The following is a 243,018-nucleotide window of genomic DNA, read 5'->3' as shown; positions in this document are numbered from 1 at the left end:
ATTGCCCCTACCCTCCTTGCCTTTCGTAGACTTCTTAAGACCCACCTCTGCCATCAGGCATGGGGGAATTGAGACATCTTCCCCAGGCCTATATAATTTGTGTATGGTATGTTGTGTGTATGTTTTTTAATTATGGTTTTTTTTAGTTTTTTAAATATTAGATTTGTATTTTACATTGTGTTCCACTATTGCTATGAGCCGCCCCGAGTCTACGGAGAGGGGTGGCATGCAAATTTAATAAATAGATAGATAAATAGATAGATAGACAGACAGACAGACAGACAGACAGACAGACAGACAGACAAACAAATAAAGTTCAAAGCAAGATATTTTGCAAGTCCACCCCTCGGCCTCTCCTTTGTGGGGTGCCACAGGGGCCTGTCCCCTCCCCCCTACTATTTAACATCTTACATGAAGCTGCTGGGCGAGATCATCCGGCGGCATGGAGTGAGGTATCATCAGTACACTGATGATACCCAGTTATAAATCTCCATCCCATGCCAATTAAATGAAGTGGAGGATGTGATGTGCCGGTGTGGAAGCTGTAAGGGTCTGGATGGGGGCAAACAGGCTTAAGCTTAACCCAGACAAGACCGAGTGGCTGTGGGCTTTTCCTCCTAAGGACCATTTGATCTGTTCGTCCATTGTGCTGGGGGTGAAACATTGACCCCCTTAGATAGGGTCCACAACTTGAATGTCCTCTTGGACACACAGCTCAACCTTGACCATCATCTCTCGGCTGTGACCAGGGGTACGTTTGCCCAGGTTTGCCTGGTGTACCAGCCGCAACCCTATTTGGACCAGGAGGCTCTGCACACAGTCGCTCAGGCCCTCATCACCTCCCGTCTTGATTATTGCAATGCGCTCTACATGGGGCTACCCTTGAAAAGTATTCGGAGACTTCAAATTGTCCAGAATGCAGCTGAATGAGTTGTCATGGGTGCACCTTGGTATACCCATATAACACCTATACTCCACTGGCTACCTATCAGTCTCTGGGCACAATTCAAGGTGTTGGCTATTACCTATAAAGCCCTATATGGCTTAGGGCCAGATTACTTATGGGACCGTCTCCTGCCACATACCTCCCAGAGACCAATTAGAGCACAGAGTTGGCCTCCTCCAGGTCCTGTCAGCCAAGCAATGTAGACTGGTCGAACCTCGGGGGAGAGCCTTCTCTGTTGTCGCCCCAGCTCTTTGGAATCAACTCTCACCTGATGTCCACACTGCTCCCACCCTGCTTGTTTTTCGTAAGGCCATGAAGACGTGGCTGTGCCAGCAGGCTTGGGGACCCTAAATTAACATTTAGGGGACATGATAGCTGTATACAGGTATATGAGGGGTTGCCATTGAGAGGAGGGGGCCATTCTATTCTCCAGAGCACCAGAGGGTCGGATGAGGAACAACGGCTGGAAGTTGACCAAGGAGAGATTCAACCTAGAAGTAAGGAAGAACTTCCTGACGGTCAGAGCGATCAACCAGTGGAACAACCTGCCTGCGGAGGTGGTGAACTCCCCAACTCTGGACACTTTCAAGAGGAGATTGGACTGCCACCTGGCTGGGGTGCTTTAGGATTCCTGCTCAGGCAGGGGGTTGGACTTGATGACCTGCATGGTCCCTTTCAACTCTAACAATAAATAAATAAATAAGGAAGGAAGGAAGGAAGGAAGAGGGGCGGCATACAAATCTAAATAATAAAATAAATAAATAAATAAATAAATAAAGTAAGTAAGTAAGTAAACAAACAAACAAACAAACAAACAAACATCTACTGACCACCTGTATGAATATGACTTTGCATGAATGAGATGAACGTGTGTTGTTGAGCCGCTATTACAAGTTTTAACTAAGGTTTTAGATTTCTTGACTTCTTTATTATTGTTTTGTAACTCTATATGTAATTTTATATTGTTGTAAGCCACCCTGAGTCCTTCGGGATTGGGCGGCATAGAAGTCAAATTAAATAAATAATAAATATTTTCTCTCTTTTCTTCTTTATCGCTTTTTACATAAACACCCTGCTTAATTCCATTGAGTCAAGGTCACATCTGGTAAAACAGGAACTTCAGCCAACAGCCTCTCTCCAGTCAACTTCCACCAGCAGGTGTCAGCACCACACAGTCTCCCAATTCTTTTACTTTCCTTTAAATTCATTAAATTCAAATATAATCAAAGCTTTAGGTTTTAAATCATTTTTTTCTTCAAATTTCTAAGTCCACACATTCCACCCTGATGGGTTTTAATTAGCTTTTCAAGTTCATTTAGTATAAATTGAACACTTCCAATAATAAATCAGCCGCTGCCCCCTCTATCTCTTTATCTTTTCTCCCGATCTCCAAGAAGCAGTTCTTAAAAAGTTTTCCTTCTGGCATAAAAGCTCATCCACTCTCTCTTCTCAGCAACCTCCAGCACAAAACGTTCATTCCCTTTTTCCCTGAATGACTCCCATCGTTCAGTTCAATCATTCTGTTATGCGGTCACCACGGCTTATGCAACAAAAGCCGCTTTGCACCGCTGCCAGTGGAGGCTCCAGGTCAGCCCTCCGCGGGGTATGCCGACCCCAAAACGTATGGGTGACCAAGTCCCCTTCTTCACCTCCTCTTTAGGGAGGCTCTGGGCTGATTTTAAAGGAATCAGCACCCCTGAAAAGCGGGGATTCGGGATTCAGTCACAGGAGCACAAGGAACACCATCTCACCACAGCGGTTGAGCACGCCCGCCCTTGGAGGACTTCCTTTCAAGTGGCAATCTAATCAAATAATCCAACTGAAAGTTTTAGACCCGCCAAACTAAATATCTTATTTTAAATGCCCAATCAGCTACTGTTTAAACAATTGAAGCAATGCATAAGTAAACATTAATATGAAAAAACATTATTTCAGAGTTGCCCAAATCTCTAAAATAAAATTTCAAAAACAAAAGGCAATGCTCCAGACAGATCACAAGATGGCAGTGGTCTGCTACTGTTCCCCAAGTTACTTTAAAGAGTTTGGAGAAGGTTCAGATCAGATTTCTAAAGAAAAGTTGTATCTTTATCAACATACCCTGAAAAACAATAGAACAGTGAAAATAACTTGTATAGGAAAATAAAGGAAGTAACACTTAGCATACCATAGAAAATAGAAATAAAAAACTTAATACAAATGGCTGGATTATACCAGTACATTTTATCTGTTTCTACATTGCTGAAGTGAATAGCTCCTGGTTCAGTTTTCTGTGCTTCCAAATGTTTATCAGTGTCTGCAGAGAACAATCATTGCTTCCTCCTTTTCCATCTTTTCTCCACAGATTTTTCTATTTAAAAAACAACATGTTTTCTACCTTCATCATTGGAAGGGTCTGGGATAACCTGTATGTGACATAGTGTAGGTCTTTAGCACATGAGGATGTGAATTATGAATCTGAGTCTGCAGTTGTCCATGCAGGCTAAATTCACAAGAACATCCTTGGTCAAAGTGCCATCATCCTGAAATGTATTATAAAAACAAAGCTGAGAGGGGTTGGCTTGAGTTAATCCCCACCAGCTCCTTTGAATTACTCTGTGATTAGTGGTGCAATGGTTGTCCGCAGAAACTGCATTGCACTAACCAGAAGTTCCATCCAACTGATTTTTCTGGTCAGCTGGATGGCAGGAACATTAACTGTTAATGTATTCTCCATTCCACTGTATAGTCTTTTTTCCAAGTTTGCCTTGAGGGATTTCAGAGCCAAGTAAGTAAGTAAGTAAGTAAGTAAGTAAGTAAGTAAGTAAGTAAGTAAGTAAGTAAGTAAGTAAACAAACAAACAAATCAATCACTCAAACAAATCAATCAATCAATGCTAGATTTGATTTGCTGTTGTTAGGCCTTTACAACAATCTGGTAAGATATTCATGAACTGGGAGAACCAGTGGTAAGAAGGTTAGCCAATGAATAAGCATAGCAACTAAGTCAACCAATGGGAGCTAACCACCTCTGAGTCTGTGCAGAGAATTGAAACTGAAAGCTTAAGCTTAAGGCTGGGTGTGGCTCAGCCCACTATGTACTCTCTGTGCTTGTCTGCTCTGCTGAAATGAAACAAACTCTCCTGTTTGTGTTTACTTGTAACCAGTGATGGGCTCCTACAGGAACGGTCAGGAATGCAGTTCCGGTGGCAAAAATTGGAACTGCACCCCAGAGGACCCAATTTGCACTGAAAGATGTTGAAACAAAATGCATAAGCCACGTCCACAGTGTGGTAGTAAAAATTTTGGTAACCCATCACTGATTGTAACTACATTGAAGAAGAATTCTGCTAAATTGTAAAAAATACAATAAAATGTAAAAAATATGACTTTAGTAATAGAGTTGTTAAAGCGTAGAACTCTGTCGTATCATCCTCTAACCCCCAACATTTTACCCTTAGACTGTCCACTGTTGACCTCTCCAGATTCCTAAGAGGTCAGTAAGGGGCGTGCATAAGTGCACTAGAGTGCCTTCCGACCCCTGTCCTATTGTCTCTCCTATATCCCATATATCTTCTATTCTATCCCTATATCTTTCTTCTACTCTCTCATTGATTTATTTTATCCTAAATTCTCTCTTCTATTCTTTCTCTAATTCTTTTTCCTCAAAGGTGTCCTCTATTACCTTCATTGTGTATTGGAATAAATAAATAAATAAATAAATGAATGAATGAATGAATGAATGAATGAATGAATGAATGAATTCATACATACATACATACATACATACATACATACATACATACATACATACATATATACATACATAGAAACATAGAAGACTGACGGCAGAAAGAGACCTCATGATCCATCTAGTCTGCCCTTATACTATTTTTTGTATTTTATCTTAGGATGGATATATGTTTATCCCAGGCATGTTTAAATTCAGTTACTGTGGATTTACCAACCACGTCTACTGGAAGTTTGTTCCAAGGATCTACTACTCTTTCAGTAAAATAATATTTTCTCATGTTGCTTTTGATCTTTCCCCCAACTAACTTCAGATTGTGCCCCCTTGTTCTTGTGTTTACTTTCCTATTAAAAGCACTTCCCTCCTGGACCTTATTTAACCTTTTGACATATTTAAATGTTTCAATCATGTCCCCCCTTTTCCTTCTGTCCTCCAGACTATACAGATTGAGTTCATTAAGTCTTTCCTGATACGTTTTATGCTTAAGACCTTCCACCATTCTTGTAGCCCGTCTTTGGACCTGTTCAATTTTGTCAATATCTTTTTGTAGGTGAGGTCTCCAGAACTGAACACAGTACTATTCCAAATGTGGTCTCACCAGCGCTCTATATAGCGGGATCACAATCTCCCTCTTCCTACATACATACATACATACATACATACATACATACATACATGTATTGTAAATTCATCTGTTACTATATTTATAAAGAAGTTTATAAATCCAGCTGTATCAGTCATCTGTGTGTGCTTCTGGTTTTGATTTTTGCAACAAACTCTAATATAATCCAGGTCAGGAAACAGTCTGCATGTGTTTTCCTGGAATTACACCACACTGACCTAGGCAATAGTAATAGAACCGTGAAAGCTTGACGGCATTTACTCATATTCCAATGATTTAGGGAGGAATCAACCTGAAGCTCTTTCTCACACTTCCTGCTTCTTGGGCATAAATCACATTTCTGTGACTAGAGTCTCTGCTTAGCCTCTCTCAGATCATCTCTGTAGTCCTCCATACCTGTTTAGGGAGAGTCACTGATTTTAAAATATCTCTCTGTGACTCTGTTGTCATGACTTGATGGCTGCCATAAATCTCTGCAGCAATTGAAACAGCTAAAATGGCTTTGCCAACAAAATCTGATGGATCTGGCTTTCTAAAAGTGCTTGAGAATTTCCATCTTTGTCTGTTAGTAAAACTGTTGGCTACTTGCTGAACTGTAGAACTGTAGGAAAATGACTAGGTAAGTGACCCTTGTAACATGTTTCGTAGATGCCTTCAGCAGTACAGAGCAAAGAATCAGATAGGTCAGGGGTAGGCAAAGTTGGCTCTTCTATGACTTATGGACTTCAACTCCCAGAGTTCCTGAGCCAATCATGCTAGCTCAGGAATTCTGGGAGTTGAAGTCCATGTGTCATAGAAGAGCCAACTTTGCCTACCCCTGAGATAGGTGGAAACTGCAGCACAGGTGAAGGAACTCACCTGTTAGATTTTTTAAAAAATGGAGTGAGGCATGTGAAATCCTAACCCATGACAGTGGATGCAGGAGAATTATTTCTTTGTACCTATTGATACAAGCTCTAGAAGACTGACAAGCTACGAAAACAAGAAACATTAGGATTTTCAGAAGGATCTTTATTGGCAATGGTAACATAATAAAGCCTTGAAAGCCTGTCAGAGCAAGTGGCCTGCTTTAACACATGCATTAGGAATAAGTTATTCTGAGCCTCTTTCTCACGCTTCCCCACCCTGCTCCCTTGTGCTGAGATGCCTCTATTGCAATAGTCCCATTTCCTCCTCTCCTTTCTGAGAACCTGTTAGACGTTCCATTATAGTGGTGTTTGCCCAAAAGATGCCAGAGATGCTTTCTTATATTTTGCAGTTATCTCTTCCATCAACATGTTGCAGGAAAGACAACGGTGAGAAGCTCATGATGAGCAATTGTCATTGTCCTTTGGGGACAAAGTTGAGCAAGACGTAAGTCAGAATTGGGGTATCAGGACAGGAGAGGGCTGTACCCACTTGCTCAAGTCTTGTTCCACCCAGCTGATTAAATCAAAGCACTTTGTGTCTAGCTGATGGTTAAGGGAGATGTGCTTCCTGAGGTGTCACATCCATTCCTGACTGCTTAAAAGAAACTTTGTCTTTACCGAAAAGCCCTTTTTGTACTTGGAAAATCTCTATAATTGTAGTCACACTATCCTACTGGGCCCACCAGAAGTTGGGAAACAAGCCATTTCTAACCTCCAGAGGGCCTACAGGGGGTGGGGGAAGGCATTGAATTATGAGTGTGGGCACTCATGCACGTACTACAGCGTGCACACACGCTCTTTTGGCACCCAAGGAAAAAAAGTTTCACCATCACTGTCCTATACTCATTACTTCCAAAGTGATAATGCCATCAAAGTCCTTTCTGGAGGAACAAGTTGCTTAACAAGTGCAGCTGTTATGCATCACTGGCCCTGGTGTTTATGATGCTACTGGTAGCTGAGAGTTTATGACAAGCTCCCTAGCATGCAACTGATCTGCTTCAAGGAACATTTAAAACAGCCCTCTACATAGGAACATATTATCATAGTTGGTGGTTATGTCCGGAAGCAAAAAAAAAAATGGTCTAAGATTCAAAATTGGTTGAAAGAAATGTTAAAGTATGAACTGGAAACGAAACCTGAAATGTATCTTTTGGGAATAATTAGAGGACAGCATAGAAAGGAAGAATACTATTTGATAACACATATTTTAACTTCAGCAAGGTTGGTGTTTGCACAAACCGGGAAAAAGGAAAATATACCCGATGAAGAAATGGCTATTCGGAAAATGCTAGATTGTGCCAAATTAAGCAAATTAACATATGAATTACAGAATAAACAAAATAAAAACTATTATACAGTTTGGGGAAAACTATATAGTTGGATAGAAAAGAAAAAAAGAATCGAATTAACGTTTAAGAAAAAGAAAGAATCATTGAAAACAGAATTGTAACGTATTAAGTTGATTGACCTTGTGTTTGTTTTATGTTTGTAAGTATGTTTGTATGTTCATTTCTGTTTTGTTTTGTTTTTCTTTAAACAAAACAAAAACTTAAACAAAGTTTTTCTCTTCTAAAAAATATGTTTATTGGTTATATACATTAAAAACAGGGTACAGAAAAGTAAAGGGAATATATATAATGTACATTCTAGCAATTATAGTTTACTACTTATATAGCATGCATGATTAGGGAAGGAGAGGGAAAGAAAGGGAAAGGGATTTAGAAAGAAGGGAAAGAAATACAAGAGGAGGATGAATAGAAAAATAGAGCAAGATAAGAGGAGTAAGAAGAGTGTGGGGGCCAGCGTTAGGGCTGTAGCTTCTATGTTTTGCAGCCTGTGGTTTAAGCATATAGGTGGTATAGATTTTCCTGAAGTTTTATCCATATGTATTTGAGGTAGTTGCTAGTGCCATCATTTATCAGTGATTTATGAGTTTGTTCATTCAGTTTCTTTGTAGTTCAAAATTTGTGTCGATCGATGTTTATATTTTATCGTTTCAATTTGGTATTATGATTCATGTCGTTGTTTACTGGTTTTACACGTTGTTTTAGTTGGACATTTTTCTTGATGTATAATTTTTAAGTAATTTCTTTTTTTTAACCAATGGTACCATTTGTCCCATGCTTTGTAGAAATCTGTCTCATCCTTGTTTTGCAGTTCCATTGTTAGCTTGGACATTTCTGCACATTCCATTATTTTAATCAAAAGAGATAAAACGGTTGGGGTTTTTTCCTGTTTCCAGTATTGTGCATATAGAATCCTTGCAGCTGTAATAATGTGAATTATAATACAGTATATCTGTTTTCTTTATAAAAATTTTGTCTTATGATTCCTAATAAAAAATAGTTCGGGTTTTGCATGGATGGTCTGGGAGGTGATTTGTTCTAGTGTAATTTTGTTTTTCATTATTAAAATGATGATGATGATGATGATGATGATGATGATGATAATAATAATAATAATAACAACAACAACAACAGCCCTCTTCAGATTACACAAATATTTCAAGTTGTAGAGCCTCTGGAATTTATAAAGTGTTTAAATTCCAAACAGAGGACATTCGTTGTTCATTCTTCACAGTAAGGTTCCCAACCTGGCTTCTTGAATTTACTTGAATGAGATGTAACTGCAATTCTCCAGTTGTCTGTAGGAGAAGAACAAGCAAAAGCCTTACAGCCTCCTGAAATGAGAAGTATCATTAAAAGGGCTCAGTGAAGCAACATTGAATTTGAGGGCAGGGTCCGATCAAAAATAGCGTGGCACCCTGCCTACTGAGCCAGATTTTCTTGCCTAAAGAGGTTATCACAACCCCTGTGGTTAACCACAAAACCCAAAGAGCACAGCTTCAGTTGACATTTCTTTGGTGCATTATTTTTAAACCTTCCCTTTCTAATAGCAGCCTTGAAATATCCATCTGGACTTTTTTTAGTCGTGGTTTTGTTTATTTTTATGCAATGAGCTATTATACATGTTTCAACCTATAATCCCACCCAATCCATTGGTTCATTTAGGAAACAAGATACAAAACCGTCTAAAAAGGACTTATTCTTAGTTTTTTGTTAAAAATGAAATTGTCACTTTTAGTCAAGAGGCTTTAGTGGTTAAGCAAACTGTTATTATCACAGCAAAAAGAGTGGAATCCCTCCCCAGTAAACATAGCCTCTGGGTTAAGAAGAAAGAGCAAACCACAGATTCACTTTCAACCCTGATTTCTTTTTCACAGCGCCCTGTAAAAGGCTTCGGTGAAACAGAAAATAAATGTTGGCATCTCATTCCTGCCCATCACAAGCTGGAACCATTTTGAAAGAAAGAAAAATCAAACATTTAAATCTAGCTCAGCATACAGATGTGAGATGGATCAGGAAGCCTGGATGGACTAGAGGTGGAGATGAAGAAGTTGAGGGAGGCCTGCAGGTCAGATTCTTCCCTCCTCTAGCAGCCATTTGGGAACCATTCCACCTGTGGATGGATGGAGGCAGAGGTGGTCTGCTAAGGTGGAACGGTGACGCGTGCTTGCCCCCGTGGCTCTGAGTGCTAGTGGAACCCAGCACAATTATATGGACCATGAGGTCTCTTTCTGCCGTCAATCTTCTATGTTTCTATGTTTCTATTATGCTACTGCACCTGGGCAGGTAGTGAAATCGCACACGGACATGCCTATTAGACCAGACTACTACTACTACTACTACTACTACTACTACTACTACTACTACTACTTCTTCTTCTTCTTCTTCTTCTTCTTCTTCTTCTTCTTCTTCTTCTTCTTCTTCTTCTTTTTCACCATGTGTGCCCATGCACGTTTTCACTACCTGCCCAGGTACAGTAGCATAATTGTGCCGGACTTCGCTAGCACTCAGAACAACGGGGGCGAGCACACATCACCTTTCCATCTTATCAGCCCACCTCTGAATGGATGGATGGATGGGATGAAGGGAGGGAGGGAGGAATGAAGAAAGCAAGGAAGGAAGGAAGGAGGGAAGGAAGGAAGGAAGGAAAGAAGAAAGGAAGGAAGGAGAGAAGGAAGGAAGGAAGGAAGGAAGGAAGGAAGGAAGGAAGGAAAGAAGGAAGATAGGAAGGATTTAATGTTTTTGTGGCTAACTGTGCCATGGCAGCAAAAAAATAAGGTCTTTTAATAAAGAAAAGCTACCACAGGGCATCCTTGAATGTTTGACTAAAGGTTGGAAAGAGATCCAAAAAGAAGAAAATGATAATCTATTTGTGTCAATGTTATCTTCTGAGTCAAATTCAACTCTAGGGAGTTTTTAATCTTACCTTTATTGCTTTCCAGACATTCATCATTCAAGATGCATTGTGCAAAGAAAAATAAAGATAATGTGCAATATTTGCAGTAATTCATTTTGCCTGCCAAAGTATTAATAGAAATGAAAACCGAGTAAAGTCAAATGCCATTTTGACTGCTTGGATTTATACGCTGCCCTTTGCTACCAGTCAACTCATTTCAGTTCTACTCGTTTCTCTTTTCATGCATCAGACGAAGCTCAAAATGACAGCTTGGTCATACCAATCAGAATAGGGCATTTATTCACAATTTAGCATGCTTTGAAATGCTGTCTTTCTTTTTGACAGATGCCCTATATTTAAAATTAAAATTCTACGCGAGGCCAGGATCGGTATCTTCTCATACTTTTGAACCACACTGGATTCTCATTCTTTTTCTAGTTAGCAAAACCATGACTAACTTTGTGATTACACAATTTGTCTTTGTGATGAGGCCTGGTGCAGCTGCTTTGTTAATATCCTGTTAGTCAGAGAATTTGACTATGAATCCCTTTCCATTTTCCCCCCATGAGAACCATGAACCTATTTGTATTCAGTGTGCTCAGAGTTTGATATATTTCCTCCAGAATTTCATATGCACTCTTTCAATCTGATTCTATCCGTGACTAATTTTTGGTCTTCAAAACTATCAGAGATGTTGCCCAAAAATAAATACAGTGGTACCTCTACTTGCGAACTTAATTCATTCCGTGATCAGGTTCTTAAGTACAAAAGTTTGTAAGAAGCATTTTTTCCCCATAGGAATCAATGTAAAAGTAAATAATGCATGCGATTGGGGAAACCACTGGGAGGGTGGAGACCCTGTTTCCTTCCAGGAGATTCCTAGAGAGGTCTCATGAAGGTTTCTCCCAGCCTTTTCCAGCCATGTTTCCTCCCAGGAAATTCCTAGAGAGGCCCCACAGAGGCTTCTCCCCACCTTTTTCGGCCCTGTTTCCTCCCAGAAGATTCCTAGAGAGGCCCCACGGAGGCTTCTCCCTGCCTTTTCCATTACAGTTTTGGAAGCTCGGGTTTGTAAGTGGAAAATGGTTCTCGAGAAGAGGCAAAAAAATCTTGAACACCCGGTTCTTATCTAGAAAAGTTCGTAAGTAGAGGCGTTTGTAGGTAGAGGTACCACTGTAACTAAAAGCACACACAATCAGGATTTCCACCAAATGCTAGACTGGGGATGGGTTGGGTATTTATGATTTAGCCATTATAATTTAGCATGGTCATTACATTAAGCAATAGTATTTTTATATATATTTGAGCACAATAGTTATGCAAATACATAAATTGCACTTCATTAATTTAGGCTTAATGAGTTAAGCCTCACTGGCTTTTTTCCTCCTTTTGAACCTGGGAGAATTTGTCTTCTGCAGCATTCACTGTACGTTTTTTTCTATGGTTCATAACAGCAAAATGCCTGGAGCAAGATGTACATTACTGTAGAAGGAGGTCACTTTCCTAGCATATGTACATAGATTATATGTATTATAATTTAATTTAATTTATTATTATTATTATTATTATTATTTATTAGATTTGTATGCCACCCCTCTCCGAAGACTCAGAGCGGCTTACAACAATAAAAACAATACAATGGTACAATAATAAAAAAGAAGCTGAACAACAATAATAAATAAAACCCCATGACTCTAACAAAACCAATTATAACACACACACACACCAAAAAAACCCCCCAATGTAACAAACATCTATAGCAAACAAACATGACTCGGGTATGTCAGGTGTTAAAGTTCATGGCCCTATATACTTATAGATTATACGTGCACGTGTGTCTATGATTCTGTGAATAAGCTGAACAGAGTATAACCAGGTTTCTCAAGATTATCTAGAAATCTTCAAATATATTTCTAACAGTGGTAGAAACATAGAAGATTGATGGCAGAAAAAGACCTCATGGTCCATCTTGTCTGCCCTTCTACTGTTTCCTTTTTTATCTTTTATCTTTTATCTTAGGATGGATATATGTTTATCCCAGGCATGTTTAAATTCACTTACTGTGGCTTTACCAACCATGTCTGCTGGAAGTTTGTTCCAAGCATCTACTACTCTTTCAGTAAAATAATATTTTGTCACGTTACTTCTAATCTTTCCCACAACTAACCTCAGATTGTGTCCCCTTGTTCTTGTGTTCACTTTCCTATTAAAAACATCTCCCTCCTGAGCCTTATTTAACCCTTTAACATATTTAAATGTTTCGATCATGTCCCCCCTTTTCCTTCTGTCCTCCAGACTCTACAGGTTGAGTTCATTAAGTCTTTCCTGATAAGTTTTATGCTTAAGACCTTCCACCATTTTTGTAGCCGGTCTTTGGCCCCGTTCAATTTTATCAATATCTTTTTGTAGGTGAGGTCTCCAGAACTGAACACAGTATTCCAAATATGGTGAAATCCATTTTTTTAAATTACCGGTTCTGTGGACCTGGCTTAGTAGGTATGGCCTGGAAAGGATACTGCAAAATCCCCATTCTCTCCCCACTCCTGGGGGAAGGATATTGCAAAATCTCTATTCCCACCCTACTCTGGGGCTAGCCAGAGGTGGTATTTGTGGGCTCCCCGAACTACTCCAAATTTCTGCTACCAGTTCTCTGAACCAGTGTTTCCCAACCTTGGCCACTTGAAGATATCTAGACTTCAACTCCCAGAATTCCCCAGCCAGCATTTGCTGGCTGGGGAATTCTGGGAGTTGAAGTCCAAATATCTTCAAGTGGCCAAGGTTGGGAAACATTGCTCTGAACTATTCAAAATTTCCATTACCGGTTCTCCAGAACCTGTCAGAACCTGCTGGATTGCACCCCTCATTTCTAGCATTTGTCCTATAAAATGTGTAGAAACATACCCCCCCGCAAAATTACTTTCAACCAGGTCATAGAAGCAGAGTGTGCTAGATGCTTATTTATAACCTCTGGGATGTAGCCTGCAATTTCTTTACTCTTCCTCTGTCATTACACATCAACAGCTGAAAGATCATAGGGAAGCGCTGCCTGAAATGATGCAGGGAACATACTTGATTAGAGATCTGAATGTTCTGCCAGTTCTGTTTTGGGGAGTCATAAGGAACAGAGGTGATGAGACACAATTTACAAAAACTCCATTGTATAACAGTCTAGTTTCTTCAATTGGTCTCTTGAGCTACTGTTTCGATCAGATGATTTACTACCTGTTGATTAAGTTTTTAGTCTCATGATGATGAAGTGTTAGACATTATCTGCTCACACAATATCTTGAACCCCCAACTGGCTGACTACATATTTATTTATTTATTTATTTATTTATTTATTTATTTATTTATTTATTCATTCATTCATTCATTCATTCATTCATTCATTCATTCATTCATTCATTTTGTCCAATACACAATAATACACAATGAAGGTTATAGAGGATATAGGAGAGAAGAAATACGAGATATAGGAGAGACTATAGGACAGGGGATGGAAGGCACTCTAGTGCGCTTATGTATGCCCCTTACTGACCTTTTAGGAATCTGTAGAGGTCAACTGTGGATAATCTAAGGTTAAAATGTTGGGGGTTAGGGGATGATACTACAGAGTCCGGTAATGAGTTCCACGCTTCGACAACCCGATTACTGAAGTCATATTTTTTTACAGTCAAGTTTGGAGCAGTTAATATTAAGCTTGAATCTGTTGTGTGCTCTTGTGTTGTTGTGGTTGAAGCTGAAGTAGTCTTTGACAGGCAGGACATTGCAGCATATGATCTTGTGGGCAATACTTAGATCATGTTTAAGGCGTCGTAGTTCTAAGCTTTCAAGACCCAGGATTGTAAGTATGGTTTCGTAGGGTATTCTGTTTCGAGTGGAGGAATGAAGGGCTCTTCTTGTGAAGTATCTTTGAACATTTTCAAGAGTGTTAATATCTGAGATGCGATATGCATTCCAAACAGATGAGTTGTATTTGAGGATGGGTCTGGCTAAAGTTTTGTAAGCTCTGGTAAGTAGTGTGAGATTTCCAGAGCAGAAGCTACGTAGGGTTAGATTAACAACTCTTGAGGCCTTCTTAGCGATGTTGTTACAGTGGGCAACAACATCATTGTCAACATTTTCACCAACAAGGTCGCACAAATGCAACTTACTTATTTATTTATTTATTTATTTATTTATTTATTTATTTATTTATTTATTTATTTATTTATTTATTTATTTATTTATTTATTTATTTATTTATTTATTTATTTATTTATTTATTTATTTATTTATTTATTTATTTATTTATTATGAGTTGGATATATTTGCTGCCCCGCTCCTAAAACTCGGGGTAGTCATATGAAAGTTTGGCATATCGTACTGTGAACCAAGAAAATTCATGAATTGTTAAACATGGATAATTTTTCTAAAGACCCATCTAAGCTTTAACAAACTACCTTTCCACCTCACATTTGTACCAGTTTTGAAGCTTTACAAATCTTCTACCATAGCCAGTTCAGTGATTTTTTTTAATGAAATGGGCCACTGATTAATACCTGGATAGATTTTCTATCTTATCACCTTAAAGTGGTGCTCCATTCAGTTGAACCCTTCCTCGATGTCTTCCAAAACTGGGTGCTGTAGTTGTTGGCAAGCTTAATAAATTGTTTTCGTTTTGCGATTTTCTTCATTTTTTAAATCTTCTTATTCTCCTGCCTCTGGGTTCTGCTGTGTCCACTATCCAGATATTTTTGTCTTTCTTATTGACTATTATTGTTGTTGTTGTTATTTTATTTTATTTTATTTTATTTTATTTTATTTTATTTTATTTTATTTTATTTTATTTTATTTTATTTTATTTTATTTTATTTTATTTTATTTTATTTTATTTTATTTTATTTTATCTTATCTTATCTTATCTTATCTTATCTTATCTTATCTTATCTTATCTTATTTTATTTATTCAAATTTTTATGCCGCCCTTCTCCTTAGACTCAGGGCGACTTACACCATGTTACCAATAGCACTTTTTAAAAAAAGAGAACCGGCCTATTGCCCCCACAATCTGGGTTCACAATTTACCCACCTCGGAAGGATGGAAGGCTGAGTCAACCTTGAGCCAGTGAAGAAATTTGAACTGCTGACCTACAGATCTATAGTCAGCTTCAGTGGCCTGCAGTACAGCACTCTACCTGCTGCGCCACCCCGGCTCAATAATAATTTAAAAAATTATTAATTAAATTTATATGTCGTCCCTCTCCGAAGACTCGGGATGCCTTACAACTTATAAAAACAGTATACATCGAGGTATGATTAATAAAAATTAAAATTAAGAATTACATTTTTTTTTTAAACAAAAAAGCCTATTAGCATACACACATGTCCATTCAAACAAGCCTACTCTACATTCATTGACCAGGGGGTAGAATCTAATGACCCCAAGCTTGGCGGCATAAATGAGTCTTTAGACTCTTATGGAAGGTGGGGAGGGTGGGGGCAACATGAATCCCTGGGGAGAGCTGATTCCAGAGGGCCGGGGCCCCCACAGAGAAGGCTCTTCCCCTAGGCCTTGCCAAGTGACATTGTCTAGTTGACGGGACCTGGAGAAGGCTGACTCTGTGGGACCTAACTGGTCATTGGGATTCATGTGGCAGGAGGCGGTCCCATAAGTAATCTGGTCCTATGCCATGTAGGGCTTTATGTCTAGGATGCTATATGACTGGTGCCTGTCTGTTTGAATTCTAAAGTCCCAGAGCACTGCAAAAAAGGGGGCAGAGTTTGAGGGTATCTGAAAATTGCTTTTTCCAATATAATATGTAATTTGTAAGCTTTGCCATTGTCTTAGAACCATTCTCCATTAACCTACTTTTGCTGAGTTCCCTCTTTACTTAAGGAAGCTTGGTATCTTTGGAGAAAAAATAAAAATATCTCTTTCTTTTATTCCATCTTCTCAAGCAGTGATCCTGCTCTCAGGAAGGAACTCAAAGGAAGGAAAAAAGATGGGGTGGGAATTCTCTTGGCCATTCTGCTCAGTCCTTTCAAGATTTCTGTTTATTTATTCCTTTGATCTTAGGATGCTCGAAGTCCAGCAGAATTTGAAGTCAGCCACTTGCCGGAAGCAATCTTAGTTCCTCCTGAAAGTGATGCGGTCAAGGAAATTTTCAAAACATGGTTCAAACAAGGTATGGTAAAAAAAAAAAAATCTAGAAAGTATTGGCCTGCTTTGTGAAGGTTTTCAAATTAAATAGGCTATACCAGTGTTTAGAGATATGATTGAAACATGATGAAATACTATTGAGAGAAGAGCTGAGAGTTGAAATATTTGGAAAATTCTCTTTTTCATTGCAATAATATGGCCAGGAACAAGGCTATTGGCCATGAAGGCTTCTAACTAGATTACCTAATGTTCTGTCGGGTTCTCTGGTAGAATCCTCCCAAAAATTCACAAGTACAAATTTCAGACACACACACGTTTGAAAATTCAACACAATGTTCTTTATAATGAAAATTCACTTAAACCAAGCCCTCTTTTAAGAGCACTGGTCTCCAAACAAACTGGTAATTTGTACAAGTCCCTTATCAGTTCTGTGATACTTAGCTTGCAGCTGTGAGGCAATTCACAGTCCTTCTTCTTTCACAAAGTGAAACACACTTTGCTCTGGTTTAGTTTCAAAGCGGGGAAAAATCAGCACACAAAAAGTCAAAGTCAGTAAAACAGTCAGGAAACAAAATGATCAGATAATCCTCCACAATGGCCAAACCCACAGGCTGCTATTTATAGCAGCCTCACTAATTACCACAGCCCCACCCAACCACAGGTGGCCTCATTTTCTTTGATAATAATCTCTCAGTTGTTGTTGCCTATGCATCGCTCTCCGCATGCGTGGCTGTATCATTAACTCTTGTTCTGAATCCAAGGAGGAGCTAGATAATTGATCTCCTTCTGAGCTGTGTGCCACACTCTCCTCCTCCCTGTCACTCATGTGTTCTTGGTCAGAGGAGCCTTCATCAGCAGATTCCACCGGGGGGCAAAAGAGGCCTGCAGCATGTGGATGTCTCCCCCACATCCACAGTCCTTGGGGCAGGAGCAGGGCCAGAGCTAACCACAACACCTAATATCCTATTTTTGCCCTCTCTTTCGGGACCTTTTAATGCAGTAAAAATCATCCACTATATTTTTCTTTTTATTTCTTATGGTTCTGCCATATATAGATGTTTTCCTATTTTTCTCTCATTTCTTTCCTTTTGCAAACAATTTTGGATTGAAAGAATGTGACATCGCCAACTCTACTCAATTGGTGGGGGAAAAGAACCTGAATCAAGTTGGCCTCCTTTAGTTTTTCACAGCACACATTTTCTTCTGATTCCTTCCTGTTCTATTTTTGGAAATATTGGCCTATCCTTATTTCCCAGTTCCTGGACTCATTATGTATCAAGGCATTTGCTATAAAAACGTCAATCAGCATGTTCAGTTGGAGAGGAGTACTTAAGTAAGTGTGTAAAACAAGAAGACTTTGAATGGGCGAATACAAATGTGAGTGACTATAATTTAGGTTGCTCTCACATGATCAAAAGTAAACAACCTGATATTAAATTAGATTGTGACCACACTAAGAAATGGATAAAAGTATATATCTGCCTAAACAGAATAATTTTGTTTGGCTCGTTTTGTAAAACCGGCAGAAAAAGGCAGAAGTAATTTGGTTATAAATTGAACTCATAATTGATCAAGTGCATTCAGCCGGAATTCTTTTGTAATACCTTCTTAACTTTTCTTTAATAAAACTTGCTTATGAGAATTTCCTGGTTTCTGTGTTTTTGTTTAATAAGCTCTTGTCTAGCCTGCCTAAAGAAGTTAGAATGAATGAGGACCGAAGGATAGAAAAGTATGGAAAACCATTATTATTAACTAGTTTTAGCTATGTTTCCTTTTTTAAAATCTTGTTTTCCCCTTATGCTATCTATCTATCTATCTATCTATCTATCTATCTATCTATCTATCTATCTATCTATCTATCTATTTATAGGATTTGTATGCCGCCCCTCTCCGGAGACTCGGGGCGGCTAACAACAGTAATAAAACAGCATATAATAATAATCCAATACTAAAAACAGTTAAAAACCCATTATTATAAAAACCAAACATACATACAGACATACCATGCATACAATTGTAAAGGCCTAGGGGGAAAGAGTATCTCAGTTCCCCCATGCCTGGTGGCAGAGGTGGGTTTTAAGAAGCTTACGAAAGGCAAGGAGGGTGGGGGCAATTTTAATCTCTGGGGGGAGCTGGTTCCAGAGGGTCGGGGCCGCCACAGAGAAGGCTCTTCCCCTGATTCCCGCCAAGCGACATTGTTTAGTTGATGGGACCCGAAGAAGACCCACTCCATGGGACCTAACTGGTCGCTGGGATTCGTGCAGCAGAAGGCTTACTCTTTTCTGTAACCTACATAACTTCGTTTTATATGGAAAAAGAACAGTGTGATCAGCATATATAGCCATCACACTACATATACATGCGAGTAAGATTTTTATTTTTGTTCCATTTCAGAATATGAAGGGTATCATAGACACATTGTTTGCTACTGCACTGTGGGCTATCGATCGTCCGTGACAGCTCAGCTCCTGAGTGACTACTTGCGCTGTGAGACAAATCAAGATGTCACTACTTCTTCCATGATTTACAATCTTCAAGGAGGTCTAGTGAAATGGGCCTCTGAAAAGAGGTGGATGGTAGACCAATATAACAAACCATCATCCAAAATGCATCCCTATAATGAAGTCTGGGCAAAACTCCTAGAGCCAGAATTCAAAGTGGAGATTGAAGGAAACATTTAAAGATGATCTTGAAACAAAACATTCCAAACTAGGACATGAATTTCAAAGCAACCTATTTCTCTGAACATTCAACCTGAAAAAAATATATTTTAATGCCCCTTAATCATTCTAAAAGTGATCCGCAAGATAGCCATGGCTCCATAAATCTCAGAAACAAATAAATAATAAATAATCGGGAAGATTAAACCTCTGATCCAAGTGACCCAGATTGGATCATGCAATATTATCCTGGGACATGGACATATTGTTGTCATTCGTAATAATGTTTGAGACTATTTCAGCTATCGGTAATTTGCTTATGATGCTTGTTGTTTGCTGCAACTCTTCTTTGATGCTGCTTCTGAAATTCCTGAATTTTCCCCCCCTAAAAATATGATAGAAACCTCATATTGAGGCTACTGACACAAAATGTTTTTAATATGGCTAAAAATCATAGGCACTTTCGTTTTACCTAGTTTTTCAAAGCAGCTGGTTGGTGAGCAGAATGTCAACAATTTTCTTCTTTTTCTGTAGTACTTCTATAATAAGTAGGTTTTTCATTAAAAGAATGGTGAAAGTACTTGGAAGATTTTTCAAATAATTTGTTTGGCAATGGAGACCTCACCTACAAAAAGATATTGACAAAATTGAACGGGTCCAAAGACGGGCTGCAAGAATGGTTTAAGTTTAAGTTTAAGTTTAAACAGATTTGTATGCCGCCCCTCTCCGCGGACTCGGGGCGGCTCACAGCAATAGCAATACAATGTAAGACAAATCCAATATTTAAATTAATTTAAAAAACACCAAAAGTTAAAAACCAATCATACACACTAGCGTACCATGCATAAATTTTAAAGCCTAGGGGGAAGGAACATGTCAATTCCCCCATGCCTGATGACAGAGGTGGGTTTTAAGGAGCTTACGAAAGGCTAGGAGGATGGGGGCAACTCTGATATCTGGGGGGAGTTGGTTCCAAAGGGTCGGGGCCGCCACAGAGAAGGCTCTTCCCCTGGGTCCCGCAAACCGACATTGTTTAGTTGACGGGACCCGGAGAAGGCCAACTCTGTGGGACCTAACTGGTCGCTGGGATTCGTGCGGCAGAAGGCGGTCCCGGAGATATTCTGGTCCAGTGCCATGAAGGGCTTTATAGGTCATAACCAACACTTTGAATTGTGACCGGAAACTGATCGGCAACCAATGCAGACTGCGGAGTGTTGGTGTGACATGGGCAAATTTAGGAAAGCCCATGATAGCTCTCGGAGCTGCATTCTGCACGATCTGAAGTTTCCGAACACTTTTCAAAGGTAGCCCCATGTAGAGAGCATTACAGTAGTCGAGCCTCGAGGTGATGAGGGCATGAGTGACTGTGAGCAGTGACTCCCGGTCCAAATAGGGCCGCAACTGGTGCACCAGGCGAACCTGGGCAAACGCCCCCCTCGCCACAGCTGAAAGATGTTTCTCTAATGTGAGCTGTGGATCGAGGAGGACGCCCAAGTTGCGAACCCTCTCTGAGGGGGTTAGTGACTCCCCCCCCAGGGTGATGGACAGACAGATGGAATTGTCCTTGGGAGGCAAAACCCACAGCCACTCCGTCTTTTCCGGGTTGAGCTTGAGTCTGTTGACACCCATCCAGACCCCAACAGCCTCCAGGCACCGGCACATCACTTCCACTGCTTCGCTGACTGGAGAAGGGGTGGAGATGTAAAGCTGGGTATCATCTGCATACTGATGATACCTCACCCCATGCCCTTGGATGATCTCACCCAGCGGTTTCATGTAGATATTAAATAGTAGGGGGGAGAGGACCGACCCCTGAGGCACCCCACAAGGGAGTAACCTAGAGGTCGACCTCTGACCCCCCACTAACACCGACTGCGACCGACCAGAGAGGTAGGAAGAGAACCACTGAAGGACAGTGCCTCCCACTCCCAACCCCTCCAGCCGGTGCAGAAGGATACCATGGTCGATGGTATCGAAAGCCGCTGAGAGGTCAAGAAGCACCAGGACAGAGGATAAACCCCTGTCCCGGGCCCGCCAGAGATCATCCATCAGCGCGACCAAAGCAATTTCCATGCTGTAGCCGGGCCTGAATCCTGACTGCTGAGGACCTAGATAATCGGCTTCTTCCAAGGACCGCTGGAGCTGGAGCGCCACCACCTTCTCAACAACCTTCCCCATAAAGGGAAGGTTGGAGACTGGTCGATAGTTGTTGAGAATGGCTGGGTCCAGGGAAGGCTTCTTGAGGAGGGGGCGCACAAGTGCCTCCTTGTAGGGATCCGGGAAGGACCCCCTCCCCAAAGAAGCGTTGACAATCTCCTGGACCCAGCTCCGTGTCACCTCCCTGCTGGCCGAAACCAGCCAGGAGGGACACGGATCCAGTAAACAGGTGGCGGAACTCACAGCTCCAATGGCCTTGTCCACTTCATCGTGGTGGAAGGTCTTAAGCATAAAACGTATCAGGAAAGACTTAATGAACTCAATCTGTATAGTCTGGAGGACAGAAGGAAAAGGGGGGACAGGATCGAAACATTTAAATATGTTAAATGGTTAAATAAGGTTCAGGAGGGAAGTGTTTTTAATAGGAAAGTGAACACAAGAACCAGGGGACACAATCTGAAGTTAGTTGGGGGAAAGATCAAAAGCAACGTGAGAAAATATTATTTCACTGAAAGAGTAGTAGATCCTTGGAACAAACTTCCAGCAGATGTGGTTGGTAAATCCACAGTAACTGAATTTAAACATGCCTAGGATAAACATATATCCATTGTAAGATAAAATACAGGAAATAGTATAAGGGCAGACTAGATGGACCATGAGGTCTTTTTCTGCCGTCAGTGTTCTATGTTTCTATGTTTCTATCTCAAGGAGAATTTCATTTTACAGTCCAGCTGGGGGGGGGGGGGAACATAATAAAAAAATAGTACACTTTTGTGGTAACCATATATCAGTCTTAGCATTTTTCTTCAGTTTCTTCAGATTTAATCTTCTAGAGACAATATTTCTTTGAGGATACTAAAAATATTTAACTCCTATCGTCTATGGTTCTCTATTTTGCAAACCTAGATAATAGGTTAATCTAGTAACTAAGTTTTAAAAGTTGTGAATACAGCCTCAATCTCCAGTTGTGGGTTCTTGCATCATTTTGGCATAACTGACTAGATAAGGCTTGGACACTGCCACACAGTTGATTGTGTTTTGGTGTTTGTACAACATAATTGATCAGGACTGAGTTAAATCTGGGTCTTCTTTGTATTAAAATAAATTTTTTTCCTCTGCCCCAATCTGGGCCCTGCTGTAGTCATAACATGACCTTGACTCAGTAATGTGTATTCTTGCAAATCTGATTTTGGCTCTGCCTGTGTCTTGTCTCCTGCTTCTGCTTTCTCTTCAGACTCACCCTGTTGTTGTCTCTACTTTACAGTTCTAGGGGAAAAAAGCTTCTTAATAGATCTCAGTTTATTGTTTATTTTATTTTTATTTATTTATTTTGTCCAATACACAATGAGGGTTTTAGTGGGTATACAGTGGTCCCCCGAGTTTCGCGATCTCGATCATTGCGAAACGCTATATCGCGATTTTTCAACCCGGAAGTAAAAACACCATCTGCGCATGCGTGCCCTTTTTTCTATGGCCACGCATGCGTAGATGGCGCCGGGCAGATCAGCTGCTGGGCGGCTTCCCTGGGTCTTCCCCCTCTTGCTGGCGGGAGGGCGAGCGGCATCAGCGAGGAGTTTGCGTGGGCGGCGGGGAAACCCCAGCGCCGCTTCCCAGCTGAGTCCTGAAGCCAAACGCGGAAGTTCGCTTCAGGACTCAGCTGGGAAGCGGCGCGAGCGAACGGCGTGGGCGGGCGAAGGGCGGGCGCGCAGGCAGGCAGGCGGCAGACAAGCGGCGGGCGGACAAGCGGCGGGCGCGGCAGCAGCGAGGAGTTTGCGTGGGCGGCGGGGAAACCCCAATCTTCGGCTCCTCGCTGCTGCGGCGGAAGTAAAAACACCATCTGCGCATGCGCAGATGGTGTTTTTACTTCCGCACCGCTACTTCGTGAAAAACCGATCATCGCGAGGGGTCCTGGAACGGAACCCTCGCGATAATCGGGGGACCGCTGTATATCTATATACACATAGTAAAATACATGATGAAGGTTATAGAGGAGATACTCATAGTAAAATATATCTAAGAAATAATAGAAAAGAAGATATAGTAATAGAACATATCAATGAAAGAATAGAAGAAGAGATATAGGAATAGAAGAAAGGTATAGGAGATATAGGAGAGCAATAGGACAGGGGACGGAAGGCACTCTAGTGCACTTGTACTCACCCCTTAGTGACCTCTTAGGAATCTGGATAGGTCAACTGTGGATAATCCAAGTGTTGGGGGTTTGGGGATGACACTATGGAGTCCGGTAATGAGTTCCACGCTTCGACAACTCGGTTACTGAACTCTTATTTTTTACAGTCAAGTTTGGAGCGGTTAAATCTGTTGTGTGCTCTTGTGTTGTTGTGGTTGAAGCTGAAGTAGTCGGCGACAGGCAGGATGTTGCAGCATATGATCTTGTGGGCAATACTTAGATCTTGTTTAAGGCGTCTTAGTTCTAAACTTTCTAGGCCCAGGATTGAAAGTCTAGTCTCATAGGGTATTCTATTTCGAGTGGAGGAGTGAAGGGCTCTTCTGGTGAAGTATCTTTGGACATTTTCAAGGGTGTTAATGTCTGAGATGCGATATGGGTTCCAAACAGATGAGCTGTATTCGAGGATGGGTCTGGCAAAAGTTTTGTAAGCTCTGGTAAGTAGTGTGAGATTGCCAAAGCAGAAGCTACGTAGGATTAGGTTTACAACTGTTGAAGCCTTCTTGGCTATATTGTTGCAGTGGGCTTTGGTACTTAAATCTTTTGTTATTAGTATATTGTGCTTTTCATTTTGGTGTGAAGTTTCCCTCTTCAATCTTGGCAGCTTGAAGACGTGTGGATTTTAACTCTGAATTCCCCAGCCAGCCTGGCTTGCTTGGGAATTCTAGGAGTTAAAACTTCACATATTTTCAAGCTGCCAAGGTTGACAAGTCCTGCTCTTATTTTATTTGATTGAAGGAACATAACAAACCTCACGACATTGCTGGGTCTATATAGAACATTCTAATCTAGGTCAGTTAAACATTTAGTAATGCATTTCGCCAACAACCTAAGCTTCACTATTGTTAACTTTCACTAGACCTTTTACGATTTAGCATGTGGTGCAAATAGAGCTGATTTCTCTTTCAGCAAGATACCGTCCTGTGTTTTTGTATTGAACACTTTGGTGTGGTGCCTGTATTAATAATTATAGTGCTACCACTGCCTACAAACTTAATTCGTTCCGCGATCAGGTTCTTAAGTACAAAAGTTTGTAAGAGGAAGCAATTTTCCCATAGGAATCAATGTAAAAGCAAATAATGCGTGCGATTGGGGAAACCACAGGGAGGGTGGAGGCCTCATTTTCTCCCAGGAGATTCCTAGAGGCCCCATGGAGGCTCCTCCCTGCCTTTTCTGGCCCTGTTTCCTCCCAAGAGATTCCTAGAGAGGCCCCATGGAGGCTCCTCCCTGCCTTTTTTGGCCCTGTTTCCTCCCAAGAGATTCATAGAGAGGCCCCACAGAGGCTTCTCTCCGCCTTTTCCAGCCCTGTTTCCTCCCGGGAGATTCCTAGAGAGGCCCCATGGAGGCTTCTCCCTGCCTTTTCCAGTTACAGTTTCGGAGGCTCGGGTTTGTAAGTGGAAAAAGGTTCTTGAGAAGAGGCAAATCTTGAACACACGGTTCTTATCTAAAAAAGTTTGTAAGTAGAGGCATTCTTAGGTAGAGGCACCACTATACTGCTGTGTACCCAGCATTCCTGCAATTTTTGCATTATGTAAAAATATTGATGTCAAACATTGGCCAGATCTCTCATAAAATGAAGCTGTTTCAGATTCTTTTTTTCTGTGTTCCCAGACATGGGTGCAATTTGAGCACTGAACCCAAAAATAATAGGTGCCACAGAGGATTGTAGGCCAAATTGATGGAATGTGCAGATATTAAAGAAAGTTAGTTACCTGCAGCTTTCTTCTGCTCCAATCAGGGCAAAATTGCCTGTTGAACTATTTAAAAAAACCCTCATATATTGTACATGTAATTGCCACGTTTTACAAGACTCTCATAAATTAACACCCCTCCCTTTGTATCAGTCTCTGGGAACAATGTCTGGTTTTGGTCTTGGATTGGGTAATCTACCTCTTAGAGTCAACTAAAAGATCCAACAACAAACTGCCAATTTTCTGTTGCTTTATCAGATGGATTAGGTTGGTATACACACCAGAACAACTAGATACAAGTCCTGAATGCAAGCACTCTGTTAAACAAATAATTCCCTCAACACTTTCAAACTATTTACTACATCTGCACTACTATTAATCTCATCGTTTCCATCACCCATATCCTCCCACAAATGTATGACTGTAACTTTGTTGCTTGTATCCTTACAATTTATATTGACTGGTTCCTTATATGATTTCATTGCTTATTTGTATCCGGACTATCATTAAGTGTTGTACCTTATGATTCTTGACAGACATATCTTTTCTTTTAGAATAGAATAGAATAGAATTTTATTGGTCAAGTGTGATTGGACACACAAGGAATTTATCTTGGTGCATATGCTCTCAGCGTACATAAAAGAAAATATACATTTGTCAAGAATCATGTGGTACGACACTTAATGATGGTCCTAGAGGTCAAATAAGCAATGAAGAAGCAATATTAATAAAAATCTTAGGATATAAGCAACAATTTACAGTCATACAGTCAACATGGGAGGAAATGGGTGATAGGAATGATGAGAAAAACTAGTAGAATAGAAGTGCAGATTTAGTAGAAAGTCTAACAGTGTTGAGGGAATTATTTGTTTAGTAGAGTGATGGCGTTTGGAAAAAAACTGTTCTTGTGTCTAGTTGTCTTGGTGTGCAGTGCTCTGTAGCGACGTTTTGAGGGTAGGAGTTGAAAGAGTTTGTTTTCAGGATGTGAGGGGTCAGTAAATATTTTCCCCGCCCTCTTTTTGACTCGTGCAGTATACAGGTCCTCAATGGTAGGCAGGTTGGCAGCAATTGCTTTTTCTGCAGTTCTGATTCTCCTCTGAAGTCTGTGTCGGTCCTGTTGGGTTGCAGAACCAAACCAGACAGTTATGGAGGTGCAGATGACAGACTCAATGATTCCTCTGTAGAACTGTATCAGCAGCTCCTTGGGCAGTTTGAGCTTCCTGAGCTGGCGCAGAAAGAACATTCTTTGTTGTGCTTTTTTGATGATGTTTTTGATGTTAGGTGACCATTTTAGGTCTTGAGATATGATAGAACCTAGAAATTTGAAGGTCTCCACTGTTGATACTGTGTTGTCTAGTATTGTGAGAGGTGGAAGGGTTTCTCCTAAAGTCTATCACCATTTCTATGGTTTTGAGTGTGTTCAGTTCTAGATTGTGTACACTAAGAGCATGTGCACCAAGATTAATCCCTTATTTGTCCAATCATACTTGGCTATTCTATTCTGTTCTGTTCTATTCTATTGTGGCATTTCTCAAACTCAGCACCTTTAATATATGTAGACTGAGAAACAATGATTTAGAGCAGGGGTAAGCAAAGTTGGCTCTTCTATGACTTGTGGACTTCAACTCCCAGAATTCCTGAGCCAATCATGGATTCTGGGAGTTGAAGTTCACAGGTCATAGAAGAGCCAACTTTGCCTACCCCTGGTTTAGAGAACTCTCCTCAGAGATTGTCAGAACCGGTTGCTCTTGTATTAGCTCTTTGAAAGGATGAAATACTATAAGTAACCTCCAGAGGAGTCCATTATCATCACTGCAAGTTATTTGAAGACTTATGAAAAATGAAGAGTTAGCACTGGATTCTCCTGTTGCCTTTTTTTACCCATTGTATCTAAATTCTGAGGTGCAGTATAGTATCAAAGTAATGGTTTAAATGCTTTCTAGGTTTTTTACAAATTGTGTAAGAGTAGGGCCTATACCAGTGTTTCCCAACCTTGACAACTTGAAGATATCTGAACTTCAACTCCCAGAAGTCCCCAGCCAGTGAATGCTGGCTGGGGACTTCTGGGAGTTGAAGTCCAGATATCTTCCAAGTTGTCAAGGTTGGGAAACACTGGCCTATACGAAGCCTTTGGACACTGGTAACATAGAGAAAGAAAAGGAAAAGAGGGTGGGAGGAAATTGTGTAGCCGCATCTTCAGAAGTGTCCCCAATCTTGGATTTATTTCCTTTATCAGGTGATAGGAAAAGTTGTCTGAATATAGAGTAGTAGATGCTTGGAACAAACCTCCAGCAGATGTGGTTGGTAAATCCACAGTAACCGAATTTAAACATGCCTGGGATAAACATATATCCATCCTAAGATAAAATACAGGAAATAGTATAAGGGCAGACTAGATGGACCATGAGGTCTTTTTCTGCCGTCAATCTTCTATGTTTCTATAATGCTATTCTTTGAAACAACTCAGCAGTGGCAAAGACAGATGACAAGAACCAGCTTGGGTTGGTGAAACCATTAATGCTTTTATTTTTTAAACAATAATTAAGTTAGAACAACAAAATCTTGGCTACAAGCTCATGAAAGATAAAACATTTTTAAAAAGAGAACTTTAAAAAAGGAACAATTGAACAGTACCCATCAAAGTAGGTCTACACTGAGACCCTTCACCAGGAGGTGGGATCCTGCAAGGTCTTTTAGAGTACACAGCTTCTACTCCCTCAAGCACCAGGTAAGATGATGGTGCCAGTTCACAAAATGAATAGCTAGATATGTTATGGTTGAACCTATATGAAATGGGGGAAGGTAGGAGGTAGCTATCACCCTTTGGTCTCTTCTCGGGAGTTATATGACCAGAAATCTCCATGCCTTATTGGAAGGCAATGCAATCCCATTTGTTATGCAATCATTAGCAAAGTTGGGCAGGATAAGCTATTTCAATGATCATATGGCTGTTCATGCATTTACACTGCAAGTTAAGTCACAATAGCCAAATTCATCCAACGTGCTATGTTGAAACACAGCAAACCATATGATGGTTTGGCTCAGTGTATGAATCAGGTCCTGCCTATCCATTAGTCAAGAGTAAAACTATTCAACTTTGCCACAGAAACATTTGTCAGAATTGGAAGTTTAAGTATCGTTGGATCTTTAACTGAGGAATCACAATTTATTTTAAAATCATTCATACTGATTGAAGACAGCATGGAAAAACATCAAAGAAGTTCATCAATTTTTTTTTAAAAAATGATTATTTTGTGACATTCATTCCTGCAAGTTTCCAAAAGCCAGGCAAGCTACTATATGAAAAAAAAATTGTAAACATCTGCTTTATAGATTTGTGTTCCGAGTGCCCTTCCTTCTGTCTCTTGCAAAGGAACCTTTGAAATCATGACTTCTCATGCGCAGAAAGCCAGGCGAGAAGAACGAATGGGAAGAAATAGTATGTATATGAGGATACTCCAGATGTTGTCCATGAATATTTATGTAGCATTTTAAAGGCGATCTTCTCTTCCTCTTTTCTCAAAGAGAAGATTTTACCCAACAGCTCACCTGCTGCCTTCCAGCCACCGAGTTCCAAGGCACATATGTAAAATGTATGTTTTGTCAGATGCACAAAATGCAAATTGCATTGCATTGATTTCAAGGCAATTTAAATAACATTAAATATATTAAGCTACCTGTGTTTAGCTCTGGCTCTTTTGCATTTACTTTCTCCCTTTCAAGATCACCCCTGCCCATCCATATCCCCTTCTGTGCTTTTTCACTAGCCCCTGCGTAGCCCTGGGCCTGCAAACGGGTTGGGAAGACACAATTGCATTTCTGCCTGGCTGGGAACTACCAAAATCAGAACACAGCAGGCTGCTGTAAACCCATAGAGTCCAGATGAGCACGCCAGGGTGGAAAACAAAACATTCTTCTTGTCTTGGGACATTTGATGGGTCTTCCCAGACAAGATTTGCCTGAGTGAGTGAGTTTAGTCGGGCAGCAGGATTCACACGTAAAATGGTTAACTTGCAGACCCATCACAGACAGTGTAGGGAATTAATCAGGCCTGAGCTTGACATACTCCCAGTTTTCCTTAATGACCATAGATTGAGTTTGTTCTGAGGCCACTTTCCTCCTATATTTAGGCACAGCAGCTTTTGCCTCCACGTTTTCTCTAAAGAACCCGCATTCCACTCCTGGAAACACAGCTGGGCAACCTCTGGCTGCAGGAGATGCCACTGAGATGTTTGCTCGGAGGTTCTTCTGGAAGCAGCGCAAATGTGTAGGCGCGGCTGGAATGCTTTCCAAGTGGTCTGCCCCAACTCAGGGCCAAAAAATGGACCTCAGTGGGCTAACTAAGGTTTGAGAAAAGATCTGGGGCCGAGAGAAGAACAGGACGTCCATACAAAGTGCAGAAGGCTTTTGGGCTTTGCTTTCACTTCCCGATGGTGTCGTTTGCCCATGAAGGGAACGTGTCTAAACGGAACATGGCCCGCCCCCAGCTGTTGATGGCCAGACTTACGCAAATGACTCCGATGATGTTCATCACGATTCCAGTTTTAACCTGGGAGGGAGAGAAAAGCAAAGAAAACATTGAGCAGTCCAAAGGTTCTGTGGCTCATTCATAGAGCAGGCGAGAGGAGGAGTCTCATAAGGCCCATGTCAGTTGTGACATTTTGACAACAGGGAGGGAATCACACCATTCTTCCTGTTCCAGGAATATGTTGTACAAGTACCCTTTGCTCCCCCTTTTGCATATTCTGGGAAATTCCAAAGAACAAAATGAGTAGAAACAACTTCCCCCTCCGTTCAGAACTTAACACCGTCCCTGGGAGGGAATTCTAGCATTGGACCTTCTGAACTTCTCACTTACAAACTAGAGTCAGATTTAACTGAGACTCAATATTATGAAAGATTGCTCCAATCATCATAGATAGATAGATAGATAGATAGATAGATAGATAGATAGATAGATAGATATTTACATATTTTTGCTAATAAGTAAAAAGGAAAGGAGCCTATTATAGATCTATTTCAACCTTGTTAGGTTTCATCAGACAGGAGAAATGGTTTCAACAGGAAAACCAACCATATATATATATACTGCTCAAATAAATAAAGGGAACACTTAAACAACACAATATAACTCCAAGCAGTGTTCCCTCTAATTTTTTTGGGGGGTGGGCGGAAAAGTATAGTGTGAGCGGCAGTCCCTTTGGGACTGGGCGGCACAGAAATAATAAATAAATAAATAAACAAACAAAAAACAAAAACACAAACAAATAAACAAACAACAACAACAAACAAACAAATAAAAAACCCACCCTGTTTTGCCTCAGAGAATTTCAAAATAAAATACTGTACTGTGTGTCTATAACAGTGAGCTCATAATAGGGCAACTCTATCAATATCAAAATGCCACTTAAATAGCTGAGCTAGTTTCAAACTAGATTTTGATTTTCTTTCTCTCTTCCTTACTCCCATTCTTTTTCTTTCTCTTTTCCTTCCTCTCTTTTTTCTATCTGTTTCTCTCTCTTCCTCTCTTCCTCTCTCTCTCCTTCCCTCTCACTCTTTCCCTCTCGGCTTCTGGGCAGGTTTGGAAAACTCTGAGTTGATGATGATTTTTAAGTGAGCGATTGCTCACTGCTCAGCTTAGAGGGAACTATGACTCCAAGTCAATCAAACTTCTGTGAAACCAAACTGTCCACTTAGGAAGCAACACTGATTAACAATCAATTTCACACGCTGTTGTGCACATTCAACTTTGTACAGAACAAAGTATTCAATGAGAATATTTCATTCATTCAGATCTAGGATGTGTTCTTTGAGTGTTCCCTTTATTTTTTTTGAGCAGTGTATATACACACCTATTTTATTCTAAAGATAAAAAAATCCGATGCTGCTGAATTGGAGGAGTAGCTTGGAAAAGCTGCGGTGGGATAGGATGGGAGCTTTTGGTCCATTTTGTTACTGCTCATTCCTAATTTGCCTTTAAAGTGGGAGTTACAACATTAGATTTCTTGGGAAACTGGAAGGTTAGAATGCATATATCCCTGAACAACTACTGAGCTTTCTGGGCCTAACCGTAATTTATTTATATCCTACTTTACAAAAAGTAAAATGTGGTATTTCAACAAGTTCTAAATTAGTAGTAGGAGTGCCTCAAATTTTACACTTGGACACCAAATTGAAACTCTAGCTTTATTTTTCAAAATAAGAATAAATCCATTTCCCCCCCAGAACAGTACGTTTATTTAAGTGTACATTCCAGTAGAAGAAACATTTACCCAGCTTTACAAACACTGCCTCTTGTGTGAGCCTTTTTATACAACAGGTGTGTAGTGCTTTTTCTGACAGACACATAAGCACTTTGAGTGATGTGCCTAAAGACGTACTCCCAAAAGAAAGCAAGTTCAGAATGAAAAAAATGTGTTTTATTTGAGCCAATGTAAACCAAAATGCATTGGCCACCCAACCCTTAGCTTTACCCTGTTGGATACTGAAAATCAAACAAAAGTCAGATCTGGTTACTTTTTCCATGGAAGAACATCAGAAAAACCCAGGAATGAAAATTAGACTGAACAAAAAACTTTAAAAATGGATTTCATTTCTATATTCTATATTCCTGTCAATTGTTGTGAGCCGCCCCGAGTCTTCGGAGAGGGGCGGCATACAAATCTAAATAATAAAATAAATAAATAAATAAATAAATAATTGGATATATCCTTGAAGTTATTATAACATTACTAACTCAAAGGTAGCGTACACAGAATTACAGTGTAGACTTGATAACTTAAATCCTTTTCAATCAAATAAATAATTACAGCTTTTATATTTAGTTTGGCCCCAGTGAAGGGCTACCAGAATTTTTACTACCACACTGTGGGCGTGGCTTATGCAGGATGCCCTGCATTTTCTTTCAACTTTCAGTGCAAATTGGGTGCTCTGGGCAGTGTTCCCTCTAATTTTTTTTGGGGGGGGGGGGGCGGAAAAGTATAGTGTCTGAGCGGCAGTCCCTTTGGGACTGGGCGGCACAGAAATAATAAATAAATAAATAAATAAACAAACAAACAAACAAAAAACCCACCCTGTTTTGCCTCAGAGAATTTCAAAATAAAATACTGTACTGTGTGTCTATAACAGTGAGCTCATAATAGGGCAACTCTATCAATATCAAAATGCCACTTAAATAGTTGAGCTAGTTTCAAACTAGATTTTGATTTTCTTTCTCTCTTTCTTACTCCCATTCTTTTTCTTTCTCTTTTCCTTCCTCTCTTTTTTCTGTCTGTTTCTCTCTCTTCCTCTCTCTCTCCTTCCCTCTCACTCTTTCCCTCTCGGCTTCTGGGCAGGTTTGGAAAACTCTGAGTTGATGATGATTTTTAAGTGAGCGATTGCTCAGCTGCTCAGCTTAGAGGGAACTATGGCTCTGGGGTGGAGCTCCATTTTCGCTAACTCACTGCGTTCCTCCCCATCTGGGCAGCAGCCCAACACTGTTCGGCCCCTAGGATGTTGAAAATACCTCTACATTAAAAAAAACCTTTTTAAAAACCTGGATATGGAAACTTGGGTTGAAAGACCCAGGGGAAGAGCCTTCTCTGTGGCGGCCCCGGCCCTCTGGAACCAACTCCCCCCAGAGATTAGAATTGCCCCCCACCCTCCTTGCCTTTTGTAAGCTTCTTAAAACCCACCTCTGCTGCCAGGCATGGGGGAATTGAGATACTCTTTCCCCCTAGGCCTTTACAATTTTATGCATGGTATGTCTGTATGTATGTTTGGTTTTATAATAAGGGTTTTAACTGTTGTAATATTGGATTTCTATTTTTATTACTGTTGTTAGCCGCCCCGAGTCTACGGAGAGGGTTGTTAGCCGCCCCGAGTCTACGGAGAGGGGCGGCATACAAATCCAATCAATCAATCAATAAATAAATAAATAAAGCGAAACTGCCAGCTTACCATGTCAGATACGTGGATATGGCCATAGGAGAATACAATAGCGTTTGGAGGGGTTGCTACAGGAAGCATGAAGGCGAATGAAGCACTGAGAGTGCCTGGGATCATGATGTACAAAGGGTTGACTTCAATGGACTGTGACTAGATAGGAAGAGAGAAGGAACGGGAACAAAAGGGAGAGAAATATTTACAGTATTGAACTGACATGTGGAAAGATGTGCTGGTTTAAAGCAGCAAAGGAATGTTTTTAGAGACTCCCACTATCCATTCTAAAATCACTTCCAGAGCAGAAACACAACATTAGGGAAACAGTTGGTGGAGCCGACCAAGCATTTTGTACTCCTTTCAAAACTCAAGGTTGATGACATCATTGTGTCTTAAAGGACCAAATTAATGTATATGGGTCTCTTGACTGCCACACCAGAAAAAGAACAAAATAATTTCAGAAGCACAGGCTGTCCCATATTAGCAGAGCCTTGGCATAAAAAGTTGTTAGGCAGGACTGATACATTATTAAACTATTCTCTCTGACAGGTTGCGATTCAAAACAATGGCTCTCTCTCCAGGTTAGGAGGAAGTCCTGAAAGCAGCAATTTTTACATCAAAAAATATTCCTGCCTTCACATACTCCTCCTATACAATAATAGTTGCTGCACGTATGCACAGGAGACAAATTCCTTGTGTGCTCAATCACATCTGGGCAATAAAGAATTTTATCTTGTGATCAAATGGTACTGGGTTTCCCTAGGTATGCCCATGTCGCACCAACACTGCACTGGTTGCCGATCAGTTTTCGGTCACAATTCAAAGTGTTGGTTATGACCTATAAAGCTCTTCATGGCATCGGGCCAGGATATCTCCGAGACCGCCTTCTGCCACACGAATCCCAGCGACCGGTTAGGTCCCACAGAGTTGGCCTTCTCCGGGTCCCGTCGACTAAACAATGTCGTCTGGCGGGACCCAGGCGAAGAGTCTTCTCTGTGGTGGCCCCAACCCTCTGGAAACAGCTCCCCCCGGAGATTAGAATTGCCCCCACCCTCCTTGTCTTTCATAAACTTCTTAAAACCCACCTCTGCCGCCAGGCATGGGGGAATTGAGCTGTCTCCCCCAGGTCTATACAGTTTATGCATGTGTATGTTTTGTTTTTTAATAAGGGGTTTTTAATGACTTTTAATTATTAGTTTTGTTATACATTGTTTTTAGTATTGCTGTGCGCCGCCCCGAGTCTGCGGAGAGGGGCGGCATAGAAATCCAATAAATAATAATAATAATAATAATAATAATAATAATAATAATAATAATACTGAAAAAATGAAGCAAGCTATAGGGCAGGGTTGTCAAATTCACAGCCCACGGGACAGTTGTGTCACGTGCTAACCACACCCATGCCCGCTTTAGCGAAGGGAGGAAAGTTGTGATACGTCACATGACATTGCTGTGATGATGCAAGTTTGACAACCTTCCTCTAGGGCAGTGATGGTGAACATATCGCACGGGTGCCACAGGTGGCACGTGGAGCCATAACTGCTGGCATGCGAGCTGTTGCCCTAGCTCAGCTCCAACATGCATGTGTGTGCCAGCCAGCTGATTTTTGGCTCAAACAGAGGCTTTGGGAGGGCGTTATTGGCTTCCAGAGAGCCTCGGGGGGGGGGGGGGGATGAAGGAGTGTGATTGTACTCTCCCCTGGCTTCAGGGAAGCCTTTGGAGCCTTGGGAGGGTGAAACACGAGCCTACTGGGCCCACCAGAAGTCAAGGAACAGGCCATTTCCAGCTTCTGGAGGGCAGGGGAAGCTATTTTCGCCCTCCCCAGGCATTGAATTATGGGGGTGGGCTCTCGTGCATACGTGATAGTGCATACCTACACTCTTTCAGCACCCAAGGAAAAAAAGGTTCACCATCACTGCTCTAGGGCAATGGCTCTGAGAAATATTGGCTCCATATACAAAGGGAACATAAATATTTAGTCATCAATTCAAAAGCTCCCTCAATATTTGTGTCCTTCTTTATTTTCCCTTCCATTGAAATCTGCTTTACTCCCTTGTTCTTCCAAAGTCATCTTCAATGCTATTGTTTTCATGGTCATGCTGGCTCAATCCCCTATTCTAACATCCTGTTCCATTGTTTTGTTCACATAACATGCGTCACCTGGTTTCTGAATTTACCCATTGTCTGAAGTCGCATAAACACTGAACCCTAAACTAAATTTCACACAAGGTGGAACATCAGAAAAAAAAAATTAACCAAGGCTACTTTGCTGCAAGAATGCTGTAAGAAATGTTGGCTTATTTAGTTAGCAGATCTGGTATTATTTTTGTGTGTGCATGTGTGTAATATATTTTTGCTGATTATATATATATAATATAACTGAAACATCTCCCCCTTGCCCATGTTGTTTTGGTGTTTGATTGATTGTGTGCTTGTTTTTTATATCGACTACTGTAATGCTCTCTACATGGGGCTACCTTTGAAAAGTGTTCAGAAACTTCAGATCGTGCAGAATGCAGCTGCAAGAGCAGTCATGGGCTTACCTAGGTATGCCCATGTTTCACCATCACTCCGCAGTCTGCATTGGCTGCCGATCAGTTTCCGGTCACAATTCAAAGTGTTGGTTATGACCTTTAAAGCCCTTCATGGCATTGGACCAGAATATCTCCGAGACTGCCTCCTGCCGCACGAATCCCAGCGACCGATTAGGTCCCACAGAGTGGGCCTTCTCCGGGTCCCGTCAACTAAACAATGTCGGTTGGCGGGCCCCAGGGGAAGAGCCTTCTCTGTGGCGGCACCGGCCCTCTGGAACCAACTCCCCCCGGAGATTAGAACTGCCCCTACTCTTCCTGCCTTCCGTAAACTCCTTAAAACCCACCTTTGCCGTCAGGCATGGGGGAACTGAAACATCTTCCCCTGGGCATGTTTAATTTATATATGGTATGCTTGTGTGTATGTCTGTTAGTATATGGGGTCTTTTTAAAATCTTTAATATTTTAAATTGTTAGATTATTTATGATTTGTTTCTACGTGTTGTGAGCCGCCCCGAGTCTTCGGAGAGGGGCGGCATACAAATCTAAGTAATAAATAAATAATAAATAAATAAATAATAAATAAATAAATAAATAAATATATTGGGGTTGTTTTTATGAATTTCTTAACCTAAAATTGTAATTGGATTGGTGGGTATTGGATTTGTCACTATGTACTGTTTTTGCCATTGTTGTGAGCCGCCCCGAGTCTGCGGAGAGGGGCAGCATATAAATCCAATAAATCTAATCTAATCTAATCTATAATATGCACACAATATTTCAACCTAAGGAATAGGAAAAGGAAAAAGTGAAATCAAGAGTAAACAGCAGTAGAAGGTACATTTATTTCAGTTATGTATTTATAGCTATGTTCATACAATAATACTATATTATATATATACATTATATATATATATATATATATATATATATATATATATATATATATATATATATATATAAAAAATGTATTATTTTTTTTTCTATCGGATCACCCTGGTGTATTGCCCTGGTATATTGCCCTGCAAAAACATGTGATACCTATATTGTATTATCATATACATTTTATATATATACATACATTATACACTGCTCAAAAAAATAAAGGGAACACTCAAAGAACACATCCTAGATCTGAATGAATGAAATATTCTCATTGAATACTTATGTGTATTGAATACAACATGTGAAATTGGTTGTCAATCAGTGTTGCTTCCTAAATAGACAGTTTGATTTCACAGAAGTTTGTTTTACTTGGAGTTATATTCTGTTGCTTAAGTGTTCCCTTTATTTTTTTGAGCAGTACATATATATATATATATACATATATATATAAATGGCCCTGGATTGGGCCGAGAGGCAAAAAAGGAGCTGTGATGTTCCTTCAATACACCAGGGTGATTCGACACAAAAATATGTAACCCTTCCCTGGTGCAGAGCTGAAGGGATTGGATACTGTAGCCTAGAGGATAATTCTCTGCCTTACAAGGCAAATGTTGCAGGTTCAAGTCCCAGTGGGTATGGCTAGCTGATGAGGCCAAAATAAGGCCGAAATAGATCTATCCTAGTCTGCCTTAATTTTCAAATTCAGCAAAAAAAATATGTGACATACATACATACATACATACATACATACATACATACATACATACACACATATATTCTGTTGGATGAGGCCAGAACAAGGCCAAAATAGCGCTACCCTAGTCTCCCTTAATTTTAAAAATTCACCAAAAACATGTGAGATATACACTGTATATATATAATGTATTATTTTATGAACATAGCTATAAATACATAAATACATAACTGAAATAAATGTACCTTCTACCTTGATTTTACTTTCTTACCTTTTCTATTCCTTCTGTTGAAATATTGTGCATATGTTACTTTAGTAATGGATCATCATCTTTAGGACTATGCACATTGATTAAGTTATCAAAGCAACAAATCATCCGTTTGGTCCTGCTGCTTTCAATTAATCAAAGAATAATCACTCTTGGAGCTGCAAACTGAATCTGATCCCATAAAAAACACTGCAAGATCCCCAAGCACCGAATCCAGAAGAAGGCTGTGGATCATTCATGCCCCTTACTGGAGTGGTTGTGTGATGCATTATAAAGCAAAAATTCCAAAATGAATGTCATCCATGAAAAGGGCTTTACCAATGATGCAAAGACGGGCAGGAAAAGGGTGGCTGTGGCCACGTTGCTGGTACATTCGGTGAAAATGGCGATGACAATAGAGAGAACAACTGCAATAGCCCAGGGAGGAATTGTTTGCAGTGGTGTCATTTGATTCCCTAGCCATTTGGACAGCCCCGAAGCCTGGTAGATAAAGGGAGGAAAACTGAGTTAGAAAGAAAATCCCCTAAAATAAAAACATGACAAAAACTACATTCATGTAATCAAGAAGATCTTGTTTTTTAAAATAGAATAGCTGTATTTAGGAATATAGAAACATAGAAGATTGACGGCGGAAAAAGACCTCATGGTCTTTTATGTATTTTATCTTAGGATGGATATATGTTTATCCCAGGCATGTTTAAATTTAGTTACTGTGGATTTACCAACCACGTCTGCTGGAAGTTTCTTCCAAGAATCTACTACTCTTTCAGTGAAATAATATTTTCTCACGTTACTTCTAATCTTCCCCCCAACTAACCTCAGATTGTGTCCCCTTGTTCTTGTGTTCACTTTCCTATTAGAAACACTTCCCTCCTGAACCTTATTTCACCCGTTAACATATTTAAATGTTTCGATCATGTCCCCCCCTTTCCCTTCTGTCCTCCAGACTATACAGATTGAGTTCATTAAGTCTTTCCTGATACGTTTTATGCTTAAGACCTTCCGCCATTCTTGTAGCCCGTCTTTGGACCTGTTCAACTTTATCAATATCTTTTTGTAGGTGAGGTCTCCAGAACTGAACACAGTATTCCAAGTGTGGTCTCACCAGCGCTCTATACAGCGGGATCACAATCTCCCTCTTCCTGCTTGGTCTGATCTGCCCGAACAAATAAGCCATATTTGGCTTAATGCAGGAGTGAAATTCAGCGGAAATTTTGAGTAGTTCGGAGAGCCTGCAAATACCACATCCGTGGGGTGGGAATTGAGATTTTGCCATGCCCACCGAGCGACAACCACAGAACCGGTAGATAGGGATAGGGATGGGGATGGGGATGGGGATGGGCATAGGGATAGGAATAGAATAGAATAGAACATAATAGAGATGGAATGGAATGGAATAGAATGGAATGGAATAGAGGGGGATCTCTTTGCTGGAAAGTCCCCCTCCCTTTCATTTAATTGGGTCTGCTCTTGAAGATTTCATGAACAAGTCCTTTCAGTTTTCTTGGCAAGGTGTTTCAAAAGTGGCCTCCCACTGTCTGCTTCCTAGGGTTGAGAGAAGGTCACCAGGGTGGCTTTGTGCCTAAGGCTGGCCTAGAACCCTCAGTCTTCTTATTTTTAGCCTGAAACACTTACACCAAACCAACCCCCTGGTGGAGCTTAAACAGCAATTTAGTCAAGGAAGCTGTATTGACACCTCTGGCTAATTGGGAGACTGGATGTTGTCTAAGATCCCTTCCAACACTATGGTTGCATTCACACATAGATTACCCCTCACTGAATTAATTCACTTCTAAACCAGCAAAACTGACAGAATCCCTCTATAACAAAGCTGCTTTTTAAAGAAAAATAATGGGTTAATTTCTAAGCCACACACTTAAGGATATAACATTATGGAAACCTTGGTGCTCTCTTAGCTGTGTTCTTTGCTTGCAGATGTTTTGTTATCCAACTAGAAAACATCACGGAGAGGGGCGGCAGTATTGTATTGGCAGTTCTGTGTTAGCAAATACTTCAAAAGAAAAGGATTTAGGGGTAGTGATTTCTGACAGTCTCAAAATGGGTGAACAATGCAGTCAGGCGGTAGGGAAAGCAAGTAGGATGCTTGGCTGCATAGCTAGAGGTATAACAAGCAGGAAGAGGGAGATTGTGATCCCCTTATATAGAGCGCTGGTGAGACCACATTTGGAATACTGTGTTCAGTTCTGGAGACCTCACCTACAAAAAGATATTGACAAAATTGAACGGGTCCAAAGACGGGCTACAAAAATGGTGGAAGGTCTTAAGCATAAAACGTTTCAGGAAAGACTTAATGAACTCAATCTGTATAGTCTGGAGGACAGAAGGGAAAGCAGGGACATGATCAAAACATTTAAATATGTCAAAGGGTTAAATAAGGTTCAGGAGGGAAGTGTTTTTAATAGGAAAGTGAACACAAGGACAAGGGGACACAATCTGAAGTTAGTTGGGGGAAAGATCAAAAGTAACGGGAGAAAATATTATTTTACTGAAAGAGTAGTAGATGCTTGGAACAAACTTCCAGCAGACGTGGTTGGTAAATCCACAGTAACTGAATTTAAACATGCCTGGGATAAACATATATCCATCCTAAGATAAAATACAGAAAATAGTATAAGGGCAGACTAGATGGACCATGAGGTCTTTTTCTGCCGTCTGTCTTCTATGTTTCTATGTTTCTAGCTGGGTAATGAAATACCTGCAAGCAAACAACCAAGCTCAGAGAGCACCAAAGACCACACAGTTCAACTCAGATCTACAGATATTCTATTGCAGTGTTTCCCAATCTTGGGAACTTGAAGATATTTGGACTTCAACTCCCAGAATTCCCCAGCCAGCGAATGCTGGCTGGGGAATTCTGGGAGTTGAAGTCCAGATATCTTCAAGTTCCCAAGGTTGGGAAACACTGTTCTATTGGATGCATTGTTATTATTATTCCAGGCACCGTTCTTTCCCATCCCAGTGCTCTATTAGGCAAACACTGTAATATGTAAATGACTAGGACTGGAACTGACTATGCTATTTGTCTAATGTAAATAATATTTATAAAGTTATTGTATGTACTCTGGTTATTTGAGGTACTGCTCATGTCTATGTGGATATTAGATGGATATCTATAACCTCCATGTGCACCCTCTCTGCACACACTCAGTGACTCTGCTAACTCCTTAAATACTTAACAACCTGAAACACATCAGAATATGATCCGCAACATTTTTGGGGGTGACCGTCTACGCTGCAAGGCACACACCGAAAGAAGGGATGTAGGTGCCTAGCTGGGTGGCACAGGGGCCTCTTTGTTTGGCTCCTGTGTTTCTCTCTCCTGCCAAAGCTCTTTTAGGGAAGAACAAGGGCAGCCTGTTCCTTACAGTCACTCACTGCTCAGTTTGAATGGCTGGTATTTTTGCATTAAACCTACAATTTAAAATGTTGCCAGATGAACCGTGCTGAATAACCAACAAGCCTGCAGCCTAACGATTAGCTGCTGCTTCCCAAAAGCTAAATTTAGGTCAGGTTCTCCTAGCCCTGATGCCACCTGAATGCAAACGGCGGCTGCCTGCCATTCAGGCACAAGCACTCTGGTTGGGTGCCAGGCAGCGGGCTGGGAAGCTCTCCTTTCCAACCCCACAGAACCTTCTATGCACAGTCCTGGGTCGTTTTGCTATTCGGAGCCACAGTTGCAACAATTCTGCCATAGGAAACTTAGCGACTGGTTAGGTCCCACAGAGTTGGCCTTCTCCGGGTCCCGTCAACCAGACAATGTCACTTGGCGGGGCCTAGGGAAAGAGCCTTCTCTGTGGGGGGCCCAGCCCTATGGAATCAGCTCCCCCCAGAGATTAGCACTGCCCCCACCCTCCTTGCCTTTTGTAAGAGTCTTAAAACCCATTTATGTCGCCAGGCTTGGGGCAATTCGATCTCAGGCCCCCTGGCCAATGAATGTTATGCATGGCTGAGGTCTGAATGAGTATGACTGGTTTTTAAAACATTAGGGATTTTAGTTTGGTTTATTATTGGAATCCCAGCGACCGATTAGGTCCCACAGAGTGGGCCTTCTTCGGGTCCCGTCAACTAAACAATGTCGGTTGGTGGGCCCCGGAGGAAGAGCCTTCTCTGTGGCGGCCCCCGGCCCTCTGGAACTAACTCCCCCCGGAGATTAGAACTGCCCCTACTCTCCTTGCCTTTCGTAAGCTCCTTAAGACCCACCTTTGTTGTCAGGCATGGGGGAACTGAGACATCTCCCACGGGCATTTACAATTTATGAATGGTATGTCTGTATGTATGTTTGTTTAGAAAATGGGTTTTTAAAAATATTTTTAAATAGTAATTTAGATTTGTTGTAAATTGTTTTCACTTTGTTGTGAGGCGCCCCGAGTCTGCGGAGAGGGGCGGCATACAAATCTAAATAATAAATAAATAAATATTTAGTTAATTAATTGGATTTGTCATTGCATTTTATTGTACTTTATTTGTATTTGTCATTGCATTTTATTGTACTTCTTAAAACCCACCTCTGCTGCCAGGCATGGGGGTACTGAGACATCTCCCCCGGGGCCTATACAGTTTATGCATGGTATGTTTGTATGTATGTTTTCTTTTTAATAAGGGGTTTATAGTGACTTTTAATTATTGGATTTGTTATATATTGTGTTATTGTTGTTGTGAGCCGCCTCGAGTCTATGGAGAGGGGCGGCATACAAATATTATTATTATTATTATTATTATTATTATTATTATTATTATTAATAATAATAATAATCATCATCATCAGTATTCTCTCTAAATTTTTTTGGGGGTGGGCGGAAAAGTATAGTGTCTGAGCGACAGTCCCTTCGGGACTGGGCGACACGGAAATAATAATAAAATTTCCCTCTCGGCTTCTGGGCAGGTTTGGAAAACTCTGAGTTGATGATGATTTTTAAGTGAGCGATTGCTCACTGCTCAGCTTAGAGGGAACTATGATAATAATAATGTTGTAAATCCGCCCCGAATCTTCAGAGAGGAGCGGCATAGAAATCAAACAAACAAAAAAACCCAACAACAACCATGTTTTCTGGAAAAGCAAAGCAGAATATGCTAATCGATCGGTGCAGCATCCTGGCCCAAAGTACACACCACATCACTTGTTCTGTAATCAAAGGTCCTCCAGAAAATGAAGGACAAGTTTACCCAAGGGCTTCAAAAACGTATGTCATAAGATGTTGGCAAACTGTATTTAAAGCCTAAGACGCCCTAATATTACCTACAAACATGAATTGGGGCTTCATGAGTAGGAACAGAAAATATCATTTGTTTGTTTATGTCTTGAATTTTGACATAAACATGACTGATTTATGATATTTTAAGAACTACATAAGTAGCATCCCTCAAAATTCAACAGGGGCTCTGTGGAAAGTCTAATCTCAGGCCTGGGAATAGAACCATATCATAAGAGACTCTTATGCTTGAAGAGTGGAAGCCATATATGTATCTCCATTGATATCCAGCAATCATTAATATCTTTAGTTAGTTCAATTTGAGGCACATTGGTCCCTCTTCATTGAAAACTCTACATTAGACCAGAGGAAAATCCTTATAGAAAGAATCATAGAATCATAGAGTTGGAAGGGACCTCCAGGGTCATTGGGTCCAACCCCTGCTCAATGCAGGATTCATTAAACCATCCCAGAAAGATGACTGTCCAGTCTCTGTTTGAAGACCTCCAGTGGAGGTGAGCCTACCACCTCCTGTGGCAAACTGTTCCACTGGTTCATCATCCTTACCATTAGAAGTTTTTTCTGATATCTCATCTAAATCTAACCCCTTGCAGTTTCATTCCATTGTTTCTAGTCCTTCCATGTGCTAATGAGAACAATGCTGATCCCTCTGCTCTGGGCAGTTCATGGAAAGGTGTTTGTGCTGTTGTTATTAAGTAAAAATCTGCTCCTCACAGAAGTTGCTATGAATAGGACCAGTGGTAGGTTCTTGCTAATTTGTATGCTGCTCCAGAGAGGAGCAGCATACAAATCGAATTAATAATAATAATAATAATAATAATAATAATAATAATAATAATTCAGACTGGTTCTATGGAACTGTTAGTAACTTGGCAGCCCTGGGCCACTGGAATCGGCAGTGACCCAGGGCTGCCATGCTCCTACACCAGTTCTCTCTACAGTGCCATCTTGGTTTTGGCTTCTGCGCATGCTTAGAAGCTTTCTTTTAAGTACTGCGCATGCGCAGAGAGTCATTTCTGGGAAGTTGTGTGTGAGCGTGAGCGAAGTGAGCGCGCATGCACAAAATGTGCACTTTCATCGCGATGCAAACCAGTGGGGAAGGTAAGTAGGTAACCTCTGAATAGGACTGCGTTTGGATCCTGAGCAAGTTTTATGCAAATAGAATAATTTGGTGAGTCTAATTTAGAGGTCAGTTGAAAAATAATCAGGATTGTGTATAGACAGAACCAGTGTTTTAGTTTAAACATAGTTTGAACAAACTATAATGGCTGAATTTGTGCATCACACTAAGATATTAAGCGTGATTTATAAACCATAGTGGCTGGTCCATCCATTGCATAAGTTATATCTCCACAAAAATTCAAGTTCAAGTTCAAACTAATCGTGCTAACTATGTTACGTGAGCGCGGCTGCCAAATTTCTAATTAAACACACTTTAACCCAAGGGGAGTCAAACTCGCGGCCCATGGCTCGGATGCCTAACGCACTGGCCACACCGCTTTATCAAAGTGGGGAAAAGTCTTGATACGTCACGTTACGACAATGTGAAGCCGCAAATTTGACACCCCTGCTTTAACCAATTCAATTAAAATTTGGCAGCTGCACTCACACAATATGCCAAGCATGGTTAGTTTTAGCTTTGTGTGGTTTAGCTCAGTTTACAAACTCTTTTTTGGGTTACTTTATGGTTCAATGTTTGTAAAAACCTAGAAACTCTTTGTAGAAATATAGGGCTCTGTACAAATACAGAGAAGCATGTCAATTTAATCACGGTGTTATATGAGTGCAGCACAGTAGGAAAGGAAAAGAGCTCAGAAAACTGGGTTTATAAAAACAAAAACAACACTCAGCCTGGTAACAACAGCATGGGACTTCCATCATAGATTGGATCAGGTTTGCAAAATACAGTGGTACCTCTACTTAGGAACTTAATTCGTTCCGTTACCAGGTTCTTAAGTAGAAAAGTTTGTAAGAAGAAGCAATTTTCCCCATAGGAATCAATGTAAAAGCAAATAATGAGTGAGATTGGGGAAACCACAGGGTGGGTGGAGGCCTTGTTTACTCCCAGGAGATTCCTAGAGAGGCCGCACGGAGGCTTCTCCTGCCTTTTCTGGCCCTGTTTCCTCCCAGGAGACTCCTAGAGAGGCCCCCCCAGAGGCTTCTCCCCACCTTTTCCAGCCCCGTTTCCTCCCAGGAGATTCCTAGAGAGGCCCCCCCAGAGGCTTCTCCCCACCTTTTCCAGCCCCGTTTCCTCCCAGGAGATTCCTAGAGAGGCCCCACAGCGGCTTCTCCCTGCCTTTTCCATCCCTGTTTTCTCCCAGGAGATTCCTAGAGAGGCCCCCCAGAGGCTTCTCCCCACCTTTCCCAGCACCGTTTCCTCCCAGGAGATTCCCAGAGAGGCCCCACAGAGGCTTCTCCCCGCCTTTTCCGGCCCTGTTTCCTCCCAGGGGATTCCTAGAAAGGCCCCACAGAGGCTTCTCCCTGCCTTTTCCGGTTACAGTTTCAGAGGCTCGGGTTTGTAAGTGGAAAATGGTTCTTGAGAAGAGGCAAAAAAATCTTGAACACCCAGTTGTTATCCAGAAAAATTTGTAAGCAGAGGTGTTCTTAGGTAGAGGTACCACTGTATGTTAAACCACAAAAAACCAATTAAGCAAGCAACATGTAATAACGCAGCCAGCGATTCTGCCTTTTTACACTGATCCATGTGAGTAAGGGGCAACCATTGTGAATGGACTGGGTTTCCTACTGTAGGATGAATGCTAGCAGACACAACTCCTCTTGCAACTGACTCTAAGCATTTCGGGAAACGAAAGCGCCAAGGACTTACATCACTTCCACTGGCCAAAGCAAAGCCACCTCCAAGTAGCAGCACAATACTCCAAGGCAACTTCCTCTGAACAGTTTTCCAATCCAGCAATGGGGCTGGGAAAAACGGAGCCTTCATATCTGTAGAAAGAGCAGGATAAACTAGATATGTAAGAGGGGGTCTAGGGTCACAGGAGGAAATACTTCATTTTCTTTCCAAACAAAGTGGATGAAAGGCTTAATGGCATTGTTAGGAATGCATGTTTTGTCTACACTGTTGAAATATTTTGGAGAATGATATCCATTGTTTGTGTTTCTAGGACACCTCTGTTACAATCAGAGCATTCCTCAACAGCAACACTTACAGATGCCTGGTCAATAAGGAGTAGCTATTTTGTATTTCTCTCCCTTTGATCTAAAACTAATCCTACCTTACCCACCTCCACCCATTCAGATTGAGATTTTATTCCAGTCATAATACAGTGCTCCCTCGATTTTCGCGGGGGATGCCTTCCAAGACCGCCCGCGAAAGTCGAATTTCCGCGAAGTAAAGATGCGGAAGTAAATACACCATTTTTGCCTATGGACAGTATCACAAGCCATACCTTAAGACTTTAAACCCCTAAATTACCATTTCCCATTCCCTTAAAAACCATGTACTCACCATTATTACTGGTACTCACCATTGAATAAGACAGAGTTATCCTGATATTTATAAACATAATTATTTATTAACAATAATTAATTTTTTTTGTTATTTATTTGCAAAACGTATTAGTTTAGCGATGACGTACGATGTCATTGAACAGGAAAAACCGTAGTAGAAAAAAAAACCGCGAAGTATTTTTTAATTAATATTTTTTGAAAAACTGTGGTATAGGCTATTCGCGAAAATCGAGGGAACACTGTATACTGCATTTTTCGGAGTATAAGATACACCTTTTTTTCCCTTAAAACAGGCTGAAAATTTGGGAGCATCTTATACTCCGAATGTAGCTTTTTCCTAAGCTTTTTTTCCCCAGGTGCTAACGCGATCTTCCCGCCTTACAGTCTTTTTCATTGCTACTCCCTCCGAAGAGTGTTTTTTCCAGCCCTAAGTCTTTGCAGGCTTCTTTTCATTGTTACTCCCTCCCAATAAGGTGGTTTTTTTAAAGCCCTAACCAGGGGATAAAACAATGTGCTGAAGCTGACTAGATTAAGGACACTAGCTAGATGAATACCTGGTAGGCAGATTTTTTCCTTCCCAAAAACTAAGGTGCGTCTTATATTCCAGTGCGTCTTATGCTATGAAAAATACGGTACCTGTGACAGGTGGGAATATGCATATTTCAAAAATACTTTGGAAGAAATGCTTTGCACACAAGCAAGTACGAGCCGAGGTGGCACTGTGGGTAGAGTGCAGTACTGCAGGCCACTAAAGCTGACTGCTAGATCTGTAGATCAGCAGTTCAAATCTCATCACTGGCTCAAGGTTGACTCAGCCTTCCATCCTTCCGAGGTGGGTAAAATGAGGACCTGGATTGTGGGGGCAATAGCCTAGCTCTGTTAAAAAAGTGCTATTGCTAACATGTTGTAAACCGCCCTGAGTCTAAGGAGAAGGGCGGCATTAAAAAAAAAAAAAAGAATAACTAAATAAATACAACATCTTTCTTCTATGCATTAAAACATCATTTTTTCCCTTCAGCCTGCTTTATAAGTTCTGAAGCACTTCTGAGAAATTTTTGAAGTTTCCTTAACCTTGTTGAATCCCTGCATGACTCATTTATCTATCTATCTATCTATCTATCTATCTATCTATCTATCTATCTATCTATCTATCTATCTATCTATCTATCTATCTATCTAATTCGATTTTTATGCCGCCCTTCTCCTTAGACTCAGGGCGGCTTACAACATGTTAGCAATAGCACTTTTTTTAACAGATCCAGCCTATTGCCCCCACAATCTGGGTCCTCATTTTACCCATCTCGGAAGGATGGAAGGTTGAGTCAACCTTGAGCCGGTGATGAGATTTGAACCGCTGACCTTCAGATCTACAGTCAGCTTCAGTGGCCTGCAGTACAGCACTCTACCTGCTGCGCCACCCCGGTTCACTCATGTCCCCTGTGTGTACAGGGTCTTTAATATGGCAACATGAAGCATCACACAGCAGCCTAGGTCTCAAAAGACTTCTGATTCCCTCCCTTGACGGCTTCTTGCGAAGAAACTTCTCTTCCGTGGTTCAAAGGTGGGAGATAAGCTTCCTGAAAAGTTTCCAGGCCTCATGGTGGAAAGCAGTGGTTTTCATCACTTTTACCTTCCTCAGCCGCTTCCAGATCACAGCTGTTCTGCCTGCAGCAACCACATCTGGGCTTCGTGGAAGGAAGGATGAAGAGCAGCACGGCTACAAAAATGGCCACAGTGGCATCAGTTACATACCTGGAATGAATTGGAGAAAAAGATAAAGGAGACTGAGAACTGAGGCCCGTCTCTCTTTTTTTTCAGCCCCTGAAGCAACCAATCAACCAGTGGGAAAGGTTCGTCCTTCCTGAGCCCAGCCACTAAACATAGAAACTTAGAAGATTGACAGCAGAAAAAGACCTCATGGTCCATCTAGTCTGCCCTTATACTATTTCTTGTATTTTTATCTTAGGATGGATATATGTTTATCCCAGGCATGTTTCAATTCAGTTACTGTGGATTTACCGACCAGGTCTGCTGGAAGTTTGTTCCAAGCATCTACTACTCTTTCAGTAAAATAATATTTTCTCACGTTAACTTCTAATCTTTCCCAAAACTAACCTCAGATTGTGTCCCCTTGTTCTTGTGTTCACTTTCCTATTAAAAACACTTCCCTCCTGAACTTTATTTAACCCTTTAGCATATTTAAATGTTTCGATCATGTCCCCCCGTTCCCTTCTGTCCTCCAGACTGTACAGATTGAGTTCATGAAATCTTTCCTGATAGGTTTTATGCTTAAGACCTTCCACCATTTTTGTAGCCTGTCTTTGGACCTGTTCAACTTTATCAATACATGGGGCTACCTTTGAAAAGTGTTTGGAAACTTCAGATCGTGCAGAATGCAGCTGCGAGAGCTATCATGGGCTTTCCTAAATTTGCCCATGTTACTCCAACACTCCGCAGTCTGCATTGGTTGCCGATCGGTTTCCGGTCACAATTCAAAGTGTTGGTTATGACCTATAAAGCCCTTTATGGCATCGGACCAGAATATCTCCGGGACCGCCTTCTGCCGCACAAATCCCAGTGACCAGTTAGGTCCCACAGAGTTGGCCTTCTCTGGGTCCCGTCGACTAAACAATGTCGTCTGGCGGGACCCAGGGGAAGAGCCTTCTCTGTGGCAGCCCCGACCCTCTGGAACCAACTCCCCCCGGATATCAGAGTTGCCCCCACCCTCCTTGCTTTTCGTAAGCTCCTCAAAACCCACCTCTGTCGTCAGGCATGGGGGAATTGAAATTTTCCCTTCCCCCTACGCTTATAGAATTTATGCATGGTATGTTTGTGTGTATGATTGGTTCTTTAAATTGGGATTTTTTTCTATTACTTTTAGTATTAGATTTGTTTACATTGTCTTTTTATTGTTGTTAGCCGCCCCGAGTCTGCGGAGAGGGGCGGCATACAAATCTGATTAATAAATAAATAAAATAAAATATCTTTTTGTACGTGAGGTCTCCACAACTGGACACAGTATTCCAAATGTGGACATCTTGAAGTACACACCAGTGTGAGCTCTGTATGAGAACAATCAAGATCGCCATCGCTTGGTGTGCAATCTCTCCCGGCGTATGTGTACAATGGCAGCGGTTTAGCAAATCAATAAGATCTCCCTCGGCTTTGCCTCAATTAACCTAATGTCTGTGTTTCAACTTCTTCGAAATATAAACAACTTCCAGATCAATTGTATGATTGAATCGGGTCAACATTTGTCATCTCCTGACTTCTCTCCAAATAGGTTAGGATGATGTCCACTGGATTATCTCATAAACATCCTTCACAGAGAGGCAGGGTTTATCCAAGCTGTTTACCCATAGCTAAGCAGAGATTTGAACTCAGTACGAGGTGACAGAATGACGTACGCTAATCGCTGTATTATAAAGCCTAAATTGCAGCAAACCTGCTTACAAATTCTCTGCTTTCCCTCCCTTGGGAGTGGATGGTGCTAATTTACATTTATGTCTTCAACATACGGTGGTACCTCTACCTACAAACGCCTCTACTTATGAACTTTTCCAGATAAGAACCGGGTGTTCAAGATTTTTTTGCCTCTTCTCAAGAACCATTTTCCACTTACAAACCCGAGCCTCCGAAACTGTAACCGTAAAAGGCAGGGAGAAGCCTCTGTGGGGCCTCTCTAGGAATCTCCTGGGAGGAAGCAGGGCTGGAAAAGGCAAGGTGAAATCTTCATGGGGCCTCTCTTGGATTCTTCTGGGAGGAAACAGGGCCTCCACCCTCCCTGTGGTTTCCCCAATCGCATTCATTATTTGCTTTTACATTGATTCCTATGGGAAAAATTGCTTCTTCTTACAAGCTTTTCTACTTAAGAACCTGATCACAGACTGAATTAAGTTTCTAAGTAGAGGTACCACTGTATATGGCATCAGGCCAGATTATTTGCAGGGCCTCCTCCTGCTGCATGTATCCTAGTGACCGGTGAGGTCCCACAGAGCCAGCCTTCCCCAAGTCCCGTCAACTAGACCAGTGTTTCCCAACCTTGGCAACTTGAAGCTATCTGGACTTCAACTCCCAGAATTCCCCAGCCAGCATTTGCAGTTGCCAAGGTTGGGAAACACTGAACTAGACAATGTCACTTGGCAGGACTAGGGGAAGAGCCTTCTCTGTGGGGGGGCCGGCCCCCTAGAATCAGCTCCCCCCGGAGATCTGTACTGCCCCCACCCTCCTAGCTTTCGACCCTAGCCCCTGGCCAAACAAATGTAATATATATTTGCTGTGTAAATGGTAGTAACTGATTTTAACATTATTGGGGTTTTAGATTAATTGTTTTAAAATTAGTTGAATTATAATGTTGCATTGTTTTTACATGTTGTAAGCCGCCTCGCATCCTCGGAGAGGGGCGGCATAGAATATAGATAGATAGATAGATAGATAGATAGATGGATGGATGGATGGATGGATGGATGGATGGATGGATGGATGGATAGATAGATAGAGACAGACAGACAGATAGACAGGCAAACAAATAGAAACATAGAAACATAGAAGTCTGACGGCAGAAAAAGACCTCATGGTCCATCTAGTCTGCCCTTATACTATTTTCTGTATTTTATCTTAGGATGGATATATCTAGGTCCCCAGCAGTCGGGTTTCAGGCCCGGTTACAGCACGGAAACCGCTTTGGTCGCGTTGATGGATGATCTCTGGCGGGCCCGGGACAGGGGTTTATCCTCTGTCCTGGTGCTCCTCGATCTCTCAGCGGTTTTCGATACCATCGACCATGGTATCCTTCTGCACCGGTTGGAGGGGCTGGGGGTGGGAGGCACTGTTCTTCAGTGGTTCTCCTCCTACCTCTCTGGCCGGTCGCAGTCGGTGTTAGTGGGGGGTCAGAGGTCGGCTCCGAGGTCTCTCCCTTGTGGGGTGCCTCAGGGGTCGGTCCTCTCCCCCTTGCTATTTAACATCTACATGAAACCGCTGGGTGAGATCATCCAAGGACATGGGGTGAGGTATCATCAATATGCCGATGATACCCAGCTTTACATCTCCACCCCATGTCCAGTCAACGAAGCGGTGGAAGTGATGTGCCGGTGCCTGGAGGCTGTTGGGACCTGGATGGGTGTCAACAGACTCAAGCTCAACCCGGATAAGACGGAGTGGCTGTGGGTTTTGCCTTCCAAGGACAATTCCATCTGTCCGTCCATTACCCTGGGGGGGGGGATTACTGACCCCCTCAGAGAGGGTCCGCAACTTGGGCATCCTCCTCGATCCACAGCTCACATTAAAAAACCATCTCTCAGCTGTGGCGAGGGGGGCGTTTGCCCAGGTTCGCCTGGTGCACCAGTTGCGGCCCTATCTGGACCGGGACTCATTGCTCACAGTCACTCACGCCCTCATCACCTCGAGATTCGACTACTGTAATGCTCTCTACATGGGGCTACCTTTGAAAAGTGTTCGGAAACTTCAGATCGTGCAGAATGCAGCTGCGAGAGCAGTCATGGGCCTACCTAGGTATGCCCATGTTTCACCATCACTCCGCAGTCTGCATTGGTTGCCGATCAATTTCCGGTCACAATTCAAAGTGTTGGTTATGACCTTTAAAGCCCTTCATGGCATCGGACCAGAATATCTCCGAGACCGCCTCCTGCCGCACGAATCCCAGCGACCGATTAGGTCCCACAGAGTGGGCCTTCTCCGGGTCCCGTCAACTAAACAATGCCGGTTGGCGGGCCCCAGGGGAAGAGCCTTCTCTGTGGCGGCCCCGACTCTCTGGAACCAACTCCCCCCAGAGATTAGAACTGCCCCTACTCTCCCTGCCTTCCGTAAAGTTCTTAAAACCCACCTTTGTCGTCAGGCATGGGGGAACTGAAACACCTCCCCCGGCCACGTACAATTTATGTATGGTATGTTTGTGTGTGTGTTTGTTAATATAGTGGGGTTCTTTTTTAAACTATTTTAAATATTTAAATTCATTGAAGCTATTTGGATTTGTACAATTGTTTATATTTCTGTTGTGAACCGCCCCGAGTTCACGGAGAGGGGCGGCATACAAATCTAAATAATAAATAATAATAAATAAATATATGTTCATCCCAGGCATGTTTAAATTCAGTTACTGTGGATTTATCTACCACGTCTGCTGGAAGTTTGTTTCAAGGATTTACTACTCTTTCAGTAAAATGATATTTTCTCATGTTGCTTTTGATCTTTCCCCCAACTAACTTCAGATTGTGTCCCCTTGTTCTTGTGTTCACTTTCCTATTAAAAACACTTCCCTCCTGGACCTCATTTAACCCTTTAATATATTTAAATGTTTCAATCATGTCCCCCCTTTTCCTTCTGTCCTCCAGAGTATACAGATTGAGTTCATTAAGTCTTTCCTGATACGTTTTATGCTTAAGACCTTCCACCATTCTTGTAGCCCGTCTTTGGACCCGTTCAATTTTGTCAATATCTTTTTGTAGGTGAGGTCTCCAGAACTGAACACAGTATTCCAAATGTGGTCTCACCAGCATTCTATATAGCGGGATCATAATCTCCCTCTTCTTGCTTGTTATACCTGTAGCTATGCAGCCAAGCATCCTACTTGCTTTCCCTACCGCCTGACTGCACTGTTCACCCATTTTGAGACTGTCAGAAATCACTACCCCTAAATCCTTTTCTTTTGAAGTATTTGCTAACACAGAACTGCCAATACAATACTCAGATTGAGGATTCCTTTTCCCCAAGTGCATTATTTTACATTTGGAAACATTAAACTGCAGTTTCCATTGCTTTGACCATTTACCATATTACAGACGCCTCCAGGAATATCAACCCTATTGCACACTTTAGAGTCATCGGCAAATAGGCAAACCTTCCCTACCAAACCTTCCCCTATGTCACTCACAAACATATTAAAAAGAATAGGACCCAGAACAGACCCTTGTGGCACACCGCTTGTAACCTGACTCTGCTCAGAATACTCGCCATTAACAATAACTCTCTGATGTCTATGCTTTAGCCAGCTGCAAATCCATTGAACTATCCAGGGATTAAGTCCAATCTTCACTAATTTATCTATCAGCTCTTTATGTGGAACCGTATCAAAGGCTTTGCTGAAGTCCAGGTAGGCAATATCCACGGCACCACCTTCATCCAACACCTTTGTGACATAGTCATAGAAATCAATGAGATTAGTCTGACATGATTTGCCTTCAGTAAAGCCATGCTGATTTGGGTCCAATAAGTTATTGTTTTTTAGGTGCTGATTTATCCTCTTTTTGAGTAGAGTCTCCATCATTTTAACTACAACTGATGTCAAGCTAACTGGCCTGTAGTTACCAGCTTCTTCTCTACTGCCCTTCTTGTGGATAGGCACAACACTGGCCATTCTCCAATCCTCAGGAACTTCTCCTGTTAACAAGGATTGGTTAAACAAATCAGTCAGGGGGGTAGCAATGACAGATCTGAGTTCTTTAAGAACTCTGGGGTGGATGCCATCTGGACCCATTGCCTTATTTATCTTTAATCGTTCAAGTTCTTCTAAGACATCGGCTTCTAAGATCACTGGAGCTGAATCCGTACAGCTGGAAGCAATGCTATACTGTATCCCTCTATAGTATTATTTTGTACGGTGTCTTTTGAGAAAACTGAACAGAAGTAGCTATTGAAATGGTCAGCGATCTCCTTATTCCCATTAATGCATGTATTATTCCCGGTACTAAGCTTCGTGATACCGCAGTTTTTCTTCTTCTTATCACTAATATATCTGAAGAAGGTTTTATCCCCCTTCTTTACAGATTTGGCAATTTCTTCCTCTTTTGAGGCTTTAGCAGCATATATTATCTGTTTCGCCTCCTTCTGTCTCATTTTATACACCTCCCTATCAGCTATACTTCCAGAGTAGCAGTGCTCTGCCAATTCACTGTCAATCATAAGCTCTGTGCCATCTGAGAAGATACCCAAAGCTCTTTCAAGAAAGACTTCATCTTTGGAAGGCAGTTAGAATACCCACTCACTCTTTGTCTTTATTGAAGAGAAAAGTTGCCCAGCCTGGGACGAAGCCTGGATCTCGGGTGAACCAGAGGAGAATCAGCAGTGTGAAATTCATGAGGACACTGATTTCAGCAAAGGAGATGGGCCCCAACTTTCGGTACTCCTCCTTCAGTACATTGAAAGCAGCCTTCTCTTTCTCAGTCTGTTGGCTTCCACAACCCCAGGTTTTCCTAAAACTGAAGGCAGAATTGAATGGTGAATCTGGGCTGTCCAGGCTTTTTTTTTTTTTGCAAAGTGGGATATTTTATTTATTTATTTTGCCAAGTGCATATTGGTAGTATATAAAGATAAAACAATGTTTATATACATGATACTAGTAAGAGAGAAACATTAGGACAGGGCACATAATTTCTATGATCGTAATTTGAGAACTATCTATACTGCAATATAAAGGGAGCTGAGATGCAGACATCATTTTCTTTCAGTAAAATAATATATTGTCATGTTGCTTTTGATCTTTCTCCCAGCTAACCTCAGATTGTGTCCCCTTGTTCTTGTGTTCACTTTCCTATTAAAATACTTCCCTCCTGGACCTTATTTAACCCTTTAACATATTTAAATGTTTCCATCATGTCCCCCCTTTTCCTTCTGTCCTCCAGACTTTACAGATTGAGTTCATTAAGTCTTTCCTGATGCATTTTATGCTTGACCTTCTACCATTCTTGTAGCCCGTCTTTGGACCCGTTCAATTTTGTCAATATCTTTTTGTAGGTGAGGTCTCCAGAACTCCTCCTTCTATCTGTCTTTCTCTCTCCCTCTTGCTCCCTCCCTTTCTATTTCTCTCTCTCTCTCTCTCCCTTTCTTTCTTTCCTTCCTTTCTCTCTCTCCCTCTTTCTTTTCTCTCCCTCTTTCTCCCCCTCTCTATTTCTCTTTCTTTCTCTCTCTCTTCCTCCTTCCCCCCTCTTTCTGTCTCTCCCTTCCTTCCTCTTCCCCTGGAGAGAGAGGATGGGGCTTCCACTCCTCCTTTGGGCTCAGAGGCTGACCGGCGGATGGCTGAATCATGAAGAGATTCGTCTGGCCCTAAATTTCCCCCCAAAGCTGTACAGTATTGCTTAATTTGTCAACACATTGCACCAAAGGTGCTTTTCCTAAAACTTTTTGCTTTCATCAGTTTCAAAGGAAAAAAACGAGAATGCCCAGTTGTCTTTGGAAAAAAAATACCTTTGGGACAATCACGAGCTAGATGATTGAGAATCTCCATAGACATTTGTCAACATATTCATTCGCCCAAGAACTTACTTCCATCCTATGAAGGAAATCTGAAGCCAAAGCCAGGCCAGTGCCAGCATCAATAACATATTGGGAAAAGCAAATCCAAACCAGGAAGCGAAATTTATGACGTCATCATTTCTAGGAAACAATCTGTATGCAAAAGGAGAGGAAAAAAGAGAGAGATGTGATTGTGCCCTGATCTAGCGGCCTGTGACACACCAAAGGTAGATTGGGATGGGTGACAGTCAACTCTGGGAAACCCACGTGGTTTGGGGCGCTAGCCATGAAAAGGACTGTGTCCTCTTTCACACAAGGGGATACAATGGGCCTGTGGGGGAGGGCCTTCTCTGTGGCTGCCCCAGCTCAATGGAACCAACTATCACCCCTCCCGATGTCGGTATTGCTCCCACCCTACTGGCCTTCCGAAAGGCCGTGAAGACCTGGTTTTGCCGGCAGGCCTGGGGGCCGTGAATGCTAATATCTAGTCCCGGCTGAATTGTGATTGATTGATGTATATGTGAGTTTGATTGGACAGTTCACTAGGATTTTTACAATGAGTTTTATATTTTTAATATTTAATATGACTTTTGTAACATTGTACTGTATTAATTATTGTGCAAAGCCGCCCTGAGTCCTACAGGATTGGGTGGCATAGAAGTCAAATAAATTGAATTGAATAAATTAAATTAAATTAAATTAAATTAAATTAAATTAAATTAAATTAAATTAAATTAAATTAAATTAAATTAAATTAAATTAAATAATTAAATTAAATTAAATTAAATTAAATTAAATTAAATTAAATTAAATTAAATTAAATTAAATTAAATTAAATTAAATTAAATTAAATTAAATTAAATTAAATTAAATTAAATTAAATTAAATTAAATTAAATTAAATTAAATTAAATTAAATTAAATTAAATTAAATTAAAATAAATTAAATTTTAAATTAAAATAAATTAAATTAAATTAAATTAAATTTTAAATTAAAATAAATTAAGTTAATTACATTAAGGTGGATTCCTCTATATGACCTTGGAAAAATGCATTTCTCAGTGGCGGTTGACAACTACAAGGAGCAACATAAGCTCAGTTGGGAACCCAGGAGGAACGAATGAGTCCTCCAGTTAAGGAAAACCATTTCCCACTCTGGTTTTTAAAATGGTATGTCATTAGAGGGCACTTACTGATTCATCTGACCTTTCAGGACCAAGTTAGGGCCTGTCCCCGTCAGGGTGGCTGTCCCGCCAATGCTTGCTGCGTAACACACACATAGGGTCATTCCCTTGTTAATTCGCTTCTTTGTTTTCCTGTCTTGCTCTCGAGCTTCATCAGTAAGGTATCCATTGCCTGCAGATGGGGAAAAAACATGGCTTGCTGCAAATCACCCTGGCACTGAGAAGAAACGGCTGGGCACAAAATTAAGGGCAGAACACTTTGCAATTATGCTTCCAATGCCTGCTTTCAAAGTTCAAAAGCCAGAGAGATAGTTTCTTCATTATCTGTCCTAAACATCTGCCATCTGGAAATGTATTCTCTCTGAACGGCAGAGCTTTCATTAGGCATGACTGATACTTTCTAGTTTATGGAGTTTACAGGTGGGTGGGTGTTTAGCCATCTACATTAACAGGCATGATTATATCTTCCGCCAGCAAACAATTTGCTTTAGATTTCATCAGTGAGAACTGTTTCCCAGACAATTGTTCTTTCCAAGCTGGGAGCTGGTTGGCGGAATGGAAAGATTTAAAATGTAATACAGTGTTCCCTCGATTTTCACGGGGGATGCGTTCCGAGACCGCCCACGAAAGTTGAATTTCCGCGAAGTAGAGATGCGGAAGTAAATACACTATTTTTGGCTATGAACAGTATCACAAGCCTTCCCTTAACACTTTAAACCCCTAAACTGCAATTTCTCATTCCCTTAGCAACCATTTAGATTATTACTCACCATGTTTATTTATTAAAGTTTATTAAAAAAATATTTATTAAAGGCGGACGAAAGTTTGGCGATGACGTATGACGTCATCGGGCAGGAAAAACCATGGTATAGGGAAAAAACAGCAAAGTATTTTTTAATTAATATTTTTGAAAAACCGTGGTATAGCCGTTTCGCGAAGTTCGAACCCGCGAAAATCGAGGGACCACTGTATTCCAGTTTTTAATTGGATTCATTGATTTTTGTCACAAAACTTCCAAGGTACTTGGTATGTTAATCCGCATTTACACATTGCAAAAAGCCATACTGTGGTATCTTGCAGGCGCATAAACTCAGCTACTGTGGTTCAACAACTTTGATTTATTCATTCATTGAATTTCTGTATTGCATTGCCCAATCTTGTGATACAATGTGTGAATTAAATTGGGGCCTATTTAGGCAAGCCTAGTTAACAGAACCATGGCTCAGCATGGATAACTCGAAGGAAAGAAGGTGGTGGGATCTGCAATATTTGAGATCAATTTGTCTTCTCCTGGCTGAAATGGTGGAGGGTAGCTGGGACTAGGTGGCAGTCTCCTTATCTTTGATTAGCTTTATTATTGCACTAGTAAGCAGAAAACACCTTTTGTTTATCTCCGTTTATGTGATTGCTGTATAGTGATAAATTATGGGTCCAAAGGCAAAAAGATAGAGAAATTGATGCAACCACCACCTTCAATTTCAGAGGGAAAAGAAAACAGAATAGAGGGGTAGAGGAGTACAGAGATGAGCTTGCAGCAACTGTTAGTAAAGCATGGGCACAGCCCTATTTTTATATTTTATTTTACCTTTTTTTATTTTTTTTATTTGTCAAGTACGTATTTATAATATACATAGATATTACATTGTTTATATACATAAGGTCCCATAGAGTTGGCCTTCTCTGGGTCCCATCGACTAAACAATGCCGTCTGGTGGGACCATGGGGAAGAGCCTTCTCTGTGGCAGCCCCGGCCCTCTGGAAACAACTCCCCCTAGAGATTCGAATTGCCCCTAGCCCCCTACTCTTCCTGCCTTCCGCAAGATGTTGAAGACCTATCTATGTCGCCAGGCATGGGGGGAATAACTATCTCTTCCCCCCGCTACCACCTTTTTTCCTGACTGTAATACATGAGAATGGTGTGATTGTGCAGTAATGATTGTTTTTAATATCTATGGGTTTTAAATTTTGTTTTTAATTTATATTGGATTTGTACTCTGTATATTGTTATATTGTTGTTGTGAGCCACCCCGAGTCTTCGGAGAGGGGTGGCATACAAATCTAATAAATCTAAATCTAAGATGGGTATTGATAAGAGACAACAATTGGACTGGGACCGTAGGCAAATGTATATATATACATTGACAAATGTATCTTTTTCTTTTATGTACACTGAGAGCATATGCACCAAGACAAATTCTTTTGTATCCAATCACACTTGGCCAATAAAGAATTCTATTCTATTCTATCCTAGGCACACTTATGCATGCCCCTTACTGACCTCTTAGGAATAGGGTGAGGTCAACAGTGGATAGTCTAAGGCTAAAGTTTTGGGGGTTTGGTGACGAAACCAGAGAGTCAGATAGTGAGTTCCAGGCATTAGCCATTCTGTTGCTAAAGTCATTTTTTCTACAGTCAAGTTGGGGCGGTTCATTTTGAATTTGTATCTGTTGTGTGCTCCCTTTTCTTTCAATTCAGGTGGAATGAGCCCTCTGCTATCTTTGCTGGGATTATGATAAAGAACACGTTAATTCCTTGAGAAACACAGTCTTGAAAATACAAGGATGCTGAGTAGTAGCGGGTTTCAAATTTTGTTGCTACCGCTTCGCTTTTGGGAGTACAAGCGCAGAGACGTCTAGCCGGGCGGGCGGAGCCTCCTGACACTGCCGCTAAGGGTTCACCCGATCCGGGGCAAACCAGTAGCAACCCACCACTGGTGATGAGCCTTGTGTCGGGCTTTATAAATTATTATTATTATTATTATTATTATTATTATTATTATTATTATTATTAGTTAGATTTGTATGCCGCCCCTCTCCGAAGACTCAGGGCGGCTCACAACAATAATAAAAACAATATTCCAGCAAAAACAAATCTAATATTAAAAAGCACATAATGAAAACCAGCAATTGAAATTTGGCTTGCACACCTGCTGTAGTGAATGCAATGCCAGTGCAGTACCATCTATTAGTTGTTACTATATTTTTAATCAACTGCAACTTCTGAGTTGTTTTCAAATTCACCGCTATGTAAACATGTTGCAGTAGTCTAAACAGGCGATGAGGGATCAGAGTTACAACACTTCCATTCATTCATGAGATGGTCTAATAATTGTATTGCATTTATTAATGCCTAGGGCTGTACTAAACATCATCCCGAAATTTCATATCACTTTTAAACATCTTCTTTATTTAGCTCTGAATCTCATGGTTATGGATGGATATTTTCATTAAGTTTTCAATCTGTAATACTACTCCAATTAAATTTCATTATTGTACATTTAAAACCCTAGTAGCTTTCACAACTGGAGGTTAATTCGTTAGATATAGGTAGTCTTCAACTTACAACCATTCATTTAATAGCTGTTCAAAGTTACAACAGCACTGAAAAAAGTGATTTATGATCAGTCCTCTCAAGAGCCGAGGTGACGCAGCAGGTAGAGTGCAGTACTGCAGGCCACTAAAGCTGACTGTAGATCTGCAGGTCAACGGTTCAAATCTCATCACTGGCTCAAGGTTGACTCAGCCTTCCATCCTTTCGAGGTGGGTAAAATGAGGACCCGGATTGTGGGGGCAATATGCTGGCTCTATTAAAAAGTGCTATTGCTAACATGTTGTAAGCCGCCCTGAGTCTAAGGAGAAGGGCGACATTAAAAAATCAAATCAATAAATAAATAAATTACAACCACCCCACTGACATATGATCAAAATCTGGGTGCATGTGTTTATAATGGTTGCAGCATCCTGGAATCCATGTGGTCCCATTTGCATCCTTCCCAGCTGCCTCCCAAAAAGCAAAGTCAATAAGGAAGCTGGATTCGCTTACATGATTCATTCAACAATTGCGGTAATTTGTCCAGCAGCCATTGCAAAAAAAAGGTTGTAAAATCAGATACAACTTGCTTAGCAACAGAAATTATGGTCCCAACTGTCATAAGTTGAGGACCACTTGTATGTGACAATTTTTAAATCCTTCATAACAAGAATGTTCTTTGGCTGAGGGGACTTTGGATCCACCGTGTACCAATTCCACCGTTTAATCATTACACCATAGTCAAGATCATATTTATATGTTCTGCTACTATTATTGTACATGCCTCCTGAATTTTTTTTTAAATGAACATCTGGGTAATGGTTAAAAAAATGTTGGCTATATATAAGTGCAAGACAATCTGTAGCAAAAGTGCCCAGTTTTTACATTAACCAAATTGAAATTCAATTCTCTTTCTGGAGCCAAAATTGTATTGAATTGCATCAGTGGAATTGGGAGTGCTCTGATAAAATTATTGACTTTTTGACTGAAACAGCAACTTTAAAATACATAATTTGTACTGTGAAGAGCAAATGGCATAACGACTCTAACAAATCAGCAAGTTTTTCAATTATTACTATTTACACTTGACCTTATAATACTGAGTTAAAGGTTAACCAGGGCAGAAATTAATTACTTCGTGAATAATATTGTTCTTCCAGAGATCACACATAATCAGGCCGTTATTTAGCTACACATTTACTTCTTCAAGAAATAATAACTACCATTAAATAAAATGCTGGAGGTGATGCTTACTTTAATGAATTGTACTGAAATTTGCTCCCGCTGTATATTGTTGGTGGTTTAAAGCAGTGTTTTTCAACCAGTGTGCCGGGGCACACTAGTGTGCCGTGAGACATGGTCAGGTGTGCCGCGAAGCTCAGAGAGAGAAAGCAAAAGAGAGAAAGAGCGAGAGAGAGAAAGAGAACAAGAGAGAGAAAGCAAGAGAGAGAGAAAGTGAACAAGAGAAAGAAAGCAAGAGAGAGAAAGAAAGCAATAGAGAGAAAGAGAGGGAGGGAAGGAGAGAGAGAGAAAGACAGGGAGGTAGGGAGGGAGAAAGAAAGAGCAAAAGAGAGAGAGGAAGGAAGAGAAAGAAAGAGGGATGGAGAGAGAAAGAAGGAAGGGAGAGAAAGAGGGAGGGAGAGAGACATAGAGCGAAAGGGAGGAAGCGAGAGAGAATTTTTTTGTCCAAACTTTTTTTAGCCCCCATCCTCCCCCCGCTCAATGTGCCCCAGGGTTTCATAAATGTAAAAAATGTGCCGCGGCTCAAAAAAGGTTGAAAATCACTGGTTTAAAGCAGTCTTTTTAAAAAAAAAACCTAAAAACTTTTTTTCCAATTTATTTTAATGAGGAGCAATAATTTTGAAAGGTGGTAAAGAATCTACTGGTCTACACATCTACTGATTATACACATGATTATCTAATTCTTAGTTAAGTGCTGATGCTAAAATTTTGATTCTTGCATATAGATTACGGTTTACCTTTGTTTAGTTACTCATCTACAATCAGTTTTATGAAAGGGCAATGTATTGAGTATTAAGTGATTATTACTTATGCACTTTCACAAAAATTGGAATTGGCAGTAGAATTTCATTGGCAGTGGAAAAGGGTCTTTTGATATGGTGAAGCTGAAATTTACTGAAATAAGTTTTAGTCAAAATAATTAGATGAAAATATAATTGTGCAGTTCTTCAGCTAGACTGATACCAATGAAATTCATGAAAGTTTTCTTTATTTCCTCTTATACAGTATTTAGTTTAACATTGGGACTGTCTTATTAAGGGCATAAAAGCAACTAAATATATAGTTACGGTATTATATGTTGATAGGTTATTTCTATTGATCAATATTTTTTTTTTTTTTTTGCAAAATGGGTTGGTATAATAAAAAAAAGTTTAATTCTCAGCTACTCAATTAATTGAACCATTTCATATATACCTTACTGGTTCTAATGTGTCCAGAGATATTTCTTAAAAAGTGAGTTTTACTTGTATGAATTAATTTAAATAAGAGATTTAAAAAAATAAATAAATGTAAATATTTCAAATTATAAAAAAGATAAAAATTATTGTAATTATGCAAAATCCAAATGTGTTAGTGACATCAAAAGTTCTTAATTATGAATAATGAAGTGTTTTGGATTATTCCAAACCTATGGGATTTTCCTTAATGGATAATGAAAGAACCATAAGGAATGGTTGCAGGAACTGGGCATGTCTAGTTTAATGAAAAGAAGGACCAGGGGAGACATGATAGCAGTGTTCCAATATCTCAGGGGTTGCCACAAAGAAGAGGGAGTCAACCAATTTTCCAAGGGGAGTACAACCTGAGGGTAGGACAAGAAGCAATGGGTGGAAACTAAACAAGGAGAGAAGCAACTTAGAACTAAGGAGAAATTTCCTGACAGTTAGAACAATTATCAGTGGAATGGTTTACTTCCAGCAATTGCTCCAACACTGGAAGTGTTTAAGATAACCATTTGTTTGAAGTAATGTAGGGTTTCCTGCCCAAGCAGGGGGTTGGACTAGAAGACCTCCAAGGTCCCTTCCAACTCTGTTGTTATTGTTGTTGTTGTTGCTGTTGTTGTTACTACTGCTATATTTAGGGCACTATTAATTATTTGCAAGAACTCTGAAATAAAAGAGTTAGAATGTGCCATATTGAATAATCAAAGACTATGAGTCTGTAAGGCTTTTAGGTAGGTTTCATATAATCTTATGATGAGGTTCATTCAATAAAAAATATTTTCATGTTTATTGGAGAAAATTTAAAAATTGAAGAATGTTTAAAAAGAGTAAGTTAAAAATATAACATCGTGGAGTGGACTAATATGCTATACATGATATCAGCTTGTCCAACAACTACCCTATTTATCCACAAGTTTGAATATGGTTGTGGGAACAATAATATGTTTTAAAGATATGGATGTGATTTTCTAGTATGAGTTGAAGTAGTGCAGGGGTGTGAAACTGAAGGCCCGGGGAACAGATCCGGCCCCCAGAGTACCGTACTTAGATCTGGCCCACAGGGTTGCCCTGGAAACAGTGAAGGACCAGTCTGCAGTGCTTCTGACAGTGGGCAGCCCTGCCGAGCTCCATTTTCACTGGCAGAGGGTTGCAGAAGGCCATGGCCGCCAAAAATGGAGCTCGGGAGCCTGTTTCTGCTAACAGAGTGTTTGGACCACCACAGGCACCCCCAACACGAGTATTGTCGACCTGGCCATGCCCACCCCAGCACCCTGTGGTCAAACACTACCGTGATGCGGCCCTCAACGAGTTTGACCCCCCTGAAATAGTGTAATGTATCAATATATGAAGAATTATAGGACGTGGGGAAAATATGCGAAAAATATTCATCCTTTGATTTAACTGTTTGCATGTTTTAATTATTAGATTTGTACCTATATTGTTTTTATTGTTGTTGTGAGCCGCCCTGAGTCTCTGGAGAGGGGCGGCATACAAGTCTAATAAATTATTATTGTTATTAATAATTATTTCTATTTGTGAATGTTTTAATAAAAGTTTTGATTAATATTATTATATGTGACCAAGACATACTGCTATATTTAAAAATTATCTCCTATATAATATTATTCTTTCTTTGTTCTTGTTCTTTTTTCTCTCATTTCAGATTACACATTTTTCTTTCCTTATCGTATTTCTGTATTTCCCACTTATTTCCACACGCGATGCAGTTACGTAACCAACTAAAGATAACAAGGGGCTCCAAAGAGTAGGAAGTACAAAAAGTACACACCACCAAATACTCTGTTGTCCTTAGTAGCTTCTGGGCCCTACTGATGTCAGCCAACTGATAATTCTGTTTATCTTTAAAAGAACGTGAGATTCTCATTTACTCTTACCCATCTCCTAACTATGTCATTGCACTTTCCTCTATTTAATTCGTGTAGGATTTTTTGCAGCCTAAATAAGAAGCTGCCAAGGATGTAGATCCCAAATGAATTTCAGAAATGCTGTTTTCTTCTACCTGCTGGGGAGGGAATCCACTCACCTTGCACTGAGGAGACCCCAGTGCTCACCTTCCCTTCCATTTCAATAGCGTTGTTGACGTGTCCGGCAGTTGAGTCTATGACTGTCAGGTCATGCTCCGGACTGTTCATCTGCTCTAAAACAGCCTGGATGATGGGAACCATCATAGCAGTGGTGGCTGTGTTGCTGATCCACATGGATAGGAAAGCGGTAACCCCCATAAATCCCAACATCAGGCTGAAAAGAGTGAGGAGACAGTATCTCATAAACCATAGTGGCACAGTGCTTAGAGTGCAGTACTACAGGCTATTTCTTTTTTTTTTGGGGGGGGGGGGGGTATTTTTTTTCTCCATACAGACTTTTTCAATACATTTGGAAATATTTTCATATTATAATAAAAACAGTATTGAGTTAGTACATTATTTATAATTAATCTTCCTCCAAAAAATTATTGGTTCCAAATTAATTACTTCCGGGGTCAATTCAACTCCTCCAGCCTTGACCTCTAATTTTGTCATCTAGATATCTAATTTTCTTTTAGTTGAATTCAAACTTTTAAACCTTATTAGGTTAATATCCTTCTCTTTTAGTACTTCAAATATGCCATAGTGCCTGCTCCTCCTTCTTGGGTATTCTCTCAAAACCCTTACAAAAAAGAAAACTTTATCAACTACCAACAATAAAAAAGAAAGAAAATTATAATTCAAAAAAGAAAGAGAAAGAAAAGAGAAAAGAAAAAAAAGAGAAGAAAGAAGGAGCGAGATAAACAGAAAGAAAAACCAAACTCTATTATTACAGGAATATTAAAACAATATAAAAATTAACCAAACCATTATTTTAAATCTTCAGTTAATAATCATCTTAATATTATAATCATATTTCATGCAGGCTATTTCTGTTGAATGCCAGCTGCCTGCAATTTGGGCAGTTCAAATCTTACCAGTCTCAAGGCTGACTCCTTCCAAGGTCGGCAAAATGAGAACTCAAATTTTGGGGGCAATATGTTTAAGTTTTATTAGATTTGTATGCCGCCCCTCTCCGAAGACTCTGTTTCTATGCTGTTTCTGTAAACTGCTTAGTTTAGGCAGTACAGCTGAAGCAGTATGTAAGTGCTATTGCTATAAGTTAGAAGCACCACATCTGTATTTAAGCCTCCATTCTACCATCTGGTGGTGATCTGGGTTTTTGCTAACCCAGATCTGGAACCTCTTTTAACTCAATGATCTCTGAATGAAGATTAATTTCTTGGGATCAAACCAAAAACCTATGGATTTTCCTCTTGCTCTGATAGAGCAGTGTTTCCCAATGTTGGCAACTTGAAGATATCTGGACTTCAGCTCCCAGAATTCCCCAGCCTGCATTCGCTGGGAGGGGAATTCTGGGAGTTGAAGTCCAAATATCTTCAAGTTGCCAACGTTGGGGAACACTGTGATAGAGTACAACACAGTATCTGCATATTCAGGAGGGGAGGAGAACCTCCAGTCAGGCATTTTTGCATAATAGCTTTAATTTCCCCCACCCGTTTAATCCAGCCTGGCCTAACTTTGGAGAAAGGGAGAGAAGAGTTGCTACTTACAGTGCAGGCTTCACTCCGACAACTAGCAACACCCGGAGTGCAATCCGCTTGTGCAGGTTCCAATTCTCTACAGCCACAGCCACAATCAGGCCTCCAATAAAGAGCATATTTGTGTCCTTTAGGTACTGCATGCATACCTGGCAGGGACAGAGGATGGCAAATGTAGCATTCTCCCTATCAAGGAGCCTTTGGACTTAGCGGTAAGGGTACAGTTTGCCTCTTAGAGTTAGAAAGAAGGAAGTTTGCTTGCTTGCCTGCTAGCTGCATTATTTATTTATTGCACGAGTCAAAAAGAGGGCTGTGAAAATATTGACTGACCCCTCACATCCTGGACACAAACTGTTTCAACTCCTACCCTCAAAACGTCGCTACAGAACACTGCACACCAAGACAACTAGACACAAGAACAGTTTTTCCCCAAACGCCATCACTCTGCTAAACAAATAATTCCCTCAACACTGTCAGACTTTTTACTAAATCTGCACTTCTATTTCTACTAGTTTTTGTCATCATCCCTATCATCCTTTTCCTCCCACTTAGGACTGTATGACTGTAACTTGTTGCTTGTATCCCAAGATTTTTTTAATATTGATTGTTTCCTCATTGCTTATTTGATCCCTATGACAATCATTAAGTGTTGTACCTCATGATTCTTGACAAATGTATCTTTTTCTTTTATGTACGCTGAGAGCATATGCACCAAGACAAATTCCTTGTGTGTCCAATCACACTTGGCCAATAACAAATTCTATTCTATTCTATTCTATTCTATTCTATTCTATTCTATTCTATTCTGACACATTTGTATCCCACCCTTCTCCTCGCGGACTCAGGGCGCTTAACAACAATAAAATGAATACAAAGTTAAAACCCCACAATAAAAAACATTCATCCATCAATCTTATTCATCAATAGGCTGGAGCAAGTGTTGGCATTCAATGACCCTCCCAGGCCTGCCGGCAAAGCCATGGTTTTAGGGCCTTTCGGAAGGCCAGGAGAATGGGGGTGGTGGGAATCTCCAGGGGAAGCTGGTTCCAGAGTGCCGGAGTCACCCCAGAGAAAGCCCTGCCCTGTGGTCCTGCCTGCTGGCATTGTTTGGCTGCCAGGACCCGGAGGAGGCCAACTCTGTGAGATGGTCCCATAAGTAATCTGGTCCTAAGCCATGTAGGGCTATTCTTTAATACAGAACAAGGAACCAAAGCTGGTTTTTTCCCCAAAAGGTCACTTTTGGAACATCGAGAATTCCAGTTACCCATAAATGCTTTAATCATTTTAATCATTATCTAGCACTGAACCTTTATAGCAGTTAAAGAAAATTGAGCTACTTGCCTAATTTGTTATCATACTGAACTTTGTGGGTTCAGTACAAAACCTTAAAATGTTACTGTGCTCTTTTAACAAATAATGCTGTCTATCATTGATTCTTTTTGTGGCTATTCAAATAATGTGACTTAATCAATTGAAAAAGAGTCCAAGCACCTATTTGAAAACGTATCTTGGTTGGTCACATGAGACATGACCTTTAAGCCACCACCCTCCGGTCACATGATTGTCAAGCCATTTTCACCTGGACACCTGGCCCGCAAGCCGCACCCACAAATTAAGCCACGCCCATAGTGTGGCAGTAAAAATTTGGGCAGCCATCACTGATTAACTGATTTGAGAATAACTTATTACTTGAATGTAACAAACAACTGAACATAGCAGTTAAAACAGAGGAGGCCTTATGAAAGAGATCACTTTAATACGGAATGCATGCCAGACAGGCAGGTACAGGCTTAAAGAAATCCAACAATACATACAGGGTTATATAGCAAGCCCTGGCTGAGGCAGGAACCAATCATATACACAGTAACTTTCCCGCTTACAAAGTAACTATGGAACGCGCCCTATCAGAACCTTGGATAGGGACGCCAATCGCACGGCTCTAACCGGCCGGCTGTTTCTAAGCAAACACAGCACTCCTAACCCCTTGATTGACACATACATAGTCTTTTAAATATGCCGGTTTGTAGCGCGTTCTCTCTGAGCGCCGGGGCATGCCCGCCTGCTCTGAAAACCTTTCCAAATTTGCTTCTTGCAATCCCTCCTCTGAAACCCTTATTTCCTCACCCCTTAAAGGTTCCGACGATGCGTTTTCCCCAGACAGTCTGACGGCCAGCTGCAGCGGATTCAGAAGCGATCCCGGCTGCTCCTCTTCTCCTTCCTTTTGACCATCACATGCCCTATTAACCCGAATCTGGTCTAAATGCCTCTTCCAAACCCTTCCATCTTCCAGCTCAATTTCGAAAGATCGAGGTCCCAGCTCCCTCCTTACGGTTCCCCTTTCCCAATTCAGTCCTCCAGAGTAAGCCCTGACAAACACCGTGTTACCAATTTTAACCTGTCGATTTGGGGTTACAGGCCACTGTACCGTTTGAGAGTACCATGGGTGCAGTCTGTCCAGAATGATGCGGAGCTTGCGACCCATCAACAGTTCGGCTGGGGTTTTACCTGTAGCCACGCAAGGGGTGGAATGTTGCGCTAGCAACAAATCTGCTATCTTTTCTTGCCATGAACCTTGTGGCATCCTCTTAAGGGCGTCCTTCACAGACCTAACTGCCCGTTCCGCCTGGCCATTACTGGCCGGATGCCAAGGCGAGCTTAATGCATGTCTGATGCCAGCAGATGCCAGGAATGTCTCAAAGTGCACCGCCGTGAACTGGGGACCGTTGTCCGAAACGAGAAGGTCGGGGAACCCATGAGTGGCAAATAGAGTCATCAGGGCGTCTATGACAGCTTGAGCGCAGGTAGATCTGAGCAGGACAACCTCCACCCACTTTGAATGGGCATCCACGACTATCAAAAAGGTCTGTCCCATAAAGGGACCGGCGAGATCAATATGTATGCGAGCCCAGGGACCAGCAGGCGGCTCCCATGCCAGCGGCTCGGCTCGAGGAGGGAAAGGGCGGCTTTCCTGGCAAACTGTACAACTAGCGACCCTTAACTCCACCTCCTTATCCAATCCAGGCCACCACACATAGTCCCGAGCTAAACTTTTCATGCGCACGATGCCTGGGTGATTTCTGTGCAACATTGCAAGCACCTGGCCTCGCAAGGTTTCCGGGATTACCACCCTGCTTCCACGCAGCACCACCCCTTTTTCCACAGAGAGCTCAGACTGACATCTAAAAAATGGGACAAACACATCGGCTGGGGCTGTGGCTGGCCATCCCCTTAATACCCATTGCCTTATTTGGGATAGAACGGCATCCCGGCCGGTCACTCCGGCCACTTCGGTTGCAGAGATGGGAATTCTGCTCTCAGACAGAGCAAACACGGAGCACGTTGGAGCAGGGTCGACGAGAACATCAGGCAGCGGACATCTGCTCAGGGCATCAGCGTGTGCTATGTGGCGACCTGGCTTGTAGGTCAGCGTGTAACTATAGTTCGCTAGGAAGACGATCCAGCGTGACATCCTTGGTGATAGGACCACTGGGCTCTGACGGCTTCCTGATAACAGTCCTAGCAGTGGTTGGTGGTCTGTGACCAACTCGAACTGTCTCCCATATAAATAATCGTGGAACCGCTTGACCCCTGCAATAAGTGCCAGCGCCTCTTTGTCTATATGACCATAGTTTCTTTCAGCTGGCGCCAATGTGCGAGAGAAAAATGCCAGGGGGGCTTCGGCTCCATTGGGCAACCTGTGACTAAGGACAGCACCCACCCCATGCTGTGAAGCATCACAGGTCAATGTTAAAGGTAAACCTGGGGAGTACTGGGCCAGCACGTTATTGGACAGCAGTAAGTCCTTGACCCCATTAAATGCCGATTCCTCCCTTCCACCCCAGTGCCATTTCGCATGTTTGTCCAAGAGCCGGTGCAAAGGCTCGGCCACCGACGCCTTATGCGGAATGAATATCGCGTAAAAATTTAAAAGTCCTAGGAAGGCTTGTAGCTCAGCCTTAGATCGTGGCCTGGGGGCCTCCCTAATTGCCCGTGTCTTTTCAGGGGTGGGGTGAATTCCCTCCCCATCAACAATAAAGCCCAGGAATTCCACCCTTGGGACACCGAAAACACATTTTCTTTCCTTAAGCTTAAGCCCCGCATCCCTGAACTTGGACAAAACCTTTCGTACTCGATCCATCAACTCGTCGGTGGAACTCCCCGACACCAGGACGTCATCGAAGTAGGGCACCGTGCCCTCGAGCCCATACAGTAACCTCTCCATCAGGCCCTGGAATAGCCCTGGGGCAATAGAGACCCCAAATTGTAAACGGTGACACTTAAAAACCCCTCGATGGGTAATGATTGACTGCGCCTCTGCAGCCAGGGGGTCAACTGGAAGCTGCTGATAAGCCTGAGATAAATCCAGCTTCGCGAACACCTGACCTTTTCCCAAAGTGTGCAGCAGCTGTTGCACCACTGGCAATGGATATGAATGGTGTGCCAACGCTTTGTTAATGGAACATTTGTAGTCCCCACACAGCCTAATTCCCCCATCCCCCTTAAATGCAATGACTACCGGGGTTTCCCATTTAGCCTGATCAACCGGCTCTAGCACCCCCTGGGCGATCAGTCTGTCCAGTTCCTCATCAACTTTCGGCCGGAGGGGAATGGGCACCCTGCGGGCTTTCAAACGAACCGCTGGTTCCTGTGGGTTTAACCCGAATGAAATTGGGGATCCCTTGTAACAGCCCAACTGACCATCGAATACGGTAGGAAACTCCCGTGCCAAAATTTCAAACTTCCCCATATCAGTTACAGCATTCACCCCAATCACAGAAAGTCCCAAAGCCTTGAACCAGTCCAACCCTAAGAGATTAGAGAATGGCCCATTAATAATAATAAGAGGCAAATTGCCCACAAAAGTTTTGTAACGAACTGGAAAATAGCCCTCCCCCACAATAGGTATTGGAGTCCCTTGATAGTCTTTAAGTTGCACCGAGCATGGAGACAGGCGACCTCTGCTGGCAGCTGGAAAACAGCGCTTCAATGTTGTCCAGGAAATCAAGGAATGGGCAGATCCAGTGTCCACCTGCATAGGGCACCTCGAAGAACCCAACTGGACCACCAAAGAAATCTTCTCCGCTGAACTGGACATCTCCTTCACGAAAGTGGTAGCCAAACGTGGCCGACTATAAATAGCGTTGCAATCCTCACGCCGGTTGGACGGAAATTTTTTCTGCCATCGGGGAATAAAACTCTGGGGCTCTCGTTGCTCTCGGCTAGCGGCTGTAGAAACTCTGCGAGAACGGCAGACCCTGGAAAGGTGCCCCTTTGCACCACACTGCCAGCACACGGCATCACGGGACGGGCAGGAGGACCTCAGATGGTTGCCCCCGCAGCCCTGACAAGGAGCCTGGGGTGGCCTGGGACGGGTAACAGGAACGTCTCGGTTCCTACTCGGTGCCAATTTACACACCTCCTCCTCCTCTGCTTCGTGACTTCCCTCCTCTTCTGGGAGAACGGTGGCCTTATCAGCGGCAACCGTAGCTTTTCGGGTTACATTGACGGTGCTGTCCATGGCTGCCAGCGACTGCGTTGACAGCTCAAACGCACGAGCCTCCGCCAGCGCAGCCTGAAATGTCAAATCCCTAATGGCCAGGAGACGCCGCTTAAGCCGACCGTCTCTCACCCCTATTACAAGCCTGTCTAGGAGATAATCATTCAGGTCTGCAAACTCGCAATAAAGTGCCGCGCGACGCAGGGCGGCCACATAGTCATTTATAGATTCCCCCTCAGCTTGATTCCGCTGGTAAAATTTGTAGCGCCTCGCACACCGGGACGGGGCTGGGGCATAATGATCCTGCAAGGTTTTTAGAAAGTCTTCCCAAGAGACATCGTGGATCGAAGTAGGGGCAAACAATGCTCGAGCCGTTTCGAACATCTCGGGGCCACAAAACCCCAGGAAATAAGATCTTTTCCTGTCACCGGATATCTCCATGTACCCATTGGAGATTAAGAAGCAATCGAAACGGGCAACATAGGAATCCCATGTCTCCCCTTGGGGATTGAAGGGGGCGAAAGTAAGTTGCACTGACATTGTCACTTACGTCCAAGCATAGAAATCCTGAAGAAATGGCGAGAATCCTCGTCGCCAGTAAAACAGAGGAGGCCTTATGAAAGAGATCACTTTAATACGGAATGCATGCCAGACAGGCAGGTACAGGCTTAAAGAAATCCAACAATACATACAGGGTTATATAGCAAGCCCTGGCTGAGGCAGGAACCAATCATATACACAGTAACTTTCCCGCTTACAAAGTAACTATGGAACGCGCCCTATCAGAACCTTGGATAGGGACGCCAATCGCACGGCTCTAACCGGCCGGCTGTTTCTAAGCAAACACAGCAGCAGTTGTGTCCCGTTAATCCACATTTAGAGTTTAGTGTCTTGTATGAACACAGTGAATATTTTCAACTTCTTTCCACTGGATGAAGATTATGGGATTTTGCTAATCTAAATTCAGTTCTTGATTTCATTGGGAAAGTAGAAACTAAAACTCTATAATGAAAAGGGTTTTACCATCATTACTTTTGCTCTTACCTTTTTTGATTCCAGGATTCCAAACATCGGGAATAATATGACCGGCAAGAGAGAGGTAACAGCCAAAGGAATCACCTCTGTGCACCAGTAAACAGCCATGAGAATGATCACATAGCCACATCTCGCCTCCTGTGGACAAGGAAGCACATATTCAGACACACAAAGGCAGACATAAATATCTATTTCATGTTAAAACTCTGGATCACAGGCTATGATATAAGAGTGTCTAGAATGAAAAAGCACAGTCCATGGCATAAAACCCATCAGGCCAACATTCCTAATCCACAACTCATTTTTCAGCCCTGGTTTGCTTTCAAGGCAAAAGATATTGGACATTCCTGCCTGAAAGAAAGAAGTGTGTGTGTGTGAGTGAGAGAAAGAGAGAGAGAGAGAGAGAGAGAGAGAGAGACACACACACACACACACACACACAGACAGACAGACAGACAGACAGAGAGAGAGAGAGAGAGAGAAAGAGGGAGAGGGAGGGGAGAGAGAGAGAGAGAGACAGACAGACAGAAAGAGGGAGAGAGAGACAGAGAGAAAGAGGGAGAGAGAGAGAAAGGGAGAGAGAGAGAAAGGGAGAGAGAGACACACACAGAGAGAAAGAGGGGGAGAGAGAGAGAGAGGGAGAGACAGAGAGAGAGAGAGAAATTTCCTGACAGAACAATTAACCAGTGGAACAGCTTGCCTCCAGAAGTTGTGAATGCTCCAACACTGGAAGTTTTTAAGATGTTGGTTAACCATCTGTCTGAAGTAGTGTAGGGTTTCCTGCCTAAGCAGGGAGTTGGACTACAAGACCTCCAAGGTCCCTTCCAACTCCGTTGTTATTATTATTATTATTAAGTGCTTCTCAATCTTACCTACCGGAATCTGGTATGGAATTCTGGGAAACTGAAATCCCTACCTCTACAAATTACCAGAGTTGTGATGCAATGCCAGAAGCAAATAAAGCAACCCATCACTTTTCAGGAGCCACTAGCAGCCCTGATTTCCTTATCTATCAGGAATGGAACTGATTATTCCTCTGGAAATTTCGTCAAGCCTCTTTGGTGCATGGAGAGGAGGAGGGATCCCTTCACAAGTCCCTGCCTGCAATCAAAGGAAGATGCTAAATCACTATTTAAGTGCCCACAACTCAGGTAATGTTGCATACACATGCCAAATTAAACTGCTGATGAGAGTGTAAGCAAGCCTGGAATTTGTGAAGTCAATTTTCTTGTGGGAAGACTAATTGAGTGGTCATAAACAGTGCTTAAAAGCTTTTGGGTGCAAATGCTTCAGACTTGTTCATTTGCCTGGGCCCAAAATGACTATGTATCAAGCCTTACTTGAGGGCAACAAGTGGATTCATGTTCTCGCAGACTTGCAAGTTTCTCTTCACAGGCAGTATAAAATACTGCAAAATACTGTAAGCCATGCAGTAGAATTTTATATTAATCTATCATGTCTAACGGGAGGAAAGATTTATCGGGTAATAACTGCAAACTAGTTTAAAGTACCTTAAAGACAAAAAATGTAATTTGTCTTTAAGGCAGCAAGACATTCGTTACAGACCAACAGCCCTATTGTTTCTCTCGAAATCACTATGTAGTGTTGGGGTGGTGGTGTTTTTGCATGTGCAAAACAGGCTTTCACAATTTTGCCACTAAAGCAAAAAATTAGATATTAATTATGAACTTTCTATTCTTGTCTGCAGCATAGACAAGCAACCATAAGCCCTTCAGGTATTTTGACTTTAAAATTCCCCAGACAATCTGACCCATGAAAAAGGAATTTATTTTATTTGTTTGGATTTCTATGCTGCCCTTCTCCATAGACTCAGGACGGCTTATAAAACAAGAATAAATACAAAATACAACTTGTAAGAAGCCCAAACATAAAATCTGATTCTAAAACCCCAGGGTTATTACAAACAGGCACCCACATTCATCCTATCACAATCAAACACTCATATGATGTGGGCTTCCACAAATATTTGGAAGATACCTGACTGATTACCTATATTTCTAGATTCTCTTGGACAAATGTAGATCCAATGATCCAACGGTTAATCCGCCTCTATGTTGGTCGAGGCAGGCAGGATTCCCTTGAGTACCATTTGTTGGGGGTCAAGGGAAAGGGAGGGTTTTGCCTTCTCTTTCTGCTCAAGATCCCCACGGACAATTGATGGGCCACTGTGTGACACAGAATGCTGGACTCGATGGGCTTTGGCCCGATTCAGCATGGTTCTTCTGATGTTCTGATGTTCTTATTCAAGGGTTTGTATGTTCTGCATATTTCAGTCATTGCACGGTGTCCACTGAAAATATCAAATGATTCTCAAGATTTCTTTGCAAAATGTTTCCAGATCTTATCTATACACTTCCCTACGCAGAACAGTGCTTCCCAAACCTAGCGGTAGGTAAATTACCCCAAATTGGGTAAAAGTGTATTTTCTTTTTGAATAATGACACACAAAGTCATTACCCAATCACAACAGGGACATTTAAATAAAGACTTTCTGATAAGCCGTAAAAAGGACTTTCTGATAAGTGGTTTTGAGTAATGGAAGGAAAAAGTTTGGAAAGTGTTGATTTAGAGGATTATTCCTTCCTCTGTGTGTACTGGAGAAGAGTACACTAAGATTCTGCAGAAGATATCTGTGCATCTCAATGCCTTGCACCTACTCGCCCTTAGAAGAAACTGTCTCCTTACTTATTTAGAGCAAATAATTAATTCAGAGGTCAAAGAGACAAGGGAGGCTTAGAAATTAACCAACCAGTGTTGAGAAACATTAAGGAAGAAACACAGTGGTGTATTGTGAAAAAAAAATGTATGGCTTTAATTTGAGTGAGGAAAAGCAGAATAATTGGTGATTAGTCTCTGTTTTGTGAAGCAACACACAGCATCATTATTAAGGAGCCCAATACAGAATGCAGATAGTCCTCGACTTACAACATTTCATTTAGTGACCAAACTTATAACGGCCCTAGAAAAAGTGACTTGTGACTGTTTTTCACAGTGGTGAAGGCCTTTGCAGCCTCCCCATTGATCACATGATCAAAATTCAGAGGCTTGGCTGCTGGTTCATACTTATGACCGTTCCTGTGTCCCAAGGTTTTGTGATCACCTTTTGCGGCCTTCTGACAAGCAAAGCCAACGGGGAGCCCAGGTTCATTTAACAACGAAGTTACCAATTTATCAACCGCAGTGATTCACTTTGCGACTGTGGCAAGAAAGTTCAAAAAACATGGTAAAATTCACAAGTGTCTCACTTGGCAGAAATGTTGGGCTCCATTGTGGTCATAAGTTGAGGACTACCTGTATTTGCAGAGTGGAGTGAGAGGCAAAATACCACTAGAACAGTAGCAGGTTTCTCTTCCCTTTGCTACCAGTTCTGAAATGGAAGCATGCTGGTGTGTGTAACGCTTCTGCACATGCGCAGAGTGTTTTTGACGATGTCCAGGCAGGTGGGAGGAGCCTCCCACCACCGCCGCTACAGGTTTGCTGAACCGGTGCAAGCCAGTAGCAACCCACCCCTGCACCAGAAGACTCAGATCGTCAAAGATCTCGTGAGCAGAATATTTTTTGTTGTTGTTGTTATGGTTGTTGTTTATTTATTTATTAGATTTATTTATTTATTAGATTTGTATGCCGTTCCTCTCTGTTGTTGTTGTTGTTGTTGTTGTTGTTGTTATTATTATTATTATTATTATTATTATTATTATTATTATTATTATTATTTAGACTTGTATGCCGCCCTTCTCCGAAGAGTTAGCCTTCATGGTTAGTCATTTTCCCCTCTGGTGGCCAGATAGCAATAGCATTACTATTTAGACTTATATTCCACTTCATAGTGCTTTCACAGGCCTCTCTAAGCGGTTTACAGAATCAGCATATTGCCCCCAACAATCTGGCTCCTCATTTTACCCACCTCGAAAGGCTGGAACGCTGAGTCAAAGTTCAGCCGGTGGTGAGGTTTGAACTGCTGAACTACAGCTAGCAGTTAGCTGAAGTAACCTGTAGTGCTGCACTCTAACCACTGCGTCATCCCGCCTCTCAGTCCCACCCAGTTCCCAATGGACTAGCGTGAATTTGCTCTTTGCTTAATCCATCCTAATAAGACTCATTCTTCATTCCAATGCTGTAAAGCGTTTGGCCAGAATTTTCACTTTGGTCAATACAGTGCTCAAAAAAATAAAGGGAACACTTAAACAGCACAATATAACTCCAAGTAAATCAAACTTCTGTGAAATCAAACTGTCCACTTAGGAAGCAACACTGATTGACAATCTATTTCCCATGCTGTTGTGCACATTCAACTCTGTACAGAACAAAGTATTCAATGAGAATATTTCATTCATTCAGATCCAGGATGTGTTATTTGAGTGTTCCCTTTATTTTTTTTTGAGCAGTATATTTCAATAATTGGCCTGTCACTTCCACCTGCCTTTTCCCGCTTCTCAGGATTACCTAAAAAAAAACATACACAAGCATGCCTTCTTGATTCTCAGTATCACAATCTCTTTTTAATTACTGTATGTCAATGGCCAGGCATTAATGTGTGCCTTAGGGGAGAGGGTACCACAAGGTTTATGCAGAGGGCTTGTCCTGCAGTAGTTGCTGGTTCAGGAATTGCTACAGACAGACAAATTATTCTGTTGCTTGCTATACTATCTCTCTTCACCCCCCCCCCCCCTTGCAGCAAGCATTTAGAGGTAGGCTGAGCACAAGATTTTGTTAATCTTGTGAATTTCATGTTTCAATCTTCTTCTTATCTTCAAATCCTAACATCATGAGAAAGGAGGAAGAACCGCTTCTATCCAGTTTCTCTGAACCAGCCATCCTTGTGAAATCGCAAATTTCCCTCTCCCAAAGTTTCTCAATCTTGTGTGTACTTCAACTCCCAGAATTCCCCATCCAGCCAGTTGGAAGCCCACACACATCTGGAGCTGCCCAAGTTAGGAATCTGTACCCTGTCCCATTGAATGTGGAAACCATCCCTTGTGCGGGAAATTTTCAATCCTCTTGACCCCTTTGCTGAGCTGAAACAGGCTGCAGCTTTGCCTGATGGAGGCTAAACTTCCTCCGGATCGCCCAGATCAGTTCCCAAAAATCAAAACTCCTGACTTGGTGGCTATCAATCTGATAACAGGGAGTCCTCAACTTAATGAGCCCAAAATTTGCTGGATTTCGTATTTCATCACCAGTCGGGCGCTTCCCAAGCACCTAGGACTGCGTGATGTAGCGGTGAATTATGTTTGCCGATCCCAATAAAGCGGCCTTTTGCAATTGACAGATGGAGATTTTGTCAATTCTGATGGTTTTCAAATGTCCGCTGAGATCCTTTGGTACTGCGCCCAGCGTGCCAAGTACCACTGGGACCACTTTTACTGGCTTATGCCAGAGTCGTTGCAGCTCGATTTTTAGATCTTTGTATTTCACTAATTTCTCTATTATTATTATTATTATTATTGTTGTTGTTGTTGTTGTTGTTGTTATTATTATTATTATTATTATTATTATTATTATTATTATTATTAATTAGATTTGTATGCCGCCCCTCTCCGAAGACTCGGGGCGGCCTAGTTGTTAAGTTGCCCTAGTTGTTAAGTTAGTAACACGTTTGTTAAATGAATCTGGCTTCCCCATTGATTTTGCTGGTCAGAAAAGGAGATCAGATAACTCTGGGACCATCATAAATATGAGTTAATTGCCGGCATAAGTATGGGTTAATTGTCAAGCATCTGAATTTTCACCACATTACCACAAGGATGCTGCAAAGGGTGTAAGTGTCAAAACTGGTCATAAATCAATTTTTCCACTATCGCCGTAACTTCAAATGACCACTAAATGGACAGTTTTAAGTATGTAAGTCTTTTTTTCCGACTTTTCAAACATTGCAAAAAAGTACAAAAATGACAGAAGGCTGATACATACTGCTCAAAAAAATAAAGGGAACACTCAACTAACGCATCCTAGATTAATGAAATATTCTCATTGAATACTTTGTTTTTTACAAAGTTGAATGCGCACAGCAGCATGTGAAATTGATTGTCAATCAGTGTTGCTTCCTAAGTGGACAGTTTGATTTCACAGAAGTTTGATTTACTTGGAGTTATATTGTGTTGTTTAAGTGTTCCCTTTATTTTTTTGAGCAGTGTATATTCCGAAAAGAATATATCTCATATATATTAACACCACTTTATAAAGCCTTGGTAAGACCTCGCCAGCAATACTGCATCCAGTTTTGGTCACCGCGTTACAAAAAATATCTTCTTAAAAACTTCCAGTGTTGGAACATTCACTTTTATCTGGAGGCAAGCTGTTCCACAGAACAATTAATCAGTGGAGCAGCTTGCCTCCAGAAGTTGTGAATACCTCAACACTGGAAGTTTTTAAGAAGATGTTGGATAGCCATCCTTTTAAGTATTGGATTTGTATTGTTTCTTGTTGTGAGCTGCTCCGAGTCTACGGAGAGGGGCGGCATACAAATCTAATTAATTAATTAAACAAACAAACAAATCCTCCAAGGTCCCTTCCAACTCTCATTCAAAAAAGCAGAGTTATGTTATAACTGTCGTTAGATGTGAGCCAACCGAGACCAAAATCCACTGACTTCCTGCTGGATCACTCAGACTAAAAGATTTTCTATCAAATCCAACCAGTGGTCAACAAGCAGTTGACTCAAGCAGTTCACACTCAGGGTATGAGGAGGGTGTATTCCCCAGGGATTGTTACCCAACCGCAGGTACTATGACTACATACTGTCTGAATACATGCATACTGCTATGAATACATATTGAATGGACCCAATGCATACCGCAGTGCTTACTTTACCTCCAGCTTTTACCATTATATATCTGCTTCTTATGATTGCTCTGGGTCAGTTGCCTTTTTGTCAACACCTTCTCTAAGCAGACATCTGCTCCTTTTTCGCCACCGAACTGGGTATTTGAAGGTAGACTAGATTGGTCCATTGGGTCTCTATCTAGCTACTACAGGTTTAGCTACCACTCTAACCAATGAGCCATGGTGGTGCAGTGGTTAGAGTGCAGCACTGCAATGACCCCAGGGATGCTTGCAACAGTCCTAAGAGTGAAAAATGGTCACAAGTCACCCTTTTCCTTCCAGCGTTGTAACTTCGGACAGTCACTAAATGAACTGTTGCAAGTCCAGGACCTCCTGTACAAGATTGAGAGGCACTAGCCGCCACCCTCCAGAGGCACCAATTTGTAGTTCACCAGTTTGAATCTCACCAGGCTCTAGGTTGACCCATCCTTCTGAGGTGGGTAAAACGAGGAGCCTGATTGTTGGGAGCGATATGCTGATTCTGTAAACCGCTTAGAGAGGGCTGCAAAAGCACTACGAAGCGGTATATAAGTCTAAATGCTATTGCCATTTCCTCCCACTTATGACTGTATATACACTGTAGCTTGTTGCTTGTATCCTCAATATTTTTATTAATATTGATTGTTTCCTGATTGCTTATTTGACCCCTATGACAATCATTAAGTGTTGTAGCTCATGATTCTTGACAAATGTATCTTTTTCTTTTATGTACGCTGAGAGCCTATGCACCAAAGACAAATTCCTTGTATATCCAATCACACTTGGCCAATAAAGAATTCTATTCTATTCTGTTCTGTTCTGTTCTATTATTCTACTCTACTCTACTCTACTCTACTCCAGCCCAGTCTACTCTACTCTACTCCAGTCCACTCTACTCTACTCTACTCCAGTCCAGTCCACTCTACTCTACTCCAGTCCACTCTACTCTACTCTACTCCAGCCCAGTCTACTCTACTCTACTCCAGTCCAGTCCAGTCTACTCTACTCTAAGCTTCCTTATTCCAGTGCAGTGCAGTCCAGTCCTGTCCACTCTACTCTTCTCCAGCCCACTCTACTCTACTCTACTCTACTCTACTCTACTCTACTCTACTCTACTCTACTCTACTCTACTCTACTCTACTCTACTCTACTCTACTCTACTCTACAGCCACAGAATAGGAAGTTTCCTCCAATCCCGGCTGCCCTACAACTTTATACAAGATTTTCTTTCTTCTTTGTTTCTCCTGGAGTGGAACAAAGCGGCCGCGCTGTTCCTCCAGCAAACCGTCGGCAAAACGGTTCGAGAGAGAGAGCGAGAGCGCCTTTCTTCCGTTTCTTCCCAGATCGTGGCGTTCCCTTCTCTCTCTCTCTCGCTTCCCAGCCGGCATCCCGCTCTGCCACAAGGAGCCCAACGGCCATTCGGGGTTTTCATTGGGAGAGCCCCGAGCGTCTCCGGCCCGGGCCATCCACCGGCAATCCCCCCCCCCCGAACGCCGGATCCTCTTTCGGGCAACCGACTGACCGACCGCGGGACCTTACCGGGGTGGCGATGAGCAGCGGCAGCGGCAGGAGGACGAGCGGCGTGCCGAAGAGCGCGACGAAGGTCTTGAAGCGCAATAAGGAGCGCACACAGGGCGGTACCACGGGAGCCATCAGCGGGGAAGCGGCTTTAGACGGGACGGGCGAGAGGGAGAGAGAAAGAGGGAGCCTCCCGGTTGCGCACCGGGCCTTTTAAACGGCGCTCCTCCTTGGGCGCCGGCCCCGGCCCCTCCCTCAGCCCGGCCCCCGCGGCCTTGCTCTCTCTCCCTTTCCCTCCCTCACGGGAGGCTGCGCTTCCCTCACCTCAGCTGGAACCCCCTCGCCGCTTTTTTCTCCTCAGACCAGGCCACCCTCGAAGCGCCTGAGGTAAAGGGGAGGCCCCGTGTTGCGGCCTCTTCGACGCTTTTTCGAATCTTTCCAGGGCGACGGCTTGGAAAGTTCCACATGATCCCCACCGGTCCCACGGAGATGGAATGTCCCCAGCCGGGACCCACCGCCTGTCGCCGCGACAAACGGCCTTTTGGAAGGATGGCGAACAGCTGGAGAAGATCGAGCGAGGCGCCGCCGCCGGCTGGCTGGAGATGGATGGCTGGGTGCACCTGCTGTTACTATGGGGCCCGTGTGGGCTTGGGTGGGTGGGGATCCTTCTCCCTCCCTCCCTCAGTTATTTATTTATTTTACTTCATTTATATTTATATTTATTGGATTTATATGCCGCCCCTCTCCGGGACGTGGCTTACAACATCTCTTACAGGCCACATCTGGAGTACTGCATTCAGTTGTGGTCACCACACTTCAAAAGAGACATAGAAACTCTGGAGAAGGTGCAGAAAAGAGCAACCAAAATGATTAGGGGACTAGAAACCAAGACTTATGAGGAGAGATTGCTGGAACTGGGCATGGATCGCCTAGAGCAGTGTTTCCCAACCTTGGTAACTTGAAGATATTTGGACTTCAACTCCCAGAATTCCCCAAACATACCACACACTGGTTAGCCAGAGGCTAGGGTCGAGTGACCTCATGCCTGGTGGCATAAATAGGTTTTCAAATTCTTGCGGAAGGCGAGGAGGGTGGGGGCAGTACGAATCTCTGGGGGGAGCTGATTCCAGAGGGCTGATTCCAGAGGGTCCACAGAGAAGGCTCTTCCCCTAGGCCCCACCAAGCAGCATTGTCTAGTTCAGTGTTTCCCAACCTTGGCATCTTGAAGATATCTGGACTTCAACTCCCAGAATTCCCCAGCCAGCATTTGCTGGCTGGGGAATTCTGGGAGTTGAAGTCCAAATATCTTCAAGTTGCCAAGGATGGGAAACACTGGCCTAGAGAATAGAAGGGCCAGGGGGGACATTATAGTATTGTACAGGTACTTGAGGGGATGCCACAGAGAGGAGGGGGTCACGCTATTCTCCAGGGCACCAGAGGGCCAGACAAGGAACAACGGTTGGAAACTGACCAACAAGAGATTCAACCTAGAAATAAGGAAGAACTTCCTGACGGTCAGAGCGATCAACCAATGGAACGGCCTGCCAGCGGAGGTTGTGAACTCCCCAACTTTGGACCTTTTCAAGAGGAGATTGGACTGTCATTTGGCTGGGGTGCTGTAGGATTTCTTGCTTAAGCAGGAGGTTGGACTTGATGACATGCAAGGTCCCTTTCAACTCTAATAAATAAATAAATATTAAAAAGAACAATACAATATAATGCGCTGAATCCAATTAAGTAAAATTAAATTACTACTCTAAAATCATTAACGCTATTAAAAAAATCAATCAAACCCATTTGAACAACTGCCATACATAACATTTTGTTGGCCAGGCGGGAAGATCTAATCACCCAAAGCCTGGCAACATACAATTAGTGAGGGAGCTGATTCCAGAGAGCCGGGGCCCCCACAGAGAAGGCTCTTCCCCTAGGTCCCACCAAATGACATTGTTTAGTTAACCGGACCTGGAGAAGGCCAACTCCATGGGACCTAACCGGCCTCTGGGACTCATGCGGCAGAAGGCTGTCCTGGAGGTAATCTAGTCTGATGCCATGTAGGACTTTATAGGTCATAACCAACACTTTGAATTGCATCCGGAAACCAATCGGCAGCCAATGCAGTCTGCGGAGTGCTGGAGAAATTTGGACATGCCTTGGAAGGCCCATAACCGCTCGCGCGGCTGCATTCTGGACGATTTGAAGTTTCAAAAGTAGCCCCATGTAGAGAACATTACAGTAGTTGAACCTCGGAGTGATAATTTATTAGTAATATTTATATGCTGCCCAATTCAAAATGGATTCTGTGCGGCTAAGAATAAAAAAACAATATAAAAATATAAATTGCAATCATTTGTCTAAGGTCTAAGCCAGTGTTTCCCAACCTTGGCAACTTGAAGATATCTGGACTTCAACTCCCAGAATTCGCTGGCTGGGGAATTCTGGGAGTCGAAGTCTAAATATCTTCAAGTTGCCAAGGTTGGGAAACACTGGTCTAAGCAAAAGGTGAGCAGAAAAAGACCTGAGTCACAAGGAAAACTGCTCACCTGGGCCGTAGAAACCCACAACCTGCTTGATGGCAGCAAAGTGAATAACAGAGATACGGTTGGAAGGGACCTTGGAAGTCTTCTAGTTCAATCACCCACTCGAGTCAAAAATTTCACCGTGATGGCAAATCTATGGCACATGTGCCGGAAGTGGCACTTGCTCTTCTGGTGTGTTGCCCAGGTGATCATCTTGTGCATAGGAGCAACAGAAACTGGAGGAGTTTCAGGAAGATGATATTCTGGTGTCCAGCGCACGTGTGATCTTCCACCTGGTCTTCCAGTTTCTGCCACGCATGATTCCCATAAAGACCATGTGGCCAACGTAGAAGAGCAACAGGCAATGGTTGGCGTGCCCAAATATGTGAAGAAGTAGTGGGCGCACCTGGCGCAGGCCACATTATAGTGTGGTAGCTAAAATTGTGATGCACACACATTTGTGCATCCCTGATGTGCGCATATGCGCCCCCTTGCCCCCACAAGAGATTTGGCTTCTGCGCATGCACCGCAAAGGAAATATTGTGCAAGGATGCTCAGGCATGCAAGATTTTGCCATTTTTTTGCGCTTTGGGTGAAATCTCGTACATTCAAGTGTCCTCGTGCGAGATTCAGCTTCTGTGCATGAACAGAATTCTGAACCTCACACTGATATGCGCATCCATGCAGACCGGACATGCGCCTGCCTGCACTCGCTGCCAGGAGTGCACTAGGAATGCCGAATGTGGAGAGGGAGTCCTGGTGGTCACTTCTTAGGGGAGCAGAGCTGTCAGTGAGGACAGGCGGGCCGGGCTTTCCCTCCCTCCCCTCCCAATCGGGCTTCTTGCAGGGCCTCAACCCTCCGGCCCACAGCACCAATGCACATCCTCAGTCTGGAATGCCTGTCCGGCTTGGGAGCAGCGTTTGTGCAGCTCCTGTGCATCCCCACCATCCCAGAAGAGCAGCAGCAGTGGCAGGCATAGCGTGAAGGGCAGGAGCAATTGTCCGGCCCCCGCCGCCACTCCCTGACAGCGAACCAGATCCTTGGCGGCATTTTGTAGCCCCAAAGACAGGCTACAAAAATGGTGGAAGATCTCAAGCATAAAACTTATCAGGAAAGACTTTTTTCCTTTTTTCCTCTTTCTTTTTTTTTTCTTTCTTTTTTCTATATTGTATTTGTCTTGTCTTCTTTTTAGTGTAAATAATTAATAAAGACTATTTAAAAAAAAGGAAAGACTTAGTGAACTCAATCTGTATAGTCTCGAGGACAGAAGGAAAAGGGGGGAACATGATCGAAACATTTAAATATGTTAAAGGGTTAAATAAGGTCCAGGAGGGAAGTGTTTTTAATAGGAAAGTGAACACAAGAACAAGGGGACACAATCTGAAGTTAGTTGGGGAAAATATCAGAAGCAATGTGAGAAAATATTATTTTACTGAAAGAGTCATAGATGCTTGGAACAAACTTCCAGGAGTCGTGGTTGGTAAATCCACAGTCACTGAATTTAAACATGCCTGGGATAAACATATATCCATCCTAAGATAAAATACAGGAAATAGTATAAGGACGGACTAGATGGACCATGAGGTCTTTTTCTGCCGTCAATCTTCTATGTTTCTATGATTCCATGCGTGAGGAGCTGCATTCTCCTCTGGCCTTCCTGGGGCAGCTCACCTTCCCAACAGTGGCTCCTCTTCCTGGCTGCTCCAGCATCCTGGGCAGCAGCAGCAGCGTGAGAACCACTCTTGTCCCTCACCTCTGCCAGAGCGGCCAGGGCAGGTGTGGGCTACTGCCTGGATGTGGGGGGACGCACATGGAGAAAATGGAGCTCCACCCCAGAGCACCCAATTTGCACTGAAAGAAGTTGAAAGAAAATGCAGGGTGTCCTGCATAAGCCACGCCCACAGTGTGGTAGTAAAAAGTTTGGTAGCCCTTCACTGGGCCAGGGCATCTGGTTGCCCAGCCAGCAAAACTGCCCTGCTACCCCACGCGCCTGAGCCAGCCAGGTGTTACAGACTGCAGATGCGCGTCAGTGCTGCGGACTAGAGGGCTGGTGTCTTGGTGCTAAAAAAGTTCTCCAACACTGCCATATACCAGGGGTAGGCAAAGTTGGCTCTTCTATGACATATGGACTTCAATTCCCAGAATTCTTGAGCTAGCATGATTGGCTCAGGAATTCTGGGAGTTGAAGTCCACAAGTCATAGAAGAGCCAACTTTGCCTACCCTTGCGCTATACCATTTCAGACAAATAGTTGTCCAATCTCTTCTTTAAAACTTCCAGTGTTGGAGCACTCACAACTTCTGGAGGCAAGCTGTTCCACTGATTAATTGTTTTTCAGGAATTTTTTTTCTTAATTCTAAGATGCTTCTCTCCTTGATTAATTTCCATCTATTGTTTCTCGTCCTGCCTTTAGGTGCTTTGGACAATAGGTTGAATACTATAGTTTGGCAGCGCCTTAGATAATGATAATGATGATGATGATGATAATGATGATGATGATGATGATAATAATAATAATAATAATAATAATAATAATCAGAGTTGGAAGGGATCTTGGAGGTCTTCTAGTCCAACCCTCTGCTTAGGCAGGAAACCCTACACTACTTCAGACAGATGTTTATCCAACATCTGCTTAAAAAGTTCCAGTGTTGGAACATTCACATCTTCTGGAGGCAAGGTGTTCCACTGATCAACCCTTCTGACTGTCAGGAAATTTCTCTTTATTTCTAAGTTACTTCTCTCCTTGATTAGTTTCCACCCATTGGTTCTTGTCCTGCCCTCAGGTGCTTTGGAGAATAGCCTGACTCCTTCTTTGTGGCAACCCCTGAGATATTGGAACACTGCTGCTGTGTCTCCCCTGGTCCTTCTTTTCATTAAAATTAGCTGTTTTATTAAAGCAATTTTATTTAGCTATTTTATTTCAAATCTCTGGGGGGAAAAGATAGCATGTAGGCAGTGAACGGCTTCCAATTTTTTTACTACCACACTGTGGGTGTGGCTTATGCAGGACACCCTGCATTTTCTTTCAACATATTTCATGCAAATTGGGGGCTCTGGGGTGGAGCTCCATTTTTGCTAACCCACTGCATCCCCCCCCCCTCCGGGCAGCAGCCTTCCCCTGCATGTAGGTGCAAATAATGACAATAGGTTAACGGGGAAGAGGAAAAAAAATAGTACTAATGGTATTTGTGCTTATATTTAATCTATTGCTTGTATGATTGTATATGTGTATTAACATTTATACCATATTCCAAATGTTTATTGTTCTTTTAACAACTGTATACAGCATTCAGTATTACATATTATGTACCTATACAATAAATACCTATAAAGCCCTTCATGGCACTGGACCATGGTATCTATGAGACCGCCTTCTGCTGCATGAATCCCAGCGACCGGTTAGGTCCCACAGAGTGGGTCTTCTCCGGGTCCCGTCAACAAAACAATGTCGTTTGGCGGGGCCCAGGGGAAAAGCCTTCTCTGTGGCGGCCCCGGAACCAACTCCCCCCGGAGATTAGAATTGCCCCCACACTCCTTGCCTTTCGTAAGCTCCTTAAAACCCACCTCTGCCGTCAGGCATGGGGGAACTGAGATATTCTTTCCCCCTAGGCCTTTACAATTTATGCATGTTATGTTTGTTTGTAGGGATGTTTGGTTTTTACAATAAGGGTTTTTTAGTTGTTTTAGTATTGGATTTATATGATGTTTTTTATTACTGTTGTTAGCCGCCCCGAGTCTACGGAGAGGGGCGGCATACAAATCCAATAAATAGATAGATAGATAGATAGATAGATAGATAGATAGATAGATAGATAGATAGATAGATAGATAGATAGATACTATCCATTTGAGCAAGAACAAAATAAGGAGAACAAGATTTAGCTAACTTTTCTCTTGCTAACAGTTTCTTCTTCCTTTTCTGCATACCCTGAAAATTTTTGTGTGTGATGGGTATGTGTGTTCAGAAACCAAGTGAACAAAGACAAATAATGCTTTCAGCATTTTGTTGCAAATACACCTTTCAAACTTTCAATACTCTTTATAGAATAGCAGGAAGTAAATAATTAATCTGCTACACGAATGGGGAATCCCCCGAGCCCCAGGAAATATGAAAATAATAATAATGATCTGGTTTGATGTAAGGCAGCTTTAAGTAAATTATGATATATGTATTTTTTGGCACAATCACAGGTAATTAGGAAAACACCTGTGTAGCAATCAGAAAATTGTGATGAATCGATCCCAGCTGAAGAAAAAAGCTGGTGCTACTCAATGTTAGAAATACTGAATTAGATTCCAGAAAAATCTGATTTCTTGCAAGCCAACATTTGGGTTTTTATAAAATGGCGAGTTATTCCCACAGCTCAGTGAAGAGTTCAAGAAGAAATACATGAACTTTTCTGAATCATGCACAAAAGCTCCTATCTACCAGTTGGAGATACATCAGAAATGAGACATGTTAATCAGTGACTGTCCAGCTAGAGAGTTCAGAGGTCTGGCTCCCCTTTCTTGAAGGCCAAGAGGTGACAGGGCTATCACTAACTCTGGGTGTCTCTCTCAGGGCACGAGCCCTCTTCCTAGGAAACCTATTTGTGTACATGTATGCCTTCAATGTGGGAGTTATCAAAGATACGGGCATCAATGTATTACCAGAAAAACTGGCTTCACCACATAGCTAGAGGGAGGCTGGTGAATAAGTTGTCTAAAGTAGCCTCCTTAAATCCACTTCCGATCTCTGCTGGGAAGTGACCTAGCCTGTGGCTTAGTTTTCACCTAAACCTGAACTCCTGCCTCCCCACAGAGGTCAGGCCTGGATAAAAAATAATAATAATAATTTTCTTTTGCAGGTGGTCCTGCTCTGAGGTAAAAGAGCTCCCTGCTGCCTTTGCTTCGATCCATCACCCTCTCTATATACACTGCTCAAAAAAATAAAGGGAACACCTAAACAACACAATACAACTCCAAGTAAATCAAACTTCTGCGAAATCAAACTGTCTACTCAGGAAGCAACACTGATTGACAATCAATTTCACATGCTGTTGTGCAAATGGAATAGTTGTGCAAATGGAATATTCAATGAGAATATTTCATTCATTCAGATCTAGGATATGTTATTTGCGTATTCCCCTTTATTTTTTTTAGCAGTAATATATATATATATATATATATATATATATATATATATATATATATGTATGTATGTCATGTTTTTTTGCTGAATTTAAAAATTAAGGGAGACTAAGATAGATCTATTTCAGCCTTATTTTGGCCTCATCAGCTAGCCATACCCACTGGGACTTGAACCTGCAACCTTTGCTTTGTAAGGCAGAGAATTATCCTCTAGGCTACAGTATCCAATCCCTTCAGCTCTGCACCTGGGAAGGGTTACATATTTTAGTGTCGAATCACCCTGGTGTATTGAAGGAACATCACAGCTCCTTATTTGCCTCTCAATCCAACCAAGGGCCATTTCCAAGGCAGTTAATTTTATTGGTAGCTGACAATTCTATCTGTACGTGTCACATGTTTTTTTGCTGAATTTGAAAATTAAGGGAGACTAGGATAGATCAATTTCGGCCTTATTTTGGCCTCATCAGCTAGCCATACCCACTGGGACTTGAACCTGCAACCTTTGCCTTGTAAGGCAGAGAATTATCCTCTAGGGCCTAGGCTATATATATATATATTTAAAGGGGGGGGGTATTTGATTCTTAGAGCTGATTCTTTTATCTCAGCCAGTGACTCTGAGTGGCTTACAACCGAAAAAGCATTCTGCAGTTAAAGCAATGCAAACATTTTAAAATTTATAAAACAATTTATCTCTTTCAAAAAAGCCTTTCTCGAATTAGGGCTGTTTAAAAGTATTGGGACTGCAGTTGATTATAGGAGACAGGAAACTTATTCCAGGTGTTAAAAATCAACATATCTTCCTTCTATGTACTGTAATCTAAGCACCACCTTTTTTTTCAGGGTGCTTTGCATTTTTTTATGTTTCTGTTTTTCATTATTTTATTTTATTTTTCTCCACCTTCACATACAAATTTAACCAAACTAGTGTTTGCTCTTCTTTCCTTATTCAGGTCTACATATTTCTGCGAACAATTATTTTCAAGCCTGAGCCTTATCAAGAGTAAATTGAGAAGTTGTCTTATGGATGAGAACCTGGAATTGTGACTGAAATTAAAAACAACAACATACAAACATGACTTACCCAAACTTTCCAAGGAGATGCAAGGCCATTGTTCACATTAGTGTTTGTCAGTCATTGTCATGATTTAATTTTATGGATATTGTAAATTGTAAGGAATTTAATTTTATCAATAAATAATATCGTTATTTTAAAAAATGGTATTGGGACTGCAATTAGAGGGTGGCTGGGTCTGTGCAATGAACGCCCCATCTCTTTTTGTCACGCATTGCAACATATATTTAAAAAGGACTAAAGCTTCAGTTTGCCCAGTTGCCCAGTTGCCCATGGTATCCTTCTGCGCCGGCCAGAGGGGTTGGGAGCAGTGTTCCCTCTAATTTTTTTTTGGGGGGGGGGAAGTATAGTGTCTGAGCGGGAGTCCCTTCGGGATTGGGCGACACAGAAATAATAAATAAATAAACAAACAAACAAACAAACAAATAAAAAACCCACCCTGTTTTGCCTCAGAGAATTTCAAAATAAAATACTGTACTGCGTGTCTATAACAGTGAGCTCATAATAGGGCAAGTCTATCAATATCAAAATGCCACTTAAATAGTTGAGCTAGTTTCAAACTAGATTTTGATTTTCTTTCTCTCTTCCTTACTCCCATTCTTTTTCTTTCTCTTTTCCTTCCTCTCTTTTTTCTATCTGTTTCTCTCTCTTCCTCTCTTCCTCTCTCTCTCCTTCCCTCTCGGCTTCTGGGCAGGTTTGGAAAACTCTGAGTTGATGATGATTTTTAAGTGAGTGATTGCTCACTGCTCAGCTTAGAGGGAACTATGGTTGGGAGTGGGAGGCACTGTCCTTCAGTGGTTCTCCTCCTACCTCTCCGGTCGGTCGCAGTCGGTGTTGATGGGGGGTGGTCAGAGGTCAACCTCTAGGTCTCTCCCTTGTGGGGTGCCTCAGGGGTCGGTCCTCTCCCCCCTGCTATTCAATATCTACATGAAACCGCTGGGTGAGATCATTCAAGGGCATGGGGTGAGGTATCATCAGTACACGGATGATACCCAGCTATACATCTCCACTCTGTGTCCAGTCAGTGAAGCACTGGAAGTGATGTGTCGGTGCCTGGAGGCTGTTAGGGTCTGGATGGGTGTCAACAGGCTCAAACTCAACCCTGACAAGTCAGAGTGGCTGTGGGTTTTGCCTCCCAAGGACAAGTCCATTACCCGGGGGGGGGAGTTATTGACCCCCTCGGAGATGGTCCGCAAATTGGGCATCCTCCTCAATCCACAGCTAACATTAGAGCACCATCTTTCGGCTGTGGCGAGGAGGGTGTTTGCCCAGGTTCGTCTGGTGCACCAGTTGCGGCTCTACCTGGACCAGGAGTCACTGCTCACAGTCACTCATGCCCTCATCACCTTGAGGTTCGACTACTGCAATGCTCTCTACATGGGGCTACCTTTGAAAAGTGTTTGGAAACTTCAGATCGTGCAGAATGAGTCCACAAGAGCAATCATGGGCTTTCCTAGGTATGCCCATCTTACACCAACATTCCACGGCCTGCACTGGTCACAATTCAAAGTGTTGGTTATGACCTATAAAGCCCTACATGGCATCGGGCCAGAATATCTCTGAGACTGCCTTCTGCCGCATGAATCCCAGAAGCTGATTAGGTCCCACAGAGTTGGCCTTCTCCGGGTTCCGTCGACAAAACAATGTCGTCTGGTGGGACCCAGGGGAAGAGCCTTCTCTGTGGCTGCCCTGGCCCTCTGGAGTCAACTCCCCCCAGAGATTAGAATTGCCCTGACCCTCCTCGCCTTCCACAAGTCTTTGAAAACCCACCTTTTTCACCAGACTTGGGGAAACTGACATGCCCCTAGCTGTTCCATTTCATGTATGGTTTGTCTGAACTATATGATTGGTTTTTATAAGGGTTTTTAAATTGTTTTTAATATTGGATTTGTATCTCTTGTATTATTTGTTGTGAGCTGCTCTGAATCCTCGGAGAGGGGCGGCATACAAATCTAATAAATAATAATAGTAATAATAGTTATTATTATTATTATTATTATTATTATTATTATTATTATTATTATTATTATTATTTCTTTTTCTTGCATGGACAAAGACATCAGGGTGCCCCATGGCCTAAGACTGGCTTTGCAATGCTTGTCATTCTAGAAGCAAACTACTGACAGAAACACTTGAAAGATGACTTGTCTTCATAATCTCTGAAACAACTCGGCTACTTGTGTTGTGTAAATCTGGAAAACCCACCCTGAAGCTGATGCACCACACCTTGTAGCACACACTGACTAAATAGGCCTGGTTCATGTAATGTACTGCGGGACAAAAAAGCAAACGAATGTTAATTAAATTTAGCCGGGGTGGGCTTCAAAAATGTTAGTAAATGATTCTCTGTCTGGTTACTGGGGGAGGGGCATGGCCAAGGTGGGTGGGGCCTAGTTAGCCTCCTGCACCACAGGGGGGAGGGCATTTTTGCCCTCCGCAGGCTTTTCTCGAGCCTCTGGGGGGGCCGAATATGGCCTCTGCAAGGCTCTGGAAGCCCTTCCTGAATTTTCGTTAGGTCCATTTTTCGCCCTCCCCAAGCCTCCATGCCAGAGATGGGTTCCTACAGGTAAGGTCAGGTATGCAGAACTGGTAGAAAATTTTTTTGATTTTTTTTCTTTTTCCCCCTTCTGGGCTCTGGGCATGTTTTTCCTATTGCAGTAAATGAGGTTGAATGTGTATAATTTTAGAAGAGCTGTACTTGCATGTGTGTACATACACTTTACATAGTAGATAATGTATATCTTTGTGTGCCTACGTGTAATAAGTATGTACACAAATGGCATATATACATAGAATTAAATAGTATATTTAGATGTTCAGTAATAGTAAGGGAAATTGTACCTCTTTGAGGCGAGGAGAGGCCAGGCACCCTAACCCTAACCAAACCCTTGATCTGAGTGATGTCAAATTGGCCACCTTTAAGCCAGTCACATGACATGCCAGTCACGAGTCTTCAGAGAAGGGCGGCATACAAATCTAATAAATAATAATAATAATTTAAGCCACCCTCGGTCACATGATCGTCAAGCCACTCCCACCTGGTCACATGGCTGGCAAGCCACACCCACAAAATAAGCCATGCCCACAGTGTGGTTGTAAAAATTTTTGCAGCCCTTCAGTGCTCTGTGCGCACCCTCTATGCGCACCTGTATCCAAAATGGGGCACATGGGGATTCCTGGGAGAGGAGGGGCATCCAGCCAGGAGTGGGATTTGGGGGGTTCTCTGAATTGTACAGAATCTTAGCTAGAGGTTCCCTTGAACCCCCGCCAGCCCACCGGTGAAGTTAGCATGTCAGACTGCTATTCAGTCTCCACTGGCTTGGTTAAAGGTATTATACAATGAAATCTTCACGCTATGCATGATCCCACTTTTTCTTCACGTTTATAATATTTATTCAATCAGTCTGTCAGTTTCTGTAGCCTTCTATCTCAATCCAATTGGGTGATGAACAATGTCACAGTACTATACCATACAGTAATAATAATAATAATAATAATAATAATAATAATAATAATAATAATGGAAGAGCCTTCTCTGTGGAGGCCCTGACCCTCTGGAACCAGCTGCCCCCAGAGATTAGGACTGCCCCCACCCTCCTTGCCTTTCGTAAACTTTTTAAAACCCACCTCTGCCATCAGTCATGGGGGACCTGAGACATTTCCCCTTGCCTATGCTGTTTTATGTATGGTATGTTGCATGTATACTTTTTTATATAATGGGGGTTTTAGGCTTTTAATATAAAGTTGCTATTTTAGACTTTTATATTAGATTTGTTATTATATATTGTTTTGTCAATGCTGTGAGCCGCCCCGAGTCTACGGAGAGGGGCAGCATACAAATCTAATAGATAGATAGATAGATAGATAGATAGATAGATAGATAGATAGATAGATAGATAGATAGATAGATTAATAATAATAATAATAATAATCATAACAATAATAATAATAGTAGTAGTAATAATAATAATAATAATAATAATAATAATAATAATTTATTAGATTTGTATGCTGCCCTTCTCTGGAGACTCGGAGTGGCTCACAACAATCATAACAATATACAAATCCAATATTTAAAAAGAAACAAAACATTTAAAAAGCCCATCATTAAGAACCATTCAATACAATCATACCATTCATAAAACTATATGTGCTCAGGGTTTCTCAGTTTCCCTATACCTGGCGACAAAGGTGGGTCTTAAGTAACTTGCGAAAGGCAAGGAGGGTGGGGGCCGTTCTAATCTCCGGGGGGAGTCGATTCCAGAGGGCCGGGGCCACCACAGAGAAGGCTCTTCCCCTGGGGCCTGCCAGACGACTGTTTAGTCGACGGAACCCGGAGAAGGCCAACTTTATGGGACCTTATCGGTCGCTGGGGTTTGTGCGGCAGAAGGCAGTTCCGAAGGTATTCTGGTCCGATGTCATTACCAACACTTTGAATTGCGACCGGAAACTGATCGGCAGCCGTACTACCGCAAACTTTGAGAAATTTTATTTTTTTTATTTTATTCATTTGTCCAATACACAATACATATGGAAGAGAATAGACATGAAGTAATATATATAAAGATAATATATAAAAATAGAGGAGAAGATATATGAAAGGAAGAAAATATATATGATATATGAGATAAAGGAAAGACAATTGGACAGGGGACGAAAGGCACACTAGTGCACTTATGTACGCCCCTTACTGGCCTCTTAGGAACCTGGAGAGGTCAATCGTGGATAGTCTAAGGGAGAAATGTTGGGGGTTAGGGGTTGACACTATTGAGTCTGGTAATGAGTTCGACGCTTCGACAACTTGATTGTTAAAGTCATATTTTTTATAGTCAAGTTTGGAGCGGTTAATATTAAGTTTGAATCTGTTGCGTGCTCTTGTGTTGTTGTGGTTGAAGCTGAAGTAGTCATTGACCGGTAGGACGTTGCAGCATATGATCTTGTGGGCAATACTTAAATCATGTTTTAGGCGCCGTAGTTCTAGGCTTTCTAGACCCAGGATTGTTAGTCTATTTTTGTAGGATATTCTGTTTCGAGTGGAGGAGTGAAGGGCTCTTCTGGTGAAATATCTTTGGACGTTTTCAAGGGTGTTAATGTCTGAGATGTGGTATGAGTTCCAGACAGATGATATCACTGACTTTGAGAACTCTGTAGTAGGACTGCATCACGTGATCACCATTTGCGACCCTGGGCCAGGGGGGTTGCCAGCTGATGCAGAGAGCGCGAGTGACTAGGGTGAACCTGAGGAACCACTAGGGGGGGCTGATATGACAATGGAGGAGAAAGGACCCAGATTGTTGGGGGCAATATGCTGATTCTGTAAACCGCTTAGAGAGGGCTGTAAAAGCACTATGAAGTCTAAATACTATTGCTATTAAAAGACACAGAAAAGGAAATGGGGGGGAAACGGTCTTTGAACCGCAAACGTTCACAGCTGTTAAGCCACTTTCCCCCCACCAGAATCTACCAGAATCAGTAGGGAAGAATTTAAGTAGCTATATTCTATGGCCCGACTGCAGGATCAAAGCAGGATTCGCTTAGAGTAGCGGCCACTCCATCTTTGCAGTTTGGTTTAATTGAAATTTCACCCAGGAAAGGAAGCCAAGCTTTCTTTACAGAGACAAAAAAAAATAAAAAATACAATTGTATCTGAAATACAATCAGACAATGCTATTACAACAGTAGTAGTACTGTATTAACTTGCCGTCTACCAACATTCATAGCACACCCACTGAATGACGCCTACTAACCATATACAATCCCTCACATCTCCTGCAAAGATCAAGATTTCTGTTCATGGAAAGCATGTGGTTTTTTTATTTTATTTATTTATTTATTCTTTGTCCAATATACAATACATATGGAAAAGAATAGACATTAAGTAATATATATAAAATGATAGAATGTAAAAAAGAAGAGAAGTAGATGGGAGGGAGAGAATATATATGATATATGAGATAAGGAAAGACAATTGGACAGGGGACGATAGGCACATCAGTGCACTTATATACGCCCCTTACTGGCCTCTTAGGAACCTGGAGAGGTCAATCGTGGAGAGTCTAAGGGAGAAGTTTTGGGGGTTGGGAGTTGACACTATTGAGTCCGGTAATGAGTTCCACTCTTCGACAACTCGATTGTTAAAGTCATCTTTTTTACAGTCAAGTTTGGAGCAGTTAATATTAAGTTTGAATCTGTTGTGGGCTCTTGTGTTGTTGCGGTTGAAGCTGAAGTAGTTGTTGACCGGAAGGACGTTGCAGCATATGATCTTGTGGGCAATACTCAAATCGTGTTTTAGGCGCCGCAGTTCTAAGCTTTCAAGACCCAGGATAGTGACCTTTGGCATGAGTGACCCATAAGCAGAACCTTCCAGTCCAGGAAGGGGCTCATTTAGCACACAACCAGCGGTGGGCTACTAGCCGGAACACTAAATTGTGCTCGCTGCCATGGCTCGTAAGTGCTTGCGGGACCAGCGCGATTTTGCTTGTGCACCTGTGGAGATAGCAAAATTGCGCACGGAGCTTGTTCTGTCGGGCTCTCTGATAGGAGCCTCCCGAAAATTCAAGGATACAAATTTCAGACACACGCACGTTTGAAAATTCAAAACAATGTTCTTTATCACAAAAGTCAAAATAAACTAAGCACTCTTTTTGTATTGCAAAGAGCACTCTTCCCAAAACGACCAGGTAGTCTGTACAATTTCCCTTCTTTAAAAAATATATATATATATTTTAATTGATTTTGTAAATATGGTTACATAAAACAAACATAAAACAGTGCACAGTGCGTGTGCCCATCACCCGACCGACAATAACCATCACCACCACCACCAATTGCGGGGGGTTCAAATATTTACTAGTTTATATATATATATTTCCTTGGCTCTACTTTGCATTTGTTATTATTGAAAGAGTGATTGGAGTTTATTTTTCACATTTGCGTCACAGATTCTACTCAGCATATAACCTTTCACCTTATTCCATCGTGCCATCAGCTTCTCCAGTTTATTTTCATCAAAGTTGTTTAATCTTATTTACATGATTTCAAAATGAATGTGATCCACCATGTACCAGTACCAGTTCTGTAGTGTCCATTTTATAGACTCTTTCCAACCCAATACCACTACCGCTTGAGCGCTTTCCAGTGCTGCAGTTTTTATTTCTTTAAAATCTCTTAGTTCTCTTTGTTTAATTAATATCGCTATTTCTTTTGTAATTCGTCTGTACAATTTCCCTTAAGCAGTCATTAAGTACTTAGCCAGCAGCTGCGGAGAAACTTCACACCCCTTCTTCTTCCAATGAAGGGAGACACACACACACACACACACGCTGCTCTGCTTTGGTTTCAAAGGCGTGAAAAAGCAACAAAGTCCAGCACACAAGATTCCTGACGAAACTGCAACAGATATTCTTCCACAATGGCCAAACCCACATGCTGCTATTTATAGCAGCAGCCCTAATTACTGGAGCCCCACGCAAACACAGGTGGCCTCCCTTATTTCCTGTAATATGTTCTTACTTGGTCTCTTCTACGCATAATTCTGCGCTTGCGTGGGTCCAAAATGTCTTCATCCGAATCAATGGAAGATAAGGGAGATTGACTGCCTGGGCTGTGTGCCAAGCCCTCCTCTGCCGAGTCACTCCCACCTTCTTCTTTGTCCGAGGAAACTAAACTCTGAACTGATTCTGTCGGCAATAACACAGGCCTGTGACATGTTGAATTTTCCCCTGCATCCACCTCCCCATTCCCTGGGGCAGAAGCTGGGGCAGAGCCAACCACAACAGAGCTGAAGTGCACCCATGTTTCGGTGAGGGTTTTTTGCTTCCATGCATGCCAAAATATGGGCAAACCTGCAGCTCCATGCACAATCTTGCTACCTCCACAGGTGCAGAAGCAAAATCGCGCTGGTCCCACAAGCACTTACGAGCCATGGCGGTGAGCGCAATTTAGCGTTCCGGCTAGTAGCCCACCGCTGCTCACAACACAAAATTGGGCAAAAGCCCTCCTGGCCACAGTTATGTCTGTTCTTTGAGAATGAGCCCATGTGCCCAAAAACTTGCAAATTGCATGTAGGTGGTATAAGCAGGGGTGGGCTGCTGCCCAGATGGGGTGGCACGCAGTGGGGTACTGAAAATGGAGTTCTATCCCAGAGCACTCAATTTGCACGGATAGATGTTGAAAGGGCGTCCAGTATAAGCCATGCCCACAGTGTGGTAGTAAAAATGTTGGTAGCCCTTCACTGGGTATAAGGGTGGGTGGTGGGTGGTAGTGAAACTCAGGCAGGGGTTACCAGCACCTCTGCTACTGGTGCAATGCGCGTACAGCCTTGGGGCTCTGGTGTGCACATGTGCGCATTCCAGTGGGTCCTCGGAGAGGGGCGGCATGCAAGTCTAATAAATAATAATTTTACTTCTGTGTATGCGCATGTGCAGAAGCAAAAAACCCACCAAAATCTCACATATATGTACGTCTCTTGCGAGATTTTGTTTCCTATGCATGCGCAGATGCAAAAAATTGCCAAAATATCACATGCGCACATGTGTTCCCTTGTTGGATTTTACTTCCTGTGCATGAATGCACAGAAGCAAAATCTCACTGGGACGCACACAGTGCGCAGAATACAAAATACACAGAGGCAAAACCTCATTGGGATGTGCGAGCGCCCACTCCAGAGGCCGAAAGCTGCATTTTACCCATCTCGGAAGGATGGAGGGCTGAGCCAACCTTGAGCCGGTGGTGAGATTTGAACTGGTGAACTACAGCCAGCAGTCAGCAGAAGCAGCTTTCAGTACTGCGCTCTAACCACTGCGCCACCAAGGCTCATATAATCATAGAGCCATTATCCCACAAAAATCACTAACCAAAGGCACCTGGGTTCTACCTGGACAGGTGAGGATGCTAATTTCTCCATCTAACTTGAGGGTAATCTAAATTGCGGCTCCACTCCAGGTTCTCATCCAGGAGAGACCAGACAGCCTCCTACAGTTAAGGAGGAATTACTGCACCCTCAAATCCAGCCCTCATAAAATGCTCAGTCCATATCACATGAGGGTGGGTTCTAACTTACCTCACCACTGGTTCACTCCTTTCCACACTGCGTAGGCATGTGCACATTGCAGGCCATGTGACTGTGACACGTGACCACACCATGCAAGCACATGTGCATTTCATGGATACACAAATGCCTGCACAGGGCTGAAAACCAAGCTTCTGCGCAGAAGCTAAAACAAGATGGCGGCATCATAGGAGCCGCCATCTTGGTTTTGGCTTCTGCACAGAAGCTTGGTTTTTGAGTACTATGGAAAACATAGAAGTTTGGTTTTCAGCACCATAGGAGCCATTAAGCCAGTTTGGGGACATGGCCAACTGGCAATCACTCCCGGTTTGGCGAGCAGGTTGAAATTCCTGTTACCGGTTCTATAGAACAGTGTTTCCCAACCGTGGCAACTTGAAGATATCTGGACTTCAACTCCCAGAATTCCCCAGCCAGCGAAGTCCAGATATCTTCAAGTTGCCAAGGTTGGGAAACATTGCTATAGAACCAGCCCAAACAGGAGCAACCTTTCTCTTATCACACCAACTACAGTCCACCAATCTGATGGGTTAATATTAAAATGTATTTATTTTAGGCAGCTTTAAAGCCACCATTCATGGAGCAATATTTTACTTGCATTTCTAAGGATTTTTTAAAAAAAATCAATTTATGAAATAACAGATTTATAGAAACATACAGAATCAGAGAGAATTAAATCTAAGGAACACATCCAGGCAAGTTCAAACAACATCCTGGCCCAAGTGCCGGAGGGGAAGGGAATCAGGTGTTCAAGACCCCATCAAAGGCCATCAACATCTCTGAATTAGACAGAAGATGAATCTAGGTATGAAATATTCTTTATTAGATTTGCATGAAAACTTACAATAGGGAGAGAGATGTTTCCATTACCAGCAACATCTCTTTGTTGAACAGCCGCTCTTAATAATTATGTTTCATTGTTTAAAAGGAGTAGGTAATTTTCTCAAGGTAATTTACAACAATGTAATTGTCACTAAGTATTCTTTGTGTTTGTTGTTATTTCCATATCGACTCAGCAAAGGTTATACTTGTTTATTTAGTTCGTATAACATGCTGTGTACTGAATTATCCCATTTTCTGGACCAGAATATTTATTTATTTATTTATTTTATTTATTTATTTTGTCCAACACACAATGAGGGCTTTAGTGGGTATATATCTATATACACATAGTAAAATATATGATGAAGGTTACAGAGGAGATACTCATAGTAAAATATATCTAAGAAATAATAGAAAAGAAGATATAGTAATAGAACATATCAATGAAAGAATAGAAGAAGAGATATAGGAAAGGAATAGGAGATATAGGAGAGCAATAGGACAGGGGACGGAAGGCACTCTAGTGCACTTGTACTCACCCCTTACTGACCTCTTAGGAGTCTGGATAGGTCAATCGTAGATAATCTAAGGGTATTGAAATATAAGCCAGGAAACCACTAAGCATTCCACCACACACTGAGCTACACCTAAACATATTTTACATGTGCAATTGCAATTATTTGTTTTTAATTAATTTATTTAAATTTATCCCCTGCTACCTAATTATCTCTGATTGGCTGAGTTAGCAGATTATAGCCAACCATAAAATAGCCAACTACTGTATTTTTCAGTGTATAAGACACATCTTTTTCTTCCCTAAGAGAGGCTGATAATTTGGGTGCATCTTATACTCTGAATGTAGGTGGGGTGTTTTTTTTCAGCCCTAACTAGCTGCTAACCATCTTCCCAGCTCTCACCTTGCGGGCTCTTTCAATGTTTCTCTCTGTGAAGAACGCTTTCCAAGCCCTAAGTCTTTGCAGGGTTTTTTTCATTACTCTAACTTGCTTTGAGTAAGTTTCTTTCCAGCCTTAACCAAGTGCTAACGATGTTCTCAGATCTTACTGGCTTGCAAGCTCTTTCATTGTTACTCTCTGCCAAGAATGTATACCAAACCCTGTCTTTGTAGGGTTTGTTTTTCATTTCTTTACTTGCTCCAGATATTTCTTTCCAGCCCTAACCAGGTGCTAGGAATATACCAAGCTCTTTCATTGTTACTCTCTTTGAAGAATGTTTTCCAAGCCCTAAGTCTTTGCAGGGTTTTTTTTCTCATTGGTCTAACTTGCTCCAAATGATTCTTTCCAGCCCTAACAATGTTCCCAGCTCTTATTGCTTGCAAGCTCTTTATTACTCTCTCAGAATAAAGTTTTTTTAAGCCCTTAACCAGGGGATAAAATAATGTGCTGAATCTGACCAGACTAAGGATGCTAGCCAGATGAATACCTGGTAAGCAGATTATTTTCCCTATTTTCCTCCCCCAAAACTAAGGTGCGTCTTATATTCCGGTGCATCTTATACTCCAAAAAATACGGTAGATGGGTTTGCATAACATGCTTTGCCCAATCCAGTCACAAGTATAGCCAATTGAAACCATCAATTGAATCAGACTATGGATTTAGCTAGTTTAGGATTGCCAATGTCAGATTCCTTTTGACTTTTTCAAACTTGGCTGAAGTTCTCCAAACACTTAGCATAACATAGCTATACAAATGTTATTGTCCATTAAGAATGAAGTTATTTTAAACAGTTGACCATCATATGACAGTTACAGCTACAGTTTCATACCAGTTTAAGTTTAAATTCAAGACTTTGCCTTAGGGTTGGTTTACACTTCCTCTGTTTTTTGCTAGATACTTATATTTATATTCTTAGTATTCTTTTCCTGAGAAATTAGTTCCAATATATTGTATCTCCTATAGCAGGGGTGTCAAACTCAATTTCATTGAGGGCCACATCAGAATTGTGTTTGACCTAGAGGGCTCGGAGTGGGTGTGGCCAACTTGACATCACTCGTGTCCAGTGATGGGCTGCCAAAAAATTTACTGCCACACTGTAGGCATAGCTTATTTTGTGGGTGTGGCTTGATGGTCATGTGAATGGGTATGAGTGGTTTGCCTGCCATGTGACCAGGTGGGAGTGACTTAATAATCATGTGACTGGGGGGTGGCTTAAAGGTCATGTGACCAGGTGGGAGTGGCTTGACAATCATGTGAAGTTTTCAAATAGGTGCTTGGACTCTATTTTAGTTGATTAAGTCACATTATTCGAATAGCCACAAAAAGGACAAATAATAGACAGCATTATTTGTTGAGGAGCAGAGTAACATTTTAAGGTTTTGTACTGGAACCCCCAAGGATCAGTATGATAACAGATTAGGCAAGTAGCTCAATTTTCTTTAATTGCTGTAAAAATTCAGTCCTAGATAATGATTAAAATGATTAAAACGTTTATGGATAAAAACGTACTATTTAATTATTTCCTATTTTAAACATAATTAAGGATCATACTAACGTCCTAGAGAAGGAAAGACGTGTGCCCACGTAAGAAACCTATTAAGTATTCAATAAATAGTGCATAAAATTACTACCATCCCCACTGTGCCCCCCAATACAGCCCATTACTGCTCATGTCACAGGCACCAGTGAAAACGGGCTCCTGGTCTTAATTTTCAGCTGTGACGGTCTCCTGCAACCTTCTGCCATTGGAAACGGAGCTTGGGATGGCCCCCCCAAGCCCCATTTTCACTGGCAGAGGCATTGCAGGCCAGATGTACCTTTGCTGTTTCCAGGATGGCCCCACATGCCAGATCTAAGCACCCGGCACGCCAGATCCAGCCTAGGGGCCTTTGACACTCCTGTCCTACAGTCATCACCAACTAGCAGGGGCTCTCTAGAGTTTTACACTGCTGCTTTTTTCCAGGTAACGCAGAGGGAGTGCACCTAGAGTCGTTCGCTCTCAAATCATGTGTTTTTCCACTGAGCTGTGTAACAGCCCCTAACTATGAACCAATATTGGATTCCTACCGGTAAGGGCCACTCTATAGCTCCGGTAGGGAAAATGGAACTGCGCATAAGATTTTGTTTCTGCACATGCACAGGAAGCGAAATCTCATGCGAGTGTGATGATAATGATAATTATTATTATTGTTCTTGTGGTTGTTGTTGTTGTTATTATTATTACTATTATTATTATTTATTAGATTTGTATGCTGCCCCTCTCCGAAGATTCGGAGCGGCTCACAGCATAAAAATATAAAACAGTAAATACAAAGACAAATCTAATTAATTAAAAACTACATAAGCTAAAAACCCGATACAGTGATACCTCATCTTATTAACCCCTCGTCATATGAACTTTTCAAGATATGAACACGGGGTTTAAGATTTTTTTGCCTCTTCTTCCAAACTATTTTCACCTTACGAACCCAAGCTGCCGCCACTGGAATGCCCTGCCTCCGGACATCCGGACTTCCGTTGCCAGCCGAAGGCTCCCCTCACTGCGAAACCCCACCTCCGGACTTCCGTTGCCAACGAAGCACCGGTTTTTGCACTGCTGGGATTCCTTGAGGCTCCCCTCGCTGGGAAACCCCACCTCCGGACTTCTGTTTCCGCCGAAGCACTCTTTTTTGCGCTGCTGGGTTTCCCCTGCTGGGATTCCCCTGCAGCATCTCAAAAACACACAAGACCACCAAAAATTGGCAAAATCTCACACGCACGCGCATCCTTGCACGTGATTTCACTTCCTGCGCATGCTCAGAAGCCAAATCTCATGTGTGTGTGTGTGTGCATGCCAACTGGTCACCTGGAGCTGCGGACACAACCGCATCGGTAGTGGTGGTGACGAGGAACCCTTGCCTGCTATGAACATATTTAAACGATTTGTTTCATATACAGTGATCCCTCATTTTTCACGGGGGATGCGTTCCAAGACCACCAATGAAAAATGAATTTCCATGAAATAGAGGAAAGATATTTTTTTATGTATTTAATGAGTATTTGGACTTTTACAACCCACCCTTTGCATTAGACAGTCATTCTATAATGTTTCTCAGCTGGAACTACATGTGATAGCCTACCAGTTTCTTTAATAGAGTACAGTAGTACTGTAGAATAATTTTATGAATTTTTAATGGATTTAAAATTTTTAATGGATTTAAGCCCCCTTTGAAAACCCGTGAAGTAGCGAATCCGCGAGAGATGAACCGTGAAGTAGTGAGGGATTACTGTATTAAGGAAGTGAGTTATGCTCTGGCACGAGTCAAATAGACCAATCTTTAAAATTCAACAATACAGTGGTACCTCTACCTAAGAACGCCTCTACTTAAGAACTTTTCTAGATAAGAACCGGGTGTTCAAGATTTTTTTGCCTCTTCTTAAGAACCATTTTCTACTTAAGAACCAGAGCCTGGAAAAATTTCCCAGGAAATTTGAGAGCGTCATGAAGGCCCGACCAGTTTCCTTCCATTCCCCCTTTAATCCCGGCCATCTCAGGCTTTTCCAGGCTGCCAGAGGAGCCTTTTGGTGGTGCTTAAAGAGGCTTTGGCAGTCCAGAGCGAATGAAGCATTTTCCTTTCTCTGGGCGCTGTCTCAAAGTCCCTCTTTTTTTTCTTTTAAGTCTTAAAATTTTGGATTTCTTTTATTCCGCTCCCCTCACTTTCTTCCTTCAGCAGCGACTGTCCTCCTCCTCTTCTTCCTCCTCCTCCCACTCAAATTCTGAGCTTTTATTTCTTTCCTAGTGGGTTTGCATGCATTATTTGCTTTTACATTGATTCCTGTGGGAAAAATTGCTCCTAGTTACAAACTTTTCTACTTAAGAACCTGGTCACGGAACGAATTAAGTTCTTAAGTAGAGGTGCCACTGTACTTATTTTAGTCTTTGTGCAATTATTTCTCTTGGCTGAAGTTGCTCATAAACCAAGAGTGAAGTTTGGCTATGTTCCCACAACTGATTAAACTGAACCTATTAAAGAGCTACTATAACTGCCCTCCTGCTTGGATGACATGAATTTTTCATATTTCTCTCTCCCTCTCCAAGCTTAGGCCAGAGGTCCTCAAACATGGCAACTTTAAGACTTGTGAACTGCAACTCCCAGAATTCTCCAGCCAGTATAGCTGACTGGAGAATTCTGGGAGTTGAAGTCTACAAGTCTTAAAGTTGCCAAGTTTCAGGACCCCTGGCCTAGCGGTTGGATAAACCCAATCATATTGGCCAGGGTTGTGTTGGAGTTTGTTTTGCTGCTGCTTCGCTCTGGGACATGCTTCATGAGCGCACATACATGCGCAGTACTTTAAAAACCTTCTGCGCATGTTTGGAAGCAAAAAAAGACTACGGAGAGGGGCGGCATACAAATCTAATAAATAAAATAAATAAATAAATAAAAGTCAAGATGGCGCCACCTAAGGCGCCACTGAAAGAACTGATTCAGTGGTGTGACAGGCCTGGGTCACTACTGGACCTAGGCCACCAAGTTACTACCGGTTCTATAGAACTGGTCCGAACTGGTAGGAATGCGCCTCTGATATTGGCTAATTTAAGTGGAATATATCACTGAACCTGAATGGTTTAATATCCAGGTCAACTGAGTTATATGGGTTCAGTTTCTGAGTCATCACAATCTCAACGAATGAGAGAGTTTCCCTATCCTAGAGTGGTTCTGAGGTCCAGCATCATGATTCCAGCTTGAGCAAGCAAGGACCATGAGCTGGTACAGGGGTCTCCAACCTTGGCAACTTGTGGACTTCAACTCCCAGAATTCCAAAGCTGGCTGAGGAATTCTGGGAGTTGAAGTCCACAAGTCTTAAAATTGTTAAGATTGGAGACCTTTCACCTGGTAGGTTCCTCTACCATTGCATAAGAAAGTGACCCACTCTTTAAAATACCACTCTTGAATGACTGCTGAGTGACAGGCAGGTTGAATCCCAGAGCCATGATTGGCTGACTCAGTAAGAACCATTGTTACCTTGCTAGAGGACAAGGTGATCAGCTATAAAAACATTATTTGCTCTCTTGGGGTTGGTCCAGACATCATAAGGGTCCCAAAGACGGGTAAGTTCAGAAAAAAAATAAGGACATCTCCAGAGCTGCTCGGTGACCTTAGCCGAATATCTGAGGTTTGGCTCTTGCTGCCTTCAATAGCCTGAGCAATCTCAGCGTTGTGGGACTGGATTGGTCTCCATAGGCATCATTCTCCTAGCTGGACCATTCTTCAGAGTGAAGGAAATCTGCTGAGGATCTCATCCTGGGCCTAAGGTCTTGTGCACTGTCAGATGATTAATTGTCCATCTTTGGGAAGCCACAACTCCTTTTAGGAACAATGGTTATGATTAAGGGAGGGCAAGGACTGATCAACCACAGAAAAAATCCAGACACGTTTCTGGCCTTTTAAAAGCCAATAGATTTATCAGGATAGAAATGCACAAGCTTCAAATTTGTGTATTATGAAATATAAGAATGATGTTGCTTTGTATTGATATTGAATGATATTGCTTTCCTTTGATCAAGGAAATGGAGTACCTCCCTTATGATACCAGGTTGCAACGCCTTGGTCTCTTCAGCCATGAAAGACGGCGTTTAAGGGGTGACTTGATCGAAGGGTATAAAATCATGCATGGGATAGAAAAGGTGGATAGAGAAAAAATATTTTCTCCATCACACAATACTAGGACAAGGGGGCACTCCCTAAAGCTCATAGGTAAGAAAGCGAGGACAAATGAAGGGAAATATTTCTTCACCCAGAGGGTCATTGGTTTATGGAATTCACTTCCAGAAGTAGTCATGACAGTTGTCAGCCTTGATAGCTTCAAGGCAGGATTAGACAGATTCATGGATGCCAAGTGTATTGGTGGTTATTGAAATGGATGTCCATGTGCCACCTCTATGTTGGTTGAGGCAGGCAGGATTCCCTCGAGTACCATTTGTTGGGGGTCAGGGGAAAGGGAGGGTCTTGCCTTCTCTTTCTGCTCAAGATCCCCATGGACAATTGGTGGGCCACTGTGTGACACAGAATGCTGGACTCGATGGGCTTTGGCCAGATTCAGCATGGCACTTCTTATGTTCTTATATTTTTGTATGCTGGGGATATACCGTATGTGCTATACAGTATCTCAGGAAGTCAGCCCTGGCAGCCAGAAAATGCCTCTTAGAGCCTTTCTTTGGTATAAACCAATGCTTCTCAAATAGTGGGGCACCTCCCCTTGGCGGGGGGTGCAGAGCAATATCAGAGGGGGCGCATGACTCTGGAGAATGTGGGGTTTTTTGCCACAGGGAGTAAGGGTTTTTGCACAAAACAATAACATGAACACAGAGCAGGAGGTTTGAAGTGCAGATAACAAACCTTTAAGAGGGACCATGGGAAAATATTTAACAGGGATGAAAAGAAAGGAGGAGAGAGACGGAGATAATGAGACAAACGTAAGTCTCCTGAAAGCTAAGATGAGGGAATATGATGAAGCATATGTAGCGCTTGGCTTCACTGTGACTATGGTGGGGCGCCCAGTAGGCTCATGTCTCACCCTCCCCAGGCTCCAAATGCTTCCATGGAGCCAGGGGAGGGTAAAAATGTCCTCCCCCATTCCCCCGGAGGATTTTACGAAGCCAAAAACACCCTCCCAGAGCCTCTGTGTGAGCCATAAATTAGCTGGCTGGCACACACATGCATATTGGAGCTGAGCTACGGGAACAGCTCACATGCCAGCAGATATGGCTCTACATGCCACCTGTGGCATCCATGCTATAGGTTCGCCATCACTGCCCTAGTATTTCCCATCTCTGCAACTTTTAAGATGTGTGGATTTCATGCCACTGATTAGCGAATTCTACGAGTTGAAGTCCACACATCTTAAAAAGTTGCTGAGCTAAGAAACAGCAGTCTAGATGAGTAACCAAACGAAATGGTTCACCAATTTTGCAAGCCAAAGTGCTGGGTAAGGCTGACCTTAACACTTAGCAACTCTTAGAAAAAAATGACAGGTGCTATTTTCCCCTCACCTTCACATTATACCAGTGTTTGTCAAATAGTGAGGTGCCCCCCGGGGGGGGGGCATGGAGCAACGCCAGGGGGGGCATGGCCCCATGGAATATGCTTAATTTTTCCAAAGCGAGTAGGGAGTTTTTGCACCAAACAATAGCACACAGCACTGAGTAGGAGATACGAAGTGCATATAACAAACCCTTAAGAGACACACTGGAAAGATATTTAACAGGGATGAAAAGAAAGGAGGAGAGAGACGGAGATAATGAGACAAATGTAAGTCTCCTGAAAGCTAAGAGGATGAGATATGATGAAGCTTATGTAGCGCTTGGCTTCACTATGACTACGGTGGGAGATGAGGAAAGACCGGTATGTTTACTGTGTCTAAAAATGTTGGCATCGGACAGCATGAAGCCAAATACATTAAGGCGTCACTTAAACACATTTCACCCCAATCACACTTATAAGCCACTTGAGTTTTTTCGGCAAAAACATGCCAAATATTGCAAACAATCATCCCGGCGGAGAGTTGGGGTGTGTGTGAAATGTTTACTTCTTCCTTGGGGAAGCATAACAGAAAATAATTGAGAAACACTGCCTTACACACTTAGAAGCAAAGGACTGCACTACAGAGCAGGGGTTTTCAGCTTTCAAAAAGCAGTAGCCTAGTTCGGTAGCACAAGACAGTCCAAAAATGCCCATCTTCTTCTGTGAGAGGGAATGGGTGGGCCTCATGAGAGGAATGTTTTATCCACATCTGTCCCATCACCTGCTGTGTGAGGTACTTTCCCTGGTGTAACTTGAGAGCAGATCTAGAGAGTTGGCCTCTGGGCCTTGGTGATGGGAGATAGAAAGATTAAAGAAAGGAGCTCTATCATCTATCTATCTATCTATCTATCTGCCTGCCTGCCTGCCTGCCTGCCTGCCTGCCTGCCTGCCTGCCTGCCTGCCTGCCTGCCTGCCTGCCTGCCTGCCTACCTACCTACCTACCTATTTTATGTATGGTTTGTTTGGGTTGTATAATTGTTTTAATTAAGTGTTATAAAACTGTTTTTCCTGTTAACATTGGATTTGTATTTTGTATTACTGTTATGAGCCGCTCCGAGTCTTCGGAGAGGGGCGGCATACAAATCTAATAAATTATCTATCTATCTATCTATCTATCTATCTATCTATCTTTCTATCTATGCATAAGTGCACCAGTGTGCCTTCCGTCCCGTCCAATTGTCTCTCCTTATCTCATTTATCTTTTCTTCCTTTCAAATATGTTCACCTATACTTTTATATCTTTTCTTCTATTCTTTTCTTTATTTATATTATTACATATCTATTCTCTTCAATGTGTATTATTTATTGGACAAAATAAATAATAAAATAAAATAAATAAAATATCTGTATGTCTGTCTGTCTGTCTGTCTATCTATCTATCAATCTATCAATCTATCAATCAATCTATCTATCTATCTATCTATCTATCTATCTATCTATCTATCATCCATCCATCCATCCATCCATCCATCCATCCATCCATCCATCTATCTATCTATCTATCTATCTAGTCCTCGGAGAGGGGCAGCATACAAATCTAATTAATTATTAATTATTATCTATGTATCTATGTACTATATCCATCCATCCATCCATTCATCCATTTGTTTTGTCAAGTAGGTATTGGTGGTATACGAAGATATTACTGTATACATGATACTAGTAAAAGAGAGCTCTGCTGCCCTCTAGTGGCTTCCCAAGTTTGAAAGAGTAGTTTTGAAATATTTTTACAAAGATAAAGAATCTCATCACTTTGTTGCTTCCTCTTAGCTGCGGGGCGTTTGGAGATCTGGGGGCGGGGGGGCGGAGGGGGCCCCTCCGAGGGGTTCTGTCTTTGAAGGGGAAAAAAAAGAAATCCTGGCTGTTCGTCCAAGTTTCTTTTGTAGCAGGCAAAAGGAATGTGCGCTACAGGCAGGCAGATATTCTTAGTTTCGTTTCCGCCGATCCAGATTGCAGAAATGAAAGTGAAAGATGGAGGGAGTCGGAGCGGAGAAATGGAAGAGGAGAGACGCATTTGCAAGAACTGGTAGGAAAGCCTCGAATGTTAATTTAAAGTTATTTTATTATTATATTTTTAAAATATAATTTGTATGCCGCCCCGAGTCTACGGGGAGTATTAGTGAATGAAAGGGATAATAATAATAATTATAATAATTTATTAGATTTGTATGCCGCCCCTCTTGAAGACTCGGAGCGGCTCACAACAGTGAATAACAATGTGACAAATCCAAGTACCTAAAAACATCTAAAACCCCACATCATTAAAACCATACAACTCAGTCATACCATACATAAACTATATATATAGGAAGTTATGATAGAACTGTGATGTTTTTTCTCTTTCTGGTTTAGGTATGAAGAGTTGTAAGAGGATTTAGTTATAAATGCATTTTTTTCGTTTTGTTGTTTTGTTGTTTTGTTTTCTATGTATTGTTTTCTTTTTTGTATGCGTCATAAACGTCAGCTTTTTTAAAAAACTTGCAATAAAATCTTTAAATATTATTTACAAATCTAATAAATAAATGAATGAATGAATAAATACATTTGGGTGGCATAGAAGTCGAATCAAATAAATAAATAAATTTTCAATTTCATTTTTTAAAAACTTGCTGGTGATGCATAATACCACAATACCCATTCCTGCTCAGTTTTCCCACAGCGACGCAATGGTTAGAATGCAGTACTGCAGGCTACTTCTGCTGATCACCAATTGCCAGCACTTTGGCAGATCGAATCTCGCTAGGCTCAAGGTTGACTCAGCCTTCCATCCTTCCGAGGTGGGTAAAATGAGGACCCAGGTTTGCTGGGGGCAATGTATGCTGACTCTGTAAACCGCTTAGAGAGGGCTGTTAAGCACTGTGAAGCGGTATAAAAGTCTAAATGCCATTGCTATTTCAAGAATTAGAAAGTCCCAAGCCTGAATGTATAATTTGCTTCCAACGTCCCATTGGGTTGCAAGGAGTAAAAAGAAGACTCGGTCTATTTATATCAATCTTTTTACCAAAAGTGAAGTTTCAGACATATTGATGACTTGGCTAATAGACATCTTTATCTATCTATCTATCTATCTATCTATCTATCTATCTATCTATCTATCTATCTATTTGATTGATTGATTGATTGATTGATTGATTGGACTTGTATGCCGCCCCTCTCTATGGACTCGGGGCGGCTCGCAACATATCAAAAGAAACAATATACAATAACCCAATCTGAAATCCAATTCATATAAATAACTAATCTAAAACCATTCTAAAAAGGCTAAAACATTAAAAATTCAGATTCAAACCACAAACATACCACACACTGGTTAGCCAGAGGCGAGGGTCTAGTGACCCCATGCCTGGTGGCATAAATAGGTTTTCAAATTCTTGTAGAAGTCAAGGAGGATGGGGGCAGTACGAATCTATGGGGGGAGCTGATTCCAGAGGGCTGGGGCCGCCACAGAGAAGGCTCTTCCCCTAGGCCCCACCTAGCGGCATTGTCTAGTTCATTGTTTCCCAACCTTGGCCACTTGAAGATATCTGGACTTCAACTCCCAGAATTCCCCAGCCAGCAGCTGGCTGGGGAATTCTGGGAGTTGAAGTCCAAATATCTTCAAGTGGCCAAGGTTAGGAAACACTAGTCTAGTTGACGGGACCTGGAGAAGGCCAAATGTGTGGGACCTAACCAGACACTGGAATTCATGCGGCAGAAGGCGTTCCCCTATGTAATCTGGTCCATCTTTTCCTTCTCTTCCCAGCAAGAGAGATGTGGCTGCAGGGAACTTCTCTCTCCATGAAGCTCATTGTATGCGGTTTCTTGCTGTCTGCCCCAAGTGTGAGGAACTGGTTGCTTCAAAGGACATGAAAGAGCATCTTACCAAGGCCCACCAACAGGTAGGACCTTTTGCTTTGCTAGCCTTTGACAAGAGGCAATCCAGGGGCTGCTGTATCTAAGGCACAACAGGAACATGGTATGATGAGAGTTTATGTTTATGTCACATGTCGGTTGCCAAGCCCACTGAATTTTGATCAGTGGGGATAGAAACATAGAAGATTGACGGCAGAAAAAGACCTCATGGTACATCTAGTCTGCCATATTTTCTGTATTTTATCTTAGGATGGATATATGTTTATCCCAGGCATGTTTAAATTCAGTTACTGTGGATTTACCAACCACGTCTGCTGGGAGTTTGTTCCAAGGATCTACTACTCTTTCAGTAAAATAATATTTTCTCATGTTGCTTTTGATCTTTCCCCCAACTAACTTCAGATTGTGGCCACTTGTTCTTGTGTTCACTTTCCTATTAAAAACACTTCCCTCCTGGACCTTATTTAACCCTTTGATATATTTAAATGTTTCGATCATGTCCCCCCTTTTCCTTCTGTCCTCCAGACTATACAGATTGAGTTCATGAAGTCTTTCCTGATACGTTTTATGCTTAAGACCTTCCACCATTTTTGTAGCCCGTCTTTGGACCCGTTCAATTTTGTCAATATCTTTTTGTAGGTGAGGTCTCCAGAACTGAACACAGTATTCCAAATGTGGTCTCACCAGCGCTCTATATAAGGGGATCACAATCTCCCTCTTCCTGCTTGTTATACCTCTAGCTATGCAGCCAAGCATCCTACTTGCTTTTCCTACTGCCCGACCACACTGCTCACCCATTTTGAGACTGTCAGAAATCGCTACCCCTAAATCCTTCTCTTCTGAAGTTTTTGCTAGCACAGAACTGCCAATGCAATACTCAGATTGAAGATTCCTTTTCCCCAAGTGCATTATTTTACATTTGGAAACATTAAACTGCAGTTTCCAGAAGAAAAAGATGCCAAGATGGTTCTGTAAAGACCAGTTGTAAGTGATTTTTTTCAGGGCTGTTGCAGAGGTGGGTTCCTCCTGGTTCAGACCGGGTCTGTGGAACCGATAGTAACTTGGCAGCCTGGGTCACTAGAACCGGCAGCGACCCAGGCCTGCCACACTCCTGAAGTGGCTCTTTAAGCAGCAGTGTAAGCGGCACCAATAGTGGGTTCCTCCCGGTACAGTTGACGCCATTGTACCGGTTGTAAAATTGAGCTGTGCACGCAGCTCTGTGTCTTCAGTGCGTGTGTGCAGAGAATCGAAATTGAAACTTTAGCTTGACACCCAATCTCCACTCTGTACTCTTCTACTCTGAACTCTGCTGAAATGAAACTAACTCTCCTGCTTGTGTTTACTGGAAGAAGAACTCTGAATAGAATAGAATAGAATTTTATTGGCCAAGTGTGATTGGACACACAAGGAATTTGTCTTGGTGCATATGCTCTCAGCGTACATAAAAGAAAAAGATACATTTGTCAAGAATCATGTGGTACAACACTTAATGATTGTCATAGGGGTCAAATAAGAAATGAAGAAACAATATTAATAAAAATCTTAGAATACAAGCAACAAGTTACAGTCATACAATCCTAAGTGGGAGGAAAAGGATGATAGGAATGATGAGAAAAACTAGTAGAATAGAAATGCAGATTTAGTAAAAATTCTGACAGTGTTGAGGGAATAGTATTTAATTAGGCAAGAGCTCCCTGTTCTTTCTCTGTCTCCAAGGTCCCTTCCAACTCTCCTTGCCTTTTGTAAAGTTCTTAAGACCCACCTCTGCCGTCAGGCATGGGGGAACTGAGATATCTCCCCCCGGCCTATACAGTTTATACATGGTATGTTTGTGTGTATGCTTGCTTTTAATAATGGGGTTTTTATTGTTTTTTAAATTATTAGATTTGTTCTTACATTGTCTTTATTATTGTTGTGAGCCGCCCCGAGTCTACGGAGAGGGGCGGCATACAAATCTAATAAATAATAATAATAATAATTATTATTATTATTATTTGTTTAGTAGAGTGATGGCGTTCGGGGAAAAACTGTTCTTTTGTCTAGTTGTCTTGGTGTGCAGTGCTCTGTAGCTGCTAATGGTATTGTAAATTCATCTGTTACTGTGTTTATAAAGAGGTTTATGAATCCAGCTGGACCAGTCATCTGTGTGTGCTTCTGGTTTTGATTTTTGCAACAAACTTTAATACAAGCAATTACCTGCTTTACATCCTCCCTTTCTTCCTTCCAGGTCAGGTGCACGCTCTGTCACCAGACGATGCAACAGTACCTGCTGGAGCGCCATGAGGTGAGCCTGGCATCTGTCCCTGACTTTGCACAAGGTTTGTGGGGTGGGTACAGGTCCCTGCTGTCATTCTCACCTGTGCTGGGTGAACAGCATCTTCCTTGAATTCACTTGTGACGTGTGGGCTGACATGAGCAGAAAATAGTTGTTACAATATTGGAAGGTTTTAAGCAGATGTTTGATAACCATGTGTCTGAAGTAGTGTAGGGTTTCCTGCCTAAGCAGGGGGTTTGACTAGAAGACCTCTGAGGTCCCTTCCAACTCTGTTGTTGTTGTTGTTGTTGTTGTTGTTGTTGTTGATTATTATTATTATTATTATTATTATTATTATTATTATTATTATTATTATTATTACTATTACTACTACTACTACTACTATTATTATTTTACTACTACTACTACTAGTAGTAGTAGTAGTAGTAGTAGTAGTGCCACCCCTCTCCTGAGATATCTCATTTTCACAATGGAAATAAAATGCCATAAAGCTCTCATGACCTCTTAGCACCTAGATAACTTCAGAACTACCTTTTCCAGTAAGAATCAACTTTCCCAGGTTAATTTCCCCTCACCAAATATCAAACCTAAGGGACCATCGTCTGCTTCATAAATCCCAGCAGCCGGTTTGGTCCCAGAGAGTTGGCCTTCTCCAGGTCCCGTTGGCCAAACAGTGTCAACTGGCAGGACCTGGGGAAGAGCCTTCTCTGTGGCTGCCACGGCCCTCTGGAATGTACCACCCACTCCCTCCTGGTCTTTTGGAAAGCTCTGAAGACCTCCCTCTGCTGGCGGGCCTGGGGACTGTCCGGAATTAAAAATCCCTGGGTAATATCTTAATGCAGAAGGTAGGCCACTGTTGGGAATGCTGAGTCATTCAGAGGCAGTTGAGCGTGCAGCAACCTAGTGATTATGTGAATAGTATTTAATTAGGCAAGAGCTCCCTGCTCTTTGTTCTCTGTCTGTTTGCTGTTAGCTGTGTGTTCGTGGAAATATGATTTGAAGAAGCTATAATGCTGCAAAAGTTGGTTCCTGTGAGTTATTGAACTAAGATAGTTGTAGCAAGGTACTAGTAAGATACTAGTTTATTGTATGTATAGTATAGACAGTAGTAGTAGTAGCAGCAGCAGCAGTAGTAGTAGTAGTAGTAGTATAAAGAAGTATATATTTTTCCACAACTTCCTACTGCTGCTGTGTTTCATTAAAGACTTCAACTCCATTTCTACTGGTCTGTGGCTGGCTGGTTGGGTTGGTGGGCTGGCTGGACTGGACTGGTTTGCTGCTTGGGCACAAAAAGGCTAGATTCCGCAAATGCAAGTTCTGATAGGGACCATGAGCCACGAGATTGTCCCCAGGCTGATGAATGATTGAATTGGGTGAATGTGGATGACTGCATAAGGGTTTTTTAAAAGATTTTTTATTAGTTTTGTATATGTCCTTTTAAAATAATTAGATTTCTCACATATATTGTTTGTATTTACAATGTTGTATGCCGCCCTGAGTCGTTTCGAGAAGGGTGGCAAAGAATTAAAACAAACAAACAAATAAATAAATGTAAATAAATAATGTAAATTGCTGTTTGGCAATTTGGAAGGCTGGGAAGGACTGAGACCAGAAATGCTCTCTTCTTTGAAGAAAATAGGAGGGGAAAGGAATATAATGCCTGCTCATTGCCCTGAATTATTGTAACAGTAATAGTGGTGGGATAAAAAATATATGACTTTTTAGACTCGGGTTTCTGCAATGTATAAGCCAAGGCAAGATGGCATCCGTACCTCCGGTGCTCCATTGTTAATTCCGACTATCCGAGGTTCCTCCTGCAAATTCTAAGGCCTTAAGCACAGCTGCAGAAACTGAACTTTGTTCTTCCTACCCCTGCAGGCCGAGGAATGCCAAGAGCGCTCAGTTAAATGCCACTTCTGCGAGCTGGAGCTGCCATTCCATAAGCTGCAATCTCACCTGGACGCATGTGGCAGCCGCACCACCATGTGCTGGGATTGTGGCAAATACGTCATGCACAAAGACCAAGAGGGGCACAAGCTCACCTGCCAAACAGGCAACAGGCTGAGGGCCCCAGGTGAGTTCCACACACCTGTTGGTATCCCTGCTTGTTTGTTTGTTTATGACCTATGATCTATACATGGCATTGGGCAAGATTACCTCCGGAACCGCTTTCTGCCGCATGAGTCCCAGAGGCCGGTTAGGTCCCATGGAGTTGGCCTTCTCCCGGTCCAGTCAACTAGACAATGTCATTTGGTGGGACCTAGGTGAAGAGCCTTCTCTGTGGGGGCCCCAGCTCTCTGGAATCAGCTCCCCCAAGAGATTCGTACTACCCCCACCCTCCTCAGATTACCTCCGGAACCGCTTTCTGCCGCATGAGTCCCAGAGGCCGGTTAGGTCCCATGGAGTTGGCCTTCTCCAGGTCCAGTCAACTAGACAATGTCATTTGGTGGGACCTAGGGGAAGAGCCTTCTCTGTGGGGGGCCCGGCTCTCTGGAATCAGTTCCCCCAAGAGATTCATACTACCCCCATCCTCCTCACCTTCCATAAGAGTCTTAAGACTCATTTATGTCACCAGGTTTGGAGTGATTAAATCTTCCCCCCGGCCAACGAAATGTTATGTATGGTAGTTGTTCAAATGGGTAGGATTGATTTTTTAATAGTGTTAATGATTTTAGAGTAGCAATTTAATTTTACTTAATTGGATTTGGCTCATTACAGTGGTACCTCAAGATACGAACCCCTCGTCTTACGAACAACTCAAGATACGAACCCGGGGTTCAGAAAAAGTTTGCCTCTTCTTACGAACTTTTTTCGTGTTACGAACGCAAAACCCAAACTTCCGGGTTTGGCGTTCGGAGGCTGCTGGGAAGCCGCACGGCTGTTTTAAAAGGTGACAGCCGGGCTGGGGGGCTTCCCAGCAGCCTCCGAACGGCGAACGCGGAAGTTTGGGTTTGGCGTTCGGCTTCGGGAGACGGCTGGGAAGCCGCGCGGCTGTTTTAAAAGGTCACAGCTGGGCTGGGGGGGTTCCTGGGAAGCCCCCCCAGCCCGGCTGTCACCTTTTAAAACAGCCGCGCGGCTTCCTAGCAGCCTCCGAACGCCAAACGCAGAAGTTTGAGTTTGGCGTTCGGCTTCGGGAGACAGCTGGGAAGCCGCGCGGTTGTTTTAAAAGGTCACAGCCGGGCTGGGGGGGTTGCCGGGAAGCCCCGCCGCCCGGCTGTCACCTTTTAAACCAGCCTGGGGGCTTCTCGGCGGCCTCTCGAACGCCGAACCCGGAAGTTCGGATTTGGCGTTCGGCGTTCGGGAGGTCGCTGAGAAGCCCCCAGGCTGTTTTAAAAGGTGACAGTCAGGCGGCAGTGGTTTTTTTGCGGGGGGTTTTTTGGGTTGCACGGATTAATTGACTTTACATTGTTTCCTGTGGGAAACAATGTTTCGTCTTACGAACTTTTCGTCTTACGAACCTCCCACTGGAACCAATTAGGTTCGTAAGACGAGGTATGACTGTATATTGTATTGTTCTTTTATTTATTTATTTGTTTGTTTGTTTAGTTAGTTAGTTAGTTAGTTAGTAAGTTAGTTAGTTAGTTAGTTAGTTAGTTAGTTAGTTAGTTAGTTAGTTAGTTAGTTAGTTAGTTAGTTAGTTGAGTTGAGTTGAAAGGGACCTTGCAGGTCATCAAGTCCAACCCCCTGCTTAAGCAGGAAATCCTACAGCACCCCAGCCAAATGACAGTCCAATCTCCTCTTGAAAATGTCCAAAGTTGGGGGTGTTCACAACCTCCACTGGCAGGCCGTTCCACTGGTTGATCGCTCTGACCATCAGGAAGTTCTTCCTTATTTCTAGGTTGAATCTCTCCTTGGTCAGCTTCCAGCCGTTGTTCCTCGTCTGGCCCTCTGGTGCCTTGGAAAACAGTGTGACCCCCCTCCTCTCTGTGGCAACCCCTCAAGTACCTGTAGACTGCTATCATGTCCCCTTTGGCCCTTCTTTTCTCTAGGCTATCCATGCCCAGTTCCAGCAATCTCTTCGTAAGTCTTGGGTTCTAGTCCCCTAATCATATTGGTGGATCTTTTCTGCACCTTCTCCAGAGTTTCTATGTCTCTTTTGAAATGTGGTGACCAGAACTGAATGCAGTACTCCAGATGTGATCTGACCAGGGCGTTATAGAGTGGTATTAATACCTCTCTGGTCTTGGAGTGTATCCCCGTGTTGATACAGCTTAGGATTGTGTTGGCCTTTTTAGCCACTGCTGCACATTGCTGGCTCATTTCCTCCCACTTATGACTGTATGATTGTAATTTGTTCCTTGTATCCTCAAGATTTTTATCAATGTTGTTTCCTCATTGCTTATTTGACCCCTATGACAATCATTAAGTGTTGTACCTCATGATTCTTGACAAATATCTCCTTTTATGTACACTGAGAGCATATGCACCAAAGACAAATTCCTTGTGTGTCCAATCACACTTGGCCAATAAAGAATTCTATTCTATTCTGTTCTATTTCTCTCTGGAAACTAGAATGAGGATTAAGGAAATTATACATATTTAGGGAAGGCTGAAATGATAATTTCAATAATTTGTAACTCGGGATATTTGCTCTGCAAAGCAGGGCAAAGTCTAGCAATCCCTACTCATCGGTGGTGTCGCTGCAACTTCCTTTCAATTCCTGCATTGTGACCCTGTTGCAGGTATGACTTTCACCCTGGCATCACTTTGCATGCTCAGATTCCATGAAAGCACATCTTGTTGCTTGCTTAGGAGTGAAAAACAGTCCAGGCAGCTTGTTTTAGAAACAGAAACAGAAGACTGACGGCAGAAAAAGACCTCATGGTCCATCTAGTCTGCCCGTATACTATTTTCTGTATTTTATCTTAGGATGGATATGTGTTTATCCCAGGCATGTTTAAATTCAGTTACTGTGGATTTATCTACCACGTCTGCTGGAAGTTTGTTCCAAGGATCTACTACTCTTTCAGTAAAATAATATTTTCTCATGTTGCTTTTTATCTTTCCCCCAACTAACTTCAGATTGTGTCCCCTTGTTCTTGTGTTCACTTTCCTATTAAAAACACTTCCCTCCTGGACCTTATTTAACCCTTTAACATATTTAAATGTTTCGATCATGTCCCCCCTTTTCCTTCTGTCCTCCAGACTATACAGATTGAGTTAATTAAGTCTTTCCTGATAAGTTTTATGCTTAAGACCTTCCACCATTCTCTTTGGACCCGTTCAATTTTGTCAATATCTTTTTGTAGGTGAGGTCTCCAGAACTGAACACAGTATTCCAGTAGCAATTGCCAACTAGTGTATTAACTGACCTCTTTGCACCATTTTTTTTTGCTGTCCTTTACGTAGAATTATTTTTAAAAACTTCTGTGAATCAAGTTGTGTTAACTGATTTGACTGGCTATAGGGTAGGTACCCTATTAATAATGCATTGGTCTGTTGTGTGATGTTAATGCATTGATATGATTGTTTAGGGTTTTCTGTGCCTAGATGAAAATAATAGTTGATCCAAGATTTAACTTGCTTGGTGAACATTCTGTTGATTTTACTAAAAGTGGGATTGTGTAACCCATTTTTAAGCCTCAATATTTCCAAATTTATCATAGGAATCTTAAGAGAGGGACAAAATGGATGGATGGATGGTTCGTTCATTCATTCTCTTCTCATTAAATCTCTGTCTAGATGATTTTGGCCAATCAGAGGCTGTTGGGAGGGGGCACAGACCAGTCTGAAATCTTTTTGCAGCTCTTTGACCAGAATGCTGGGACTGATTATTGTCTTCTACCTCTCACGTTTAGGTTCCAAAACAAATTTATGCCAGCAGTGTAACAATGAGTTTCCGGCAGATCAATATCTACGCCATCTGGTAAGAATTTTGGCCATCGAAAATTGGCCTTCTTGTAGCAGTGGGAGTGGCCGCTGATCAAAAATCTGGAGATTTTGACAGTGATCGCTGAACTCACAAGAAACCCGTGCAGTTACTCCAAACCTTGGCGGGTTCTTTTGTGTCAGGGTTAAAGTCGGGTGGGGATTCTACTGGTTTAGACTGGTTCGGGCAAACCGGAAGCTTTGACAATCAGCTGGGAGTGAACCGGTTTGCTCCCACGATCAGGTGGGCCTGCCCGCCCACCTGCTTTACTGACATATCTTCTCAGCTGATTTCCACACCTCAGCTGTGTTTCTCCCCAGCAGCAATGCGTAAGGTAAATTTCCATAAAATTTGCACTCAGTGTGCATCAGATGTATGTGCTCACAAAGTGCAGAATCACCAAACCGAATGTTAAACCAGTAATATCCCACCACTGGTTAGAGTGAGGAGGAGTTAGAGACTGAGGATCAACCAGAGACTGTAGCACCCCCAGTTATGGTATTGAGTGAGTCAGAGGAGGAAGATGAATTATTATTATTAATTAATTAATTATTAATATTAATTATTAATTAATTATTATTATTATTAATTATTATTATTATTATTATATTGGTATGGCGCCCCTCTCCGAAGACTCACATACATTAGAGCAGTGATGGCGAACCTTTTTTTCCTTGGGCGCTGAAAAAGCATGGACGAGTGCTATCGCGCATGTTTGAATACCCCCACCCATAATTCAATGCCTGGGGAGGATAAAAACAGCTTCCCCATCCTCTGGAGGCTCTCTGGAGGTCCTCTGGGGACTGGAAACAGACTGTTTCCCAACTTCTGGTGGGCTCAGTAGGCTAGTGTTTTGCTCTCTCCAGGCTCCAAAGGCTTCCATGGAGCCAGGGGAGGGTAAAAACACTCTCCTCCATCCCCCCGGAGGCTCTCTGGAAGCCAAAAACGCCCTCCCAGAGCCTCGTGTGAGCCAAAAATCAGCTGGCCGGCACACACATGCACATTGGAGCTGAGCTAGGGTAACAGCTTGGGTGCCAGCAGATATGGCTCTGGGTGCCACCTGTGGCACCCATGCCATAAGTTCACCATCACTGAATTAGATGATAAGCCCATGTTAGATGCTAGAGTCAGAACTATGTCCCAATAAAAGTATCTGAGGAAAAAAGGATCTTTGCGTTAGTAGCTCTATGGAACACTTGGCCATGCCTTGTCCCTATATAAGTGACAATCTTGGGAGATGTGGGTGTGGCAAACCACGATTGTAAAAATCATGGCCGTGTGTGAGCTCTGAAGTTCCGGGAGCACTTTATATTTTCAGATTACTCTAATTCATATAATATGCCATCTTCTGAGGAACTCTAGAGCAACTGTAAGTCCGGTTGAATGACAGAATCACTTCAAAGGAATTTCCCAAATGAGTTTTGGCTTCCATCCGGGGACCTGTTCTTATCTCAGAGACAATTAAGAATGGACTAATTTGGAGGTGGAACTATTATTCACCTGAACATTTTGTAATTAATATACCGTATTTTTCAGAGTATAAGACACACCTTTTTCCTCCTGAAAAGAGGCTGGTAATTTGGGTGCATCATACTCCGAATGTAGCTTCCTCCCCCACCCCAGCTCTAACTAGCTGCTAACAATGTTCCCAGCTCTTTCCAGCTTGCAAGCTCTTTCATTGTTACTCTTGTGAAAAATGTTTTCCAAGCCCTAAGTCTTTACAGGGTTTTTTTCATTGCTCTAACTTGCTCTGAATACGTTTCTTTCCAGCCCTAACCAGGTGCTAATGATGTTCCCAGCTCTTACCACCTTGCAAGCTCTTTCACTGTTACTCTCTGCAAAGAATGTTTTCCCAACCCTGTCTTTGGAGGGTTTTTTCATTCTCTAATTGCTCTGAAGGTTTCTTTCCACCCCAAACCAGGTGCTAACAATGTTCCCAGCTCTTTCCAGCTTGCAAGCTCTTTCATTGTTACTCTCTGCAAAGAATGTTTTCCAAACCCTAAGACTTTCCAAGATTTTTTTCATTGCTCTATTTGCTCTGAATGTTTTCTTCCAAGTACTAATGATGTTCCCAGCTCTTACTGGCTTGCAAGCTCTTTCATTGTTACTCTCTCCAAATAAAGTTATTTTAAAGCCCTAACCAGGGGATAAAATAATGTGCTGAAGCTGGCCAGACTAAGCACGCTAGCCAGATGAATACCTGGTAAGCAGATCCTTTTCCCTATTTTCCTCCCCCAAAACTAAGGTGAGTCTTATACTCCAGTGTGTCTTATGCTCCGAAAAATACAGTATCTTTTTTTCTATTGTTCTTTGGGTGTGTGTAACTTTTAATTTGGGTTGTTGGCTTGCTGAGATAGAACATATCCCGCTCACGTTTATGACAGCTACTTGACCTGCATTAACCAAGCTTTCCTTGAGAAACCTTTCTGTTATCTCACCCACAGAACGAATGCAATTCATCACCCCAGCTCACAGGGTCTCCTGCCACCCATTCTGCCGCAAGATCACGGTCTCCTCCATCTCCACAGACCCTCCCAACTCCAGCTCCTCCTTCCCCTACTTGGAAGATGAAAGCCGAGAAGGATGTGCGCCCCAAGAGGAGGGACAGAGAACTGCCTTCTCTCGAAAAAATATCTCTGAAGTCTCCAAGAAGCAAAAAGGCCTCTGGCTGCCAGGCCTTTGGCTCCAATTTGACCTCCACTGGGCCTCAGGCCCACAATGACATATATGACCAGCTGGTGGCATGTTCCCAGTGCAACATCCTCCTTCCGAGCCCAATCCTACAGAAGCATGAGGTGAGGCAGATGAAACCTATGGGAACGTGGCAATAAGGGAGTCATTGATCTAAATCTGCTGTAGGGGAGAATTTGTGGCAGGACATCCTTCTCATAGGGAAGCCATGTATACCTCCCTAGCACACATAGCAGAGACTCGGTGGTGCAGTGGTTAGAGTGCAGTGCTTGCAAGCTACTTCTGCTGATCACCATCAGCAGTTTGGCAGTTCGAATCTCAGTAGGCTCAAGGTTGACTCAGCCTTCCATCCTTCCAAGGTTGGTAAAATGAAGACCCAGATTGTTTGGGGCAGTATGCTTACTGTCTGTAAACCGCTTAGAGAGGGTTGTAAAGCACTGTGAGGTGGTATATAAATCTAACTGAATATATCACATATTAATGAATTGCCAGCTAAATAGCCAGCACTCTTGCTATGCAAGAGGTTCATATTAAAAATAAATTTGAACATCTACTCAAAAGGAACAAACTGGGAAACTTGTTTTCATCTTAAGCACAAGAGAAAAAGAGAGGTGTAATCTTTTATATCAATCTAAATATCCAAGCCAAATTAAGGTTTAAAGACTCAGAAGGTAGAATCTTAATAGTCAAAATCCAAAAAGAACAAGAAATTATAACTTTAATTAACATATATGCCCCAAACGAAGGGCAAGAAAAATTCTATAAAAAATTGCAGACCATTGTTAGAGAGCATGCTACAGAAAATGTTTGCATGATGGGGGATTTTAATGGAATAATTAACAAAGAATTTGATTACAATAATGGCGGCGGGGGGGAGGGGATTCTCCCAAAACCTTTTTTTGAACTAATCAAAGAATTTTAACTTAAAGACAGCTGGAGAGAAAGGAATCCACTAACCAAAAAATTCACCTATTATTTTAATAGACACCAATCATGGTCAAGATTAGACATGTTCTGGTCAACAACTGAACTTAATACAAAAATAGAGACGATTGAGATAGAACCCAACCTTATCTCTGACCATAGTGCCATAAAGATAATTTGGAAAGGACAAAAACAGTGCTACAGATGGACACTTCAAAAATCCTAAAACAAGAAGATTTTAAACAAAAACTTCAAAAAGAAACTAGATTCTTTTTCCAAGAAAATGTTAAAGAGCATACTAATTTACAAAATCTTTGGGATACAGCCAAAGCAGTGATAAGGGGAATTGCAATTTCATATATGGCCAAAGATCACCAAAAAAAAAGAAAAAAAATTGATAATCTGGAGGAAGAATATAAAGTACTAGAAGAAAAATTGCAAAAACAACCGCAAAATAAAGATTTGAAACAAAAGATGTCTTGGATCAAACATCAAATAAACTTGTTAGATAAAGAGAAACTAGCTCAACAAATCAAAAGTACCAAACAATATAATTTTGAAGATGCGAACAAACCTAGCAAATGGCTAGCTAACAAACTCAAAAAACAAAAAGAAAAGAAACTAATTAATTGTCTTAAAACAGTTGATGGGGAACTATGTCATGATCTGGAAAGGAAAAAATATATAGCCAGAGACTTATAGTAAACTTTATGACAATCAAGAAAATATAACCAAGGAAATACAAGACCACAAAATACAAGATATTTTAGATCAGGCTTATCTCCCCAAAATACCAAATGAAACCAAAGAAATATTAAATACGAAAATTTCAATCACAGAATTAAAAGAGACAATAAAAAAACAAATAATAAATAAAGCCCCTGGACCAGATGGCCTCCCAAGCGAATTCTATAAAGATTTGCCACCAAAAAAAGAAGATAACCTGCTAGAAGTTTTTAATGAAGCTCTAGAGAAAGGCAAAATTCCCTTGTCCTGGACAGAAGCAAACCTGGCCTTGATAGCAAAAAAAGATACAGACCCAACGGAAATAGCAAATTATAGAACCATCTCCCTTTTAAATGTGGACTATAAAATCTTTAGCTCTATATTAGCAAACGGAATCAAAGGCTATCTAAACCACTTTATACATCCTAACCAAAATTGTTTTTTTCTCCCAGGGAGACAATTAAGGAATAATATAAGGATGATATTAGATATCCTTGAGCAGCATTCCCTGTAAGCTGCGTGCATGCGCATGTGCGCAACCCCAAATACCCCCCTACGCACCCTTTTCCACCGGTGCGCGCTCCCCATCCCCCTGCCAGCCCGCGGGGGGTTGCAGGGGCAGGGAGGTGCCGGCAGTTAAAAGAAAGGGAGCCACAGCTGCCGCTGCCTCCCCACAGTGCCTCCGGCCCCCTCCCAATCCACCCCCTCTCCTCCGCCGCCTCCTGCCTCCAGTGCCGGTGGCTGCGGCTTCTTTTCCTTCTCTTCCGTGCTCCCAGCCAGGGGGCTGCGAGAGAGGGTTTTCTCCGCGTGCGTGCTTCAGGAATGCCCGTCCCGCCCCTCTCGCAGCCCCCTCGCTGGGAGCGCTTTCAACTTTCAGCAAGGGGGCTGCAGTAGAGGCAGGGCAGGCGTTCCTGGAGCGCTCGGAGAAAGCGCTCTCGCAGCCCCCTCACTGAAACACAGAGAGAGAGAGAGGGAGAGTGTAAGTAAGTGAGAGAGAGAGAGAAAGAAAGGGGGGGAGAGAGAGATAGCAAGAGAGAAAAGAAAGAAAGAGAAAGAAAGAAAGAGAGAGAGAAAGAAAGCAATAAGAGAGAGAGAAAGAGAGAGATAGAAAGAGAGGGAGAGAGAAAGTGAGAAAAAGAGAGAGAGAGAGCAAGAAGGAGAGAAAGGACTCTTAATTTAAAGCATGTGGTAAAAAGCACCCAAATAATAACAGAAAAAAACCCCAGCCTTTTGTGTGTGTGTGTGTGTGTGTGTGTGTGTGTGTCTGAACTCTTGAACCATTTCCAATAGCTCATCTGTTATTGGAAATGGTTCAAGAGTTCACACACACACACACACAAGGGGGGAGGAGACAGGGATGGAAAAAGAGGAGAAGATAGTAATAATAGTAATAGATTTTGGTTTTGTTTTATTATTAATTTCTTTTAATAAAAAAGAAGGGAATTTTTTCTTATTTATTTGTTTGTTTATTTATTTATCTATTTATTTATTTATTTATTTATTTATACTTCTATGCCGCCCAGTCCCAAAGGGACTGCCGCTCAGACACTATACTTTTCCGCCCACACCGAAAAAAAGTTAGAGGGAACATTGTTAGTACTATGAAATTCACAGTGATAAACAAGTGGCCCTAATTTTTTTAGACGCCCAGAAGGCCTTTGATAATGTATCTTGGAACTTCATGATTAAACAGCTAGAATATATGGATTTTGGTCAAAACTTCATAAATGCGATTAAAGCTATATATACTCACCAATCCGCATATATTATCCTCAATGGAGATGTAACAACTAAAATATATATCCAAAAAGGCACAAGACAAGGCTGTCCACTTTCACCTTTACTTTTTATCTTGACACTAGAAGTTTTAACTAGAATTATTAGGAAAAAACAACGAGATAAAAGGATTAAAATGTAAAAGAGACATACAAGCTACAGGTGTCTACTGACGGCCTTGCATTTATTTTAGAAGATCCATTAGATTCAGGCCCAAAACTACTCAACATCTTAGAGAATCATGGCAAGGTAGCAGGATTAAAAATTAATAAACTAAACACTCAAATCTTAACCAAAAATATGAAAGAACTGCAAAAAATTAACTTAGTATTAAAACTGGATATTCAAATAACCAAAAAAATTAAATATTTAGGTATCAACCTAACAGCAAAGGTTTCAAACTTAAAAGAAGATAATTATGATAAACTAAGCGATAAAATCCAAAAAGATATAGAGAAATGGAAGAAATTGCAGCTCTCTCTATTGGGAAGAATAGCGGCCATTAAACTTAATGTATTACCAAAAATTATATTTCTATTTCAGACAATCCCAATCCACCTTAAACAAGGCTTTTTTTACAAAATTGAATAAATTAACTAGCAATTTTATTTGGCAAAACAAACGTCCCAGAATCCGACTTAAATATATGCAAGAGAGGGAGGAAGAAGGAGGTCTCACCCTACCGATATGGAAAGATTATTATAATACGACATCCCTAATGTGGATAAGGGAATGGATACTCTTAACTAACACCAGACTGTTAAACCTAGAGGGTCATAATCTCCATTCAGGTTGGCACTCTTACTTATGGGAAAAAAATCAAAACCCCATAAATACTTTACTAACCATCTTCTTAGAAAATCCTTGCTATATACCTGGAAAAAAATTAGGAAACAACTATATAAAGGAATCCCAATATGGTATGCACCTTCAGAAGTCTACGTACATCCTAACTTCCATTAAAAAAAATAATATAATAAGATATAAAGATATAATAAATACCAATGGAGAAATTAAATCAAGAGCAGAACTAGAAACTTTAGGCCAAAAGACAGAGTGGTGGGAATATCTACAAATTCAATCAAAATTTAATAAAGACAAAAATACGCTGGGAATAGCAAAAAATACCCTGTTAGATAAAATATGTCTAGGGCCATAGGAACAACTAATCAAAAAATTCTACTGCTATTTAACAACTAATGAATTTGACAATACCAAAATAAAAACCAACATTAAAAAATGGAATCTCGACTTTAAAAATGAAATTAAAGCTGAAGAATGGCAACTCATATGGAGTAGGAACTTTAAACCGAGTTTAGCCATACCATATAAGGAAAATTTGATTAAAATGTTCTACAGATGGCATATTACTCCTATAAAATTAGCGAAGCTAAATAATAAATTATCATCTACTTGCTGGAAATGCCAAAAAGAACAAGGCACTTACTTCCATTTATAGAAACATAGCAACATAGAAGACTGACGGCAGAAAAAGACCTCATGGTCCATCTAGTCTGCCCTTATACTTTTTTCTGTATTTTATCTTAGGATGGATATATGTTTATATCAGGCATGTTTAAATTCAGTTACTGTGGATTTATCTACCACGTCTGCTGGAAGTTTGTTCCAAGGATCTACTACTCTTTCAGTAAAATAATATTTTCTCATGTTGCTTTTGATCTTTCCCCCAACTAACTTCAGATTGTGTCCCCTTGTTCTTGTGTTCACTTTCCTATTAAAAACACTTCCCTCCTGGATCTTATTTAACCCTTTAACATATTTAAATGTTTCAGTCATGTCCCCCCTTTTCTTTCTGTCATCCAGACTATACAGATTGAGTTCATTAAGTCTTTCCTGATACGTTTTATGCTTAAGACTTTCCACCATTCTTGTAGCCCGTCTTTGGACCCGTTCCATTCTGTCAATATCTTTTTGTAGGTGAGGTCTCCAGAACTGAACACAGTATTCCAAATGTGGTCTCACCAGCACTCTATATAAGGGGATCACAATCTCCCTCTTCCTGCTTGTTATACCTCTAGCTATTTATGGTGGCAATGTAAAAAATCGCAGGCCTATTGGAAAAAAATAGGAATCTGGCTAGATGAAATTTTAAATTTTAAAATAGACAAAACACCAGAATGTTTCCTTTTAGGTATTCTAAGACAGAAGCTTTCAAAAAATCAAGCTTACTAAATTATCCGTATAACTGCAGCAGCCAGATTAGCATTTACTCAATGGTGGAAAAATGAAGGCGTACCTCAAGATGACTCAATAAAAGGAAAAATTAAATACTGTGCAGAAATGACCAAATTAACTCTGGAAATTAGAAATAATGATGAGTCCTCATTCAACAACTGCTGGGATCCCTTCTATCGCTGGTTAGAAAAAAAAGAGCAACTTGCCTAATAAATGTTAAGAACTGTATATATTTAAATAGATACATATCTGGTGTCAAATCTTTCCTTTTCTTCTAAATGGATGTATGAGGCATCGATACATATGCTAAAATTAGACTGGCTTTCTTAAAATCTCTTTATCTTGATTTATTCAACACTTTCTCTTATTTATTTATAATTTAAAATATTAGATATAAGGGAATGAGCTACTGAGAATACTTCTAGTTCACAATTCCAATACAGATCTACCGTACACCCGCCCACCTTTACCTCTCTTTTATTCTTCTCTTCTTTCTTTTTCTTTCTTTTTCTTTCTGTATGTCTGTATGTTTGTTGACTTGTTTGTTTGTTTGTTTCTGTTTACTGTTAAATGCATATTGCCTAGACCATAACTTGACATACAGTGGTGCCTCGACATACGAGTTTAATTCGTTCCAGACCCGAGCTCGTAAGTCGATCAACTCGCATCTCGATCGAATGCCTTTAGACTTTGTTTTTCACGCCGAGATAACTGGAAGCAAGGAGATTCTTGCGCCACCTAGTGGAAGCTCGGCTCGTATCCTGAATTTGAGCTCGGGTGTCGAACAGAAATTTCGCTTGCGTTGCAGCTCGTAACTTGGAATACTCGCATGTGGAGCAGCTCGTATCTAGAGGTACTACTGTATAATTATTGTTTTTAATCTCCCAATTACCCAATTCTCTTATTTTTTTCTTTCTCCTTGTATCTTGACATGTCTATATTGTTAATTGCAATTAAATGTATTTATTGTATTTATCTTTGTAAATAAAAACTTTATAAAAAAAAGAAAATAACATATCCCGCTCATGTTTATTAACCAAGCTTTCCTTGAGAAACCTTTCTGTTATCTCACCCACAGAACGAATGCAATTCATCACCCCAGCTCCCGGGGTCTCCCGCCACCCATTCTGCCGCAAGATCACGGTCTCCTCCATCTCCACAGACCCTCCCAACTCCAGCTCCTCCTTCCCCTACTTGGAAGATGAAAGCCGAGAAGGATGTGCGCCCCAAGAGGATGGACAGAGAACTGCCTTCTCTCGAAAAGATATCTCTGAAGTCTCCAAGAAGCAAAAAGGCACCTGGCTGCCAGGCCTTTGGCTCCATCTTGACCTCCGCTGGGCCTCAGGCCCACAATGACATGTATGACCAGCTGGTGACATGTTCCCAGTGCAACATCCTCCTTCCGAGCCCAACCCTACAGAAGCATGAGGTGAGGCAGATGAAACCTACGGGAACGTGGCAATAAGGGAGTCATTTATCTAAATATGCTGTAGGGGAGAATTTGTGGCGGGACATCCTTCTCATGGGGAAACCATGTATACCTCCCTAGCACACATAGCAGAGCCTCGGTGGTGCAGTGGTTAGAGCGCAGTACTTGCAAGCTATTTCTGCTGACCACCGTCTGCCAGCAGTTTGGCAGTTCAAATCTCAGTAGACTCAAGGTTGACTCAGCCTTCCATCCTTCCAAGGTTGGTAAAATGAGGACCCAGATTGTTTGGGACAGTATGCTTTGTAAACCGCTTAAAGAGGGCTGTAAAAGCACTATGAAGCGGTATGTAAGTCTAACTGAATATATCACATATTACTGAATTGCCAGCTAAATAGCCAGCACTCTGTCCTCTCCTCTCTCTCCTTTCTATAACCCCTCTCTTTCTTTCTCTATTATGACTTCTCACCATAGTTCCCTCTAAGATGAGCAGTGAGCAATCGCTCACTTAAAAATCATCATCAACTCAGAGTTTTCCAAACCTGCCCAGAAGCCGAGAGGGAAAGAGTGAGAGGGAAGGAGAGAGAGAGGAAGAGAGAGAAACAGATAGAAAAAAGAGAGGAAAAGAGAAAGAAAAAGAATGGGAGTAAGGAAGAGAGAAAGAAAATCAAAATCTAGTTTGAAAGTAGCTCAACTATTTAAGTGGCATTTTGATATTGATAGAGTTGCCCTATTATGAGTTCACTGTTATAGACACACAGTACAGTATTTTATTTTGAAATTCTCTGAGGCAAAACAGGGTGGGTTTTTTATTTGTTTGTTTGTTTCTTTGTTTCTTTCTTTCTTTCTTTCTTTGTTTGTTTATTTATTTATTTATTTATTTATTTATTTATTTATTTATTTATTTATTATTTCTGTGCTGCCCAGTCCCGAAGGGACTGCCACTCGGACACTATACTTTTCCACCCACCCCCCCAAAAAAATTAGAGGGAACACTGCTTCTCACTATATCTTTTTTCATTTCTTTCCCCTTCTTTCTTTTCTTCTGTCTCTGTTTTAATATGATACATATGATCGTGATATTAAGCATTATATGTACCTTAGAAACATAGAAACATAGAAACATATAAGACTGACGGTACAAAAAGACTTCATGGTCCATCTAGTCTGCCCTTATACTATTTCCTGTGTTTTATCTTAGGATGGATATATGTTTATCCCAGGCATGTTTAAATTCAGTTACTGTGGATTTACCAACCACGTCTGCTGGAAGTTTGTTCCAAGGATCTACTACTCTTTCAGTGAAATAATATTTCCTCACGTTGCTTTTGATCTTTTCCCCAACTAACTTCAGATTGTGTCCCCTTGTTCTTGTGTTCACTTTCCTATTAAAAACACTTCCCTCCTGAACCTTATTTAACCCTTTAGCATATTTAAATGTTTCGATCATGTCCACCCTTTTCCTTCTGTCCTCCAGACTATACAGATTGAGTTCATTAAGTCTTTCCTGGTATGTTTTATGCTTAAGACCTTCCACCTTCCACCTTTGTTATGTCTTGTTTTTTAAAAGTATATATTTAATAAAGATCTTTTTTTAAAAAAAAATTAAATTTAATTTTTTTTAAAAAAAAAGTCTAATTGCTATTGCTAAATGCTATTTGCTGCAAAACAGCTGAATTCCTAGCCATAACATGTCCCAGTGACCGGTTAGATCCCACAGAGTTGGCCTTCTCCAGGTCCCGTCAATTGGACAATGTCGCTTGGTGGGACCTAGGGGAATAGCCTTCTCTGTGGGGGCCCCGGTAACAGTCTATCCTCCATACTAACCTGGCCGACGAATGATACGTATTTTGTGGTTGAGTGGAAATGAGTTATTTTTAATATAATAGGGATTTTTAGATTAGATAAGTGGATTTTATATAAACTTTTAGGATTTGTATTGTATTGTTCTTTTTATATGTTGTAAGTCGCCCCGGGTTCCCAGAGAGGGGCGGTATATAAATCCATAAAGAAATAAATATTAACCTCTATACTTAGAACAGCGTTTCCCAACCGGTGTGCTGCGAGACATGGCCAGGTGTGCCGCCAAGCTCCAGCTGGGCGGGGCGCTGCCGGTACTTCCGTCCTGGGGCTCCCGCTCGCAGCTGTCCCCCGGCTCCTACTCGATGCCGCGGTTTTCAGCGCTCTCCTGCTGGGCCCCAAAGAAGGAAGGCAGGAAGAAGGAGAGCTCCATTCTTCGCGCCTTTTTCCCGCCTTCCTTCTTTGGGGCCCAGCAGGAGAGCGCCGAAAACCGCGGCATCGAGCAGGAGCCGGTTGACAGCTGCGAGCGGGAGCCCCAGGACGGAAGTACCGGCAGCGCCCCGCCCAGCTGGAGCTTCTCTGGTGTCGACGGCAAGTGTCCTTTGTGGCCCGGCGGGAGGGCACTGGCGATGGGAGTGGGGGGGTGGCCGCAGCGGCCGCAGGCAGTCGCGTGGAGATGGCGGCGGCGAGAGGGAGCGCTCTCTCTCTCTCTCAGCTGATTGCAAGCAGGAGCCCTGATGGTGGCGGTTGGACGTGCTGCTGGACGTCGTACATGCTGGCACTGCGGGCCTGGCATATACGGTGTCCAGAAGCACGTCCAGCTGCCGCCGTCAGGGCTCCCGCTTGCAGTCAGCTGAGAGAGAGAGAGAAAGAAAGAGAGACATATAAGAGAGGCAGAGAGAGAGAGAAAGAGAGACATAGCAAGAGAGGCAGAGAAAGAGAGACAGAGCAAGAAAGAGAGGCAGAGAAAGAGAGATAGAGAAAGAGAGAGAGAAAGAGAGACATAGCAAGAGAGGCAGAGAGAGAAAAAGAAAGAGAGACATAGCAAGAGAAAAAGAGAGACTTAGCAAGAGAGGCACAGAGAGAGAGAAAGAGAAAGAAAGAGAGACATAGCAAGAGAGACAGAGAGAGAGAAAGAAAGAGAGAGAAAGAAAGAGAGATAGCAAGAGAGGCAAAGAGAAAGAAAGAGACATAGCAAGACAGTGAAAGAGAGAGAGAGAGCAAGAGAGAGAGAAAAAAGCAAGAAAGAGATAGCAAGAGAGACAGAGAGAGCAAGGGAGAGAGAAAGACATAGAGGAACGGAAGGAGGGAGAGAGAAAGAGAGCAAAAAAGAGAGGAAGAAAGAAAGAAAGGGATGGAGAGAGAGAAAGAAGGGAAGGAAGGAAAAGAGAGAAAGAGGGAGAAATAGAGCAAAAGGGAGGAAGAGAGAGGGTTTTTTTGTCCAAACTTTTCTTTAGCCCACCCCCCCGCCCCACCCCCCCACCCCCCGCCCCCCTTTCAGTGTTCCCCAGGATTTTGAAAATATGAATAATGTGCCGCGGCTCAAAAAAGGTTGGGAAACACTGACTTAGAAAATGGTGGAAGAAGAGAAATGTGGACCAAAATAAGATTATTCAACTTTAGCGAGTTTTTTGAAACTGAATTTCTCTACAAATGCCTCTAAAAAGGGCATATCAAAATAAGACAGAGAGAGAGAGGCTGCAATAACTGGAAATGTCCTCAGGTCACACATGAAATCCCAATTTCATTCCTATTTCAGAAAAAGTGCCAGCGGGCAGCTTCCTTACAAGCAATTCGACAGAACCGACGATTTTTGGAAAAAGAAGGTACTGTTACAATTTTGGGTTTGCTCCTTCCCTCCCTAAGTAATTATTCAAACTATTTCATTTTTTTTTAAAAAAAATGGAGAACATCATACAAATGTTTGAAAGTATCTACAATTGACCTCTTCTCCCCTTTTCTAAGAGGTCTGTAAGGGGCGTGCATAAGTGCACTTATGTGCCTAATGTCCCTGTCCTACTGTCTTCTTATCCTTTCTATTACTACATTCTACTTATGTTATGTTATGTTAATATGTACTATAATACTATACTTGTTTGACAAATAAATAAATAAAATAAATAAAGTATCTCCACCTGTTCAAAAAGGCTGCACTATCCCACTCAAATACCGTATTTTTCAGAGTATAAGATGCACCAGAATATACACCTTAGTTTTGGGGGAGGGAAATAGGGAAAAGAATCTGCTTACCAGATTGGCTAGCGTCTTAGTCTGGTCAGCTTCAGCACATTATTTTATCCCCTCGTTAAGGGCTTTAAAAAACTTTATTCTGAGAGAATAATAAAGAGCTTGCAAGCCAGTAAGAGCTGGGAACATTGTTAGCACCTGGTTAGGGCTGGAAAGAAACATTTGGAGCAAGTAAAGCAATGAAAAAACCCCTACAAAGACAGGATTTGGAAAACATTCTTGGCAGAGAGTAACAATGAAAGAGCTTGCAAGCTGAAAAGTGCTGGGAACATTGTTAGCACTAGGTTAGGGCTGGAAAGAAATATTCAGAGCAAATAGAGAATGAAAAAAAAAATCAAAGACAGGGTTTGGAAAACATTCTTTGCAGGGAGTAACAATGAAAGAGCTTGCAAGCCGAAAAGATCTGGGAACATTGTTAGCACTTGGTTAGGGCTGGAAAGAAACATTTGGAGCAAGTAAAGCAATGAAAAAAACCCTACAAAGACAGGATTTGGAAAACATTCTTTGCAGGGAGTAACAATGAAAGAACCTGCAAGCCAGTAAGAGCTGGGAATAAACTTATTTGGAACAAGTTAGAGCAAAGAAAAAACCCTTGAAAGACTTAGGGCTTGGAAACCATTCTTTGCAGAGAGAAACAATGAAAGAGCCTGCCAGGTAAGAGCTGGGAAGATCGTTAGCAGCTAGTTAGAGCTGGGGGGGGGGGGGAATCTACATTCAGAGTGTAAGACACACCTGAATTTTCAGCCTCTTTTAGGGAGGAAAAGGGTGTGTCTTATACCCCCCCAAAATACAGTACTTGCATTATTTCTGCACTGCTAAGAGATTTGGAATAAGAAATCCACATCTGCTTCTCTGTCCGGCCACCACTGGAACATCAACAGGATAATTAAATTAAGGACATTGTAGGGAGTGATTTTGATTTTCACTTTAATTCCCCAGTTGCTTCTAGTAACGAGAGAGGTTCTTAGTAACTTTCAGCCGTGATACAGGGGTTAGAATGTAGTATTGCAGGCTAATTCTGCTGACTGCCAGGTGTTCGATCCTGACTGGCTCAAGGTTGACTTAGTCTTCCATCTTTCTGAGGTTGGTAAAAATGAGGACCCAGATTGTTGGAGGCAATATGGTGATATTTCTAAAGCACTCAGAGAGATAAAAACCACTAAGGAGCATTGTATAAGTGCTATTGCTATTCATGAATAGCTCCATAGAGCTGTTTTCCTCACAGCCGCATTCAAGTGGTTGCAAGAATTTCTTTTTTCCTTTTTACATTTCACAGTCCAGTGTACAAATAGTCTTTGACTTACAACCTGTTGCTTATCAACCAAAGTTATGAGGACTGCCTCCAAAGATTCATTCATTCATTCATTCATTCATTCATTCATTCATTCATTCATTCATTTATTTATTTATTTTGTCCAATACACAATGAGGGTTTTAGTGGGTATATATCTATATACACATAGTAAAATACATGATGAAGGTTATAGAGGAGATACTCATAGTAAAATATATCTAAGAAATAATAGAAAAGAAGGTATAATAATAGAACATATCAATGAAAGAATAGAAGAAGAGATATAGGAATAGAAGGAAGGTATAGGAGATATAGGAGAGCAATAGGCCAGGGGATGGAAGGCACTCTAGTGCACTTGTACTCGCCCCTTACTGATCTCTTAGGAATCTGGATAGGTCAACCATAGATAATCTAAGGGTAAATTGTTGGGGGTTTGGGGATGGCACTATGGAGTCCGGTAATGAGTTCCACGCTTCGACAACTTGGTTACTGAAGTCATATTTTTTACAGTCAAGTTTGGAGCGGTTAATATTAAGTTTAAATCTGTTGTGTGCTCTTGTGTTGTTGTGGTTGAAGCTGAAGTAGTCGCCGACAGGCAGGACGTTGCAGCATATGATCTTGTGGGCAATACTTAGATCTTGAAAGATACTTAAAACCCAGTTCCAAAATTCCAATGGCCTCCCCCCTCACGATGACATGAGCACCTTTCCGGTGCTTAGCAACGAGCCCACATGTACGGCTATTTGCAGACCGCAATTTGCAAGAGTTTTGCATTTCCTTCCGGGTTTTGCACCATAGTAAACAATACCATTGCTTGGTTTATATTTACTTAACAGCCACCACATTCCCTTAATAAGCACTGCCAGAAAATAGTCTTGAGTCATGTGGGTGACCTGGGTTATGAATGCTACGGCTTAATGACCATAATTAGCAGATTCAAGTATGGTCACCAGTTAAGTACCCACCAGTGCAACACTAGTATTTCTTGACAGTTTCCCATCTGAGAACTAATCTGGTCTGGCTCTGTTCAGTCCAATCCTAATAAAAAGCATTTAGAACAGAAAAACACTAGCAATCAAAGTTTTAGGGCAGTGAAGTTTTAGGTCCCACAGAGTTGGCCTTCTCCAGGTCCCGTCAACCAGACAATGTCGTTTGGTGGGGCCTAGGGGAAGGCCCCGGCCCTCTGGAATCAGCTCCCCCCAGAGATACGTACTGCCCCCACCCTTCTCACCTTCTACAAGAGTCTCAAGACTCACTTAGGTCGCAAGACTTGGGGCAATTAGATCTTGCCCCCCTGACCAATAAATGTGATGCATTGTGTGATTGGATTGTCTAATTGAGTAATATATAGGGTTTTTAGCGGTAGTTTTTTAATGTGTTAGATTTGTTTTGTACACTTTGTTTCTATATTTATTCTGTGAACTCTCCACGTTTTCAGAGAAGGTGGCATACAAATCTAATCAATAATAATAATGGCGAACCTATGGCATGGGTGCTACAGGTGGCACATGGAGCCATATCTGCTGGCACGCGAGCTGTTGCCCTAGCTCAGCTCCAACATACATGTGTGGCTCGCATAGAGGCTCTGGGAGGGCCTTTTTGGCTTGCTGAGAGCCTCCAGGGGGAATGGGGGAGGGCGTTTTTACCATGGGGCCTGGGGAGGGCAAAACATGAGCCTACTGGGCCCATCAAAAGTTGGGAAAGAGGCTGTTTCCAGCTTCCGAAGGAATTATGGGTGTGGCTACTCGTGTATGCGTGATAGTGAACGCCCACGTTCTTTCAGCACTTGAGGGGTCACAGTTTTAGCAACTGCTTGGTGTGTGTGTTTGCAATCTCTTATCAGCCAAAGTTAAAAGAACCATCCTGGTGTCACTCAGGCAAAACCAAGGAAGCCACTCACTTGTTTCTCCAGGGAGAAGGAATTTTAAGAAGCGTCTGGGGTTGCCGTATTGACTTCCATCCCCAGCCTTTCAACAGGTGTCTTCCTTCTGTGCCTCTCCAGAGCTCCGTCTTCTCCTATGGAACCAGCTTTGTCTCCTTCCAAATAAAGCAGCTGTTTGAAGCATCTGTTTCATTCAGACGTTTTTGGAGGCATATGGGCCACCTATGGAGGCCCCCTGTTTGAAAATGGCCCTGTGGTGGCGACAGGATGGAATTCATACTCAACTGAGCTCCTCACACAATACTTCCACTGGAGGCTCCATTTGACAGAAGGGAACCCTAGGCTAATAAAACTAATCAAGGAGAGGAGCAACCTGGAATTAAGGAGAGGGGCAGCATACAAATCTAATAAATTGAATTGAATTGAAACTTCTTAACAGTGAGGACAATTGCTGTATTTTTCAGAGAATAAGATGCACCATTTTGCCGCCCCAAAAAGAGGGTGAAAATCTGGGTGGGTCTTATACTCCGAATGTAGCTCCGTCCAGCTTCTCAAACTGAGGTTTCAGAGGTTGAAAAAAAGCTTCAAGCCTCTGAAAGGAGCTTCAGAAAAAAAAGCCTCTGAAATGGAAGTTTCATAGGCAGAAAAAAAAAGCAGAGCTCAAAAACAATGACTGTGCGGCTAAAATTCACCTCTGGGAACAGCTGGTTAGGGGTGGGTATTCCAGGAGACCAATCCACCCGCCCATCAGCTTTTTTCTCATTTTCCCTCCCCAAAATCTAAGTTGTGTCTTATACTCTGGTGCTTCTTATAATCTGAAAAATACGGTAACCTGTGGAATGCCTTGTCCTTAGACGTTGTGGGTCCTGTGACACTGGAGGGATTTAAGAAGAATCTGGACAGCCACTTGTCTAGAATCATATATAGCAGTCATAGAAACATAGAAACATAGAAGACTGACGGCAGAAAAAGACCTCATGGTCCATCTAGTCTGCCCTTATACTATTTCCTGTATTTTATCTTACGATGGATATATGTTTATCCCAGGCATGTTTAAATTCAGTGACTGTGGATTTACCAACCACGTCTGCTGGAAGTTTGTTCCAAGGATCTACTACTCTTTCAGTGAAATAATATTTTCTCACGTTGCTTTTGATCTTTCCCCCAACTAACTTCAGACTGTGCCCCCTTGTTCTTGTGTTCACTTTCCTATTAAAAACACTTCCCTCCTGGACCTTATTTAACCCGTTAACATATTTAAATGTTTCGATCATGTCCCCCCTTTTCCTTCTGTCCTCCAGACTATACAGATTGAGTTCATTAAGTCTTTCCTGATACGTTTTATGCTTAAGACCTTCCACCATTCTTGTAGCCCGGTGTCCCCCTCCTTGTTCCAGTAGCAACCCAATGTACTGTGCCCTTTCCCCTGAGAGTTACCCCCTCCCCACCCCAAAGCTATCCTCCTTGCCGGGGTGGTTAGAATGCAGCACTGCAGGCTACTTCAGCTAACTGCTAGCTGCGGTTCAGCAGTTCAAATCTCACCAATGGCTCAAAGTTGACTCAGGCTTCCATCCTTCCGAGGTGGGTAAAATAAGGACCCAGATTTTGGGGGGCAATATGCTGATTATGTAAACTGCTTAGAGAGGGCTGTGAAAGCACTATGAAGCGGTATACAGTGTTCCCTCGATTTTCGCGGGTTCGAACTTCGCGAAAAGTCTATACCACGGTTTTTCAAAAATATTAAGTAAAATTACTTTGCAGTTTTTCCCCCTATACCATGTTTTTTCCCACCCGATGGCGTCATATGTCATCGCCAAACTTTTAGTCTCCCTTTAATAAATATTTTTTAAAATAAACTTTAATAAATAAACACAGTGAGGAATAATCTAAATGGTTGCTAAGGGAATGGGAAATTGCAATTTAGGGGTTTAAAGCGCTAAGGGAAGGCTTATGATACTGTCCATAGCCAAAAATAGTGTACAGTGTTCCCTCGATTTCCGCGGGGGATGCGTTCCGAGACGGCCCGCGAAAGTCGAATTTCCGCGAAGTAGAGATGCGGAAGTAAATAAACCATTTTTGGCTATGGACAGTATCACAAGTCTTCCCTTAACACTTGAAACCCCTAAATTACCATTTCCCATTCCCTTAACAACCATTTACTCACCATTATTACTGGTACTCACCATTGAATAAGACACTTAGTGATCCTGATATTTATAAACATAATTATTTATTAACAATAATTATTTTTTTTGTTATTTATTTGCAAAAATTATTAGTTTGGCGATGAGATATGACACCATCGGGTGGGAAAAAACGTGGTATAGGAAAAAAACTGCGAAGTATTTTTTAATTAATATTTTTTGAAAAACCGTGGTATAGGCTATTCGCGAAGTTCGAACCCGCGAAAATCGAGGGAACACTGTATTTACTTCCGCATCTCTACTTTGCGGAAATTCAACTTTCGCGGGCAGTCTCGGAACGCATCCCCCGCGAAAATCGAGGGAACACTGTATAAGTCTAAATGCTATTGCTGCCCCCTGCTGTGTATATTCTCTTTCCCTGTTTTGTATTGCAGGAGAATCCGTGCAAAGCTCGCAAGAAGGAAGCAGCTGGCAATGACCTTTCTCAGCGGCTGAACTGGCCCTTTTCGTTCCAGCAGGATCGGGTTCAGTAAAGTGCCTTGTAATACCCTGATCTGCCCTATTAAGAATAAAAGAGCTACAGTTCACAACCAAGACTGAGCATAACAAGCACCGTTTGTGAGTTTACAACGAAGAGTCCTTGGAATGCAAAAGGATAGGTGAGGTTTGGCGCAGCCGAATGGCACATGCAAAAGACGCTGGATCAGCAACACGGTAGATCAGGGGCAAGTCTTGCATTCCTCTTCTCAGAGAAAGAGAAGACTGTTGGTCTTTGAAGGGAAAGTTGGTTGGCTTGGGAAGAAAATATGGGTTTGCTGCAGTGAAGGGCTGCTCGTCTTCGGCGCTACCGATGCGCCCGCCAAGACCTTGTGGGAGCGCACACATCTGCTGGGTGCAAATACGCCCGTCGGCATGAGATTCGGCTTATGCGCATGCACAGCAAGTGCAATCTAATGTGAGGACATGTACGGAAGCAAGATTTCTGTGATTTTCGCCGATATTTTTGGTCCCGCGCAGGGGCAGAAAAATGGCAAAAATCACCAAGATCTCGTGAGCGTCCTCAAACAACATTTTGCTTGCTGTACATGCGCAGAAGCTGAATCTCGTATGGAGGCATGCGTGCTCGCAGCTGCGCGCACAGCTCTCATTTTTTCCAACTAGAGCCGTGCACCGATTCGCATAACCAGCAGCCCACCACTGGTTGGCTAGAATTCAGAACTTAAAATTATACACAGGTAGTCCTCAACTTACAACCATGTGCTTAATGTTCAAAGTTAGGACAGCACTGAAAAAAACAGACTTACGGTCCTTGAGTTACGACTGTTGCAGCAAGGCCACAGTCACGTGATCAAAATTCGGGCACTTGGCAACTGGAATGTATTTACAACAGCAGCAGCATCCCAGGAGCCATATCGCTCCATTGGCAACTTTCCCAGCTGGCTTCCAACAAGCAAAGCGAAACAGATAAGTGGAATTTGCTTAACAACTGCAGTGATTTTACTTCATCACGGTGGGGGAGGGAAGTCATAAAATCAGGTTCGACTCACTTAACAACTGCCTTGCCTTGTAACAAAAAAGTTGGTCGTTACTTGAGGACTACCTGTATAAGCTACGGGAGTCATTGCCTGTACCAGTGATGGCAAACTTATGGCACAGGTGGCACGCGGAGCTGTATCTGCTGGCACAAGAGCCGTTGCCCTAGCTCAGCTCCAACATGCATGTGTGTGCCAGCCAGCTGATTTTTAGCCTGCACAGAGGCTCTGGGAGGGTGTTTTTGGCTTCCAGAGAGCCTCCGGGGCGATGGGGGAGGGCGTTTCTACCCTCCCCACACTCCAGGGAGCCTTTGGAGCCTGGGGAGGGCAAAACACAAGTCTACTGGGCCCACCAGAAGTTGGGAAACAGGCCATTTCCGGCATCCAGAGGGCCTCCGGGGGGCAGGGGAAGTCGTTTTCGTCTTCCCCGAGCATTGAATTATGGGTGTGTACATACATATTACACACAGGGACACAAAATAGACATTATCTACTATATAAACTGTATGTATATGTATACACACGCATGCACCCCTCTTCTAAAATTATACACATTCAACCTCATTTACTTCAACAGAAACACAGAAGACCGACGGCAGAAAAAGACCGCACGATCCATCTAGTCCGCCCCCACACTACCCTCTGTATTTTATCTTAGGATGGATATATGCCCATCCCAGGCATGTCCAAACTCAGTCACTGAGGATCCATCAACCACGTCTGCTGGAAGCTTGCTCCAAGGATCCACCACTCTTTCAGCAAAACAACACCCTCTCATGTTGCTTTCGATCTTTCCCCCAACCAACTTCAGATGGTGTCCCCTTGTTCTTGTGTTCACTTTCCTATTAAAAACACCTCCTTCCTGGACCTCATTCAACCCCTCAACATATTTAAATGTTTCAATCATGTCCCCTCTTTACTATTATTAACTTTCATCAATCTTCTACATTTCCAATAGGAAAAACACCCAAAGCCCAGAAGGAAAAAGAAAAAAAATCCAAAATTTTCTACCAGTTCTGCGTACCTGGCTGTACCTGTAGGAGCCCATTACTGACCTCCCCCCATCGCTACCAGTATGCCCAAACTGGGCCGAACTGGTAGCCTTTGACCCCTCTCCTCCCCATTTAACCTATTTTAAAGGTTAACTTTAAATCTGTCTTCTGCCTGAAGAGGACAAAACATTTACAACTCCTGGGGAAGCAATGGTTTGAATCGGCAGGCACACCCCTTAAGTTTTAAAACTCTGCACTAAAGACACTAGTCCCACTTGTTTTCTTTCCAGCCATCACTTCCACCCCTAGTGTCGCAGGGACCCTCCAAGAGCTTATGGGATGGAAGTTGGGCTTTGAGGTTTCACTAATTTATTATCTGGTAGAAAGTTCAGGGCAGGTGTTTGGCTTCTGTAGAAGGTTTTTGAAAGTTTTAAGCCAACGTTTCAAGATCTATTCATAGGGTCCAAGCCAAGCAGAGACACTGCCAGCCTCGTGGATCAAAAATTATTGATGGAAATGGACTCTCTCATCCTCATGCAGAGCACTTCATCAATGTATAGGGTATTTGCTTTGACTTCAATCTCTTCCTCCAGGGAGAGTTGCCGGCGGTTGAGGCCTTTCAGTTCAATTTCAGCCTGGGTCAATGTGTCCATCAGCCTAAGGGAGGAACAGGAAAAAATAGGTGAAGGCTATTGCTTTCTAGACTCTAGAAAGCGGTTCTCAACCTTTCTAATGCCACGACCCCTTAATACAGTTCCTCATTCAATTCAATTCAATTTATTAGATTTGTATGCCGCCCCTCTCCGAAGACTCGGGGCGGCTCACAACAATAATAAAAACAGTATAACAATGGAACAAATCGAATAATAAAATTACATTAAAAAACCCCAACAATTTAAAAACCATACAACACGTACATACCGAACATAAAATATAGGAAAGCCTGGGGGCGATGTTTTAATTCCCCCATGCCTGGCGATATAGGTGGGTCTTGAGTAACTTGCGAAAGACAAGGAGGGTGGGGGCCATTCTAATCTCCGGGGGGGAGTTGATTCCAGAGGGCCGGGGCTGCCACAGAGAAGGCTCTTCCCCTGGGGCCCGCCAAACGACATTGTTTGGTCGACGGGACCCGGAGAAGGCCAACTCTGGGACCTTATCGGCCGCTGGGATTCGTGCGGTAGAAGGCGATTCTGGAGGTATTCTGGTCCAATGCCATGAAGGGCTTTAAAGGTCATTACCAACACTTTGAATTGTGACCGGAAACCGATAGGCAACCCCCAACCATAAGTACAGTATAGCGCCAATTCTCCCAACAGAGCTTTAAGCTGATTGGCAGGAAGGTCAGAGGGACGCCCCCACTGTAAACAACGCCTGATTGGTCGGATTATGAAAATATATTCCAAGGCGCCAGAATAGAAGCTTTAGTTCCTTACAGCGTGGGAAATTTGTCCTTTTCGCATGGTCTTAGGCGACGGTCATTCGACCTCCAAAGGGGTCCCGACCCCCAGGTTGAGAACCACTGTTCCAGAGTTTGTAAGTCTCTCCAGGGCTACAGTCAAACAAATTGTGACAATCTTCGGATTGTATGTTCTGGTCCGGCCCTGTTTCTACTTTAATATGTCATAACAGATGGGTGTCCAATTCTAATCCTCAGAAAAGAAAGTAGGTTTGGTTTCCAAGAGATTCTGCTTCATTGGCACTAAATTATCTCCTGCAGGGAACTACGTAATTTTCAGAGTATAAGATGCATCCTTTTCCTCCCCTATATCTGCTTCAATATTCCCCAAGTTTGGCCCATTGAACAAATGCAAACAGAACTTTGTGGCAATGAGTTCTGCTCTTGGGTGTCATGTATTCCTGCTGGACAGAACGGCAGGCAAATGTCTCCCCATTCAGCTGCTAGAAACACCTGCTCGGTCTCAAATCGGTCTCATTTGGATTGCTGGGATTCCCCACGGCATTGCTTGTGTATCTTAAGTTTCCATTTAGAGACAGAACACTCAATAATGCAATGAACTTTCCTAGAGTTTAATTCTGCTGTAGGTCATACTGATGATACCTTAGAATCAAGACTCCCCCACCCCCCATTTAAATTCTTTGTCCATGGAAAAGCCACCAACTGTCTTGGTGGTGTAGTGCAGTGATTTTCAACCTTTTTGGAGCCACGGCACATTTTTTACATTTACGAAACCCTGGGGCACATTGAGCAGGGTGTGTGTGTGTGGCTAAAAAAAGTTTGGACAAAAAATTCTCTCTCTTCCTCCCTTTTGCTTTATTTCTCTCTCCTTCCCTCTTCCTTCCTTCCTCTCTCTCTCCATCCTTTCTTTCTCTTCCTTCATCTTTTTGCTCTCTTTCTCCCTCCCTCCCTCCCTCTATGTCTTTCTCTCGCTCGCTCTTTCTCTTGCTTGCTTTCTCTCTTACTTTCTCTCTCTCTGAGCTTCGCGGAACACCTGGTTGTGGTTGAAAAACACTGGTGTAGTGGTTAGAGCGCAGTACTGCAAGCTACTTCTGCTGATCACCGGCTGCCAGCAGTTTGGCAGATCGAATCTCGGTAGGCTCAAGGTTGACTCAACTTTCCATCTTTCTAAGGTCGGTAAAATGAGGACCCAGGTTGTTGGGGAGCAATATGCTTATGCTCTATAAACCGCTTAGAGAGGGCTGTAAAGCACTGTGAACCAATATATAAGTCTAAATGCTATTGCTATTGCTCTGATCTCCCCCACGAAGCAGCCCTGGGGAGGGCAGGTTTCAGGCAATGAGCCGAGGTGGCGCAGTGGGTAAAGTGCAGGACTGCAGACCATTAAAGCTGACTGCTAGATCCACAAGTCAGCGGTTCAAATCTCATCACCGGCTCAAGGTTGACGCAGCCTTCCATCCATCCGAGGTGGGTAATCCCCCGGATTGTGGGGGCAATATGCTGGCTCTGTTAAAAAAGTGCTATTGCTAACATGTTGTAAGCCGCTCTGAGTCTAAGGAGAAGGGCGGCATTAAAAAATTGAATAAAGAAATAAATTCTCTAATCAAGGATCTGCCAAGGTTCAGTGAACGCCCAAATGCCACCGCTGGCAGGCCACGCCCACACCATACCACCCCTCTCCTCCCAGGAGTCTCCATAAAGCCCGTTTTATCATTCTAGGTAAGTGCAGAGGACACATGGAGGATCTGGGAGGGGGAAAAACGGGCCTACTGGAAGTTTCTAGAAGTCTGGAAATGGTCCTGTTTTCGCCCTCCCAGAAACTTAGGGAAAGCATCCAGGGCCCGGGGAGAGTGAAAAATGGGTCTCCCAGAAGTCCGGATATTGTTTTTTGGGGGAAGCAGTTTTTATCTATTCAATTTATTTATTCATTCAATTTTTATGCCGCCCTTCTCCTTAGACTCAGGGCGGCTTACAACAGGTTAGCAATAGCACTTTTTTTTAAAACAGAGCCAGCCTATTGCCCCCACAATCCGGGTCCTCATTTTACCCACCTCGGAAGGATGGAAGGCTGAGTCAACCTTGAGCCGGGGATGAGATTTGAACCGCTGACTTTCAGATCTACAGTCAGCTTCAGTGGCCTTTGAGGAAAGCCTCTGGGGCCTGGGGAGGGTGAAGAATGCCCTCCTCCACCAGTGAAGGCCGCACGGGTCTGGCAGGCTGGCATCAGCGCGAGATTCGGCCTCCTGTACATGTACCAGAAGTAAAATCTCACATGAGCACGTGCAAGCGAGTGAGATTTTGGCCATCTTTGCTGATATTTTTGCTTCCGCACATGCAGAAAAGCATAAAAAATCAGCAAAAATCCCCAAAATCTCACTCCTGTGTGCGTCCTCACACAAGACTTTGCCTCCAGCGCATGTGCAGAAGCCGAATCTCCCATCAATGCGCGTGCCCATCCGTCGGTTAGCTGGAGCTGCACGCATAGCTCCATTTTTGCTACCTGGACACCGTATTGCCCCCTACCGGTTGCAAGCTGCTTCTCCCCCCCCCCACTGTGGAGCAGGCAACCAATTAGGCCACACCCACCATGGCCACGCCCACCAAGCAATGGGGAAGCAAACCCATTGCTAAAGGATCTGGAGCCCACCCCCGGAGTAGCCCCACTTTCACATCTACTGGAGAAATGTCACTACCACAAATCCACTGCAATCTTTGACCAGAAGAGGGAGAATGTGGTCTAGAATTAAGGCAAATGACAGGCCAGCAACCACAATGATCAATCACAAAAAATGAAACACGATCCACAATACGTAAAGGTTTTGCAGAACAAGGATCTCACATTATTTCCTGCTGTTCCCTCACTCCCGGAAGTACTTACACTTGGGACAGTGATGGCGAACCTATGGCATAGGTGCCACAAGTGGCACACAGAGCCATACCTGCTGGCACATGAGCTGTTTTCCTAGTTTAGCTACAACGTGGATGTGTGTGCCAACCACCTAATTTTTGGCTTGGACAGAGGCTCTGGGAGAGCGTTTTTGGCTTCCAGAGAGCCTCCAGGGGGATGGGGGAGGGTGTTTTTACCCTCTTCTGGCTCCAGGGAAGACATTGGAGCCTGGAATGGGTGAAACATGAGATTACTGGGCCCACCAGAAGTTGGAAAACAGGCCATTTACAGCCTCCAGGGGGCGGGAGAAGCTGTTTTCGCTCTTCCTAGGCATTGAATTATGGGTGTGGGCACTCATGCATGTACGATAGTGCACACCCACGCTTTTTCGGCACCCAAGGGGAAAAAAAGTTTACCATCACTGCCCTGGGATAACCCCCCAGATTAAACTAAGCCCCGTGGCCTCTGTGTGTTCTACTTACCTCTGGATATTATGGTTGATTTCTTGCACTTCATTCATGAGTCGATACTGCACCATATCGCGGCAAAGCTCTACATTTGGACGGTGAGTCCGGGACTCCAGGCGAGTTTGGGCCACCTTGGCTGGCCCCTTCTTATCCAGAATAGCTTTCGTCAGAGCCTCAATATTTCTCATCTGAGAGTTGATCTCCTCCATCAGCTTTAAATACACACAGAACAAAGGGGGGTATTAAAGAGGTATTTGGAGAAGGGTAGCTTATAAATCTAAGTAATCAAATTAATTCAGCTGTGTTCATATCTGTTCTGCTGGCGTGTTTCAACTGCCCGTAATTACAGGGTAATTAGTCCAGGAAGACACACACCACACGATAAAAGGAAAACCCAACAGTTTTTAGAAACAGAAAAACAGAAACAGCTCCCTTTTTAAATGTCAAAGGGATTTTCTGGTACACATAAGGCACAGGTTAAATGCAATCCAATTGCTGCCCCAATAACTGGGAAATTGAGTCCAATTCTAAAGTCCAGAGAGTCCACACACAATCTTGAACAGCACAAAAACCACGATCTTGACGAAACAATGAATCAGATAAACTGCCATGAGGCTAAAACACCAGGTTGCACTTTTATCTGTAGCACTAATTACAGCAGCCCCACCCAACCACAGGACCAGATTATCTCCGAGACCGCCTTCTGCCACACGAATCCAAGCGTCTGGTAAGGTCCCACAGAGTTGGTCTCCTTACGGTTCTGTCAACCAAGCAATGTCAGCTGGTGGGGCCTAAGGAAGAGCCTTCTCTATTGTTGTGGTTGGCTCTGGCCCAGCTCCTGCCCCAGGGAATGTGGAGGTGGATGCAGGGGAAACTTCAACATGTCACAGGCCTGTGTTATTGCCGACAGTCAGTTCAGAGTTTAGTTTCCTCGGACGAAGAAGCAGGTGGGAGTGACTCGGCAGAGGGGGGCTTGGCACACAGCCCAGGCAGTCAATCTCCATTATCTTCCGTTGATTCAGATGATGACGTTTTGGACCCACGCAAGCACAGAATTATGCGTAGAAGAGACCAAGTAAGGACATATTACAGGAGATAAGAGCTGCCACCTGTGTTTGGGTGGGGCTCCAGTAATTAGGGCTGCTGCTATAAATAGCAGCATGTGGGTTTGGCTGTTGTGGAAGAGTATCTGATCGCAGTTCATCAGGAATCCTGTGTTGCTGGTTTCTGGACTTTGTTGATTTTTTCACGCCTTTGAAAACAAAGCAGAGCAACGTGTGTGTGTGTGTGTGTGTCTGTGTCTTAATCCGTTGAAAGAAGAAGGGGTGTGAAGTTTCTTCACAGCTGCTAGCTAAGTACTTAATGACTGCTTAAGGAAAATTGTACAGACTACCCGGTTGTTTTGGGACGAGTGCTCTTTGCAATACAAAAAGAGTGCTTAGTTTATTTTGAATTTTGGGATAAAGAACATTGTTTTGAATTTTCAAACGTGTGTGTGTCTGAAATTTGTACCCTTGAATTTTCGGGAGGCTCCTACCAGAGAGCCCGGCAGAACAGCTACGGGGGCCCGGCCCTCTGGAATCAGCTCCCCCTGGATTTTCGCACTGCCCCCACCCTCCTTGCCTTCCGAAAGAGTTTAAAAACACATCTTTGCCACCAGGCCTGGAGACATTAGACCTTCTCCCTGACCAACGAATGTTGTTAGCGTGATTATTAAATGAATGTTCTAAAGTTAGAATTTTAAGAATATTTTTAGTATATTAATTGAATAAACTGCATTGTTATGTTTTTGGAATATGCTGTGAGCGGCCCTGAGTCCCCGGAGAGGGGTGGCATACAAGTCCAAGAAATAAATAAATAAACTACAAGGCAATTCCCTGATCCACAAGGGTGTGCATAAATGCACCAGTGTGCCTTCCGTCCCCTGTCCTAATATCTCTTTTATGTTTTTACTAGCTTCATGAATAGGAACTCTATTATTCCCAATGATTATTTCTTCTATATTATTCCTAATGTTTTTCTATTCCTCTTTTGATGTATATTACGATAATTATATCCTCACAAACCTACATTATGTATTAGACTAACTAACTAACTAACTAACTAAATACATAAATACATAAATAAATACATAAATAAATAAATATAGATATTGATGCCTATGAGGATTTTGCTAGTGTTGTGGAGGTGTCAAAGGTTAAAGTAAGAAAACTTTCCATCAAAGACTGGTATGTTTTCATTTGCTGTAAGTAAGTCAATATTTGTTTGTTTGTTTGTTTGTTGATTGATTGATTGATTGATTGATTGATTGATTGATTGATTGATAGGCAGACTCGAGTGGCATACTCCTGGCAGACTCGAGTGGCATACTCCTGGCAGACTCGAGTGGCATACTCCTGGCAGACTCGAGTGGCAGACAGCAATACAGACAATATAACAATAATTTAAACCCCCCCAAAATAGAATCATTCATTCCTACTTAGCCGGAGCTAGATCATATTGCTCAACAGCTCCAGGCCTGCTGGCAGAGCCAGGCTCTCCAGAAGGCCAGGAGGGTGGGGGCAGTGTGGATCTCCGGCAGCCGTTGGTTCCAAAGAGCCAGAACCACCACAGAGAAGGCCTCCCACGCGGCCCCGCTAACCAACACTGTCTTGTTGATGGGACCTGGAGAAAGCCAACCCCATGGATCCTAATCAGTCACTAGGAGGTATGCGGCAGAAAACAGTCCCATAAGTAGTCTTGCTCTAAGCCATGTAGGGGCTTTATAGGTGATAACCAACACCTTAAATTGCATCCGGAGACCAACTGGAAGCCAGTGCAGCTTGCAGAGTGTTGGTGTGGTGTGGGTGTATCTAGGCATACCCACAATAGCTCATGCGACACTAATAGTAGTCTCCTAATGCTTTTCAAGGGTAGCCCCATGTAGAGCACATTGCAGTAATCGAGCCATGAAGTTAACGACGGATAACAATTTTCAAGGTTTCTCTCCTTTTCAGGTTTTCCGGGGAGCATTTTCAAAGTTATGAGAATTCAAAAAGTGAACTATGACTGGTCTTTACACTATCGCTACAGTCACATGTGACATAATTTGGGCACTTGGCAATTGTCATATATTTATAATGATTGCAGCATCCCAGGGTCAACAATCACCATTTGATCACTTTCCCAGCCAGCTTTCAACAAAGTCGATGAGGCAAGTTGCGGCAGTCAATGAGGCAAAGTCAAAATCAAGTTGGATTCGCTTAACAACCATACAATGCATTTAATTCCTGCAACAAAACAATGTTGTAAAATGCTCCCATGGTCATGTGATGACACATTTAACAACCAGGTCACATGGCAAATTGGGATTCCAATTGTAAGTCCCAAGTAAATCAAGGACTACCTGAATCAGGTGCTATCAATATTTTACACCTCTGATCATTTTAAAGGATTATAGTACAGTGGTACCTCTACCTAAGAACGCCTCTACTTACAAACTTTTCTAGATAAGAACCGGGTGTTCAAGATTTTTTTGCCTCTTCTCAAGAACCATTTTCCACTTACAAACCCAAGCCTCCAAAACCGTAACCGGAAAAGGCGGAGAGAAGCATCCATGGGGCCTCTCTAGGAATCTCCTGGGAGGAAACAGGGCCACAAAAGGCAGGGAGAAGCCTCTGTGGGGCCTCTCTAGGAATCTTCTGGGATGAAACAGGGCCACAAAAGGCGGGGAGAAGCCTCCGTGGGGCCTCTCTAGGAATCTCTTGGGAGGAAACGGGGCCAGAAAAGGCAGGGAGAAGCCTCCGTGGGGCCTTTCTAGGAATCTTCTGGGAGGAAACAGGGCCAGAAAAGGCAGGGAGAAGCCTCCGTGGGGCCTTTCTAGGAATCTTCTGGGAGGAAACAGGGCCAGAAAAGGCAGGGAGAAGCCTCCGTGGGGCCTCTAGGAATCTTCTGGGATGAAACAGGGCCAGAAAAGGCGGGGAGAAGACTCCGTGGGGCCTCTCTAGGAATCTCCTCGGAGGAAACAGGGCAAGAAAAGGCGGGGAGAAGACTCCGTAGGGGCTCTCTAGGAATCTCCTCGGAGGAAACAGGGCCAGAAAAGGTGGGGAGAAGACTCCGTGGGGCCTCTCTAGGAATCTCCTCGGAGGAAACAGGGCAAGAAAAGGCGGGGAGAAGACTCCGTAGGGGCTCTCTAGGAATCTCCTGGGAGGAAACAGGGCCAGAAAAGGCAGGGAGAAGACTCCGTGGGACCTCTCTAGGAATCTCCTGGGAGGAAACAGGGCTTCCACCCTCCCTGTGGTTTCCCCAATCGCATGCATTATTTGCTTTTACATTGATTCCTATGGGAAAAATTGCTTCTTCTTACAAACGTTTCTACTTAAGAACCTGGTCATGGAATGAATTAAGTTCATAAGCAGAGGTACCATTGTAATTCTTAATAGGGCAGAAAACAACTAGAGCGATTTCCTTCCTGAAGTCTTAACATTATTGTTTGGAAACCTGGCAGGATGACTCTTTTGGTCAGAGTTTCATGGTCATGTGTAAAGGACATCAGATATGAGCAATGCTCCAGATTTTAGTAGATCCGGCACTGTATTATTATAAAAGTTACACCCCGTTCAGCACATGATGGCTAGATATTACCAGGATGAAGAGGTGTTTCTTTCCTTCCCTCTTTTTTTTCACTCCCCATCTCAAAGTTGGGTACCTCTCCAATATTTACCTTTGCCAGGTGAATTTCTAATTTGTTCTTGGCATCCTTGGTCTCCTTCACCCTGTTCTGGAACGCAACATTTACTGTCCTGTTTTGCTTGCGCATGTCACTTGCAGTCTGCGACAAAATGCTGTCAATCAAGGCTCTGAGGGTCAGGGAATTGTTTCGCTGCTTGTCAGCCTTTTCAACGTTTGCGTTGGAGAAATCCATCCACTGTTCGGGGCTCACTGAGCTGTCCAAAAATGAGAGAGAGAGAAAAAAATTGACTCCCACGTGGAACCCCCTAAGAGTCAGGGGAAAGGATGGGAATCATTGTGAAATGTTCAAATCTTGGAGGTAAGAATCACAACCAAGGATATCCAGAGTCTGGGTGCGTTTGAGTCACAAGATGGTGGTCACCCCCATGCAATCAAACAGCAGTCATCAAAGAACTGCAGAAAAAACTATTACAGCCAACCTGCCTTCAATTGCACAAGTCAAAAAGAGGGACGTGAAAATATTTACTGACCCCTTGCATTCTGGATATAAACTGTTTCAACTTCTACCCTCAAAATGATGCTCTAGGGCAGTGTTTTTCAACCAGTGTGCCATGAGACATGGTCAGGTGTGCCACGAAGCTCAGAGAGAGAAAGAAAGTAAGAGAGAGAGAAAGAAAGAGAAAGAAAGCAAGAGAGAGAAAGAGAGAAAGCAAGCAAGAGAGAGAAAGAGGGAGTGAGACAGAAAGAGAACAAGAGAGAGAGAAAGAAAGAGAAAGAAAGAGAGAGAGAGAGAAAGAGGGAGGGAAGGAGAGAGAGAGAAAGACAGAGGGAGGTAGGGAGGAAGAGAAAAAGAGCAAAAAAGGAAGGAAGAGAAAGAGGGATGGAGAGAGAGAAAGAAAGAGGAAGGAAGGGAGAAAAAGATGGAGAGAGAAATAGAGCGAAAGGGAGGGAGAGAGAGAGAGAATGTTTTTCTCCAAACCTTTTTTTAGCCCCCCTGCCCCGCTCAATGTGCCCCAGGGTTTCGTAAATGTAAAAAATGTGCCGCAGTTCAAAAAAGGTTGAAAATCACAGCTCTACGGCACTGCACACCAAGGCAACTAGACACAAGAACAGGTTTTTTTCAAACGCCATCACTCTGCTAAACAAATAATTCCCTCAGCACTGTCAAACTATTCACTAAGGCAGCATTATTATTACGTCTTCTCATCGTTCCTATCACCCATCTCCTCCCACTTATGACTGTATGATTGTAACTTGTTGCTTGTATCCTTACGATTTATATTAATATTGATTGTTTCCTTTGCTTATTTGTACCATATGACAATCATTAAGTGTTGCACCTCGCGATTCTTGACAAATGTATCTTTTCTTTCATGTACACTGAGAGCATATGCACCAAAGACAAATTCCTTGTGTGTTGGCCAATAAATAATTCTGTTCTATTCTATTCTGTTCCGTTCCGTTCCGTTCTACTCTACTCTACTCTATTCTTTTTGAAGAAAATAACATAATTCCAAGTATTTGAGGAGTTAGTTATAACTCTATGAGGCAATAAGGGAAAAAGGATGGATGGGTGTACCAATTTTGAAGAAGCTTCTTGGATGAAAAGTGAAACATCTTCAAGGAAAAATAATGTTGCAAAAACAACATGCACCAAAGACGAATTCCTTGTGTGTCCAATCATACTTGGCCAATAAACAATTTTATTCTATTCTATGTCCAATTTCCTTTTGAAAAAGCACCTTTGGGATAACAACAATGTCTACAGAGATTGAGAATCTCTGTAGACATTGGTGGAGCATAGAATAGAATAGAATTTTATTGGCCAAGTGTGATTGGATACACAAGGAATTTGTCTTGGTGCATATGCTCTCAGCGTACATAAAAGAAAAAGATACATTTGTCAAGAATCATGTGGTACGACACTTAATGATTTTCATAGGGGTCAAACAAGCAATGAAGAAACAATATTAATAAAAATCTTAGGATACAAGCAGCAAGTTAGTCATACAATCCTAAGTGGGAGGAAAACGATAGGAATGATGAGAAAAACTAGTAGAATAGAAGTGCAGATTTAGTAAAAAGTCTGACAGTGTTGAGGGAATTATTTGTTTAGTAGAGTGATGGCATTCGGGAAAAAACTGTCTAGTTGTCTTGGTGTGCAGTGCTCTGTAGCAACGTTTTGAGGGTAGGAGTTGAAACAGTTTATGTCCAGGATGTGAGGGGTCAGTAAATATTTTCCCCGCCCTCTTTTTGACTCGTGCAGTATACAGGTCCCCAATGGAAGGCAGGTTGGCAGCAATTGGGCGTCCTCCTCAATCCACAGCTCACATTAGAGAACCATCTTTCAGCTGTAGCGAGCGGGACGTTTGCCCAGGTTTGCCTGGTGCACCAGTTGCGGCCCTATCTGGATTGGGACTCACTACTCACAGTCACTCATGCCCTCATCACCTCGAGATTCGACTACTGTAACGCTCTCTACATGGGGCTACCTTTGAAAAGTGTTCGGAAACTTCAGATTGTGCAGAATGCAGCTGCGAGAGCAATCATGGACTTCCCAAGGTATGCCCATGTTACACCAACACTCCGCAGTCTGCATTGGTTGCCGATCAATTTCCGGTCACAATTCAAAGTGTTGGTCTTGACCTATAAAGCCCTTCATGGCATCGGACCAGAATATCTCCGGGACTGCCTTCTGCCGCACAAATCCCAGCGACCGATTAGGTCCCACAGACTTGGCCTTCTCTGGGTCCCGTCGAATAAGCAATGTAGTTTGGCGGGTCCCAGGGGAAGAGCCTTCTCTGTGGCAGCCCCGACCCTCTGGAACCAACCTGAGATTAGAAATGCTCCCACCGTCCTAGCCTTTCGCAAACTCCTTAAAACCCACCTCTGCCGTCAGGCATGGGGGAACTGAAATATCTTCCCCAGGCCTATACTGTTTATGTATGGTATGTTGTGTGCATGTTTTTTAAATTATGGGTTTTTAGCTTTCTAATTTTTGAATTTGTATTATGTATTGTTTTCTGTTGCTGTTGTGAGCCGCCCCGAGTCCGCGGAGAGGGGCGGCATACAAAATAAATAATAAATGAATGAATGGATGGATGGATGGATGGATGGATGGATGGATGGATGGATGGATAGATAGATAGATAGATAGATAGATAGATAGATAAATTAATTTTAAAAATAGTTTTTTCTGCAGTTCTGCATGAAACCAAATGAACTTCCCTCTTGCAATCCTCACCTGTAGCACCACCTACTACCCAGCTCCTTTCCAACAGGACCTTTGTTGAAATGCACCATGGTCACAGAAAAGCCAATGTCCCCCTATGACAGGTTTCCAGGTTCACCCACTCAGTTCCACATGTGACACTTACTTCTCCTCAACCTTGACTACATTTTGAGCGTATCCAATATCAGGAGAGTTGTTGGTCAGATTGGAGCAATAATTGTCAATGGTCAAGGCCATGTACTTGTCCTTCAGGTCCTGTTCAAGATTGTATTTGGCCGTGCGATTAAGCCTGAAATAGGGGGGGAAAACAAGTCTTTGAGAAGAGAATACATAAAAAGATGCCCAGCCATATAGTCCTAAAATGCAGGCAACACGTGTATTAAAGAACTTAATACAGCACAGCGGATACATTAGAGCAGTTTGCGTACCACAAACCCCATGGAACAGAACACCAGATTTTGCAAAGAAGCCTTTTGTCTCTCTCATAATTTTTGATGTAGAATGAAGACACCAGCTCCCCTTCTTTCTGCATATGTCTGTACGAGAGGAGCAGGCAAAGGGCGGAGTTAAATACATCATCAGTTTAGAGGCCTTGCATTTCAAGTCGCATTTTTATTTTGTTTTATTTTATTTGTTTATTTGTCCAATACACAATAAATATAGAAGAGAATAGACTAGAATTTTATTGGCCAAGTGTGATTGGACACACAAGGAATTTGTCTTGATGCATATGCTCTCAGCGTACATAAAATAAAATATACATTTGTCAAGAATCATGTGGTACGACACTTAATGATTGTCACAGGGGTCAAATAAGCAACGAAGAAGCAATATAATAAAAATCTTAGGATATAAGCAACAAGTTACAGTCATACAGTCAACATGGGAGAAAATGGGTGAAAGGAATGATGAGAAAAACTAGTAGAATAGAAGTGCAGATTTAGTAGAAAGTCTGACAGTGTTGAGGGAATTATTTGTTTAGTAGAGTGATGGCGTTCGGGAAAAAACTGTTCTTGTGTCTAGTTGTCTTGGTGTGCAGTGCTCTGTAGCAACGTTTTAAGGGTAGGAGGTAATATATATAAAGAAAAATATAAAATGGAGAAGATATATGAAAGGAAGAAAATACATATGATATATGAGATAAAGGAAAGACAATTGGACAAGGGATGAAAGGCACACTGGTGCACTTATGTACGCCCCTTACTGACCTCTTAAGAACCTGGAGAGGTCAATTGTAGATAGTCTAAGGGAGAAATGTTGGGGGTTAGGGGTTGACACTATTGAGTCTGGTAATGAGTTCCACGCTTCGACAACTCGATTGTTAAAGTCATATTTTTTACAGTCATGTTTGTAGCGGTTAATATTAAGTTTGAATCTGTTGCGTGCTCTTGTGTTGTTGCGGTTGAAGCTGAAGTAGTCATTGACAGGTAGGATGTTGCAGCATATGATCTTGTGGGCAATACTTAAATCGTGTTTTAGGCGTCGTAGTTCTAAGCTTTCTAGGCCCAGGATTGTTAGTCTATTTTCGTAGGGTATTCTGTTTCAACAGAGCTGGAGGGGATCTTGCAGGTCATCTAGTCCAACCCCCTGCCCAAGCAGAAGACCTTACATCTGCTTCTGCTTAGGATCAAACTCACAATCTCCTGATTGTGAGGAAAGAACTCCACCTCTAGGCCACCTGGATGCCGGCAATATTTGCATTGCCGCAAGAAATCCAAAGCCATCCTCCCTTGAATTTGGTTGGCCCTTATCTTGTGCCAATTTTGTGCTGTTACTTGACTTTATTGTTGTATACACTGCAGGCTTCAGTAAATGCTTTATGCTGCAAATGGTCCTGGTTCTTTGTGTCTGACATTGTCAATGTACAATCCACCCAATTTCATTGTTAGGAAATGAGGTGAAAACTTTGCTCATTTGGACCTGAGAATTTTCACATGCAGAATAACTACTGTTCCATTAAACATAGAAACACAGAAGATTGACGGCAGAAAAAGACCTCATGGTCCATCTAGTCTGACCTTATACTATTTCCTGCATTTTATCTTAGGGTGGATATATGTTTATCCCAGGCATGTTTAAATTCAGTTACTGTGGATTTACCAACCACGTCTGCGGGAAGTTTGTTCCAAAGATCTACTACTCTTTCAGTAAAATAATATTTTCTCACATTGCTTTGGAACTTCCCCCCAACTAACCTCAGATTGTGTCCCCTTGTTCTTGTGTTCATTTTCCTATTAAAAACACTTCCCTCCTGAACCTTATTTAACCCTTTAAATGTTTCAAGCCAGAGCTCTTCAAAGTTGGCTACTTTAAGACATGTGGCCTTCAACTCTCAGAATTCTCCGAGTGTTGAAGTCCACAAGTCTTAAAGTTGCCAGGTTTGGGGACCCCTATATTAAAGCTATACAGTGTTCCCTCGATTTTCGCGGGGGATGCGTTCCGAGACCGCCCGCGAAAGTCGAATTTCCGCGAAGTAGAGATGCGGAAGTAAATACACCATTTTTGGCTATGGACAGTATCACAAGCCTTCCCTTAACACTTTAAACCCCTAAATTACCATTTCCCATTCCCTTAACAACCATTTACGCACCATTATTACTGGTACTCACCATTGAATATTTATAAACATAATTATTTATTAACAATAATTATTTTTTTTGCTATTTATTTGCAAAAATTATTAGTTTGCTGATGACATATGACGTCATCGGGTGGGAAAAACCGTGGTATGGGGGGAAAACCGCAAAGTATTTTTTAATTAATATTTTTTGAAAAACCGTGGTATAGGCTATTCGCGAAGTTCGAACCCGCGAAAATCGAGGGAACACTGTAGTCTTAACATCAAAGACTATGCTGGCCTTTCCCCTGCCTCCCTTGACTCTGTGAAGTTAACAGCTTTGGTTCATACTGCATCTCACTTTTGGGTCTTCCCAATTACCCATATCATCTCCAGAATCCACACAGCTTTTTCTTTTCTTCCTTCCTTCCTCAGAATCTTGCTTTTCCTATACCTGAGTTGCTCATCTGTTTGCTGCATGGTACGTTCAAGGAGAGCAAGGGCTCCCTGGAAGACCTCAACTTCCTTGATCAGCTCCTGTTCCACTTCATCATGGACCAGATCAATGCCAACTCTCCTTTCGCTGAAAGAAAAACAAAAATTATTTGGATGGTTATTTTCCCCTCTGGCACATCAGGAAATGATTCCTGTGAAATAATAAAGCATGTCTTGATTTTTTTTTTTTACTCCATTTTATTGTTATGCTCTCTACATGGGGCTACCTTTGAAAAGTGTTCAGAAACTTCAGATCGTGCAGAATGCAGCTGCGAGAGCTATCATGAGCTTTCCTAAATACGCCCATGTCACACCAACACTCCGCAGTCTGCATTGGTTGCCGATCAGTTTCCGGTCACAATTCAAAGTGTTGGTTATGACCTATAAAGCCCTTCATGGCACCGGACCAGAATATCTCCGGGACCGCCTTCTGCCGCACGAATCCCAGCGACCAGTTAGGTCCCACAGAAGTCAGCCTTCTCCGGGTCCCGTTGACTAAACAATGTCGTTTGGCGGGACCCAGGGGAAGAGCCTTCTCTGTGGCGGCCCCGACCCTTTGGAACCAACTCCCCCCAGATATCAGAGTTGCCCCCACCCTCCTAGCCTTTTGTAAGCTCCTTAAAACCCACCTCTGTCATCAGGCATGGGGGAATTGATACTTTCCCTCCCCCTAGGCTTATAGAATTTATGCATGATATGCTAGTATGTATGATTGGTTTTTAAATTAGGGTTTTAAATTAACTTAAATATTAGATTTGTTTACATTGTATTATTATTGCTGTGAGCAGCCCCGAGTCTGCGGAGAGGGGCGGCATACAAATCTGATTAATAAATAAATAATAAATAAATAAGCTGCCTAAAGTCGCTCCATGGTGAGATAAATGGCAAATAAATTTCACAAATAAATAAAAATAAAATTTATTTCATTGTTACTCTCTGTGAGGAATGTTTTCCAAACATTGTCTTTGTAGGGGTTTTTTTTCCATTGCTTTACTTGCTCCAGCCCTAACCAGGTGCTAACAATGCTCTTTCATTATTACTCTCTGACAAGAAGAATGTTTTCCAAGCCCTAAGTCTGTGCAGGCTTTTTTTCATTGCTCTCTTTACTCAGCCCTAACCAGGTGCTAATAATGTTCCCAGCTCTTAGCACCTTGCAAACTCTTTGATTGTTACTCTCTGCAAAAATGTTTTCCAAGCCCTAAGTCTTTGCAGGGTTTTTTTCATTGCTCTAACTTGCTCCAAATCTTTCTTTCCAGCCCTAACCAGGTGCTAACGATGTTCCCAGCTCTTACTTACTTGAAAGCTCTTTCATTGTTACTGTCTCAGAATAAATGTTTTTTTAAAGCCCTTAATCAGGGGATAAAATAATGTGCTGAAGCTGACAAGAGTAAGGACACTAACCAGATGAATACCTGGTAAGCAGATTCTTTTCCCTATTTTCCTCCCCAAAAACTAAGGTGTGTCTTATACCCTGAAAAATATGGTAATATCGGCAGGAATTTATGTACTTATTATATTTTTATATCACTGTACTTCCCAAGGATTCACAGCTGTTCACAACTAAAATTTAAGCACGTTACCATAACTCAAAGATCAACATAATTCAAAACCAATAGAATCATATACAGTGATCCCTCGAGTTTCGCGATCTCGATCTTCGCGAAACGCTATATCGCGATTTTTCCACCCGATGACGTCACTCTCTTCCTTCCTTTCTCATCTTTCTTTCTCTCTCTCTTTCTCTATCTTGCTTCTTCCTCTCTCACACTCTCTTCCTCTCTCATCTCTTTCTTTCCTTCTCTCTCTTTCTCTATCTCTCCCCCTCTTGCTGGCGGGCGGCGGGCGGCGGGCGGGCGAGCAGGGGCATCAGCGAGGAGCCGGGGTTTCCCCTTTGCGTGGGCGGCTGGGAAACCCCGATCTTCGTCTGCTCGCTGATGCTGCGCCGAGCAGATCAGCTGCTGGGCGGCCGAAGGAACCTTCCCTGGGTCTTCCCCCTCTTGCTGGCGGGCGGGCGAGCGGCGGGCATCAGCGAGGAGCTGGGGTTTCCCCCTTGCGTGGGCGGCCGGGAAGACCCAGGGAAGGTTCCTTCGGCCGCCCAGCAGCTGATCTGCTCGGTAGCGCAGCAGCAGCGAGGAGCCGAATCGGGGTTTCCCCTTTGCGTGGGCGGCGGGGAACGCAAACTCCACCATCTACGCATGCGCGGCCATAGGAAAAAGGGCGCGCATGCGCAGACCTACATCGCGAAAAATCGATTATCGCGAGGGGTCTTGGAACGGAACCCTCGCGATAATAGAGGGATCACTGTATAGTATCAACAACGGAACTAAAATGAATAGGCATGAATAGATGTCAATCAACACTCTTGTGAACAGCTGTTTTCAGAACTTTCCTGTAAGAGTAAATGCACTGCCTGGAATTCTGATGGGAGGCTGCTACAAAAGAAGAACTCAGTCACAAAACGACAATAATTTATCATTTTCCCCCAAGTCTCTTTTGAGGGAAGAATCTACAGCATAACACCCAACCCCTCAAGAAGATAGACAGATTTTTAGGCCAGTATCAACACTTGAAATTGTATTGTATGCCGCCCCGAGTCTTCGGAGAGGGGCAGCATAAAGTCTAATAAATTATTATTATTATTATTATTATTATTAATAATAATAATAATAATAATACAGTGTTCCCTCGATTTTCGCGGGTTCGAACTTCGCAGAAAGTCTATACCATGGTTTTTCAAAAATATTAATTAAAAAATACTTTGCGGGGTTTTTCCCTATACCATGGTTTTTCCCACCTGATGACGTCATATGTCATCGCCAAACTTTCATCTGTCTTTAATAAATATTTTTTTAAATAAATTTTAATCAATAAACATGGTGAGTAATAATATGAATGATTGCTAAGGGAATGGAAAATTGCAATTTAGGGGTTTAAAGTGTTAAGGGAAGGCTTGTGATACTGTTCATAGCCAAAAATAGTGTATTTACTTCCGCATCTCTACTTCGCGGAAATTCAACTTTCGCGGGCGGTCTCGGAACGCATCCCCCGTGAAAAGCGAGGGAACACTGTAATATCCAAAAGCCTGTTGTAAATCAATGTAAAGCGCACATCACAGGTGTAATACAAGTATTCTTCAAGTTTCAACCACAATTGAGCCAAAATTTCTTTTGCTAAGTGAGCCAGCTGTTAAGTGAGTTTCACCCCTTTTACAAAACTACTTGCCACAGTTGCTAATAAAGGTCATAAAATGGGTCACAATTTACGTAACAACTATCTTGCTTAGCAACAGAAATGTTGGGCAACAAACCATGCATAAAACGGGACAGCCGATGGAATCAATTTCCCCATGCCTGGCGACATAGATGGGTTTTTAAGAGTTTGCGGAAGGCAAGGAGGGTGTGGGCAGTCCTAATCTCAAGGGGGAGTTGATTCCAGAGTGCTGGAGCTGCCACAGAGCAGGCTCTTCCCCTGGGTCCCGCCAGACGACATTGTTTAGTCGATGGGACCCGGATAAGGCCAACTATGTTGTTCCAAACCTATTGTTCCTCCGCCTGTCACAACTCCAAACAGTCCTTCCCCTTCTTGTAAGCAATTCAAGAAACTTGGAGAACACCACTCTCTTTCCTAGACTAAATATTCCCAGTTATTTCGCATAACATTTTTTCCTGCCAGCTACTATGAGTGGCTAAAGACCTTTTCTTCCAGCTAACCAGTCATGATGACATTACACAGTTTCTTAATCCAGACAAATTTATCCCGTCTGCCTCCAGCAAGTAGAACCTGAAGTAGCCTCTCAAGTCCAAAAAGAAATAAATCCTCTCACCGGTTTAAGATACACTCCTGGATAGTTGAAAGTGGTCCTTTGCAGCCTTCCAGCGCCTTTTCCAGCCTTGTTTTGAAGGACACAAGCACTTCGGTCTCCTTAACAATCTGGTCAAGCTTGTCATCCAGCTGCTGTCTCCAGAATTTTATCTCCTCAAGTCTCTGTTCTGCAGAAGTGAGAATACTCAATCACCCCAAGGCGGAGGAAAGCAGCATCCAAATCCACCACTAGCAGCTAGATCTCAGGGCTTCGTCCAAAAGGAGAATCTGAGGACCACCCATAACAGGTCATGTGGCTGAAGCTCATGTAAATGACACCATCAGTTCAAGACTTGAGTTTACACAGTATTGAATTAGCCTATTTTCTGGGATTGCACAATATACAGTGGTACCTCTACCTAAGAGCGCCTCTATTTAAGAACTTTTCTAGATAAGAACCGGGTGTTCGAGATTTTTTTGCCTCTTCTCAAGAACCATTTTCTACTTACAAACCTGAGCCTCCGAAACTGTAACCGGAAAAGGCGGGGAAAAGCCTCCGTGGGGCCTCTCTAGGAATCTCCTGGGAGGAAACAGGGCCGGAAAAGGCGGGGAGTAGCCTCTGTGAGGCCTCTCTAGGAATCTCCTGTTAGGAAACAGAGCCTCCACCCTCCCTGTGGTTTTCCCAATCGCACACATTATTTGCTTTTACATTGATTCCTATGGGGAAAATTGCTTCTTCTTACAAACTTTTCTACTTAAGAACCTGGTCACGGAATGAATTAAGTTTGTAAATAGAGGTACCACTGTATTGAACTTTAAACTAACAAAAAAAAAAAACTGGGTTTTCGTGGCATAATGAGACCCCAAACTCTAAAATTGTAAATTGTATATTTTACGAATAGAGCTCTTACATCTTCACCTTAACTGATTAAGCATCTTGGATGGACATGTTAATTGTCATACATTGCAAGGAATGGGGAGGGGTTATTTTATTATATTATTATATTGTTTTATTAGATGATTATTCTCTCTTGTTAGTTTTATTGTTTTTTTACATGAGGTTTTTATATTCTTGTAAGCCACCTTGAGTCACCATGTGTGCATAGGCGGCAATATAAATTTCCTAAAATAACAGACAAATAAATATCAATTTGGTATAAGTTCTATGAGTGGCTCGATAAAAGAATGCTATTGTAAATACTGTAACATATAGTAAATGGTACAAAACTATGTGAACGTTTGCAAATGGTAATCAGTGACAGTTTATTCATTTTTCTTCCTTTTATGATTCTTTTTTATCAACTTTTCTTAATATGATCTACAACAGTGATTTTCAACCTTTTTTGAGCTGCGGCACATTTTTTACATTTACAAAACCATGGGGCCCACAGAGAGGGGGTGGGGCTAAAAAAAGTTTGGACAAAAAAATTATCTCACTCTCTTCCTCCCTTTCGCTCTATTTCTCTCTTTCTCCCTCTTTCTCTCCCTTCCTTTTTTTTCTCTCTCTCTCTCCATCCCTCTTTCTTTCTCTCTTCCTTCTTTCCTCTTTTTTGCTCGCTCTCTCTCCCTCCCTACCTCCCTCTATGTCTTTCTTTCTCCCACATTCCCTCCCTCTCTTTCTCTCTTACTTTCTTTCTCTCTCTTGCTCTCTCTCTTTCTTTCTTTCTTTCTCTCTTGTTCTCTTTCTCTCTCTTGCTTTCTCTCTCTCTCTCTCTCTTTCTTTCTTTCTCTCTTGTTTTCTTTCTCTCTCTCTCTTTCTTTCTTTCTCTCTCTTTTGTTTTCTTTCTCTCTCTGAGTTTCGCGGCACACCTGACCATGTCTCGCGGCACACTAGTGTGCCACGGCACACTGGTTGAAAAACACTGATCTACAAGATTCGTATTTAAATTTCTTAGACTTCTAAAAATAGGGAGCAGTTTGGGCTCCTTTTTTATGTTATGTGTTTTTGTATGTGTCTTTGTCTTGTAACTAAAAATCAATTTAATTTTTTTTTAAAAAACGGGCTTACCAGAAATTGGAAATTCTGGTCCCAATTCTGGACTCTACCTATGTTTTCTGGTTGTATACTTATTTTAGGAAATTTATATTGCCACCTATTTGCACATGGTGACTCCAGGCGGCTTTCAGGAATATAAAAACGTCATATATAAAACAATAATACGAATAAAAGAATAATCACATCATAAATTAATATAAGAACCCCCCACTCCCCTGCATCCAGGCGACAACGCATCACACAAGCCATTTAATGGGCTCCATCCTGCTCTGCCCTCCCCAGGCAGAACCAGGTCTTCAGCACTTTCCAGAGGAGTGTTAGAGTGGGGGCCATAGTAATCTCTGGGGAAATGATGTTCCAGAGAGAGGGAGCCACCACAGAGAAGATCCTTCATCTGTGTGACACCAGGTGTATTTCCCTAGAGGACGGGAGCTGCAACATTCCTTGCTTCCCCGCTCTGATGTGTCGGGTAGATGTGACTGGTAAGAGACGGACCCACAGATATGCTACAATCACAAGGGAACAAAATGGACACAAAATACAACTCCCTTCCCAAAAAAGGCAATAATGAAACTTGAAACAAATCTTTGCATGTTGTTGTGCAAATACAGCAACTTGATCTTTAATCTAGTGTTTCCCAACCTTGGCCACTTGAAGATATCTGGACTTCAACTCCCAGAATTCCCCAGCCAGCATTTGCTGGCTGGGGAATTCTGGGAGTTGAAGTCCAAATAACTTCAAGTGGCCAAGGTTGGGAAACACTGCTTTAATCGACCTAGTTCAAGCATCTTATGCAAATTCAGCTACCCACTTTCTGACTCATGTTCCCATGCGTCCACAGAAATGCCTTAAAAGCATCCATCACCTATTCTCTTGTTGACATCACTCTGGGTCTTCTGAGTGGTTCTCTCGATTTCATCTACCAACCGCTGGCTCTCGTCCACCAAGCGTTCCGAACGAGACCGCTGGGCCTCGGCACCACTGTATTGGGCCTTGTTAGCAATGTGCCATTCGGGGGGCAGAAACTTAGGGGGCGCTTGTATCAACTTGGCCATTATGGCATCCAGAAGATCCTGAGAGGGGAACAGGAGTTAAGTAAGTAAGTAAATACATAAATAAATGCTTTGTTGTCATCGTATGTATATACACAGTATACCCATGCAACAAAATTTGTTTGACGCCAAAGACCAATCTCAACATACATAACAATCCAAAAGAACATGATCAACCCTCCACAATTTCCCATCTGAACTATCCAACATCCACACAACAGACCAAGTAGTATTGTCCAGCACTGTACTGACAGTGACCCCCTAGTATACTGATTTATTCATTCATTCATTCATTCATTCATTCATTCATTCATTTATTTTGTTCAATACATGATAATACACAATGAAGGTAATAGAGGACACCTTCGAGGAAATAGAATTAGAGAAAGAATAAAAGAGAGAGTATAGGATAAAATAATCAATGAAAGAATAGAAGAAAGATATAGGGATAAAAGAGAAGATATATGGGATTTGGGAGAGACAATAGGACAGGGGTCGGAAGGCCCTCTAGGGCACTTATGCACGCCCCTTACTGACCTCTTAGGAATCTGGAGAGGTCAACCGTGGACAGTCTAAGGGTAAAATGTTGGGGGTTAGGGGATGATACTACGGAGTCCGGTAATGAGTTCCACGCTTCAACAACTCTATTACTAAAGTCGTATTTTTTACAGTCAAATAACCTTTTTTTCCTTGGGTGCCAAAAGAGCCTGCGCACACATTATCGCGCATGCATGAGTGCTGACACCCATAATTCAATGCCTGGGGAGGGCAAAAACATCTTCCCCCCACCCCCTAAAGGCCCTTTGGAGGCCAGAAATGGCCAGTTTCCCAACTTCTGGTGGACTCAGTAGGTTCATGTTTTGCCCTCCTTAGGCTCCAAAGGCTTCCCTGGAGCCAGGGGAAGATAAAAATGCCTTCCCCATTCCCCCGGAGGCTCTCTGGAAGCCAAAAACACCCTCCCAGAGCCTCTGTGTGAGCCAAAAATCAGCTGGCCGGCACACACATGCACACTGGAGCTGAGGTAGAGCAATGGCTTGTGTGCCAGCAGATATGGCTCTGTTTAATACCTGTGGCACCTGTGCCATAGGTTCGCCATCACTGCCCTAGTACAATCTTAAGTGCAATTATAGCTCTGCGATAAAAACTGTTCAAAAAACGTGCGGTTAAAGTTTTCATTGTTTTGTAAAACTTAGAAATAAAATTGGAAAAGAACAACAACAACAAAACGGTTGTTAACAACAGCAGGGAGAATAAACAGAAGTTGTTGGGTTTTTTTTAAAGGTGGATTCCTTAAAAAATTTCCCCTTCAGCTTGAAGGAATAAGACTATAGTTATATCTCAAACATCATTACAATGAAATGTGTATCTTCACAATTCTCCATGTCTATGTATTAAGTCCTCGGAGAGGGGCAGCATGCAAATCTAATAAATTATTATTATTATTATTGTTGTTGTTGTTGTTGTTGTTTGCGACCTTGAGTAATTCATTTTTTTATATATATATCCAGTCAGAGACATTAAAAACCTTCCATCAGATCGAAGAGGGAAAAACTAAGCAAGGAAGGGCCGGAGACCGCTGCCTTAATCCAGATTAAAGAATTATAGACTCCCAATGCATTTCCACCCTCTAAATTCAGTACTGTAGTGTAGCAGCTTCTTGCAAAATTCCCCAAGAAAGGAAGGGAGCTGCTCCGAATCTTAACGTGCATGTGGATACGGGGATCTTAAATTATCTATTATTTAGCCCTATGATTAACCGAGCTGGCCGTCCCGTGAAAGCCCGGCTACCCACCCTTTGACGGTGCTCTCCACGCGGCAGATCCTCCGTTCGCGAGTTCGAATCAGGGCGAGGGAAGAGGAAAATCAGGCACAACAAAACCGGTTTCCATGGGAATTTATAGGCGACGCCTCCTATGGCAACGAGGCAGCCGCTGTTCGAACGGGGCCGGGATTGGCTGCTGCTCTTCGCCAACCCGTAAAAGAAGGAACGAAGCCATGAATGAATGAATCGATAGAAGCGGGAGATCCGGAGATTGGAATGCGTGAAATCCTTTTTATCAGCAAACCTCTGGTCCCGCCGCCGGCCATTTTTAACACCAATGGACGGAAAGTTTAGCCCTGGGTGGCAGATGAAATGCAATCGAGAGTGTCCAGACGAACGAAATAATTTATTTTTATTTATTTTATCTATTTGTCAATTAGTATAGGATAGTGATTTATATATAGTTTTTTCCTCATCATTCCTATCATCCTTTTCCTCCCACTTAGGACTGTATGACTGTAACTTGTTGCTTGTATCCTAAGATTTTTTATTAATATTGATTGTTTCTTCATTGCTTATTTGACCCCTATGACAATCATGAAGTGTTGTACCTCATGATTCTTGACAAATGTATCTTTTTCTTTTATGTACGCTGAGAGCCTATGCACCAAGACAAATTCCTTGTGTGTCCAATCACACTTGGCCAATAAAATTCTATTCTATTCTATTCTATTCTATATAGAAACATAGAAGCAGCAGAAAAAGACCCCATGGTCCATCTAGTCTGCCCTTATACTATTTCCTGTATTTTTATCTTAGGGTGGATATATGTTTATCCCAGGCATGTTCAAATTCAATTACTGTGGATTTACCAACCACGTCTGCTGGAAGTTTGTTCCAAGCATCTACTGCTCTTTCAGTAAAATAATATTTTCTCATGTTGCTTCTGATCTTTCCTCTAACTAACCTCAGATTGTGCCCCCTTCTTCTTGTGTTCATTTTCCTATTAAAAACACTTCCCTCCTGAACCTTATTTAACTCTTTAACATATTTAAATGTTTCGATCATGTCCCCCCTTTCCCTTCTGTCCTCCAGACTCTACAGATTGAGTTAATTAAGTCTTTCCTGACAAGTTTTATGCTTAAGACCTTCCACCATTTTTGTAGCCCGTCTTTGGACCCGTTCAATTTTGTCAATATCTTTTTATAGGTGAGGTCTCCAGAACTGAACACAGTATTCCAAATGTGGTCTCACCAGCGCTCTATACAGCAAGATCACAATCTCCCTCTTCCTGCTTGTTATACTTCTAGCTATGCAGCCAAGCATTCTACTTTCTTTCCCTACCTCTACTTGCCTGACTTCACTATTCACCCATTTTGAGACTGTCAGAAATCACTACCCCCAAATCCTTCTCTTCTGAAGTTTTTGCTAGCACAGAACTGCCAATACAATATAATGGTTTGTCTGGATTGTATGATTGTTTTTTATAAGGGTTTTTAAAAATTGTTTTTAATATTGGATTTGTATATGTATTGCTTGTTGTGAGCTGCTCCGAGTCCTCGGAGAGGGGTAGCGTACAAATCTAATAAATTATTATTATTATTATTATTATTATTATTATTATTATTATTATTACTCAGATTGAGGATTTTTTTTGCCCAAGTGCATTATTTTACATCTGGAAACATTAAACTGCAATTTCCATTGCTTTGACCCCCAGATGAAATGCAATTGAAAGAGTCCAGAAATATATATTTTTTCTGTTTGTCTAACGAAATAATTTATTTTTATTTATTTTATTTATTCGTCAATCAAGTATAGGATAGTAGTTTATATAAACAGAACATAGGAAGTAATGATTTTAAAAAGACAATAGGACAGTAGGGTAGGAACTGTAGGCACAATGGTGCGCTTATGGTTGTATGGTTTTTTAACAGTTGGGGTTTTTATATAATTCTTATTATTAGATTTGTTCCATTGTTTATACTGTTTTTTATTGTTGTTGTGAGCCGCCCCGAGTCTTCGGAGAGGGGGGGATACAAATCTAATAAAATAAAATAAATAAATAAATAATGAACGCCCCTTGCAGACCTCCCAGAAAGGGGGAGAAGTCAACTGTAGACAATCTAAGGTTGAAAATTTTGAAGAGTCCTTCACTCCTCCACTCGCAACAAAATACTTTATTCAACCAGACTTGAAATACTGGGATTAGACAATTGACAACTACGTTGCCTCCGATCAGATCTAAATGTAGTTCATAAAATCATATAGCAAAATGGCCTTCCTGTTAGTGACTACTTCATCTTCAACCGCAGCAATACTGTACACAAGCACGTAATAGATTCAAACTCAATGTAAACCGCTCCACACTCGACTGCAGAAAATATGACTTTAGCAACAGTGATCAATGCCTGTAATGCACTACCTATGATTTCTTCCCCAACTCCCAAAAGTTTTCACCTTAGACTATCTGCAGTCGACCTCTACCTGTTTCTAAGAGATCTGTAAGGGGTGTGTATAAGCGCGCCATTGTGCCTACCGTCCCTGTCCCACTGTCCTCTTTTATCGCTATTTTTTAAACTTATGTAATGTTTATACAAACTACTACTATCCTATACGGTGGCCCTCAACCTTTCTAATGCTGCGACCCCTTAATACAGTTCATGTTGTGGTGACCCCCAATCATAAGTCTAGCGCCAATTTTCCCAACAGAGCTGATTGGCAGGAAGGTCAGACGGAAACCCCCACTGTAAACGCCTGATTGGTCTGATTGTAAAAATATGTTCCAAGGCACCAGAATAGAAGCTTTAGTTTCTAACACCATGGGAAATTGGTCTTTTCCACGGTCTTAGGCAACCCCTATGAAACGGTCGTTCGACCCCCAAAGGGGTCCCAACCCCCAGGTTGAGAACCACTGCTATATATGTTTGGGGAATTCTGGGAGTTGAAGTCCAGATATCTTCAAGTGGCCAAGGTTGGGAAACACTGGATTAAAGATCAAGTTGCTGTATTTGCACAACAACTTGCAAAGATTTGTTTCAAGTTTCATTATTGCCTTTTTTGGGAGGGGAGTAGTATTTTGTGTCCATTTTGTTCGCTTGTGATTGTAGCATATCTGAGGGTCCGTCTCTTGCCAGACACATTTACCCGACCCACCAGAGCGGGGAGGCAAGGAATGTTGCAGCTCCCGTCCTCTAGAGAAATACCCCTGATGGGACCCAGATGAAGGATCTTCTCTGTGGTGGCTCCCTCTCTCTGGAACATCATTCCCCCAGAGATTATTATGGTTCTCACTCAAGACTCCTCTGGAAAGTGCTGAAGACCTGGTTCTTCTCTGTGGCGGCCCCGGCCCTCTGGAACCAACTCCCCCCAGAGATTAGAATTGCCCCCACTCTCTTTGCCTTTCATAAGCTGCTTAAAAGCCACCTCTACCGCCAGGCATGGGGGAATTGAGATACTCTTTCCCCCTAGGCCTTTACAATTTTATGCATGGTATATCTGTATGTATGTTTGGTTTTTATAATAATGGGTTTTTAACTGTTTTTAGTATTGGATTATTATTATATGCTGTTTTATTACTGTTGTTAGCTGCCCCAAGTCTGCGGAGAGGGGCGGCATATTAATCCAATAAATAAATAAATAAAATAAATGTTTGACAAATAAAACAAACAAACAAACAAAGTGGCAGTGGACACAAACCCTCCAGGGCCGAAAGCTGAGGGATCCTTTTCTCTGAGCTTGCCTTTGATTGTGAAGGGTGAGCAGATTTTGCAAGGATGGCATCCACATCTGGATGCAAAAATCCAGATGATCAATGGATTTTCAGTGAAGACAGAAACTCTTCACTTCCGATCTTTGCAGCAGCCTGAAAAATGTACCTCTACTTAAGAACTTAATTCATTCCTTAATTTGTACTTAAGTTTGTTGCTTACTTCAACCAACTTTGCTTCGTTTGGCTACTAGGTTAATCCACATTTTATATTTGTACAGTGGTACCTCTACTTAAGAACTTAAGGTTCTTAAGTAGAAATGTTCTTAAGTAGAAGCAATTTGTAAATAGAAGCAATTTTCCCCATAGGAATCAATGTAAAAGCAAATAATGCATGCAAACCCATTAGGAAAGAAATAAAAGCTCGGAATTTGGGTGGGAGGAGGAGGAAGAAGAGGAGGAGGACAGTCGCTGCTGAAGGAAGAAGGTGAGGTGAGGGGAATCCAAACCTTTAAGGCTTAAAAAAAAAAAAGAGGGACTGAGGCAGCGCCCAGAGAAAGGAAAATGCTCCGTTCGCTCTGGACTGCCAAAGCCTCCTTAAGCGCCACTGAAAGGCTCCTCTGGCAACCCAGAAAAGCCCCAAAATGGCCGAGATTAAAGGGGGAATGGCAGGAAACTGGCCGAGCCTTCGTGCCACTCTCAAATTTCCTGAGAAATTTTTCTGGGCTCGGGTTCTTAAGTAGAAAATGGTTCTTAAGAAGAGGCAAAAAAATCTTGAACACCCGGTTCTTATCTAGAAATGTTCTTAAGTAGAGACGTTCTTAAGTAGAGGTACCACTGTATTTCCAGAGACTTAGAAATTTTCTTAGTTGTGAAGTGTGATTTTATATTGGACTCTCCTCATTCTTCTGACAGGAATATTTATTTTATTTATTTATTTGTCAAACAGGTGCGAGATAGTAGGTATTGGTATAAACATAAACATTAGCAAAGCAGGTACAGGTAAATTAGGCAATAGGACAGTAGGAGGGGGACGGTAGGCACAACGCTGCGCTTAAGCACCATTAGGGCCTCTTCTCTTTTCAGAGATTATATTCCCCCAAATGCTTGCTTACTTCAACAAACTTTGCTTCGTTTGGCCAATAAGTTAATCCACATTTTATATTTGTACATTGACATAAATCGTATACTAACCAAAGTGTCTGATTTGCAGAACAAGATCAAGTGAATAATCACCAGGTTTGGCATATTGTGTGAATGTAACTGCTTGTCTTTAAGGGACTTGGTTGAGTTTTACACCAACAGGTGACCGACAGCATTAGCCAGGTTGCAGAGTTTGCATGGTGCTATGAAACAGAAGTTACTAAGGGTGTGACTCTCCGCATACCTGGACAACATGGGATTGGCCGATCAGTGGTTCTGTCAACCAAACAAATGAAAAACACCAGTCTGATGGTGGCTTTTTCCAATCAGAGAGTCGTTTAGCTCAATGAACAATTGGTAGATTGATTCTTTCCTATGTTTTTAAATTTTACATTAATTACCGTATGTAATTAATTACACAATTAACAGTAGTAATTCAATAAGTTCTGTTCCTCCCATCTCTGGAAAATCTAGCAAAGGCTGAAATTCATTACCATTTGCTCCCATCCCGTAAAGCAAAAAATAAGTGCAAACCCCCCCAAAAAGGATCATCCATCCCTTAATGACAGATTCCATCCACGCAGTAAAGCTGCCAGACTGGATTTTTCAATTCTTCAATTCACTTTCCTTTTAAGGGGGACAGCCTTTCACATCGCTCCAATTTTGACAAGCACTTGAATAAATAAATCCATGTAGCTTTTCCAAGTGTTTTCCAAAATGTTTTGATATTTTCTTCTTTCCAAATAATGTGATCCCTCATTTTTCGCGGGGGATGCGTTCCAAGTCCACCCATGAAGAACGAATTTCCGTGAAGTAGAGGAAAGATATTTTTTAATGTATTTAATGAGTATTTGGACTTTTAAAACCCACCCTTTGCATTAAACAGTCATTCTATAATGTTTCTCAGCTGGAAATACATGTGATATCCTACCAGTTTCTTTAATAGAGTACTAGTACTGTAGAAGAATTTTATGAATTTTAATGGATTTAAAATTTTTAATGGATTTAAGCCCCGTTTGAAAACCAGTGAAGTAGCGAATCCGCAAAAAATGAACCGCGAAGTAGCGAGGGATTATTGTAATAGCAATAGGTATCCTTAGCATTAAGAAATAAGGAGCTGTCCCTTCTCTGGCCAAACTGTTATTTCTGGAAAGTCATAAGCCAATAGTCTTCATACTTGACAACTTTAAGACTTGTGGGATTTTCTGGGAGTTGAAGTCCACAAGTCTTAAAGTTGCCATATTTGAGGACCCCGTAATAAGTTATATTGGGGGTGATGAAGCCTAGTACCTAAAATATCTGCAAGACTGTGTTCTTCATGCATCTCTCACTTCTGAGAGTCCACTGGAATGGGTGGCCGCATTACATTTAATAAATGTATTTGTTCACACAACTTTTCAGGAAGGATCAGCTGTTCTAATGCTAATATTATCTGACACCACTCTTTTATCATCTTTTGAGTTATAGCTTGTAATTTCATGCATTTTGCTCCTGAGAATAAAATAAGGACCAAACACAAAGTTGTCATGATTTTATTTGGTTTGCAGTGGCCATCTGTACAGCCCCAAGGCAGGAAAATTGCTCTGAGCAAGCTATTGACTGCAGGGAAACACCTTGGCAAGAAGTCGATGATCTGTAGTGGCAGAGTTGTGTGGGCCAGACAATTAAAAATCACTAATTCACCCCAAAACACACATATGTCTATTCCTGCTGCTTCAGGATAGCCAAATAGCTTTGATTACATAAGCGTCCGTAAAAATCAGGATGATGGGATATGAGCCTCGTATAATGGTGTAAATTCCATAATCTGTCGGTCATGTCCAATTTATATTATTTTCTTCATTTGAATAAAGCCATGACATAAAACATACACCCTGCTCCAAACATACACAACGCACATGATTGAACACGGTAGATGAAGCTAAATTAAATGTGCTGGGATCCCTGCCCTTATCTTACATTCTTACAATCGGGGCATTAACCTAACCATCATTTGATTTCTTCATACATAACATGCTATGTGAACCCAGCAATTGAGTTTTGTTAATCTGGATTTTGTGTTTAGAAAATTGCATGACCCTAAGATTCAGGTCACACTATCCCAAATCATACAGTTAACTGGCTCAAGAGGACATTAAAATATTATGTAAATAGCTTAATCTAGTCAATGATGAGTTTAGAGGAGTTTGAGCCCAAATCCAAAGGATATTTGAGACAAAGTTAATTTCTCCAGAGTAAAGAACTAAGTATTTAACTCTTAACAAATGACCAGCAGGGGTTAGTCCTATAAAGCATCTTATGCTGATACTAGGCAACTTGCTTTCATGCAAAATCTCGAGACCATTTTCAAAATAGCTCCAAAGTGTGAAAAAGCAAATCCCAAAACTGAGATTAGAAGTGTGTCGCAACTTAGATGTCTGTTTCTCTAATAGTGTGGTCTAAAATTCAGCGTAATTTCTTATGGGTAAATGTAAACACTTTTCCCAGTCCAGGCTAATCTGAACCACAACCCCATTTTAGCCACGATAGTTTTGGAAGATTTGGAGCTTCTTCCTTATTGGACTGAGCACAATTCTCCCACATACCAGGGCAAATGTTTCTAGGATGACTCTTATCAATCTGGTACCCTCCAGAATTCTCAGTCAGCAGGCACCAGGACTGATGTATTTGGCACCAGTTACTTCAAATATTTTGGAGAAACATTTTGGACTCAGTGGTGCTCTTGCTGTAATCAACTCTCCTTTCTGGCAATCAGCTCCGGGGAATTTGATGTATATCATAAAGAGCAAATTCTCCTCATTCCTTCAAGACCAGAAGACTAAGGTATGCAAGTATTATGCAGAATTTCAGCAGTCTGCCCTTAAGAGTCTCTCCACAGTCCTTGTGTATCACCGTAGTTATTTGGAGTAAGTATTATTGCTCTGTTGCAGGAGTGAGCAACCTCATGGCTCAGGATTATGCACCCCACAATTTTCATTTCTGTCTCCGCCAGAGGCTGTTCCTACTACATCATAATGTACACCAGAGGTCTTCAAACTTGGCAATTGGACTTCAACTCCCAGAATTCTCCAGCCTTGCTGCAACCTTACAAATGATCCTGATTCTTTGCGCCTGACATTGTCAATGCCCAATCCACCCAATTTCATTGTTTGGAAATGAAGTGAAAACTTCGCTCATTCGTACTTGAGAATGTTTACATGCAGAATAGCTACTGTTCCGTTAAGCCAGAGGTCTTCAAACATCACAACTTTAAGATTTGTGGACTTCAACTCCCAGAATTCTTTGGGAGTTAAAGTCCACAAGTCTTAAAGTTGCCAAGTTTGGGGAGCCCTGATGTACACCTATAACAGGTTTAATATAGGTTTTTTTTTAAATAAAATAAAATAAACTATTCCCAACTGAGAAAAATAATATATATGTTCTCCTCCAGCCAAATTGCCCCACGGTATCTTTCATTTTGGTCTTTCTATCTCCTTTGTCCCTTTTTTGTTGCCTTTCACTGCACCTTTTGTATGGACTTTCTTTTCCCTAAACCTCCCCCTCCCCAAATGCTAAATCTAATAACCCTCACATGGTTACCAATATCTGCTTCAGTATTAGATAACATCACCTGAATGAGCCCTCTAGACTTTACATCCCTACTATTCCCTGGAGCTCTCCCACTTGAGCATTAATGAATCCTAACTTTACATAACTTCAAGCTCAAGTCAGTTAAATTGTGCCAACAACTTACCCACTTCCTAGAAACAAACAAGATCATATCCAATAGCCAGCACGGATTCATCAGAAACAAATCATGCCAAACCAATCTCATATCATTTTTCAACACCATAACCAAGTCAGTTGACCAACGCAACTCAGTGGACCTCATATACTTGGACTTCAGTAAGGCTTTCGATAAAGTCGACCACAATCTCCTAATCCACAAACTAGAAAAAAATGGAGTAGATTACTACACATGTAGATGGATAAACAGTTGGCTGACCAACCACACCCAACGAGTTGTCCTCAACAGCACCAAATCCACATGGAAAAAAGTAGACAGTGGAGTACCACAGGGCTCTGTCCTGGGTCCTGTACTCTTTAACATCTTCATCAACGACCTGGACGAGGGAATAAAAGGGGAACTAATAAAATTTGCAGATGACACCAAGCTGGCGGGGGTAGCCAACACCCTTGAGGACAGGCTCAGAGTACAAGAAGACCTAGACAGACTATCACAGTGGGCCCATACCAACAAAATGAAGTTCAACACCGACAAATGCAGAGTCCTCCACCTCGGCAAAAAGAACCCTAGACATACATACAGCCTGGGAGATACCCCACTCAGCAGTAGTGACTGCGAAAGAGATCTTGGAGTCTTGGTGGACAATCAACTAAACATGAGTCAGCAATGTGCAGCAGCAGCCAAAAAATCCAACTCAATCCTAAGCTGCATCAACAGAGGAATACGCTCCAAGACCAGGGAAGTACTAATACCACTCTACTATGCCCTGGTCAGACCCCACCTGGAGTACTGCATCCAATTCTGGTCACCTCACTACAAAAAAGACATCGAAACTCTGGAGAAGGTGCAAATAAGAGCAACCAAAATGATTAGGGGACTCGAAACCAAGACTTACGAAGAGAGATTGAGAGAACTGGGCATGGACAGCCTAGAAAAAAGAAGGTCTAGAGGGGACATGATAGCAGTTTACAGATACTTGAGGTGTTGCCACGGTGAGGAGGGGGTCTCTTTATTCCCCAGGGCACCAGAGGGCCGGACGAGGAACAATGGTTGGAAGCTGACCAAGGAGAGATTCAACCTGGAAATAAGGAAGAACTTCCTGACGGTCAGAGCGATCAACCAATGGAACTGCCTGCCAGGGGAGGTGGTGAACTCCCCAACTCTGGACACCTTCAAGAGGAGATTGGACTTCCATTTGGCTGGGGTGCTGTAGGGTTTCCTGCTCAGGCAGGGGGTTGGACTCGATGACCTAACGGTCCCTTTCAACTCTATTAATTAATAAATAAATAAAATCATCTGCTGAGGACCTTTAGTGAAGCAAAATTATAGCACAGGTCAAGCAAATTAAACTCTTCCTGTTCCAGGCTTGCTAGAGATTGGAGATCAATGTGGTTTTGGTACCTTAACTCAGGCCTGAGCTCAGTTTCAGGTGGGTCCAAAGCAGGCTTCAAGCAGGCAACTTTCAGGTGGCAGATTTAACAGTTATAGGGGGAGAAATAATGCTGGAGCAAATTTTGGCGAAGGGTCAGTTGTGGTCATGCAGGTTGATCTACTCCATTATTGCAAGAGCATATTTTACAAGCAACAGGTCTTGTGGTCTGAAGGAAAATAGGTTTCAATACCTTTGGAAACACATGTATGCAAAAGGATGCAAGAAGCTCCTGTGATCAGAAGGGTTTGCACGTTAGCCTTGAAAATATCCACACCAGAATTGGTCTCTATGCATTAATCTATCCCAGGAATTTCAGAGCATAAGGAAATGGAGTCAGGGAAAAGAAGAGGGATAATAATACAAAGCAACTAATAGCATTGCTGCCCACAAATTATAGACATAGCAAACAGACGTTTGAGAGATATCTATGGAAGAAACACAGGGAGGAAGAGAGGAGACCATGCTTGAATTTATCCCTCTAGGTCAATTTGGTCAAATCAGCTTGCACATATAGTTAAAAGGAAATTCTTGGAGCAAGAATCTCTATTCACAGCTGCCTAGAGAGAACAAGGAAGGAACTGCTGGCCTTCTATCGTTTTTTGTTTTCAGCAAGAGCTCTGGCTGCCCTGGAACCATGACTGTTTTTATCTTTGGCTTTGGCTTGTGGCTGTGTCCAGCGGCCTGGGATTTCCCTCTGCAAGCAGCTGTGTAGCAGCACCAAACATTAGCACAAAAGCAGCTGTGTAGCAGTCCCGTTCTGAGAATCATGGCCTTCCCCGGATTCATTCAAAGCGCCGGAGATGGTTGTAGAGAGACTGCACGTAGGTGAAGACACACATGGGGTCTGGTTTGCGGCCCATCAGCATCATGTCCTCCACTTCAATCAAGCGGTCACAGTTGGCCATTTTTCTACAAAGGGAGGCAAGGCATCAGATTGAGGAAAGGCAGGCAATTTTTTTCAGAGCTCGTTGCAAAATTAAATCCAGAAATCACACCCACAGGTAAACTGATTCAGCTGGATTCATTCACCTCTTTATATACATAATAACAGATGAGTATTTACAATACCAGTAGCAGAGTTTGGCAGGACCCGGGAGAGCCTTTTCTGTGGCGGCCCCGGCCCTCTGGAACCAACTCCCCCCAGAAATTAGAATTGCCCCCACCCTCCTCGCCTTTCGTAAGCTCCTTAAAACCCACCTCTGCCGTCAGGCATGGGGGGAGTGAGATATTCTTTCCCCCTAGGCCTCTACAATTTATGCATGGTATGTTTGTATGTATGTTTGGTTTTATAAATAAGGGTTTTTTAGTTGTTTTAGTAATGGATTGTTACATGCTGTTTTTATAGAAACATAGAAACATAGAAGACTGACGGCAGAAAAAGACCTCATGATCCATCTAGTCTGCCCTTATACTATTTTTTGTATTTTATCTTAGGATGGATCTATGTTTATTCCAGGCATGTTTAAATTCAGTTACTGTGGATTTACCAACCACGTCTGCTGGAAGTTTGTTCCAAGGATCTACTACACTTTCAGTAAAATAATATCACTGTTGCTAGCCGCCCCGAGTCCACGGAGAGGGGCGGCATACAAATCCAATTTAATAATAATAATATTAATAATAATAATAATTATTATTATTATTATTTTATTTAAAAAAAGAGTTTGTCTTTAACGTAGCAGCAGTTACAAGCAGCTTTTAGTTCAGAGGAGACAGAGTACAGAGTGGTATGAGCCATGCTCAGCCTTCTAGCTTAAGTTTCAATTCTCTGTACAGACTCAGTTGTGTTTAAGTTTTCATTGCTTTGCCTATTCATTGGCTTTTGCTTTGCCTATTCATTGGCTGACCTTGTTACCATGTCAATCTGTATTAATGAACCCAATCTGTATAGTCTGGAGGACAGAAGGAAAAGGGGGAACATGATCGAAACATTTAAATATGTTAAAGGGTGAAATAAGGTCCAGGATGGAAGTGTTTTTAATAGGAAAGTGAACACAAGAACAAGGGGACACAATCTTAAGTTAGTTGGGGGAAAGATCAAAAGCAACGTGAGAAAATATTATTTTACTGAAAGAGTAGTAGATCCTTGGAACAAACTTCCAGCAGACGTGGTTGGTGAATCCATAGTAACTGAATTTAATCATGCCTGGAATAAACATATATCCATTGTAAGATAAAATACAGGAAATAGTATAAGGGCAGACTAGATGGACCGTGAGGTCTTTTTCTGCCGTCAGTCTTCTATGTTTCTATGTCACTCCCTGTTCATGAATATTTTAACAAACTGGAAAAAATTGGGAATGGAAAAAATGAAGGAAAGCTATCATTCAAGGGGTAGGTCCCAACCCATCATCTTATAAAACTTTCCTCAAAATTATGTCCTTGTGTTTTTCATTATAAGGCATGGATTTTAAAAATGTACCCTTCTTAACCCAGGAAAGGTAAGAGCTCTGTGCAATTTAGAGCAGGCAACTCATGATCACATCCAAATTTGCATCCTACTTACTCAGCTGTAGTGAATGCCAATTCAAAGTTCTCCTTGCGCTTGGTGGGGTCCAATGTGTGGTATTCAAATGCTTCAGGGAAGAAGGAGTGTACCAGTGCACAGAAAGCCATCCCATCATTCCAGCTAGAGGAGAAGTTCTGCAGATCTATGTGCTGGAAGACAGGGAGGAGCGAAGGGAGGGTGGCAGGGCAGAAGAGGAGGAATGCAAGTCTTTTAATTCAGGGTAAGAATCTTGACAGAGTTGGGGTAGAGAAGCCTGAATTTAAGTGTCTGCGAGGAGCCAGAAGTTGTACTACTTCATATGGGTTCACAAAGTGAAACAGTGAAGAAGAGGGGAAGGGATGCATTTTACAGAATTCCTTACCTACCTTGTAGCCAATAGTTTTGGACCGGCACCACTCCAAGAGGATTTGTTTGATGCTGCTGGCACTGGCAACGGCAAAACTCTGGGATCTCTTGAGTTTGGTCCGGCCTACACTCTTCCCCCTGGACAAATGAGGGACACAAAGAGAAGGAATTGATGCTGTCATCTAGATCAGTGTTTCCCAACCTTGGCAACTTGAAGATATTTGTACTTCAACTCCCAGAATTGCCGCTGGCTGGGGAATTCTGGGAGTTGAAGTCCAAATATCTTCAAGTTGCCAAGGTTGGAAAACACTGATCTAGAACAGTGGTTCTCAACCTTTCTTTTATTTAAAAAAAAAAATATTTTAATTCAATTTTATTCATTAAAAAAACTGAAACACAACATATAAACAAGCATTAATACAAATACAAGTACAGTGGTACCTCATCTTACGAACGCCTCTTCTAAGGAACTTTTCAAGATACAAACTCGGTGTTTAAGATTTTTTTGCCTCTTCTTCCAAACTATTTTCACCTTACGAACCCAAGCAGCTGCTGCTGGGATGAAGGGGTTTCTTCCCCCCCCTTTTTTTGAAGAAAGAAAAGGGAGGGGCAGCTTGGAGGAGTAAAGATTTTGCATGCTTGCAAAGGCACTGAAACAGTGTCTTTTGAAGAAAGAAAAGGGAGGGTCGCCCCCCTTGCCTTTCTTCCTTCCCACTTACCCTTTAGCCTAGCCTTGCTTCTTCCACCCACCCCCCTTTAGCTGCTCCTCCCTGCCCTCTGTTCGCCTCCCTTCTAAAGTTTGGGATTTTCCTGAAGGATTTGCACACATTATTTGCTTTTACATTGATTCCTATGGGAAACATTGTTTCATCTTACGAACTTTTCACCTTACGAACCTCCTCCTGGAACCAATTAAGTTCGTATGATGAGGTACCACTGTACTGTACAAATATTTTTCAAGTAAGTCGACATCCAAATTTTGCATTCCTATCTATATACTATATAATTATATATCTATACACATATTCTTGCATCATAAACATTTTCATTGTAAATCAGCTTTCCTTTTTCTTGTCCATTTATACCACATTGTCCAGATATCATAGTAGCCCGAATCTTTTTTATCATTTCATATCATGGTTAGCCCATCCATTTCTGCACTTTCTTAATTATTTCTTTATCTTCTGGTATTCTTGGGTCGTTCCATTTTTGTGCATACATAATTCTTGCCACCGTCACAATGCGCAGCAGCAGATATTTTATACTTTTTGGATATGTTTTCTTTATAATTCCTAGCAAGAATAGTTCTGGCGTAAATTCAATATTAGTTTCTGTTATTTCCTGTAATCAGCTATGGAGATTTCGCCAATATTTCCTTGTTTCAAGACATGTCCAATGTGCATGAAAAGGTTCTCAACCTTTCTAATGCCGTGACGCCTTAATACCGTTCCGCATGTTGTGGTGACCCCCAATCATAAGTCTAGTGCCAATTCTACAAACAGAGATTTAAGCTGATTGGCAGGAAGGTAAGAGGGACAACCCCACTGTAAACGCCTGATTGGTCGGATTGTAAAAATATGTTCCAAGGCGCCAGAATAGAAGCTTTGATTCCTAACACCATGGGAAATTTGTTTTTTTTCCCATGGTCTTAGGCGACCCCTGTGAAATGGTTGTTTGAGCACCAAGGGAGTCCCGACCCCCAAGATGAGAACCACTGATCTAGAGATAAAGTACTTTAAATGGAAAAAACATCTCCTGCAACCTTTACCCTAAATTTTCCTATTTCATCACAGAGGAACTATCACATTTGAATATCATTATCCTGTGTATGCAATGAACATCAGAAAACTAACGGAGTGTTAGCTTTTACCTTCCCATTCAAATCCCTTCTCTCATATTCAATTCCTCCACATTTTACTTTAGCATAAGTTAAAAAAAATGTTTTTTAAGACCTTTTCTCCCTGCATGCTGGTTGGAGAACAATGCAATGATGTGTGCTGTTTTGATGCTGCCTAAGTAAACTGTTGAAACTAAAAGTAGGAACTCTACTATACTAAGGATTAGCCAATTTTACATTTTTCTTAAAGCTGTTGTGTTTTTACCAGAACAGAGCTTCCGGCATAGCCTTGTCCTGCAGACAAACAAGTGCAAACCATTAGGCTAGAAACTGTGACCTGATTTAAATCAGCTGTTTTTAGATTCTCCCTTCAGGTCTTCCTTGAACTGACTCTCTAAAAAGTTGAACTGGACCCAATGGAGCAACGTACTTTCCAGTATCCTGCTCAAACTTCTCAAAGAGTGCTCTCCTAGACTGAGTCTCTGAAGTCCGGGGAAGAGTCTGAGATCTCACCAGCTCCCTTCGCTTTTCCACTTGTCGATGGACTGAAGAAGGTGAAGAGTGAGACTTTGGAACCTGGGTTTGTTGGCTCGTGGTGACACTGCCCCGACAAAAAAAGACAGAAAATACGTTTCAAAAGAACAGTTACAAAGGATGACCCATTGGGGTCTCCAAAATGGATGCAATAGAATAGCTAGTGTGCTACATCAGGTCCACTACATATTGTACATACGATTTGGATTAGTAATAATAATAATAATAATAATAACAATAACAACAACAACAACAACAACAATAAAAATAATAATAATAATATGGGCACAGTGCCAAAGGATCTCAGCGGACATTTGAAAACCATTGGAATTGACAAAATCTCCATCTGTCAATTGCAAAAGGCCACTTTACTGGGATCGGCAAATATAATTTGCCGCTACATCACACAGTCCTAGGTGCTTGGGAAGTGCCCGACTGGTGATGAAATACGAAATCCAGCATAGTGATCTTGTTTGCTCTGTTGTATTGACATAATAATAATAATAATAATAATAATAATAATAATAATAATAATAATAATATATTAGATTTGTATGCTGCTCCTCTCTGAAGACTCAGAGTGGCTCACAACATAACAATAACACAATGCATTACATATCCAATAATTTAAAAAAAAAAATTTAAAAATTTAAAACCAATTAAAAAACATTAGTAGGCATATCTGAAATTTTAAAAGCGTAACATGGGCACTCTCAAAACACAGCAGACAGGGAAGATGTGCAAAGTGTGTGTGTGGGGGAATGATGACCATTTATTCAAAGGCTGAAATTACACCTAAATAGGCTGCAGTTCTTACCATTTTTATTGTCTGTCATTATTTATTCCTATGTGGAGCCCAGAGGCATGCTTGAAAATAAAGATATATGCTAGCTTCCCATTTATGTTTTTCCCAATTTAAAAAAAAAAACCCTCTGCTACACTCAATTCCTACATTATGACTTACTGTGATGCGAGATATAGCTACAGCCAAATATAGTTTAGTTAACAAAACTTGTTTAAACAAACCAAACCAACGAAGTTTTTCCCACTGGCCATGACCATAGCACAAACATTTCTTCATAACATTTTAAGGAAGTAAAAGCAGAGGGAAAATGACAACGTGAACACAAGGATGTCATCAAACAAACTTTATAAACTTAAACAGAGGGAAACAAGTATGGAACGGTGGCAATGTGTATGACGTTACCATAGGTGTGTTATTAGTTTAATTTAATCTTGGCACAATATTTTTCTGTCATATTTCGATAACATTGCAACTATTTTGTCCCCTGTTTCAGAATGAGACAGGCTTAAGGCTTCCTAGCTGTACAACATGAAGCTGTACTTAATGTTGAAGCAATGCTTCCCTTCTTGTTTTAACACAGGAGTCCCCAATTCCCAGGTTGCGGCCTACTACCCAGCCATGGCTTGTTTGGAAGCAGGCCACGTGAGTGGCTGGCTGATGCACACACACACAGCTCAACTTGCCTGAATGGCAGGCTGGTGTCCATGCGACAAGCTCAACTTGCCCAAGCAACGGGCTGATTCCCTTCTCCCCACCCCTGCCAGGCCACTAACCCATAAAAATTGGGGGCTGCTGCTTGAACACCATTCAAGGGCAGCTTCAAGATAGAAACATAGAAGATTGTCAGCAGAAAAAGACCTCATGGTCCATCTAGTCTGCCCTTATGCTATTTCCTGTATTTTATCTTAGGATGGATCTATGTTTATCCCAGGCATGTTTAAATTCAGTTACTGTGGATTTGCCAACCACGTCTGCTGGAAGTTTGTTCCAAGCATCTACTGCTCTTTCAGTAAAATAATATTTTCTGATGTTACTTCTAATTTTTCCCCCTACTAACCTCAGATTGTGTCCCCTTGTTCTTGTGTTCACTTTCCTATCAAAAACACTTCCCTCCTGAACCTTATTTAACCCTTTAACATATTTGTTTCGATCATGTCCCCCCCTTTCCCTTCTGTCCTCCGGACTATCTATACATTAAGTCTTTCCTGATAAGGTTTATGCTTAAGATCTTCCACCATTTTTGTAGCCCGTCTTTGGACCCGTTCAATTTTAACCCTTTAACATATGTGTTTTGATCATGCCCCCCCCCCCTTTCCCTTCTTTCCTCCAGACTATCTATACATTAAGTCTTTGCTGATAAGTTTTATGCTTAAGATCTTCCACCATTTTTGTAGCCCGTCTTTGGACCCGTTCAATTTTAACCCTTTAACATATGTGTTTTGATCATGTCCCCCCCTTTCCCTTCTGTCCTCCGGACTATCTATACATTAAGTCTTTGCTGATAAGTTTTATGCTTAAGATCTTCCACCATTTTTGTAGCCCGTCTTTGGACCCGTTCAATTTTATCAATATTTTTTTGAAGGTGAGGTCTCCAGAACTGAACACAGTATTATGTGGTCTCACCAGCGCTCTATACAGCGGGATCACAATCTCCCTCTTCCTGCTTGTATACCTCTAGATGTGTAAAATCTATAAGGCCCGCCTTGGTGGGAAGTGAAGAGTACTACAATGACTGGAAACAGTGCAAGAAAAGGAAGAATGTGGCATAATAGGAAATGGGAACAGCACATTTCATAGTGGTACAAATTTTCCATAGGTCAGCAGTAGGGATAGCCCCGATGTCTATTCCATCCAGCAGCATGTCCATGCTTTGACCTCATCACAATAAAACCCAAAGAGCAGATACTTGCAAATCCAAGAATGTTCACCTTTCACTAGATTGGCTTCCGTAGTTCACAGTTGATGTGGATTTTGTCCCCGAAGAAAATTTTTCTGCACAGAAAATTAAATAAAGAAATTGAGTCTGTCCCAGATCACTGTTCTTCAGCATTTGTTTTTGAGAGGGTGGGTACAATGTCTGACCCCAGGTTTGTGTATACGGGGAGAGAGAATCATGCTCTGAATAGAGGACCAGTTGGGGTTTGCTATTCATTTGTGCTGATGATCGATCAACCAATGTCATATGAGAGGAATTCTTTACTATGTAGATTTCACCTTTGAATTACAAACCCAGGAGAGGCAAACAGATGTTTAGTCTCCATCAGGATATAAAGTACTTAGATAATGACTACTTCAGCTTCAACCGCAATAACACAAGAGCACGCAACAGATTCAAACTTAATACGAACCGCTCCAAACTTGACTGTAAAAAATATGATTTCAACAATCGAGTTATCGAAGCGTGGAACTCATTACCGGACTCAATTGTGTCAACCCCCAACATTTCTCCCTTAGACTCTCCACGATTGACCTCTCCAGGTTCCTAAGAGGCCAGTAAGGGGCGTACATAAGTGCACTGGTGTGCCTTTCGTCCCCTATCCAATTGTCTTTCCTTTCTTTCACCTATCTTACATATTCTCTTCCTTTCATATATCCTCTCCTCTAAGTTCACTTTCACCCTCTTTTATATTATCACATGTCTATTTTTCTTCCTATGTATTTGTGTAATGGACAAATGAATAAATAAAATAAATAAAATAAATAAATAATCTTAATAATATAAGCAATCCTAAGGAAATTAAGTACAAACGCATCAAAATAGATTCAGATTTTTATTGGTCACCATACAAATATATTTGGACTACATCAAAAACTATGTAGTTCAGACATCTGGGACTTAAAAATGATTCCAAAGCAATGCTTTGAACTCTGGGTAAGCATTGAAGTTCTCTACTAATTAAAGTAGCCACATCATTTTCAGGCCCCTGCCTGAATTTGAAAAAAAGATGCCCTAAGAAATTGACCCACTAAAAAAATCCTTAAAGAGCAGCAACTTTTCTTCAGAGATGTATATGTAAGCCTTTTAAAAAAAGTCTATTTTGAAGAATAACAGAAGCGTGCTGTGCTCATTTTTATGGAATATGAAGCAGTCCGCCTAATCAATTTTTGAATCATGCAGAGTCCTATTATTTCTCACAGCGGCTACTTGAAGCATTTCTCTCACCGGCATCTGGAGTTGGAGTGGATGCAGAAGGGAGTCAATCATGTCAAAATAATGGGAGCGACTGGAGATGGAAGTCCCATCTTCTTTTACACATATGCAACGCACACAACGCATGATAAACAGGGGCAAGGCTTCAATTGCCTGGCTGCACCCACTTTGACATAATGGAATCCACTGCAGACACCCATGTCTGGGATCAAAGCCCATCTGAGGCACATTAAGGCAGAAGTTCCCTAGCTGATGACATTATAAGCATGTGTTGAAATCAGCAAGCTGGCAATGTTATCATGAAGAACAGCCCATGCACCAAAAGTTTACCCACTTGCTAATTTTGAATACAAAAACAGCATTGGGCTTGTCATGCTGCAAACCCCAACCCCTTTTGTTTGTGCACTGTGATATCACACAATGCACAAATCAAAGGGGTAGAGCTTGTTTTAGAACAACATGGGCTGCTTTTATCATTTTGCCAAATCCTCTGATCTTGTGGACATCCTGTTTCCACTCCAATCAAGCCACCTGGTTTCCATACAACTTCTAGTCCCCAAGTTCATCTTTCGGTGAGAGACACCTGTTCTTCAGCCCTACAATTGCCCAATGCAAATGTCAGTCAGACAATATTTGCACAAAAAACTGTTGAACATTTAAAAAAATATTATTAAAATGCCACCTATCACACCAAGGTGACTCTAGCTCACATAATGAAAATACAATATAAAACATTAAAATAAGAAACATGTATTTAAAATTCAGATATTTGAAGGTAAATGTATGGAACCTGAACACGGAAGCCTTTGGAAACCTATTTATTGTGTCCGTTTTTCCATACCATGGAATAATAGCAAAGAAAAGGATTATTCAAACATAATGAAAATATATGCAAACACATTTTCCAACCTGAAGTAAAGGAAGCATTTGTTGTCTTCACTGAACTCATGTTCCAATTCTTCGCAGTGCTCACTGTTGAACTGCTAGCACCTTTCACCTCTTTTTCTTTTTTTAAAATAAAGAGTAAAAAAATATCATTTTGTTTTACAGAGAGAAGTAAAAGAATCAGAGTTCAAAATTAGACCCATTAACCCAGTGGTCCCCAAACTACGGCCCGCGGGCCGCATGCGGCCCACTGAGGCCATTTATCCGGCCCGTGGGTGAGTGACAGGAGCACATATAATTTTCCATGAATAAAATGTGGTATTTTGTTAGTAACCAATATCAATCATCAAAAAAGTTGCAAAAGTTTTTTTTTCTAATTTTGTCATCCAGTTACATTCATTTTCTTTTAATTAAATTCCCTCCTCAAAAAAGTACACCAATTATTTTTCTAACTTATTAACCATTATGCCAAAGTGCTTCCTTCTTTCTTTATACATTTTTCTATAAGCCAAGAAAATCTTGTATAGCAAATCAGATGTTAACAAAAGAAAATTAAAACCAAAACATAAACATATATGAATTTTAGACTTCTCCCCCCCCCCTCTAAATAGTACATTCCCATTTTGTTTTTTACTTTAAAATAAGGTATGTGCATTGTGCATGGGGATTTGTTCATAGGTTTTTTTTATAGTCCGGCCCTCCAACAGTCCGAGGGACAGTGAACTGGCTCCCTGTGTAAAAAGTTTGGGGACCCCTGCATTAACCCATCAAGCCAGCTTAGATTCCTCATATCAAAAGGCTACATTCCAACAACTCAGCATTTGCCAAACAGCCCATTTGACTAGCATGAGATTCTTATGAGTGTACAAATCCAGAAAATGGTTTAATTTTATAACCAAGTTAAATACGTCGTGGGAATGCATTGTGAACACTTCCCAGAACAAAATCACGATTCTCTGATTTTTTCATTTAAAAGAAAAGGGCCGGCCCAATTTTAATGCACAAGAAAGTTATGTTTTCCTTTCTCATATTTCCCAACAGGTTTAGCTCTAAGATATTTTTAAATAGATGTACAATGGGACACTCCTGGCTTACTGATGAAAACCACTTGCAATAATTCCATCACATTTGGAGTCTTGTAGAGAACGTCTCTGCTATTCATTAAAGAAGGCACAGCTTTTTTTTCAGGGGTTACATAGAATCCTGAATAAAAGTGCTCCCACTTTAAAAAGTTGACTCACCATATGACTCTTAGGGTAGTTTATTAAGACATGAAGAGAACTGCTTTAATGAATAGCAGAGAAGCACTGTATTCATGCGAAGTTCAAAACGTTTCTCCAACATCATTTTCAAAGGGTGCATAGCACTGATAGGCACCTTTGCACAGCTAGAGATGCACAAATTGGGATTATTTTACCTGCTTGAACCAATGTTTTGGACACAGTCTCATTATGAGCATTGCTCTGTTGCCCGCCGGGAGAGTTTGGCACAGTTGGCGATCCAACCGTTTCTCCCGAAAACGTTTCTGATACTCTAGTTACTGCAGTAACAGGCTGGTGGGGCATCCGCGAAGACACGGCTGGAGCATGTGCCTCAAGAGGAGAATCTGAAAAGTGAACAGAAGAGTGTTTCTTGGTTGAGGCTAGCCAGCTGGTGAGGAAAACCAGCTGGTGTTGGTTTTCCCAGAAGGGGAAGAGCCTTCTCTGTGGTGGCCCCGGTCCTCTGGAATCAGCTCGCCCTAGAGATTCGCACTGCCCCCACCCTCCTTGCCTTCTGCAAGAGTCTTAAGACTCATTTATGCCACCAGGCTTGGGGTGACGAATGTCTGTATGGCTGTGGTCTGAATGTGTATGTTTGATTTTAACGTATTCTGGGGATTTTAATTAATTGGATTTAGCTATTGCACTCTGTTGTTTTTTTATATGTTAAAATGTGCTATTGCTAACATTTTGTAAGCTGCCCTGAGTCTAAGGAGAAGGGCGGCATAAAAATCAAATAAACAAACGAACAAACGAACAAACAAATAAATAAAATATGTTGAAAACCGCCCCGAGTCCTTGGAGAGGGGCGGCATATAAATCAAATCAAATCAAAGAAAAACCAATGACATACATATAAACAGGGTGAAACCACACTCAATAGCAGCGACTGCGAGAGCTATCTTGGGGTCTTGGTGGTCAACCAATTAAATATGAGCCAGCAATGTGCAGCCGCCGCCAAAAAGGCCAATATCATGTAGAAGAAGAAGAAGAAGAAGAAGAAGGAAGAAAGAAGAAGAAGAAGAAGAAGAAGGAAGAAAGAAGAAGAAGAAGAAGAAGAAAGAAGAAAGAAGAAGAAAGAAGAAGAAGGAAGAAGAAGAAGAAGAAAGAAAGAAAGAAGAAAGAAGAAGAAGAAGAAGAAGAAGAAGAAGAAGAAGAAAGAAGAAGAAGAAGAAAGAAGAAAGAAGAAGAAGAAGAAGAAGAAGAAAGAAGAAGAAGAAGAAGAAGAAGAAAGAAGAAGAAGAAGAAGAAAGAAGGAAGAAAGAAGAAGAAGAAGAAGAAAGAAGAAGAAAGAAGAAGAAGAAGAAGAAAGAAGAAAGAAGAAGAAGAAAGAAGAAGAAGTAGAAGAAAGAAGAAGAAGAAAGAAGAAGAAGAAGAAGAAGAAGAAGAAGAAGAAGAAGAAGAAGAAGAAAGAAAGAAGAAAGAAGCTACACTGTCTCATTTCCAGGGAGTTGTTCTTTCTAAATACGGTACTATTTTTCTCAGAATAATATTACTTAAGGAAGGTTCAAACGCCACAAATATCAGACTCCTTTAAGTAAATAAATGGCCGACTAATTGCCTGATTACAGCATATAAACACCAAGAAAACCCATCTGACTGTACAGCCCAGTAAGTTCCATTTCTGATGTTTATTTTGATGTTTATTCAGATATGGAACCAAGAAAATCTATGCTTTCATCATGGGCTTTCCTTTAAAAGATATCCATGGCCTTGTTTATGCTGCCTTTTCAATAAATAAAGGAGAATGCTTGTGGCTCAAGGCTGAAACGAGGCGCCCTTGGTACTCTCTGAGCTTGGTTGTTTGCAAGAAAAACATCCGCCAGAAAACAACCAAGCTCAAAGAGCAACAAGGACTCTTCTTTTCAATAAATGTCATTTTAAAAATGGATCAATATTTATTTAGGAGATCATTGCTATACTGTATACCCATTCCCCATTTAATGACTAGTTCCATTCCAAAGACCAATTGTTAAGCAAAATGGTTGCTAAATAAACACAGATAATTCTCAACTTATGACAACAATTAAGCCCAAATTTTTTGTTGTTAAGTGAGACATTGAGTTTTGCCCCATTTTACAACCATTCCTGCTACAATTGTTAAGTGAATCACTGCAGTTGGTATGTTAGTCACCTGGTTGTTAAGTGAATCTGGAGAACACACAATGGGATCACACGACCTTGGGACCAGTAATGGGTTGTAGCCGATATGGCTTGGATTGGTGGCGGAAATTGAGATGCGCACGCATCTCCGTGCCACTGATGCATGCATGCACAGCAAGCAAAATATCATGTGACGACGCTGTCATGCATGAGATTTTGCTGATTTTCAGTGGTTTTTTGCTTCTGCACATGCGCGGAAGAAATTGCTGAAAATTGCCGAAATCTCGCACGCAAGAGCTTCCTCGCATGAGACTTTGCTTGCCGCGCATGTGCAGAAGCCAAATCTCACGCCAATGGGTGCACGCGTGCCCGTCAGACACATGCACACCCGCGACAATCCCAGGTGTACTGGTAGTGGCCAGTAAGTGGAACCCCCACTTCTGTGGGACATAGCAAAGGTCATGAATATGAACCAGTTACCAAGCATCTGAATTTTGGTCAGTGATCATAGGGATATTGCACAGGTCGTAACTGTGAAAAACAGTCATGAAGTCACATTTTCCAGTGTTGTTAGAACTTTAAATGTCATTAAATGTACTGTTGTAAGTTGAGGACTACCTGTAATTGAGAGAGGAAGATGCTAGAAAGAACAGTGATTGCTGCTGTCTTTTTGGACAGTTATGGCAGCCTTATTCTCACTCTGGCATGCATTGTTGTCGCGCATACTAAATTTGGTTATAAATGTGCACACTTCAGAATTTTTAAAAAATTAACCATTGTATTTGCTAATGATCATTAAAGAGATGTACAGTGCTAACTTTACTTACGAACTTAATTCGTTCTGTGACCAGCTTCTTAAGTAGAAAAGTTTGTAAGAAGAAGCAATTTTTCTCATAGTAATCAATGTAAAAGCAAATAATGTGTGTGATTGGGGAAACCACAGGAAGGGTGGAGGCCCTGTTTCCTCCCAGGAGATTCCTAGAGAGGCCCCACGGAGGCTTTTCCCTGCCTTTTCCGGCCCTGTTTTCTCCCAGGAGATTCCTAGAGAACCCACAGAGGCTTCTCCCCACCTTTTCCCGCACTGTTTCCTCCCAGGAGATTCCTAGAGAGGCCCACGGAGGCTTCTCCCCGGCTTTTCTGGCCCTGTTTCCTCCCAGGAGATTCCTAGAGAGACCCCATGAAGGCTTCTCCCCGCCTTTCCTGGACCTGTTTCCTCCCAGAAGATTCCTATAGAGGCCCCACGGAGGCTTTTCCCTGCCTTTTCTGGTTTCAGTTTCGGAGGCTTGGGTTTATAAATGGAAAATGGTTCCTGAGAAGAGGCAAAAACATCTTGAACACCCGGTTCTTATCTAGAAAAGTTCCTAAGTAGAGGCATTCTTAGGTGGAGGTACCACTGTAGTTGCTAAATACGATACTACATATGATGGTCTTAATCACATATTTAAAAGAATTACTCTCTCCTGAAACATGAAAAACTATTTCAGTTTGAACTATTAAAAATTGTTAATAGAATGCTGGCCATGCACCTGGGTTTAAACCCAATATGGTAAATGTCAAAATATTTAGTGATTTAGAAGGCATTCTTTATTTCCTCCCTAGCCTAAATGGATATTTTTCTTCTTGTAATCTAAGCAGGGGGAGAAAAGAGTGAATCAAACTTCCAGAGCCTGTGCAACATCACTCCACAAGCCAATTTCATTTTCACCGCATCAGAAACAGGTAAAGATTTATGTTCTCATTAAAAGGACTTCCTTTCCTTACCTCCTGACAACTGATGCCCATTCTCAGTTATGGCTGAATCAGGAGTTCTTTTGCTCATAAAGTTCTTTTCATCCTCAATGTCCAAACTCTGCAAAGGCAAAAAGATAATGCACCCTGTTACAAGCATTTACTTGGGCGGTAGAAAACACAGAGAGCAGATGGCTATCCCAAATTGGAAACTCCCAACTTCCTAGGAAGAAGGCACATTACACTGTTGAAAGGGAAGAGAAGTGCCTAGACTGATGAGAATTTGCGGCTGTGCTCACAAAATACACAAAGCTGAAAGAACAAACTTTATTATGGCTTAGTCAATTCTGGGAACCCAGCCAGTTGTGATTTACATACCCCTGGTTTATGGCTTGCAGTGGGTGTTTTATTTAATAAAACATGGGTTATACAACCTATGGATTAATACAATATGTGATCTAAGTAAGTGGCTTAAAGCCATCCCACCAGAACATGTTTTTGTAGGCTACATTTGTTTAAAAAAGATTGGGGAGGGAAGATAACATACAATATGTACGAAGTACCAGTAATGTTATTACATCTAAATCCATCTCCTCTGAGGCCAAGAATAAAAGCTGTTCCCCAGAGTACATTTGATTTGTTTTCCTGTAAATCAACTACTTTAGTTCCTCAGTTGTAAATTTTAATTGAATTTCATTCACTCTGTTTGAAAATTCCTCTTTAAGATTCTCCTGTATTATTTATTGGATTTGTATGCCGCCCCTCTCCGCAGATTCGGAGATGTTATTGTTATCCTCAATAACATTTGACTAAAAGAATGTGAGTCTGTTCTCAAACCAGCATTACCTATTATTATTATTATTATTTATTAGATTTATCTGCCGCCCCTCTCCGTAGACTCGAGGCGGCTCACAGCAATGATAAAAACAATATACAATGACAAATCTAATACTTAGAATCTAAAATAACAATAATACATTTTAAAAAGTCTAAAAAACAAGAAACCCCAATATATAAAAAACATACATACAGTCATATCATACACACAAAAAAACCACTACATAGGCAGGGGGAGATGTTTCAGTTGCCCCACACTTGATGACAGAGGTGGGTTTTAAGGAGTTTGCGAAAGGCAAGGAGGGTGGGGGCAGTTCTAATCTCTGGAGGGAGCTAACTCCAGAGGGTCGGAGCCGCCACAGAGAAGGCTCTTCCTCTGGGTCCCGCCAGACAACATTGTTTAGTTGACGGGACCCAGAGGAGACCAACTCTGTAGGACCTAACCGGTCACTGGGATTCATGCGGCAGAAGGCGGTCTCGTAGATAACCTGGTCCGGTGCCATGGAGGGCTTTATAGGTGATGACCAACACTTTGAATTGTGACCGGAAACTGATCAGCAACCAATAAAGACTGTGGAGTGTTGGTGTAACATGGGCATATTTGGGAAAGCCCATGATTGCTCTCGCAGCTGCATTCTGCACGATCTGAAGTTTCCGAACACTCTTCAAAGGTAGCCCCATGTAGAGAGCTAGAAAGGAGAGGGACTGAAGGCAGCTAGACCTTGCTATAGAGTAGCATTACTGGCTAAACCAGGCTTAAACTCATAAGTATGAAAGGTTGTGGCATTTTAAAATGATAAACAGATCATCATTTACATAATGTAAACCAAAACTAAAAACCATGAATCGCATTACAGATGTACATACAGTAAAATGATGTTTTATGGGGGAGGGCCTTCTCTGTGGCTGCTCTGTCTCTTTGGAATCAGCTACTTTCTCAGATCTGCCCCCACCCTACTGGCCTTCCAAAAAGCTGTGAAGATCTAGCTTTTCCAGCAGGCATGGGGTCATTGATCAGAGAGCTCAGTGTTTTTCAACCAGTGTGCCGTGAGACATGGTCAGGTGTGCCGCGAAGCTCAGAGAGAGAAAGAAAGGGAGAGAGAGAGCAAGAAAGAGAGCAGGAAAGCAAGAGAGAGAGAAAGAAAGCAAGAGAGAGAAAGAGCGAGAGAGAGAGACAAAGAGAACAAGAGAGAGAGAAAGAAAGCGAGAGAGAAAGAGAACAAGAAAAAGAAAGCAAGAGAGAAAGAGAGAGAGCAAGAGAGAGAAAGAAAGCAAGAGAGAGAAAGAGGGAGGGAAGGAGAGAGAGAAAGACATACAGGGAGGGAGGGAGGGAGAGAGAAAGAGAGCAAAAAAGAGAGGAAGGAAGAGAAAGAAAGGGATGGAGAGAGAGAGAGAGAAAGAGGGAGGGAGAGAGAAATAGAGCGAAAGGGAGGAAGAGAGAGATAATTTTTTTGTCCAAACTTTTTTTAGCCCCCCCCCCCCCCCCCCGCGCTCAATATGCCCCAGGGTTTCGTAAATGTAAAAAATGTGCCGTGGCTCAAGAAAGATTGAAAATCACTGAGATAGCTCACCATCAGGATCCAACCAATGCATGGGTTATTTTTTACTGTTTTACTGTTTTAATTGTTAATTGCTGGCTTTAAATTGTTCTAAATTGTTTTGGGGTTTTTTATATTATATTTTATGTGTATTTGGTTATAAGACACAGAGAGTCCTTTGGAGTAGGGTGGTATAAGTCTAAATAGGTAGGTGGATGGATGGATGGATGGATGGATGGAAGGATGGAAGGATGGATAGATAGATAGATAGATAGATAGATAGATAGATAGATAGATAGATAGATAGATAGATAATAATCTAAACATTAAAAAAACAAAAAAAACAATCCAATGTGCAGGAGTATACAGGAGTCACCGCAACCTTGTCTCAAAGACATGATGGAACAAACATTTGGAAAAGCAGGAGATAAAAGAGCATTTGAACACCTGGGGAGGGATGCTATTATGAGGAGGGTCAGCAATTGAAAACAAATGATCTTATAGATTACAACATCCAATTGAACAAATACAAGAAAAGCCCCAATTGATTAGGTAATACCTTATTGGGTTCCTGTCAGAAAATAGGAAAATTAATTCCCCAAGCCTGTAATGGAATCTGACTTTTCATAGTACTGATTACTGTAGCCTGCAATCACAATTCTACAAATTTCCCTCCCCATCTACATCTTTGCAGTGTTTTTGCTATCTACAAAATAAATAAACCAGAGGAAAAACACATGTGCAAATTGTTACTAACATTATTGCTGCAATGCAACAAATTAGTTATAGTTTATCCAATAAAACCCAATCTTACAAGGTACCGTTATGCAGATGTAGCCATTATCTGACTTTTCAAACTAGTGCTCTTTATATACTGTATTTAAAAATTAATTTCAAATATACATAATCCAGGAGTTAAACACTTTATTCTTTGTTCTTTTCTAATTCCAGCCCAAAACAAATGGACATGAAATGACCTTCAGAACTATAGGCTATCAGACCAAAATTCACATCATACAGTGGAACCCCGACATAAGAGCTGCTCTACTTAAGAGCAACTCGAGATAAGAGCTGGGAGGGGAGAGATATTTTTGTTCTACTTACAAGCCCAAATTCGAGATACAAGCGCCAAGGAGCTGTCTCCTGAAGCCAAACGCTAACTTCCTCGTTTGGCTTCAGGAGACAGCTGCGAAGCGGCGCGCGTGTTTTAAAAGGTTGCAGCCGGCCTGGGGGGCTCGGGGGGGTGCTTGCAGCTTTCTTTCTTGCTCTTTTTCTTTCTCTCTTTTACCTTCCCTTCTATTTCTTCTTTTCTTTCTCCTTCCCACCTTCTTCCCTCCCTCCCTCCCTCCCTTCACTCATTCCTCTCTTACTCTCCCCTTTCATAAGTTTCCTTCCTTCCTTCCTCTGTTCCTGTCCCTTCCCTTTCTTTCTTTCTTGCTCTTTTTCTTTCTCTCTTTTACCTTCCCTTCCTCTATTTCTTCTTTTCTTTCTCCTTCCCACCTTCTTCCCTCCCTTCACTCATTCCTCTCTTACTCTCCCCTTTCATAAGTTTCCTTGCTTCCTTCCTCTGTTCCTGTCCCTTCCCCTTTTCTTTCTTTCTTTCTTGCTCTTTTTCTTTCTCTCTTTTACCTTCCCTTCCTCTATTTCTTCTTTTCTTTCTCCTTCCCACCTTCTTCCCTCTCTCCCTTCACTCATTCCTCTCTTACTCTCCCCTTTCATAAGTTTCCTTGCTTCCTTCCTCTGTTCCTGTCCCTTCCCCCTTTCTTTCTTTCTTTCTTTCTTTCTTTCTTGCTCTTTTTCTTTCTCTCTTTTACCTTCCCTTCCTCTATTTCTTCTTTTCTTTCTCCTTCCCACCTTCTTCCCTCCCTCCCTCCCTTCACTCATTCCTCTCTTACTCTCCCCTTTCATAAGTTTCCTTGCTTCCTTCCTCTGTTCCTGTCCCTTCCCTCTTTTCTTCCTTCCTTCCCACCCTCCGTCCATTCATTCACCCATTCCTCTCTTGATCGCTTAAAGCCGGTCCCTGGTGCAAAAAGGGTTGGGGACCTCTGTCCTACAGGATTGGGTGGCAGAGAAGTTGAACATATGTAAATTTAAAAGTTTAAGAAAGTTTACAAGTTAAGTGAAAGAAACTTCATTATTCATTTATATGTACATGTACATTTCTTCATTAAAAACATGTCTTTCTGCATAATTTAGACTAACTTTGTGAGTTTTTTGAGGGCTGGAACCAATTAAAATTATTTACATTAATTCCTATGGGGAAAAGTCGTTCGAGATAAGAGCTGCTCGACTTAAGAGCCCAGGTCCGGAACGAATTAAACTCGTATCTCAAGGTACCACTGTACTACAAAAAGATACATTACTTCCAAAATGCATATACAGTGATACCTCATCTTACGAACTTAATTGGTTCCAGGACGAGGTTTGTAAGGTGAAAATTTGTAAGACGAAACAATGTTTCCCATAGGAATCAATGGAAAAAGTGATTAATGCGTGGAAGCCCAAAACTCACTCCTTTTGCCAGCTGAAGCGCCCATTTTTGCGCTGTTGGGATTCCCCTGAGGCTCCCCTCCATGGGAAACCCCACCTCCGGACTTCCATGTTTTTGTGATGCTGCAGGGGAATTCCAGCAGCACAAAAATGGGTGCTTTGCTGGCAACGGAAGTCCAGAGGTGGGGTTTCCCAGCGAGGGGAGCCTCAGCGAAATTGCAGCATCGCAAAAACATGGAAGTCCTCGAAACCCCACCTCCGGACTCCCCACCTCCGGACTGCTGCGATTTCGCTGAGGCTCCCCTCGCTGGGAAACCCTACCTCCAGACTTCCGTTGCCAGCAAAGCGCCCGTTTTTGCACTGTTGGAATTCCCCTGCAGCATCGCAAAAACACGGAAGTCCAGAGGTGGTGTTTCCCATGGAGGGGAGCCTCAGGGGAATCCCAGCAGTGCAGAAACGGGCGCTTCACTGGCAACAGAAGTCCGGAGGCAGGGCATCCCAGTGGCGGCAGCTTGGGTTTGTAAGGTGAAAATAGTTTGGAAGAAGAGGCAAAAAAATCTTAAACCCTGGGTTTGTATCTCGAAAAGTTTGTATGACAAGGGGTTTGTAAGAAGAGGTATCACTGTATATGGAGTCAGTGTTTGGCTTTAAAACTTGCTTCTCTGACACTGAAGGAACAATTACAGAAGATCTAAGCATGTGCAGAGCGTTTTCTCCGTAGCAACAGCTGGGTTGTCCATTTCTGTATTTATAATACCAGCTCAGGAAACAATATCCAAGGACAGAAATAGGTAGGATACAAGGGAAACAGTGATGGTGGTTACAGCTACATATTCTGCTTCCTTCTAAGCCAGCGGTTCTTAACCTTCCTAATGGCGCAACCTTTTAATACAGTTCCTCATGTTGTACTGACCCTCAACCATATAATAATAAAATTATCAAACTCAGGGAAGGGTCCTAACTTACGTTGCTGCCGATTCGCTTCCTCCTGCGCTGCGTGGCCACGGCTCATGGGCGCACATGTGCTTTTCACGCGCACACATGCGCGGTGCTTAATTTTTAAAAATGAAACAAAAAAGCTGAAAACAAGATGGTGATGAAAAAATGTGTTTTCTGATGGTCTTAGCCGACCCCTGTGAAAGGGTTGTTCAACCCCCAAAGGGGTCACGGCCCACAGGTTGAGAACTGCTGTTCTAAAGGAAGAAACACCTCTTCAGTGCCTTTCGTGTTGAGAGCCAGGTAAAATCAAAAGAGCATTTGAAGAGTCGAGGTGGCGCACTGGGTAGAGAGCAGCACTGCAGGCCAGTAAAGCTGACTGCTAGATCCTCAGATCAGCGGTTCAAATCTCATCACTGGCTCAAGGTTGACTCAGCCTTCCATCCTTCCGAGGTGGGTAAAATAAGGACCAGGATTGTGGGGGCAATAGGCTGGCTCTGTTCAAAAGTGCTATTTCTAGCATGTTGTAAGCCGCCCTGAGTCTAAGGAGAAGGGCGGCATTAAAAAATCGGATAGATCAATAGATAGATAGATAGATAGATAGATAGATAGATGGATGGATGGATGGATGGATGGATGGATGGATGGATGGATGGATGGATGGATGGATGGATGGATGGATGGATGGATGGATGGATAGATAGATAGATAGATAGATAGATAGATAGATAGATAGATAGATAGATAGATAGATAGATAGATAGATTTGAGGCAGCAAAACAAGTGAAATGGACTGTTGACCATTGTATTGCAAGCAGCAGATGACAGAAGCTCTAAGTCAGTGATGGTGAACCTTTTTTTCCCTCAGGTGTCAAAAGAGCGTGGGCGCATGCGCGAGTGACCACACCCATAATTCAATGCTTGGAGAGGGCAAAAACAGTTTCGCCCAGTCCCCCAGAGGCTTGTGTTTCACCCTCCCAGGCTCCAAAGGCTTCCCTGGAAGTGGGGGGGAAGGGTAAAAACGCTTCCCCCATCCTCCTGGAGGCTCTCTGGAAATCAAAATCGCCCTCCCTGAGCCTCTGTGCAAGCCAAAAATCAGCTGGCTGGCACACACATACATATTGGAGCTGAGCTAGCACAATGGCTCATGTGCCAGCAGATATGGCTCAGCATACCACCTGTGGCACCCATGCCCTAAGTTCAGCATCACTGCTCTAGGTAATCTTTTATTGATTGATTGATTGATTGATTGATTGATTGATTGATTAATGGATTGCATTGGATTGGATTGGATTTGTATCCTGCCCCTCTCCTAAGAGTTGGAGCTGCTCACAACAGGAATACAAAATACATATCCAATGATTAAAAAAGCAAAACAGTTAAAAACCCTTGATTAAAAGCACCCAAATAAACCATACACAAATGAGCCAGGGTGGCGCAGCAGGTAGAGTGCTGTACTGCAGGCCACTGAAGCTGACTGTAGATCTGAAGGTCAGCGGTTCAAATCTCATCACCGGCTCAAGGTTGACTCAGCCTTCCATCCTTCCAAGGTGGGTAAAATGAGGACCCAGATTGTGGGGGCAATATGCTAGCTCTGTTAAAAAGTGCTATTGCTAACATGTTGTAAGCCGCCCTGAGTCTAAGGAGAAGGGCGGCATAAAAATCAAATAAATCAAATAAATAAATAAGGGGAATCAATTTCCCCATGCCTGGCGACAAAGGTGGGTTTTTAGGAGTTTGCAAAAGGCAAGGAGGGTGGGGGCAGTCCTGATCTCCGGGGGGAGTTGATTCCAGAGGGCTGGGGCCACCACAGAGAAGGCTCTTCCCCTGGGTCCCGTCAGATGGCATTGTTTTGTCGACGGGACCTGGAAAAGGCCAACTCTGTGGGACCTAATCGGTCGCTGGGATTCGTGCAGCAGAAGGCGGTCCCAAAGGTATTCTAGTCCGATGCCATGAACTATCTAGGCTCAGGGACTATAGAGGCCATTAATGATGGGATGCCATTCTGATCACAGTCACAGAAAATGCACGAGAGAATTCCCAGATGGCCAGGTCAGCTCTGAATCCATTCTTTTCTGCCTAAGAGCATCCAGTGAAATTGTGATGAGTCCCATAAGGGTGAAATAAAACTTCACCCAACAGCAACATTCCTAGAACGCCATAAAACCAGTCTAGAGCCAAAATAAGCCAAGGGAATATGATTAGCTCTCCTGAAGTTAACGCTAGTTCTGAGCAGGCATCCAAACCAGTCTGATCTTTCTCCTCCTTGTGCAGAAAGTTTAACTCCAGCTGTTTCCAAGTGTGAAGGATCATCGCACATCACGGTGAGATTAAAATGCTGCAGTTAAGCTCCAACCAACTTGGGACTCGCTCACGAGACCCTCATAGATTTACAGGAACAAAATACGCATCCCTCAAAAATCCTTACTTCATATCCCATTGCAGCTGTCAGCCTTCAGTGCCACTTGGCGTAACATACACCAGGACTATTCCCCAGAAAAGCCATTAATCACATTGATAGAAATGGAGAGGATGTTTATTGCACTTGATGGCAGTTCAAGGGAGCTCCAGCTGCCAGGGCTCTTTTTCTCTTCTCCCCAAGGCCAGGAATGGGGCCTAGCTCCTTAGGATGACATCACTGTTAAATAGTCACAACATCCACCGTAGCTCCAAGCCACAGCCACCTGAATAATACACAGCGCAGAGAGAGTGCACTTGAGCTCAAAAAATCCACACACCAGATTCTGGCTGGAGGCTGCACGAAGGAGGAAGACGTCCTAGCCAAGGAGATAAACAATGGAAGTCAGACTTTAGACTGGTTGTTCAGCCAGATTTTAGTCTGTTGACTAAAAGAAACCTTGAGAGCATAGTTCCCTCTAAGCTGAGCAGTGAGCAATCGCTCACTTAAAAATCATCATCAACTCAGAGTTTTCCAAACCTGCCCAGAAGCCGAGAGGAAAAGAGTGAGAGGGAAGGAGAGAGAGAGGAAGAGAGGAAGAGAGAGAAACAGATAGAAAAAAGAGAGGAAGGAAAAGAGAAAGAAAAAGAATGGGAGTAAGGAAGAGAGAAAGAAAATCAAAATCTAGTTTGAAACTTGCTCAACTATTTAAGTGGCATTTTGATATTGAGAGTTGCCCTATTATGAGCTCACTGTTATAAACACACAGTACAGTATTTTATTTTGAAATTCTCTGAGGCAAAACAGGGTGGGCTTTTTATTTGTTTGTTTGTTTATTTGTTTGTTGTTTGTTTATTTATTTATTATTTCTGTGCCGCCCAGTCCCGAAGGGACTGCTGCTCAGACACTATACTTTTCCGCCCACCCCCCAAAAAAATTAGAGGGAACACTGCTTGAGAGACAACTTTGTGAAGAAGGACAGAGACCTGGACGCCATTCCATTTATTGGCACGATGTTGGAGGCTCTGGGCCATTAAGAGCATAAGGGAAACGCGTCAGTAATGGTACCTTCATCACTTCCCAGGCGGTCCAGGTCACTGCCAACCACGTGTCTGGGTTTATGCAATACGCTCAATATTAACATTGATTAAAAAGACTGTTTGAATAACATGCTGAGTGCATTATATCTTAACACGAGGGTGATTATATATCAATGATACTATAGGATTATTATATCTGGGTTGCAAAAGTCAGAATGACTATTAGATGTCAGCAGGGACTCCAAGATCACACTGCTCCATCCATTAGTCATAGGAATTCTGGCAACCTTGATATGGTAGAACCACAGTACTAAAACAAGGACTAAGAGGACCAAAGGGAAGCCTGCCTCTCCCATTTCATTTGTTTGAGGTTGTTATTTGTTCCTCCCAGTTTCATTCATTCATTCATTCATTCATTCATTCATTCATTCATTCATTTTGTCCAATACACAATGAGGGTTTTAGTGGGTATATGCCTTCCATCCCCTGTCCTATTGCTCTCCTATATCTCCTATACCTTTCTTATATTCCTATATCTCTTCTTCTATTCTTTCATTGATATGTTCTATCACTATATCTTCTTTTCTATTCTTTCTTAGATATATTTTACTATGAGTATCTCCTCTAAAACCTTCATCATGTATTTTACTATTTGTATACTATGTGAGTCTGCGGAGAAGGGCGGCATACAAATCTAATAAATAATAATAATAATAATACAGGAATAGAAGAAAGGTATAGGAGATATAGGAGAGCAATAGGACAGGGGACGGAAGGCACTCTAGTGCACTTGTACTCGCCCCTTACTGACCTCTTAGGAATCTGGATAGGTCAGCCATAGATAATCTAAGGGTAAATTGTTGAGGGTTTGGGGATGACACTATGGAGTCCGGTAATGAGTTCCACGCTTCGACAACTCGGTTACGGAAGTCATATTTTTTACAGTCAAGTTTGGAGCGGTTAACGTTAAGCTTAAATCTGTTGTGTGCTCTTGTGTTGTTGTGGTTGAAGCTGAAGTAGTCGCCGACAGGCAAGAAGAAATATAACTGGAATTTTGGGTGCTCGGAACTTAGTTGTTTGTTTGTAGAGATTTCATTACCCAATTAGATAACTTTCTTAGTAGAAGTATAAATGATATAGTATTAATAATAGTGTTGACCAGTGATGAGCTCCTTCGGGTACGGTCAGGAACGCAGTATCGGGAGCAAAATTTGGAGCTCCACCCCAGAGCACCCAATTTGCACTGAAAGATGTTGAAACAAAATGCATAAGCCACGCCCACAGTGTGGTAGCAAAAATTTTGGTAGCCCATCACTAGTGTTGACTATCTTCTCACTTTTTAGTTTATAGCTTGCTTTTTTGTGCACACAACACATTTTTTTTGGTAAATTTTGTTTTTTTTTCAAATATAACCAAAAAAAAAAAAAGACATACACGAAACATATACAGTACATACAACATTTGGGAAACGAAAGTTTCCCCACTTTTTTTGTGTGTGTGTTCGATCAGAGAATTTTGCTTCTTTCACATAATATTGGTTCTTTAATTCTTTTATTTGACATGTTGCTTTGCTTGAATTTTTATTTAATTCTTCGCTGTCGTAAAATTTTGCCCATATTTTATAATAATCTGAATCTTCCTTTCCCTCTAATTTTTTGGATAACCTGTCCATTTCCGCACAGTCCAATATTTTTTTAATTACTATATTTTCTTCTGGTGCTTTATCTATTTTCCATTGTTGGGCATATGCTATCCTGGCAGCTGTTAATATGTGTATAACTAAGTATCTTACCTCTTTTTCAATTTTTTTTGTTAAAAATACCCAATAAATATAATTCTGGTTTGTGAAAAAAAGCACACAACACATTTTAATCTATATTGTAAAATTGTATCCTTAATACAATTAAATGTAATTTTAATTAAATAAAATTTAATTAATTAAATAAAATTAAATAAAGATCAATACAGTATTTGTTGAAACCAATTCAACTAACAATTATGAGTTTGATGGGGGGGGAGAAGAGTCTTGGCATTTTCCAGCACTATGAACTCGTTATCCAGCTTTATTCTCTTTAGATTCTTCATAGAACAAGATAGTCAAATGGTGAACTTAGGAAAGTTACATTTGGGCATTCAAACTGAAGATATTTTTTTTCTCCTGGTGACTACCTGGATAGAAGTGGGTTTGGGGTTTTTTTAAAATACCCTTGGAAGTAGTATTGGGCACTCCTTAATTTTATTGACACTTCAAACAATACTGGTTATTGCATTTGTGAGTTAGTAATGGATAGCTTGAGACATCAATAAATATTCATGGCTGAAGCTTATTCCAGATCAGAGCTGGGCTGCAAAAATCCAGATCTCTTAGAGCCATGATGGTGAACCCAAGGCATGGGTGCCACACGTGGCACGGGTGCCACAGATGGCACACGGAGCCACATCTGAGGGTACACAAGGCACTGCTAGAGAAACAGAGAAATTTAGGAAATCCACAAAACTACTTTGCTGGCCATTCCGGAAATGTGCATTGACTGTTCCCATAGCTCATTATTATTATTATTATTATTATTATTATTATTATTATTATTATTAATTAGATTTGTATGCCACCCCTCTCCGCAGACTCAGGGTGGCTCACAGCAGTGATAAAACAGTATACAATGGCAAATCTAATATTAAGTCTAAAATAACGATTTTACATTAAAAACCTAAAGAAAACCTTATATAAAAACATACACACAAACATTCCATACATAAAACTACATAGGCAAGGGGAGATGTCTCAGTTCCCCCGTGCCTGACGCCAGAGGTGGGTTTTAAGAAGTTTACGAAAGGCAAGAAGGGTGGGGGCAGTCCTGATCTCCGGGGGGAGCTGGTTCCAGAGGGTCGGGGCCGCCACAGAGAAGGTTCTTCCCCTGGGTCCCGCCAAACGACATTGTTTAGTTGACGGGACCCGGAGAAGGCCAACTCTGTGGGACCTAACCGGCTGCTGGGATTCGTGCGGCAGAAGGCAGTCTCGCAGATATTCTGGCCCAATGCCATGAAGGGCTTTATAGGTCATAACCAACACTTTGAATTGTGACCGGAAACCGATCAGCAACCAATGCAGACTGCGGAGTGTTGGTGTAACATGGGCATACCTAGGGAAGCCCACGATTGCTCTCGCAGCTGCATTCATGTCCAAATTAAAAGAATAAAATAAAAAAATGTTACATGTGGGGAGTCAAAACCCCTTGAAACGTGGCTTTGTCAAACACATCAGCTTTACTGAGCAGAAATTAGCAAAGATAACCTAATGCATGACTAACCTTCAGAATTCAAGCACCACAAAATAGGATGAAGGCCACCAACTGATAAGGTTTTTCAAAAACATTATTTAGGGAAAGAAAGGGATCAAGTCGCCATTACTAACAAGAGAGCTACCTGGAACCTGCTCTCCAGAGAGCATACAGAATCTGGTTAATGAATGAACTCTACTGCTAAGGTAGGTAATCAATTGATCTGGTAAAAGGTGACATATAAAAACTGCCAAAGACTATATGTATGGGTAGTCAAACACAGTAGAGCCAAGAGGGGTTGTTGTTTTCTGATGAAATTTTTAGATAAGCCTTGCGAGTTGACTCAACAGCAGGGATCTTGTTACTATATATTCTCATGGTCTGGTGCTTAAATCCTGCTTATTCTCATTTGGTAGAGAATGGTGCATATGTGGCATAGGTACAAATAAGGCTGATAACGTTCTCTACTATGCATGGAATGTCTGGTGAAAATTCTTTTAGCTGTTTCCTTTTCTTGTACCTATAATTAATTTTTCTTGTTTTTCTTTTTTATTCTTTCTTGCTTATTTGCTTCAGCGTTGCTCAGCCTGAAAAGAAACAGCTTGATAGGTCTGTCTCAAAGGTGCTGTTTCAAAAAGCAAATGGACTTTTTTCCCCTCTTGAAGACATTTGAGCCAACCAGAACTGAAGCTTCTTGGATGAAAAGCGAAACATCTTCAAGGAGAGGTCCAGTTACCTTTGGAAAAAGTTCCTTTGGGAAAACCATGAACGGGATAACTGGAAATATCCACAGACAGACAGGTCTCTCTCTTTGCCCTATTTCTGTAACATTTGGCTTCATAAAGGTTTTCCAAAGGCTCGTCTGCCATAGCTATTTCCAGCTACAGTGGTACCTCTACTTACAAACTTCAGTTGTTCCGTGACCAGGTTCTTAAGTAGAAAAGTTTGTAAGAAAAAGCAATTTTTCCCATAGGAATCAATGTAAAAGAAAATAATGTGTGGGATTGGGGAAACCACAGGGAGGGTGGAGGCCCTGTTTCCTCCCAGGAGATTCCTAGAGAGGCCCCATGGAGGCTTCTCCCCGCCTTTTCTGGCTCTGTTTCCTCCCAGGAGATTATTATTATTATTATTTATTAGATTTGTATGCCGCCCCTCTCCGCAGACTCAGGGCGGCTCACAACAATAGTAAACAGTGTACAATGAACACATTTAATATTTTAAAAATATCTAAAAACCCATTATTTTAAAACATACAACACAAGCATACCATACATAAAACTATATAAGCCTGGGGGAGATGTCTCAATTCCCCCATGCCTGACGGCAGAGGTGGGTTTTAAGGAATTTAGGAAAGGCAAGGAGGGTGGGGGCAATCCTAATCTCCAGGAAGAGCTGGTTCCAGAGGATCAGGGCCGCCACAAAGAAGGCTCTTCCCCTGGGTCCCGCCAGATGACATTGTTTAGTCGACGGGAACTGGAGAAGGCCAACTCTGTAGGACCTAACTGGTCGCTGGGATTCGTGCGGATTCCTAGAGAGGCCCCACAGAGACTTCTCCCTACCTTTTCCAGCCCTGTTTCCTCCTAGGAGATTCCTAGAGAGGCCCCAGAGAGGCTTCTCCCCGCCTTTTCTGGTTACAGTTTCAGAGGCTCGGTTTTGTAAGTGGGAAATGGTTCTTGAGAAGAGGCAAAAAAATCTTGAACACCCGGTTATTATCTAGAAAAGTTCGCAAGTAGAGGCGTTTGTAGGTAGAGGTACCACTGTATTTGGGAATGTTGGCGGCAGGGGTCAATTGCTCCTGGTTCTCCTGTTCCTAGCCGGTTGTGAAGGGAGCATGAGACTCCACCCACCCACCCGGACACCGCAGTTTGTGTTCTTTTTTTACCTTCTGTGCATGCACAGAATGCTTTGTGCATGCGCAGAGGGTGAAATAACTCAAATGGCAGCATCTGGGCAGGTGGATGGAGCCTTTTACTCTTTTTGCCACTGCTCTCCGATGACCGATAGGCGCAAGCGAACCGGAGCATTTCACCCTGGTTGGAGGAATATATTGCGATTGTGAGAGTAGAGGCATAGGAATATGAATGTTGCCAGAAAGAGAATTAGTGAGTCCTAAAGGGAAAGATGAAGAGTGCTCTGCTCTCAAGTTCGAAAGTTTCCAGTTTGAGAAATGTCCTTGGTAGAGGATGGACGCAGGACACCATGTCCCAAACCAACACCCAATTTTCTATTTAAAGACTAAGTAAGTGACTGATAGTTTATGCTTCAAGTACAGAGCTGTTTCCAGTTATTAGGTCTGCCATCGTCAGCCCAAACTTAGAAAATAAACTCATAGGATCCCACCAAAATTCACAGAGTTTTAGGAGGCAGCAGGCTGCAACATCAAAATCTGATTAGGACAATGATGGCGAAGCTATGGCACAGGTGCCATAAGTAGCACCCAGAGCCATATCTGCTGGCACGCTACCAGTTGCCCTAGCTCAACTCCAACGTGCATGTCTGTGCCGGCCAGCTGATTTTTGGCTCACACGAAGGCCCTGGGAGGGCATTTTTGGCTTCCAAAAAGCCTCCGGTGGGATTGGAGAGGGTGTTTTTGCCCTCCCCCAGCTCCAGGGAAGCCTTTGGAGCCTGGGGAGGGTGAAACATGAGCCTATTGGGCCGATCAGAAGTTGGGAAACAGGTCATTTTCGGCCTCCAGAGGGGCTTCGGAGGGCGGGGGAAGCTGTTTTCGCCCTTCCCAGGCATTGAATTATGGGTATGGGTACTCACACACGCGCAACAGCGCGCGCCCATTCTCTTTCGGCACCCAAGGAGAAAAAGATTCGCCATCTCTGGATTAGGATCTGAACAGTATATACAGTACTGTATATGTTGTGTCCTGGATTACATAGAAACATAGAAGACTGACGGCAGAAAAAGACCTCATGATCCATCTAGTCTGCCCTTATACTATTTTCTGTATTTTATCTTAGGATGGATATATGTTTATCCCAGGCATGTTTAAATTCAGTTACTGTGGATTTATCTACCAGGTCTGCTGGACGTTTGTTCCAAGGATCTACTACTCTTTCAGTAAAATAATATGTTCTCATGTTGCTTTTGATCTTTCCCCCAACTAACTTCAGATTGTGTCCCCTTGTTCTTGTGTTCACTTTCCTATTAAAAACACTTCCCTCCTGGACCCTTTAGCATGTTTAAATGTTTCGATCATGTCCCCCCTTTTCCTTCTGTCCTCCAGACCAGCGTTTCCCAACCGGTGTGCCGCGGCACAGTAGTGTGCCGCGAGACACGGTCAGGTGTGCCGCAGGAATCTCCAGGTGGGCGGGGCACTGCCAGTGCCGGACCGCCAGTGCCTCCGACCTGGAGCTTCCACTCGCAGCCCGATGCAGCTGTTTCCGGCTGGGCCCCAAAGAAGGAAGGCGGGAAAAAGGAGGCAGGGGCGGGGAGGTCCGGCAGTAGGAGTAAAGGGAGCCGCGGCCGCCCCTGCCTCCCCACGGTGCCTCTGGCCAAACGCGCCCCTGGCTTCTCTGCCCTGCCCCATTGCCCGCCCGATCCGCCCACTCTCCTCCTCCTCCGCCGCCGCCTCCTGTCTTGGGGCGTGATCCGCCCCCTCTCCTTCGCTGCCGGAGAGAGAATGGAAGGCGCCGTTGTCTTCGCCTCCGCCCGCCGGCTCCCCTCGCCCTCCCAGACGTCCTCAGCGCCCGGCCACGCGCCGCCTCCCGTTAGCCCAGCCGACCTTTCCCTGCTGCCATTTTCTCTTCATGGCGCAAAGCCACACAGTCCCGGACTCCCGGATCGCTCGCTTCTCCGGTCAGCAAAGCCATCTGCCCAGGAAAGCGCCGCGCTCGCTGGCCGGAAAAGCGAGCGATCCGGGAGTCCGGGACTGTGTGGCTTTGCGCCATGAAGAGAAAACGGCAGCAGGGAAAGGTCAGCCGGGCTAACAGGAGGCGGCGCGTGGCCGGGCGCTGGGAACGTCTGGGAGGGCGAGGAGGCTGATGGCTGCTGTTGCCTCTTAGCTGCAGAGCCGGCGGGCGGAGGCGAAGACAACGGCGCCCTCCATTCTCTCTCCAGCTCTCTCTCTCTCTTTCTTTTTCTCTCTGTTGCCGGCATGGTGAACGAGAGAGAAAGAGAGAGAGAGAAAAAGGAGGGGAGAGAGAATGAGAGAGAAAGAAAGCAAGAGAAAGAGAGGGAAAGAAAGCAAGAGAGAGAAAGAGAGGGGGGAAGGAGGGAGAGGGAAAGACATGGAGGGAGAGAAGGAGGGAGAGAGAAAGAGCAAAAAAGAGGAAGAAAGAAAGAGGGATGGAGAGAGAGAAAGAAGGGAAGGAAGAGAGAGAAGGAGGGAGGGAGAAATAGAGTGAAATGGAGGAAGAGATTTTTTTTTTGTCCAAACTTTTCTTTAGCCCCGCCCCCCGCCCCCCCTTCAGTGTTCCCCAGAATTTTGAAAATATTAATAATGTGCTGCGGCTCAAAAAAGGTTGGGAAACACTGCTCCAGACTATACAGATTGAGTTCATTAAGTCTTTCCTGATACGTTTTATGCTTAAGACCTTCCACCATTCTTGTAGCCCGTCTTTGGACCCGTTCAATTTTGTCAATATCTTTTTGTAGGTGAGGTCTCCAGAACTGAACACAGTATTCCAAATGTGGTCTCACCAGCGCTCTATATAGCGGGATCACAATCTCCCTCTTCCTGCTTGTTATACCTCTAGCTATGCAGCCAAGCATCCTACTTGCTTTCCCTACCGCCCGACCACACTGTTCACCCATTTTGAGACTGTCAGAAATCACTACCGCTAAATCCTTCTCTTCTGAAGTTTTTGCTAACACAGAACTGCCAATACAATACTCAGATTGAAGATTCCTTTTCCCCAAGTGCATTATTTTACATTTGGAAACATTAAACTGCAGTTTAAAATTACATTTTAAAAAGAGGGAGAGAAATTACTTAGAGCATACGTGGAGTGTCTTTTTCCTATCATAATCACGATCTCCGATTCACCCTCCAGCATTTCGCTGAGAAAATTATTTGCAAGGCAAATCTATGCAAAGAGACATCTTTGCTGTGTTTATACAGTACAGTATAGCAAACTTAACCAGGTCATTAGAAGACCTAATGGCTGCATTTATATAATGTATAAAATCTTGGTAAATGTTTTCATAGTTTAGTGTGTAGTGCAAATGGAGATATTTGGGATAATTTATGGCTGAAAAATATATTACAGACCTCCCCTCCCCAATGAGCTCTTTTAAAAAGTGGGTTGGGTGTACTGTACAAACACAGTCCAGTATGTGGTAAGTTACCCTCAGGCTGATAGGTGTGGACAAAGCACTCCAGCAGACAATATTTTTCCATTTTTGAAAAGAGGTATGTAGGAGACGTAATGGTGCAAGACTCTTGTTCCTTTCAGACAGCTCTTAAAGTAGAGGTAAACAATCTAAGGCAGGGGTCCCCAACCACCGGGCCGTGGACCAGTACCGGGCCGCGGGGCATGTTGCACCGGTCCGTGGAGTCAGCAGCTGCCGGCCCTCATGCCGCCACCCCCTCCCTCCAGCGCTTCGCCTCCCGCCGGGCAAGAGGCCTTGGGAGGCAGGTTCTGCCGGCCACAGGACGATGGATGGGACAGAGGGGCGGGAAGGACCGAGAGGCTCAAGCCTCTTTTGGCTTCTGCCGCGGGGCGCTTTTGCGTTTTTGGCTGGGGGGAGGCAGGAGGGCCAGCCTGACCCCCTCTCTCCAGCGCTTAGCTCCCGCTGGGCAAGAGGGCTTGGGAGGCAGGTTCTGCCGGCCACAGGACGATGGCGGGAAAGAGGGGCGGGGAGGACCAGCACCCCCATGCTTAATCCCGCCCCCAACCACACCCCTTTCCACCCCCACTGGGCCATAGAAAAATTGTCTTGCTGAAACTGGTCCCTGGTGGAAAAAACGTTGGGGACCACTGATCTAAGATATAAGACTGAATGTTATTTTTGGCACCAGAAGTACCTTCCCACTGTTCTCTAGGAACTGTAGAGCAATTCACAAAACACGTGGAAAATGGTATCTAAAATGTTATAGACTTATCTTACTTTAAAAGGAAACTGAACCTCGGTCACCAGGGAAAGGAGGAGGAGAAAATTGTTTCCCTTTCCACTTAACCCCCTTACCACAAAAATCTGTTGTAGCCTTTGCCCCTTCAAAGCAAGTGAAGGGTAATTCCAACAATTACCTATCCTGGTTTTAAGTCTCCTGGTTGGATTTTAGAAGAAGCAAACTAGGGAAGAGAATTGATGCTTTTTAACTTTAATGCTGAAGAAGACTTCTGAGAATACCACCCACAACCAAACAACTCAAACCAATGTCTGGAGGACAGAAGGAAAAGGGGGGACATGATCGAAACATTTAAATATGTTAAAGGGTGAAATAAGGTCCAGGAAGGAAGTGTTTTTAATAGGAAAGTGAACACAAGAACAAGGGGACACAATCTGAAATTAGTTGGGGGAAAGATCAAAAGCAACATGAGAAAATATTATTTTACTGAAAGAGTAGTAGATCCTTGGAACAAACTTCCAGCAGACGTGGTAGATAAATCCACAGTAACTGATTTTAAACATGCCTGGGATAAACATATATCCATCCTAAGATAAAATACAGAAAATAGTATAAGGGCAGACTAGATGGATCAGGAGGTCTTTTTCTGCCGTCAGACTTCTATGTTTCTATGTTTCTATGTATCATCAAGAAAAACAACCTGAACATCTCACTCAAGGCACAAATGACTCAAATGATCCTACTTTGGACATCTCTCTCTCTCTCTAGAAAAGGTTCTAATGCTTGGAAATAGAAGATGATGAATGGAGGAAGATGGTTGGATTCAATAACAGTGGCAATGAGTGCACTGTTGGAAGATTTATTTATTTTATTATTTATTTATTTATTTTATCCAATACACAATGAGGGTTTTAGTGGGTATACACATAGTAAAATACATGATGAAGGTTATAGAGGAGATGCTCATAGTAAAATATATCTAAGAAAGAATAGAAGAGAAGACATAGGAATAGAACATATCAATGAAAGAATAGAAGAAGAGATATAGGAATAAAAGAAAGGTATAGGAGATATAGGGGAGCAATAGGACGGGACAGAAGGCACTCTAGTGCATTTGTACTCGCCCCTTACTGACCTCTTAGGAATCTGGATAGGTCAACCGTGGATAATCTAAGGGTAAAGTGTTGGGGGTTTGGGGATGACACTATGGAGTGCGGTAATGAGTTCTACGCTTTGAGAACTCAGCTACTGAAGTCATATTTTTTACAGTCAAGTTTGGATCTAGAAACAGGGCCCTCCCGAGCTCCATTTTTGCTGGCAGAGGGTTTCAGGAGGCCATCACAGCCAAAAATGGAGCTTGGGAGCCCGTTTTTGCTGGTAGAGTGCTGAGGCCACCACAGGCACCCCCACAACATGAGTGATGTCAAGCTGGCTACACTCACCCTGGCCACGTCCACCCCGAGCCCTCTAGGTCAAACATAACTGATGAACATAACTCCATGAAATGGAGTTTGACACCGCTGACCTAGAAGAATAGATTGGAGCAGTGTTTCCCAACCTTGGGAACTTGAAGATATTTGGACTTCAACTCCCAGAATTCCCCAGCCAGCAAATGCTGGCTGGAGAATTCTAGGAGTTGAAGTCCAAATATCTTCAAGTTCCCAAGGTTGGGAAACACTGGATTAGAGACTGTATGTCATGGAGAAAATCTGTCCATGTAGGCACTAGGAGTTGAGAAAAAACTTGATAGTGCATAATCAAATCATCAAAGCTAGCTCAGATGCACAGGGACTGATTATGCTTTTTGAGTGGAAGACTTTCTGGTAGTCTTCAGTCATTCTATGGATGAACAGTACAAGAAGTCACATTTTTGTTTTCCACTTTGTCTTTGAAGAGCATCATAAAATAATCTAGGTGTAATTTCCCCCCCCCCCTCTGTAGAACCTACTGAATTTAGTTACAAAGTTAATCCATTCTCTAACTTCACACAAAGCCCTAAACTGGTACTTTTGGACAAAATTATTAAGCTTCAAAAATAGCCAAGGTGAACACAAAGCAATTTTAACCTACTGGGCAACTAGAGCATCCATAGGGCGTTTCACAGACTTGGTGTGGTGCAAAAAACAACCAATTTGCAGTCTGAACATTTGAGAGAAAGGAACTTGTCTGAAGTACCTATTGAGATGGAAAAAGGAATCCCCTTTGTGAAGTACAATAGGCCAAATCTACATAGGACAGATGTCTGCATAACTGCTTTACCTCAAATATATGGAAAAAATGAGGCAGTGGCTCCAGTCAGATGGAGACGTCCAGGGGGATTGTGGGAGAAAAAGAAGAAAGCCATGATTCACCCAACCACGGAGGAATCAAGATTTGGAGCCAGTCTCAAAGGTCATGTGTTTTTAGCTCCCTCCTGCAGAAAACACTTTGTCCTCCTGGCACCCTCGGCTCATCTTTAAAAGATTTTAGTGAATGAATCACCACCTTACAAGAGTGTGGCTGAGTTGATACAGCATACCTGGTTAATAAGACATAATTCCAGTCGGCACTTTCATAAATCATATTAGACCCAAACAAATAAAGTACTATAAGTCTGAGTCACACAACCTACTGGATTTTTGCAACACACTGAACCACAAACCTACATCATGAAACAAAGCAGCCTGCTCCAAACAGATTGTATCAGCTAGGATCATCTTATTTCAGAAGGAATCCAGTAGCATCTTTTCAAACTAACACATTTTATTGAAGGCTGAAAAGTTTTGTGATCAGCACAGCCCTCATCAATCCCTTCCTCGTAATATGAACTCATTGGTTCTGAAACCCCAAGCAAATCTGTTTGTTTAGTGGAGGAAAGAGATTTCGTGTCTTATTGTCCATTCTGCTCGTTGAACATCTCTCCTTCAACAGAGGATTTGTTCCATTATTTTTTTTTTACGGAAGGATTGTCTTGAAAAACTTTCCAAGCCGGGAAGATATATTATGATCATGCTTAAGAGCAGTGGTCACCAACCGGGGGTCCGTAGACCACTGGTGGTCCGTGAGAAAATTTGGGTGGTCTGCAGAAAAATTATTTGCACTTTTATATTGCAGTAAAACAGGGATCCCCAAACTTGGCAACTTTAAGACTTGTGGACTTCAACTTCCAGAATTCTCCAGCATGCTGCCTTAAAGATGCCAAATCTAGAATAGAATATTATTATTATTATTATTATTATTATTATTATTATTATTATTATTAATTAGATTTGTATGCCGCCCCTCTCCGTAGACTCGGGGCGGCTAGAATAGAATAGAATAGAATAGAATTCTTTATTGGCCGGGTGTGATTGGACAAATAAAGAATTTGTCTTTGGTGCATATGCTCTCAGTGGACATAATAGAAAATATACATTTGTCAAGAATCATGAGCTACAGCACTTAATGATTGTCATAAGGGTCAAACAAGCAATGAAAAAACAATCAATATTAATAAAAATCTTAAGGATACAAGCAACAAGTTACAGTCATACAGTCATAAGTGGGAGGAAATGGTTGATAGGAATGATGAGAAAAAACTAGTAGTAATAGTAGTGCAGACTTAGTAAATAGTTTCACAGTGTTGAGGGAATTGTTTGTTTAGCAGAATGATGGTGTTTAGGGAAAAACTGTTCTTGTGTCTAGTTGTCTTGGTGTGCAGTGCTCTATAGCTACCTTCTGATGGTAGGAGTTGAAACAGTTTATGTCTAGGATGCGAGGGCTCAGTAAATATTTTCACAGCCCTTTTTCTGATTCGTGCAGTATATAGGTTTAAAGTTGCCAAGTTTGAAGAGCTCTGCACTAAGTACTATTTATCTTTTTTTAAAAAAATCATATTAGCGGTCCATTATGAATTATTATAAATTATAAATCAAATTCATTATAAATTATGAATTTAGTGGCCCCTGAGGTCAGAAAGGTTGGTGACCCCCACTTAAGAAAACATTTATGCCTGTGTCCAAAGTTTAATATTTATTTATTTTTGTCAAGTGCAGTATTTATTTTATTTATTTATTTATTTAATTTTGTCCAATACACAATAATACACAATGAAGGTAGTAGATGGACACCTTCAAGGAAATAAAATTAGAGAAGGAGTAGAAGAGAGTGTATAGCATAGTTCCCTCTAAGCTGAGCAGTGAGCAATCGCTCACTTAAAAATCATCATCAACTCAGAGTTTTCCAAACCTGCCCAGAAGCCGAGAGGGAAAGAGTGAGAGGGAAGGAGAGAGAGAGGAAGAGAGGAAGAGAGAGAAACAGATAGAAAAAAGAGAGGAAGGAAAAAAGAAAAAGAATGGGAGTAAGGAAGAGAGAAAGAAAATCAAAATCTAGTTTGAAACTAGCTCAACTATTTAAGTGGCATTTTGATATTGATAGAGTTGCCCTATTATGAGCTCACTGTTATAGACACAGTATTTATTTATTTATTTATTTATTTATTTATTTATTTATTATTTCTGTGCCGCCCAGTCCCGAAGGGACTGCCGCTCAGACACTATACTTTTCCGCCCACCCCCCAAAAAAATTAGAGTGAACACTGGAGTACAGTATAGGATAAAATATACAAAGATATCAACATGTTTATAAAGGAGATCAGGTCTGTAAATGAAGGAAAGCCTGATCCTGATGCGAAATAAAATCCTGCCTTTATTCGAAAGATAAATCTGCTGGATTCAGAAGGATAACTTCTTTTTTTGGCTTGCAGGCTGACCTGCCCCTTCTAACTTTCCGAAATTCCTAGCCTGGGATCGCCCCGCCTAGCAGCAACCAGGTCTCAAAGCTTTTAGCTCCGTTTCAGTCATGTGCAAGAGAAGTCGAGGGCTCGCAGGGGAGCGCCCCCACCCCTCAAAATCCGGGAGGGGGGGGCATGCAGAAACAAATTACCCCATAAAACCAAAAACCCCGCAGACACAAAAATCCGTCCGTTCCCCACCAAAAAAGGGATTCCCAAGAGAACCAATCCAAAAGGTTTTTAGCCCAGAGGTCTTCAAACTGGTCGACTTTAAAACTCAGCGGACTTCAACTCCCAGAATTCCTGAGCTGGCTTGATTGGCTCAGGGATTCTGGGAGTTGAAGTCCACCAGTCATAGAAGAGCCAACTTTGCCTACCCCCCTGGCCCAGAGGTCTTCAAACTTGGCGACTTTAAGACCGGTGGACTTCAACTCCCAGAATTCTCCAGCCCAGCTTCAACTTCTGGGAGCTGAAGTCCACCGGTTTTTAATTCCCCCCCAAGTTTGAAGACCTCTGGGTTAAGCCCCTGTGACTTCTCCAAGACAACTTCTACCACTCCTGCTCTGGAAGTCCGGTTTAATATTGAAAATCCAGATTGTCGGAGGGGGGGAGATGGCGTGGCATCTTCGCTCAACGCGGAACGTTCCCCTTTTCCGGATTGATTGATTGATTCATTCATTCATTCATTGGGCTTATATGCCTCCCAACTCCCAGAGGACTCCAGCCAAAATACAGGCTAAAAAAAATGCAACAGAATAACTCCCTACAAACAGTAACGAGCATCTTTTTTAAAAAGGCATCAAACTATTTAAAAGTTAAAAAACAACCATGCAGATCTTATTATCTGCGGACCTTCTGGGTGGAGCTGCAAAGGAGAAGTTAAATCGCACAGGGGGGGGGGCTCTTTGTGTGTGTTTTGTGTGTGTGTGAATTGTGCAAACAGGGAAAGGGAGAGGAGGGAAGGGGGCGCTGGAGGTCAGGGGATGAAAGAGCAAAGCCAGAGATCTGACCAAAGCTGGTGGGGGGGCAGAAGTGGCCGAGGGAGAGGAGTGGCATATAAATCCAATCAATCAATTATAGAAACATAGAAGACTGACGGTAGAAAAAGACCTCAGGGTCCATCTAGTCTGCCCTTATACTATTTCCTGTATTTTATCTTAGGATGGATCTATGTTTATCGCAGACATGTTTAAATTCAGTTACTGTGGATTTACCAACCAAGTCTGCTGGAAGTTTGTTCCAAGCATCTACTACTCTTGCAGTAAAATAATATTTTCTCACGTTACTTCTAATCTTTTCCCCAACTAACCTCGGATTGTGCCCCCTACTTCTTGTGTTCACTTTCCTATTAAAAACACTTCCCTCCTGAATCTTATTTAACCCCTTAATATATTTAAATGTTTCGATCATGTCCCCCCTTTCCCTTCTGTCCTCCAGACTCTACAGGTTGAGTTCATGAAATCTTTCCTGATACGTTTTATGCTTAAGACCTTCCACCATTTTTGTAGCCCGTCTTTGGACCTGTTCAAGTTTATCAATACAGTGGTCCCTCGATTTTCGCGGGTTCGAACTTCACGAAACGGCTATACCACGGTTTTTCAAAAATATTAATTTAAAAATATTTTGCGTTTTTCTCCCCCTATACCACAGCTTTTCCTGCCCGATAACGTCATACGTCATTGCCAAACTTTTGTCCGCCTTTAATAAATATTTTTTTAAATACACTTTAATAAATAAACATGGTGAGTAATAATCTAAATGGTTGCTAAGGGAATGAGAAATTTCAGTTTAGGGGTTTAAAGTGTTAAGGGAAGGCTTGTGATACTGTTCATAGCCAAAAATAGTGTATTTACTTCCGCATCTCTACTTCGCGGAAATTCGACTTTCGCGGGCGGTCTCGGAACGCATCCCCCGCAAAAATCGAGGGAACACTGTATATCTTTTTGCAGGTGAGATCTCCAGAACTGGATACAATCAATCAATCAATCAATCAATCAATCAATAAACACCAATAAATAAATAAATACCAACCAATCAATCAATCAATCAAAAAACACCAATCAATCGGTCAATAAACATCAATCAATCAACAAACAAACAAACCGATCGGCTCAACAGCGCGCCAGGGATCTCCCTTCCACGCGGGCGAAGGAGATCCACTTATTTCTGGCCGCAGCCTCTTCTCACGGACGGCGCTTTCCACGCGGCTTACCTGACTCTTGCTGGAAAGGGAGAGCCTAGCGTGGCTGGCAAAGCGGCTGCTGATGCTGTTGTTGCCGCCGCCTGGCTTCGGCGATGCTGCGGACGCCGTCGGCGATCCCGGCTGCTTGGCGCCCGAGACGTCGGGGAGTCCGGCCGCCCGGCTGAGGAGCTCCACCTGCCGGGTCAAATGCTCGACCTGCGTCCGCAGCTGCCGGTTCTCCTGCTGGAGTTCGGCCACCGTGCCGGCCAGCGGGTTGGCCAAGCGCAGCACTTCGGCCACCTGCCGGTCCACGCCGTTCTTGAAGACCTGGATGTCCACGTGGATCTCCTTCACCGCCCCGCGGAGCGTCGCCTCGTAGCGGCCCAGCGCTTCGCACACCGTCTGCGCGTCCTGGCTGTTGAGGTCCGCGATGTCGCTCGACGACGGCCGCGCCGCGCTCACCTCCATGCCGGGGCCCGGCAAAAGGCACCCCCCGCCCCTCTGCTAGTCCCAGAGAAAAAGCCCCCCTTTCCTCGCCCGGACGTTGTAACTCGAGGACCCCCTCAGGACGCGTTGCCCGAAGAACAAAGTCCCGACCGTTATAACTCGAGGATTCCCCTCAGGACGCGACGTCCGCTTTCACACAGCGCTCCAAAGCGCCCTCCGTCTCTTCCTTTCCCGTCTCTCTTTTTTTCTTTTTGCCCGCGCCGACCTCTCTTTTTATAGGCCTGGGCGGAAGGAGCAGGTGGGAGGGTGCAAAAAAAGGAAGGTTTCCAGGGGCTGAGAGAGAGGGGGGGCCGGGCAGGACTCCACCGAGCCAGCGGTGCTTTACCCGGCTATTTCCCTCTGGCCTGCTCAGACCGCCCCTTCGGAGGAGGAGCTGGAGAGGAGGGGAGACCGGGCCGTGGTTTATTTTGAGGCGGGGGGCCGAGCTGGTGGCTGAGGAAGGAGTGGCCGCCCTCGCTCCTTTTTTTTCTGAGGCGCCGCCAAGGAATCAAAAACAATCTGCAGTAAGGCTCCCCCCACCCCACCCCAATGTCTGGCCAGGTCAGGTGAAGACGTTGCCCCTGCCGTTCACAGAATACACCTGGATTCGTCTTTTGGCTGGGGAATTCTGGGAGTTGAAGTCCAGATATCTCCAAGTTGCCAAGGTTGGGAAACACTGTTATAGAAACATAGAAGATTGACCGCAGAAAAAGACCTCATGGTCCATCTAGCCTGCCCTTATATTATTTCCTGTATTTTATCTTAGGATGGATATGTTTATCCCAGACATGTTCAAATTCAGTTACTGTGGATTTATCAACCACATCTGATGGAAGTTTGTTCCAAGCATCTATAACTCTTTCAGTAAAATAATATTTTCTCACGTTACTTCTAACCTTTCCCCCAGCTAACTTCAGGTTGTGTCCCCTTGTTCTTGTGTTCACTTTCCTGTTAAAAACACTTCCCTCCTGAACTTTATTTAACCCTTTAACATATTTAAATGTTTCGATCATGTCCCCCCTTTGCCTTCTGCCCTCCAGACTATACAGATTGAGTTCATTAAGTCTTTCCTGATACGTTTTATGCTTAAGACCTTCCACCATTCTTGTAGTTAGTTCCACCATTATTTATTTATTTAGATTTACAAATAATTTATATTATTTCATATTATTATTTACTGTATATTATCATTACAGTTCACAAAATCATATACCAAAATGTCAAAGATTACTTCGCCTTCAAACGCAACAACACATGAGCACGTGGGGAGGGGGAGAGAAGTCAGCGGAAGACAATATAAGGTGGAAGTTTTTGAAGAGTCCTTCCCTCCTCCACTCGCAACAAAATACTTTATTCCACCAGACTTGAAATACTGGGATTAGACAATTTTGCAACTATGTCGCCTCCGATCAGATCTAAATGTATTCATAAAATCATATACCAAAATGGCCTTCCTGTTAGTGGCTACTTCACCTTCAACCGCAACAACACACAAGCATGTAAACAGATTCAAACTAAATTTAAACCGCTCCAAAACTCGACTGCCAAAAATACAACTTCAGCAATAGAGTGATCAAAGCCTGGAATTCACTACCTGACTCTGTAGTTTCTTCCCCCAACCCCAAAATCTTCAACCTTAGATTGTCTCCCCTTTTCTAAGAGGTCTGTAAGGGGTGGGCATAAGCGCACCATTGTGCCTACCGTCCCTGTCCTATTGTCTTTGTTTATCATTACTTTCTGTGTTATGTTTATATAATCTATCCTATACTTGATTGACAAATAAAATAAATAAATAAAAATAAATAAGTAAGCTGCCCCTCTACTGACAGACTCAGGGCAGGGTACAACAATAAAACCAAATTAAAAATTAAAAACCCCAGGATAAACAATAAAATTGAATACAAAAGTTAAAACTCCAATAGAAGTCTGTTGGATGCATCAAAACTCATTTGGTTAATTTATTATGTTCTGTGCGATTCCAGAAAATGGAATTTATTTTGAAGTAATTCAAACTGAGCGGTTGGCGCTGTTTGGTTCGCCCAACAAGACCTTAACCCTCAAATCGAGATTTGCGTAAGAGGAGTTGCTGGGCTCACTGAACTTGCTCTGCTAAAAATAGATCGAGTTCTGGTTTAATAATAGCCCATTTCACACAAGACGGTAATGCCACGGCTAGGATCCGACGACACACTTAAAAACTCTGCAACCCTATTTTGGCCTAGTTTTAGTGCGTTGGGTTGCCTAGAGAAGGTGATTTGAGCAGTTACCTTATAAGCAAAGCCAAAGGTCGATAAGAAACTGAAAGAAAAGTGTAAAAGGGGGCTAAATCTGTCCACAGCACCAGGTGGTTCTTTAAAAGTTTATTCCGTGGAGGAAGAAAGGGTCAACCAAATTCAGGAAGAGGCCAGCAGGGCTGGTAGTGTTCAGGAAACCGTAAAAGATAAGAATTTTCTTTCAGGAAGTGGAAAGCTTATCTTAAAGAAGGGAGCAAATTAGAATGCAAATATGGCAGAGAAAGGGTAAAGTGATCAAGAAAGCAAAAGGAAGAAGCCCAAGTGTGTGTATGCATCCTCACTTGCACAAGCAGTGGGTGAGTATGTACACTTTGTGTGACCAGCAGATGTATGCGCACACCACTTGTGCAAATGGTGCTGCATGTGTACGCATGCTTGCCGGCCACTCACAAAATCATCCCCTGCCGGTCAGCAAAGCCAGAAACGTTGAGGAACTCGGCCTTAGAAGATTGTATTTTATTTGCTCAAATTTTATAAGCTTCCCTTCTCCAGTGGACTCTCTCCCATAACACTGCTGGGATTTTTTGATTTGTTCATAAAGGATCTTGACTTAGAAGTAAGCAGTTACGGCTGGCCAAGTTTGCAGATCATACTATTCTTTGTGGTGCACATTGGAAGTGATTGTGAAGTGTTCCAGAAGAATTGGGTGAACAATCAACCGCGTGCAAATCTAATTCAATTTAAGGAAGCGTAAATTTATGTCCCCTGGGGCAACCAAAACTAACCATGTGTGCACTGATGGAGTCTGAGCTGTCTTTAATGATCTTAGTGTCATGTTAGATAGGTGGATGATAATGAGTCCCACGGGATTCGGCGGCATATAAATCAACTTAAATTAAATTAAAGTAATCATTGTGCACAGCTATGAATTCCAACCTAAGAATTAGGTATCTGCAAAAGTTGTCAGTATGGGAACACAACATCACACTTCCATCTGAGCCACATCTCTTTCAGAGTATAAAATTTTTATTTTCTCCACCATAAAATAAAACAATATATAGTTATAAACACAACAACAATGCATAAAATCAATAATATATAAACTTTTCTTTTCTTATTACTCATTCAATGGAGACTCTTATCTCTCCTCATCTAAATTTTTCTATTAATTTTATACAACATTGTCATCTCAAGGTTCCTCTTGCACTGTTCCAGGGACAGTTCTGTAGTTTCTGGGAGTAAAATTATTTGTTGGATTTATAGGGCTGCTAAATCAAAACAGTTTGACTCTGGCTGGTACACAACAAAAGCAAGGGGGAAAAAACCAAGAAAGCAAGAGAACAACACAACATTGAAAGCATTGGATAATATATAAATATAAACTCTGAAATGCCAGCCAAACGTAATAAATAAACTTAAAAGGGACTTTACTCAACTGGACCTAAATGCTTGAGGAGAAAGCCAGGTCTTTAATGACTTTTATAAGGGAGAGCAGAGTTGGGGCTTGTTTATTGAGGGGACATGTTTTCAGAGGGGTCTACAAGAATTCGCCGCAGCCATCTCGCCATAGCCCACTTGCCATGACCAACTCAATGCAGGACAAAAGTTACGCTAATATCAAAGAAACCATGCAAGTGAATCATTAAGGAAAGGATGCAAAAGAAATGTGCATGGCCAAAATTAAAATATTTTTAAATTTATTTTAAATAATTAAATTGAATTGTTAAATTGTCCGACGGTCAGCTGTCCCATGGCGAGTTGGTTGTGGTGAGTTGGCAAATTGGCCCATTCCAGGTTCAGAGCACAGCTGCAGCCTTAGAAAAAGCATGTTTCTTTGGTCCCATACGATAGAAACATAGAAGACTGACGGCAGAAAAAGACCTCATGGTCCATCTAGTCTGCCCTTATACTATTTCCTGTGTTTTATCTTAGGATGGATATATGTTTATCCCAGGCATGTTTAAATTCAGTTACTGTGGATTTACCAACCACGTCTGCTGGAAGTTTGTTCCAAGGATCTACTACTCTTTCAGTAGCAAAGTTTCAATGATGGAACTTGTAGCCTGCCCTCCTTATGGCAACTTATGACGTGGGCAAATAATAGCAATAGCAATAGTGTTTAGATTTATATACCCCTTCACAGTGCTCTAAGCCAGTGTTTCTCAACCTTGGCAACTTGGAGATATTTGGACTTCAACTCCCAGAATCCCTGGCATTCGCTGGCTGGGGAATTCTGGGAGTTGAAGTCCAAATATCTCCAATTTGTCAAGGTTGGGAAACACTGCTCTAAGCAGTTTACAAAGAGCAAGCATATTGCTCCCAACAATCTGGGTCCTCATTTTACCGACCTTGGAAGGATGGAAGGCTGAGTCAACCTTGAGCCTACTGAGATTTGATCTGCCAAACTGCTGCAGCTGTGATCAGCAGAAGTAGCTTGCAATACTGCACTCTAACCACTGTGCCTCTGAGGCTCTTATCCGCAGGTAACCAGGTTCTTATGTGCACGTAATATCTGCAGGTAACCCAATGTTTTGCTATGTAGGGCTTTAAAGGTGATAATCTGCCCTTAAATCATGCCCAGAAATCATTACATCATGATGTAACAGTGTTATATCGGCATATCAAACTGGCCAGAAATACACATTTTGCTCCATTCTAGATGAAAGGAAGCTGGATATAGAGTGTATTCGAGTAGTCCAATTGAAAAGTGACTAAATGGGGGAACTGACACATCTCCCCGGGGCCTATACATGTATAATGGAATGTTTGTGTGTGTGTTTGCTTTTAATAATGGGGTTTTTAGTGTTTTTTAAATTATTAGATTTGTTTTTTACACTGTTCTTGTTATTGTTGTGAGCCGCCCCGAGTCTACGGAGAGGGGCGGCATACAAATCAAACAAACAAACAAACAAACAGATAAATAATGAATAATAAATAATGAATAATGAATAATGAATAATGAATAATAAATAATAAATAATAAATAATAAATAATAAATAATAAATAATAAATAATAAATAATAAATAATAAATAATAAATAATAAATAATAAATAATAAATAATAAATAATAAATAATAAATAATAAATAATAAATAATAAATAATAAATAATAAATAATAAATAATAAATAATAAATAATAAATAATAAATAATAAATAATAAATAATAAATAATAAATAATAAATAATAAATAATAAATAATAAATAATAAATAATAAATAATAAATAATAAATAATAAATAATAAATAATAAATAATAAATAATAAATAATAAATAATAAATAATAAATAATAAATAATAAATAATAAATAATAAATAATAAATAATAAATAAATATGAATGATCATGATCAGGGTCTTCCGGAATGGATGCAATTGATGTACAAGATGCAGTTGTGTAAAAACATTTCCTGACTACAGATACTCTGTAGAAGCAGAGGCCACACTTCTTTAAGCTGGCATGTTTTCTGCAACCGGAAACACTGGTGAGCAGAAATTTAATGCTGCCCTGCTGAAGAGGTCCAACATGCATTCTGGCCTGATCCCACAGGACCATTCTTACATTGTTATGTTAAAGATGTACAGTGGTACCTCTACCTAAGAATGCCTCTACTTATGAACTTTTTTAGATAAGAACCGGGTGTTCAAGATTTGCTTGCCTCTTCTCAAGAACCATTTTCCACTTAAATGTAACCGGAAGAGGCAGGGAGAAGCCTCCATGGGGCCTCTCTAGGAATCTCCTGGGAGAAAATAGAGCCAGAAAAGGCAGGGAGAAGCCTCCATGGGGCCTCTCTAGGAATCTCCTGGGAGGAAATAGAGCCAGAAAAGGTGGGGAGAAACCTCCGTGGGGCCTCTCTAGGAATCTCCTGGGAGGAAATAGGGCTTCCACCCTCCCTGTGGTTTCCCCAGTTGTACCCATTATTTGCTTATACATTGATTCCTATGGGAAAAATTGCTTCTTCTTACAAACTTTTCTACTTAAGAACCTGATCACGGAACGAATTAAGTTCGTAAGTAGAGGTACCACTGTAATTCATTAAGCCTATTCAGTTGGAGTTTGTCATGTTTGTACAGGACCTATGGAGTATGCAATGTGAAATGTCTGGCAACTGAGAACATGTAGCACATTGGAGTCCTATGTAAGAGCATTGCTCTGTTATGTGATCTGTTGCTTCTGATGAGTCACTGTTTTCAATTAGGGGGCTGCTTACAAGCAAGGCCAGGGTAATCATGCAGAGCCTGTGAAAGGACCAGCCTCACAAATGGACTTTTTTTCCCCCCAGGAATCATTTTTGCTGGGAATTCTGACAGGGAGTATTGTAGGTAATCTTCCTTTATTTCATTATTGCTTTGGGGCTAATTTCCAATTACTATTTTTGAAAACACTGTTTGCAGATAGATTATTACACATAACATGCAGGACCTGGTTAGTTTATTAGCTTTCAGTTTATTAGTGGAGAGGTGGGGGTCACAGTAACAGTCCATAAAACCAGGCAGTTTGTTTAGGATTCAATATGTTGGGAAATCCCTGAAAATGGATTAGTAACCAGTTTGTGATGTATGAAGCAAGCCAAGGAATTAACTAGCCATCACTGAGTCTGAGACTCAGCTGCAAGACTTTCCAATGTTTCTGGATAAGCTCCTGTTATATTCTTAACCTAGATAGTCAATCGCCCAAGGGCTACATTTGTACTGAAAACTAAACTTGGTTGGAGTTAAGATTTGATGGTTCTCAATTCAGTGAACGACTACCAAAATTTTTACTACCACACTGTGGGCGTGGGTTATTCAGGATGCCCTGTGTTTTCTTTCAACATCTTTCAGTGCAAATTGGGTGCTCTAGGGTGGAGCTCCAATTTCGCTACCCCACTTGCGTTCACCCACATCCGGGCAGCAGCCCACCCCTGGTTCTCATAGTTAAGATCTCATGGTTAAGATTTGATTATTTAGTAGGTTCAGCATGGAAACTGTCTGAATTATGACTCTGTATTGTAACCAAGTTAAATATGTTGTGGAAACAAACTTTTTTGGGGGGCTGACGTTCACATAATATGTACTTACGTGATACACATATAATTATAACTCCAAAGATGGATGGATGGATGGACGGACAGATGGACAGACAGACAGATATACATATGCAGAAAGATAAATTATCACAGTCCTGAGATATATATATATATGTGTACAGTACATACATATTTAGTCTGGAGTTTAATCTACTGGAAATGTAAGATAGTCCCTGAAATGTCTCATGAGACTGAGAAGCTTGGCACTAGATCCACAAGATAGGTTACCAACTTTGCTAAAAGAATTATCTCCACCCCATGTCCAGTCAACAAAGCAGTGGAAGTGATGTGCCAGTGCCTGGAGGCTGTTGGGGCCTGGATGGGTATCAACAAACTCAAACTCAACCCAGACAAGACGGAGTGGCTGTGGGTCTTGCCTCCCAAGGACAATTCCATCTGTCCGTCCATTACCCTGGGGGGGGGACTCTTGACCCCCTCAGAGAGGGTTCGCAACTTGGCCGTCCTCCTTGATCCACAGCTGACATTGGAACATCATCTTTCGGCTGTGGCGAGGAGGGCGTTTTCCCAAGTTCGCCTGGTGCACCAGTTGCGGCCCTATTTGGACAGGGAGTCACTGCTCACAGTCACTCATGCCCTCATCACCTCGAGGTTCGATTACTGCAATGCTCTCTACATGGGGCTACCTCTGAAAAGTGTTCGGAAACTTCAGATTGTGCAGAACGCGGCCACGAGAGCCATCATGGGGCTTCCTAGATTCGCCCACGTTTCTGCAACACTCTGTGGCTTGCATTGGCTGCCGATCAGTTTCCGGTCACAATTCAAAGTTTTGGTTATGACCTTTAAAGCCCTGCATGGCATTGGACCAGAGTACCTCCAGAACCGCCTGCTACCGCAAATCCCAGCAACCGATAAAGTCCCACAGAGTTGGCCTTCTCCAGGTCCTGTCGACCAAACAATGTCATTTGGCGGGCCCCAGGGGAAGAGCCTTCTCTGTGGCAGCCCCGGCCCTCTGGAATCAACTCCCCCCGGAGATTAGAACGGCCCCCACCCACCTTGTCTTTCGTAAATTACTCAAGACCCATCTATACCGCCAGGCATGGGGGAGTTGAGACACCTTTCCCCCAGGCTTTTTTAAATATATATTTATGTTTGGGTATGTATATGTTGTTTGCTTTTTTAAATATGATAGGGTTTTATGTGCTTTCTAATATTAGATTTGTTTTCGCTGGAATATTGTTTTTATTATTGTTGTGAGCCGCCCCGAGTCTTTGGAGAGGGGCGGTATACAAATCTAATAAATTGAATTGAATTGAATTGATTGTGACATTGCCATATTCACGGACTAGATCCTGGTGGATAATGTTCTCAAAATAGTCTGAATCTTCCTTCAAAAGCATTCCTGTGTGGGGGTATTTCCCACTGTTGTGTTGCACAGCCCTGGGAAGCATGCAGCAATGCAAGACACTCTAGACGCTTCAGAACAGGAAAATTGGACCAACACCATCTTTAAAATAGATGCATGCATCCATATATCACAATGTGTCAGAGAGAAAAAAGAGTATGCAAATACACTGAGACAAATAGTTTACAGCTGTTGCATGTTCTGATAAATGTGTTACTTTTACACACATAGAAGAACATTGGTGACTGAAATTGAAGTTGTGTGAAGAAACTATAATTTTAAAAGAGCTTACTCACTACTGGAGGAAAAATTGCATTTTATATAAGAGGGGGAATAAAGAACCTCTTATTGACCTTTACTTTGCCTGCCTGGGAAGTAAACAATTGAAATTTAATGCAGCCAGCAGGAATTTAATGTAGTTCATTGGAATTACTATTCAAATGTTATCAAATGCCCTTTGTGAGGGCTTTCATTATGTTAATTTATACTGCTTGGTTGAGAGAGATTAAAGGGCAAAGAACTATTACACCAAAGGCCTTTAGAGAGGCAGTAACGTCAGACTTAGTCCTGGTGATTTTGTAGGCATATAACTGTTATGTCTGTAAAAAAGAAAATAAACGGTAAAATCACTGATTGGTTAAGACGCAGCTTAAGTTAGAATGCCGCCAAAAATAAACGGTTGTCAGAAAATGTTCCCGTGTAAAAGAACCGTATAAATAGGGCAACGGATTAGCCGTTGCCCTTGTTGGGAGTTGATTGTCGAAGAGAGCGGTTCCACTGATTATGCCTAATGAAATAAACCTGTTGAACTGAAGCAGTCTCTGAGTAGTGATTTAACAGTGTCGACGAGGAGGTCGAACTCCCGCTGAGCAACCATGAGCTCGGTCATGGCTCAGGCATCGGCGTTCTACAACCCGGACACAGAACCATGGACGTCCTACATGTCAAAATTCCGCATTTTCCTACAAGCAAGCAATCTCCACAACGCTGATGACAATAGGAAGCGAGCCATCTTTCTAAATTACTGCGGACCAACAATATACAGCCTAGCCTCTATGCTGGTCGACTCAGACACTGTAGAAACCGTCGCCTGGACCACTCTTCAGGTCAAACTCGCCTCCCATTTCCAACCTACCATGCCGGTTCGAGTCTACCGCCACCAGTTCGCGCTCATGCGACAAGCCGAAGGCAAATCAACGAATGATTTTGCCACCCGCCTACGAACCATCCTGGCTAAATGCAAATTCAAGGATCCAGAAGAACAACTGGTAGACCGGGTGAATATTGGTATGAGAAATATTACACTCCAAAAGAAATACAGTGGTACCTCTACTTAAGAACGCCTCTACTTAAGACCTTTTCTAGATAAGAACCGGATGCATAGTTCCCTCTAAGCTGAGCAGTGAGCAATCGCTCACTTAAAAATCATCATCAACTCAGAGTTTTCCAAACCTGCCCAGAAGCCGAGAGGGAAAGAGTGAGAGGGAAGGAGAGAGAGAGGAAAAGAGGAAGAGAGAGAAACAGATAGAAAAAAGAGAGGAAGGAAAAGAGAAAGAAAAAGAATGGGAGTAAGGAAGAGAAAGAAAATCAAAATCTAGTTTGAAACTAGCTCAACTATTTAAGTGGCATTTTGATATTGATAGAGTTGCCCTATTATGAGCTCACTGTTATAGACTGTACAGTATTTTATTTTGAAATTCTCTGAGGCAAAACAGGGTGGGTTTTTTATTTATTTATTTGTTTGTTTGTTTATTATTTCTGTGCCGCCCAGTCCTGAAGGGACTGCCGCTCAGACACTATACTTTTCCGCCCACCCCCCAAAAAAATTAGAGGGAACACTGACCGGATGTTCAAGATTTTTTTGCCTCTACTTAAGAACCATTTTCTACTTAAGAACCCGAGCTTGGAAAAATTTCCCAGGAAAGTTGAGAGTGGCACGAAGGTCCTGCCATTCCCCAGAGGAGGAGCCTTTCGGTGGGGCTTAAGGATGCTTTGGCAGTCTAGAGCAAACAAAGAATTTTCCTTTCTCTGGGCGCTTGGACAGTGAATAAACCTCTGTCAGCGCAGAGAGAAAAGAAATGCTCCCTTCACTCTGGTCAGCCTAGAGCAAACAGAGTGTTTTCTTTTCTCTGGGCGCTGCCTCAGAGTCCCTCTTTTTTTTAAGCCTTAAAGTTTTGGATTTCTTTGATTCCCCTCACCTCACCTTCTTCCTTCAGCAGTGACTGTCCTCCTCCTCTTCTTCCCCCTTCTCCTCCCACCCAAATTCCAAGCTTTTATTTCTTTCCTAATGGGTTTGCACACATTATTTGCTTTTACATTGATTCCTATGGGAAAAATTGCTTCTACGTAAGAACATTTCTACTTAAGAATCTTGTCACAGAATGAATTAAGTTCTTAAGTAGAGGTAATACTGTACTTGGTAGACGAAGACGCTACGCTTCAAGACGTCCTTAAAGCAGCAACTCTTTATGCAATAGTGTTTGTTTTCTCCAGTCTCCAGTGTAACCTACAAACCTTGGATTCTCTAGTGATGGCTCATCCAAGAACTAACCAGTCCCAATCCCACTTAGTTTCGGAGCCAGTATAAGATTGGCCAGGTGCTGCCACTGCTGAGATCACAGGGAAGATTCAATGAATCATAATTAAGAACTGAGGCCTTGAGCAGGATGGGGATATTCCCAGTGGGCTCTCAAGAATCCAAGCAACGACTCCATTGAAGCCATCAGCGAAGAGGCTGCAATATGCTCCAGCTATCCTTTTTTTTTTTGTAATAAAAAAATAAATCCAAATATAAATCCAGAGGAAGGCGATGGGGGGAACTGGAAGAGTTTCAAATGGATTTTCTCACCAATGCTCCAAAGCAGAACTGCCATTGTGCCAGAAACATTAGGAGGCCCTATAAAATTTTAGACCTAAATTTGTTCCACATTTCTGGGAGACAGCTCTATTCCAGGTGCAACATGGATAGAGCCAGGGTGGTGCAGTGGTTAGAGTGCGGTACTGCAAGCTACTTCTGCGGATCACCGGCTGCCAGCAGTTTGGCAAATCCAATCTCAGTAGGCTCAAGGTTGACTCATCCTTCCATCCTTCCAAGGTTGGTAAAATAAGGATTGTTGGGGGCAATGTATGCTGACTCTGTAAATAGCTTAGAGAGGGCTGTAAAGCACTGTGAAGTTGTATATAAATCGAAATGCTAAATGTTAATGCTATGGATGCAAAACCTAGCTTTGGAGTGGATAAATCTGAAATGTAGCAGAAATTATTCCATTGTATCTTGATCTGTTAGGTAATAGAAAGCCTCCTTGGTTACATAAAGGGCTGAGATGAGCAGTTAAGGCTAGAGGCAAAGATTGATGTCAGAGACATAAGGTGGTGTTGTGGTTAGCTCTGGCCCAGCTCCTGCCCCAAGGACTGTGGATGTGGGGGAGACATCCACATGCTGCAGGCCTGTTTTGCCCCCGGTGGAATCTGATGATGAAGGCTCCTCTGACCAAGAAGACATGAGTGACAGGGAGGAGGAGAGTGTGGCAGACAGCTCAGAGGGAGATCAATTATCTAGCTACTCCTTGGATTCAGAACAAGAGTTAATGATACAGCCACGCATGCGGAGAGCAATGCATAGGCAACAACAACTGAGAGATTATTATCAAAGAAAATGAGGCCACCTGTGGTTGGGTGGGGCTGTGGTAATTAGTGAGACTGCTATAAATAGCAGCCTGTGGGTTTGGCCATTGTGGAGGATTATCTGATCGTCGTGTTTCATGACTGCTTTGCTGACTTTGATCTTTGTGTGCTGATTTTTCCCCGCTTTGAAACTAAACCAGAGCAAAGTGTGTTTCACTTTGTGAAAGAAGAAGGACTGTGAATTGCCTCACAGCTGCAAGCTAAGTATCACAGAACTGATAAGGGACTTGTACAAATTACCAATTTGTTTGGAGACAAAGTGCTCTTCGCTATACAAAAAGAGTGCTCTTTTTATTTGCATTTTCGATATAAAGAACATTGTTTTGAAGTTTCAAACGTGTGTGTGACTGAAATTGTATCTGTGCATTTTTGGGAGGATTCTACCAGAGAGCTCGACAGAACAAGGTTCATAGAGAGGAAAGATCCTACATTTAAAAAAAAAAGAAACATTGCAAGCTATAACCAGAAATGAGAATAGACTAGGGGTCTGCAACCTGCAGCTCTGGAGCCGCATGTGGCTCTTTTATCCCTCTGCTTTGGCTCCTGTTGCTCAAAACATGCATCAAAACTGCCAATGTGTGACACCCGCCCGCACACGATTTGTTGAGGTTTACAACCCATCTTTTTTCAGAGTTCAAAATGCTTTTGTTGCAGACAGAAATAAAAAAAAATTATTTTCTCTGTAGCAGTTTATTGATTACATAAATGCAACAGGCTATAGATTTTTAAAAATATACACAGCATAAAGTTAAAAAACAATATATGCAATGTTATCTTCATTTTAAGATGTCAAAGGGTTTTTGTGGCTCCTGGTGTTTTCTTTTCTGTGGCAAATGGGTCCCAATGGCTCTTTGAGTGTTTAAAGTTGCCGACTCCTGGGATAGACAGAAAACATCTATGTTTGTGTAAAGCAAAGGATTTTTTTTAATATGGGTATAAGGATGACCTTGGCCCAGACCCAACCATTTTCTTTCAGTTAAGCATTTCATCCTTCCACAGATTTCTTTTCACTTCATATGTCAAGCAACACCTTCCAGTTACAGCCTTTGGGAGGGTCACAATAATGTCCCAAACCAAGACATAGGATTGGAGAAATGCCACATTGCCAAGAAATTCAATTTTTAAATAGCTTTCAAGTGGTTGGGATGGAAACCACTGGCCTGAAAACCAAACATTTGTTTTAAATAGCTAAGTTATTTGCTCTCGTGATTATAGAATTTATTTTAAAAAATGATGCCTAGGGCAGTGATTTTCAACCCTTTTTGAGCCGTGGCACATTTTTTACATTTACAAAATCCTGTGGCACACCACCAACCAAAATGACACAAAATGACACTCTAACACAGTACATATTATACATATATCCAGCATGTGAGCCGTAGTTTGGGGACCCATGTTTAATTTCCCCATGGCACACCTGGTGGAAAAACACTGGCCTAGGGAATGATATTTACGGATTATAATATCTCATTTTCTGGGTTCGTATCAGAGGTAGGTTCCTACTGGTGTAGTCCACCCCCCCAGTAGTGGCCCACCATTTGCGCAATTTTGGTGCAACAGCTCCGGTGCTGTCTTTGCTGGTCCGTGCAGGCCACCATCATTTTTTCCTAATTTTCAGTGATTATTCGGCTCTTTAAGCATACACAGAAGGAAAACCGCCCCTATGCGCATGCGTGGACGCAAAATTGTGATAGTGGTGCATGCGGAGCGCACCAGTTGAAAGGTAAGATGAACCCACCCCTGGTTCGCATAATAAAGTGCTACCTCTACTTATGAACTTAATTCGTTCCATGACCAGGTTCTTAAGTAGAAAGGTTTGTGAGAAGAAGCAATTTTTCCCATAGGAATCAATGTAAAAGCAAATAATGTGTGCAATTGGGGAAACCACAGGGAGGATGGAGGCACTGTTTCCTCTCAGGAGATTCCTAGAGAGGCCCCACGGAGGCTTCTCCCCGACTTTTCCGACCCTGTTTCCTCCCAGGAGATTCCTAGAGAGGCCCCATGTATGCTTCTCCCTGCCTTTTTCGGCCCTGTTTCCTCCCAGGAGATTCCTAGAGAGGCCCCACGGAGGCTTCTCCCTGCCTTTTCCGGCCCTGTTTCCTCCCAGGAGATTCCTAGAGAGGCCCCACGGAGGCTTCTCCCTGCCTTTTCCGGCCCTGTTTCCTCCCAGGAGATTCCTAGAGAGGCCCCACGGAGGCTTCTCCCTGCCTTTTCCGGCCCTGTTTCCTCCCAGGAGATTCCTAGAGAGGCCCCACGGAGGCTTCTCCCTGCCTTTTCCGGCCCTGTTTCCTCCCAGGAGATTCCTAGAGAGGCCCCACGGAGGCTTCTCCCTGCCTTTTCCGGCCCTGTTTCCTCCCAGGAGATTCCTAGAGAGGCCCCACGGAGGCTTCTCCCTGCCTTTTCCGGTTACAGTTTTTGAGGCCCGGGTTTGTAAGTGGGAAATGGTTCTTGAGAAGAGGCAAAAAAATCTTGAACACCCGGTTCTTATCTCGAAAAGTTCAAGAAAAGGCATTCTTAGGTAGAGATACCACTGTATATTGTATTGTATTGCTGTGAGCCGTCCCGAGTCTGCGGAGAGGGGCAGCATACAAATCTAATTAATAATAATAATAATAATAATAATAATAATAATAACAACAACAACAACAACAACAACAACAAAACAACAACAAGAAGAACAATAATAATAATAATGATAATAATAATAATAATAATAATAATAATAATAATTATTATTATTATTATTATAATAAAATAATAATTATAAACTAACCAAGCCAACTGACATTGTGCAGTATTCTCCACCCCAAAAAATAAAAAATAAACCAACATTTATAACTTTGCATGCGATACCCTTGCAGCTGCTCTGTACTGTAAATGATCTGGTTTAGTGGGTCGTGGGAATGCAACCAAAGGCAGTCCTCTGTACTTAAATTCTCAATCTTGCCAAGGGGGTGGGAAGCTTCTGTCCCCTTCTTTGGCCTCTGAGAGGAAGGGGAGACCTTTTTGCTTCCCTCAGCAAGTCTATTATAGTCATCAAGAGGGGGTAAAGGGGGATGTGAGAACAGAGGGGGGAAATATATCCTTATGACTCAGAGTGACTTTGATCACTGGGGATTCCTTACTAAAGATCCCAGAGAGCTACTTGCTTTCCCCCTCTGTCTCCGCTTTGGTGCCAGCAATACTCGATGACAGACCTGGGTTACGCATCCTTACCCTCGGGCCAAGCCACCTTTGCATCCTTCCAGGAGTCAATATTTACCAGCGGTTGCTATGAAAGCTTCCTAAAAGTTGAAATTTGCTCATTTCAAGTTGGTGGAAGAAGATTTGTATTCCAGCAGGCCAGCCCTCCAGACCATTCTTGTTCCCCGTTCTTGAGCTTGGCAACCTGGATTCAGGTGTCAATTGCCATGGAATATTTTGCAGACAAGCAGCTTATTGGCTCTTCTCTTATTGTGACCTTATGCAAAGTACAAGGGTTCATTTCCAGGCTATTGGCATGTGAGACCTTCTCTTCCTTATAGAATAGAATAGGATAGGATAGGATAGGATAGAATAGAATATAATAGAATAGAATTTTTTATTGGCCAAATGTGATTGGACACACAAGGAATTTGTCTGGGTGCATATGCTCTCAGTGTACATAAAAGAAAAAGATACATTTGTCAAGAATCATGTGGTAACAACACTTAATGATTGTCATAGGGGTCAAATCAGCAATGAAGAAACAATCAATATTAATAAAAATCTTAAGGATACAAGCAACAAGTTACAGTCATACAGTCCTAAGTGGGAGGAAAAGGATGATAGGAATGATGAGAAAAAACTAGTAGAAATAGAAGGGCAGACTTAGTAAAAAGTTTGACAGTGTTGAGAGAATTATTTATTTAGTAGAGTGATGGTGTTTGGGGAAAAAACTGTTCTTGTGTCTAGTTGTCTTGGTGTGCAGTGCTCTGTAGTGACATTTTGAGGGTAGGAGTTGAAATAGTTTATGTCCAGGATGTGAGGGATCAGTAAATATTTTCACAGCCCTCTTTTTGACTGGTGCAGTATGCAGTGGGGTAGCAAAAATGGAGCTCCACCCCAGAGCACCCAATTTGCACTGAGAGATGTTGAAAGAAAATGCAGGATGGTTGGCAGCAATTGTTTTTCCTGCAGTTCTGATTCTCCTCTGAAGTCTGTGTCAGTCTTGTTGGGTTGCAGAACCAAACCAGACAGTTATAGAGCTTCAGATGACAGACTCAATGATTTCTCTGTAGAACTGTATCAGCAGTTCCTTGGGCAGTTTAAGCTTATGATGCCAATCTCACAGGCCACCTCCTCTTCCCATTATCTGAGTTGAGGTCTTTCTTTGTGAGGAACTACGAGCTGGTTGAAATGCGCTGTAATTGGGAGGTAAGTTCTCTGCCCTGTTTTGAAAAGGCAACTGCACTGATTTTGTGGGGAAAACAAAGATGTTTCACTTCCTATCGTGGAAGCTTCATCAGTTGTATGAGATGTTGTGGGAGATGGCTAGTTTAATGAAAAGAAGGACCAGGGGAGACATGATAGCAGTGTTCCAATATCCCAGGGGTTGCCACAAAGAAGAGGGAGTCAAACTATTCCCCAAAGCACCCGAGGGTAGAATAAGAAGCAATGGGTGGAAACTAATCAAGGAGAGAAGCAACTTAGAACTAAGGAGAAATGTTCTGACAGTTAGAACAATTAATCAGTGGAACAGCTTGCCTCCAGAAGTGGTGAATGTTCCAACACTGGAAGTTTTTAAGAAGATGTTGGATAACCATCTCTCAGAAGTAGTATAGGGTTTCCTGCCTAAGCAGGGGGTTGGACTAGAAGACCTCCAAGGTCCCTTCCAACTCTGTTGTTGTTATTATTATTATTATTATTATTATTATTATTATTATTATTATTATTATTATGGAAGGACAGTTATGCACAGTTAAGTTTAGTTGGTGGGAAAGGAATGAATTGAAAGATTGGGTGGGGGGCTTTTCCTTTTGCAATCAACTGGTCTTAACTCTCTCTTGAGAGCCATTGTGGTTACTTGGGGTTTTATCTGTGACCTCAGGGTCACCTGGATCAGAAGTGTGGAATTTTCTTAGAACAGCCAAAAGGACTACTACTCAATTTTTATCTTTCTGTGGACACCACCTGATGACATTATTACTACTTTTATTTATTTGTTTATTCAATTTTTTTTAATGCCGCCCTTCTCCTTAGACTCAGGGCGGCTTACAACATGTTAGCAATAGCACTTTTTAACAGAGACAGCATATTGCCCCCACAATCCGGGTCCTCATTTTACCCACCTCAGAAGGATGGAAGGCTGAGTCAACTTTGAGCCGATGATGAGATTTGAACCACTGACCTACAGATCTAGCAGTCAGCTTTAGTGGCCTGCAGTACTGCACTCTACTGAGCTGTATTCCAGAATTGGTCTAACAAATGTTTTGTAAGCTCTGGTTAGCAGTGTAATATTGCCAGAGAAGAAGCTGCGTAAAATAGATTAACAACTGTTAGTGCTTTTTTGGCAATGTTGTTACAATGGGCTCTAGCACTTAGGTCACTGGATATGGGTACTCCAAGGTCTTTGACAGAGTGAGAGTCATCTACAAGTTCGCTTCCTCCAAGTTTGTATTTTGTATTCTGAGTCTTTTTACCAATGTATAAAGCAGAAATTACCCAGTTAGCTGGAAGAGTGTTTAGTACAAGACATGATGCTTCCTGCCATCTTAACTAGGAATGGGTTTGGCCATTCTGCTGTCCCTCTGTGTGGACAAAACATATCTGATGAGGTCCACCAAGGAATCCTTGATCTTTTTATTTTATTTTATTTATTTATTTTGTCCAATACACAATGAGGGTTTTAGTGGGTATATATCTATATACACATAGTAAAATACATGATGCAGGTTATAGAGGAGATACTCATAGTAAAATATATCTCAGAAATAATAGAAAAGAAGGTATAGTAATAGAACATATCAATGAAAGAATAGAAGAAGAGATATAGGAATAGAAGAAAGGTATAGGAGATATAGGAGAGCAATAGGACAGGGGACGGACGGCACTCTAGTGCACCTGTACTCGCCCCTTACTGACCTCTTAGGAATCTGGATAGGTCAGCCATAGATAATCTAATGGTAAAGTGTTGGGGGTTTGGGGATGACACTATGGAGTCCGGTAATGAGTTCCACGCTTCGACAACTTGGTTACTGAAGTCATATTTTTTACAGTCAAGCTTGGAGCTGTTAATATTAAGTTTAAATCTGTTGTGTGCTCTTGTGTTGTTGTAGTTGAAGCTGAAGTAGTTGCCGACAGGCAGGACGTTGCAGCATATGATCTTGTGGGCAATACTTAGATCTTGTTTAAGGCGTCTTAGTTCTAAACTTTCTAGAAGCATGGCTTGAACTTTACCTGTAAGTAGCAACGTAACCACAGTTTGTGATTGCTGCCCAAAGACCTGTCTTGGTTGAGAGCCATTCCCCCTCCGCTCCCCCTTGTATCCTTCTTACTCCCTCTTCTATCCTTCTTTCCGGGTGTGCAACAGATAGCAATTAAGGAGGAAAACAATTAGGTCACTGCCACTGCCGGCTTTGTCTTGCAATCGGGCCTTTTGGAGGGATGCTCTGTTAGCCTCCCTGCATCCTGGAACTTATCTTGTTCCTGCCAGAGCCTTACATAGAGCAGGCAGGAATGATGAGGCGTGCACGGCACCAGGCGTTTCGAGATAACAACCTGTAGGTGCTCAGGAGGTTCCTAGAAGTCAGGGAGGGGAAAGGCATGGAATATTTGGAGAGAGAGAGACACTTAAAAGAAAAGCAATATACTTTTTATTCTTCAAGACATAGATCTTGGTCAAGAATTGATCTGCATGGGGCTACCTTTGAAAAGTGTTCAGAAACTTCCGATCGTGCAGAATGCAGCTGCGAGAGCTATCATGGGCCTTTCTAAATATGCCCATGTCACACCAACTCTCCGCAGTCTGCACTGGTTGCCGATCGGTTTCCGGTCACAATGCAAAGTGTTGGTTATGACCTATAAAGCCCTTAATGGCATCGGACCAGAATATCTCCGGGACCGCCTTCTGCCGCACGAATCCCAGCGACCAGTTAGGTCTCACAGAGTTGGCCTTCTCCAGGTCCCGTCGACTAAACAATGTCGTTTGGCAGGACCCAGAGGAAGAGCCTCCTCTGTGACGGCCCCGACCCTCTGGAACCAACTCCCCCCAGATATCAGAGTTGCTCCCACCCTCCTTGCCTTTCGTAAGCTCCTTAAAACCCACCTCTGTCGTCAGGCATGGGGGAATTGAGATATTCCCTTCCCCCTAGGCTTATAAAATTTATGCATGCTATGTTTGTATGTATGATTGGTTTCTTAAATTGGGGTTTTTTACATTATTTTTAATATTAGATTTGTACATATTGTCTTTTTACTGTTGTTAGCCGCTCCGAGTCTACGGAGAGGGGCGGCATACAAATCTAATAAATAAATAAATAAATAAATAAATGCAATGGACTACTGATATGCTATGGACTAGCCACCCTGAGTCCTTCGGGATTGGGCGGCATAGAGTCAAATAAATAAATTAATAGATAAATAAATAAATACTTTGGATTTCATCGATCAAGTTCAAAAAGTCAGTATTGAAACTAACGTTTGGGCAAACCACAGTCCTAATACTATTAAATGGAAAGATATAATTAAAAGACCAAGATGGATTTTAAGATGAGAAATGTTACAAGAAAGAGATTTTGAATTATTCATAAATAAAAATATATATTTTTATTAGCTGCCTATTTGTTAGGGACAGTCACTCAAGAGTCAGGAAAAAAGCGAGCACATGGCCATTGCCCGGCTGCATGAACAGAGGATAGAATCAAGATCATGTTGAAGTGTTAACACCATTTAATAAGGCTTTGGTAAGGCCACACTTGGAATACTGCATTCAGTTTTTGTTGCCACGATGTAAGAAAGATGTTGAGACCCTAGAAAGAGTGCAGAGAAGAGCAACAAAGATGATTAGGGGACTGGAGACTAAAACATATAAAGAACAGTTGCAGGAACTGGGTATGTCTAGTTTAATGAAAAGAAGGACCAGGGGAGACATGATAGCAGTGTTCCAATAGCTCAGGGGTTGCCACAAAGAAGAGGGAGCCAATCTATTCTCTAAAGCACCTAAGGGTAGAACAAGAAGCAATGGATGGAAACTAAACAAGAAGCAACTTAGAACTAAGGAGAAATTTCCTGACAGCAATCAATGGAACAGCTTGCCTCCAGAAGTTGTGAATATTCCAACACTAGAAATGTTTAAGAAGATGTTGGATAACCATTTGTCTGAAGTGATGTAGGGTTCCCTATTAAGCAGGGGGTTGGACTAGGAGATCTCCAAGGTTCCTTGGAATATTGGAAACTGTTTTGTTTTCTATTCTATTCTATTCTATTCGACTCGACTCTATTCTAATGAAAAGGGCTTTGGAGAATAGTTTGACCTTGGTGAATATTTTTATAGATTGTTGAGTGTTGTGGTTAGCTCTGGCCCAGCTCCTGCCCCAAGGATTGTGGATGTGGGGGAGACATCCACATGCTGCAGGCCTGTTTTGCCCCCGGTGGAATCAGATGATGAAGGCTCCTCTGACCAAGAAGACATGAGTGACAGGGAGGAGGAGAGTGGGGCAGACAGCTCAGAAGGAGATCAATTATCTAGCTCCTCCTTGGATTCAGAACAAGAGTTAATGATACAGCCACGCATGTGGAGAGCGATGCATAGGCAACAACAACTGAGATATTATTATCAAAGAAAATGAGGCCACCTGTGTTTGGGTGGGGCTGTGGTAATTAGTGAGGCTGCTATAAATAGCAGCTTGTGGGTTTGGCCATTGTGGAGGATTATCTGATCATTGTGTTTCGTGCCTGCTTTACTGACTTTGACTTTTTGTGTGCTGATTTTTCCCTGCTTTGAAACTAAACCAGAGCAAAGTGTGTTTCACTTTGTGAAAGAAGAAGGACTGTGAATTGCCTCAAAGCTGCAAGCTAAGTATCACAGAACTGATAAGGGACTTGTACAAATTACCAGTTTGTTTGGAGACGAGTGCTCTTTGTTATACCAAAAGAGGGCTTAGGTTAAGTGAATTTTCCTTATAAAGAACATTGTTTTGAATTTTCAAACGTGTGTATGTCTGAAATTTGTACCTGTGAATTTTTGGGAGGAGTCTACCAGAGAGCCCGACCGAACATTGAGGAAGTAGAAAGATTGAAATTGGGTTGAGTATTCATATGGAGCACTTCCACTGGCTTTCATCCCTACACCCTCAGAAGCAGTTTCCACCTCCTCATCCTGAGGACATCCTTACTATTGCTATCCTCACACGTAACATTCTCTATTAACCCACCAGCACTTTCTCCACCAGACCAACAAGGCGATGCAAAACTTGACATTTAGCTAATGCTGCCGGCTTCGCAACTGTCTATTTGTTTTTAGAAGGAGGAGGGTGGGTCCCTCCTTCTGCTTAGAAAACATGGAAAAACAAGAGGTAACAACTGAGGTCAAGATGAGGCAAGAATAATTCTTATCAGTGCAAAGCCATGTACTTCGCTGGTCCAGCATTATCACCACAGAAATCTCTTTGCAACATTTCCTCGTGTGTTGCAGTTGAGTCAGACTCTATTGTGATTGTTTTGGCTGCCGAAGAATTTTAAGTCATGGGAACATAGGCACGCTTTGGTGCAAATGCCCCACATCCACTGTTCCGAACAACTTTATTCTCATCTGTTTTCTTTAGCAATCATTTCCTTACGAATCATTGCCCTCTGTTGCTAACTCCGGCTGGTAAGGCCTTCAGATTAGTGCATCTGCCTGGAATAGAAGCAGCTTAGAAACCATCTCTCCCAAGCATTCGTTCCAGGCAAATTTTTCATCAACTTTTTCATCAAATATTTACTGATCCCTCGCATCCTGGACATAACTGTTTCAACTCCCACCCTCAAAACGTCGCTACAGAGCACTGCACACCAAGACAACTAGACACAACAGTTTTTCCCCAAACGCCATCACTCTGCTAAACCAATAATTCCCTCAACACTGTCAAACCTTTTACTAAGTCTGCACTTCTATTTCTACTAGTTTTTTCCTCATTTTAAAAAATTATTTATTGTTAGAGTTGGAAGGGACCATGCGGGTCATCAAGTCCAACCCCCTGCCTAAGCAGGAACCCTATAGCATCCTAGCCAAATGGCAGTTCAATTTCCTCTTTAAAATGTCCAGAGTATTGGAGTTCACAACGTCCGCTGGTAATTTGTTCCACTGGTTGATCGTTCTGACCGTCAGGAAGTTCTTCCTTATTTCCAGGTTGAATCTCTCCTTGGTCAGCTTCCAGCCGTTGTTCCTCTTCCGGCCCTCCGGTGCCCTGGAGAATAGAGTGGCCCCCTCCTCTCTGTGGCAACCCCTCGTATACCTGTAGACTGCTATCATGTCCGCTCTGGCCCTCCTTTTCTCTAGGCTATCCATGCCCAGTTCCCTCAGTCTCGCTTCGTAAGTCTTGGTTTCTAGACCCCTGATTATTTTGGTTGCTCTTTTCTGCACCTTCTCCAGAGTTTCAATGCTACTCATCATTGCTACCACCCATTTCCTCCCACTTAGGACTGTATGACTGTAACTTGTTGCTGGTATCCTAAGATTTTTATTAATATTGATTGTTTCTTCATTTCTTATTTGACCCCTATGACAATCATTAAGTGTTATACCTCATGATTCTTGACAAATGTATTTTTTTTCTTTTATGTACACTGAGAGGATATGCACCAAGACAAATTCCTTGTGTGTCCAATCACACTTGGCTAATAAAGAATTCTATTCTATTTAAATGATGAGAAAGTTGCTCAGTATATTCAGTTCATTCCTCCAGGTAAGAAAAGCCCTGCGGCTGCTGGGCAACACCGTAAGTCCATCTTTCCAGCATTCTGGCCAAGATAGGGCTAGGTTATTTTATTTATTTATTTTATTTATTTATTTTGTCCAATACACAATGAGGGTTTTAGTGGGTATATATCTATGTACACATATTAAAATACATGATGAAGGTTATAGAGGAGATACTCATAGTAAAATATATCTAAGAAAGAATAGAAAAGAAGATATAGTAATAGAACATATCAATGAAAGAAAGAAGAAGATATATGGGAATAGAAGAAAGGTATAGGAGATATAGGAGAGTAATAGGACAGGGGACAGAAGGCACTCTAGTGCACTTGTACTCGCCCCTTACTGACCTCTTAGGAATCTGGATAGGTCAACCATAGATAATCTAAGGGTAAAGTGTTGGGGGTTTGGGGATGACACTATGGAGTCCGGTATGAGTTCCACGCTTCGACAACTCGGTTACTGAAGTCATATTTTTTACAGTCAAGTTTGGAGCGGTTAATATTAAGTTTAAATCTGTTGTGTTGCTGTGGTTGAAGCTGAAGTAGTCGCCGAAAGGCAGGACGTTGCAGCATATGATCTTGTGGGCAATACTTAGATCTTGTTTAAGGCGTCTTAGTTCTAAACTTTCTAGAAGGATTGAAAGTCTAGTTATTGGTGAGACTGCCTTTTTTAAAGAACATCTATCCATTCTACCACGCCAGAGTGGGCATGCTCCCAGTCTCTTCGTGTAAATATTGCCATCTGATGGAAACTAGGAAGCATGCATTTCTGTGGTAGCCCCTGCCCTATGGAATTTTATATAGGGCCTCTGCCCAATATAAATTTCACAAATAAATAAACAAATAAATAAATACTTTGCCCCCTTAAGTTTGGAAGACCTCTAGTTTCTTAGCCATCTATAAAGCTTTGAAGACCTGGTTTTTCCCCCAGCCGCTGGGGTGACATTGGATAATTACAAAGAAGAAGGTTGACCTGGCATTAAATCTTTATTGTCATTTTGTTTAATATTCTAATGTTTAAAACTGTTTGGTTTTATAGTTTTATTATGATTTATAGCTGGTTGTTTTGATTGGGAGCTGCCCAGAGTTGTTTCAAAGATGGGAAAATAAAATAATAAAATAAAAAATAAAATAAAATAAAATAAAATAAAATAAAAAAATAAAATAAAATGAAATGAAATGAAATGAAATGAAATGAAATAAAATAAAATAAAATAAAATAATAAAATAAAATAAAATAATATGAAATGAAATGAAATGAAATGAAATGAAATGAAATAAATAAATTCTGTACCACATAATGGCCAACTGGATGTAGAGGGACAGCATTGAAGTCTGGAGGGTAATCAAAGCATCCTTCCACTGTAGTTTCTCATCAAACCAAAGTTTAAAGTGTGTTGCCCATGATTCAGGAAATTGTAATATTCATGAATATTAGTCAACATTGATAGCCTGATAGCTACATGAATTTGTTCAGCCCTTTTGCAAAACTACCCAAATTGGCTGCCATTACCGGTGAGTCCCACAATTTAATTATGCCCCTGCATTTAGTTTCAATGGATGACCTCCAGTTTGAACAGTAAGGATGGGAAGGAAGGGGTTTTTTTGTCCAGAGTGAAAAGGATTTTGCAGAACTGCCTAGGAGAATAGGATGCTGTAGCATCTTTTGTACAAACGTTGGCAAATTATATTGTTATTACTGACCAGGATTCCTGCTTTCTTGATAAGTAAACAAAGAACAGATTTTCACTAACTACAGGTGGAAAAAAGGTTAATCTCTAATTGCCTCAGTTAAAAGTGAAGGCTAGAGGATGACATACATTGCATTTAACATATAGAGTAAGATCCTGCTTGTGCCCCTATTTTAGCCTCTTATTTGATAGGATAGGGGGGAATTGTTAAGAAAACAAAGCAAGGAGGAAGCAGCATGCTCAAATGTGCTTTAAGTGCTCCAAAAATAAAAAATAGACCTTCCTTCCTTCCTTTCTTCTTTCCCTCCCTCCCTCCCTCCTTCCTTCCTTCCTTCCTTCCTTCCTTCCTTTCCTTTCCTTTCCTTCAGCCCAAAGTAACAATTTTCATCTGTCCCCAAATTCATTCAACCTACAACTTGTCCTTAATAAATGGTCCCTGCTAATAAACATTGTCTAACGGTGATTCTGTTCTATCATTTCTGAAGCTGGGAAGAGCTAACTGTTATTTCTGTAGGTTTCAGCTCTCATTTTTGCTTGTACAAACTCTTTGCCCAGCCACTGAATAAGAACAAAAAAAAGTCTTGCTTATTATTTTATGTCATTCACAATTGTATCTGCTTCCCTCCTCTGGCTTTTAAAATTCCCCACTAGCTTCAAAAGGCAGCCTGAGACTCAAGACAAGCTAGAACTATGTTGACCAGCATGAGTTCTTGTCTAGTTTAATGAAAAGGACCAGGGGAGACATGATCGCAGTGTTCCAATTTCTCAGGGATTGCCACAAAGAAAAGGGAGTCAACCTGAAGTAGACCCAGAGGCAGGGTTCAAACAACTCGGTACTTTTTATTCAGCTCAGAGAACAAGTGACAGCTCAGCAAGGCAAGTGACAATTCAGCGAGTACCGACTGACTCTGCTTGGAGAAACCGCTTCTTTTATACATTTGCGGCTCCCGCCAAAGCAAGAGCCAGCCGCGTCTGAGCCAATCAGGAGCGACTTCCTGCTTCAGCTCAGACAGCGCTGGGAGACGGAACAAACTATCTACAGGAAATACAAGGTAGTCATTTCAAGATACAACACCCCTCCCCTCATAGTTGGACACATCCATCACGAAAGCCACGTGACAAAGTCGTCCAATCGGTGGGGTCTCCGTGAAGCTCGCTCTGACCTGCGCAGTTCAATTTCTCCTTCGACACTGACTGTGGAGGACAGCTCGCCGCTGTTCTCCCGGTGCGGTGGACTTGGCCTGGCGGGCCCAACGAAAGCTTCGGAGGAGGAGGATGGCTTGGCGTTGCTGGATGGCTCTCCCTGGCCCGATAAGTCCCTTTGCGTGTCTCTTAATTTGGGCAATGTGTCAAAGTCTGTTGAAGGGGGAGAGTCCATGTCAGCGGGTTGTGGCAACTGATTT

The 243,018-nt window shown here is 42.1% G+C and overlaps 4 protein-coding genes across 6 annotated transcripts; 1 reads left to right on the top strand and 3 right to left on the bottom strand.

Moving 5' to 3' along the window:
- Window positions 1-27,781: 27,781 nt before the first annotated feature.
- SLC13A5 (solute carrier family 13 member 5) lies at window positions 27,782-81,165 on the bottom strand. Its single transcript, XM_070735020.1, has 12 exons — window positions 80,962-81,165; window positions 72,610-72,738; window positions 66,081-66,217; window positions 64,527-64,741; window positions 56,718-56,880; window positions 55,556-55,678; window positions 54,280-54,492; window positions 47,910-48,031; window positions 45,636-45,754; window positions 37,896-38,057; window positions 33,218-33,355; window positions 27,782-29,828 (listed from the first exon to the last, which is right to left on the bottom strand). Exons 1-12 carry the CDS (start codon window positions 81,073-81,075, stop codon window positions 29,700-29,702), a joined length of 1,764 nt encoding a protein of 587 aa, XP_070591121.1. The 5' UTR covers window positions 81,076-81,165; the 3' UTR covers window positions 27,782-29,699.
- Window positions 81,166-109,347: 28,182 nt separating this feature from the next.
- XAF1 (XIAP associated factor 1) lies at window positions 109,348-139,260 on the top strand. 2 transcript variants are annotated; one of them, XM_070735016.1, is made up of 9 exons: window positions 109,348-109,590; window positions 111,307-111,442; window positions 113,644-113,700; window positions 115,570-115,765; window positions 119,490-119,557; window positions 122,005-122,355; window positions 128,952-129,302; window positions 132,859-132,925; window positions 139,101-139,260. In XM_070735016.1, exons 1-9 carry the CDS (start codon window positions 109,463-109,465, stop codon window positions 139,142-139,144), a joined length of 1,398 nt encoding a protein of 465 aa, XP_070591117.1. In that variant the 5' UTR covers window positions 109,348-109,462; the 3' UTR covers window positions 139,145-139,260. The 2 variants fall into 2 exon arrangements, with proteins under 2 accessions (XP_070591117.1, XP_070591118.1); XM_070735017.1 differs by lacking the exon at window positions 111,307-111,442 and having other exon boundaries at window positions 109,542-109,590.
- A 2,282-nt stretch (window positions 139,261-141,542) lies between these two features.
- TEKT1 (tektin 1) lies at window positions 141,543-165,630 on the bottom strand. 2 transcript variants are annotated; one of them, XM_070735018.1, is made up of 9 exons: window positions 165,558-165,630; window positions 163,579-163,786; window positions 160,740-160,905; window positions 156,876-157,004; window positions 154,293-154,400; window positions 154,010-154,153; window positions 150,664-150,886; window positions 145,977-146,173; window positions 141,543-141,847 (listed from the first exon to the last, which is right to left on the bottom strand). In XM_070735018.1, exons 2-9 carry the CDS (start codon window positions 163,766-163,768, stop codon window positions 141,688-141,690), a joined length of 1,317 nt encoding a protein of 438 aa, XP_070591119.1. In that variant the 5' UTR covers window positions 163,769-163,786; window positions 165,558-165,630; the 3' UTR covers window positions 141,543-141,687. The 2 variants fall into 2 exon arrangements, with proteins under 2 accessions (XP_070591119.1, XP_070591120.1); XM_070735019.1 differs by lacking the exon at window positions 154,293-154,400.
- Window positions 165,631-171,898: 6,268 nt separating this feature from the next.
- SMTNL2 (smoothelin like 2) lies at window positions 171,899-217,010 on the bottom strand. Its single transcript, XM_070735008.1, has 9 exons — window positions 216,196-217,010; window positions 190,728-190,815; window positions 187,022-187,210; window positions 185,629-185,724; window positions 183,497-183,560; window positions 180,660-180,830; window positions 178,413-178,530; window positions 178,045-178,196; window positions 171,899-176,447 (listed from the first exon to the last, which is right to left on the bottom strand). Exons 1-9 carry the CDS (start codon window positions 216,631-216,633, stop codon window positions 176,321-176,323), a joined length of 1,443 nt encoding a protein of 480 aa, XP_070591109.1. The 5' UTR covers window positions 216,634-217,010; the 3' UTR covers window positions 171,899-176,320.
- Between the last annotated feature and the right edge of the window lie 26,008 nt (window positions 217,011-243,018).

This window comes from Erythrolamprus reginae, chromosome 1 (genome assembly GCF_031021105.1).
Source record: "Erythrolamprus reginae isolate rEryReg1 chromosome 1, rEryReg1.hap1, whole genome shotgun sequence".
Lineage (NCBI taxonomy): Eukaryota > Metazoa > Chordata > Lepidosauria > Squamata > Dipsadidae > Erythrolamprus > Erythrolamprus reginae.
The sequence above is the reverse complement of the archived record's forward strand: the minus strand, read 5'-3'. Positions and strand labels throughout refer to the sequence as shown.

Coding starts and splice junctions, on each gene's coding strand:
- SLC13A5 (XM_070735020.1), bottom strand. CDS start 81,075: ATGGCTCCCGTGGTACCGCCCTGTGTGCGCTCCTTATTGCGCTTCAAG. Junction 66,218..72,609: donor GAATCCTGGAATCAAAAAAG/GTAAGAGCAAAA, acceptor TGTCCCTGCCAG/GTATGCATGCAGTACCTAAA. Junction 55,679..56,717: donor CTGAAAGGTCAGATGAATCA/GTAAGTGCCCTC, acceptor TTTTGCATACAG/ATTGTTTCCTAGAAATGATG.
- XAF1 (XM_070735016.1), top strand. CDS start 109,463: ATGTGCGCTACAGGCAGGCAGATATTCTTAGTTTCGTTTCCGCCGATC. Junction 113,701..115,569: donor ACCTGCTGGAGCGCCATGAG/GTGAGCCTGGCA, acceptor CTACCCCTGCAG/GCCGAGGAATGCCAAGAGCG. Junction 122,356..128,951: donor CAATCCTACAGAAGCATGAG/GTGAGGCAGATG, acceptor TCTCACCCACAG/AACGAATGCAATTCATCACC.
- TEKT1 (XM_070735018.1), bottom strand. CDS start 163,768: ATGGCCAAGTTGATACAAGCGCCCCCTAAGTTTCTGCCCCCCGAATGG. Junction 150,887..154,009: donor GTAGTCAAGGTTGAGGAGAA/GTAAGTGTCACA, acceptor ATTTTTGGACAG/CTCAGTGAGCCCCGAACAGT. Junction 141,848..145,976: donor ATCAACCATAATATCCAGAG/GTAAGTAGAACA, acceptor TTCCTCCCTTAG/GCTGATGGACACATTGACCC.
- SMTNL2 (XM_070735008.1), bottom strand. CDS start 216,633: ATGGAGGTGAGCGCGGCGCGGCCGTCGTCGAGCGACATCGCGGACCTC. Junction 190,816..216,195: donor CCCTTTCCAGCAAGAGTCAG/GTAAGCCGCGTG, acceptor TTGCCTTTGCAG/AGTTTGGACATTGAGGATGA. Junction 176,448..178,044: donor TTGGCATTCACTACAGCTGA/GTAAGTAGGATG, acceptor CTCCCTTTGTAG/AAAAATGGCCAACTGTGACC.